General features: G+C 39.9%; 1 protein-coding gene across 1 annotated transcript; it reads left to right on the top strand.

The window, feature by feature from the left end:
- Positions 1–138,518: 138,518 nt before the first annotated feature.
- TRPC6 (transient receptor potential cation channel subfamily C member 6) lies at positions 138,519–252,238 on the top strand. The gene is made up of 12 exons (XM_052812918.1): positions 138,519–139,079; positions 209,139–209,913; positions 217,823–218,008; positions 220,120–220,284; positions 225,450–225,663; positions 227,486–227,713; positions 230,996–231,260; positions 234,148–234,343; positions 235,975–236,178; positions 245,606–245,689; positions 247,576–247,651; positions 249,142–252,238. Exons 1-12 carry the CDS (start codon positions 138,937–138,939, stop codon positions 249,291–249,293), a joined length of 2,688 nt encoding a protein of 895 aa, XP_052668878.1. The 5' UTR covers positions 138,519–138,936; the 3' UTR covers positions 249,294–252,238.
- The last annotated feature ends 36,120 nt before the right edge of the window (positions 252,239–288,358 follow it).

Below are 288,358 nucleotides of genomic sequence, written 5' to 3'. Positions count from 1 at the left end.
CCTGCAGCCCGTGGGGAAGACCCTGGTGAGGCAGGCTGTCCCCCTGCAGCCCAGGGAGGTCCACAGTGGAGCAGATCTCCACCTGCAGCCCGGGGAGGACCCCACGCCGGAGCAGGTGGGTTCCCGAAGGAGGCTGTGACCCCGTGGGAAGCCCGCGCTGGAGCAGGCTCCTGGCAGGACCTGCGGATCTGTGGAGAGACGAGCCCACGGAGCAGGTTTTCTGGCAGGACTTGTGACCCTGTGGGGGACCCACGCTGGAGCAGTCTGTGCCTGAAGGACTGCACGCCGTGGAAGGGACCCATGCTGGAGCAGTTCGTGAAGAACTGCAGCCCGTGGGAAGGACCCATGTTGGAGAAGTTCGTGGAGGACTGTCTCCCGTGGGTGGGACCCCACGCTGGAGCAGGGGAAGAGTGTGAGGAGTCCTGGCCCTGAGGAGGAAGGAGCGGCAGAGACAACGTGTGATGAACTGACCCCAACCCCCATTCCCCATCCCCCTGTGCTGCTGGAGGGGAGGAGGTAGAGAAAATCGGGAGTAAAGTAAAGCCCGGGCAGAAGGGAGGGGTGGGGGGAAGGTGTTTTAAGACTTAGTTTTTATTTGTCATTATCCTACTCTGATTTTGATTGGCAATAACTTTAATTTCCCCGAGTCGAGTCTGTTTTGCCCGTGATGGTAATTGGTGAGTGATCTCCCTGTCCTTATCTCAACCCACCAGCCTTTTGTCATATTTTTCTCCCCACCTGTCCAGCTGAAGAGGGGAGTGATGGAGCAGTTTTGGTGGGCACCTGGTGTCCAGCCAGGGTCAATTGACCACAAACACCTTTTACTTAGAGGATTTAAAAAAAAAATTCAGGCGTGACCTATTGTACAAATCACTGCTTTGGCATGCTGTATATCAAACAAGCACTGTAATTCCCAGTGACATACAGATACCATCGAGGTGAAATAAAGCATTCTGCTCAGTACCCTGATCCTGATTTCATAATTCAAGGCAGGCAGCACCTGATCTGCACCTGGCAGCTTACCAGGGCATTTCACAACAGCTCAGCTCTGGCAATGGGCATTAGCAAATAGTACGGTGTTACAAATGTGTTCAGAAAGGACCTGTCCTATGAGAGAGAGCGCCTCCTGAGTTGCCTTTACACTCACTGCATTAGAAACACTGGTGTGTGTAAACCCATCTGCAATGACATAGCCTCTATGTACAAAAAATAACATTTAGTTTGGTGGAAATACTGAGCTGGTGCAGGGAAATTCTGGTGCTTAACGGTCTAGGAGGTGCTGGAAGTACAAAAGCTGGCCCTGCGATTACCGAGTACTCCATGGGCTAAGTAGAAGCTCTCAGCCCTGTGATGGGATAAGTCTCTGGCACATAAGGCACAAAATACTGGGGTTTTCAGTAGCTGGGCACAATACCCTCCCTTGCTGGATATTGAGGTTAGTGCTTAAATTAATCTAAAAATAACAGTTACATTTTTAATGACAGCAAACAGATGGGAGCTTGCCTTATTGATAGGCCTGGCAGGAAAAAAGTATCAAAATTGCCATGTGAAGGAAAATGTAGACTCACAGGTCTTCAACCAAAATGTTCAGACATTCCATTTTTTTGGACAAAAAGTCAGGTTTATTTTGGGGGAAACATCTTCCTCCTGTGCTCCTCACATGTGATTGAGCAGATGAGCGTCACAGGAGCCTGCAGAACCCCGCAAGTCTGCTACTGTGCCACCCTGTGTCTCTGTGCTGCCTTGGTGGGCTTAGGTGCAGTTTTGTAAAGTTCCCTGTTTCTTAACTTCAGGAGTCTGTTCGCTACTATTGTAAAATTATAGTCTCTTTTATCTCGTTCATTTCAATAAAGGGAGGTACAAGACTGGGCAGAGGCGTACCAGTGCTGCAGCTCAGACAGACACCCAGGGGAGCCTGAGGTTACAGGAGCGAGAAGTAGCAGTCTGGATGTCTTGAGTTTATGGAAGTATAAGTGATATGTTGCATAATAATTAATATGAGTGCATCAGCTGTGTCATCTGGGTCTCAGCTGGATAAAGATCCAAGTAGGTAGTGGACCAAGTAAGAATACTATGAATTTCCTTTTACTAGCAGAGGTGTTTGGTTTAAGGAAAAACCACCGAGCCGTTTGGCTTTGCTCGTGTGAAAGTGTCTAACTGCATGTGAACAATGGCCGTCAGTCGCTGCCCTGTACACGGGGACAGGCGGGAGAAAGTAAATAGGCATTTACGTCTGTATCCCAGCCCAAGCTCCAGGAGGATGTGCGTGGGTACAGAGTGAGGCCATGCTGTGCGGCAACCTGGGGGTTGCTGAGCCCTGACCAGCTGCTGCGAAACTGCCGTGGGTCTGGGGGCAGCTTTGCTGTCAGGTCTGGCTTTGTGGAAGGAGTTTCCTCCACGGGGCACAGACCATCCCAGCTGAGAAGTTCCACATGGCCTGTCCAGACCCAGACAGTGACGATGGGCATATTGGGGTAGGCTGTGCTTAATCCACCTCCAAACACAGGAGATGCTTGAACCCTTTTATTTATAAGCTTTTTAGTTTGGAACTCTTATTTTAAAAATCAGTGGGGATTTAATTATCTGCACATCTGTATCATTTTGTCATCTTCTCAAGAGATTTCTTTTCCTTTGGAGGGTTCTCTCACTCTCACATCCACGCAAGACTTAGTGAGGTGCTGCCCCTGCACCACGTGCCAAGCTGCCCCTACAGACCATCAAGGTCCCCTCTGTAGGGCAGACAAGCTGCAGTTTTGGGGGACTTTAAAGTGAAGGAGAGTCCATAAGCCAACTGAAGGGAGTAAAAATCAGTAACCTAATCCCATTCCCCTATTTAATACAATCTGACTGGCTTCAAATGAAACATGACTATGGTCAGAACATTTAGGGAGAATTTTATAAGTGTTTGTAAGAACTAGAGAGAAGTCTGCTTTCAGTTAGCCCACTGGACTACGCTGGCTAAGTTCAGGATGTAAAAGCAGTCTGTTCTTAACCATAATAGGATTTAAAAATGCTGTTGAAAACACAAAGCTGAGAGGAACCAGAGAAATACTAGTTGAATTTACGTTTTATCTATGTAAATCCCCAGTAAGTCCATTTTTTCTCAGTGCTAGGTAATTTTTTAACGAGAGGTTTTCTCAGAAGTGTTCCCAGTTGGCCTGTCTTAACTCCTCTTAGTGTCTTTCTCATTCCTCTGTGATTATGGAGAGGATTTATGGCTGTTTTGTGCTGGCGTGAGGAGGGGGATTCCATCAGTTTGTATTCCCATGCGATAGTTAATCTGATGTCAAAGAAAGAGGCAGCGCAATGAGGCAACCAGGTTTTATAAAACCGCCTCTGTTGAATTGTTTCTCAGCAGTGTCTGTCCCCGACACACACTTGGAGTGGGACGTGTGGCGGAGGCTCTGCAAAGGGGCATCCGTCTCTGACCTCAGAAGTGATTGTCCTCTGCTGTGGTGGGCTGAGTAACACCTGCAGCGTGGTCAGGCCCAGCAATAAATAATCATTCATGGGCAAAGTTTTAAGATATCAGTCTGGGGGAGGTGGGGAAGAACAGTCTTAGAGTACAGACTGATAGGGTATTAAGACCTAAATTAAGTTACATTTTTTAAGAGAATAAAAGAAATGGCTTCAGGCTCAGGACTTGTTTTCCATACCACTAACAAAACTGGATGTGAATATGAAATGCATTGGAAGTGACAGATAAATAAATAGTAAAAAAAAGCTAGTTCAAAAAACTTTGTCTTATATTTATTTTGCTGTAACTGCAGGTGGAAATTTGGTCATGTTGCCTCAGTTTAGTGTCTGTGACAAATGTGATTTAGCCATATAAAATAGTCAAAGCCTGCAGCCAGCTGCCCTGGGAATGTAAGTCCTTGTTTTACACATATAAAAACTCCTTGGAGAGATCTATAAATATCACTTTTTTATGTTATTGTCTTGAGACAAAATATCTACACATTTAGATTTTAATCTCCTGCTTGGCGTTAATTTCTTTGGTTGAGCTAAGCTTTTCTCTTTGTCTTTAGCGTGGCAAAAAAACAGGGGGTGTAAATTTGTGGTGTGACAGTTGAGTCTTTTTGCTGTATTGCAGCTACAGCCCAATCTCCTAAAATAAAATGGAAACCTCAGTGAAATTAAGAGATTAAGCACAGCCAGTAAAGCAGAGCCAGCCTTCTGGTGTCCTCTGGGCTCTCACAGGTGAGATGGGTACCTAGGGAAATGCTCATTCCTTGCACTGGGTACATCTGTATTGGGAATTTAAGGACTCCTGGACTTGTGCACCCTGGTTTTGCCTATCCGAGCCCTGGGAATGGATCTTCCCTCTGCATAGCCGGGGCCCCACTGGGGCCAGAGGCTGGGAGTGCCTGCACCCTCCAGGGGCTCCTTGCTTCTCCTACAGCTCGGGCACCCCTACCCCAACTAGCTGCAGGTTGAGTTAATTATATATTTACCAGAATCAGTGTCTGGCATTTTTCTGGAAGCTGAAGTCTCAGTTTAGGACCCAAGATTAGTCAATCAAGGCAAAAGATCTTTAGCTGAAATCTTTAATTAAATTTAGTATCAGACATATTGGTGCAAGGTGTTCCTTTGAGTTGCATTTATAGAGTGTACTTCAGCTTTGTTATAAAGTGAAATCTCTATTGAATTGAATTAACTGTGATTAAGCTCCTTCACAGAAGTAACTATACAATAATTTTAAACCTAAAAGGCAGTATGTTTGTGTTGACTTTGAAGAATGTACATGACAAGCTTTGATTTGGTGAGTTTGTGGGTAATTTTTAAAGTGTTACTTGGAGAAAGCCTTGGCTTAATTTATTTTCTGGGCTGTAATGAAAGACCATTTAAAAGGGTAGGAAAATTCCACACTTAATTCAGAGACAATCAATTATACTTTTATTGACTAGTTGATGCTGTTCATTGTAAAACCTCTGTCTTTTCCTACATCACTACTTACAGGGTTACTGAAGACAGTCATTCTATGTACGACTACACAAATAGATGTAGTTAATGTCATCGACAGCAGATATAGTCCAATTATTTGCAAGCTTGCTTTTTCAGATTACATCAGAAAAGGAAGTGCTCAAAATCTAGATTCAACTTTTTTAGAAGCCACCCACGAGCAAGGAAAGCTCACAAATATGCATCACAACCTTGAGCCAAATATGTACCATTCCCGATTAGAGTTATGGGAAAAAATTTTGTGGAATATGGACTCTTCCTGTAAGGCATTTTTCTAAGTCAAGGATATGAAGGAGGGATATATGAGTCTGCCTTAGGCAGAAGTGCCTGGTGGCTGGTGCCTGCCATGGTGCCTGGCAGAAGTTAGGTATGTGAGTGCAGCATCCACAAAATAAAAACATCAACTAAAGAGGCATGTAAATTAGCTACCGTAGAAATGCCCCCAAACTGAGCAGGTGCCATGTGCCTGCCCAAACTAACTCGCAGGCCTCCTGGGGAAGCCACTCCTGAGCGGAACCTGGAGAATGGGGACATGCTTTCAGGATCGGGAGGAAAGCCAGGGGAAGGCCAGGTTTAAGCCATGCCCTCTTTCGCAGGGTTTCCTTGACTGGCTCCCTGCTGTCGCGTTGGAGGCGCTTTGCCATGCTGGGGCTTCGCGTAGGCAGGTACTCAGGGCTGTGGGATCTTAGAGGGGGACCTGACACTTGCAGACAAGTGCTGTGGCGCTCAGTGGTGCTGTGCCTAAGCCACATTGCATGGCGGACTCAGGCCTTGCTGGCTGGACTTGGTGCGGGACGGACCAGGTGAGGTTTTGTTGGGCAGCTGTAGGCTGGCACCAGGGCAGAGAGGGGAAGAGACCCATGGAGCAATTTGTTGGTGGGGTGGCGGAAGGAAAACACTGCTTGCTGCCCAAACCCCTGCTGCAGAGGTTTTTTTTTTTTCTCTTTAAATAACTTCAGAGCTGTATCTGGATTGCTTCAGGAATGCACCGGAGCACCCCGCAACAGCCGTGCTGGGGGCTGCGGCTGTGTGTGCAGCTTTGTTCAGTGCAATGGCGACGAACACATCTTCCTCTGCCATCCCAACCCTTCATCCATCATTGCACACTAGATTCAGGGGCTGGCTGGTCTGTCAGCTCGTGCTTTCTCTGCTCCTGCTGGGGTTTACCCACCACGAGTTACTGGTGGCAGTTCTGGGTCGGGACAGACTCTGAATGCACCGTCAACTTGTAGTAAACTGATGGCACAATATGCAACGGAGTGACTAATTTGGGGCATTTCTTTTCTCAAAGGCCAATGAATACTGTGCAAAACACACTTATGTCCACTATCTACAGTACACTGTGTGCTTCTGTCATGGTTTAAGATGTTCTGATATTGTTACTCCTTTGGTGGCAGAAAACTGTGAAATTGTGAAGCCAGTGTAGAGGAGATGCTGTTTCAGTCATGCTGATGTAACACTTCTAATAGTTTCCTCAAACTTGAACCCGAAGTTGTTTTCAGAAACTCCTATCAACTCTAACTAACTCTATTTTCTGATATTTGCTTTCCTGTGATTTAGAAGCAGAGAAGGAGGAATATGTTATACCCAAACAATTTCTGTATTTATGAGACAGATCTTCCACTGGTTTGTGTCTTTATCTCCTAGAAGTAGTAGATGAAGACATTTTGTCACCAGGTTTCTTTTGACCCGCCAAGTATTTGAGTTATCTGAGACTGTGTGTCAGAGTGACACTGTGGCAGACTCTCTCTTAGAGTACTTTCTTGAGTTTACATTTGCTGAGAGCAGAGATGCCATTTGACATGGCCTGCTATGGAATTGCAGCCAGCAAGTACACCTGCAGACATCGGTGACCTGTGTGTTAAAGAGGTAGGGCAAGAAAGGACAGTATATGTCCAGGAAATGCACTGGATATTGATCCACAGCCTATTGAAGTCTGCAGAAAAATAATCTATAAAAAATAAATTCCTTTCATGAAGCTATATTAATAGGCAGTTCTGCAAGGATTTTAGTTTAGGGAAAAGATTTGCATCTCAGAGAAGAAACAGAAATAGCTGATGTGATCTTAGACAACAGGAAAACCCCAAATCACAGCCTTTCCTGGAAACACATTGAAGGACAAGGGCATATTACCTACTTTGAGCCATGGGCTGGACCCCCTCCAGACAGATGTTGGCAAAGAATAAAGTGGAGTTTGTGCTTGTCCTTTCACTGGGCATGAAGAACATCTGTGAATCAACATTAATCACTGAGAAAGCTTTACAGAAATATGTACATTTGGGAATGATTCTCCAGTTATCATCTAGCAGATTTTACACCCACTTTTTAGCTAGTCTCTGTTTAAATGACATATTAGAGTCCTAGTTTTTATTTAGCATATTAAGCAGTAGCAAAGTGGATGCCTTATAAAATCTTATATTTTTGCTTCTGCCTGCATAAATTGGGTTCATAGTTTGATCATGAAAGAAAATCTAGTTCATTTGATGAGATATGTTTCCTTTAAAGCCATGCAGACTGGTATTTTGTTATTCTTGTTCTTCTGTATTAATCAGATCCCTTATAGAACTTGCTATTTTTTAGCCTGGGATTGACATCAGGCAAAAAAAATCTGTCATCGCATTCTGTCAGACAACGTGCTTGCCTTTTTTTTCAGTATTGGTACAACTTTTGCAGACCTTTAGTCCCCTCATATTTCAAGATATATTAAAATTTAATGCTAGTAAGTCATATTTCTCCTCATCAAAACTGTCTATGACATGTCCATGCAAATTAATAAATCCTGTTGATTTAAAATGCTTCTGCCTGATAAATGCTGTTTTACCTCTCCATTTAATAATGCTAGAACTTATTTTGCCATCCTCCTGTGATACACCTATTGGGTTTACCTGGAGCCAGCTGCATTTTCTCCCAGATGCTTATTTGTTTCTGCACTGGGAAATTGGAAGGACAGGACTTTCCATGTCCGCATGTATATGTATATGTATTTATTGTATACCATATGTGTACAATGTATGTATGTGTAATACCACTGTATGTATTCAGCAGATCCAGGAACAGGTTCTTGACAGCCCTGTGAGCCTGACAGTTCAACCAACTTTCAATCCACCTCACTGTTGTCCATTTATCTAGTGCATAATTCCTCAGCTTGTCTTGAAGGAGGCAGCGATGGGAAAGATTGTCCAAAGCCTTGCTGAAGTCGAGATAAACAAAATCCATGGCTCTTCGCTCATCCACTGAGCCAATCATATCCTTATAGAAGGCTACGAGCTTGCTCAAGCATGGTTTCCCCTTCATAAATCCACGCATTTTGGAAAGGTGCCCACTATTCCTGATTTCCCAGAAAGGGTGTGAGAGCTCCCCCCATTATCCTATCATCTCACCACTTCTGTATTTGTGTACATACACTTGAGGTGGGCCCCCTTCAGCCCTGTTTTGCCAATTATGAGGTCTCTCTTGTCCATGTCAACCTGCTCCCTTTGCTTGCCAAGCCAGGACACCATGTCCTTCCTCACTTGGTAGTGATTTGTCATCTCCCTTCCCTACTGCTCTTAGTTTAAAGCTGTGATCTCACAGGATACTCCTGAAGACTTGTAATTATGAACAAGTGAATGAAGAGCAATGCAGATCTCTCTGAAAATCCTCTGGGGAAAGAGAGAAAAAAAGAGAAAAGTTGTGCTTCCTGAATGGAAAAGTAGAGAGCCTTGAAGTGCACTGAAGCATGTAATCTTAGATTAAGAAATGGGGCTTTTTTGAAAGAAAGCTTTCAAAAAAGATTTTAACTAGGAGTAGAGTATGATTGACTGTAGTTCATAATAGTCAGGATTATTCTGGAAATAGGTCTGCTGTAAAAATATGTGATTATTCTTGTTGCTAGATAGGCAGACCTCAGCTGATCCATTTGGACCAGGTATATTTGTAAATTGTATAAGACTTTTTTGAAGAGGCTGATCTTTAGGAAATTTCAAGTTTCTTAGATATAAAGGAAACATCAAAAGTATTATGTAAGTTTTTGAAGGCATTTCTACAAAATATCCATCATTTGAGGTCTTTACAGCTGTGAGTATAATGAGTTGCTTATATTCTTGAGGTAGCAGGATGTTTCCTTGCTTCTGAATTTGCACACCTATGCAACAATTTTCTCCAGAAATACTGAAAGCATTTTAAGGTGTTTTCTTGGTAGCTGAACCTCTGTACATTGTTCTTAGAGAAATAAAAAAAAAATTCTCTTTTGCAGCTGGGGAAACATAAATAAGTAAATTCAGTAGAACTGGCCAGAAGTTTTCCTGACCAACAGTTTTCTATTGAAAAATGTCATTTTTAGAAGCTGTTGGAAGCTTGCTTGATATCTCGGCTTCTATTTATTTGCTACTTTTTCAGCTGGGTTCTTCAGTTGCTCTTCAGAAGCTCAGTGTGACCTGAGGTCTGGGACCGCACAGGAGATCTAAAAATCTCTTTGGCATGTGGAGCAGGAGCCACAGTTATTTGAGAGGTAGCAAAAGCACAGCAGTAGCGAGCAGGGCCTGCAGCACCTCTACTGCTCCAAGGAAATTAGCTGTACCCCAGGAGGAATTGTCTGAGAGCTGAGACTAAACAAAAGCCCTGCTCCCTGCATGTGGCCCCATTGCCCGTGCCAAGCCCCATCCCCATGTGTCCCTGTCCCCTGGCAGCTCTGGGGGCTCAGGGAGCCAGCACTCCTCCATGCCTTCCCAGCCCCTGCTGCAGAAATAGTTTTCCTCAACAGGATATTCTGAAATGCTGACTTTGCAGTTGTTTTCCAAATTAATTTGACCCCATGTCCCTCCCACCCCCAGTATTTCCTGTGGAAGAAGATTTGGGGAGGAGAGGCTGAATCGGGGCAGGATAAGATTTGCTAGAACTTGGCATGGATATATCTGGAGGGGGAAAAGGAAGGCAAAATGATAGCAATTTGTTGATCCAGACAGGGTCAGGGAACCCTGCTTTCTCACATGTCATATTTATCTTTGGCCAAGCATACTCCCTTAAAATGTTTGCATTAGCATGAAACTGTGTTCACTAGATACCTAGCATGTATCTGTCCCAGGAGGAGCCCTCTTCATCTCTCTGTCCCCTCGATGCTCTGCCAGATGTTGGAACCACCTGATGCACATCAGGAGAATCATGTCCTACTGGTAGCTAGGTCCGCTTCTTGCCTTTGGTATCTTTTCAAGTCTTTCTAGTTAATTTATGATCTCAGCCTGACGCCCAAAGCCAGTACCTGCTCAAAGGAGAGCACGGAAGAGGTGTCTGGAGAAACAAGTCACAGGAGAAATGTGTATGTTTATGTCAGTGAGGTAAGGCAGGCTTTTCTTTCCAAGATTATTGACCTGACCCCACTCTCAATACTCAGGTATTCTTCTGTAGCCTCTCAGAGTGACTAGCCCAGAAACTGGCTAATTCTGGATGATGTCCACTTTGGGATTAATGTCATGACAGAGAAGTCCCTGCCCTGAGCTGATGACCTTATTTGAACAGATAGAAGTCAGACCATCATAAGGGGCTTATCATGAACCTTGGAGTCCAAGTCATGAAGGCAAGACAGTGAATTTTTAAGGAACTAATATAGAGAAACAGAAAATTACCTAATGGAGAGGGGCTAGGAATCTGTTCCATGTGTTGGCAGAAAACAGGTACAAAGGATAGGAGAAGGTGCAGAGTTAGTCAAGGAGAGGACTGGGCAGAAGGTAGAGATGGAGAGAAGTTGAGGATGAGGCACAACTGGAGACTAGACTATGGGCAGCACCCTCCCTGAAGAATTAAGAAGGTGAGGTCAAGAAGTTTGAATCTGTGGCAAAAATGGATGCATGGAAAAAGGCAGGAATGTATTTTTTTGTAGCTGTGGTTAGATAGATGCAGGATGTTGTTTTGATTTTTAAACTGAAGTTTTCACAGAGCTACAGAAAAGAGAGAACCAAATTTTGTCTTTGTCAACAAAGCTTAGCTAGCAAGAACGCATTGCCATGAAGATGCTTAAGCAATACAGTAGTGTCAGTTATACACACGCTGAGTTAAATGATATCCTGTTATGCTTTTCTTATAGAAAAACAAGTCGCCATTTTGAAAATTATTGAGGCTGGGAAAATATTCCTCATGAGTTCTCATTTGACTTTGCACAAATGGGAGGGAGTTTCCTGCCACTGTTGTTTTCCCCGAGGGATTGTTCTGCCCTGTCCGCCAGATTTATGCCTGCTGTGAGTAAAAGCTTTTATATGTTCACTCATTTACTTGAACAAAACCTGTCATCAAATCCCAGAACTCCCCAGACAGTAGGATCATGTGAACAGAGGATCTTGCTAAAGACTTTCCAACTAACGCTGGTTTGTTGAAATGCCAGTGATAACTTGAAGATACTTCTACTTTATGTGAGTCATTCCTAACTCAAACAAGTAATGCAACATCAGTGGAAGGACTGTGCAACTTAAAAGCAGCAGGTCCTTGAAGCAAAGAAGTTAAAAAATGGAATCTAATTTTTATTGCATTTAAAAATTACTATGCAAATACATGTAATTCACCTTTGTTTTCAACAGTGCTTCAGTAAAAGATTATCTTAATACGGTATGTGTCATTAAACAGCAAAATTGTGAGGTTCATTTCCCACCATTTGACTATTAAAATGTTATAGGAAAAAAATAAAAGAAATGCTTTCAGAACTCCCCTGAAAAGCAGGGCTGATGGAAAAAACCAGAAATGCCACTGCATGTACAGAAGCTCCAGCAGAGGAAGCTTTTGATATACTAGTAGCAATGCTATAGGACAGGAAAAAGAGGAGGTAGTTTTTAATGCTAAAAGTCATTAATGCAAAGATTTTGTGAAGTGTTCCCATATATATGTATAGATAGATATGTGCCTGTGTGTGTATGTGTATATATAGGTACACACTTCTGTATATAGTTATGCATGACTGTGTATATTTATATATAAAAATATTTTTATTGAATGATCAAAGAGTGGGAAAGTTATAGAGCAAAGCACTTGAAAATACACATGTGCATGACTAAATGTTTCATGACATGATCATGTATTCTCTTTGCAGAGGTATACTGCCTCATTCAGTACACAAGATGGACTGACTGTGTTACACTGGCCAGTATTTTGTTTTATATTCATTGTTCAAGCTATGGCCTTGTCCTTTATTTACTACATGCTTCTCTGAAAATAAAACTAATCATTTCCTTGTGGTGTTTCCATGGCAATCATCATGGGGAATATAAGACTTTCTGACATACTAATTTAGTTTCACAAAAAATACTGTCAGGTGAAGGACTGTTTTCATCCCCATTGCACATCTTGGGAACTGAGGCACACGGAGATGTCTACTAAAGACTAAGCCTTTTCAAAATACTTTGTATCATATAACACAGATGAAAACACTCAGTGCTTCAGAAAAATAGACCCTGGGGCTGCTTGTCAGGTATCCAGAAAACAAGAAGCATGCAGTTTAGTTACACCTCATGAAAATCTTTTCTTAACTTAGCTATGCATAATCAAACTGGCATTCAGAGGCAGATTCAGGAATAAATCAGTCTTTCAGGACAATCATTGAGCTGATTTCTGAGACCAGCTTCGCTTTTCCTCAGTCAGCATCTGCAGTGCATGACACAAGCTCTTAGAAACAGGAGGGCTCTTACTGCACGTCCCTGGCCCAGCCTCGATGCCTTCTCCCTCCTGTGCATTTAGAGACGGAGTCCTCTCTCTAGAGTATATCTAGACCAGCCAGGAGGAAGGATTGTTGAACCTGGAGGTGGAAAGGGGGAAGACTTGACTATTTCTCTTTTTCCCATGTGAGACCAACTGGGAGTCACAGCTTGAAACCCTATCCCTGATTTGGGTGCTTTAATTGTCTTTTAAACTGTAGACAGCTCATACTTTGTTTTCTGAATGGCAGCTGCTTTTTACAGGATGAAACAAGTGATTGGAGAGCTCCAGAAAGTGGGCTGCACTCTCCAGCCTGAGAGGGGTCAAGCTTACGTTTTCCATAGGTGCACGATTAAGTTTGATGATGTACCCAAAGGCAACATTTCATATTTCATTAAAGCTTCTGTTTCAGCTTGAACTCAGTCACCCAAGAGATTGCTCCTGCTCTGAATATCTGCTGTGTATGGCAGTGATGATAACAATGATCGTGATTCTCCAGTTGAGGATGGTGTAGGTCTGTGTGCTTGGAAAAGTAGGTGATCAGTATTCCCATACACAAAATCCAGAAGTATGGTAAATCAGACAATAGAGACCAGACTAGACAAGTAGGTAGAGGTGAGTGGGGTGACACTCTGGAAGAAATAAACAAAGAAAAATGAGAAAGAATAGTAGAGATGATTGTAAATATCCCAAAGAATTTTATGACATCATTTATTTATTCATACTGGATCCTGCTTTGTTAAAGATAATATTTGCAACAAAAATGTTGGCTGGCGAGGGGATTTTTGTAGAAGATGAGAGGAACACAAAGTCCTCCAAGCCAAGTTTTGCAATAAGGCTATGGCAGCCATGCGGCTTCCAAGCAAATACCAGGAAGGAGTCATAAGATGAGCTGGGATGTGGTAGTCACAGAAGAAAGAAGCTTCATTTAAAATTTCACCAATATAAGATGTTCTTCATAAGGAGAGACAGTATCTTAGCAAACCAGACAGCCGTCTACAGAGACTTAGAGAAGGAATGCAGATGAGGGCTCTTTAACTTAATCTAAACATAAACAATTTATGTAAACTGCTTCAGCCTTATAATAACTGTGTAACACAGATGGACTGCAAATCCATGTGCATCCAGTCTAGGAATGATGCTGCTGACTGGTTGCTTTAATAATGTTCGGTAATGTTCAGTTCATTGTATCTGGAACCTGTAAAAGGATCCACCTGTGCAGGTCCTTAATCCTGCTCATAGCAGTAAATTGATGCAGGGATGCAATCGTTTGCCCCTTCTGCTCTCCATGCACATTCCGGCACTTTATCATCAAATCAACCCAAGTTACTGTAGTCACTAATAAGCATCCCTGAACATGGATGAGACCATCCAGGAACACTGTGGGATGCATCCAGAGACAGTGGCTGTCCAGGTTCTTATGGCTCCAAGTTACTTAGGGCCTCACATCATTACTGCCTACAACAGGAGCACAGATCTTTGTCAGATCCTTGATGATTAACTCTATGTGGACCTTGACATTCAAATAGTTTTGGGAACAAGTTGCTACATTGTTTGATTACTGTTCTGTTGCTGCAGAATGGGACAATGTAGATGATATTCAATGGGGACAGACAATATTTAGCTTTTGGTTGCATACTGTATGAGTGATTTCGCTCAGCCTGGTAACTTATTTAAAGGAAGAGCAGAGATAAACATACCTGTAAACTTGAATTTGGTGTTTGGTCAGCTGAATTGGCCCAACTGAAAATGAAATACCTATTCCTTGTGTAAGAATCTAAGCCAGTTCTTATAGGGACAGAGTACCAACTCTCCACTAAATACATCAGTAACACATTTAGACCAATAAGATGTTCAATGAGAGGGCTTTAAGTAGAATTTCCATTAAAATAAATGTGAGAGATCCAGCTTTTGCCCCGCCTAACATTGTACTGTGAACTAGGTGGAGTAAACATCTGAGGGTAGCCTATACTGGATAGATCTCCTACTGTAAAGGTTTGCTAATGTGCACCATGGAAATACACCGGGCTTGATTCTGAATTTTGTTGGTTTTACAGCAATTTAAGTTCATAGTCCTTAGTGTTGCTGCCACAGTCTTCCTATGGTATGAATAAGAAAGGAGAATTAATAATACTTAGGGGATCCTATCCTTTGCTTACTTATTCTTACTGTAAAAGGAGGTTAAAAAAGAGGTGGCTTTAAAACTTACAAAAATGGGGAGGAAAGAACAACTCTTGGTGTTCTTAGTGTTACTGGCTAAGCTGCCAAAAGTTTACAAAACATTTACTGGACCTCTGGAAATCGAAGGATTTGATTACTGGTAATGTCTTGAGAATTTTTTTGTGCTCTGATAAAATTTGATTTTCTCTCCAAAAAAATCCATTGTACTCACCCTACTGTTTACTTGCTTTTAACTTTTACAAGGTCACCTTCATCAGATTCATGTTCTAGATACTCCTCTTGAGTAATTCTAGTGATCTCAGACTTCTATAAATTTTACTTAACCAATCAATAAGATTGGATTAACCACTATCCTATTTCATCATAATTATGAAAAACTGCGCTTACAAATTTAGTCAATGCCTTAATGAGGCACCATTTCTTGCTAAGTAGTTCCTGAATATACCAAATTAGTACTACAGAGCATTATTCTTTGCTTTTACTTCCTGACAAGAGTAGCAATAGTGTAATTTCATGAAGACTGGTACCCAGTAAACTGGGTAATTTTTGCATAATAACACCTACTCTGATTTACAATGAATTACTTTATGATTTATACAAGTATCATGCTTTCTCTTATTTCCACCCAGAACAGTAGCACACAGAAGGCTGGAAGCAACACAAAAAATAGTGGTTCTTAACAGATGTCTTTCTTTGATTCCTCTTGAGTGAATGTTGGAGAGTAATTCAGTTTTTAAGAAAAAATTGCTCCAGAAGGACATCTTTAATTTATTTATATCCACATCTTGTTATTCTTTAAGACTATACCACTAGTGAGTTTAAACTGAGTAAACTCTTATGTAACATTGCTTTGACTCTTGAAGACAGAAATGTTTTCAATATGTATGTGCATATGTATGTGTGTGTATATATACGCAAACACACAGAGCTATACCGTACAGATAAATTGTAACAAGTAGATAGTAGTATTTCCATCACAAATAGAAAAATACTGATGTTATAACAAAAAACATATTAGCACTTGGTATCTAATATTTTTTAAATGCTACACTTTCTTTCTTGGGGAAGGGTGGGAGATTTTAATGCAGAAGAACAAAACAGTGAATCAAACTACTAAGCCAGTGTTAGTATTGGGAATACCATTTGTGTTTTATAGGTATTTATATGGCCCTCCTCGCTAGGGTAACATCTGAATGCCTTGCAGTTTTTAATATGTTCTTCCTTATCTGTAAAACAGAGGAATGCTGTTGTCTACAATTTTCCAACCGGGAAGTTGAATCACAAAAAAAAAGCAAACACAGGGATTTAGAAGGCTTAAATTTCTTTTAGATCTCTGATCTTAGTATCATCTGCTGGATGTCTGTGAAGGCCATCAAGCCAGCTAGAGCCAAACAGCTAGAAAATTAGTCATGGGGAATTGAAGCTGTTTGACTATGGCCTTACCTACCTTCTCAAAAGAAACTTTTGGTTAACAATAAGGACTCAGGAGCTTTGTTTTCCAGATTCACTGTCATGCCTTAATCACTGGATCATCAGACCTGATTTTACCCCAGAGAATGGGAGACTCACACAATTTCATTGAATCCAGGTTACTTATTCAGCTTACTTGCAGGTTTTGGTTTATACACTTAGATTTAAACAAAAAGGTCCTTCCATGAATGCTCGAACTGATGCAAAATTGTGCTTGAAGGCTGAGCTCCTGTGTGAGTCCTCAGATTTGTAAGAAGGACTGAGCCTGGAGCCATTCCCTCAACAGAGGGACATGGGAGTTATAGTAAGCTCTAAGAAGCCCTAATATATTCAAATAAGTTACAAAGAACTTATTCTTATAGAAATGAGAGTTTTAAGACAATTTATCTCCCTGGCTGCTTAAGCTTGCTATACATGTGAGATTCTTACTGCAGTTGAATTTGACTGAAGTTGACCAATGGGTTTAAAAATCTTCAGAGGACAGAGAGAGAAGAAAGGGGAAGAAGACTGGCAAAATGACAGAGGTCTAGACAGTTAAATATCATGCCCGCACAAAGAAGAGATGGGCACCAACACTGCAGAACAGGATGCGTTGTTTAGAAAAACTAACTACATACGAGTTAACAGTGTGACACCACTGTAAAATATCAAGCCTTACTATGACGTCTAATGTCTATGTCATTAGTAGGACTGTCGTCCATAAGACGCCACAGACTGTCATACATGTTGGTGCTGGCATGGCCTCTTGCCATCTGACACACTGTCACCATTTAACATGCTTTTGATAGAAGACAGAAAAAGAATCTCGTGCTCTGTGTAAAATAAAGAATGGAGAATGAGAGAATTGCATTGCTTGAAAAATATTTTCTACTGACTTGCCAAAAAAGTGCGTGCTGTAAAGACCAGTCAGGAGACCCACCCAGCCAGGGAAGGCTTTGGGCAGGGCACAAAGGCGGAGCAGTGGCAACGCCTGCCTGGGTGGACAACTCTAGGCAGAGGTGGAGAAAAGGGTGTAAAACAAAAGCCGAGTGAGCCACATAGTAATGACAGCACTTCTGAGGCCAAACAGCCAGACAGGAATTTTTCTCAAGAGGATCATATGTAAAACATGAAGGAAGGGAAAAGGCCCTGGAAGGGGACAGGGCAGGTGTAGGAGGATTGTGAGGAATTTTGCTATGTTTTTTACTACACACAGCACATTTTTCCTTTTTTCTTGTCACAATATCTCTCCCTTCTTGGCATGCTGATGTACCTTAACTGCAGCTGAACTTAGGGCAATCGTTTCATGCTTGACTAAAGGACTTACTTCCTATTCCCTTTTACTCTTGTAGGGGCAATGGTCCTCGTCAGGCAAACTGCAGCATTGTTGAACATGTGCCTGTCCCATTTTCCCATCACTCTTTGGCTCTACTGAAACTTTTGCCCGGTGTCCAATACCAGTGGGTGCACGGGGAGGATAGTATGGGTGGCCGGTTTGCCCGGCAACTGGTATTTTTACAAAAAAATCTCTACTGTTGTGATTTCATCATTTGAGCAGTGGAGAATCAGGCCAGAGATCACATTGCTGAATTCACTGCTGAGAAGACAGTCTTACAGCAGTTTCTCACTTTCCATGGGTGCTGGTGGCACCATGTCTCCATAGCACAGATCTAGTGATAGGAATGCAGTTGATCATTTCTGTGATTTTCTATTGTTGTCATAAACTTTCAGCATATGAAGTGACAGAAGCTGATCCTGATCTTACACTGGTGTCACATCATCAGTTTCAAAGAAGAGACATTGATGTAAGATTGGTGCAGTTGACTGGCAAGTCGGGATCCCTCTTTCCATTTGTTTGATAAAAATGTCAGATATGAGAACTCAATGCTATAGGTAGACACTAGTGCAGAAATGATTATTAATTTTATGCATAAAGGAAAGAAAGCTGTAAAAATGTAAATGATTTTTCAATTGGAATAAAAAAAACCAAAAGCAAACCTTGTTATGTACTACCCAGAGATCTTGAGCTCTAGTAGCTAACAGAGAGTAGATGAAGAAAACTGAGGTTAGGTTTTGACATATTAGAATAAGATTATGAAACTACACATTTTCCATCACAGTAAAAAAGGGATTTAGTTTCTTAACATGAGACCTGACTCACTTCATTTTGTATTGTTGGTAAATTGGAACATTTTTGCCCCAGTGATTCATATTGCATGAATAGATGGTCCTCATTAGATATGCTTCTTTTCTCATTAAAATAAAAACATAAGCTTGTATCACCCACCACAAGCTATTTAAAGAGTTTCTCAGTATTTAAGGTCACTGGATTTCAAACAGGAAATGGAGGCATACTGTGGGAAAAATCTCTTGTGCAAATGTTTGAACAATACTGACGTAGCGTAAAAATCAACTGCATACAATTAGAAGTAAACTCTTAGTGTATGTGTACACCAATGATACAAATCTGGCATCTGTTAAGATAATAATATAATTGTTATTATGATTCTTATGTCTATTTGTTACCATAATTCTTCTCATTAATTAGACATTCCCTCAGTAAAGATCAAGTGGATGTACACAATCTCCTGCTATTATTTATTCACATTCTTCTTAAGATCACTGTGTAGAACAATATTCTGATGAACTCCTGAGTCACCCCAAGAGATGTCTAGCCCTGCTGCCGCATACCCTTCATTCCTTTGGCAAAACCCCTTGATTTGAAATGGCCGGGCCACTGTTCAGAGAGGAAGGAAAGATTTAAGGGGCCAGAGACAGACAGAACAAACAAGAGGAAGCTTGGCTCCCAGGTCTGGCGGATGGGGACTCTCCAGAGAGAGGAGGAATCCTGGTTTTCATCCTTTCTCTTACTGCTGACTCTCCAAAGAAAACATCTGGACAGATTGAGGAGAAGGGATGGCTCTTAGGGAGTTTTCATCCCAGTACGCTTCTGCATTTGGTCCCTACTCTGTGTTATTTTTCAGTCACCAGGATTTTTGCGTTGCTCTCAGTAGCAATGTGCCAGCTTGTTTCAGTGATGACTTCTCCAGATCTTCTCTGCAAACAGCTATCTCAACACAGCTAATGGGGCTGCAAGCTATGGCACTGGGGAAGGAAGAGGTTGGAGACAAACATCTTCAGATGAATCATGAACAGCAGACCCTCAGAACAAGTGATCTGAGCCCGACAGATTCAGTTCCTCATCGCTAGTCCTTGGGGATTTGGTGCAGAAAGGCTACTTTACCTGGGATGGAGCTGTTGCTGGGTTCCATCTCAAGCTCAGGAAGTTGCCCTTGCTAATGGGATTTCATATAAGTGCAGAGAGCCACTACACTGCCATCACAGCTTGTTAAGAGGTAAGGAGAAAGGCTTCAGCATCATCTTCAAGATCAAAGTTCAAGAACTTTATACACTCTGTTGGGATTAGTCAAAGGATACCAAGTCCCAGTAAGAAGTTGCTGATGGGGCTTATATTATGTTTTGTGGCCAGCGCTGGTCCTGAGCAGCCGTGAGAACAACAGGGGAAAACACTGCCCCAGAGGCTCTGGGCAACACCGCTCCAGCAGCTTTGGTGAAAGTGTACAGGGCTGAGAATGGAAAGCAGACTGTAGGGTTGCAGCAGAAGGCCCTCAGCAATACAGAAGGTTGAAGCACCTTAGGCAATGTGCAGCAATGGGAAATACATGGTATTTTGGTTTTGACTTTACTGTTTGGTTTCAACAGGACTTGATAGTTTGAGCATTGCCATACTCTGGGCATTGGTATTGTTTTAATTTTTACAAAATTATGTGAAAGCATAGACATTGTGTGAATAAGCATAGCCATTTGCTGGAATGATAGAATAGCTATATCAGTAAGGTAAAAGAATATAAGGTTGAAGAATAAAAATCTAGCCATAGGAATCTACCCATTAATTATTTAAAAGAAAGCAAACTGCTACCCCAAAGACTATTTACAATATTTTAAGATTTAAACAAGAGCACTTTGTAAATTGCTAAAATATTCTTGGCTTCATTCTTACAAATGAACAAATATAGTGACTGCTGAAATGGGATATTAGACTTCTTGTGGATGTGAAGAAAAAGGCTGGACTGATATTCTCCATCCCTCCTGCTGCAGCTGGATGGCTATGCAGTAATGACTACCAGATTCGTGGGAACTGGGAATGCACACCTAGGTCTATAATGCTAGAAAGTGAAAGATCTGTTTTCTTGTGCCTGCATCCAGACCCTTTACAATTAAGCACTCCATAGATAAAATGTTTAAATGGTCCAGGTAAAGAAGACTGAGCTCAGCATTCACATGCATAGTTGAATACCATAATCACTTGCTACAGAGGAATACAGGTGTCATGGCCAACTTCAGCAGAGAGGATGGAAAGTGTTCTCTCATAGCCTAACCTGTAGTATTTTGGTTTACATTATTACCTTATGCATGGCAGAATGATGACCTTATGCTCAGGGCTTTGAACTCAAATCTGGATGAATGCTCTTAGTGCCATAAAAGAGCGACACCACAACTGTCAAAAGTGTCTTATGTAAGGAGCAGCCTTAGCGGATCAAGTCATTCAGGGGTCTTACCTATTCATAGAGACCTATCTCAGGGCAGGTGAATTCTGCCTGTACGCATCTGCAGCTATACATGATGAGCTGCCCAGGCTAAGAGGTTCATGTTGGGACTGGCTACCAGGACTAGACTTGAAAAGTGAGGTGGTGTTCTTCACTGGCTCAAGATAAATACTAGCTCAGGTGTCTAGTTAAGATGTAGGAGTCAAACCCCCTGATATTTAAAGTTAGGTAAGACAAATTGCAGTAGTAATGTTGGACTTAAGTTCCTCAATTACTACATTAAATGGCCAAGCTATCTGTTGAATTAAGTCCTTGGAAGAGAAAGCTAGCCACACCCTGTGCTGATTTGCAGCATGGAAATTAATGAGTCTAGATTGGCTGGCATTTCTTTCTCCCTTTCCCTTCCCTTTCTCTCTTTCTGCCCTGTTTTTTATTTTTTCCCCAGCAAATAACTTTTACTGCCAGAGTTTATGCATGCCATCAGATACAGATACCACTGAGAAATATTCATGGATGTGGACTTGGCTGAACATCCTTTGTGCAACACTGTATTTTTCTTTTTACTGTACCGTACCTGTACCACACAGGTATGTACTTGCATGCACACAAACATGCACACATACTTCATCCCTTGATTAGCTGATTCTTATTAATGCTTTTCACTATATCTTCTATAAGACATTTTCCCAGAATACCTTTTTAGGACTGACTCTATATCTGGGACTGCCAAGCAGCTGGAACCCTGAAATAGCCATTTTATTGCTGATTACCTTGCTCCACTTTTCCAAATTATAAGTAGAGTTTAATTACACACATGTCCCCCAGGATCCTTCCTTGATGAGTATTCTAAAATCTATGCATTTACAAAACATTGACTGGGAAGAGAACACATCTTGTTAGGAAACATGTAAAGACTGGCAGTATTTTTCATTGTTAACCAAAAAGTATATTCTCAGCCTGAGGAAGAACACTGAAGATCTTAGAGAAAAGATCTGAGCTCACAGTTAGAAACAAAACATTTGAGAAATGTCTATGAAAGAGAAGTCTCCTCTAGGCCTCTGTCTTCTTTCTGTGATGCCTGTAATATTTTTCCCTTGGTAAGCAATACAAAATGTCGATGGAATTCCAAAGAATCCTATGGTTTCAATCCATCCAAATTATTTCCATTATATAATGAGCTGAAACCTACAACTTTGAGGCAGACAATTCCTACAACATGTGCATTGCAGAAAGAGAGGCACTAGAGTACATGGTCAAACATGACTCAGCCAAATGTTTGTTTGGTCATCAGGGATGGAAAACTGATACTGCTCTGCAGTTCAGGCTAAAACATTTATGACTAAGGAATTGCAACGAAATCCTTTCTTGACGGGAGGTGTAATGCGTAAAGATGAGCTCCCAGTCTTTAACACTCCTCCAAATAGGGAACTTGAAGAGTATAAGCTCTCAATAATGCTCAGCGTCTTTTCCTAAGAATATTAAGTATTTTAAAGACATCCCCTGTCATTCAGAGATACCTATTGAATTAGACAACTGACATGAAGTGTCTCAATATTTTTTCTGAGTAGATAATGGGGAAAGAAGAATGAGTGGATTGTGCTGCAGGAATAAGAGAGAAGCTTGTTGTTCCCAGATGATGGAAATGATGCAATTCCTTGAGATTTTTTGGGTTAAATAGTTGTCTTACCTTTGGCTTATACTTCTGAAGCATACCTCCATACAGAGTCTTGCCCTTGAATGCTGTAAAAATTGAGAGGAATCAGGACTTTCCCAGTTTCACTAGTACTATGCTTTAATCATACCACCTTTTCATACTTCAATTTTCCTAGCTATAACATTTTCCTAGAAGTCTGTGACACTTTATGTGTTAATCTGAATGTTTTGAGATCTTCAGCTGAGAAATATGTAGATTGTTGTTTTATTACTGTTATTAACTCATCTCAGTTGGAAATTACTTGCTCCATATTTTACAACTCTTTCAAAACACGCTACACTAAAAGCTGCCTTAGTATCCTGAGAATCAAATGGTGAACATAAAGCAGGAAAAAATGTAGAAGAAGAAAAGAAGAAATACACAGAAACATGTAATTTTATTTAGCCTCTGCTTTTCTGTACTCTTATATTTCATATCCAATATTTTGTTGTAAATAATTGGCAATGAAAATTAAGAAATTCATACACAGAAGTAATTTGTGTCTACCAAGTACTCAAAAAATATAAAACAAGAGCATGTGTACCTTAAAGAGCTTTTCCATTACAGGTACTCCATTTTGATGTGTCTCTGTCCATTGACACCATAGCCCTAGGAAGCTGGAGAGCACATACCTCTGATGTTTACTTGTTATTTGAAGAAGAGGCAGTGGTTGCTGAGAACTCGTCTGCACTTCAATTATTTGTCTCACTTGAATTATACAAGCAAATCTAAAGTACTAATCTTCCTGCACCTGGAAATAATAAACCTCTAAATAAAATCATTTTATATTGGAACACCAACACCTACAGGAAGAGAATACAGGGCTGTTGGGAGATGTTCATTCACCAAACATCTTCATGGGTTGACCGGCATGTCTGTCTTTCTGCTGAAGGTTACTGCCCCTACAGCTTTTCCTGAAGAGTTGTTCATCTCCAAGCCCTGCAGTCTGCTTCAAGAAAAACTCTTTTAAACAGTGTAACAAAGGATCTGTATTGTTCTGACCAAATAGACTGGGGAGCATCCACATGAACCACTTCTTTGAGGGAAGCTGTGGGGACAGTCATCTTCAGCAGGGAAGGGATGACAGGGACCTGGACACAACCAAGCCATCAGTGTCATGGCTGGAGCCGGAAAAGTGCTGCCCTCTTTATTCCACACCAGTATAAAAACTCTGGGACAATCAACCTCCATTCATCTGGATGGGATCTTTCTGATGGTGGATTCCTACGGGTGATTGAATCGCTTCTGTAATTGAAGGTGGATTGATACAGGGATAACTTGGAGAAACACTGCGAGCTGAGATTCAGTATTACTGAGTGCTAGCTCTGTTCTTAGCTGCTTCAGCCATCAGCCTGACTCTCGGAGGTCAGCATTACTGTGGCTGTGTGTCTCAATGCCCCAAAGGCTAAAAGCTTCCCTCCTAATATACGGTATTTTCATTTGTCTCCAACTCCATTTTTAGCACCAACAGAAGGTCAATCAACTGCTGCACGAACAAGAGTACTGGAGACTGGTGTGCAGCAAATCTGTAGCCTTGAATAGATTGGCAAAAAGCAAACATAATTATTATCAACTTTATTTAAAATAACAAGCCTGAAATAATGCCTTGGCTTTACCAGCTGGTGTTTTCTCTAAGCTAATTTAAAGTGCTAAACCTGTTGTCAGGCATTCATTCCAAAGCATTTTTAACTGCATTAATGGATACATGCACAAGCTTATTGGCTCGATATTTACTGTCAGTGCATCAAATGGGACTCGTAGGGGGTGTGCATGAAATCTCATTGCTGTTAATGATGGCTGTAATGCTATGTTGAGTTTTGGGGTCCCCAGCATGTAGTGATTGTCTAGCTGTAAGTGGTATCGTATGGGCTGTGCTTTAGTATTATTGCCAGTACTAGGTACATTAGCAAGTGTATTGTATCTCTTTTGTGTTCGCTCCTCTTTTCTCTGATACGGTACTGAGTACAGCCTCCGCTGACGCAAATTAAGTTAACTTTCATTAGTTTCAGTGGGAGCAGGTCCCTAATGACTGCATTTGTATGCGTATGCATCTAGCACATATTGCTAGGTTTGGCAGTGAGTAGGGGTGTCCAGTGGGCAGCTGGAAAACTTCAGCTTTGTGTGAGCACTGCTGACGCGAGGTCTTCACATCAGAGGCCAGGAGGAATTCCAGAGGTCTCATGGTCAGAGTTAAGCTGGTGACAGTATACAGGGCTATACTGCAACAAAGTGAGTCGGTGCTCTCTCTCTGTCCTCTCAAAGCAGAGGTGCATGATTGCACATCTGCTGACTGATGAGCATGTGTGAGACACAGCCCAAGTGGGCTGTAGCTCAGTAGAGGTCCACTTGCAGTCATTGCAGTCATGTTGAGCGTGAACCTTGTCAGGAGCTGAGCCAGCTCTGTGCCTCTTGGGCTCGGAATGGCTGGAATATATCTCCATCGGTGAGAGCAGTCAGAGCTTAGTTCAGGCTCACCCTGCTGCCAGCAGGATGGAAGAGCAGGGTGTGGAGACACCCAAGCTGGCTTAGGATGAGCTGATACGGATTGGGTGTAGTATAGCCACAGTCACTCAGTATTAGCCTAATATTGCAACTGAGAGCTAAACACGTATGCCAAGAGCCAGTACTAATAGTAAGTACTGCCTGAGCACAGCAAACCTATAGCTGGATCTTCACTGATCAGTCCTCCCGGCAGTGCTGTAGTAGTTCAAAGATATCTGCCACAGGCTCCTTTTGCAGGGCAAATAAACTTCTGTCCTTCTTCACCCTCTATGCTCTGACATTGTAGCTGGAGTATTCAGGTCTCTATGTTTCTGTTTAGAGAGGAGGCACTGTATAGCTTTTAAAAAAGATTTTTATTTTGAGGCTCCTGAGAAGCCAAAATTATCTGACATCTTGAATCGAGCACTTGCAAGTCTCAGTTGAGAGCCAGCAGCTGAAATATGCAGGAGGCTGAGGCCCGTGTCCTTTCTGGAAGTTAATTTAGTTCATTTAGTAGGAAAGCAAAAGCTGGCTTTTTCCAGCAGGCTGAGTCACTAGAGAAGGATTTCATTTCTAAATGGTAATAGCAAGTGATGGCTTTTACTGGTGAACACTGCTTGGAAACTGGCTTCCAAAGTAAAGGTAACACAGGAAAGAGAAAAAAGTAGGACACAGTCAGCAAATTGTTTCAAACACTCACTAGCTGCATGGTGATGTTGAACACTAAAAGCTTTTGATAACCACTGAGCTGAATTATTTTTGTTGATATCATGTTGCTTCTGCCAAATGGACTGTGCCTGGCCTATAAAGAGTAGAAACATGGTTCGCAGCATGTAAGGTTGAGCAATCACTGTGACTGGCTGGTGTGGCAGTCTAATAAAATACACTGGGTCATTTTGACTAGCACAAATCTATCTTAAGATCAGGCCAAAGGCAACTTGTTTTTTGTAAACTTCTGTGAGCTGATTGTTGTCAGACTTCTGATCACCGCATACAACTAATTTCATGCTGCTGGACTCTGTCTTTGAATTAGTAACATTATACTCAGCACCACATCTCTCTCCAGTGCAGAAGAGTGAGGCATCTTTGAGTGCATCTATGCTAGCATCTTAATTTAGGTTAGGAGTACACTTCAGAAGTGAATCCCAGTCTTAACGTACTTACTGTGTGTCAGTTCATACTGTGGTTTGGTCTCACAGCACACAGGGTCAGTTCTTTCTGGAGAAACTTAAACTGGGAGATATGGTCCAAGATCTCATCCAATGCACTCTGCCTGCTAAGGGGTGTTAAATTCCTAGGACCAGACTAACTCTAGTCTGAAGTTAAACCTCCCGGTGTGCATCTATTGTGCACATTGGGCCCTTGGTACCAGTCCACTTCCATTGCACTGCACTGCTTTTTAATGTAGGGCAAGTCTTAGGATAGGATCCAGTGCATGAAGCAACCCCAGTCCCCATGCCCACCAGGGAGAGGACTCACAGAAGAAGCAACAGGGAGGGCAGGAGTGAGCAGTCAGCTGTGCTCAGCCCAACAGTCTCCATCTGCCCGAGAACTGCAGGCCAAGACCTTTTCTGGAAATAAGTGCCCTCATCTTTTTCTTTCAAAATCCAGAAAAAGGGTCAGTCTTCATAAAAGAAAGAAAAACAACAGCTGGGTGATGGGCCTTTGCTGATGCCCTTTTTCTTCAGCAGCTAGAAGGTTAGAAAATATGCTTGTCTTTCAGATGGTTTTTAAGGTGGGAGTTGAAAGTTTTCCTTTTTGCATTTGAAAGCTAGATTTTTTGCATGTACTTTTGTATTAAAGCTCCATGGACACACCACTCATTTTCCTGTGTGCCTGCATTGCATATTTCTTTTGTCCCTGATGAATCATGCAGTAGAGATACCAGACAATATTAAACATTAAAATTGGTAATGCCACATGTTCAATTATTACACAAATTTATTCTATACTGTTACTACTAATTTATTACTTTAACATTACAACATCATTGCCTGAAAATGTACTTAGGGACACCTTCATTTTGGTAAAGGTCTAAAAATATAGTGTGAATAGCTGGGTGACTCACTAGATAGGAACATAGCTTTTGCTTCCCATGACCTGTCTCTATATTACATTGAACTTGGAGGGTGTTCCTCCAAATTTTCTAGTTATCTCTTGGAACTTCCATTATAGAAAGTGAAAATAATCCACCAGTTTGGGGCCAAGCCCAAAAATGTTGACAAAGTGTTCTGAAAATGGAAAAGCGTCATTTTTGGCCTTGCAGAATACAGCATTCCCAGAAGGGGATGCAGTTACATGCTGCTTCGTGCTCTGTTTCTGAGCGCTGGTTATTCTACAGTAACCCATTTACAGGGTTTTTTGAAATTACTTTTTGAAAGACTTGAATAAACAGGCTGTTTGCAGTTTCAGGGCAAGAAGAAACCACTTTGCAAGGTATAAAATCTTAAAACAATAACAGGCCTGTGTGCTATGACCTCCTCAGTATTTTTCTGGTCCAGTTTTCTTCTCAGACACAGAACTTGCACATCAGAGCATTAAAGACAATAGATTTACAACTATATTATATTTCTCTAGCTGGAAAGTGGGTAGAACATCTTTTTCTCCTCTTTTGGTCTGAAGAATAGCAAAAATCCCTCTCCAAATAGGTTTTATAACAAAACTCAAAAGACAGAACTGAATTTCTCATATCAGTTTAATCAGTAATTTCACTATATGGAAAAAAAAGTAGCAGTGGCATGACAACTGAATCCAATGCTTTTTATAGTTCATGTGCAGCAGCAGAACTGAAGTCTAAAACAAAAAATCTGGATTATTCCAATGTGATTTATACAAAGCTTAAAGAGACTTGTTTTAAGGATTTGGACCAACTTTGTTTTAAACCAGTTTCAAATCATTCACTACTGACCAGTCTAACACTGGAAAACCATTAAGTTAAGTTAGCTTGAACTTACGTTCAAATGTGAAACTTCAGTCAATGTAAAATAAAACAAGATGCTTGTTAATAAGAACCTTAGCAGACCAAAAAGGCTGAGTTTTTCACTACCCTTGTGTGGACTACAGCCAGCTGCTTTAATTTCAAATACCATAACATTGTTAAAGCAGCTTCAGATCAGTTAATGTGATTTAGAAAATGTTTGATAGAACCACTTTGATGTAACTTGTTACAACATGACTTGGAAGGAAGTCTGATTTTGACCTTGTTTGTAGCAGCGAATAAAATATTTCCCCAGAAATTGATGGTTACCTTTACAGAAATTTAAGTGAAAACAAACCAGCTCCATGAAGTGCACACTTTCAAATCATCTGTTACAAAAGGTAGCATGAAAAGAAAATCAAGGTCTTGCAGTTAATAGAGTAATTGTAGAAATGCAGCATGAATAATGTGAATCAGGTTACATATTAAGAATGGGGAGGAAATTATTTTCCTTCCTTGCAGCAAACTTTGAAAAAATTGAATCCTGTCTGAAACTATCCTTAAAATTCTCAATGTTTTCATGACTTAGATTTAAAAACATGGTCTGTTTTGGACAGTAGAAACTTTTGCTTTGAATTTAATACTTCTTCTAAAAACTTTAACTTTTTAAGCTTAGAATATACTAGATGTAATGGAAATGATTTGACTTAAAAATCAGAGTTCTTCATATAGAAAACAGGTCACTCTGACAATTATGAAATCATTAGCTGGCAGAAGGACAACATAATTTTATTTCCATCAGTTTTTTCATTAAATTCATGGCTAAAATGAAGAGGTATTTTTGGACAAAAAGCAGTCTTTGAAAATTTCCTAATCAATTGTTGTATATACATTCCACTTTTAGAATACCATTCATGTGATGAGTCAGTTTGAAGCACAAATCCAGTTCACATTCTATGTTTTTATTATGTTGATTTTACTCTTCTGAAGTATGAACTTTCATGATTTACATTATCTAAAGACTTGAATGACTGCTGTGAATTACCATATCAATGTCTTCTTCATGCAGAGGCAATGCTGTTGGGGGAGAAAAAGAATAACCAGTCAGAATTGTCTTGTCTTCTATTAAAGGAGACTAGGAGCAATGGGCAAGTCTGCAGCATGTGTTTTTTTAAAAGTCAGAATCAAGTGCTAACTTCTGATCTTTTGGGGTGGTTTTCCAGTCAATCTTTGCCTCTTTAGTTTAGTATGATTTGACCCACTTTGAGCCCTGTTGCCAGTTCTGAAGCCCCCAGTATAAAGCTGTGGAGCAATCACTCTATATAGCTGTTGAGTAAAACTTGTGCACTTGTATTAAAAACAGTTTGTGCACATGGAAACATTTAACTTTTCCTCAGGGAACAAAAAACCCATACAGAAGTCTTGTAGTTCCTAGAATCTATGTGATAGAAACCACAGTGCTCTTTTTGAACATATCTCTTAAAGGGAAATTTGTGAGAAGACTGTAGAGATTGAAGTCAACCGTATTGATATTGGCAGGTTATCTCCTGAGGGCCCTGTGGTCAACAGCAAAACTCTTGTGACTAGGATGTAGACCAGCCAAAATTAATACTATGCCCACATCTCTAAACAAAACATCCTTGGTCTTTGGGGGCAAGTGGCCTGCAACTTGAAATGTCTTCTTTGTATTAGTGTAAGAGCCATAAAAGCTTCTTATAAATGAGTATTTCCTCTGACCCATTTCTCTCTGACCCATTTTGTATGTCAGTTCTGGCTGAATCATCAGATCTTTCACCGCTCACAATCTGCAGCTAGATGTGAAGTTGAAGGCAGACATGGTGTTCCTACCACTCAATATGTGTTTATTTTCATCAAACGCAGGATTTTACTCTGTCAAGTCCCCTTTAAGTGGATGAGATTTCTTTTCCTCTGATTTCATTCCAGCTTCACTTAGGAAGAATAATAGTCTGTGGTATGATATAGTGGATTCTCATGTAACAGAAAATAACTGCTATTGCCTTTCCGTGAAAACATTGCTAGTTTGGGAAAAGGTCAGAGAAGGGCTTCTGTCCAATACAAGTCTTGTCTTTACAGAATGTAACAAGAGCTGGTGAAATATAAACCAGATATCTTTCTGGATACTCCTTAGTGTCACCTTTTTGGTTTTAATGATTTGTATGTGATTTGTTAAGTGATGGCTTCCCATTAAGCAATGTATTGTCTTGATTATCCATCTTAGATGCTCCATAAATAGCAAATAGAGAGAGACATAGTAACTCAAAAGGTATAATCTTGGCCTCCTGAATTTCCTAAGATTTTGGGGAGGTGTTTCAGTGTGACTGGATTTAGGCTTTGATATTTAGGCAGTGTTGACAGGCCTTACCACATGCCCTGCAATTAAATTCAGTTCTGTTGCTTAGTTTGTTACATCTTAGATGAAGAGCTACCTTTCATTTGATCACAGAATAACCATTTAATGTTTCCCACATAAAATAACTGGGATAAAAACAGGAGTGAAAAGACAAATGGAAAAACTAAATTTTGGGGAGAACTGGGCCACTGATCCTTGTAATGTTGATAGCTAGAGATTTCCTCTTTCAGAAATGTCTTAGTTCATTTTGTGAGCATTAAAAATTCATAAATTATTTGGAACACTGGCTGAATGTAGACACAAGGCAAACCAGAAACCTTTAGTAATCAGCTTTGTGATTTGCATAGTAGAGAGCTCAGATACTTGCCAAAGCCCTTGAGTTACGGAGCCGCTGGAGTCATTGAGAATAATCCATGTGTAGCGTGGTTGCATTGAATTTTCCCAGGTGGCTGTAGAAAAAAGGGAGTGGTAGCTTGGTAGTCACAGTCGCCTTACCTGTGACTCATGGGTTTTTTGACACACGTCACTGCGCATCACAGAGTAGCAATATCTGACTGCATGCATGCTCTTACCTCCTTGCAAATGTGAGCTAATGTGGAATAGCTACAATCTGCTTCATCAATATGTATTATCTTGTTTTCCCAAAACTGAGAATATAAACATGATTCATGACTGCAGCTCAGCTGATGAACAGCAGTTTATGAAACTGCGGAAAACTTTCCTGTGTCCCAGGCTTTAGATGGCAGGTAACTGGTGGTGAGAGTCCTTCGAGATGAGGTGTCTTACCGGTGCTCCCTGCTCTTCCATATTTGGAGTGAAAGGGTAGAAATCTGTGTACAGCCTGGCAGAGGGGATTTACTTTATTTCACTACTGACTTTTGTTGAATGTGCTAAAATGATATTTAGGTGGTTTTAGGTCAGAGTGCTCTGCTCCATGGCCTCTTAAGTGCATGGGTTAAAGGTACCTGTGGGAGGTGAAGAGACTGTAAAATGTGGAAGTATTCCTCTGGAGGAGACTCTGGGTTTGACACTAGACAAGTATCAGGCCTGTTTGGTACAGTTCTTCCAAATACAAATGTGGCCTTTGTTAAGAAAATGTTAAATTTTGGTTAACAGCTATTGTACATTTTATTTCCTGAAAATATGGAGCGCTGTTGATCTGGGCCATTTTTCAAGCTCCACGTAATGGTAAAAAAGTCAGGAGAACTTGTTGAACTTATACTGGCCTCCTTTGTGGAGAGCAGTTTGGAAGCAGTTTGTTGAAATGATTCAATTTCAGGATCATTAACCTTATACCACAGGCCACAAAAAACTTCAAGAGAATCTGACTAAGCCTGTAGATTTTAGAACACACTTTGATAGTGACCTTTTAAATCATTCTATGAACTGGAAATAGTAGTGTTTCACATAGAAAGGAAATGTACAGTACACTTGAACAAGAGGATCACGGTAGGTCGTGGAAACAAAGACCATATAACCCAAGGGAGCAATTCCACTCTGGCTCACAGTCTCTATTTGTAAATGCCATGTGGCCTGGATGTCAAAACACTTGGCATCTCTGCTTTAAATTATTTGTCATGATTGCTTTTAAAGTTCAGAGCACTTGTTCATGGCCTCTCTTGAAAACCCACAATAAATATTATCATTGCAGATGAACTTGATGGTCTTTGAAGTTGTTTTGATTCTAAAAATGGTAATAGATCCTATGTGCAATATTTCATTTTCCAAAATTAAGACTCTTGTACACTTATAGCATGAAAAATATGTACAACTCCTTTTTTTTTTCTGCTTGAGATTCATTACTCAAGAAGTACTGCGGTAGGCTGCACTCTGCTAGCACTTTGCATTCCAGTGTGATTTTGCACAGGGAATTTCATTCTGAATGGCAAACAAGATCACGAGCCTGATTCTGCATCATTAAACCCCCAAACCTTTACAGCTAGGCTTAGTAGAAGCAATATCAAAGCTAAACCCTTTGGTGGCAGGACCACTGATGCTCCACTGCACAGGGAAATCAGTAGAGACACGGTAGTAACCAGTTTCAGGAGGATGAAAGCTGGGAAACAAGTCTTACAATTTTTTTTCCTTCTTGAGTGAAAAGTAACCTCAAGAGTCATTGTAGAGTAAACTAGTTTGACAGCAGAAAGGATGACTGTGGGATGGGAACTGCTGGAAGGAAAATGCAGTTATCTTTTTGGCAAATAACAATGCATCTAACATGCAAAAGTGTTTTTTCCCTAAGACCAGCAGAAAGAAAGGTCTAAGTCTGGAAAGCAGAACAGTGGGAAGGGTGGTTAGAAAAGTCTCAGTTAAAAGAAGAAAGTTTGATCTACAGCCATTTTGTGACTTGTGATTACCAATATTTCCAGTCCCAAATATTGAACAATGATGAAACAGGACCTTACTCATGAGAATGGCTTTAAAGTTATGTTTTGTTCTGAATGTTCTCATTCATATGCTAAGTTTATGCTCATCAAGCTTAAATAAGAAACACCTTTATGGTGTCACAGGTTGGCAACACTACATTTTCTTGAGATAACCAAGTTGCGTTTTATCCTTAGTAGTTTTCTTTTACCCAATCTATTTTGCCATAAGGCAGCTTTGAATTTCAAATACTATCTGAGAAAAAAGTCTGGAGGTTGTGGTCTCATTTTTCTAAGTAGATGAAAGTGAAATATTGGTGCTATGACTGTCTAGATGCATTTTTTGCTTTTTGCTTGTTCTGAACTAACCTGCCAGGATTTCTTGTTTCTTCTTGTTCTTAATTTGTTTTGATTCTTAGAATTCTTTCCTTAGGTTTGTCCTTGTTTAGTTTTGCTTTTTATTACAATTTTGTTGGTTTCATTAAGAAAAATCATTCTATCATTCTCTCTTGCTTTTGAAGGTATTTCTGCTTTGTTTTTCATGAAAGTAACAGAGTGAAGCTGCGGTTTTGTGCCATTCCTTTGCTGGAAGCACTAGTCAATCTCAGTCTGACCTAACCCTCCTGTCACATGTGTTTAAATAGTAAAAAAAAGGCTAGGTTCAGTTTCTAAGGATTTCCACTAAAAAAAAAGTTAAAACAACTGCAGCTCATGCTCCATTCCAAATACTAAATTGCACCTTCCGGGTGCTTCAGAAAGGACAGCACTCACACACAGATAACGTTTGTAGAGGCCTTAAGGAAGATAAAGTCCCTCTCTATCTGAGGGAAGGAAAGTAGAGTTATAATATCATCTTGGAAAAACAGCTGATAGAGTTAAAAGTGGGAAGGACTGGCACGCTTGAAGAAATGGTGGTAACGGTCCTCAAATGAGTACTCCTCCAACTAAGATTTCCTGACATGGTTAAAGCCCTTCTTCCCTGTTTACGTTGCACTAGGTGCTCATTGCCTAGCTCCTAGTCAGCTCACTACCTCATTCAAAAAGCTACTGCTTGTTTTGCCTGCTATCCTGTTGCTGCTCCTTTTACTGCCTCTGAACACTGTTTCTGTTGCTGTTTCTTGTCACATTTTCTGTTGCTATTCCCATTTTGCTGAACACATCTCAGCACTGCAAGATTTCTTCTCCCTTGGGGGACAGCTACATCAGGTGTGGGTCACAGCACGGGTCTAAGCCTTAGCCCATAAGTCTTGACTTTAAAACCCCAAATCCAAGTTTGACTACAGGTTATTTTGAATGAGATTAATCTCAGATAGCTTCATCTGTCTCTTACAAAGGCACTTATGTCTGAGCTAATCTTGCTTGGCTCCCCCTATAGTTAAAAGAGAAAGTAACTACTTTTAGAGCATGATTTATCTCATCCTGATAGTGATGCTTAAAGTAGGTCAGGCAAATTTCAGCAAATGCATGTTCCATATGATGGGGTTCCCAAAGTGATTTTCTCAGATGTAGACATCTTTGTTGTGTATGTCTAAATTTAGATGAGAACTGAATCAGGAGGGTATTAGAGTGAAGCATCATATATGAATATCCTGTTCTTTTTCTAACAGCGGAAAATGACTTACGAACAGAATGAGGATCCTTGTCTAGATGGGCTTCTTGTTAGACTCAGTACAGCCATTCCCATGTTCTGGAGGAAACTCACCTTTTGTGCCTAAAATTACATTTATATTGTATATGCAGAAAAGTGGGCGCAGAGGTCTAAATTGAAAGACCAAAGGATAAGCTGTAATTTAAGCATACTGCTGGGGAGGAATAAGCATCACACAAGGCCTCTTCTTCATCCTTCCTGCTGACAGTGAAGAGTCTTTTTCTCTTCTGTTGTTTCTTATCTTGTTTAAACTTTCATTCTGCTGTGACAGCTGTGTCACTGCTTGGTGTTACTTCTTCACCTCCAGTATGGAGCAGGATGTCCAGTAGTCTCTTAAATAAAAACACAGATATATTAATCCCATCTTTAAAATGTAGGATTTTTTAACATAAATGACCCATAATGTATGTAAGGTACAAGAAAAGAAAAAAAGGAGAGAAAACTACAGAAATTAAGCAAATATTAGTCAAGCCATTTCCTCTTCTCTTAAAACCATGAAAATACCAACCAAACAACAATCAGGCCAAACAGACAGGTTGATGTCAGATGAATTTCATGAAAGGAATAAAATATGTAATGATCTTTGAATTTACTCAAATCACTTTAAAACTTCTTATGAAACTATGATGTTTTTTCTATTTTATTCAAATTTGATTCTATTTTAATCTCATTTAAAATTCAACAATTCAGAGAAATCAAACATATTTTGTCTGCCAGTGAATAGGGTGGAGATAACAAAGGCAGTGAGACAGCACTCATATGGAGATGAGTGCTAGAAAGCTAAGTAAAAGAAGTCCACTGAGAAAGGATTTGACACCATATGTAGTTTCTTTCTTACAAAGCAATAATATTGCAATGAAAAAGGCATGATTATAGCCTGAAAGTAGTTTTATCAGATACAGAGAATGGCTGATGTTGGAAGGCACCTCAGGGGATTGTCTAGTTCAACCACCCTGCACAGAGCAGGGTCAGCTAGAGAAGGTTGCTCAGGGTCATGTGCAGTTGGGTTTTGAGTATCTCCAGGAAGGGAGTCTTCAGAGACCCTCTGGGCAATCTTTTTCAGTATCTGACCACTCTCACAGTAAAAATTTTTTTTCTTACATTTAAATAGAATTTCCTGTATTTCAGTTTGTGCCCATTGCCTCTTGTCCTGGCACTGGGCACCGCTGGGAAGAGCCTGGCTCTTTCTTCTTTACTGCCACCATCAGGTATTTATATCCATTGCTAGGGTCCCGCTGAGCCTTTGCCTCTCCAGGCTGAACAGACGCAGCTCTCTCAGTCTCTCATTGTATGGCAGATGCTTCAAGCCCTTAATCATCTTCATAGCCCTTCACTACAGTCACTCCAGTATGTCCATGTCTTTCTCGTACTGGGGAGCCCAGCACTGGAGACAGTACTCCAGATGTGTCTCAGCAGTGCTGAGCAGAGAGGAAGGATCACCTCCGTTGACCTGCTGGCAATGCTCTGCCTGATGCAGCCCAGGAGGCCGGTGGTCTTCTTTGCTGCAAGGGCCCATTGCTGGCTCATGGTCAACTTGTCCTTCACCAGGACCTCCAGGGCCATCTCTGCAACAATGCTTCCTAGCCAGTTGGTCTCTGGTTGGCCAGAGCTGACTGGCCAACTCACCAGCTCCCATTGGGGAGTTTCCATTTCCCAACCCAATAAGCAGAGATGCTGCTGGCCGCTCCCTTGGTGCAGCTGGGGTTGAAGCTCATGAGACTGCAGGTCTCAGAAAGGATCCGCACACTCTCTCCCTCATCACCCTGATGCTGTGCAGGCTTCTGGGCTCCTCCCACTGCAAGGGTTTCCGGGTGGTCGCAGCCTCTCGCAGCCGACCTTTCCCGGCAGCAGCAGGCACCCTGGTGTTCCTCAAAGGGTTCCCAAGAGTCCCTTGACAGTCTCAGTAAAAGTTCCCAGAAGACATACAGGATCTCAAAGTGGATGGAGCCCAGAAATGCCTGCATGATCTGTGGTGCCTGCCAGCTGTGCTGTGGGGCTCTGTGGGACTGGAGGAAAGCAGCTGCTGTCATGCAAAGCTTTTTGAGAAAAAAAAAGAAAAATTACGAGCATCAAGGAAAACTAACCACAAACAGAGGAAGACAAATTATTCTTCTGCGGATAATAATACACACTTCTAAAAATACTTTGAAAGGTCTTATCAGTCCTTGAAATTTCTGAGAATGTTTGAGAATCTTGATATATGTGTGTATTATTGTATTAAAGACCTCTGAAAACTTTTCTCTTTGAAAAGCAAAGATCAGATTAAATCACACTATTGCAGGAACTGCCAATTCTCATAGGTGCTGTGAGTAGCTTCTTAATGGAGTATTGTGATAAAGCTGAAGTGCTTTGTTCTGCCTTTATCATGTTGACTTTTATAGTATGATTTATCATGGAAAGCTTTAGTGAGAAGAGCCTTTTTGATTTATTGAAATGAAAATCCAGATAATATCCAATATTTCTGAAGTGAACTTTTCTAGAAATTTCACCTCATGGGAGGTTTTGACATTTTATTTTAATTTCTGTCAAAAGGAAATGTTGAAGAACTAAATGGCCACACAGAACAGAAATTCCAGAATTTGGTCACCTGTGACATACTTTGAGCCTGTCCTATTCATTTCATGTCTCTTATCAAGTTAGGTTTTAGTAGTAAGATCGGTACTGGGCAAGTAGATTTCAGTCTGTGCTCTAATGACCTTCATGTGGGAACAAAAAGTCTGTTTGCAGAGTTGCTTGCATAGATCTTACATTTCTGCTTGCATCTTCCATGTTTGCTGTGTGAGCAGCACCACTATACAAAGGTCCAGATTCTCCCTGCGGTCTCTTATGAAGACTGAATTGCTTTAGGAAACAGGATGAGTTTTGTCATTGAGAAACTAATAGTTTAAATGCTTTTATGTCTAATAACTCAATGTTTTCTCCTTTCTGAAGAACAGTTAACTATAGTGAACTTATTTTCTGTTACTCTTGACCATGAAACAATCAAAAAACTGGAGCAAACAGAACTGTCTTCCAAAGACATGTGGCATTACATTCTGTGAATTGATGTTAGCTAGAGAATATGGACAGAACTGATTACTCAGGCAGAGGCTTAGTTTTGTAACTCCACTAATTGTTCTGTTTTGCAGAAAATAATTTCTGATCGGCTCTTGCAATAGCTATCTTCTTTAAAAGGTTCTTTCTTGGAAGTTATAACACTTTCATTTGAAGATGTTTTCCTATTTAAGGATCATAGGATTAAAAAAAACCCCAAACATACTATGAATAGTATTTACTCCTGCTTTAGTGTGACAGGCCCATGAAAGTAGAATTAGATGTGAGGAATATAATATTTAATTATGATCATATCAGCTTATAGCTGATTCCTGGATCTAAATCCTGAGGTGAAGAACTAAACAAATAAACACAAGAATTTCTCTGAAATTTCTTCATATTTTCCTAATTATTGCCTCTTAGAAATGTCACTGCAATAGGTAGGTTTGGATATGAAGGCTGTTTCCACCTCCATGGTTCTTCCTCTATTAAGCCTCCCATATGACTGCTTTCTAGTGCAGCCTTAAAATAAACAGCCACATCACTGAGAAGTTGTCATTTCAAATGCATCCTCCTACTCTGTATAAAAAATTGGGGTGAAGGTCTGTGGTATGAAGGAGCTAACTTTTAGTACTGAACAGATTCCTAATCCTTGGGAATTTTCTTTCTATGATTTCCCTAAAGAGGTTCTTTATGGGGGCTCAATGATCTTTTATCAAGCAAACATGATGGGAGCTCAGGGGCCAATAAAGACTCAACAGTCTTTATGGAGGTCTCTAGGAGAAAACAAGGGAGACTTTACATCTCAAAGTTGGGGTGCCTTCCTTTGTATGCCTATCTGGTGATGCCTCACTTTTTTGACAGTGCATGTAGGAAATCAGATCAATTTGCAATGTGGATGCCTGAATTAACTGCCTAGAGCTAGCTTTTACGTACTGGTGCCACAGCTTCCAAACAGTAACAGGGAAAAGGGCTGACACTTTGCTTTCCAATGCAGCAATCACTGGCCTTTATTCTCCTGTTAGCTGAAGGTTTCCTTTCCAATGTGTTAGGTTTTAAAACAATGTGATATCTCTGCAGCCTTTCAAATGGTCATATATCTGAGCCCCCCAGCTCTAGTGGAGGTCTGTGAGCTTTGTATGAGTTTTTGTATTACAAATGAGCATGAAGACAAGGCAAAGTGGCCAGTTAAGGTTTCCCATAGCATTACTGGGTCAGTGAAGGAGTGGTGCATAGCTGGCCTGGCTGCTGCTAACCTACCTCTCCTTCCAACCATCCAAATCTGAGGAGCAAATCAGCTGGCACACCTCCGAGTGAGGGTTACAGCACCTAAGGACAGGCTACATAGAGGCAGACTAATCTAGGCTGACCTCACAAGTACTTCACTTTGCTTGCAGAGGTTGAGTGATACTGAACTGCTGACTAAGATGTTATTTTTAATTGGGATGCCCAGATGAAAATAGTGGCAGAATTTAGGATTTAGCAATGTACCAGCATTTAAAATAATTCTTTGATTGTTATAACACACTTGCAATTTTAAAGTTTCTTTTATTATATTCTAATGTTTGTTTTAAAACTTTTGAATATTTTGCTGCCCTTGGTTTATTTAATATTCCTAGTGTTCTGCCTATTTTTAGGCAGTATACCAGAAAATAGTCTGTTAATTTCTCTATTGTCAGAACTATTATTTATGAGTTTTGATGGCTTTTTTTATGCCTTATCCCCCAAATCAAGAGTGGTTTGTTTAACTTTCTCACATTTCTTGATTATATTTTTGCCATAAGTATTGTCTGCTTTCATTTCTAAAAGTTTTTATAGAAGATCAATACTGTTATTATGCAAAATGAAACGAAAACAGTGTATTTTTGTTTATACAAAAAATACTTAAAGCAATAAAAAAATAAAGCATACTTGAGCCTTTCTCACCAAAATTCAAATACAGTATGATTTAACACTAATTTGAAGTGATTTATCCCATAGGATTATTCCCAGGATTAATAGTATTCCAGCATGTGCTGGAATCAGGTGCTTGATTCATCTTCTTAGCTGTATACTCAGTTATTTTCCAACTGAGATCATGAAATGTGATCCTACTCGGAATGAAAACAAATTCTGGGTTCCTCCTCCCAGTATGAGACCCTTTGTAACACAATTTTATTTGTATGTCATGACAGTGTGTTTCAGATACGTCTCTTTTCTGTGAATAACAACAACATTTTACAGGACATCTCCAAGAGACGACTACTGTGGGTCAAGGTCACTGGAATCATATGTCCCCAGAAGACATGTTTTGAGCATCTGTCACTGAGAGCCTCACAGATGTTAAGTTCATTATGCATTCCTCATTTTTTGGCACTATCATTTATTTCTCTGTAACCACTGGAAAAAAAAAAAATCCATTATCATTTCCAGCAGTAGTCAGAAAGTTAAACCAGACAGTTAATCACTGAAAAAGCCATCACCAGATCATCCTACAATTCAGTTCATGTCCAAAGAAGAATCATTACTCCATAGTTCCTCCCCACACCCTTCCTACTTTGTGGCTGACCCCTAAACTTTGCTCCTTGGGTCTCCCTTCTCCCCACCCCTGGTCTTGGTGGGTGCCTGAGGACTCCTGTTCTGGCTGCCCTCCCTGTCTCATAGATGCCCTGGTCCCCACCCAGGAGTATCACCTGCCTACATTTGTGAATGCAAACTGAAATCCTATTTTAATTCCCCTAGTTGGTAGGAGGGCTGGAACAAAAGCCTAAGGGGGTGAATTTGCACTGATCTTTGAAAAAAAAAGTTGAAATAAATGAGAATCTCACTGTATTTTAATAGAAGCTGAAAGCTAATGAGCTTATTTACCCTTTTACAAAATTGAATATTTGGAATAAACAAAATTTAGGAGTAAAAAGTTACTAATTTGGGAATTAAATTAATTTGTGAGAGTTAAAACCTCTCACAAATTTTAAAACATTTTATTCCCATTCAGAAGAAGATGCCAAAACCTCAGAATACCTCACAGGCATACTCGGGTGCTAAAAGACACTGAGCATCTTCTTTGCTGCTGCCAAACCCAGCAACTTCCACCACAAAGTATGACAGTGCAATGATCTTTAAGTGACTGTGTCTGGTAAACTGAGATCAAGAGTGACATCAGACATGAGGCAGCTGTACGATGGGTGATGCCTGATACTTTTTTCAAGTAATTTGATTCTTCCATTCAGAGCCAGATTTTCAAAAGAGTTCATAGCTCAGTAGCGCCATCTGCAGCTCCAAAAGCTAAGGCCAGGCTTGAAACACTACCTCTCTATGGACACTTTCTCCCAAAGTTGTGGAAAAATTCACTAGTACTGCACCCATGTGAATTGGTGAACACCACAATACTAACCTGGTGGAGAACTAGTTGGTATCTTAGCTTTCTCATTGCTAGCTTGGAAATATCTTATTCGGCACTGCCCTCAACCATGTATAGAAGACTTTAAATTTTGCATAATACAGTTCGGCTTCTGAAGAGGTTCTAGAAGTAGAAAAGCAATTATGCAACTCAAACCTGAAGTGCATTAACAGATTTATGTGGGGAAGTTTTCACAGTGCCTTTGCTCTGTGCCTATATTAAACCAAGGCTATTAATAGGGTGGAAATATTTTGGGTAAGTAAGTCCCATGAACTTTCACATCAAACTGAGACTGAAACTTTTAAAAGTAAATCTTGAAAAAGCTCTCGTGTACTTTTCTGTGACTTGTTTTGCTTACCTCTGTGCTTCTTGTTTACTAAACAAAACAAGAAAGGGAAGGTTCAAAATACAACTTGAGGAGCTGTTCTCATGGTGCTCCTGACCTACCCAGCAACCAGAGCCATCAGAAATTGCCAGAGTACTTAGCTTTGCTCTGCAGAAGAAAGGGCCAACCATGTTCCTGATTAGAACTGGTAACCAGAATAAATAATGCAACAAATACAGCTCTATTTTAGTTGGTAACCACTAACAAGACATTCTGAGAGATGTGTTGATTGTTTGAAAGCCAGTGAATACTCTAGTCAAAAGTAATGAGTATAACAGATATCCAGCTACAAATGTCTGAAATGTCAGGGGGTTGACTTATGCCAGTGATTCACTGTTTATGACTGCATGTATTACTGCAAGCATTCAGCACTCAAACCGAATAGGCACATTATGGTAAAATTGTGAGAAGTATCTCCTGTGAAATACTGAAGTTTTAAATATGAAATTTGCTTTCACAGCATGCTGACTCATCATTTTTTCGTTTTAGCTATTATTATTACATTGTTCTGCAGGTAATAAGGTATATGTCATATGTGTAAATACAGTGCTAACCGTTTATTCAGCCGTGTTCATCCATGACAAATTCTTCAACTCAGCAGCTCAGCCAATACATTAATGTGGGACTACAGTTTGCTGGGATTTGGTTCCCAGGTGTCAACCAGCAAGACACTAAATAGATTTCCCAGTATGGGTGAATTTTCTGAGATTAAAAACTGTGATCACTATGTCAACTAATAAGCAGAATTAAAGTAATGTTACTCAAAAGAAGTATGACTTTGCATATACTGAAGGTTCTCAAGCAGCTTTTTTAATCTGCAAACGTTTTTCTTCTTTGTTCCAACATATGATACCAAGTTATGCTTAAAACACTGCTTGTCCTGGTCACACACATACTTATTAACATATATGAACATGTGCACAATGTTTGTATAGAGGAACAGTTATATAGTGTTTCTTTCCATTGGTTTATTGCATGAGGAATCATTAGTGTTCTGTTTCAGACATTTCTAGCTGGATATTTCTTACAGTTATTAGCCTCTTCCACTGATATACTTGATTATGAATCAGAACTAAAATTAACAAATTACTCTACTAATTCAAGACATCAGTTTGTACCACTGTGAAGCATATGGTGATAAAAACATTCTCTGTTCCCTGGGGAGACTATGGGACTATCTTTATGGAAAGTCTTCTGTGCATCGTTATACTTACAAAGCAGCATCATTCACATTCCTAAATCTGTCCACTGATGTATCCTTCCTTCTCATCCACACATCCCCATTTTAAGTTTAGGTTCATGTATGAGTCCCATGTTGTCCATAGTTTCTGAGTTAATTTGTAATACTTTGTCTTGCATTTTATCCATTCACTTGAAGAAGCAGCTTGTATCATCCAAGAGCTTCTTCACACATCCCAGTCTCTTGTATTCCATCTTCTCTCCCTCATTCCCATCTTTACACCTATATGTAGTCTGTCCCAAAGACTATTAACACAGAAGAGACTATTAAACAGGAAAAGGATAGAACTGACACTGTCAGACTCAACAGAAGGACTGTTTAGAAATGTTTTAATTTTCTTACCATGATTTTGCTTCTTAATATTTTTTCTACCTTTCAGATTCTGTAGATTCGGCTTATAATTCCTTATGTTTGTTTTTTAATTCGAGAAGAAACTTGATAGAGCAATTTCTTTGGGTTACCTCAGAATTGCCTGCTTTTTTGTCTGTTTCCAGAATTTTCTATATTAATTTAGGCAGATTCTTGAACTTGGTAAAGATCAACACGCTGCTAGTGAGTGGCAGAGTTAAGGATTAAAGTTTCAGGTAAGTGATTCAAATCAAAGTCATGTTCTGTAATTCTGGTTTAAATTATTATGAGGAACTGACTGCTCAGTACAGGTAACAAGATAAAAAAATGGATGCTTTGTAAAAATGCAGCATTACAGGGAATTAAGGTATGTATGGTAAAACAGAATTATGAATTCTCAGGTAAACAGGAAAATAACACAAAGCCAAGAATGACCAAAAAACCAGAGCAGCACAGTAATTAGTTATGAATCATCTTGATTCAAAAGTCTTAACTTTCTTTCTGTTTTGGAGCATATTTCACAGCAGTGTATAATATGCCTTGAAGCATAATTGGCAGGAAACATAGTACAAGGTCATGTAATGCCTGTTTTCAAATATAGTATCCTAGAACCCTGCTCTCAGCTGTGCTATAAATACAATGTTAGCTGTCCCTCCAAGAGGTGATAAAACCTCACAAAAAAACCTGCCTCGGTTCTAGTACTGTGTGTAGCTTTGGCTGTTGGCACTCACCCTTGTGCCCACAGAGAATTCAGGTTACCAAATGCTTCCAAGAGAATGACCATGGGTCCGACTGGACAATTCATAAGCACTACTGAAATACACAGTTTTGTTTGCATCCATTAGCCTGGTTGAATTCCAGGTGTTTTTTTCAGGATGATATGAATGCTTGGCAATTGCATTTTGCTTTAGCTTGCCTATTAGTAAATAGGAAAAAGGAAATTAATATTGGTTTTGTTAATTAAACATGCTGTCCTTAGCTTAGTACCCAAATAGCAACCCAGCTACGTACAGCAACTCTCATACGTTACTAAGTTTCCTGAAATAAGGCTACGTGCTACATGAGTCTTGCCTCTGTGACAATTTCCCTGTTTGTTGATATTAAAATCTTCTTCCCAGGAACATAAGTATCATGCAGTTCAGAATGGCACGTACTAAGCACAAAGTCATACTGGTTTTGAAGGATCTTTAACACAGCAATGGTAGCCCAAAAAAGTAATATTTTCCTTTTTTTTCATATGTAATTACACTGCCATAAACACAGGAGAGGCATTTATTAAACAAGGCCATTACTACCCCAGTCCCAAATAAAATTCCATGCATTTTGAATTTCAGATGTAAAGCTTGATTACTGAAGACCCCATCTTGCCTGGAAATCAATGTAGTGATAACAACATAAGAGCCCATATCGATAAGGCATGTCTTAGGAGAAGTGTAGAGTGTTTGCATGCTGACAGGGTGTCTGACTGTCTCTTTGTTAAGATTTTTTTAAAAATCCTATCAAACACACATGTTTTGCCTGACAGTCCCTCTAACTATGTATATTACTACTTACAGCTTCCCTAGATTTAGAATACAAACTTGAGGACCCATTTTTGCCTTTATGGGTCTATATAATTCCTACAACAGTAGGATTCTGACTGATGGTTTGGAGCCACTGATGCATACTGCAGCACAAATAATAAATTGGTAATAAGGTGGTTCAGGATAGCGGACAATTTTTGGAGGTTGCTGACTCTATAAAGAGGAATCATTTCAATCACAAATACGAATAATGTAATGAGGACACTCTAGTCAAATGTCTACAGCCCAATGAAGTGTTTCATTTACAGCCAGGCTGGACAAAATATCCTGCAGTTAGAAGCAACCCCATATTGTTAGGGACATGAAAGCTCAAAATGCCAGACTTCTAATATTGGTTTGTTCATGTCTCTTGTTTAAAATTTAAAGAGACAAAATTAGAGCAGTTTTAGTATATCAGGAATGGGTTTCCCAGATGTCCAACCACACATCTCTGAAAAATCATTGCACGAGGCAATGGGTGAGATAAAACCAATTCTGTACTATTTGGTTCTACCAAGAGGTCCCAGATCACGGTGGCAGACACAACAACTCATTTTCCTCTGGTCAATGTATTCAAGACTATCTTACGCATTCCCCCACTGCCTGGGGAAGAAGAAACATTCTCATGATTACTCCGTCATCTTGTCCTCGTGTGCAAAACAAGTGCAATGGTCCAATACGGATAAATCATACTATATTTGTCCTCCAAACTATTTGCTGACACACACACTGTGCAAGGTCATTAACTTCTAGTGGGGCAGCAGGAAGCATATAACCTGGATCAAGTTGAAATATATTACATTTTCAAGGAATAGAAAGAAATATATGATGTTTCGATTCCTTGGGAAAAAAAAAAAGCTCACAAAGGAACAAAAACCTTTTGTCAATGCGGAGTCAGGTATCACTGTTTTGTCAGTCCTTCTAGTACATTTACTACTCCTATGTCATAGGCACATTCTTAGTACATAGGTCATGTGAACATGACTTACAAAGCTGTATTTTTAGCTTGAATGAATACATATTTTATGAGAGGAAGAGTTTCCTTCACAAAAAGAGCTTGCAAACGATGTGAGACTTAATTTTTTCCCACAGCCTCTTACACATATGTTGCAGACATCAAGAGTAACAAAAGCTTTTAATCTGGCTAGCTAGGACAGCTGCATGAGTTAAAACACAGCTCTAAGTTCATTGGTAGATGACTCTGCTGCCAGATGTTCAACTTGTTTGCCCTGATACTCACTGAGAACTGTGTAAATTAAAGAATAATCTGTGATTACATTATGCTCTCTACTCTATTGCAGTATAGATCGTAGCAATTCTCTCAAAAACCTGCCCAACAGTTGAGGAACTAATTACAGCTCAACATATGCTGCATTTGCTCTGTAAACCTTCTTTTCTCATGCAGAAAATGGTTTGGTTAAGGCTGGCTAAATGATATTTCTATTGCCTCACTGATTTCACATGAACCTTAGAACCAGCCTGAGGTTCCCCAGGTCACTGCTGTATGTGTATGAGCATTTTGACTCACAAATAAAGCAGAGTCAGGTCCACAATTATGAGAGTCCTTATATTAACTTCACGCAATGCAATACACTACTCTTTCTTCTCCCTCATCCCACAAAGGAAATATAAATCCCCCCAAACATGTCACAAAGGAAATATAAATTAGAATTTATTTCAATGCCACTTTCCAGTTTTTACTTTCCTGCTAGTTTGTTTGGTTGTTTGTTTTTTTTTCCCCTGAAGTTCATTAAGTCCTTCTCTCCAGAAGTGGGCAAAGGTTTTTAAGTGGGAGAAGAGGAATAAGGGTGTCTGGCCATGCTCCAGTTTTTTCCTAATGTGATCATGGTGCCCCGGGTTCCGATCAGTAAGTTTCCCATTATTTAATGTGAGAAATCCTGAAAATAAGCCAGTCTCCAAACAGGCTTTTAACAAAGCCTAAGACACTAAGCACATCTACATAGAAATGATAGGTTAGTCCTGACTTAACATGCTGGGCGGCAGTACCTTAATCACATTAAAGCACTTGCCAGTTGACCAAAGTCGAATCAGGGAAGTTGGACTATGATCCTTGCAGTGAATTTGCTGCTCGGATGTGAGATCTGGAGACATCCAAGGCAAAACTTCTTCCATTGCCTTTCAGCTCTAGCAGACTGCTGAGGGGACTGGGAGTGTCAGGGCATGTGTGTTAAGCTTCACTCACCTCTGCAAAGAGGGAAAAACTGCTCAAACTGCTGCTGAAAGTTCTGCTGAACAGCAACACCTTCTGGGTGAGCTGAAGGGGGAAAACTCCGAGTGCACTAACAGGCAAGAGGGAATTCAGCACGTCTGGGAGAAATACTAAGCTCTGGGATTGAGTGAGCTTCTGAGACAGCATATGCTTTGGTCTGCTGTGCCTCAAATTAGGATCAGGCACGTAGCTGGATGGCCCTGTATGTATGTTTACTGCACTCCACATCACCACTCTGAAAATCCTTTCATATTGTAAAGTTTTGCTGGTAGATAGAAGGGAATGAATGTGATGGCAGAGAGGGTAATCATAAGACTGATAGGGTGCATCAGGTCCAAAGTGCCAGACATCCATCTGCTACAGAGAAACATCCAACATTCGGAGACTTACTACTTACATCTTGCAAATATGAACTCAGACAAAGGCCAGAGGTTGTCTCCGGGAACAGAGCATTACTAGACAGAGAGGTCCCACACTTGTCTTATTTTTATTATAGTTACTGTTTGCAAAAAATGGATAAAACCCAAAGTTTCCATTCCTAAAAACTTGCAGCATCATTTCAGATGGGAAATGACAGTGAGAGAGAATCTGGTGAAGAATGGAAGATGAGGGGTTATGGCAGTAGGATTATGTCACAGTACAGCACATGCATTTTCAGGCAGTTTGGGGATTTTAAAAGATTTTTATTGCTTCTCAAATAGTGTCCAAGAATTAAAACTTACAGTGAAATAAGAAGAGTGAGGAAGAGTCAGTGGGAGAAGCAAGTTTCGTGTTGCATGGAGGGAAGGGGAGTTTTGGCAGGAGCAGAGAAACTGCATTGGTATTAGCACAACGTAGCAGGAGTTTGGTTTAATAAGAGGCTGGATTTGGAGAGAGGAAGAGTTACGGGAAATATTTAAGGCAAGGACAGCTCATTTAAACCAGAAACAGCTATTTACACAAAATGTTGTGGTAACAGCAGTCTAAACTTGAGACATGAGTCCAACGGGTTCTTGTGTGCGAAGAAGCTGACTGTAACTTACTGAAATGATTGCTTTAAACAAGGACTGAGTAGAGCTGACTACAGAGAACACCTTTAAAAAAGCAGACTGAATTAATCAGGATTATATTTTTTAGCAACCCTGGCTGTCAGGCCAGTCCTTTAGAGCCTATGTTGTTGATCAGACTCACACATAACAACAGGAGGATGTAAGATTTCAGTTACATATTCAGAACGAGCTGAATCTGCTGTCACAATAATCTCTTCACTCTGAATTGACACAGCAGGGTCTCACATTAGTGACCTCCACAGGTATGTCAGACTTTGTGCTGGAAGGATGAATCTAGGTTTTATGACTTAAATCTTGGAAAATACTGTTCACTCACTGAACATTGAACCTGTCATGTTACAAACCTGTTTCACTTAGCCTTTCTTCATGTCTCACAAATGACAGGGGGCTGAGAAGAGGATATAAACCCACATGTAATTCAGCACACAATGAAAAGTTACACTGGGGAAAGGGAATTCTCATATACAACAGTAACAAGAAAGAGGTAAAGGCCAAAACAAAATTTAATTGAAAAGTTAAATGTTTCAAAATAACCAGTGATCTTCTAGTGATGGAAATTACAAGGTCATCATGAGTCTCTGAAAAGAAGTTGCTCAGTCAGTTGGCAACCTCTGGTTTGCAACCCATCAAATTTGCATCCTCTGATCCTATTTCCCTCTCCTCTGATGGATAATTCTGGCAGTCAGTTCTTACAAACAGACACCTAATACTGCAAAAATTATAAGCAGCCCAGAGTGCAGTGAGTGCAAAGTTACATGGGCTAGGACCTGCCAACATTGCATTTGATTGCCCATATTTCATATAGTATTCAAATTGCCTAAATATAATGCAACATGAAACGGTAATGTTAAATAAATTCACAAGTGGTCAAAACAGTGAATATTTTGTATTATTTTTGGAGCAGAATCATATTTTTATGCCACAATACTAAGAACAAGTGAAAACAACTTGCAAACACTATTAATCCTGTAAATGCAGATCTACTTTTCTGTAATATCACATAATTTAAATTTTAAATTACTGTAAGGACTTTCTATAGACCAAATTACCTCTTCAGTGTTAAGTTTGTAAGGGTGAGCAATACCAGAGGTCCATTGACTGATTTAATTTCTTTACAAACAAGTTTGCAGGAGAAAAATGTTCAGATGCTACTTTACATTTTACTTTACATTTAAAGATACAGCTACTTTAATTTTGTCTCATATTCAAGTGGCTACAGCTTCCATTCTAAGTATAAAAGCCTTAGACTGAAAGACTTTTTATAAGAGTTCCAGTGAAGGAAGAGTATGACCTGAGTCTGGACATTTCACTCAAAGAAGACAAACTTTGCTCCCTGGTGTGCAAATAATACAATAGACAGCAGAGAAAATTGAATGGAGATTGGCATCTCTTAATGATTTTCCTTTAAAATCACTGGTCTTTACCTATTTCTTTCAATCAACACTGAGGCAAAGAGACTTTTTTGTCTTCCCTGGCAAAGTCTGTCTTTTTTGCTTTGCTGTTGCAGAGGGAGGTTATGCGTGGAGTCTTGACTCTTCTCTCTTTTTCAGATGGATTATTAAACTTTATGGGTACAAAATGGAAATCATTTTTATTTGGCTTTATCGTTTCCCTTTATATATTCTGTAGTGTGGGAGGAAAGAGCTAGAGAATATTTAGAGCTCTGGATTGTTGTTTTCTGGAAATGTTTGTTTCATCAGAAATATGTGAGTGCTTTTACTGTAAGTTACAGGTTCTTACCTTCCCAGACTGATTAGGGAAATAGTCTAAACCCTGGAGAACTTCCAGTTTCAGATATACTGTTTTCTCCATGAGTTATATTCTTCAGTGAGATTATCCTAGCTGGGAAGTCATATGAAGGAAATTATTATTTTATATTTATCCTGTTGCTTATAGTCTTTCCATCAAAATTTGCTGCTTTTCACTGTTGGAGACAAGATAATGTGTTTGCTGTCAACCTTTGGCCTGACCTTGCCAATCAGAAGTTTTGAACATGCAAAGCCACATAAATCCTGGTTTCTAGTCTTGACCTATACATTTTTAAATTATCAGTCTGGCCATCTGTCTTTGTTCTCTTCAAGTAGGTCATTAGCAGAGGCATGAAATTTTTCTCATGATGTTGTGGAGCTAGAGAGAATACACTTGCCCTCCCAATCTTGCTTCTTCTCAGCTCCATTTCTATGGAGCTGTGTGCCATGATGAAGCTGGTAGCTCTTTTATTACTGGAGGAGATGGCTTGATTCTTCCTCTAATGGATACATGGTTGAGCCGCTCAGTACAAGGACAGGTTCCATAGATTCTGGCTTCTTAATATATGGTATGTTGACCATAATTTCTGCGTATAGAAGACATCAGGCGTTAACATGTCAGCACTTTCAGTTTAACATTAAATGCAATCAGTCAGCCTAAACTAAGGTGAGACCAGTCTCCATAATGAATTTTACTTCACTGGTGGAGAGCAAATGAATCAACTCTTTCTTCTCTTTACTTCATCCTCTGTAGATGTTAATTTAAATTTTGTCAGTGGCAAATGTTCTCTTTTTAATACATTGACATAGTGTCCTCTTCTTTTTCTCCTTGCTTTAAGTCTGTAGATCTCCCAATTTCCTTTGCATTTGAGAAACTGTTAAGATATGGAGTAAATTGTTTCTTCCATTGAGGACCTAATTGGTTTTGCTGTAATAACCTTCTCTACTGACAGCAGTAGCCTCCTTAAAAAAGGATTAGGGGGAGGAAGGAAGAAATGTACAGTTAAAGGAGTTTGTTGGTTTGTTGCATGACAACATTGTTCCAGATCAACATTATGAGCAAAATCTTGAGAGCTGTATTCAAAAGTTGGTATTTTTTTAGAAGTACAAATATGGATGTGATTTTTCAGGAATTCAAGAAGCATATAGTTCATGTCACTAGTGACTATAATTGTCCAGCATTTTATAATGTAGTAATTGTAACTATTATAATCATCTTATATTTATACTTGTATATTTAAATATAATTATAACTACAAATCAGGCTAAAGGTCCATCAAAAGCTGAGGACTCCACACTCCAGCTAAAAGTCCTCATAAAACAATTGACTGTTATACAATTTGGTAAATAGTGGGAATCTCATTCTTCTTCCATCAGAAGTACTTTAGTCACAGCTGCAAATGCAACCCCTACAGTTAGTTTAGATAAGGGAAAATATCTATCAGGATTTAGCTTCTATTGGGATGCTAAATTGTATCTCAGAGAAATCGCAAGTCAATGAAATTTGGTAAATCTAACAGAATCTGATGAAAAGCACCTTGCCAAGCACATGGTGCATTGTCTTTATGTATTCTCTATTTGACTTAATCAGAATGGCTCATTCTTCTTTAACCAGTTCACTGGAGTCAATTGTCTCCTCCTGTCTTTCTCTATTAATTCTGTGGTTTTCAATCTGTTTTCATTTGTGGAACAATAAATATTTTCCAGAGGAGCTATGGACCCTAAATTAACAAATTCAGGCCATAATAGTATAGACTTATTTTCCTTAGGGTATAGTTGCACTGATATTTTATCCAATAGGAAAAATGTTAAAGAAAACCTACACCTCCCCCACAACAGCTTCTTGTTTCTATGCTGTACCACAGTTAATCACGTTCCTCAGCTTTGTTTACACAGCAGATTGTTGAGTCAAAAAAAAAAAAAAAATGACATGGTTAAAAAATAAACCTAGCAGAAGAAAAATGGTTTTGTTTCTTTGCTTATTATCTGTTCACTCTTTTTACCTCCTTGAATTTCACTTTGTTTCCAGGAATTACCCTCTTGGCAGTCTTCACACAACTTTCTAGAGATATGCCATAGATACCAAGACCTTTGTGATCATCTTGTGACCAAATTATCTCCCATGGTCTAACTTTGTACAACTCTAGCTTGGCTATCATATCAATATCAGCAAAACTGTACTAGCAAGGGTGAAGCCTGTATTAGTAAGACTGCAGCCAGCAGGTTCAGTGATCTTTCCCCTCTATTCTGCATCTGAGAGACACATCTGGAGTTCCGTGTCCAGTTCTGGGCTCCCCAGTACACAAAAGATATGGACATACAGTAGTGAGACTAACAGAGATAATCAAGATGGTCAGGCAGTTGGAGCGCAGATATGTGGGGAGAGGCTGAGACACCTGGGTTTGTTCAGCCTGGAGGAGGTAAAGACCTCATTAGTGTTTTCAACTGATTGGAGTATACAGAGAAGATGGAGCGTGACTTTTTGGAGGTGTATGGTGATAGAATAGAAGGCAATGGACACAAGTTGGAACATGGGAAATTCCAATTACATATTAGGATTTTTTTTACCATGAGGGTTCTCAAGTACTGCAACAGTGTCCCAGAGAGGTTGTGGGATGTCCATCCTTGGAGTTGTTCAAGATTAGCTGGACACAGCCTTGAGCAACCTGATCTGATTGGACCTGATTTGAGCAGGGATTTGTGCTAGATGAACTCTGGGGATCTAAGTTATTCTATGATTCTATTGAAAAACTATTAAAAAAATATTTCCCTAAATGAAAAGTCATCTTTGAAAACCAGTTTAAAGGGTAAGACTTGTTCCACCTAAATACAGCTTTCTAAACCTGAGAGGACTAGTCTAAGCCAGCTGCCTAGTCTCCTCCATAGTCCCTGATGATAAAAAAACCATTTCTGTGGGGTGATTAATCTTATCCTAACTTAGATGTCTAAAACATGTGAGATTAGATACCTTTTGGAAGTGCTTGTCTCTCGCCATTACAGTTGAAGAACCAACAAAGCTTGCTTAAGTTAAACTTCTTTTTTTAGGGCTCAGAAGGATCCCACTCAACGAGAGGGTATTAGGACTTTGCCAGATATGGAGAGCAGTTATTTATGGTTGGGTTTACAGATTTTGCAGAATACAGGAAATGTGTTTTCAATAACATGAGGCTTTTTATTTGCACTGCTATAGCTCTCCTGCTGCCCTAGATGTCATGTGTCTGATGATATTTGAGATGACATGAGGACTTACAGCCTCGTGGCCATAAGATGACACAGAAAGTTAAGGGATTTTCAGAAATTCTCTCAATATTACCTGGTATTTATGTAGCTTCAGTGGTTCAAATGATGTGAATCACAAGCTCCAAGTATTATCACCCATATTGCCTTATAACCTTCCCATAACATAGCATGTATCCACACAAAAATGAGAGATCGCACAACTTTTGAACACTAACATCAGAATAGACATTCCATAGAGCTACTCAGATGTCCTTTTTAATTATTATTACCTGTACTATAAAGCAATTGAGTCATATTTTTTGCTATTCTTGAAAACACGGGCTTGAAAGTAGAATGCTGAAGTGATTAGTATAATGGTTTGCAAAGTGAAGCCACCAAGCGTATTATAAAAAACAAGAAGGAAATGTCAAGACTATATGACTGAAATTTGGGGAAATACTCCATGTTACTTCTGCAGTGTGGGTCAGAGCCCTGACTTGCCAAAATAGGTGATTCAGGCACGTGTTATCCAAGTGAGCATTTGTAACTTAGAGGCACGAAAAAAGAAATTCCAGTTTATTGTGACTGCTGCTAATCATTTACCCAGTGAAAATACTAGTGTCCCAAAATAACTGATGTTAGCCAGCTGCTGTTTCTCAGCTAATTGCTGTGTTAATGTACAGGCGATCATGCAGCCAGTGATGGTGTAGAGCAGGAAAGGAGCGTAGAACTGCAAATCTTTCCAGCCAGCTCTTCTTACCAATCGCTAACATACTTGCCCTCACTGCCAGTGGTAGGCAGAGTCCATCTGCCTGTTACCTACTAAAAGATCATTTAAACATCTACAAACACTTTTTTTTAGTGTTTGTGCAGTCACTTGCCAATTTATGAAAGGCTGGATGAGCACCTGTGAAATGGGAAGTCAGGCCCCTCTGTTTACAGAACAAATGGTTCAGTGCAACAGCCCTTACTGGGCTCCCTTCTGCTGCCCTTCCGTCCGTGCTGTGACTGCCTGGGGTGTCAGCACCAGCATTTGTATGCCTGCTCTGTCAATCGGACCAGCAACAAATATGGTGGTTTTGGTTTTTTTTTTTCCCTAACACGTTTTTCAAGGTTTTCTTTAAAGCCTGTCGCAGGCACAGGGTGGGAATGAGCAGCCATGAGGAAGAGAGGGAGATGGGCTACCTTACACCATCATCTCTATCAAACGCATTGTAAGCTTAATCCACAGCCTAAGCGTGGACTGGATAGCTCTGGAAAGATTAATGTAGAAAACAGAGACAATGAAGTTACCTGAATTAAACTAGGACACACTTGTCTCACTATGCGGGTAGGTTGTTAACCTTAGGGGAGCAGTGGGTTTTGAAACACAAGGTTAGGAGAGCCAGGACACAGGTTTGGGACTTTACCAGTTTAATTGCTAATTGGATTAGAGTTTAAAGCCTTATCTGACTCAGGCATAAAGACCTGGTTTTTACAGTTCCTTATTCACCTTCCTCTGAAAAAATCACTTTCTTCCAGGCTACTCAGTTCTGTATCATGACTTTGCAGCCTAAAGAGGCAACATTAATAAACACAGGAGCATTTCAGAAAAGTTGGAACAAGAAACAGAAAGAAAAAAAAATGTCTAGTTCATAGAAACAGGACTGGTTTTGGTTCCATTCTTCCCATTTGGGAATGTGATTAAATGCAGAATTAATTTACAAATAAAAATACTGGGTTGGTAGATGTAGATATTTTTACTGCTACAAAGAGCAACCAGAATATAGAATTGTTCTTTTTATATATAATTTGTCAATTGGCTTCCCCTTGAAAGTGTGCAGAGGAATCTTGAGGCCTTTGACTTACTAATATCTAGTAGATAGAAAGAATCTATCCAGCCTCAGCAAATGGGCTTATTTAGTACTTAAGACACCAAGCTCAAAAAAAGCTTGCTTGTGTTGAGCATTTGCCTATTCAGCTTTTCAGACAGCTAAAAATGTTAAATTTGGTTTGACAGGTAAGAATCCACTGTAGATATATGTAAACTATATATACAGAGAGACACCAAGAAAATTATTTATAAAAAAATTAATTCTCACACAGAGGTATGAATTTTCTTACTGGGAAAGGGAAAAATGACATCTTATAGGTGCTGTCTTGTTAAAGCAACTGTGCAACATATACACTCAAAGTAGGAGATTTTTCTTCTTTTGGGGGACAGTTGGAAACAGGGGTGTTAAGGGACAGACCAAACAATTGATGAGTTGTCCAATTATTTGGGTCCTTTTGCATCTTTACAGATAACTAGTGTTCCTAGCATTTCCTATAAATGATTAGGATATTGTAATTTTAGGGAAGATGGAAGATCCATATTTAAATACTGGCTTTGCTGAGCCATCTCTGTGTGGTGCCACCTGTTTTTACTCTGCTATAGCTTTCATTACTCACTGGCTATTTTTCACTTAACGCATCTGCATAAGTTCCATTAACATTAATGAAAATTCCATGTTCATGTCAGATGGAGTCTAAATCTTGAAGATTGGAAATACTAGCTTTAATATTTCCTGCAAAGATGTCTGGGGAGAAGACAGGTTTAGTTCTAATAGCTACTTCTTCCTTCCCTGCTCATTATGTCCATGTATTTACCTCTTAATAGAAATTGTTGTTTTGAGAGCTGCTGTATCTTTACTCAGAGGAGAGTTGCATTACATTTAACCAGCAGTAGAATTTAGACAGATTCTAAAATATGAAAAAATATATAGGGTGCTTTGGGAACTCTTAGAAATATAATTTAGGTTAGAGAAACACAGAATAATTCTATAAGCGCATACAGACACAGATTTCTCAGAAGGAATTACAAGGCTTTGCCTATGTGGCATGCCAGGACAAGTCCAGGTCTTGTGATGCAACCGTGAGTCTCCTGGCATCTCATTTATTCATACCTGCAACTGTTCCTGACCTTATAGTCCTTTGGACACAGAAGATCACGGACTATTAAGGATCTGCATTGCATTTATTTATCATTTACCTATCTACTCTCATTTATTATCTTAGGTTTAACTATAAATGCAGGAAATAATTTAGTTTTAATCTACTGGAGAAAGTGTGTATTGACAAAATTTTTCACATCAACAGGTGGCAAAAATATTTTTTTACATTCACTCTGGATAGGAACCAGGCTGCCAAAATCCCACCTAATTTGAGACATAGACACCTAAATCAAAGCTGTCTGCATTTCTCCTAGACAGCAACCTAGACTGGCAGCTTTCAAATACTGCCTAGTCCTGTAGGCACTTACCTACTTAGCCTGGAAGTCCTCTGGGTATCTAGCTTTAGCTCTTCAAACATGCTCCAAAGTGCTTGCTCTAGGAGGATGAGCACATATCTCCAGGCTATATTTCCATCATAATCCAGGTTTAGGCAGACAGCCATCTGCAGTCTGTGTAACTTCTGGAAGAAGAGGTACTACGTGTGTTTTTGCAGTAAACATTAGTGGGTAAACCACTCACTAGCACCTTAAACTTTCCCCAGTCCACGGTTTCCACTCACTCTCCCACCTCTGAGAAAATGCTCTCACCACAGCACTGTGGGATGTTGGAGTGGGAATGCTTCCTACAGCTCCTCATGGAGCTGAGCCTGGGATCCAGGGACGTGAGTCACAGGGCCAGGGGAAGAACAGACACAGGGAGTCTGATTCTAACCTGGGTCTAGGCACTCCTGAGAGGCTAATACTGTTCAGTCTGGTCTTAGTTCCCAAAGGCATTTTTTTCTGTAATCCATAATTTCTTTCTCCCTTCAGTGTCAGATTTGAAGCAGGGTAGATGCTGCACTAGAATCTGCTGGTGAAAAACACCTGCATGCTCAGCCTTCCAGTCTGAAGGGTTTGAACAACAAAATCCAATTCTACTGAAATGCCACTTTAGGCATCTGAAATTCTTCATCAAGCTCAGGCTTAATTTTTAAACATGCTTGTGATTGTGACAGTTCTTTAAAGATGAACTGAAATTTTTTGTTCCCTGCTTTTATCAGCCAAGGTTTACCTTTAGTGTTGCCGTGATGCTTTTGCAATAGTTGAGATGCCACCACTGCATGAGCTGTAACAGGTCACAAATCTGTGTTATTCAGAGTGTATATGTTCTATAGAGTGGTGTGCTTAAACACAGTTTCCTCTCATAGTTCATCTCCCCTTTTACTGTGTGATTAAGTTCTAACTTCTTCCAGTGCTGCAATTAATACTGTGAAAAAAATATTAGGATAGCATTTATAGAAACAAGACTAAAATAACCTCCACTGCAAGATTTGTTTTCTTTTGCTTATGTTTTCCCATTTTATCTTTTTTTCCCTTTCTTTTCTTTCCTGAACTGTAGAGATTTGCATTAGTTAGAAACCACTCTCCCTACATAACTCATAGCTCCTGATACTGCTTGTCTTTTGTAGCAAATTCTCTAGTATTTCCTCTGTTCTTCCACATTTTGTTAACCCTGCTTTCACTTCCACAAGAACAAAACCAAACAATCAAGCAAAAAGAAAAACAAAGAAAACCAAAACCAATTAACCAACCAAATCCACTGGCTGAGCAAAGCACAAGATAATTATGATCTCTTTTTTTTTGAAAAGGAGAAAATATATTTTTGAGTTATGTTGAAAAATCAAGAAAACCCAAAAGCATCAGAAGTAGCCAAAACCAGCACCCTTCTCTGAGAATATGGATCTGAAGGTTTGGAAATCTTTAGGCTAACAAGGATATAAAATTCAAGGCTCCCTTTTCCCTACTGAGTGCACTGGCCGCTAGGCTGTTTTAAGTGCTGTGAATACATTTTAAAAAGAAAGCAGCAATGACTGGATCTTGTGAGGGACCTAAACCAATTAGGGGTCCCAGAAGACCCTAGGTTTTGGCTAATGATTGTTATTAGGCAGGAGTTCAGCACCCAGAAACCTAGTTCAGTGTGCTGATGTGGAATGACAGTTTGGGATCCTTATAAGTTAAGCGAGGGGCACCCAGCAAACTTTGGTGCTTTCAGGATTAGTGAGGCACTAAGGAAAGGCAGTTCTGGCCTTTGGATCCAGAAGTTCAGTTAAAGAATTTCATCCAGAGTGCTACAGCCCTTTGGTCTCTGTTTCCCAATGCCTCCTTTTGGTTCTCCTGTACCTGAAACCACCTTAGACAGTACTCTGAAGAGAGGAATCCAAAGTACTTCAATCTATGACTATGCTCATGCTGAGTTATTAATACCTGCCCTCTGCTCACTCCACAGCCATGGCACATTAATCCTGACTTGGAAGACTTTCAGCTTTCTGTAAGCCTACTGCAAAGCAGTTTAAAGAAATGAGACCTGTTCAGAAGCTGTGATCTGATCCGTTTTGGGGAAGCCGTTCCAGCTAGCCACAGGGTAGCTATTATCTTCCACCATTTGAGCAAGAAGAAACAATTAAATTAAAAAAAAACACCACAAACCCCAACAACTGGTAATGCTGGGGAGGGAAATTAAGTAGCTGCAGCAGCAATTGAAAGACAAGCAGCTCAGCAAAGATTAAAAGAGAATTAAGCAGCAGGTCCTACCTGCTGCCCAATTTTACATCAAAGATTTGTGTAGTACTTGCTGCTGAGATTTGTGGGTTTGAAGGCTAAATTCTGGAAGAAAAATGCTTGTCAGGTTGACTGAAGGTATTATTTCACACCTCTGGAGTTAAAGACATGCCCAGCCCCAAACTCTGCAGCCACGAGCATCTGACAGCACTGAGGATGTTTCAGTGTGAACTGCAAGACTGGCACCTTTCTCTCCCTGAAATGAGCTGAAGATGTTGCCAGGGGCTGTCCCGTGCTACATCAGCTGGACACTAGAACAAAAAAGATAGATTAGCTTCTATACGGTTCACTGCAGACTGTTTCATCCTCTGTAATGTTTACAGATAAATAGGATTTACAAAGTGCCTCAGCTTTGGCCTATACTGAAATCTGATGAAGCTTTACCACTGGTATAAATGCAGTGCAAAATCAGGCTAATACCAGTTGTAAAACCTCCACAAACTTCAGTGGGAAAACATCTAGGCCAAATAAGGCTGTCACTGAAAAATGAGACCCTGTAGACATAACCCCCCCACACACAATGTAAATATAAATAATGTAAATATTTATATAAATGATACATTGTAAGCCTGAGGATGTATCTCAGGAGAAAAATCCAGCTCATAACCAGAGATGCAGCAGTATGTAACACAGAAGTTTCTTATAAATTTATCGAAATCTATTTGTTAAAATGAATTTTCTTTACAAATCTTTGACAAGGTAAACTCAGTGTTGCAGTTCGGAGTGTCTTACTTCTGAGCTATTGCTGCTGCTGTAAAATCCACATAGCTCTGTTAAACCCAGTTTTGACTTGGCCAGTCACAAGACGGGCATCCTCTTCTGGGCCCTGGGGCGGATCAGTATGGTGTTCCATTCGGATGCTCTTTTTCCTCCGTGTCAAATTTGTTATTTACAATTGCCTCGCTTTTTATTGCTTGATTTCTTAATCGCACTGACCTTCTGAAATTAATATGATTCTACGGCAACGGTCAGGAACTACGACTCTTCTTTTTGGGCTGCTACTCCTTTATCACCTTCGTTGCAAAGTGCTATGTTGCCTTCAATTATGTGATAGCCACTGGTCAGCCGTTGCCACTGGAGGCTAGCGAAACCGAACGAACCGTTAGGATTTGAACAGTATTTAAGCTAAGGGAGAGGCAGGCCAGGGGGCACCGGGGCAGCCCCCTGGGGACGGCGACGGGCCGCGGCTGGGCCGGGACTTGGGCCTGCCGGTCGGCGCCTGGGTCGGTGGAGCGGTGGGCAGCCCCGGGCAGGACTGCCTTGCGGCACGGCCGCCGCCCCAGGCGCGGGGGCCTGCCCGGGCCAGGGCCTGTCCTGGCCGCAGCCCCCCCAGGGCACTGGGCGCAGCCCCCCCAGGGCCCAGGGCCCAGGGCCGCCCCGGCTGTGCGGCTGGAGCTGGCCCTCCCGGGGGGAGGCGCGTGCTGAGCGCAGGCCTGGCACCAAACCTGGCGGGAACTGGGTTTTCTCAGATTTTTTCCTTTCTTTCCGCTCCACAGCCATTATTTTTCCTCTTATAAGCAAAAGAGGTTACTTGAAGATTTCCTAAGTCAGTGCACAGATTTCAAGTCTTTCAGCCTAAGTGTCTGATATTTCGTTTCAGAGATAATGGGAAATTTATATTCCTGAGATCAGATGATGTGAATCTGACCTTCATCTGCAAACAGAGTTTAGCCTGCGTCCTCATTTCTTTTTCATGTTTGTCCTTCTGTCGGCCACAATCGATAAACAAAGCCTCAGGCTAAAACAAACAAAGTTGTCAGCAACATAAAAGAGAAGATGACAAGAATATAGAAAAACACTTTTCTAATTTTTCTTTATGGATTCTTTTGTTTAATCTCATGTGGAATTAATTCTTTAAGTAAGTTTACTCAAGGTTATTGAAAATTGATTCCTAGTTATTTAAATTGCCTGTTATTAAGTTTTATTGGAACTAATAAACTAATTTCAATCCAGTACTTCCCCGTTGGAAGAAAAACTCAAAAATCTATTTTCACAAAATATTGGTGAATATTGCTTATTTTCTCCATTGGACTTATTTCAATTATTATTTCAGAATTTAGCTCAAAAGGTACCATAAGAGCCTTCTAACTTTTCTGTCCTGTTCTCAGTGAGAACTGGCTCCAAATGGATCCCCAAAGAAGTCTTGAATCTCTTGTTTAATAGCATGGAGTTGATGGCTCAGTAAAATCCAGGTATCTGTAAAATAATTACATTTCTATTCTGGACTAATGGATTTTTAAAAAGTGCACAAATATAACATCTCTCTCAAGCATGGGCTCAGTTAAAACCACTTAGTGATTTAACAACACATAAACCAAAAATGAAACAGTAATGGCTTATATAAGCTATCATTGCTTAGCTTGCCCCTAAACATTTGTGGAGTTGGCACTGCCAGTTTATAGACAAGTCTTTCCTAAATTTCAATAATTCCTGATCACCAAGTGAAACACGTCCATTTATAGTCACTGCCTGTCCTGAATGAGCAGTTGTCATTAAAAACCCTGGAAGGTATAAGCAAGAAAATAATGTGATCTCTCAAAAATTAATGAATTTGGATTCTGATAACTAATATTTGACTGTAAAATTGTTACATCAGGAGACTACAAAAATTTACCAACAACAAAACCTGAACCGTATATCAGTAGAGGTTCCCACTCCACATGATAGTAAGTAGCCCTTGAGGTCCATCGTCATTGCTTCTCAGGAAGCCCCAAGACTGAAATGTCTAGAAACCCAAGTACAATTCACTAGCTCCTCATAGTATGGCACAGTTTGCTGCCAGCAGAACTGGTTGAAAAATGAGGATTTTTCTACTCTTTTTAGAGAAAATATGGAAGAATTCAAGCAAATTGGGCTACGATTGTGGTCTGTTAACATTTAACATCACCAGCCATATAGGTAAACTTTAAGGTGTTGGCTGAGAGTGGCAGTATGACTTGAACACACCTTCCTGTCATCCTCTCTGCACTGACACTGCTCCTCTGCAGGCAGTGAGGGACCTATGCTACCCTCTTTGGGATGGGAGAAGGAACTGTTGGAAGGATATTTGTTTATTTGAAGGCTGAGGTTTAAACTTTCAAAGACTTGTGCTGTGGGGAGTGTAGAAAAATTTAATTAATGATGAATGGGGACAACTTTATGGTAGCAAGTAGAAAGCATATCTTGGGGAGTGTTTTTTTGGAGGAGGTAAGGAGGCAATAATTGACTGTGTTTTCAAATGCTGCCCAATGCATCTGCATTGGGGCATGTAGGGTCTATTTAAAGAACACAAAAAGCTTTATTCTGCTAAACCCCACTGAATGTCTTGAGCTGATTCAGTTTCTTCAGCAAGATGTGCAGCTCTCAGGGAAATCATGCACTGCTCAGATGCCAGAGTAGCACTGTCTCCCCTAAATCTTTTACTTGTGTTTTGTTTGGAAAACAAAGATAAAGAGAGTTTCAAATCCACTCTCTCTTGAACCCTCTAGGCACTGTCAGTGCCAGAACTGGAAGTGTCAAATGTGGCTCTTTCCATAGGCACTATCATGTATCTCAATGGCTTTCAGACATCTGGCTAAATAAAAAGATGAATCACTGTCATCCATTTAAAGGGTGGAGAACAAAGAGCATGTCAAGGATGGTGTGAGAACCTCTCTAGCAGTTACCTTTGAGCTGAAACTATCATAGGCTCTATAAAGAATTGCTTGCCTACAGGCAAGGTCACTCATATTAATTTTTATGAATTGCCACCAGTTCCTTGAATCTCATGAACTATGCAATCAAAGGCATGCAATCAGCTTCACTAAATCAGTGTTGCAACCTTTAATGATAATATCCACAGCTTTTATGGGATCAGCTCAGTTTTAATTAAAGATTATTGAAATTGATGCAGAGCAAACTGGAGAATGTGAATCACTAAGTAAGGTCTTTAAAGGACAAAGTGTTACAGGAAGACTAAAAGAGCCAATAGATCACCGGATCTGTATCTGCAGGAAAGATGGTTTATTATTCTTGGATTGCATCAGTGAGAATTCCATGGGCTCAGCCTCTCTAATTGGGAAGCTTCAGGTAACTGCTAAAACATTGTATTTTCTCTTCAGGTTATTTTGATCCTCTTTTCCTGTGTTTCCATCATTCTCTTTGTGATTGCTGCTTATGCAGACATGTCTGACCTAGCCTTAAATTTGCTAGATTAATCTCAGCATTGTGTAGTTCACTGTAGGCTGCAATGCCTAGCCAGATGTATTTGAGATGGCCTTCTACTTGACTGCCAGATACCATTCCTGAAGGACTCTGGGCTCTCACAGGTCCTGTGTAATACCAGTCTGCTCTGTAAGGCTGTCTCAGAAAATTGTGGTGTCTCAAACGGCACAGGTCTTGTGTTTAAGGTAACTGAGTTGAGCTCAGACTGTCAAGGTAGCCATTGTTGAGGAACAAACTAGAAACTCAACCTTTTCCCCGTCCATGGAAGCTCCTGTGCTCATATGGAGCTTTCAGTAAAATACTAAGGATGGGTGACATAGGTACTAGGAAGGAGCGCTAATTTATGGTTAGAATAGTGCTGTATCACCTGCCACAGCAGCAACTGTTGGGGGTCAAAACCCAGTCATTTAATGGTACCCAATTTTTTTTTGAGCTCAGTTGTCACATTCCTCACACCCAATAAAAGAGAAACTTCTGAATTACAATTTTAGCAAGCTAATAGATAAAGTAATACACTGGTTCCTGCAACACTTTGTCCTATCTCACAATTTATAGCTATAATACACAGTCAAGTTTGAACTTTTCTTTCTAAATTTCTTTTAAGACGTAGTACTCACCTAGAAATAAATTCTACGGTTTAGTTTAGGTCTGGAATTTTATGTTGGGTTTTTTTTTTTCCATTGTGAAAAATAATCTGTCAATCTCCACGTGATCTTCTACTCAATTTCAAAACATGAAGCTACCTCACAATCTCGTCATTTTTCCTAACAAGAATAAAGACATTTCTCATCAGTTGTCTTCACTGTTGGCGTAATTAAGGCCTACAGTTATTACGTTAGCCTACTTTGGTGTATGAAATAGTAATAGCTCCAAAAGCCTGTCTGCTCACTGGAAAGCGACTTTCTAAAAAAGCAGCTACAATTAAATTTTGTAAATTACCGAGGTCATTTAGCAACCACTAAAACAATTGGACAGTAAAAAATGTAGCATTTTTTCCATGGGAGATAATTGCTTTTTTCTCATGATTTTTATACTGTGCTATATTGAATCAACTTCCATGAGACAGAACACCATAATTTTATAAAACTTCCTGAGAAGAGTCCAAAACCCAAATCTTTACTTCATGTAGCCTTTCAGATGATTCCTACTGGTTTTTGAAGACGTCTGATAAAATTACATGTGAAAGATATGCAATACACATTTCAGGATCTCAAGGGCTTTACAAAAAATAGTATTTTGCAATTTTCCACATGAATTGTTTATATGAAAACCTCAACATAATTTCCTATTTATTTAGGAAGAACCTTGATAGCAAAGAAACGGATTTTGAGTGCTGGCACACTATAAAAAGGAGTCAGAAGTTTCATCTCTCATTTCCCAGCTTCCCCCTTCTCCTCTATTGCCTCTGCCATGTGCCATTTTGCACATATACTTGGTAACAACAGCAACATAAAGCTGTGTAAATTCTCACAGGGAAAGCTGGGAGCTGAGACGCTCAGCGACTTGCATCCTGAGCGTATCTAAAGAGGGTCACACAAGGACGTAAATGCAACCTCCTTGAGAATCTGACTGCCAAAATTCCTAACCTTCCATAAGCTTGTGAGGATATACTGAGCACCCTTGTAGTAGGAATGGCTCTTATTTTTTCAGGTTGAATTTTATTCGTACTGCTATCACAGTCTTACTGTTGCAGGACTATAAGCCCTTTTGCTTTACTAAAGCAGCATTGGAGAAAGCACTCCGATAACAAGCCTCCCACATAATTACTGCCAGGCACTTGGAAGTTGAAAGGGTGGATCGTGGATTCTTCCCTTCATTTAGAGATTAACTTAATCTACCTTAATATTTGTGAGCAGTTACTAATATTGGAGGGGTTTTAGTAAGGGACTTAAATGTGATTAATAGGTGATAAAGTTAGCTTTAAAATAAAAACTGAGCAATCAGATGTCAGCTATTGACTTCATTTGCTAGTTATGTAGTGATGCGGATGCTTTAAGTGACAGATAATTATTGTCTTGCTCTAGTAATTGCTCATCATCATATGACAGACATTTTCTGTATTTATACAAAGTTAGTGGTGGTTCTGTTGAGATATTTAGTTTCTTGCAAAGATACCAATAAAGCTAAGCCATATAACGTGACCTTTTGTTATTCGGCCCAGTATTATCTAGCTATATAAAGAAAAACAGGCTTCCTGCTGACTCTAGCCCTAAAAGGCTCTTAAGCACCAACTTCAGTGGAATTATTGCATGATGTTTTCCTCCTAGGAAATTCAGCAGGGATGAAAAATGAGTGACTGTTTGGAGTAATGCTTCTATTTACTTTTTAAGTAACTGCTGACATTACGGCTGAGAGCAAAGGTGGTCTAGAGATGAATGATCCAAAACCTAGATTTCTCCTCTGCCACAGACTTACCTTGAGTAAATCATTTTAGCTCACGGAGCAATTTGACAGCCTGCAGCTGCCAAAAGGGGCTGTCCTACTACTTTCCCCTCTCTTGGCCATGCTTCCCTTGCTTGGCACTGGCACTTGTCAGATCCTGTGATGAGCTGATTTAGCTCCTTAAACCGGCAGAAAATAATTAAGTTGTTTCTGCTGGGTTAGTTCTTTGCCTATTTAGTGAGCTGAATCGGTTCATCCAGATGGTGACCAGAGTGGTTTCAAGGGAGGGGCTGGGATGTGAAATCAGGAGAGCTGAACTGGAAAGGGAAGAGAAAGAAGGGGAAGGGGATGCAGGCTTTAGCTTCTGGTAATAGCTGTTAGATCTGCTAAACCCTCTTGTGAAACTTCAAACTCAGCACAGTGTCTCTGAGACCATTCCCTTTCCATAATGTGTGAAGAATAAGACTTCCATTCATCTTCTATTTTAATGGAGCTCCTATTTGCCTAGGAAGTTTAGGCACGAAGAAGGCAGTACACGCTATACAAGGCAAAACATGACTCTGCCTAATGCGGCTAAAATAGAAAAAAGTACAGAAAAGAAATTCTGAGGAAGAAATAATTTTCTTTTTTTTTTGCCTGGAATGAGGGCAAAGAATTTATTTCTGTCTGCCAAATTCTACTAAAAAGCATATCTTTACAGGAACATGAATGAAGGTAGAAAAACTTTAAGATGGCAGCTGAAATAGCTTAATATGCTTAAGTGCTAGGTAAGAAAATTCATGGAGGGAAGAGCGGGACAGTGGCTGTGAGGTGCTGGAGTCCTTTCTGCAGGAGCTGACATAGCTGAGAGCTGTTGACTCCTCCTATAATGAAAGTGAGACAGGAGCAGCCCTGAAGGTAGTGTGAACAAGAGACTTAAAGTTAGGGTGGCTTACAGAAAGCTACAGGGACAGCCTCAGAAGAAAAACCTGAGGCTGATGTTGAATTATTTTGTATACAGGACGAAAGCCAAGCTCTAGCAAGTGCGTATGTGAACAGACATAAGGCACATAAGCCTCAGGCATGTGTCTGTTCAGCTGGAGACAGAATTGGGACGGAGCATGTTTAGACTTCTTTTCTTTTCTCACCGGTATATTATCCTTGACTTTAAAATCTGTCTCCATCTTCAGCTAATGAACTAAACTGTATTTAATTGTGAAGTATTTCAAGGAGGAGATATAGAGTATTGCAAATTTTGTCCCTGTATTTTTTAATCCTGTGAATACAGTGGGCTTTCTAGTATTTGTAAGTATGAGTTGAATGAGGATTTTTAGGATCAGGTCTAATAGCTCTATAGTATCAATTCTGCTATATTAGCTTGTTGAAAACATTTGGGCTTTCCCCCATTTATTTTGTAAATTCATTATTTACATCTAAAGCAAGAGTAAGTATTATAGAATACAGAGGCCAGAGTGACTGTTTTGAAACTCCCCTGAGCTTACTGAAAGAAAATAGTCCTTTTTGTAGTCTGTAGCTCTCACTAAGATTGCGAATGTATTCTGCAAAATGTTCTGTGTGCAAATAGCACCTAAATCTCTTCTCAGCCAAAAACAGGTATGTAAGGCCATATTTTCAATCAAACATCTCATTTCTGTATACAGTTTGGCAAATCAAGAGAGTATGAGAAGAAGAAAAGAGAATATCCTAGACATCTGGAATTCAAATGGAAGGAATTTTTACCAAGTCACTTAACTGCCAAAGGCTTTTACCTGTAATGGGAAAGTGAGTTAGGTGTGACTGTTCACTCAACTCCTGCTCAGATTTTGGCTAACACACAGCGCATACTAAGGCCTGATGTATGGTGGGAGCAGTGCCATTAGGTCAAAGGAAGGACAACACGTAGGCAGGACATGATGGCCAGAAAGGGCTAAAGGTCTCTATCACCTGCAGCCTGCCGTCTCCTGCAAGACCAAACTTCCAAGCTGGAAGGCATAAATACATCAGCTTACCCCAAAAGTTTTTGAAGCAGATCCAACAGCAGCTGGACTACTGAGGCTTTTCACGCTTGCTGGTGTGATACAGGTGTTAAGGGAGAAGCTGCTGCCCGAGCATTCATATACCAGTCTGGGCGTCGGACACACGCCACCCAAGATTTTAACTGCTAGGACAGGAGTCCTTTTGCATCGGGTGGCTCCAGCACGCCGGTGGGTGCCCTTTTCGATTTGTCACACACACACACTCACCCTTGGGCACTGCTTCTTCCCTCAGGCTTGACCCTAGGTTCCCCAAAGCAGAATGTCTAATCAAGGCCTTTAAAATAAAAAGTGTGATTTATTCTATTTATGGTGCACAAATTTAGACAGCTCGAGCTGGGTGCCCCCAAAAAGGGACCCCAGACACTCCAGTCCCTGGGCAATTACACCCTTATGATCTAAGTTCCTGCCCTTCACACCATAATCTGGTCCAATAGTAATATTCGGGTCTGGGGTCTTCTTCTCTCTTATTGGGTCCTTTTTCTCATCTCTAGGCTAGTAAGAGAAAGTCTCTTTCCTGTTTTTTAGGCTAGTGGTTACTATGTCTTCTTCTCCTGGCTCAAACTGGCTCTGGGGCTTTCTGAATCTTCTTATTCCTCCAATCAGAGACTAGGTCAACATTAAGCAAAAGCATTAAGCAAGCTACGAGTTCTGCTTTATCATGAATGACTACTTTTAAGCAGGTAAACAAAGTCCTTAAAGCCCTCCAAAACATATTAACAGCCTCTATAATTTATATACATTCCTGTGCTGTCATAACCTCACAATCTTACCCCATTATTGCCATCTGCTGTTTATGTCTCCCTCGAGTGTGGTCCATGTGCTCATCTAGCTCCGCCTTGCCACCTTCCACAACCCAGGGGATGACTGCACTGTGACAGAGGACAAAGGATGAGCACTCTCACCGTCAGCCAGGTAACTTGCTCGTAGGTGCACAAATTACAAGTTATGAGTTGCAAGTTATGAATTAGAGAACTTGTGAGTTAGAAACGTCATGAATTAAGCAATGAATTAGTGAATTTACTTGTTAGGCTAGTCTGTACAAAGCGGATTGAGCCTCATTTGTCATGTTTGTTTGTTTGTTTTCTTTCCTAATAAGCTCATAAAATAAAGTTTAATTTACAGAGTACGTTGTCCTGTAAATTCGAGATTCAAACTGACTGTGACAGTTAGGCTCCAGGGGGGCTGTTTTCAAATACCACCACAAAAAGCTAATTTCATCACTTCTTGGAACTAGCGTTCAAAGTGCACTGCAGCAATGCTGCTTATCATTACTTCAGCCTGTGCTTTTTTCACAAATGATATTTGAAAATAATAATCAACTTACTTCTTGGGACCGTGGGCTTCATAAATGAAAAGATCTAGACCTTCTAATGTTTATTCATGCTTACAAAAAAAAAGAAGAGAGAATCACAGTTCAGTCAAATCTCTGACTGAATCGAGCATGGTGACTGGGGTGGTGGAACTTCCTAAGCAGCCACAGAGTTTTAGAGGTCTTCTGGACGTCTCTAAACCATTGGGGAATATTGGTGACATAGCTGCAAACATCTGGGTACTTGCTTGCTAAAACTTCTATGCATCTAAAAAATACAGCTGTCCTTTTGGCATGTCACTCCAGTGACTGTGATGTTTATTTTTTGGTGAAAGAGAGCGGATGACTTCTGAGTGGTACCTCCATTTAGAGAGGCTGTATCCAGTTCCTAACACTTGGCTGACGTATATAGCAATTTACACATAAATTGCAGTTATGTTAGTAGCTCTGCTAGCCAGCTGATCCTCAAGGTGTCAGGTTTTATGTAAAGTGTCTGAATTTTGTATGCGTGCATACTGTCTGTGATTCTCCAAAAGAGAAAACTAGGCAGAGAGATACAAGAAAGGAATTCTGTAGTCCATGCAGCCCTCAATGATGTTATCTCTTCAGGATTTGCACAAAAAGAGAATGCACCATTAGATTAGGATATAGAAAGAGACATGTTAAGAAGTTACGTTTTGGGGAGATGGAAACTGAGGGTTAAGCACTGCTCAACAACTTGATGTAGTAAATGCAGAACTCTCATCTTAGAGCATATTCTTTCTCCCTAACCATGTTTACAATCAGTTCTCAAATAAAGTTGTCCCTTTTCTGCTGCCTTTCACCTGTTTCCAATTTTGAGGAGTTGGTTGGCATTCCCAGTCCCTGGGACAAGAGGTTGAAGACTTCCCTAGCCCATTTGTGCACCTAACTGCACGCACAGCTGCAGAGGAGACTTCAGCGACTCAGGTGTGTGTCCTTAAAGGAGATTTTAACAGATGCTAATGGTGCTATGAAGAAGTTACTGCAATCTCAAGTAACGTGCAATTTCTTTTCTTCAGTAAAATGGCTAAGTTTAGCACCAAGCAAAAAGGAGTATTGAAAACGCTGCCATAATGGCAGTGAAATTTATTTCGCATTGACAGAAATATCCTAAACTATTGCTAGAAATGTTACTTGCTGATTAAACTTCAGTACCTCCAAGCAAACACTTGAAAACCTCAGCTTTTAATCAGCCAAAAGTAAATTATCATAAATAATAGTTAACAGTAAATAAACATAATGATAAAATGGATAATTTAAAACCATTTAGGCATGAAAGTAAATAAAGAAGCGGTTGTATCTTATAGGATTTGCTCTCAGATTTCAGAACATCTGGAATTGCTCTGTGCCTTCTCATATAATGTAAATTATATTTGTGGAGAAAGAGGAGGACAGACTATGACAGTCTCAGAAATGAGATTCCCAAGGTGGACTCAAGCTTTCTTCTGCTTCTCAGATAGCAGTAGGCATAGCATCGGTGCGAACAATTACAGCTAAAAATCTTAGTCCTTTGAAGTGACCACAAGCTGTTTTTGCAAATGCTATTTTGTTTACAATCTACTTGCATGGTCTGAGAGCAAACACATGAAGAATAATCTGTAAGTTTTCATCCCTGTGTAAATTGATCCAACCTTGGTGCAAGGCCCTTCTTAACTACAGTCTATACAATTGTTGTACCAAGTTGTATAGTTACTACACAACCACTGTAGAAAATGTTTCAAATGTAGAAAATGTATCAAAATCAATTTGATTAGGCACACTTATGCAAAAGTCATTACCAGGTAACTAACATAATCAACCAATTTTCAATTGATTACTTCCAAGAAAACCCTAAGACACTTTTGGTATTTTATTATTTTCTACTAATAGACTTCTATTTATTCATAAAATACACTTCAAAGTTTCGGAAATACCCAAATAAAAAAATAATGTTCTAAAAGTGTGGTCTGCATTTCTGTAATTATTAAGACAACTTGATTTTCATCGGCTGAAATCAGCACATAACATCATAGTTTTCTGAAATGCCATGATGGAGGTCAATAACCCAATGGATGTTCAATTTGCATAATGTGATTTTCCTTTGCTTTTCACCGAATCAACACAAAATTCAAACCTCGGGGTCCTGAACAGGGACTGAAAATCACTGAAAATTACCTTTTTACCTTATTTCTGTCTTGTGGCAGAGACACAGTGAAGTCTTGAATTCAGACAGGCTTAAGTAGCTGTCTAAATTATGATGGCTTATCTGTAGCTTCCGACAACCAGCAATGCCTAGACCAGGACTTGTGGCAGGGTCCCTGTAAATCAGCACAATAAATTGCAGGGAGAGAAGACGTGAGGAAAAGTTTCGCCTAGCTGAATCAGATAGAGTATATAAGAAAAAAATTACAAAATCAATATATATATTGCATATTTCTCTCTGCGGAAATAAATGAAAATGTAAGTCCTGTTAGAACATTGTTATATAGCACTGACCTTCATACTATCAGATTACCTAGGTTGTGTGTTTAAAATAGTTTGTTAGTTTGGTTTTTTGATCTCAAATATGCTTCCTTTTAGAAGTTTAACTTTGTTGTAAAAATACTTATTGCTGTTTTTCCAGAGTATTTTTTTTCCAGTAGGAGGTTGAGATTGGAGACAAACATTTTAATTGTCCCAGATTACTATTAAATGGGCATGCAGCGTGTGTTCCAAATAACCTCTTTCCCCCCATGCTTGTTCCCCCCAGCCATGCTGGGAGCTGTCTAGCCCAGAGGACTTCCCCAGCGGGCAGTTTAGCTTGCCCTGCTGTTGTAGGGGTTCCCAGATGGAGATCCCAAGCAGTGTCCACAAGATCTCCATGACTGGCTGGGGTAGAACAACATAAGGCCACCTCACCCCAGCTTCTCCCCTCTCCCTACTCCTGGAAAGGGAAATGTCCAATTAAAACCAACTTTGGGGGTTCTGTCTCTCATCTTGCATTACAGTGGTTTCCCAAACCCAAGCTTTGTGGCAGGTGATCCAAGAAAGGCTTGAGAGCACTTGCACTCACATCTCTGTACTCCCATGAACTCTCTGCGGCTTAATAGATATGGGTATGAAGGTGGTGCCCAACCCTCTGGAGTACTGGGCTACTCACCGTGCATCCCACAAAGCACTAGATTCCTGCAGGAGGCCAATACAACCAATCTAAGTGGCTTTTGGAGGGCAGACGCACTTTTGCCTAGGAAATAATTCATAAGGGAGATTGAAGTCCGAGAGCACGGAACACTCTTAAGAGCTGTTATCCTAGAGACAACAGCTTTGATCCTTGCAGCGTTTTTGATGATGCTTCCATAAAATTCTCTAGCAGTTTCCCAGAGCAGATTGGGGATATTTCAGACAATTCTGCAAATACTTGGTGGAGGCATTGAGTCTTCTGAAAAACTGGGTACAATATCAATCTAGGAGGTAGTAGGAAAGAAAGTCACTATATAATTGTGTGGTGAACAGAACTTTAATTTCCATTTTACTCTGTTGGCTAAGAGAGTACCTGAATCCCTCAGCACTTGCTCAGCTAAGCCTGGCACTGCAGAGCAGCTAGGGATTGGCCTCAAGAGAATCCACATTAAGTACCTGTTTAAGTGGATTAAGACAGAAGCTGTATTCTATGAGAGTAAAACACAGTAACATCCTGGTTACACATATCGGCCAAGCTACTCTTTAATATATTAGCTGTTAATCTTTTGCTTCTGGTGACTTTTCTCTGTGCCAGCTGCTGCAATTCAAAACATAATTCCTAGTGAAGTGGTGCAAAAAAATTAGAGAATGCCCAGGTGCAAGCTGTTCAGGGCTGGGAGGCTGATTTCCAAGCCAATTTCAGACCAGATGATGCTTGTAGACAAGTCTGAAGCAAGAGTGAAATGGAGTAACCAAAGGAGGAGGTAAACCACACCAATAGAAGCTGAATGCAGCCAATATTATAGGACATCAGTAAGCTATATGAGATGGATGATAAAATTTATCCATCTTTTTTACTGTGTGCCTAGCAACAGTGATGGCTGAGAAATTACAATGTTGAATCCAGGATCAGAATTTTTTCTGATCTTTGGAAACCAAAAACATATGCTGCAAGAAGTAATTGGGTGAGAATTAATCATCCACCACTGCAGTAAGTAGGAAAAATTCAGCTCCTACTTGACATCTCTGCATATGAAATGGGCTATAATTGCAGTGACTAATATTTCTAGCACTGTTGTGCTGGATCCATGCTTTTTGAAGAGGTACTTGAAGGACTCCTAGTGTTAACAACTAAACCTCATTTTGGACAATATACATGTACCCATGCTGAATGTTGGTATGAAGGGGGGTCTTAATATTCCTAAAGCCTTACTTATGCCCCTAATTTGTTTCCTAGAATATTTCTTGAGATGGTTTGGAATAAAATTATAGGAAAAATTGGTCATTATACAGTAATACTTTTAATGAAAAATCACTTCTGACTGAACAAGCAGGTATGTTTGAAGTTAGAGAGTTTCCAGGGAGGACTGTTCAGGCCTACTTGAAGAATAAGTCTGAAGACGAATGTGTTTAATCATGAAAGCCACGGTTCATTATACCGTGTACAACCTGTCTGCCAGCACCTGACTGGAAGCAAAATGGGACAGGTTTAGATTGAAAGGGGTCACTGCTAACATGCTGATTTGTTCCTCCCAGCAAAAGGGAAAAAAGAAAATTAAACTAACATTTTGATACTAAATGAGCTGGTTTTCCTCACCTACAAGTCCTAAAAAATCGGCTTAACAAATATTTTTATTAAAGGGAAAAAGAGAAGGCTGAAGAGGTGGACAAATAAAGTGACCCTGATCTTGTAGCATAACTTGTGCTGCTGGTTGTTGCTGGTGTCACCCCCCGCTCCACACTGCCTCTTCTTCCTTGCTCTTGTAATCACCATCATTCATCACAGCTGTGCTGCTAACAGGCCTGCTCCTTAGCACCACTACCAAAACACAGCTCTCCACTGCAAGAATTTCAAATTCCTTCTTCCATTTCTCTTCTGCAAGGCCTGTTTGCTTTGCCCTGCAGTGACTGTGGCTGACGCTGTTGTCTGGTGTCATTGCCCTAATGCAATGCCCAGCAAGGGAGCGTTACACTGAGCTTGTACAGTGCTGTAACTTGGGTTGCTCTGCAGTCCAGCTGGGTTGCCTTTGTAACAAGCTCAGCATGTGCAAAATTCATGGGTTTTATGCCTGTCCATCAATGTCTTTCATTTCTCTTCCTTTTGATCCACCAGATAAATAGCAACAGAGTTCACCTCTTCCTGAGGGCTCCTCTGCCATCTGGGTTCATCGGTGGGGAGGCAGATGTGGGGTCTTGCCATTGCTTTAGGTCCCAGCCATCAGGCTTCTGTATATACAGGTCCTAGGGGAACTGGATTGATGGACTTCCTGGCCTGCTGCAATTTCCTTCTCTCATAAATCTTCCCCCCTATAACTAGGCAGATGATAATCGGGTCCACCAACAATCCCAAACAAGTGTCAACCAACAGATGCCTGGACTGAAAAACCAGATGTAACTATACAGACCTTCCTGTAACTGGCAAAAGGAGAAGAGCAAAGGCTTTCATTAAAGATGTGCTTCCTTTTCCTTGGAAGTGTTCACCTGTTGGTTTGAGTATTTTAGAAAGTCTTAAGATAGCCATATTGGCCTAGATCTTTATCAGTCACAGGGGTAGAGCAGAGGATGTTTACAGACCAAGAGAAAGCACCCAGGATATAACAGAAAAAGTCAGCAAAAAAGGAGCATTTGATGCTTAGAGATTTTATTTTATACTAAGTTTCTAAGACTGTCAGTCATTTTTGTAAATCAGTAGCAAACTATTTCATGTTTGTCTATGAATTATGAGTACATTAAAGGAGACAGCCTCTTACACAGTAAGCATGCATGCTCCATCTATCTGTAACCTCCAGGAAAATGAGTCCCTTGTGACTGTTTATGAATACCTCCAAGGGACATGCTGCAAGGTGAGAGAAAGGTGAACAGATATATAAAACCAGATAAGAATAAGCTGGCAACAACTAAATTTTGGCTAAAAATCCAAAGACTTCCTAAACTTGACCACCGGAGTAGCTCTGGAGCAGTGAGGAGAGGAATAAAAAATGAACATACTTCTAGGTGAAATTCAATAATAAATTTATAATGGCCATTATATGACATGGTGCATTCAGTGGCCTAAGTGTAATGATTAAGGAGGTCATCTTCAAGCCTACTTCAAATGTTTTGAATTAAAGGTATTCTCTGAAAATTGTTTATTGAACAACTCGGTAGTATGCCATACATAATTCTCATTGATGGTGAGGAATATGTAATTTGTGTAGCATCTGCATCCAGTTATTTATACAGCAGTTGATTAAAAAAATATTTTAAAGGAAATATGCTGTTCCAAATAAGCCATAAATATTTCAGGTTTTGCAAAGATAGAATACCTTTTTTGCTTCCTAGGTTGTTTTGAGGGGAAAAAAGAAAGAAGGGGAAGAAACATTCATTATATCAGCCCTTGTCCTTGCATCATTAGAAATGTTACTACTGGATATTACTGAGACTGGAGCAAGGAATTGCACATGCATATGCTCTAAAGTCGTCAGCTATACACATGTACATGGAAAAGTTGGGAAGTGGGCTTGCATACGTGTATGTTTAGGAATATATATAGTGTTCAGCTCAGAGCAGAAAGGCGTGCTTTAAACTCTGCTGTTGAGGACTCAAATCAAACTTGAACCCTGAATAGGACTGTAGTTGATTTTTTTCCAACATTGAACTAAATTGTTCCTTGAATCGTCCATAAGGTGTGTGCAATAGGTGCAAAGCAGTGTTTCCTGCAGATGTCTGAAGCTCTAAGATGCTACTTTGACGTAGGAAGCAGAGAGTAATTTTTCCTAAGAACTGATGTCTGAAAAGCCCCAGAGAAGGACCAGAGGCCTTTTAATCTTTCAAATAAGACACCAACCCTAAGGAAGCTGTTAGCATGTCATTTATCTCAGCTGGAAACAGAGTCCATGTCTGGACAAGTAAACCTGAATTCCTGCAGTAACAATGACAGTGAAAAAAAGCTGTTGGGCCAAGGGTTGGATAATGTGTGTTTATCATGGCCTCATTTCTTGCTAAAAAACTATTAGAAAACACCAGCTGCACAACTTGCTGTGAATATCAAGTTAATTGGGAAAGCTGCTGCTTCTATGCAGTTTGCCCCCAAAAGCAAACAGGAAATGCATAAACTGTTAGAAACTAATGGGAATCATCTTATGGGATGATAAGTGCTGCACTTTCTGAAGCTCAGAACTGAATGATGCAGATACCTTGGATGTATCTGGAGGCCTGGACAGCCATCATCCTTCCAAGAGATGCCAGTGGCAGAAGAGCCAGTGATAGTTTTGCCATCATGTTTTCAACAGAAGGTTTTTATAAATTGTTTTTTGTGATTTTTTTTTTTCCAAATTCTGACTGTGTAAGTGATACCAAAATATTTAGATGCATGTATTGTTTTAATAGCACTAGAGTGTCCTCATTGCTATGCTGGCTGCCGAAATGTTTATGCTATGACTAATGGATGGTGATTTATGCCATATTGGGAAGACGGTTGGACTGCTTCATACAGGCACTATGGCTGATACTTTGTACACTAGTAAAACTGTTAATACTAAGCAAACTGCTAATTTAAGACGACTCTCATGACAGTCAAAACCCAGACAAACAGACAACAGTCAAAAACAAGACAGATCATGTTAGGGCATAAAGTTTGCTCACAAAAAAAGAAAACAGGGGGAGCTATAATCAAAGTAAATGAAATACTAATTCTTAATTTCAGTCAAAGAAAAAGATGATAATATTTCTGTAAGTGTTTGTCTTTTTATTTTGCTCCTGGTATAACTTGTTATAGTGGGGCTAACTGAACCAAAAAAAGTTGAGTAAGCTGAACTAAGAGACCATGGTTTGAAGTAAGGAGGTGCTTAACTACTGTTCCGTAAAGCATTATTGATTCAGTGAAGTGTTAGGTGGACTCAACACACATGTCCATCTAGACCGGTGGATACCGTCAGGGCCTAGACCATCTTCACAACACTCAGTTTTTAAAACTGCTTACTGATTTTTCTGGTTCATTTTGGATTAAACTCTACAAAAATGTCAAATGTTCTGTAAATAACAGAGGAAGAAGGAAAGGAACTGATACTGCTGCTGCTGAATTGCTTCATTAACACCAGTATAGTTATCTTAGATCTGCATCACCTGCCACAGACTGAGTAAAATATCCAAAGGAGTTTAAAATGTGATTTTTAATTTCTGTCACTATATTGTATAATAAATATGAGAAACATATTTTAGTGAGACTTCATTGTGGATTGTCTTGTGGCAAATTATTGCCTCCTGTACTCACTGCACAAACTGGCAACATGATGCCTCAACATAGAGAAGCTTTTTGCAAATAGATGGCTGTTTGGGGACCAGGGCTTGCATATTAAATGGGGGATGCAAAGGAATGACACTTTGTCTACCACATCCTTGTCAGAGGATCAAAATTAGTAGTTTGATGTGCAGTCATGGGAGAGTGGTAAGTGCCTTTGCAGAGGCTAATCAGAACACCGTTGTTAAATGGTTAGGTAGTTTAACTCTGCTATTAACTGAGACATACTCACTGGTAGGTGAAGTTCAACTCTTAAAACTGTACCAGCTCTAAAGAAATGTAAACAGGATGATACCTGTGCTTTATTTCACAGGGTGTGTAAACCTGCCACAGTAAAGCTTTTAAGCAGTTCTGTCTGTACTTTGTGGAATCAACAGCCTGGAAATTTTTTGCAACATAATACCTTGAGATATGTTCACGATAAATTATTTTAGATGGAAATGAGTCATGCTCCTGCAGTGAAGTGCCTTTCTAACATTGCTCAATGAGAAATAACAGGGAGTCAGTTTTATGGTGATGGAAACACCACCCTGAAAGAAAGACTTGTGAGGGTAAAAGCTCTGCTAGCTTTGATATTCATGAAATGTGGAGAAGATTTACTTACACATCACTCTGAATCTGCAACCACTGGGTTGCAGCATGAAAGCAAGAAGTCTGAGGGTAGCTACGTTTCTGGTGGTAGATTTTTAACAATTATTTTTAACAGCTCTTGGTCATCAGGACAGTGTTGTGGTTAAATCATTAGGTTTGTTTTGGGTGCCAACAGGAGAGGCAGATGTGCAGACTCACACTAGGAAATAGAATTAACCCTTCAGAGTCATTAGCATTTGCCAAGAAAATTAAGACACCTCCAGCCCTCCCTTCAGACTGAAGCTGATGAGGTATGGAGAGGGCTCTGATGCTGTAGGTAGGACCGACAACATGAAGTAGAAGAAAAATGACCCGAGGTAAAAAAGAGCTCAGAGCCAGCATGTATTTGCCGTGCATAGCTCCAGAACTCATTTAGCATTTTTTGGGTAGGGAGGTGAGATTGGAAAGGAGAGAAAGTAATATCAGCAATGGATTATATTATTTGGCTGGGCTTTGCAAATGGCAGCAGTGTGCACAGCATGGACTGGGGGATTGAACCAGTGCCCTTAATTCAAAAGAATTAGACCTAGAGGCAAAAGGTTATGCTGCAGCAAAAGACAAACTAGCAGCCTAAAAGCACACACAACATTTGTGAACTTTGAGTTGGATAAAGAAAGGTGAACAGGCAAAAGTTGTGCCAGAAACAATGATATTAGCACTACAAAGCACTACACTAAAAGCTGGGCTGTGTAGCATTGATCTTACAATAGAGGATGTGATTATACAGGTAAATACCAGCTGGGAAAGAATCCGTTCTGTGACAAAGCTGGGAAAAAAGGAAGGTTAGATAAAGGTGAAGCTCTTAGTTTCATCTAAAGTGTAGCCACTGGCAGGGCATTAAAGTGACTGAGGAAGATACTGAGGACAGACCAGTAGACAGGACAAAAACCTGTGCAGACTAAAGCTGGAAAGCTCAGGAACCCAAGGTAAAATCTCTAGGAATGCTACATTGCCTTAGAGCAATACAAGTCATTGAGGATGGGATTCAGGCTGCAATTAAAATACCTCAGTTAAGAAGTCTGGAAATGTTTGATTATCCAGAAGTTTTCTGAGCTCCTATTAGAGTCAACAGAGATTTGGAGTTTAAGTTGGTTACTCATATATAAGCATCTAGCCCTCTCCAGTGAGACATGGATTACTTACAGGTCATGTTTCATAGCTGCAAACCCCATGTGAATGCCTCCAGTACCCAAAGGAGATACACAATGGGCAAGATATGTTTGCCTAATCATGAATGTTTAATGCCGTTGTAGGTGCAATGGCTTATTTTGCTGAGCCTCCAGTGGCTGTACTAGCAAGGTATGGATTTCTAGTGGGTTCTGCATCAATTTGCCGGTCCTTTGTGGAGGTTTTTTGATATCGCTAGAGCACCTCAGATGGCACTAGGTACCCACGGCTAGGAAAATGAATTCTGCCTCTAGCATCTGGTCACGGTATTGTAGAAAGACCTTTGGACAAAATGTGGGTTCTGATTTCCCTCAGAGAAAAAATTCAGGCACTTAGCACAACATGATAAAATATCTTATCTCTGTATGTCAGCCAATACTGGTATTCTGTTTAAAAGTTACAGGACAGAGACTTTTAATATTTTTCTCTAACATCTTAAAAAGAATATGTAAATGTCATGTGCAGATTGTAAAAACTCTGGGAGGAAAGTCTGTGTTTTAGTCTCACCTCAGATAACTGTGTTAAAGAAGTGGTCAAGTGTCTTTAATATCTCAGGAGTTGGATGGCTGGAGCAAAACAGGCTGGGGAGAAAACTTGTAGCAACACCCTAACCCTGAAAATAAATTAAAAGAAATAATCTATATTACTATTCACCCTTTCTGGTGTAGTCTTACCAGAAAACACGCCAGCTGGACAGAGCCTTGTCTGTAAAGGAACATGCTAGGCATGTCACTCATCTCTCCATCTCACGTTGTCTCTGCGTTTCTCTTTACCTTAATCCCTGAATACGCACGTGGTGTCTGCTGGAGGGAGGCAGGAGTCAGTACAGAGGAGGAAAGCAGTGCCTGCAAAAGTGTCCCCAGCGTGGGGTTTGCCCCGGCTGCCCCTGAGCCCCTTCTGGCAGCCAGCACAGCATATACGTTGGGTGGCACGGAACGAATGACTCTGTCCCTCGCCTACATCATGGCTCTGTCCTCCTCAGCAAAGGGAATGGGCTGACACCGCTGCGCAGCATACAAAATCCTGTTAACACCAACTGGAGGATTTCTTCTGCATCGTGAATGTGCTCTTGCTGGAGTCACAGTAGTACCTTAAATGCTACTCTCCTGATGAATGCAGTTTCGTCAGGATGATTAAGTAATGAGGCAAGCCAAGGTTAACATATTAAAAAAAATAATTTCATGTGTGGCAAAAGCAATTTGCATTGCTTATGTAGCATACCTGTAGTTTATTTCAATGAAAAATCCAGATGTTATAAATTATCAGCTTAGAGAATTTTACACAGTGAAGGAATGACATTCATTCTTAATTAAACTAAATCCTTTTAATAAAAAGCTGATATTGGCTTGTCAGACTACAGATACAACTTTAATTTATAAACTACTAGCCATTCTGTTTTAATGTAGCAACTATGAAACTATATCGATAAAAGTACTAGAAAAGAGGCAGTCTGTGAAAAAAAACCCAACCAAACCCAAATAAAAAGTCTTGATCCAGAAAAAATGCTTGAACACAGACATACACCTCACTGATGCAGGTGACTATGCAGGAAGCAAGGCACTGGGAATAGAGATGTAACAAGATAATATTGAGTTTAATTCCACAGTATAAAATATTATAAATATTTCCAGTCCCGGAAGCTTCAGTTTCAGCTGAGCTACCTGGGCCTCTTCGCATTCTTGCCTGGGTTGGTTTAAAAAAGATTCTTTTCATCTCAAAGTCAGGTCCCAGTGATGCGAGTCCACAACTGAGCAAATCATCTGTGTTTTCATTCCCTGAGATGAAGGTTACCCAGACTTTTGTGTTACAAGAACTGTACTCATGGACAAATTTAATTCAAGTGGCTTAATGAAGGGATAATGACTTTTAGAGGGTTTTTTTTTATGTTTTCTGCTCTGTAAGACAACTGCAGTTCAGATCTAAAATGTTTATTTTTTTCTGTTCTTAATATGCCAGTCAGACCTTTGCCAATAGGAACTTGCATAGTGAGCGAGCCCAGCTGTACATTTGGCCTTTTTAGTCCATTATTGTATTTTGAATTACTTGGACCATAGGGTGACATTTTTACCTTCTATCTATTTCCTACTAATTTTCTGGGGGTTTTTAAGGTGCCGCTTGCCATCTGTCTAATATGAGTAATAGCTAGTGTGCTCTGGCAGTGACACCGGAGCCTACCTTTCCATTTAACTTCCGCAGAGGAGAGCAAAATGGATGCAGACAATTTTAAATGCTACTACAGCTTTTTCATTTCTCTTCTGACATAGGCTCACCATGATTCATGAGAATAACCTTATTTTCTTGGTCTGGCGATTCTAAGGTTTATTTTATTTGCTAGTAGAACTAGTCTGCCTGTGTTTTCACTCTGGTTAGTCTTGTCTCAAGAATGCTGTGGCCTTCTGCTATGACAGTAGTAAGTTCTTCTAGCATTATGCAAGGGGTCAATTAACACGTGAATAATTGTCTGCTGTGCAATTATTCCATTTAGTTCACTGGTGTCTATGATAATTGATTATAAGACAAGGAGTACATGGCACACCTAGTCTCTTCTTGGGCCCTATACTGAGATAAATTTTTATTTTGTGTAGGTAGTAGTGAAGGGTCCTGGGTGAATTTCAGTCTGGTACCAAAATTCTGCGTGCTTCAATGACGGTTAGAATACTCATTTTCTTCTGAATTTCTTTATTTACCTATCATTGTGCTACCAAGTTATTTTCATATCCACTTTCAGAAAGGAAGAGTTCATATTCCCAGTAAAAGGTATGGTAAACAGAAACCTAGAGAGATTAAAATTTGCTGGTGTTGATATAAGGAAATGCTACCATAAACAGAAACGAAAATGAGGTCTCCCATGTCTCTACTTGATACCACAAGCATGACTTTTTCCATCTTGTTCTCATGGTGCAGTAAATCAGAGAAAAACAGTCATTCAAAAGCAATTCCTGTTTAAAATTGAGGTCAGAATTTTAAAACAGTTGACATTATTCCCTTAAATGATTTTGTATTTCTCCTGATTTAAGTCCACATTTACCTTCTTTGTCCAAAGAGGTTTTAGAAGGATCTTATAGCCCTGTTTGCTCTTTTTGCAGCTGTAAGAGGATGAGCAGTAATTCTCCTATTGTGAGATCTGTATATTGCCCTCTGGTACTTCAGCGTACTTACTTATGCTTATTTATTATAAGCTTCACTATTGCTATTCTTTCCATTAAAGCACTTTTTCTATACCATGACACGTTTTTTTGCACTTACTGGGGCAGCACATGAATCTGTCATGTCACTTCACTCACTCTGAGTCTCTTCAGAGAAACTCAGGGGATTTTCAATGCTTTTCTCTTCAGACAGCTGAAACGAACAGCTCTTAGCTAATTCCAGTAATTCAGTCTGTAAACTAGTCTTAGGTACAATTTGCTATAGATAATGGTCATAGGGCTAAGAGAATCCTTGCTCATGAGATGGCAGGGCTCATAGAAAGGGCTTTAATCTAGGTTCGAAGGGGGTAAGGGATAAAACTAGGTGCACCAGAGATGAGCCTGGGAGCAGCATGTCGATGTTAGGGGTAGATTCGATGACCCAGCTCAAATGCATCTACGCCAACGCACGCAGCATGGGCAATAAACAGGAGGAGCTGGAAGCCATTGTGCAGCAGGATAGATATGACTTAGTCGCCATCACGGAAACATGGTGGGACGACTCCCATGACTGGAGTGCTGCAATGGATGGCTACAAGCTCTTCAGAAGGGACAGGCAAGGTAGAAGAGGTGGTGGGGTGGCTCTCTATGTCAGGGAATGTTTTGACTGTTCAGAGCTACACGATTCTGATGACAAGGTGGAGTGCTTATGGGTGAGGATGAGAGGGAAAGCCAATAAGACAGATATTGTGCTGGGAGTCTGTTATAGACCGCCTGACCAGGTTGAAGAGACGGATGAATCATTCTACAAGCGGCTGGCAGTAGTCTCAGAATCGTGTGCCCTTGTCCTTGTGGGGGACTTTAACTTTCCAGACATCTGCTGGAAATACAACACAGCAGTGAGTAAACAATCTAGGAGGTTCCTGGAGTGTGTGGAAGATAACTTCTTGACACAGCTGGTGGGTGAGCCAACCAGGGGAGGAGCCTTGCTAGACCTGTTGTTTACGAACAGGGAAGGATTGGTGGGAGGTGTGATGGTCGGAGGCCGTCTTGGGCTTAGTGACCATGAAATGGTAGAATTTTCAATTCTTGGTGAGGCAAAGAAGGTGGTCAGCAAAACCACCACTATGGACTTCCGGAGGGCAAACTTTGGCCTCTTTGAGGCACTGGTTGAGAGAGTCCCTTGGGAGACGGTCCTGAAGGGCAAAGGGGTCCAGGAGGGATGGACATTCTTTAAGAAGGAGATCTTAATGGCTCAGGACCAGGCTATTCCCATGTGCCGCAAGTCAAACCACCGAGGAAAACGACCGGCCTGGCTGAATGGGGAGCTTTTGCTAGGACTTAGGAAAAAAAGGAGAGTTTATCATCTCTGGAGGAAAGGGCGGGCAACTTGGGAGGAGTACAGGGATCTTGTTAGATCATACAGAGAGAAAATTAGAAAGGCGAAAGCTCAGCTAGAACTAAATCTGGCCACTAGTGTAAGGGACAACAAAAAATGTTTTTACAAATATGTTAACAGTAAAAAGAACAAGGAGAATATCTATCCTTTAATGGATACAGAAGGGAACGTAGCAACCAGTGATGAGGAAAAGGCCGAGGTACTTAATGCCTTCTTTGCCTCAGTCTTTAATAGTGAGTCCAGTCATCCTCAGGGTACTCCACCCCATGAGCTGGAAGGTAAGGATGAAGAGCAGAACATACCCCCCTTAATCCAGGAGGAATTAGTTAGGGACCTGCTGTGCCATCTGGACACTCACAAATCTATGGGACCTGATGGGATCCATCCAAGAGTACTGAGGGAACTGGCTGAGGTCCTTGCCAAGCCACTCGCTATCATCTATCAGTGTTCCTGGTCAACAGGGGAGGTCCCAGAGGACTGGAGGCTTGCCAATGTGACTCCCATTTATAAGAAGGGTCAGAGGGAGGATGCGGGGAACTACAGGCCTGTCAGCCTGACCTCGGTACCGGGGAAGATTATGGAACGGTTTGTCTTGAGAGCACTCACACAGCAGCTCCAGGATAAGAGGGGGATCAGGCCCAGTCAGCATGGGTTTATGAAAGGCAGGTCCTGCTTGACCAACCTGATCTCCTTCTATGACCGGGTGACCCGCCTAGTGGATGAGGGAAAGGCTGTCGATGTTATTTTCCTAGACTTCAGCAAGGCCTTTGATACTGTCTCTCATGGCATACTCCTGGAGAAGCTGGTGTCTTGTGGCCTGGATAAGTGCACTATTCACTGGGTGAAAAACTGGCTGGATGGCCGAGCCCAGAGGGTGGTGGTGAATGGGGTGAAATCCAGTTGGCGGCGGGTCACAAGTGGTGTTCCCCAGGGCTCGGTGTTGGGCCCTGTTCTGTTTAATATCTTTATTGATGATTTGGATGAGGGGATTGAGTGCACCCTCAGCAAGTTTGCAGACGACACCAAGTTGGGAGGCAGGGTCGATCTGCTTGAGGGTAGGGAGGCTCTACAAAGAGATCTGGACAGGCTGGATCGATGGGCTGAGGCCAATTGTATGAAGTTCAACAAAGCCAAGTGCCGGGTCCTGCACTTGGGTCACGGCAACCCCATGCAGCGCTACAGGCTTGGGGAAGAGTGGCTGGAAAGCTGCCTGGCAGAGAAAGACCTGGGTGTGCTGGTTGACAGCTGGCTGAATATGAGCCAGCAGTGTGCCCAGGTGGCCAAGAAGGCCAATCGCATCCTGGCCTGTATCAGGAACAGTGTGGCCAGCAGGAACAGGGAGGTGGTTGTTCCCCTGTACTCGGCACTGGTGAGGCCGCACCTCGAGTGCTGTGTTCAGTTTTGGGCCCCTCACTACAGGAAAGACATTGAGCTGCTTGAGCGTGTCCAGAGAAGGGCAACCAAGTTGGTGAGGGGCCTGGAGCACAAGTCTTATGAGGAGCAGCTGAGGGATCTGGGGTTGTTCAGTCTAGAAAAGAGGAGGCTGAGGGGAGACCTTATCGCTCTCTACAACTACCTGAAAGGGGGTTGTAGTGAGGAGGGTGTTGGTCTCTTCTGTCAGGTGGCTGGAGATAGGACAAGAGGAAATGGCCTCAAGTTGAGGCAAGGGAGATTTAGGTTAGATATTAGGAAAAATTTTTTACTGAGAGCGTTGTCAAACATTGGAATGGGCTGCCCAGGGAAGCGGTTGAGTCACCATCCCTGGAGGTATTCAAAAAGCGAGTGGATAGGGTACTCCAGGGCATGGTTTAGGGGGCATGGTTAATGGTTGGACTTGATGATCTTGAAGGTCTTTTCCAACCGAAATGATTCTATGATTCTATGATTCTATGGATTTGTCAGTTTTAGTGAACTTAGGCAGATATGCAATATGGTTATCAAAATATGTACTTTACAAACCTAGAAAGAGCTCTCATAAACTGGAAGGTTTATTATGATAGAGCACCAACCCTCAATATCATCACATACTTATTTACACTAGCAAGTATGTTAAGAGACAGATTTCTGCAGGTCTTAATGCTCATCTGATTTTAAATAGTTTTAAATAGTTGTTCAAAAATTTATAACATAATGCATTTCATGGCAGTGTACAGAGACCGCAGGCATTTGGCAGCACCTCCTACCTCAAAATTGTGGCAGAGTAGTTCTAAGAAAAAGTATTGTAGTCAAGGATTTTTAGCCATGCCTCTACTCTGGCTCTTGCTACACCAAAGAAACTTAAGTATCTTTTTTTGTCCCTTTGAAAGAGCATAGATGATTTACCTGGAATATGAGAGGTCTATTCATAAGGACCAAAGCTGTTAACAAAGGAAAAAAAAACCAACCTGTTGTAAAATCTCTGTGTTACATCATATGTCAGTGTTATCTGCTAGCTGGAGATATGATGCACCATAGATTAAAATTCTGAAGAGGTCTCAAACTGGTTATTTAGTTCTGAGAATAAATGACTGCCAAGAATTTCCACACTCTCTTTTCTAGTAGACATAGGGTATGTGTATCCCATTCTGGTATATGTTATTTAATCTCATCTTTGAAGTTAGACTTCGGTTCAGCTTCACACTGGTATCATCAGCAGGATTTACATTTCAACTTGAGTAGACTTCTATTTATCTCCTCAAGTGAGGAATGGCTAGGACAATAAAAAAGCTGTGGCCCTCTCATAACACTGCCCAGGCTGGTGTATGCATGAGACCATGTTATGCATCTACACATTTTTCCTGATGGCTATTGTCTTGTTTCACTACTCAGAACATCTTAGAAAAACAATTGAAAGAAATGTAACAAGATTGTCTTGCCTGGTCCCCTGCTCCATACCAGAATCACTTATTCCGTCCAAATTTCCCAGGCAGTGTTGAAAGCCTCATTATTAGCAAGGTTTTCCTAGTATCTAACACGAACCTTTCCAGCTTGTCTAACGGGAAGCTTTCAAGTCTGTTGCTACTGGAATCATTGGGCATGGACATGAAAAGCAATTTTTTACTTCCATTTTCATAAACCATTTATCATTTTCTTCTCTGAACTATCCCTAATATTCAGTGGTTTTCCTTAAAGTGCAGTTTCCAAAATGGGGCACAGTTGTTGGAGCAAAGGCTTTACCAGCAGGGTGCAGAGAGTAAGGACTGCTTCATGTGTCTTGCAGGGCATGTTCTAATACATACACTCTTTTAAACATTAAGATGTTCCTAATTGCTTTTCAGTTTGTGATCTCCCATGACTTCTTGAGTTTCTAACAGAATATTTCTAATGAATTGTTTCCCTAGGCATTTGTAAAATTCAATATCCTTAAATAAATACCTTGTACATATCCCTGTTGAATTTTGTCCTTGTTTTCCAGAGCCCTCCACAGTAGCTCATTTTGTATTGCAATTCTGTCACCCAGGGCAGTATTTTTTTCTCAGCCTCTTGTTATCTGCAAATTTAATAGCATGTGCTTTCTATTCAGTAACCCAGGTGATAAAGAGGTTATTGAATAGTACTGGATCCAGGACATATCCCTACTGAATAGTACATCCTTCCATTTTGATAACCAACAACAGATAACTACTGTCTGAATGAAGTTTTCTAACTAATGTTATGTCCAGCCCATGGCAGTGTTATGTTTTAGAAAACAGAAGCCTAATCCTTGTTTTGCTTATGAAATTATATACGATATTTGACAAGCACGTCAAGGGTTTGTGTCAAAGCAATTGCTTCTGCCTGTTATGCAGTCATGGGAAAAGCCATGCTGGTTTCAGAGTATTTGTTCATAACAAGTTTATGTTTGGATGACTTCAGTTAAGTGCTTATTTAATTATTTTTAGCAGAATTTTTATGATAAACTAAGTGGATTAGTTTATAAACCCTTAACTCTTCCTTTTTAAGGACAGGCATTGTGTTTGCCCTCTTTCTCTACCCTCCACAACTTTGCAAACAGAGCAGCCACTTCTCTAAGGCAGCTTTAGCCAGTTCTAAGTATCCTAGGCTGACATTTATCAAGAATGCTCCTTCTCTACTCCATTCAGTCTAAGCTGTAGTTATAGGCTGCAAAATGATTGTGTGAAAACATTGCTTGCATTTTATCACAACCTGCCTGTATATAGTTTTTGTCAGGACACAGAGCAACTACAGCTATAATCATGACTGGTGGTGTAGAAAAAAATGGGTTCTGCATTCACATAGTTACTTTTTTGCCATGTGCCATGGGTTGAAACCTGCACTAGGAAGTACATAGGATCTAACATTTCCTTCCCTAGTCCCCTCCTCTTAAAAAAAAAAAAAAAAAAGAAGGCAAAGAAAACCAGGAGCATGTTACATTTTGCACTGCAAAGACAATATTGCTTTTCAAGTGCCAGCTGGATTCTCTTCTGCATTGGGAAGTCTTTAATTGAATTGCCTGAAACACCCTAATGTAACTGAATTCCTTATTGAGATTGTAAGAAGGTAATTAGAAAGTAGTTTGATTTTATTTATTTAATTTCCTACATTCGCTATTCCCTGTTCTAATAACATTATGTCCAATTAAAAAGGAATTACTTCTAGACTTCCTCAGACAAATAACTGCACAAGGGAGCCATTTTCATGCTTGGGGAAACCCTTTCTTGTCCCCATTTCCTATCAGAGTATAGTGGAGTGTTGGGGTTTTTTTGGTTGGGGTTTTGTCATAAAGATAAGTCAGCGAGTAACATCAGCTGGTGGAAGTAGATGTGGGAGTCATCAAAGGGGTCTTTGAACATTTAGAGGGTTTTCTGCAGTAATAGTGACTTTCCTTTCCCCCTTGGCATCTCTGTCTTCAGCCCCCCCTTCTGTTTACCTTCTTGGTGTAAGCATCCTTCCACAGCCATCCAGGCTTTCTTTTCGTATAGTCTCCAGCACAGTAAGCTTTCGTTCTGGTTGCTTTGAGGCATGACCACCAAAACAAGATCATTAATAATAAGTGAAAAACTATGGCAGTTCAAACTGAATCAAAGCCAAGAGCTGGGCTATAAAGATCTGTGAACTTCATGGAAAGAATGGTAGTGCTTTTTCTCTCACCAGCTTGTGTCTCTCCTCTTCTGGAAGTCATTCTGCTAAAACACTACAAGTTTATGGTGGCTCTGTAAAATTTGTGGTGACCAGATTTCATTGTTTATTTGGGGCATTAGGTTCATATTGCAAACAATACTTTTACAGACTTTTTTCTTGTTTTCCATATTTTCCGTTTTCAACATTCTCACAATTATGAAGTGATCCTTAGGGTGAGGAATATTTTCTCCAGAAAGAACAGGAGTCTGGAGGGAGCTCATGAACTCATATGCAGATTTGGGCTAGCTCTGGCAAAAGTGAGGCAAAAACTGGAGAGGAATTGCTTATACATTGGAACAAGGAGTGGCATTTTCACAGGCCAGCTGCAGTCAGTTGACCTTCAGCAGAATGATACTCTACTGGGTTTGAAAAACAGAAGGAAGTACAGCAGCTGCTCCAAAGCAGACGTTCAAATATATGAAACAATATGTTCACCGAATATGGCATTGTCTGTCTTTTCCTTCCACATCACTGGCCTTATGTATAGCAAACATGAGATTCTTTGGCAATGAAAAATATTTCTGACCTTAGGAGCTGTGTCATCAAAGGCCTAGAATAGCCAATATAGTCTGCCCTTCCTCTAGAAGACACCTAAATAAGGCTGACTTGGAATGCCAAACATCAGCATATATCTAAGTAAGTGAAAAGCTGGCTGTCCTGTGAATGTTCTTTTTTTATCTCCTTCCAAGAAATTATATTAGAAACATAACTTTATAAATTCACTGAGTTTCATATTTTCAACATGAGAAGACTTGACAAAAGGAAAGACAGATATCCTGATGAAAGCAGTCTTCATTTGGATGTGCAAATAAACAGCCTATGTTTGTGGTGGTTGAGTATGAGCATGTATGGTGGACATTACTGGCATTTGGCAAGTTAAGTCTTGGCAAAGCGTAGGAGGTTAGTATTCTCTTTCCCATGCTCTTGCAAAAGTCTGGCTGAAGCTTTCAGTGTAGCTGTAACCAGCTCATGAAGCACAATATAAACTATATTTCAGTTCATCTTGGCATATCTCCATTTATTAAAAGAAACATCAAAGCAACATTCATGAGCTTTAAATGCTTTCACTTGCTAATGGGATGGAGAGTGCCCCTGAGAAGATGCAGTTTCATTTAAGTACAGCCAAAAATACTTTGACAAGACACATTAAACATTGTTTCTTTTCTTTTAGAAGAAAGTTTTACTTTGAGGAAAGTAAAACTTCTTGTTGCATGGTAATAAAATGAACTGCTTGAAAAGTTGGGGGCCTAAAGAAACAGTTTCACTACTTCTTCTGGAAGACCAAGTTGAAGACACTTGTTCTTCTGTTGGACTCCATTCTCTTTTCATTATTATAGTCAATGAAACTAAACAGATACAAATTCCAGGGTGCATTTCAGTTGCCTAAACATCTGTGACAAGTGCAATATGAGATGATGTCTTATTTAGCTTCCCATTGCCATTCATAGGTCAGGCATGGCCTATTATCAAAAATGTCATCCTCATGAAGATGTCTTTGATATGTCAGTGCATTGCAAATGACTGCTTGAGTTTAGGCAACTGAACTGAGCCCACAATGAGTCAGTTATCAGTACTTCTGTTTCTCTACAGGAAACACTTTGACTGCTATAGCCTAGAATTGTATTTCATCTGTCATGGTCATAAAGACTGGTGACTCACCTTCACGCCAAAGTTTGATTTAGACAATTAGATCTCTTTATTACTTGTCAAATTCCATCCGAGTTCCGCTGCTGCAGGAAAAATCACATTTATTAATCCTTCTGTTCATGATTTGGATGTTATAGAGCAACATTTCATTCCATTCCTAATACCCTCATCTTCAAAGGATCTGGTTTTCCTATATCTGATATGCCAGGCCTTTTTCCCATTAACAATGTCATCTAACTTCCTCATCAGGAAATTTCAAGGGGACAATTTTTAAGCCAAGGTGAAAATATTAAAAATTATTCTGAAGGCCATTCCTAAGGTGACTTAATCAGTAACAATCCAATTGCTGTCTCTCAGTCTTTTATCTCTTCTTTAGTTCTTACAGCAAACCTTATTTTTTCCAACTTAAATATTTTTTTTCCCCATTTATACTCTATCAAATACTTATCTGAAGCTCTGGATAAATCAAAACTGCAATGCTTCTTTTGTCTAGAAAATAATTTATCTAAACAAGAAGTGTCAGATTAGTCTGGTTGTGTACTTTAGTAATACTATGTAGTGTATTATGGCATGTTCTAAATTTTTCCATTCAATAGCATAGTCTTTCTTAACAAATCTTTCCCTGCCCTCCCCACAAGTATTTGCACATAACTGTGTTACAGTAATAGGTCTATGATTTCAACATATGTCCTTCTTGCCCAGATAGCTTGATTAATTTGGGCACAAACTTCCTGATGGTTATGACATCACAGAGCTACTTTACCTCCGTAGCAGGCTTACATCTCCTGTTACGGGTTGGTCACCTAGCTCTTGAAATCATTTCTTCAGCCAGCTGAAGAGCCAAGGACTGTGTGTACTTTGCTCATGTCTAAATGAACAATATGAGTGCTCATGCCTTCCTGTTGGCTCACTAACCAGTCAAAATACGTGTTTGCAGGTCAGCTGACCAAGCAATTATTTTTAATCAAATTTTTGAAGACGAACTATAGAGCTCTGTCTTAGGACACTAGCTGACTTCAGTGAATATGTGTTAACGTATTTTCGTAAATTATCATCAGTAAGCAAAGTATATCTGCTATTTCTAGCTAATAAAGTCAAAGTATATCTGCCCTCATTCTCAGTCTAAGAGAACCTGTGCTGCAGTCTTTCCATCAAAGAAGTCATGTAACCTCACATGCTTAGTTAAAAATAACATTTGGTTTCACAGTATTTGGGTGCTTCAGGTGGAGGGATGAGCTGACAAACTAATTTTGGATTGAAGTTAATAGAAAATATGCTGTCAGTTGTAAAATACAGAATATGAAAAATCAGTGGTGCATAAGCAAATGTGGTCCTGAAATTATGATGATTTTTTCATATGGCTAAACTCTAAGATAACAGTTATTGTTAAAAGCAAAAAGACATCTTTCAAAAATTTAAATTTGTGTCCAGACGATGGAAAAATCTGGCTAAATACAAAAGTACAATGAATCAAACAAAGAGCCTTTGGAACAACGTAGGAGAGATGAAAAGACTACGTCTCTCAATCTCACATCAATAGATGAGCAGTGTGTCAAAAAAGTGCTCAAAGAAGATAAAGCTGAAAGAGGAAAAAAATGTTTTTCTTAGCATTCGTATTCCTGGCCAAGGAGCTCAAAAAGGTTGCCTTTCTCTGCAGGCAGTGTGTCAGACGATCTGTTTCATATCAAGGTATTGGCTGATCTTACGGAGAAAGTAGACAAAATGAGCAGTAACTAATCACCAGTGCTAGATGTTACACGTCCAAGAGATCTAGAGGAATGCTAAGATGAAATACGTAAATTATATAACTTTGGTTTTCAGCTGTTAGCTTAAACCAATTTTGATATCATATGTCTAGAAAGTGGCTGACAATCCACCACATTTTAAGACTTCAGGGGTCACCCAGGCACCTATCAGATAAAGAATAGAATTAGTGGCCATGGATAAATGGAGTAACCTGTGAAACAGGAACAGATTTTGTAAGGAGATGTACAGCCTCATTTTTCTGTTGGACTCCTTTGGAGAAGTCAGCATGTATGTGGACAAGGGAGATTTATTTGATGTGGTCTATTCCAAGAGATAATCAATAGTAATCCTCACCAGAGGTTCTTCAAGATGTCAGTTCTCTGTAGGAAGGAAAAAGACGTGAGACATCGTTCACATAGCATATGATGGTTTAAAAAGTTAAAAGCCAGAGAAAAATTGACTCAACCAAGTTTTCAGAGAGTACTGGGCCCTGCAGCTATCAACTAAATGACGTGGAGAAGAGGGTGTAAAGTGAACAAGTTTGTTGGTGATACTCTTTAAAGCAGAGAAAGAAAAGTAAGGGCCAACTATGAAATAAGTGGAATGGGTGACTAGGAGATACTGTGGCAGATGAAATTCAGTGCAGACAAAGGCAAAGCAATAAACTTAGAGAGAAATTGTCTTAACTTCACACATAGTGTCAGATGCCAAGCTAAATCTTGCCACTCAGGACTGACACTTTAGCTTTAAAGTATGTACTCCCATGAAAACATAATTTCAAAGCTCAACAATCGTCCAAAAAGAAAATACGATATTAGGAGTTATTAAAAGTAGAATAAAAATTTTATGCCATTGCTTAATGATATGATATACTTACAACCCAAGAACTGTTTGAGTCTTGGTCCTTTCCATTTCAGGAAGTACATAGCAGAAAGGAACTGAAAAGGTGAAAAGGGTCTAGAGACAGGAATGAATGTACAAGGAATGATTATACAGACTAAGGTTTTGAGCTTGGAAATAGAGACTACAGAAGAAATACAAACTCATGAGTGGAGCAGAGAAGATATAGGCAATGACTGATCAATAACTCTTCTAATACAAGAACTAGAGGGCACCAAGTGAAACTATTAGGAAGCAAGTTCTAAACAAATGAACCAAAGTAGTTCTTCATCCAGTGTAGAGCTAAGCTTTGGCACAGGTTGCCCTGTAATATTGTGCATGATAACATTTTATATTAGATTTTAAAGTGACTCACAAAAATATGGATAAGAATCCAATTGGGACTACTAAATACATTATTTCCTGCTTAAATAGAACATATCAGAAAGTTCCTGATAGTTCATTATCAACAACATTTAATTCCACAACAAGCTTGTTTTATTCTTATTCTCTTTCCTTGTGTTCCACTACTGACAACTATTGGAGACCAAATAGTGGGCCAAAGGAAATCAGAGTCTCACTGGCTATATATCTCCATTTATGTTGTCATGTATTCATGACATTTTTCTGAACAATTTTGTTTAATGGAGTTCTACAGCTTGATTTTAAGTTTCCTATGTGGTGGGTTGACCCTGGCTGGATGCCAGGTGCTCACCAAAGCTGCTCTATCACTCCCCCTCCTCAGCTGGACAGGGGAGGGAAAATACAACAAAAGGCTTGTGGGTCGGGATAAGAACAGGGAGAGATCATTCATCAATTACCATCATGGGCAAAACAGACTTGACTTGGGGAAATTATTTTAATTTATTACCAATCAGATCAGAGCAGGATAATAAGAAATAAAACCAAATCTTAAAACACCTTCCGCCCACCCATCCCTTCTTCCTGGGCACAACTTCACTCCCAATTTTCTCTACCTCCTCCCCCCAGCAGTGCAGGGGGATGGGGAGTGGGGGTTGGGGTCAGTTCATTACATGTTGTCTCTGCCGCTCCTTCTTCCTCACACTCTTCCACTGCTCCAGCATGGGGTCCCTCCCACGGGAGACAGTCCTCCACAAACTGCTCCAGCGTGGGTCCCCCACGGGGTCACAAGTCCTGCCAGAAAACCTGCTCCAGCGTGGGCTCCTCTCTTCACGGGGCCACAGGTCCTGCCAGGAGCCTGCTCCAGCGCGGGCTTCCCACAGGGTCACAGCCTCCTTCGGGCACCCACCTGCTCCAGCGTGGGGTCCTCCCCAGGCTGCAGGTGGAGATCTGCTCCACCGTGGACCTCCCTGGGCTGCAGGGGGACAGCCTGCCTCACTGTGGTCTTCCCCACGGGCTGCAGGGGAATCTCTGCTCCGGCGCCTGGAGCATCTCCTCCCCTCCTTCTGCGCTGACCTGGGGGTCTGCAGGGCTGTTGCTCTCACATGTTCTCACTCCTCTCTCCAGCTGCAGTAGCACAGTTTTCTTTTTCCCCTTCTTAAATATGTTATCCCAGAGATGCTACCACTGTCACTGATGGGCTCGGCCTTGGCCAGCATCAGGTCTGACTTGGAGCTGGCTGGCATTGGCTCTGTTGGACATGGGGAAGCTTCTAGCAGCTTCTCACAGGAGCCCCCCTGTACCCCCCCCCACTACCAAAACCTTGCCATGTAAACCCAATACATCCCAAAATGAAATTTCTTTTGGCATTTATTATTCTTTCTGCTTAGATTTGTCTTCTTTTTATCCAGGACAGTTCACGATGTTTTTACCTATCTTGGTTTTCTTTTGCTCTTTGTGGGTTTTGTTTCCAACTAAATAAACATGCTACTTAGGCTATTTTAACAGCTTGCTTGCTTTGATTACATGCTGTTCCACACAACATCCTTGTCTCTAAAATGGAGACACATTGATTTGACAGGTGGACCATTTGGTGGATAAGGAATTGACAGGATAGTTGCACTCAAAGAGTTGAGGTTAATGGCTGAATGTCCAAGTGGAGACCAGTGATGAGTGATGTCCTTCAGGAGTCTGCATTGGGACCACTATTATTTAACATCTTTGTCAGGGACATGGACGGTGGGATTGAGTACACCCTCAGCACATTTGCAGATGACACCAAGATGAGTGATGTGGTTGATAGTCTAGAGGGAAGGGATGCCATCCAGTGGGACCTTGACAGTGTTGAGAGGTGCGTCCATGCAAACATCATGAAGTATAATAAGGCCAAGTGCGAGGTCCTGCACATGGGTCGGGGCAATCCCAAACACAGATACAGGCTGGGCAGTGAGTGGATTGAGAGCAGCCCTGAGGAGAAGGACTTGGGGGTGTTGGTGGATGAAAAACTGAATATGACCCAGTAATGTGCTCTCACAGCCTGGAATCATAGAATCATAGAATCATAGAATCATTTAGGTTGGAAGAGACCTTCAAGATCATCGAGTCCAACCATCATCCATGCCCACTAAACCATGTTTTGGAGTACCTTGTCTACGCGCTTTTTTAATACCTCCAGGGATGGTGACTCAACCACTTCCCTGGGCAGCCTGTTCCAATGTCTGACAACCCTCTCAGTAAAGAAATTTTTCCTAATGTCTAACCTAAATCTCCCTTGCTGCAACTTGAAGCCATTTCCTCTCGTCCTATCAGGGAAAGGCAGTTTCATCCTGGGCTGCATCAAAAGAAGCGTGACCAGCAGGTCGAGGGAGGTGATTCTGCCCCTCTACTCCACTCTCATGAGACCCCACCTGGAGTACTGCATCCAGCTGTGGGGCCCCCAGCATAAGAAGGACATGGACCTGTTGGAGCGAGTCCAGAGGAGGGCCACGAAGACGATCAGAGGGCTGGAGCACCTCTCCTATGAAGACAGGCTGAGAGAGTTGGGGTTGTTCAGCCTGGAGAAGAGAAGGCTCTGGGGAGACCTTATAGTAGCCTTCCAGTACCTAAAGGGGGCCTGCAGGAAAGATGAGGAGGGACTCTTTATCAGGGAGTGTAGTGATAGGACAAAGGGTAACGGTTTTAAACTGGAAAAGGGTAGATTTCGATTAGAAATTAGGAAGAAATTGCTTTGAGCAACCTGGTCCAGTGGAAGGTGTCCCTGCCCATGGCAGGGTGTTGGAACTAGATGATTTTTAAGGTTCCTTCCAACCCAAACCATTCTATGATTCTATGATTCTATTATCTTTTTACCGATTCTATTGACTAGAAAGAACTACCTCAATGTTTCTAACCCTAATCACTTATTGATAGTCATGTCTCATCAGTAGTCCAGGAACTGCTGTTCTTACATGAAAGCAATGGCTGAAAATTAAATTCTATTTTCTTCCTTACATGTCTGTCTAACTTTACAACTGCAGATTTTTTTTTTTTTCTGCAGTCCTTCTTCTATAAACTGTGATCTTTTTACAGGCAGTTGATGCTTTTTCATCCTATGTATTATAGTTTGTCAATACTTTTCTTGAACAGTCACTTCTAAACAATCCAAAACATTCTTTTATAAATCTTAATAAAAATTCTGTTCATGAATGTAACTGAAATCTCTCTATAAAAAAATTAATCCACTTTCCGCATTACTACCTAAATGAACTATTTTAAGCAGCAACAACTCTTGAGGCCTTTTGAAAAAATGTGTATTAAAATAAACAAGAAAACACAGTTCCTGACTGAAAGACTTTAGATAATAAATTATAATTATATTCTCAATTTGCAAAACAACTGACCTCCCATGATGAGATGGCTTCTTCTATGCATTTACACTAATGAACAGCTAACTTGCTTTCATATTCAGAGCTATGTTTTCTGAATCAAGTACTCTGCACTAGTGGTGAAGTGCTTATGATCAAATCAGTCCATGAACTGGGAGAACTGCATAAGTACACCCACCTGAGGTGCAAGAACATCTATGACAGGCCATCAGTCTGAACTGTGACATGAAGTGTTTCAGTCTTCAGTTTCATTATTATTTTAGTACTATGAATCAGAACTATCTTCAGCAATATCCAGGGGTGGCAAGTCTGCAGTTTCTTTTGGCAAAATGTTCCACTACTGAGACATCTTATCAGTAACCATTTCCAAACACATTAAGGACAAGAAGGTGATCAGGAGTAGTCAGCATGGATTTATAAAGGGGAAATCATGACTGTTCAACCTGATAGCCTTCTATGATGAGATGACTGGCTTGGTTATATGAGGAGAATGGACTCTCAGCATGTTTGCAGATGATACAAAACTGGAAGGAGTGATTGATAATCCAGATGAGTGTGCTGCCATTCAGAGGGTCCTCAACAGGCTGGAGAAATGGGCCAACAGGAATCTCATGAAGTTTAACAAAGGGATATGCCAAGTCCTGCCCCTGGGGAGGAATAACTACAGGCACCAGGACAGGCTTGAGACAACCGGCTGTCAAGCAACTTTGGAGGAGAGGACCTGTAGGTCTTGGTCAACACCAAGTTGACTATGAATCAGCAATGTGCCCTTGAGGCAAAGAAAGAAGGCCACCAGCCTCCTGGGCTGCAGCAGGCAGAGCATTGCCAGCAGGTCAATGGAGGTGATTCCCCCTCTGCTCAGCACTGGTGAGACACATCAGGAGTGCCGGGTCCAGTGCTGGGCTCCCCAGTACAAGAGAGATGTGGACATACTGGAGCGAGTCCAGAGACAACATATGAGGAGAGCCTGAGAGAGCTGGGACTGTTTAGCCTGGAGAAGAGAAGGCTCAGGGGGCTTGTATCAGTGTGCCTAAATATCTGATGGGGGATAGTAAAGAAGGCAGAGCCAGACCCTTCTCAGTGGTGTCCAGTGGGAGGACAAGAGGTAATGGGCACAAACTGTTGTACAAGAAATTCCATTTAAACAGAAAAAAAATTTTTATGGTTGGGGTGGTGAAACAGTGAAACAGGTTACCCAGAGAGGCTGTGGAGTTTCCACCCTTCAAGATATTAAAAGTTCAACTGGACATGGCCCCAGGGCAGCCTGCTGTAGCTGACCCTTCTCTGAGCAGGAGGTTGGATGACACTATCTCCAGAGGTGTCTTCCCACCTCAGCCAGTCTGTGATTGTGTGGTTCTGTAGTTTTTCCAGACCAAGAGAGAGCAATGAAAAACAGTGCAATATACTGGATGTTTTAATGCATAAGGTAATGAAAATAGTCTATATGTTATATCCTCAGGCAAAAGAAGAAAACAGGACTTTATTTTCTTCACGTGATAAATGCATGGACTTCTATATTTTAATGTGTTTGTGTTTCTTATTTACCCAAATGTTTACCATCTGTTTTTCAATCCCTTGTTGTCAACTTGTATTGTTATAGATGGAATTAGTTGAATGTCTAGTTTAGATACCAGAGCATTAACTCTGAGAACAGTCTTCTTATTTAATCTTTCAGAAGCTTTTGTTACTGAAACATGCGAAGAAGTGTAATTATGGATGTAGAAGGAAAGAATATTTTCTCAGTGATCTGGACCTAATTACTGGAGTCAGAAATGTTCCCTTTTAGGTTACTGAAATTGTTTGTATTAAAATCTTTTCTGGTTCCCAGTTTAGCAAGACCATACTTGTTCCAAGATAACCATTTCCATAAGCTGAAATATTTTTTCTGTATAATTTTAATAATTTACACACTTAAAAAGTAATGCATGATTTTAAAATAAGGAAAGAAGAAATATTAAGAAATGTAACTAAAAGTTCTCATATTTCTAGTATATTTCCATGGATGTCATCTGAGCCTATGTCCTTTGAAGAGGACACCAATATACACCTGAATCTTTACCAGCACTGCCTTTTCTTTTTCCTTCTCTTGCAATTTTTGTGATGGAGCTGATTACTGTAACATCCCATAAGAAGTTTAATGACTGAGCTTCCTATACAACTGGTACAACTTCTAGGCTATGTCAGGTCAATCTTCCTAAAGTAAATTAATAAGAAATCTCCAAAGAAAAGAACTTGTAGAGAAGGCCAAAGCAAAGAAGTGGTCAGTGGCCGTATCCAATAAATAGAACCAAGAAACATATTTGCTCAAAATATGCAATTCAGATCCAAAGATGATGCATAAAGCATATGTGAAAGTTAAGAATGTGTTTCATTTATGCAGGCTCAAGGTCTGAGACTAAAATCTCTGGGAAAGATGTCTCTCAGGTTATCCAGCCCTGTTAATACTCCAATAAGAGAATTATTTGATCTGATAACATTTTAAAAAGTTTAGATGAGATCTAACATTTAAAAGATATAGAAAGTGGCAGCCTCTCTTGTAATTAGTTTGTAGCCCAAAAGAACAGTTTATAACCTGAAAGATTATAGTAATGCCCACTTTCAAGTACTGTAAATTGATGCATAACTCAAACATAAAAGCACTATGATGAAAACAATTGAGGTTGCTAAGAGACAAAAATACCATGAAAAGTAAGTCACTACTTTCATCATCTGTTTATTCAAGCAATAGTCATATGTGTTCTTGTATCACTATCTCATATATGCGTACCAAACTCTGAGATTATACCCTGAGAACTTACAATTCAAGCACATATATTCATAATAATAATGTTCTTTCACATAAGCATTTCACAGCTTGAAAAAAGGCTAACGTTTCAATCATAGGAATTCATGTTCTCCATAGAGCTCCAGTATATCTCCAATTATGCATTGAAATTCCTGACACTTTAACTCCCCTGAAAAAAGTTAAGAGGTCTCTGTGCCTTCTGCCTGAGGAGTAATTATCAGTTATACAATACTATTTTTTCCCAAACAGGGAAAATTTTGCTTTCGGTCTGTAATACTGCTATGACATAGAACCTTATTTAGAAAGCTGTAATTGAAACTAGGACTAGTGAAAAACAGTTGGTGAATAAGAAAAATCAAATATAAGTTATTGGTTAACATGCATAAATAAAAAATTTTAAACATCTAAAAGAAGAAAACTGCCACAGTATTCTCTGCTTATTTAACTTTAATCTGAATTCTTAGGTACTAAGCATTGACACAGAAAACCTCTGCTGCAGTAACTTTAGGCATAGGCCAGTTCAGATGCTTCTAAATCAAATGAGTTGCAACTGATCATGCCATGGTGCTCTTCTACAGCCCCTAATCATTATGGTTTCTGAGCATCTCACAGTGTTTAATGCTCTTACTTTCACAATGGTGTTCTCCTTCATGAGATGGGAAAATAGTAGGACTTTTAATTTTTTCTGGTGCTGGTGCAATCAAACGTTCAGGTGCTTCACTGTTGTAGTGAGATCCCCCATACCTGCCTATATGCTTAATGTCCCCATAAAGTGCTTGTGAAGGAAAAGCGGTGCCCAAAACAGAGTGCCCAAAGATGAGAGCAGCTAAAACAGCGCACTGACTGAGAAGCCGCCTAAGGTCAGCCTGTGGGGAAACACTGAAAATAAGATACGTACTAAATGTCATTTCTGCCCAGGTCTTAGATGGAAGTGCTCCAGCCACACTGCCCAAGTCACAGAAGGCAAAGACAGGGAGTGGGAGAATGAAGAACTGCCCACTGTACGAGAAGACCAGGTTTGAGACCATCTAAGGAACCTGAAGGTGCACAAGTCCATGGGACCTGATGAGATGTATCTGCGAGTCCCGAGGGAACTGGCAGATGAAGTGGCTAAGCCACTATCCATCATATCTGAGAAGCTGTGACAGTCCAGGGAAGTTCCCACTGACTGGAAAAGGAGGAACATAACTCCCATTTTTAAAAAAGGGAAAAAAGGAAGAGCCAGGGAACTACATGCTAGTCAGTCTCACCTCTGTGCCCAGCAAGATCATGGAGTGGATCCTCCTGGAAACTATACTAGGGCACATGGAAAATAAGGAGGTGATTGGTGACAGCCAACACGGCTTCACTAAGGGCAAATAGTGCCTGACAAATTCGATGGCCTTCTATGATGGGGTTACAGCATTGGTGACTAAGGGAAGAGCAACGGATGTCATCTACCTGGACTTGTGCAAAGCATTTGACACTGTCCTGCACAACATCCTTGTCTCTAAATTGGAGAGACATGGATTTAACGGATGGACCACTTGGTGGATAGGGAGTTGGCTGGACGGTCGCACTCAAAGTGTTGCAGTCAACGGCTCGATGTCCAAGTGGAGAGCAGTGATCAGTGGCATTCCTCAGGGGTTGGTACTGGGACTGGCACTGTTTAACATCTTTGTTGGCAACATGGACAGTGGGATTGAGTGCACCCTCAGCAAGTTTGCTGATGACACCAAGCTGTGTGGTGCTGCCGACACACTGGAGGGAAGGGATGCCATCCAGAGGGACCTTGACAGAGTTGAGAGGTGGGTCCATGCGAGCCTCATGAAATTCAACAAGGCCAAGTGCAAGGTCCTGCACATGGGTCAGGGCAATCTCAAGCACAAATACAGGCTGGGAGATGAGTGGATTGAGGGCAGCCTTGAGGAGAAGGACTTGAAAATGTTGGTTGATGAGAAGTTCAGCATGACCTGGCAATCTGTGCTTGCAGCCCGGAAAGCCAACTGTATCCTGGGCTGCACCAAATGAAGCGTGGCCAGCAGGTCGAGGGAGGTGATTCTGCCCCTCTACTCTGCTCTCGTGAGACCCCACGTGGAGTACTGTGTTCAGCTCTGGGGCCCCCAACATAAGAAGGACATGGACCTGTTGGAGTGAGTCCAGAGGAGGGCCACGAAGATGATCAGAGGGCTGGAGCACCTCTCCTATGAGGACAGGCTGAAAGAGTTGGGGTTGTTCAGCCTGGAGAAGGGAAGGCTCCAGGGAGACCTTATAGCAGCCTTCCAGTACCTAAAGGGGGCCTACAAAAAAACTTGGAGAGGGACTTTTTACAAGGGCATGTAGTCACAGGGCAAGGGGTAATGGCTTGAAACTGAAAGAGGGTAGATGTGGATTAGATATAAGGAAGAAATTCTTTACAATAAGGGTGGTGAGGCACTGGAAGAGGTTGCCCAGAGAGGCTGTGGATGCCCCATCCCTGGAAGTGTTCAAGTCCAGGCTGGATGGGGCTTTGAGCAACCTGGTCCAGTGGAAGGTGTCCCTGCCCATGGCAGGGGGGTTGGAACTAGATGATCTTTAAGGTCCCTTCCAACCCAAACCATTCTATGATTCTATGATTCTGTGCCTCATGCAAGGTGGTAGATGAGTGCTTCTGTCCACATGAGACTCATCTCTGAATCCTTCAGCAGGAATAGCACCTCTTCTTTCTTTCTAAAGCAGAAGCAGGAACAGTTACTTCTTTTAAAACTGAGTCTTCGGTATTATGCTGCTGTTCTTGTGCAATATCTTGGCACTTGCTCAGTATGTGGCATCCTCACATTTAATTCCCTCTTGTACCCAAGTGAATTCAAGCTTCTTTTGACCGTAGAAACATCCTAGCTTTAAGTTATTCTTGGGTTATGACGTTCTCCACCTCTCCCAAGTTTTGTGCTTGCTGAGCAGCAACAATTCCCAATTGGAGATGGAGTAAGATTCAGTTTCTGCCCCGCCCAGTGGGGTGCAAGGAGTGGAGCTGCAACGACTTCCTTGCTCTGTTCCTACAAAATCAAATGGTAGAAAGAACAGGCTTTATAATTCTATAAACTGTAATTCACCTACACAATTTCCTGGCTTTGATTTATTGCTAATTACAGTCCTCCACAAACACAATTATAGGTCATTATATTTTACCAAGGCAGCAGAATTTTCCATGAGCGATAGGTATATGCAACTGATGGCTGCGGCTCTGAGCACCTTTGTGTGGTGTGGCTCTGATCACAATGTTGCATACAGCCTGACATTATCAAGTGCAGAAAAATTGGATATACCGGGGCTAGGAGATAATTTTAGACCTTGACTTGGATGCCTGTGTTGGGACCCCAGAGCCCCTTTGTAGTAAGGGTAGCCTTTAGAGCGTAACTGAGAGCAGCCGCTTTGGGACCCTCCCTCACTCCCCCGCTCCACACAGCACACACGCTCCCACCTTAGGCACAGAGTTAAATGCCTCAAGTAAGGAGGGTTAATGTTGCCATTTTCATTAAGCTTAGTAGAAATGACAAAAAGGCCAAATTATCATGTGCTGATGCCCTAGCAACCTTTTGATGTAGTGCCCTTGCTGTAACAGCAGAGAATTTCGTCCCCTAAGATTACTCCTGCTGTTTGCCAAGAGAAAGGTTAGGAACAGATGAGAACAAATATCCTGAGATAACAAAATCTTTAGGATTTTGCATTGGGTAAGTCCTCAAATAGTGAAAAGCTACATGGAAGGCCTGAAGCTAAATGTTTCAAATCTCCATTTTGCTGGTGGAAATTAACCCCTTCATGAAATGAGTAACCCAGGATCCATACTATCTCCTCAATGTGTGTGTCTCAGCTGCAGGATTCGGCACTCAAGCAGCAGCTTAGCTGCTTTTTAAGACACAATACATGTTTATGAAATGGCGGGTAGCTGATGATGCCATTTATAGTCCCAGGGCTGCTGGTCTCAGTATCTAAAGCCGTAGTGTTTCAACTACCATCACTTGTAATGGCTGTAGACTTTTTAATTCTGCAGTTAATTGTTAATACAATGATGCAAAAATGCATAGCTCTTTACTGAGGCTTTAGAGTGGCTTTTTTGAAACTTTGTGTATAGCAGGGGAACTAATGCTAAATGGTTTAGTGGGATAGTGGAAGCTGCGTGTCCATCCTGGCAGGGTACACTAGCTCATGAGAAGCTCAGTGACTCCCTTTGGGACCAGAACTAGTTCAAGTTAGCTCAGCTGAACAAAAGGTAATTTTGCTATTGAAAGTCCAAATGGGATCTGGGATCCTCATTCACACCTGTCTCCTAAAAAATCTTACCCTCATGGGATACTTATGCGATGCAGTTTCTGTTAGGGGTGCCATAAAAGAATGTTTTATTATCAAGATTTCTGGTTGTTCTCATAGCAACTTTTTGAAATAGAGGTGTGGAAATGCAAAGGTTTGTTCAGAACATTTTATCTGAACACTTCAGTTTATAGCAGCAATTTTAGTAATTATTCTTGTTCTGAGGATACTAAGCCTACAGCAAATATGCAACCAGCATAGAAGCATGCATAGGTAAGGAATCAAACGTCACACTGCCCATCTGTTGTTGAAATGGGTAAAAACTACGTAATATTTGTCCTGGCACAATTAAAATAACATCAAATTAATGGGTGCACAAGGAGGAAGGAGTAGCATTGCAATATAGTCACAGTTACTTTGGAAAAACATCTGCATGCCTTGCAGAGTTACATCTGGCTTTGCAATGTTACACTTAGTGCTTCCAATGTCTCGTAAGTATCTAGCTCCTAGATGATACATATTTCTAGATTTATATGATGTATATATAACAGAATATATTTCAAAAAAACAGTATTATTTGTATGATTTAATGCTAAAAGAACTAACTAGAACTGATGATATCTTAGCTAACATAAGTATGAGAAAATCTGCATTATCCCTTCTCTGACAGCATTAAGAACCATGTTATACATATGACCTTACAGCCAAGAACTCAGACTTTATTTGGGGTATCACCAAAAAGCAGAAATATCAGTAACTTCTTGGAGATGTCTGAAATATATTTTGGCCTTTCTCTAATTTAAGGACATGTTGGGATGTTCCAAAATCAAGAAAAATGTAAGATCAAAAAAAAAAAAAATTCAAAAATTTTTCTACTGTGGGGTTTTTTTATTATTATTTTTTAATCAAGGTGAGAGAAAATACACAAAATAAAGCAGATAAAACCATTGTTGACCTGATCTAGTGAGTAGAAGAGTGAACTCTGACCTTCAGAGATTCATTCCAACCAACATTTCTATGAGTAAATTAAAACATATTTAACCAACCTAATTTGCACTTACATCCCATTAAAGGAAGAATGCTTGCATAAATGTTGAGCAAGCCTGGGATTTCATTGTCCTGGATTCAACTTTGTGCTCTGTTACAGACTTCCTATGAGAAGCTTTCTGGGATTTTGGAAAGCCCTTTAGTTTGTTTCAGTGTGTATCTCTACAGACATGTAAAAGCGCAACTACTAGATGTGATCCTTCCTTAGTCCAGAAGCCTGCAACAGCATCGCCCCTGTACTAAACCCAAGATAAAGTGGAATTATACCCCATGACCATAACACTCTTGGAATAGCATGAAGGAAGCATATCAGCATGGATTTTAGTTGAACATATACTAGCTGGTCTTCACATTTCTTACAGTAGGATTTAGTGGATTTACGAACCTCATCCTTCTATAGTTGGTGACGAAAAAATAGGCTTTTTCTTAGCAAGCAGCCCCCGACTGCTGGTATACTAGGTATTTGAATAGCTGGAATAGCTGCTTTCATGGAGATTAAAGGTAGGTAATATGAAAAAAAAAATGTTATCAGGGATGGATACTCTTCTGCAGTATGTGCTTTCATTATTCTTGACTTTTTTTTTTTTTTTAATCAATAGATTTTCATTCAAATGGGATTGCCCCTATTTGTTTAACACATATTTGGGATACTGCAGACTAATGCTAGGTTAAAAGAACCACACTCTGACATACAAAATGCAGGTGGGATCTGCATAAAACTTTTGAATATTTTACTATAGAGTCATGTAGATACAAAATTGGTGTGTTGTGGATCGTGGATTGACAAAACAGAAGCTCTGAAATGCCTGCAAAAGTGAGTTCTGCAAAAGAGATCCCTATTTGTGGATTGCCACAGCAACACATACCAGCTTGTAGCAATCAACACTGAAGTGTCTCTGGTCATACTCAGGAAATCTCAGCTTTGATAAACACATTCAGGTTTTCAAGGTAATTCTCTTGTAAAACAGAAGAGGAAGGGAAAAAAATAACTGTGGCCCATAATAATTTACACACGCTAAGGATATTTAAATTAGAAATTGCTTTTAATCTCACAAAGTACTCCTGAGATACAGTGTCTAGAAATTTAAGTCAGAAAAGGTTGAGCAATGGAAACAATGGCATATAACTGTTTTACAACAGATTGTCAAGAATGTGATCAATTCTTCATAACTTCGAATCTTTAGATTGAGATTAAATGTATTTGACGATATGCTTAATTTAAGTATGAACTGCTAAAGTGGGTGCAAGAATTATTGAGTGAAATAGTGTGTCATAAGTTACCTAGAAGATCAAATTAAGTTTCCATGATATGTGGCTTTAAAACCTATGAAATGGCACAACTGACTACTAATAAGAAAAAAGTGATTGAAAATCATTGGAGTGTGTGAAACGTGAGCAGCTCTAGGAGTTAATTTTAATATTTTCAGTAGAAAATAAGGTCTTGGAAGGTTATGTTACTGACATGCAGATCTTTGTAGGCAATTTTTGCAAACATACAAAAATGTGATGTATCACGTTACAGCTCAATTCCTACTTGCTTAAATGAGTGTCTTAATTTCTGATCTGTAATACAGAGAAGTTTTTCCATTCTTATAGAAAACAAAACTTGCCATTTCTGATTTTAGGCAGATTAAATATGTTAAGAAGAGGAATTAAGATTAAAAAAAAAGTTTAAAACTATAACCCTGATTGATTGAAAAATACTGTTTCAAATCTATTGAGTGACTTTGAAAGATTTGGCAGTGTAACAATATTTTTTGTTTGTTCTCTGTGTTGCAATAGGGTTAGTAATGATCAGTATCATGGGACAGATGTATTATCTGTACATATAACACTTACTGCCTTGATGTGGTTCAGGACTTCACCATTCATTCCAATAATGTTAAACAGCAACATTTAGTCAGTACAGTCAATATTGAAGAAAAATATTTTTTACGACCCATTATTGGGTCACCCACATATTGACTATGAAACGCTTTTAAGCAAATAGGCCTGCCACACTCAGGACTGTATTAGTTGTTGTTTGTATGTTCTGAGACTAACGCAGAGGACAATTTATAGAAAGTAGCATTGACTTTTCTTTTAAGAATCTTCGTAATGATTCTAAGTTTTCTTGCCAGGAATATGCTTTTCATGGTAATTTTCCTCACTACTAAATGTTAATAACACACAAAGAAAACATCCATCTGCTTATCTATCTAGATTGATCGATTGATCTACTTTATTTCCAGAACACTTAAAAATGACAGAAACACATAAATTACCTTAAAATAATTGTATACACCATAAGAGTAGTTAATTGTGTGGCTAATCTGCATTTGCAACTGTGGTGATTTTTCAAGTGACTCCACGAACACTCCAGGCTGAGTCACTCCAGTGCTATAATTGCACATGAATCAAGGCACAGAATTTCTAAGAAAGTGCACACACACAGAGATATTGTAAAATGGGAAACGTGTTCCCTGGCACAGAGCAGAGCCAGAGAATGGCCTCCATGAAGGTGAGCACCACTGTTGGAAGGGAATGGAGATGGGGACTGAGACAAGTGTGTGGCTTTATCCTTCCGCAAAAATGTATAAAGCTTTTTAAGAATAAGAGGGAAGTTAAAGAAGGTAGATACTTTGTTCAAGTGTACCTTAAGAATTAATTAGATCATGATCTCTTTGTTAAAATGTACAGGCCAGTGCCTTGCAGTGAACTGGTGCACCCTCAATGCCATGAGCCAGTCCTGCAGATTGTTATTAAACATCGTGTGCACAGAGGGGTCACTGGGCTGAGCCTGGGGCTGACTTGAAAACATGAATATTGTGGGGCCACATATATCAAGAACTTCTTATAGTTGGTTTTAACTCTGTAACAGAATGGAATTAATATCTCTTTTTTTCTACTTTTTAATGAAAAAATCCAAGGAAAGCCTAACATAGCTAAAAATCTTTAGTATTTTTTTGCAGTACCGGAGAATTAGGATCTGGTGGATGATTTAGACTAGTGGTTTGGACCTAGATTTTGTTTCTATAGTGAATAAAAATTGGATTATTTACTCTTATAAAGATGTTACATCAGTGTGTCTTGCTGTTCTTTCTCACTTCCCTTTTTTCTCTCACTTCCGTTCTCTTATTTTGACCAAAATTTTCATCCAAGATGTAATAAACCTTTTCTGAACAGAAAACTATATGTTTCAGGGAAATATTTTGGTTTCATTAAAGAACAAGTTTTCTTCAGATCTAGTGGATGTTGCAACAATATGTTCTCCCCAGATCTTCTGGCAAAAAAAGAATAATCTAGTTTTAGACAAATACAGCAGAAGAATTCATCTCTTTCTGCTCTTGACCCACCCATTGATGGTTTTCTTCAGGGTACTCCACTTCTGCTTCTGTTAATGTCACTGATTGCACTGGGAATTGTTAAACAAATAATTTTGCTTTGTTGAGGCAATGCTGAAATGTTTTTATTTTATTTTTTAAATCAGTACAAAATATATGTTTTAGGAGCTCTTCACCACATCAAGAAGTAACATTTTGCCATTGTCAGGCTAAAGTTTTCAGTGCTGTCCAGTTTTTCATGGTGGAAAATTAGCAATTAATAGTATGACCACTTCTTTAAGATCACATTACCCCATATGTGTTTATAATAATGATACATATAATTTGGGAATTATGTATTTGTAAATTATGGTATTAATCATAGTTCATACAAGTTCTGTTCGGAAGAATGGCTGAGTATATCTGGTAGTTTCTTTTTGAATTGATTCATTTTGAGGCTTTGAGTATCTTTTGTTTCTTAGAAGATGCACTTAGGAATATTATCCTGATAAAAACAGATGTTCTTTTTCATTTTAACAGTGTTAAACCCCTTGAGTGTCGGAACTGCTCTTTTAGGCGTTTGGCTGACAGCAGAATCATCACTTATGGTGGTTAATTCTTTCTCTTTTAAAAGATACCAAGTAGATGAAAATTGCTATTTTTCTGAAGGCTTTAAGAACTAGTCTTTTACTGACAAGGATAAACATTACATAGTAAAACCAAAAATATTATCTTATCTTTCAGGACCCCTTAAATACTGGCTTAAACTGGATGTGCAGAGTAATTATTTGGCACATGTTTCATTCACTTTTTAGACTGACTAGAAAAATCACAGTGAAGATGATATCTTGCTAGAATATACTTTCTATTAAACACCAGTATTTTGACATACCCATTTCTGACAATGGATTTCTTTGGAATCAGAATTTTTAAACTGAAATAATAGCATAAAAGCTTGTAGAACAAGTGTAAGTATGGAAAATCAGAGCTGTGTGATCATTTGATATTTCAGATTTTCAGTAAAATTAAAAACAAAGTGTATTTGATTCATTCAATACAAATTGCCTCGCTTAAATTAAAAAAAAAAAAAAAAAAAAGAAGCCACCAAAAAGGGATATGTTCCTGTTTGGCCCAGCTGCTCATAATAATAAGTCAGAAAGTTAAAAATGTAGGATCAATTTTAACTCATTTACCAAGGTATTCTTAAAAGTATCTTCCTTCTCCTATGAAAGTGGTCAAAGAGTCAAAGTTATTATGAGACTTACATTTCTGTGCTTTTTGTCGACATTATTCCACTGTCTGAGAACAGTTAAGCATTCACTGGAGCACTTAACTAGGCACTGGGATCCAAGTATCTCACTTCTGCAAGGTCTGAACTACCGGGATAAAGTATCATTCGCCTTTTATTCCCCCTGAGCATTTTCTAAAAAAATCTCAACCGTTCCAGCAGAGAAATTGAAATTAATACCCAACTGGCTGATGATGAGATGTACATAAATGATAGAAAATGTGAACTTTCTTAAATATAGAAGAGGAATTGAACCTAGGTCTCCCATATTCTGAATGTGTGCTACAACCTTTATTTGTAGGATAATAAAAGGACAGCATTACACAGAGGTGAGTCTGACACCTTAATTTAGGTGCCAACATGTGATTTAGGTGTCTAGGTTCATATCAATGGGATGTGTAGGCAACAGGGAGCCAATGGAGCCTGGAGAGTAATTAATTTGTCTTTACAGAGGAATTCAGTGCTGCATCCTTCATATTAGTAGGAGACTGGGCGGATATAACACAGGTCCAACAGGAGAGCTGTATCCTTCTGGAGTGACAGTTGGAGGCCATGAATGACATAATGAACTATTTCAAATGGCCCTAGAGAGTGCTGAGTGAGCAACTTCGAGAAAGATCTCAGAGCTCTCCAGGTCTCTCATGAGCACGATGACCATATTGCTACTGATTGCAATGGGAGCAATCCCAAGATACATAGCTCAAAAGTAGACACTTACATATACACATCTAATTTTAGATGGTTTAAATTAGGACTAGATCCCACTATCTTTGAGCAGGAGCTCTGTGAATTTGGAGACTAATTTTGTATGAGAATCAAAACTATATGAGGGATTAGACACAAATTTATATTAATAATAGAAACTGCAATTTGATGAACAGTAAATTTAGCTACAACATTTTGTCAGGCTTGTGAAAAGTGAACGAAAGCCTGAAAATAAACTGTTATAACATGCAACAATTAAAAAGTTATTAGGAGGTGCTTTAGAAGGAGTGAGTATTATCTAATTTGAGTAATTTTTAATCTGAAAGATGAAGTCAATAGCACTTCAATAAAATTTGGAGATGATGCTAAGCCACAAAGTGTTGCTAACACTAGTTAGGACAGGAAACCAAATAAAGAGGAGGCACTTCAGAAAGGAAGGTAGCAGAATATCAGGAAGCACGCCAAAGACACTGGACTACAGCAGTAAGTGAAAGCCATGTCTCCTGGATCTGGGACGTGAACGTTAAGAATTAGTGATGGGCGCATTCTGCCTTGCAGGAACTGAGTGAACCAAGGAAGTGCTCTGTCTTCTGAAATGTCACTTGTGCTCCACACTAAGAACTGAATATTTTAGGGAAAATACAGGGGTTTGTTTTCATTCTAAGACTTATGAACAAGTTCTAAAAAGTAGGATCATAACTGGTCTTTTACTCAGCTTGACACTTAGGGAAAGGTCTTCCCTGTTCTGCTAATTTCTGAGGTAGATGGTGTTTTACCTCTATTGCATATGACAAGATGCAAGATTCAGTTCATTCAGCCAACAGAAATCTATATATGGGTTAGTTTTCTGCCAGGCTGCTGGGTTGAATCAGCTCACAGAGGGATCTGCGCAAGTTGCCAGAGCCAGCAATAGGCAAGTAGAAGGTCAAGGGGATGCAGGAGTGTGGAGCTGAGATGAGGGACGGAAACTCTTCTGCTTGGAGGCAGTGAGTAGTTTGGTTAGCTCATCCCCTTTCATGAAGCAGTATCTAGAGTTAGGTGACACAGATGTTTCATGCCCAGAACTGGATTTATAACTTTGGTTGTCTGCATCTGAACAAGAAAGTTCAGACATGTGGCAAAACTGCTGTAAATGATCAGCAGTGTCTAGTTACCTGACAGATGCTGTAAAGCAGACTTCCTGGCTCAGCTCTGAAGGGCAGAAATGACAATCATTTTAGCTTGATTTTGCTAAAAATCAGGAAAGCATTAATTATTACATTTTGAATAGTCATGTATAAGGGTGTACTATCACTTTTCAGGTACACCCTAATGATCAAATGAGATTTCACAGAACTTTTTAAGAAATCATTTTTGTGCAGAGAAGGTCATAAAGGGTTGTTCAACTGAGAGTAGTGGAATAAAGTTATGCATGTATGCTCATGAGCCTTTCTTCACACCTGAGGATGAACACTGAACTTCAGGGCAGGCACAGATTTGTAATAGCTGCTCAGCTTCACTAAGCTATAATATTTTTAAACCTTCATTAGGCATTTGCTGATTTATGTAGTGTTGATGAGTTTTGGTAAGGTTGTCTTGGAAATGTGCTCAGCAGAAATCCAAAGAAATTAATCGCAAAAGTGGCTGGTAATGACGCGTGACGCAGATATGAAATGAGATAGCCTTGGGGTCCCCCATCCAGGTGCATTTACATAAAACAGAGCAAAGGTAGGAATCGCCTTGTCTTGCTGGCCCTGCAACAAGCTCTGGGATGTGGGGATGGGACTTGTCCTGTCCCTTGGTTCAGGTCAAAGTCTCCACAAACGTAAAAAGCCCGGCACAGTGGAGATGGGGCAAGTGGTGCACGGTGAGGGAACTGTAGGCAGGCAGGGCAGGAGAACAGCTAATGCTTTTAAAGAGTTTTTATTGCCGACTAGTAGAGTTTCAAAGTATGCTTTGGTATTGGGGGCTGTGTGGTTGTACAGGGCTGGCTTTTCCCCAGGGAAGTTAATCTCCACTTTTTAGATGTCATTGCAGACTTGAGCACTTTCATGTCAATTTGCCTTTTTTTAAAGGCAAACTCTGCTCCTGCGAATGGAGAACAAAATCATAATTGTACTGTGATGTACCTGATAAAGTCCCACTGGATAAATATTGTCCTGTTTCAGGCCTGAAGAAATTCCTTTCTTTGTGCAACTATTTCTTTAGCTCTGCCAAAACGTTTCAGTGAAATATTTCTCTGTCAGAACTGCCAGAGGCATGAGGTGGGCACTCTCAGCCCTCTCAGCTCGGCTCAGCCTGGCCTCCCTGGGTGGGGTAGGATGTGGCACATTGTCTGTGGAACAGGATGACTTCTTTGCATAAATTGAACAGGAATCAGGCATTCTCAGAAGAATGAAACATTTTGGGCTATCTATCTGAAATGAAGTGTTCTGGAGTTTTAAAAAAGTGCTAAAATATTCCTATTTCATACCAACTTCGTTTCAGCTGTTGTTTCCCCCCCTTCCCCCCCCCCCCCTTTGTTTGGGCACTGAACTAAAGAGGCATTATTCATACAGCTGTACATTTTAAATAAGTCACTTGTATATTTTACAGTGCACATACCATCACTGAGGATAAAGACTTTTGTCTCGAATCCTTCCTAAAACATTATATCATATTGTGTTTATAAAATCCAAGCCAAGGAAAATAGTCCAGAATTTGAGTATTATGATATTTCCAGGATAGATGACTAGTAGTATCTCTGGGTTTGCAGGTGGAACGCCTGAAATCCCTAGAGATTACAAGACTCACTCTGGGCCACACAAATAGCCCAAATGGGATTCTGCATCATTTTTCTGGCTTTTGGCATAACATGCAGTCATCTGTGGTTCCTTCTCTGTAGGAAGCGTAATTACAGAAGTTTATGAAGATAAAACTTCGAGTGCACTTAATTAAACTTTTTTTTTTTTTTTCCTGAGGTATGGGTCTGGGAAATCAACCTAAATAAGCAGCAAATAGCAACTGATTTACACTGAGTTTTTACTAATGCCCTCCTTATTTTTTATATTATAAATTTTCTTTATTTTATCTTGCTCTGCAACTTCATGATTTGGATAGGAGTACATGCATAGTTAATTTGGCTCATAAAATGCACAAAGCAACAGCCTTTCATCTTACTCTGTGAAAAGATTGTTTATTGTCTGGTTTTCAAGCAAACAGAGGCTGGTGACGCATAGAAGCAGCCTCATACATTTCTTTATTCTTGTTAGTTTTACCTTTCACTGTAGTATTTTCATGATCAACAACTTGATTTATATCTCTCAGTTTCTATTCTTTTCCTCTACAGGCAAACACATTGTTTAAAGGCTCTGTTCTTTTTATGTGTATTATGGCCCGCACATTTCTATCCGTGGGATGTATTTTAAATTGTCAGGTGAAAAAGTGCTTCATGAAGCACTAGAAAAACAAATTCAAACATAATGAAGCTCCTGTCAGCTTGTGAAACATCTCATTTTGGGAATGTTTGTATAGAAAGGAAATATTGTGCTTGAGTTTTCCAAAATACCACATGATTAACTGAAATGTAAGTGTAGCCTGCTACTCTTTCAAGGCACCACTACAACCAGAAGGAGGAAAGATATGTCTGCCAGAGACATTCCTGATTAATCACGGGTAAATCACAGCACTTTGTTCTTTCTCCATTCTTGGTTAGAGACTGTTGATAATCTGGACCTCATAAATACTTGACATGCTTAGAAATATTTCCTTGTAATCCTTTCTTAAAAGTGGATATAGGATAAAGCTCACATGGAGGCAGATGTTTTTTCACATTAATTTTTCATGTAATGATGATATTTTCTAAAAAAAATCAAAGCTTTTTCAAGTTTTATTCTTCTTTTCATAGGAATATCTGCAATGTTGTAAAATCTGCTGAAAATTATTCTAAGGCACTGAATGCTTCATCAAGTTGGGAAAATGAGCAAAGATAAAGAATAGTTAGTTAAATCAGACTTTTGTAAAATATTATCATCAGAAAGCTGAATTGTTGCATAAAATCAATGGAAACAAATGTGTTCTTATCACTCAGTGCTTGAGTTGCTGCTGTTGCCTTGGTGCATCATCAACAAGTCTGTATGCTAAAAAAACGGGGCTGAGCTGCTGCATCAGCCAAGTAAGGGAATTCTCTGTTCCTGCTGCTGTAGAGACCACGTTCAGCTGGGACCAGTGCAGGCCTTTCTGCCAGAGACCAGGGGGAGGTGATAAGGAAGCATTAAGGTGTATCCCATTAGAGGACACATAAGTCTGTCTGGAAGTGGGATTCCCCTTTTAAGAAGTAGTTTTACACTGTATAGTGGATATCCAGCCAGGGAAAAATTGCTATTATCTCTCTTGGGTTGGGATTCACTTCATTCAGCCTCAGCTATCTGGTCTGTGCAAGTTGCCTAGTGTCAGCAACAGAATCAATATACAACAGGAAAGGAGCTATGAAAAAGCAATGGAAACAGAGCAATCTTAATCCTTGTGTGCCTGACTGCAGCTCTTAGGCTACCCAAAGGAGAAAGCAGAAATACTGTAACGAAATTTTAAGATTTACTATTTAAAGGTTCTTTCTTAGTAAAATGATCTTTTAAAGTTCCTTTAATAAAATATAAAAAAATGTGCAGTGTCCTATTAAGCACTGAGGAATTGGTAGTGTTTAGCTAAGTCTATGCATGTCCATGGGCTTGTGTGCACAGACACTCATATAAACACATGGACAAAGCTCAGAGGTTCCTCCTCAGCCTTTTCACACTCAGAACTGTGAAATCTCTGAAATGAGTATCTTGTGCTTGAAGACCTGTTTTCAGTGCTGCTAAGTGTACTGGGCACCTAGTGCACTGCCTTCAAATTGTCTTCCACGTGACAGAAAAAGAACATTGCTGTTCTGCACAGGAGAACTTTCTCAATACACTGGTTGCTTAAAAAGAGGCAGTGTGCTAGACGTGCTTAAGAGGTGCCAATGTGTCTCCTTTGAATAGGAAAGGAGAGTCTTTCTGAAGAAAACAATCTCATTTAATGAGCAAAAGCATTACTGACTTGAAGAACTGTAATGAGATCAGACCTCCGCTCTCGAGTTTGAAATTATTTTTAAAGACACTTACTGCCATTTTGAAAGACTACAATGAAAGTGGTTTGGCTGTAGCTTTTATTGAACAAGCCATTACATTAAAAATTTGGACAGATGTTTACTTTATATCTGAGTTCTGCACATTACTTTCTGCAAAGTGCTCATAGATCTGTTCTGGCAGAGACTCCAGCATCCTTCAGAAAAAAGCAGGATGGGGGAGCAGGATGTGTGCAGATCTCGCAGTATTACTTTCTATACCTCAGTAATATGGGACATTTACAACCTGCTGCTTTCTAGGCTTATTGACTAAAAGTTACTTGTCACCAATGTTTGCTTTTCTTTCAGTAGGTCAGCACAGTGCTTCTTGATGAAATGCACCAATTCTTTGTTCCTATTACGACTTTGCTGTTCTGGTCTATGTATTATTAATCTTCATATGTCTTGGTATTATTTAATCTTAGTACTTGTCTTCATGGGTTTCAGGTCCTGCTCATATATACTTACACCTTTAGACTACATAGATAAGATAGGTTGACATTTTGATTGATTGCTATATTTCAGTTACTTTTTTCTTATCTTTTGTCTTCAGGAATCAGTTGGTTTTCTCTGTAGCAGTGTGAGATTCTGATAATGTGATGGTGTGTGGTGGGCTCACCCTGGCCAGCAGCTAAGCCCCACTCAGCCGCTTGCTCACTCCCCACCCCTAACTGGACAGGGGAGAGAATAGGAAGAGCAAAAGCAAGAAAACTCATGGGTTAAGATAGTAAGTTTAATAAGTGACAGAAAGAGGAAAATGTCAAACAAACAGGCAAAACCCAAGTGATGCAAAAGCAGACACTCACCACCTCCCACTAGCAGACCGATGCCCAGTCTGCAAGCAATGGCTACCTCCCACAAAGCCCCCTTCCCTCAGGGTTTATTGCTGAGCACGTTATGTAGCATGGAATATCCCTTTGGTCAGTTGGGGTCAGCCGTCCTGGCTGTGTCCCCTCCCAGCTTCTTGCCTACCCCCAGCCCAGTCGCTGCTGGGGCAGAGTGGGAAAAAGAGAAAGTCTTGACGCTGTGCGAGTGCAGCTCAGCAATAGCCAAAACACTGCTGTGTTACCAACACTTTTTATCACGAATCCAAAACACAGCACCATTTGGGCTGCTATGAAGAAAATTAACTCCATCACAGCCAGACCCAGTACACAGTGTTACTATTATCTAATTATGGTCTGAATTTTTGAAACAAAATAACTGGAACATACATTGTGATGTGTTTAACCCTCCCATATGACTGCAACAAAAAAGAAGTACCTTCACCTTTACACCTCCAAATAAAAACAATTTTGTATACAAAACATTGAAATTAACTGATGGTTTATTCTTCTTTCAGCAGCTACACATTAGATGTTAATTTATTTATTTTAAAGATGGATTCTGTGAATCAGAATTCTTTAGCTGATCTGAAAATCAAGTCCACGTTGAAATTGCCTACTATCCTGCTTGGGGTGGACTGAGGAGAAATTTAGATACCTAGATTTGAGATTGGAATCATTATTCAAGTCAACCTCTGTACAGCCATCTGAAACAGGACAGCCATAAAGTTTAGTGACATATGTGATCTGAATGGCAAATCTCCTAGGCGTGCTCAGCAGCTCCCAGAAGAGGTAGACCTCTAAAGTCTATTGCCATTTAGAGACTGACCCAGGACTTTTAAAACCATCTCAGCCCCCTCAAAGCCCCATCCAGTGGTGCTGACTGCTTCTTATTGTGCTGCACTTGAGCATAATTTGGCTTCAGAAAAGCCAGCCGTATCCTGGGCTGCATCAAAAGAAGCGTGACCAGCAGGTCGAGGGAGGTGATTCTGCCCCTCTACTCTGCTCTCGTGAGACCCCACCTGGAGTACTGTGTTCAGCTCTGGGCCCCCAACATAAGAAGGACATGGACCTGTTGGAGCGAGTCCAGAGGAGGGCCATGAAGATGGTCAGAGGGCTGGAGCACCTCTCCTGTGAAGACAGGCTGAGAGAGTTGGGGTTGTTCAGCCTGGAGAAGAGAAGGCTCCAGGGAGACCTTATAGCAGCCTTCCATTACCTAAAGGGGGCCTACAATAAAGCTGGAGAGGGACTTTTTACAAGGTCATGTAGTGACAGGACAAGGGGTAATGGCTTTAAACTGAAAGAGGGTAGGTTTAGACTAGATATTAGTAGTAAACTGTTTATTGTGAGGGTGGTGAGGCACTGGAACAGGTTGCCAGAGAAGTTGTGGATGCCCCATCCCTGGAAGTGTTCAAGTCCAGGCTGGATGGGGCTTTGAGCAACCTGGTCTACTTGAAGATGTCCCTGCCCATGGCAGGGAGGTTGGACTAGATGACCTTTAAAGGTCCCTTCCAACCCAAACCATTCTATGATTCTATGATTTTTGCTAATATATTAGACTCAGATGGGGTGGACAGTTGGTGACAGCAACACTTCAAAATCACAAAGATAAATCTGAAAGAGTCTATATGCAACAACTTTAGATTCTTACAATCTCAGACAGCCCAGCTGGAAAATTTAGCTTTTCTCTAAATCAGATGCCTGGTTTGTGGAAATCACACATACAGCATCAGATAAGCAGTGTTTCTGTTTTTCAAAAGCTTGCTACTGAATACACTGATGCCTATTGGCAAGAAAAATTCGAAAGAGTAATGGTCTAAATCTCATGCTTTTCTGCTATTTATTCCTAGGTGGAAGCCTGAAAGAGAAACAAATGAAACATATAGTTCTGTTTAGATGAATTCCCTAAGGGTTTTCCCTGCACCTCTGGAGTCTGTGATGATGCTGTTGAATCCCACCAGGACCCACATGCACAGGGACCAAGCGTCTCTTTATTAGCCCCTCATCCAACCTGTTGGCAGTTTGAATGCCAGAGTTTTCCTGGAAAACTTTCAGAGGAACCAGAAAAACAGATTCACAAAGAAGTAGCTCAACTCTTCTGTTTTTTTTCTGTGATTCTGGTAGGGAAGGAGGAATGATGCAGGCTCTCCGCGGATTAATGACTTCAAAACACTGAGAGCCCTGGATTTGTGGTGGATTTGGATGTCTCCAAAGGTCTGTAGAAAGGTCAAAATGAAGCAAAGAGCAAAATGTTGGCTTGTTCCCCCTTGTCTTTGCTTTGGACCATATTCACATAGCGGATGCCTGCTGCACAATCATCTGGACATGGAATAAAGCAGAATATGATCCTCAGAATCTGATTCAATGCTTCACTATTTCAGTTGGATTAATTCTGAGGCCTTCACTTCAGTAGACCAAATATGGCTGTAATATGGTTGGAGTCTCATTCCCCAAAGCTAAATTGTGCTGTTCCTCAACACCAAGAAGATGAAGAGATGCTGATAAATTTATTGGTAATTGAGTTAATTTTGAATGGCTTTGGCCTGATTATTTTGTTTTGTTTTAAGAACATTTTTTTTTTGTCAGAAAACAGATAGAATTCAGTTGCTAACCAGAGTAGGTCTCCTGAATTTAACTGTGATAATTTTAAGCAACTAGTTTTATCCAGATATTGTAAAGCATTGATTGCTTGTCTAAAGAAGGATTTAAATACATGCATATGGACTACACTGCATTGCACTAGCAAAAGTGCTTGTGTGCAACAGCTTCCTTGGCTCCACAGCCTAAATGGCTGTGAAACGGCAATTCAATCTTTTTTTTCAGTGTATTTGTTTAATTATTATTAAGTTATTAAAATATTATATTTTTGCTATATAGATGACTACATTTTTTGCAGATTCCTTGACTCTCAGATTTAGGGAAAATAGGCTGAAAATTGACTGAAATGTGTTGCTTATTATTTTAATTAGCATAATGATAAATGTGGTAGCAAGTGCCTGTATCTATCTGCTGTTTGCAAACTTTCTATGGGCATTTATCACTACACTGGTAAAGGAAGCACCTCTCAAATCAGTTTCAACCTTCCACTGTGGAAACTTCAGAGGAAGTAGGGAGGTGGATTCACACAAAAAATAGATCAGAAATAATATAGGCTCTTAGGGAAACTCCAGCTAGCATCAACAAAGACTGAAAGGTGTAAAAGCCATTGATTGTACTGCCAAAGGGTTGCTAAATCGGTGTGAAGCATAAACTAGCTAAAGAAATGAAATCCAGACCTGCATAGAATTTTCTTAGAAAGCTTGTCATTTCCATCAAGGTCACGCAAACTGTTACTCTTGCAGGTTTACAAGCAGTTATCTTGTCAGAGTCCAATTAAAAGTGTATTTTTATTCCATACCTAGTTAGCCTTACTCTCATTTGTCCCCCCCAACTGTGTTTTAGCTATGCAAATGAAGGATGTAAATGACGTTTGCAGCCCCTTTCAAAGAGTTTTACATTGCTGAAGTGGTGGGAAGGGCTCTTTGTAGGAGAATCAGGCCTGGCATGTCTGTTAATATTTTGTTATGAATTTATCATGAAGGAGATTATCACTGGGACAAGTTTCAGGAAACCCAGCAGGAATATGCTTACATACAATTGGGGACTGCTGCCTTTGAGAGGCTTTTCAGGCAAAGACTCTTACCTTACAGGAAAGATTTTAATACTGCATGGACAATAGTGGTAAATCATGAAATGGAAGGAACAGGGAAAGAGTATTCATATTAGAAATAGAGAAAATGTATTTGGGTGAGTTGCAAAGACAACTAGGAGTCTTGATGCAGACAGTGCTGTTCATCATTCTGCTCCTCATTTGCTATTGAAATATAGCAAGTCAAAATTCTTCTGTCTTCCTTTATCCATAATTCATTCCTGTCTCTCAAAGTTGCTTCAAAGATTCATTAATTAATTGGTGTTCATGTAGTAATTAAAGTCCTTAGCTGAAGTAATTTGTAAGTGCTGTCATGAAAGAAAAAATACACATTGGACCCTGTAGAACCTGAGGGGGAAAGTTCAGCAACAGTGCATTTTATCAGGTATCGAAACAAGGAGTGTAGGACTGTGGGCCATTTTATTATTTGGATTGTGTGAGAATGGGACTGTAAAGTACAAAACCACAGATATAAAGTCAAGCAAGTAATTTTATGTGATGAAAGTTAAACATAATAACACAATAGACTTGAAAATTTTTTATACAAGACATCTCTGAAATGCTAATTCCCCCAAATTAATTTTTTAACACAGATGGTTGAATTATTCAGGTTTAACAATATAAAGCTATGCACAACAAAACTTGTTGTGTGTTACACAGGAGTACTAAATCCTCTGGGACAAGCCCTGAGATCTTTGCTCAGCCTTCACTCAGCCCAAAATCTCACAGGAGACTTTTAGTGGAAACTTTGTTGAGTGAGGGCCAGACTGGAGCACTCTGTGAGGATTTAGCAGTAGCTGAAGAAGGTGTAGATGAAAATCAATATCTTTTGTTTAGGGTTTGATGATTAAGAGAGGAGAAACAAAGTTCTTAAAACTTCTCAGATCCAAGGATTTCACAGGGAAATTAATGTTTGGCCAGGCTGTTCTTCTAATACCTTAATGGTAATTAGGAATTAGGGGTTTAACATGACAGCTTTAATGTGTATATGTAAATTGTGATGCAGTGTCATGAAACACTGGAACAGACTCATAAAACATTGAGGAAGGAGTGCATAATAATAATAACTGCTTAATACTGTGTTTCAATATCTTCAGAAACAGATTGTATAATGATGACTTACTGCTAATGGATGATTAATCAGGAACTTAGATTGCCTTATTTAAATACCATATATCATGAACTCACTTATTTAGGACTGTTGAATGGGTTCACTCTCTACTGTATACCAGAAGTGACATCTAATAACCTAGTAAAAACCAGTCAATATGCTTAGGAAATGGTATGGTGCTATGAAATACCACCAACATTTCTAGGCTTTTGTCACAGCCTCAGAACTGCCAATGGTTTCTGCCTAAATGATACAATGAAATACCTAGCAGTATTATAATTTATTAAGAGTTCTTATTCAGATAAACTTTGTTACCTCCTTTCTTTCCTTGAATAAGATGAAAAAAACCAGTTAGTTCTTTTTCAGCATTTGTTTTTTGCATGCCTGAGTGTTATCTGTGTCATACAGAAGGAGAATTTAAGGCGTGGAGAAACAAAGCAATTTAACATCACACAGCAGTTAACGGCAGAATTAGGAACAGTTCCCAAGTCAGGTGCCAATAGATCCCAAGCCAGTGTTCAACCCAGTAGATTGTGTTTCCTCTGTCACTGAATTCCTTTTGTGAAATCCAAATAAATGGCTTGAGAGGGACTGAAGATGAGAACGGGAATCCTTTCCATAACTCTCCTGAATGAAGGCTTTGTAATCCCTCTGTTGCTATGGCAGTAAATGAGGTCCTGTGCATCCCATGAAAAAGAAGGATAAATATGGTAGTCAGAGATCCCTTTGTACTGAGGCAATTACAGTACTTGCAGCTGAATCTTAATGTTGTAGACATGACCTTTTTCTCTTTTGATTCAACCTGTCACTAGCCTTGTCACGACTTGTCATTCCCCAGATGAGTGCATTATTTAGAGTCACAAGGCAGGAAGGTGTTGGTGTTCAGATGAATCATATGAAAACCAACTCTACCATCAAAATAGCTTGGAGAGCTGCTATATGCCTGTTCAACTCACCCCTTTGCTTCAGGAAGAACTGCTACAAGAGATCTTCCAGGTGGAAGTTTCAATTCCAAATGTGAAATGTAGAATATTTCACTTCAGGTAAAATTTTCAAAAGCATCTAAGGTGCAGTTTCAGAAGCCAAGCAGCAAGGCAAATGAGCCTATGACTGTACCTTTATTGGTACCTGAACTAATTTAAAGCTAATGCCTGTAGTCCTTTACTATTCTGTCATCAAATAGATGGCTGATCTGTACATGTTCCTTAGGAGATCAGGGTGCCTTCATGCATTGGTCTATGCACAGAAATTGATCCTACCTTCAGTTTGACTTGGGCTCAAAAATATATACATAATTTTTGAAATTGTGTCTTGAATGTCTAAGTCAGTCAGTTCACCACTTCTGACAATCTCTCCAAGATCTATTTATGCAGGAGGGAGACAAGACACAAAAGAGAATTCCTGATGTGTCATCCAAATCCCACGAGTACCGTATTGATTTTTCTCACAAGGGGCAATTGTTTCAGCAAAGCAACACATTACATCTAAAACTGAAATAAGAAATATATGTAAGGAGCAGCAGGAGAAGAGGAAAGGAACTGTGACTGTAGTGGCAGTAGGATCAAATTTAAAATACAGAGAAAACAAATCTGGGAAATGTGACTTCATGAAGCACCTTGCTAAAGTGTACTGCAGCTGAGTTATGGGATTATAGCATCTCAGCTAGGTTTAACCAAGCTAACATAGATACCGATGACAAGACAAGATCATGAGTTTCATCACAGATAGCATCAAAATACCAAGGGACACCAGCTTACTTTCACAGCCTAGTCCAAAGCCTGCGCTCTTACCTGGGCACTCAGTCCCCTTCATGTTTCCCCCATCACAGAGTAGATGGCTGTGAAAATACTTTTGTAGATACAGATGACAAGATGCTCTCATCTTTTGGTTCTCTTTGCTCTCCAGCTTGCAAGCTCCTTGTCTTCTATAACCCAAATGAATATCAATACAAACAGATATTGTCATATATAATAGCTGTAATCTGGCTGGGTGACAAAATAATAATAATTTCCTTCATATTGGGAAATGACAAAGAAAAAGATCAACAGGTAAGTAAGTTCTGCTAATGTGCAAGAATGAAATCAGTTGGAACAAACAGAACTGTAGCATTTAACATGCTACACAAGCATCAGTGATGATATATTGTTTAACAAAAACGGTAATTCTTCTCCATCTTTTTCATACAAACTCTACTTCCTGTTGCACCTGCCTCTTGGTGTTATAATTTTGGCATCTGGAGTTTAAATAGCTAAATTTGATTCATGTTTTTTTAAATATTTATAGTCCTTTTTGCTGCTATAATGCGGGCATGTTATGATTATGATTCAGCATTATCAAAATCCATTACATCAATTTGTAGAATTTGTATAGCTTGCAAATTCCAGTTTGATTTTATGAGCCAGTGCTCTTATCTTTTTCCATATTAAAGATGGATAGGAAGAAGTTTTCCTGCCTTCTGAGGATTTTCAAGTTTTCCAACATTTTCTTGTTTGCTTCAGGATGAAATTTTTGAAATATTTCAATGAAAAAAAGTAAATTAAAACAGTTTTACATCTCCTGATCGACAATTATATTCAAACCCCTTGTTTAGAACAGGGACTTGTGTTTGTTTGACATACTTTTCCTATTTTTTTCCTTTTTGCCTCCTTTCATTTTGAACAAATTCTACTTTCCAATAAAAAAAAGGTAATTTAGTTTCAATGGGTAAACCTCTCTGTTTTTCACCAAAAAATTCCCCGCCAGTTGCACAACCAATTTCTAATATTGTCTTTTGCGGTCTTGTCTTTGAAGATAGCAAGGAAATGGTCTAGGGTGTGATAGGCATGGGTGGGGTAGTGAGCAACCAGTTCAAACCTACTGCAAATTGAACAGTGCTATCCGGAAATACAATATATTTCTAAATGAAGATCAAGAATGTTGATAGGTACTTAAGGAACAAGACCGTGTGCTGAATCACCTAGTGAGGATTTTGATCAACTGATGAGCCTGATCACTTAAAATCTGTGAAAAAATCTCAGCTGGCTTTTTGTGCTATGAAATACGTTTTGCAAGACAGTACTGGTTGCTGGTTGCAAGACAAATAAGACAGCAAACACTCAGACTACATACATTTGGAGAAAAAAACCCCAAGTATAGGGAAGAGGTCTGGACATCCAACCAGATGCCAAAGAATGATATAAATTGTTTAAATGGTTTTCACCGAGTCTTATGGTATTCAAAAGAATCAATAGCTGTGTTAGAAGTCTCTGATGTGAAGAGATTTAGCTAGTACCTGTCCCTAGGGATACCTTTAAGCTACTACAAAGCCATCAGGTACCTGTCCTTGCCACTGGAGCCCAGAGCAGATGGGCTGTGAGCAGGGACTCCGGACACAGAAATGTCCCAGAAACACAAAGAAGGTATGTCAGCTTGAAATGCAAGTTTAGCACTTATTGTGAGTGTTGAGGCAAAAGGTCGGGACTAAAGCTGTCGCACCTGTCCTATTAGGGTTTTTCAGGTAACTGTTACAAGACAGCAAGCAAGTAAAAGTGGGTTCACAAGGCAATCATAACTATAGGAATGTATCCCATAGTTGTAACAGCTCTGTTCATTCCTTGGCTTGGGATGAACTTGCCTCAGACTTTTGATCCGCTTTCTGCTTATGGCTTCTATGGGCCGTATCCATTTTCTAGAAGAGGTGAATTTTGCTCTCAGTTACTCAAGAGAAGACAAGGCACCGGGGGAGCCTGTGCAGCCTTGCAGCTGTGGCATGAGAGCATTGGTGACACCAGTCAGTGTTAAACACAGAGGCTGCTGCCCCCTCAGTTCCCCTAGAAAGTAGTTCTGGACTACATTATTACAGTTCTGTTTTAATCAGGATGGAAGTCAAAAGCGTAGGAAAAAATATTTACTAGTATTGCTTAGAGCAGAATTTGGAACATATGAATTGTGGACCACCCAGTTGTCAGAGACATAAGGCATCCCAAACACAATATTACATTGTATATTGTTCTTATATATCCCATTTGCATCCTATGCAGTGTGGCAATATCTCTGTGTTTGGAAATTTATACTTTCCTCTGTCCTTGAGCAGCCACTACCTTTTCTCAACAGGATGGCATTGTATGTTGCTTAACGTACAATTTTAAACATAACTGTATAATGGTATTTACTACTGATAAACTGCATAGATTTTCTAAAGCTGTTATGACTGATTGTCGAAGACCAAGTTTAAGACTTCTCAGTTCCACAACTGGAGATGCATCCCTTCTGATTTAAATCCCAAAACCTGTCAAAAGAGCATCTCAGCTCTTCTCAGTTGCAAGATATGCTTTGAAGAAGTATTCTCACTTTGAACACAGCACTTCATAACTGAGTGGAATTTAGTGCTAATTTTAACCTATGTGAAAAAAAGAGCTTCTTCTGGAGTACTGTTGAAAGGGATAGAAAGGCCCTTTCTTTGCTGCATTAGTGGGTAGGAATGGAGGACACATGCATAGGGAACTTCCCAGAACTGTTGTCTCCAAAATAGAGGTCTACTGCTTTTATTTTCCTTCTAACTGGAACCAATTCCTGCTCTGCTTGAGGTCAAAATTAATTCTAACATTAAAACCCCCAAATTATTTTTAACATTAATCCCAAGAGGAATATGAAGGGCATTCTTATTTTCAAGTCTGTCCTTGCAACCCAGAGGAGCAGAAGCTCTTTTCAGTGACAACCCTCATGCAAGTAACATGATCCCAAGAGATGGTAAGTGAAGAAGATGAGCAGATTCTTTAAGACTCAAGTTTCTAAATAGCAATTTTCAATATGCAACACTTAACTCAGAGACAAATAACAGCAGTCTCGTGGTTCAAAAAGCAGTTCCATGGGAGCTTTATCCCAGAAGTTATTAAATAAATCAGTTAAGCCACAACAATTTATTGTTTCCAGTGAAAACAAACTTCTGAAGCAAGCAAACTGCTGCCTGAAAAATCCTCTCTAGAATGCTGTTGTGGTCTTGGCAACCTTAGCACTTCTTAGAAAACTCAGTGTTTCAGAAAAAAAATGGAAGGGGACAGAACCTGAGGATTCTTTTTTGCAGACATTTCCTATTTCCAGCCTTATAGCTCATATGTTCCTTTCCAATGGAACAACATAGACTCTCAGAAAAGTATCATAGCTGAAATGACTTCTAAACATTTATCCACTGTATGTACCTTAGCACAGAAAATGGATACAATCCATTAATAAATATGGGATTTGGAGAGCAATTCCAAAGACCTTCGGTCCTGCAAAGATCATGTATTTATCTCTAAGTATGTACATAGTGCCACCACAGTGAACAAGGTTGCCTACACAGACCTAAAAAACCCTGCAGGATTTCAGGTATTACTAGGTGTAAAAGGTCATGATATAGCAACCCATTAGGTCCTCTGGAATTTGTTGGCTGGATTTATGACTGATGATTCTAAAAGCATCCATCAAACATTCATGATATTACAGAATATAATATTGCAAGCACAAATAAATTCATACAGTGACAATTTTCAAAGTAATTTTCAACAATTCCCAGTAAGCAAGGCCAAAACAATAAAATGGAATTCCACTGGGCTGGCTCGTAGTTGTGGGAGGGTTTTTGATATTATTATGAACTATTAATAACACAAAGATACTGTTCTAGCTCACCCAGACAGCTGAGATTTGCTTAAAGCTTTTGTCCCAATCCTGCTAATACTCGGGATAAACTCTTGGTTTTGTTGTAGTCTGTTGATGGCATGATTTCCATGGATTCCAGCAGGATCAAAATTTCATATCAATAGTTAGTTTTCTGGTAGAAGGGGGTGACACCATTAATTTGTTTCTTTATCAGTAATTCAAATAGTTCAAACTGTCACTATCTGAAAAGATAAAAACTTTCCAGTGCTTAATTGATGGGGAAAAAAATCAAGTTTATTTGGCCTCTTGAAGTATTTCACTTGGAGAGCATTTAAAGTACTTCATTTTGATTTCAAATTTTCAAATGTAATTACTAAAAGTGAAATAAAAAACACACACAAAAAAATAATCAAAGGGATACATTTTGAAGTGATCAAGAATGGCTGTTTTTCAGTTGGGGATTTAATTGCTTTCCAAGACAAAGAAAACCTGTGAAGCAATGACTAAACATTTTGGAGACACTGGATCTGCTGAACACTGACAGAGAAGAGTTTTGTGTGAAAAGTTTCATCAGCTTTAGTCAGGATAGAATTAACATGCAGGTTAGCTTGTGTATCTTGGATAAGATTCAGTATTTATGTATTTTTTAATTCTTCAATATCCTTTCTTTCTGACTTTTTCTTAGAATTGTTTGCTAGGGACACAAACTGCTTTGACAGAATAAATGTATCCCTTTTTGTATGAGTTTATTGTTGTTATTAATTGATTTTCTGAAGTAAAACTAAGGGTGTTGCCTACTTGACACAAAATGGATAGTTTCATGGGTGTTATTTTTTTCAGTTAAGTGTTTGGTTTGTCCTTGTTATACATTTTTTTGTCAGCTAAGAGACCTACCAAAATGATCCTGTGGAGAACAGCAGAATATTCTGTTAGTCATATTTTCAAAGACACCATTAGAGTTAAAAATACAGTGTTCATCTGTTTAAATCAATGAGCAGGATTTTTCTAATCCAAAAGAGGAGATTAATCCATGGTGTAGTTTGGAGGACCCAGAGAGGGTAAAAAATGTATCATAAGACTGTGGCTTCATATAGATGGCATGGAACTTAACAGAGTCTGTGCAGGACAGTTACAGAGTTTTTATTGCAAATGTACTCCTGTTGGATCTCAGTAAAATCTGATTCAGTAAAAAACCATCTCAGAATCATGATGAACTGTGCAAAACAAACTGTTCCACATAACTGATATGTGTATAGCTGTGTGCAGTCGATCACTGCTGTAGTTTGCATACATTTAATGTATTTTTTTCAGTCTGTTTTCTTAAGCATTGAGGAACCAGCAGACTGGCGAGAAGCTGAGAACTGTGAAGGCTGGGACAAGATGTTTTGCAACTACAACTTGTCTTGCAACTTCAGCTTGGTGAAGAAAACACAGAGACCTGCTGACTAAACAATCAAAAATCTCTTAAACTTTACCTGGAAATACTGAGTGAATAACTTTAGCTTGTCTCTCAGTAGGCCTGGTTTATTCAAAATTTTTTTTTTAACCTTTTTTTTTTTCCCAGAGAAATTTTCTCCGGGAGAATTTCTTCAATGTATTGAACATCAGTACCCTTTTAAACATTGATCATGTCCATAAGACTTAACTTTCAATCCAGTCTTGCTTTTTACATACATATTTATCCATTCCTCATTAATCCTACTTGTCAGGAATGAACTGAATACCCCAGATTCCTTTTGTGGTGTTTGTGCATATCGATACTTTGCAGAATCTCATTACATGTGGTACATCTGGTCTCAGGGGATAAAAGAAGATCCCCACATATTTATTGAAAAGGAAATGAGCATAACAATTCAGTGCATTCATTTTCACATTTTATTTCTTTGCTAGCATTATTTACAAATACACCAACCATACAGACATTTTGCAAAGCCTGGGCAAAAAGTATCCAACCAGATTTTAATATTGCCTTTTTACTAATTATTGCTACCAAATGTAAGAGATCAGTATTTTGGAAAGATTTCTTACTGCATATCAGTTGTCATAAGAAAATGGTAAAAAAAACCCTCTAAAGATGTAGGTTTTCTTCAATTCTTAATGAATATTTTTAATCAGAAAGGGAAAATAGTATTCCTTAGAGCTGCTGTGTCTGTCCTTCTGCCCTAACCTCATCCCACTCCTTTAGTGGCCTAATTTTACATTAAAATGAGTCTCTACTAAATCCTAGAATTGTTTGGGTTTTTTGTTTTGTTTTGTTTTTTTCTTTTGAGGGTTAAGTGACCATGGCATGAAATACAGCTAATACCTCATCATTGCCATTTGCAAAAGGGGAGTCTGGAAACATATGTTCCTGTTTAACACATTTCCCAGTTTTGTATATCATTATTTCATGAGACGTGCATGCATCTATTACTACAACATGGTCTAAGTTTTGTGTGATGACTATTGTGTGGGGGCCTAAAACGTAATAGGTGAATGCTGAACTGTGGAGCAGAATTTATTTTGCTTAATTTTTACACATTTGCAGTGTAAAACATCTGCTTCTGGGGTAATTATCTAGGCTTCCCTGGAGATCAAGGGGGGAAAATTTCTGCCTGCAGCGTGCAATTAGTCTTAACCTAAACGGATAGACAATTACCTATAGAGGAAGGCTAAATGGCTATATGTCTATTTTGTGAACATCTAAAGGTTAAGTGAAAATTACTTCCCAACCATGTGCTATTCTTAAAAGCCCAAGAATGATGTATCTCTGCCTCCAAACATACCTTCCCTCTTCTACACCCAGCCAGTATTACTTCACTGATACTGCAGATAGTTTGTTAAAGGATTAGGCAGATGAACACTGCGATGCATTTTGTAAAGTCCATCAGAAGGAAAATTTTCTTTAGAGAAACTGCAGATGTGCCATGACCTGTTTCATATTTTAAGTTTTCTAGATTGAAATTGATTTTACTTACATGATGCTGTGTTTAATGAATATATTTCTTGTAGCTTTCCATGGACTGCAATAATTTTGTATATGCTTTAAATTTCTCAGTTCTATGTTATGGTGTTATCTAAATCATTCCATACAGTCAGAATTTTCCCAGAACAAATAATAGCAAATTTCTCGAAGCAAACATCCTCTCTACAAAAGAGTAGTGATCCAGTTGAAAAGACGTGTCTTGTCTCCTGAAGTGGAAATGAAAAGTCTATGTTAAAGCACAGTCTGTTTTATGGGCTCTGCCCTTCTTGGAAATATTATGGAAGAAAATCCTCAAACCATTAGACTTTACCATTGCTTATAACATCATAGATATATCAAAACTGGAAGTAGCAAGCTTAAATCTATCCATCAGTTAAGCTAATAATATCAGTGTAGAATATATAACACACTTCAGCAGTGGAAGTAGCTTCATTGTATCTAACAAAGGAGTATGAGTCATTGTAATTTTTTTTAAGTGGTTTGGCCTGGATCAAAGAAATTTCACAAGCTGTATAAGTAGTGACCATCATTCTTGAAGTGCCATGTCGTAAAAGTAGTAGCCAAGTGTTATGTATCATGGTGTAGTCAAACCAGAGGCCTGTGACACCTGTGAATTACTAAAATAGCGTAAACAGCAACAGTGTATTTTGTGACACTGTAGTGGCATAGCCAGACACAACGAATAAGCATCTTGTGTATGTCAGTGATATAACCTCTGAAGGGGGTAATAATTTAGCATTTCAAGAATAATCATGTTTGACAAGACCAAGTAATCTGCCAAACCTAGTGTTCTGCATCTGACAGTAATAGATGCCTGAAGACAGTGCAAACATAAAACAAACATAAGGCAAACATAAAATTATATCTCCCCCCCCCTTTTTTTTCTCCCCTAAAGGTCCAGTGAGTTGTGTCTCAGAAGCATTTCTGGAGTCAGACTTAATATCCTTTTGCTTAGTGAAAATTGGTATTAATGCATTTAACTAAAAACTCAGCTGTCAGGATAGCAATGTTCTCTGATTATAAAGACTGAGCTTTCACCATCTGGCAGCCCTGCAGTGCCCATTCACTAGTACTTATGCTGTCTCAGGAATGCCCAAAACAGTGAGGCTGGCACTCATGGAATAAGGCATATGAGTTTCCCTCCCAGAGGTGCACTGATTGCTAGATTTGTCATCGCAGGAACAGAGAAATATTGCAAACAGCTGTGATGACTCCAAGCAAACAAAATCTACAGAAACGCTGCATGTTTTCTATCCTGGAGTCATGCCACTTTTCCCCCAAACCAATATTGTAACAGTCCAACACTTGTGTAGAGACCAGTAGCATCTAATTTTGTATTTAGCATCTAAGTTTGTATTTATCTGGGTTTTAGAAAGCAAGCCTAGCACTTTAAGAATAAATGAGGTGAACAAGACCCTTCTTTCTTTGGCTAATTACTACAGCAACCAACCAATTTCCCAAAAGAGATCATGAACAGAAATGTTATGATATAAAACTGAAGGGAAGGAATGACATGAAAATCTCCTGTGCTCCATATCACAGTTGCTAGTTCACACGCTGATGCCACATGCAATTTAAGTTTCATAAACTACAGGTAAAATGTAATTAAACACCTGACTGTCCTGTCTGGTGGCAGGACACAGAGTGACAGCTCATTGAGGTCCGAAATAACGATGGGTAGAACTGATTGTCAAAGCATGTCCTGGCAGATGCCACCACAACTCAAACTGTCGGATGGAGGATGTACATAAACAGAATATATTTATACAAGACTTGATCTTATCCAGAATGTTGGGTAGAGCTTGTCAAATTGTTTGTGACAAACCCACTATGTAGCAGACAGTCTTACATTTTCTGTATCATATCTATATCATATCTATGATTTCTTCCTCAAGATATATATATGGCTAGATTATATATACTCTATGTTATATTTTATAATTTATTTAATAGAATTCAGCAATTAATGTATGTGAACAAACTTCATCCCAGAAGTCTGGTTTTGTGGGTTTTTTCTAAAGTTACAGTGAGCAAATAATTATCCAAGTTTTATGATATTATTTCTTCTTTATGAATGCATGGTGGAACTTCAAAAAAAAAAGGAAAATAATAACAGCAAGTAAAGTAACTGTCTTTTCTTGAACAATCTCGGCCACATGTGTGACCACATCTCGGCTGATGTGTGATTACAGACATGAATTTTCTCTCAAATCAGTTATTCAAACAAACCCTTACTAATCTAGAAATATGTGAATGCCAAATAATGGAAGCCATGAATGTAGAGGAACCAGAAATTCACTCAGATGGAAAGGCTGGTGGTGCACCACATAACAGAGGAAAGCTCATGGTCCTCAGGTGGAGCTGGTTTAGGTGGCACATCCCTTCATGCAACAAAACATTCTTTCCCTAACTCCCTTTTCCCTGATTTCCAGACAAAACAGATCAGGCCAATCATCCATAGGAAGAACACATAGAAGATAGGGTGACAGAACTACACTGCAAATACACAAAATAGAGGCCTGCCTGCAGGAACCAGCAGGAAAAGTCCCTCTGATAGTTGGCAGATGTATAGCATCAACAAACAAATAAAAGGACATGTCTGAGTTCAAAGAAATTCTCAGCTTGATGGCAGTTGATACTGCATTATGTTTTCTCAGTAACACTGATGCTTTCTAGACCTTAGAATTACAAGAAAAAAACCCCAGCATCTTATGTTTTAGAAGGTGGAATCGCCTCAAAAAATTAATGCCAAGAAGCATTAAAGCCCTCTACTACTGAAGTCACTGAATAAGATGGTGCAACATCTACTTGTAGCAAAAGAAACAGAAATGCAAAATGGAATATAATTCCACACTAGATTATTTTATTTCTTAGAGCATTGCTAACAAGAAACTTAGGGTAGAAACGATTTACTATAAAGGAACATGATGCACATATGTAATTCGGAGAAAACATAAATAAGAGATCATTTGTGGACAACTTACTTAGAAAAGATATCTTTGACAGATAAAGTGTTCTGAGTCAGGATTTTTAATACAGCAGGGTGAAATCAGTGAGATATCAATGATTATAAATTCCATCCTGAAGGCAGCATTGCAACACTAATATCCATCATGTCAGAATTCCTAAATGATAAAGTTGACATAGTAGTGAGACATGTTCAGGAGGTACTCACTACAGTTAGTCTGCTTTTAGATATAACAGATCTCTTCTATTGGTCTCCTGTCAACACATTTTTCACAATTTGTGTTTTTGTTTCTCAAAGGAGGCAGAAAATTGCTAGTGTTACGCTGTGCAGATAACTGATAACTGTTATACAAGTATCATCAATAAGAATGGGGACCCCCCCTCTCAAAAATCATAAAATAATATCCCTATGCATGATATTTGGTTTGAGAACTAGAGTAACTACTGGTGTCATCTCTTAATATGACGTAGAGACAAACCTGAATGTTAAAATGGCAGGGCTAACTCAAGATTGCTAGTACTCCCCAGAAAAAGATGACCATACTTTTCTCATTATTAGAAGCTTCACACCTTCAGCTTATAAAGATCACTTAATTTAAAATGAAAAGGAAACGGAAAATGTTTCAACTGTTATGAACCACATCACTTTAATGGCAGTATGTGATCATGCCGAGCTAAACAACTCATTTGTGCAAACACACTTCTTTGCCAGTAAAGGTTAAATATCAGCAATAGTTATTTGAATTTTTAAGAACCACCTTTTGCTAAAGCTCCAAATGATTTGTCACTATTTATGATACTTGTTTACCCTTTATACATTGGTAGGTCTAAATATCAGATCTCCAAGATGAGTACCACATATTGATTTTGTTAAGTATTTACGTGAAAGGCTTCAATGTATCACTTCCTTTACTTCTTTGATAAAATTAGGCAACAAGAGGAGATGCTTTGAACCACTTGGGCAAGACACAGAAGTTAATACATTATCTTGAGTGAACATGGAACCCACATAGAAAAGGTCTTATGTTAGTCATTAAAAGGACATAGGGTTATTGAAAATATTTTATTTCTTTATGTAATGACAGAAGGTAGACAAAGGAAAAAATCTAATTTTGATCTCACTTATACTGATTTAGTAATGCTGTAATTCTATTGATTTCTGCCAGATTACTCCTGCTTTTCACAACATACACGACCTCTGGTCCAACATACCTTTACATATACACTCTTTTTGGAAAGTCAATACTTTTCCACTTCCTTGGAAACAAGCAAGATATTTTCCACTTAATTCTATCTAGTTTTGATTTCAAATATCCTCCTACTCACTTATAATACAGAAGGAGTATCTTATTATCTGTAATGGGAATAGGGGCTTGATGACTAGTGGTGTTCTTTATCTTTGAGCAGCATGCCTCAGACTACTGTGTTGGAACCACAGTATTTATCCAAAACCCACAAAATTACGTATAATGAAACTGCAATGGATTTAATGACAATATTTCAGTTGCACTGACTTTCACAGTGTAGATACAGTACAGGTGGGTGTTAGTGCGTTTCAGATTTTTAAAACTAATTGACAATAATTAATTATACCATGTAAACCAGGGCAAATGTAGCATGACAGACCTTGTGTGAAAGTGTGTAGAGAAGAATTTTATGTTTCTGACAGCAAAAAATAGGATAATGGCTGAGTGGGATCCTGTAAGTCGTGTGTGTGTGCACATATGTAAGTGATGGTGGTAAGAGCATCCCTGGCAGTCCAGCAATAATGATGCTCCTAGAAATCTCTGTCTCCCCCCAAACTAGAGTCCTGAGTATAAATGTCCAGGTAGGAACACATCCTTAAATTCATTCCTTCTCACTGCAGACCCTACTTCTCTCCCCTCCCTCTTACGGTGCAAAAGTCCTTCAGTATTTCCTTCCCCTGAAGCCCCAGAGCCTTCTTAGCCAGGACATTTTGGACAGCTTTTGAAAACATTTCTACTGTTTCTGTGATCCAGTCCTAGTGCTCTCCTCTGGGTGCCAATATCCACTAGCCATCTAAGCCCACCTCCTCATCGAGCTCTCCTTTGCAGAAAAAAGGCCCAGCTGTAATTTCTGACAGTGATTAAAATTCACACTTGCAGCATTCTGTGGGAAGAAAAGGAGTACAGGTATGAGCGCCAAATATGAAGCATAGCCAGAAGGCACTGTACTAGGAAAGACTTTTAGACACAGGGAAGATTTCCTGGTGGCACAACGTGATTCTGTCCTCATTCAGATTTACGCAAAGGCAGAGACTAGTTGTGATTAGAAATAGTAGTTGACAATGCTTATTTCATTTTTTTATGGAGAGAACTAGCAAAACTACCAAGTAGCAATAGTTTGCTTTGCTGGCTTTATAAAAAGGAAGTCTTGAGTCCTGTACTATGCAGTAGGAAGGAATTCCAGCAGGCAGGTTACACATCTTTCACACCTCCAAGAAACCAGCATTCCTTCGGTGTATAGCACACTTTACTTTCCAAGTGATGCTCACACCCACAGCAGTGACAGTGCTCAGCCATGGCTCAGTTACACTGACTTGCCCCTTTCCTGGTTTATACAAGTGTATCTTTGACAGTATTCCCAGTGCAGAACAGAGCGCCAGGAAACCATGACTGTGGCGTGTGCTGGAGTACCTTTGTCAGTGCAATCTAACCAGCTCACACAACAAGACTTTGGTTAAACATGAACAACTAAATATCATTCCATGAATCCTTGAAAGTTTCCAGACTAGTACAGGTTGATGTTGCCCCTTCCTTTTGTTCCTAAACAGGTTTAGATTAGTCTGCAAGTAAGCAATAGAATTGCACCTATATTTTGCTGTATAGAGATAACCTTTACATAAGTTATTCAGTGAGGCTGAATCATGGTGCCGTGCTATTCTGCATGGCTTCTTTTGCAGCTTTCATTGCCATGGTACCCAAGTGACTTCTAGTAGTGCATTAAGCAATGTGCCTGTCACTCGTCAGGCGAGTTCGCACCATCTCTCATCCTTTCCCCTGTATAGGGAATAGGAGCTTTCAGTTCTGTTTTTCATCTTTCTGAGTGAAATATCTCAGTCACTATACTTGACTGAGTGAATGATGATGGAATAGTTTGTAACTTGCTGTCTGTAATAAAACCAATTAAGCCAGCTCTAAACTAACACTTCCATTTCACACTAAATACATCAGTTCTTTTTATCTGAGAAGACAGATGTATTTTCAGATTATGTAATAAAAAAGGTGCACATAAGGGAAATATTAAGCGGGGAAATATTGCAATTTTTGTATCATCAGACAGGGTTATAGATTTTTTATTTCAAAGAATGAAAGGTTAATATGTGTACAAGTCAGATAAAGACTCAGAAAAAATAGCTCTTTTTTCTAGTCCTGTATTCACTCTGATTTAAAATGTATATCTGGATGGGAAAGACTGCAGTGAAGATCTGATAACTTTTTCTAGAACATGTTAAGCAATTTCATTGTAATTCGATTTGCAATTTAAATGTCTAATGAAACACTGCATAAATACCAATAATGGGTAATTCATTAAAAAATAGCATATGTTGTTTATCTTTGCAACAGAAACACCAAGTCATTCGCAAAGCCAGAATAATATATAAATTTCATTTTGATGTTGGAAAGACATGAAAGAAACATGATGAATTGTTAAAGTCATACTCTCTGATAGGAATTTCTTTTCTTGTCTGTCACAGAAGGAAAGGACCACTCCCTGCTTCTTCATCCCAGCATTTTGCCATCCAAAGTAATTCTGTGTAACCTCACTAGCTTTCAGATAGTTACGAATGGATCATCATCCCATGACTATTACTCAAAGAAGGAAATAGATGCAAGTTCGCTCCTATATCCTGAACTGTTCAGACACAAATACGTCCAAAGGACCGTAAGTGCAACAAGACACACCACCTTTAGCCACGGTTTCTATCATCTTGTGACTCTTGGAACATCCACTGACTTCAGAAGACGTGTGCTTACCTAACAGCCAGTAGAAGTATGGTCCACTCCTGTAGCACTGCATGTTTTCACTCTGTAACCAGTCAATGGAGACCAGTCAGTTGCTATAGTACATTGAAAGAGACTCTTTTTTTTTTTTTTTTTTTTATAAATCAGGTTGTAAAGATTCAGAATTTCAGCTCAGCATCTTTTTCTCTTTCAAGGGTGATGAACATTTTTTGTTCCTATGACTTGATCTGCCCAATGTTTCTAAAAAAATCGCACAGCTGTTTAACTTATCAAGTCCTACCAGTCCTTGATGAAGTGAAACAAAACTGCACCATACTGAGGTGGTTTCCTAGAGGTAATTCATACTTGACAAGCATGTAGGGATGGAAAAGCATAGATATTTTGTTTATCACTGGACTGAATACAAAAAGACAATATAAGTACAGGTGGGTTTTTTTTCACTGTTCCCAATATAATAGGTACTTTCTCTGTTACGGAGAAAATGTATTGCCCAGGGTTGTGTCTCTGTAAAGATTCCTTTTTATAGTTCATTTTGATAGCAGTGCTATGAAACACGAAGGACCAAAACAACCAACCTGTATCACAGAAGTAATGACCATGACCATCACATGCTGTTAATCTGAAATAATAAAAACAGCTTGTACTGAGACGACCAAGAACTGGAAGAGTTCACAATGCTACCATGTTTCTCAGCTATCAAATACTCAGAAGCAGCTGTTTGTGGTTAACTTTCAGTAAGCAGTGACTAAAAATACTGATGTAGGCTTCCCTGTCAAAGTTGGTTGATATTCTCATGGTGTATCAGTTCTACAGCATGCAGAAATAAGAACACCATATTGTTTTCTTTCACTTTTCACTAGTGCCACTGTTGCAATATGATCTGAAACAAACTATGAGAGTCATCACTGCTACTTATGAGTGTGGTTTCAGAATTTATGGAAGATTTGCGATAGGTGAGAAAGTAAGAGTGCCTGGGGTGATACCAGAGCTTACGAGGCTGAAATAAGAATGAAGACCGAGGAAGGCTTGGGATCTAGGAAGGGAAGCACCTGAGAAAATGAGAAATGTCACCTGGAAGCTGAGAGAGATGCACAAGTTTCATGGGCAAGATGGGAAATAATCCTGGGGGCATTCAAACAGTAAGCAGAAGACTGAAGGAAGCAGCAGAAGAAAGCAAAGTGGCCGAGCAGGCTCTGAAATCAAAGGATCTGATAGCCCATCAGCAAAGTAGGATGGTATTAGTTTTAAAAAAGAAGTAAATATACCAGAGGGTGAGCAAGGAAGAACAGAGGGGGAAAAAAAGGGACCTAGAAGAGAGGGTTTGAGACATCAGTCTAGTATCAAATAGAGCACTTGAAATAAAATGGAGAAATAAAAAAATAGCTGCAAATATTTTGGGAATATACAAAAAAGACTAAGTGAAGAAGCACTATATCTTCATAACCTACTCATAAAAGAGTAGGACAAGTGAAATGAAATGGCTATGCACAACAGCAGTGGAACACATTAAAATCCTTCCCATCACAAAGTACTCTGTTACTGGCAAACAATTTTCTTACAATAAAAATATGAGGTATTATCAACACCATATTTCTCACATGCAAAGCCTGCACATAGCTTTATAATTTCTGTTTTTATAGTAATATGAAATAAGAATTAGCATGAGAACTATGAAATACACATGGTAACGTTGCTACTAAACCTATTTAAAATAAAATATTCTTTAACAGGAAAAAATGTTTTGCAAAGAAAGGAAGATTTCTAAAACCCATTGGAGTCTAATTTTAAAAGCCATAACTATGAGGACAAAAGAAATTTCAGCAACTTTGAGCACCTGTGGAATTACCTTTGACTGTAGGTATTTCTGAACCTCACGTAAAGACCATGTAAATACTTTTATAACTTCAGAGAGCTGTGAATCTCTTTATATACCTCCTCCTCTTGTAGTTCAGTAGGTGAAACAAGTCTCAGTGGCTCAGTCAGTCATTAAAACCATGGTCTGGCAAAGGCTGGTGGAGAGCACGAGCAACGTCAGCCTGCCTGCATGCTTTGCAAATGATCGTGCTGGGGTTTGCCCAGTTAAGTTTCTCAGCATGTCACCAGATTAGGGGAAGGTGTGCATGCCTGAAGAGCAAAGGGCTGTGCGCTATTCAAATACAAACACTGGCAATAGTTTCAATGTGTGAATATGGCCGGGGATGAGGGATAGATTTTAGCTGGATGCACTCATTTTTAACTGTACATTTACAACACTTAGTTATAAATATTTCCTTATGAAATAGCAAGTCTATTAAGTTTAATGCAAAAGACGCCTATAGGTCATATGTTCTTTCTTCAGGGCCTTACATTTTTTCCTATAAAAGTTTGTAATTATTTTAGTATACTTAAGCTATTTCAATCTACGTAAGTAAAATAAGAATATCACCAAACAAGGTGCTGCCAGTGAAGCGGAACTGAGAAATGCAAGCGGACTGAGTTTTGCTGAAGCGTTATTGCTGCAAAACTATTTTTTGCTAAGAAAGGTGATATTTTGCCCTTCTCTTATCTGAAATTATTAGAGGTGATAAACACAAGCCCTGCTGTGGAACCGATGGACATCGTTTGTGAAAGGACACGAGCGCAGCACAGGCTGTATTTCCAAGCCAAAAACCAAAGCAGGAAGACCTGCTCCTGCTTCCGAACAGCGGGAGCTCACCGCCAGCTGCACGCTTGCGGTCCTGCCAGATCCCTCGGGGAAGAGTCGCGCGGCATTTTTTTCAGACCGCCGCGGGCCATCTTTTACACAAAGAGGTTGAAGGTGAGCGCCGTCCCCGCCGAGGCTGTCTTTAGAGCATCACCCCTCTTTCTGGGGGGTGTTCTGGGGCACGGGTACGTGCCCCTCTCCTCAGAAGGCGGCACCGTGCAAGCGCAGGTGACACGGTGTCGCGGCGGCGGGCGAGTCACCGGGGCGGCCGCTGACCGCCAGCCCCGCGGTGGCGGGGCGCTGCGCGGCCGGCGGCGGGAGCCGGGGCGGGGCAGGAGCGGCTCGGAGCCGGCCGGACCGGGCGGCGGCCGGAGGGGGCGGCGGGACGGCGGGGGCGGCGCGGAGGGGGCACCGCAGCCCCGCAGGGGAGGCGAGCGGAGCCCGCCGCCCTCCCACCTCCCGCCTCCTTCCCGCCGGCCGGGGACGGCCGCGCCAGCTGACGCGCCGCAAACTTTACTGCCCCCGTTCCGAGCTGCGCCTCGCCTCCGGCGCGGCGGGCGGCGGCGGCGGCACCGGCCGACACAGGGGCCCCTCGCCGGGCTCGGCGGGTCGGGCGCGGAGGGAGCCGAGCCGAGCCGAGCCGAGCCGAGCCGAGCCGGGCCGCCGCGCTGCCCTCCCTCCCTCCGCCGGGGGACGCGGCGCTGTGAGGAGAGCGATCCGCAGGGCCGCGCCCCGGCCGGTTCCGCGCTGCTTCCGCGGCGCCCTGAGGCAGCCGCTGCGCGCCCGGGCGCCTCAGCCGCGGGACAACATGAGCCAGGCGCAGCCCTACGCCCCGCGGAAGGGCAGCTCCCCGGCGGCCGGCGCCCGGCGGAACGACAGCCAGGACTACCTGCTGCTCGACGCGGAGCCGTGCGAGGAGGGCGCCCTGCCGCCCTACGCCTTCTACCCCGTGTGAGTCCCGCCGCCCGGGCCCGGGGGTCCCTCCCTGCCTGCGCGGGCGCGGAGCGGGCCGGGCGCCGGGCGCCGCGCTAACGCCCGCCGGAGGGGGAGAGGCGGCGGCGGCGGGACAGGTGCTGGCGGGCAGCGGGGGGGGGGGGGGGGGGGGGGTGGCCGGCGGTGCGGTGCGGTGCGGTGCGGTGCGGGGCTGGGCTGGGCTGGGCTGGGCTGGGCGGGCTGCCGAGGCCGGCGGGAGGTGCCGCTGCCCCCGTGGCGGGACCCGCTCGTGGGCAGCCGCGGTGCGGACTCGGTCGTCTTTCCTCGTCTTCCCCGGTGGAGGAGCGGGGTGACGGTGTCGGGGAAAGACGGAGGAGCAGCAGCAGCACCCCGGTGCCCAGCTGGCTGAGGTCTCTTTCCTCGGCGCAGACCGTGGTACCTGCCCCGCCGTAAGGCAGGCGAAGGACAGCTTCAGCTCGCTGCCGAGAGAGGTGCGAGAGGCGTCGGTTGTACTTAAAACTAACGGTGTCTAATGGGTTTAATACAGTTACAGAAATTTTAACTCCTACGATCCGTTGCTCCCACAGAGAGAGTGCCCATTACCGGCGCGTTCGTAAAACCATAATCCCTTCATTGCTGCATTTTGTCAAAATCAGCCAGCCTCGGGTAATTTCATTCTCGAAGTTTTGCCAGATAGTTACCATTTAAAGTAGGGTGTAAGACATATGCAATAAAAACTAAATGAAACCTAAATTATAAAGGTTCCAGGAACCGCAATTTTTAACATCCAGGTCAATTGACATTCAGTGTTGACAGTGTCCCTCTGGTTATGTGTTGTCAGCATGACTTCTGTAATTACCACTTGTTAATGCTTCTGAGGAGAAGCTATCCCACAGAGGGGGAAAATGGGTATTAAGCAATGCGAGATGAGTCCTAAAATCTCAGGTGATTACCAGAAGATGTGTATTTTCTTTTGTACAAATTGTGTTTTATTGCTTAACTGGTAAATTCCAGTTATCAACCTCTCCTAATTTTTGCTGTGTTATCTGTGAGAAACTTAGCAGCCACTTGCCAACTGCCTGCATATAGAAAAGGAATAACAGCAACAAAACTGGCAACACTCACAGTGTTTGATTATTTATAAACTCAGCTAAGAACAACCAGAGTTTTCAGAATTCACTGCTGTATTGCTATTCCTAAGTGTCTTTTTAGAGTGGTAATTCAGTATGCTCATGTATCTGTAAGAATATACATTATTGCACATTGGACTTAAACCCCACCTCAAAATAGATGAATGCATTTGTCTAATGAATGCTTTCTGAAGAAAAAACCTCATGATGGTTAGTTCAGAGATTGGTTCTGACTAGTGGACTTCAGCTTTGAACTAGTACCGTGGTTCTGAAGTTCCTTTGCCATGTACTTATTCAGAATGGTCGTGCAGCTATGAGAGCATATATCTTGCATAAGTGATTCCAAGCATCTCTTAAAACAAAAACTGCAAGGTCTGTGGGGTGCTGATATTTTCACTTCAGCAGTATAAGCCTGTGCTAGTGGCTCTTGGTCCAGCACACGAGTGTGGAGATTGCTTCTCATCATCTCACAGTGGCTATAAGGAAAGCCTACATCCTAATCAATTTGCTTTGTAGAACCAGGGTAGGTAGGACTAAATGCAGGAATTTATCTCCAATTATGCCATGTCAAGGCCTTAGATGACTGATTCTATGGTACAGGTAGGTCCAGAACCCTGGAGTCCTTCCCTGATAGAAAGTGTTTCCATCAGTCTTTGAGAGAATAGACAGAAACTACCCCATACATGTGGTGGGTATAAATTTGAGGAAAGTGCCCCTTCTCAAATTTATATAATTGCTACTACAAAGGGTGCTTTAGTGGGCAGTGCTTGTTTCTTACATGCACGTTAGGCATGGGGAAGCTGTCCTTTGGGACCTCTCTGTATGTGGAAAGGAGCGGCTTCACAGGCGCCTGTAGACAATGCCTACACGCAACCACTGTTTTGAATGTTGCTGCCTAAATTCCACCTACATCATGTTTTAGGTACGTTTTGCAGATCTGTCTTTTCAGACAGAAATCATTAATTTTACTAGTGGCATTCATATGGCCAAGAACATAATCAGATGGCCCATGTTTAGGATATACTGTTTATAATCTTTGTCATCTACATGCAGTAAGAATACTTTTCTCTACTGTATTTGAAAATCCTCACATGACCAGTATTTCCTGATGTTATTATGGTAGAGAGTATGTATGAATCTTACCTTGTATCTGTAGAGTCATAAGATCTCTGGAGATTCTGAGGATACTGCTGATGAAGGGCATGTATTACCCTGACAGATAAATTATGTAAAATCAGTATTTCATGTGCTGTGAATCTACTTGGACTCAGTGTGCATGCCTTATCAAGTCTGTCCATACATGGTTTGCCAGTGTTTATTCTTTAGCTACTTCTCCAAAAATGTGGAGCTGGTCATGCTGTCAGATGCTGTATTTTTTTCTTGAAGTCCTTGTATGAATCTTTGGTGCTCATTGGATTACGAGTCTAAACCATGGGGTCTGTGGGTCTGTCCACTGAGATAGAGCTACGTGTCCTTTGAGATCGTGTGGTACGTCTGTGCTTAAATGCAAACACAAGAAAATAACCCTCCAGATTACATTGCTTGATGTATTAAAATGTTTCAACTAAAGCTACTTACATTTCACTTAGAGTATTTCTTGGTATATCCAATTGCTAAGGGTATTTTTTTCAAACTAAGTGGAAAACGATAGGCTTCATTTGCATGTGCAAAAATGCCCCAAGGACATCTCATGTGATGGTGATTAATGCAAAACAGTAAGGCAGAGTACAGCTGATGTCCAAAAAAAGCTGAAGTGTACCTCCTTTTAAACATTACTGAGAGGGTAACACGCTTACTGGTGTAATACGGCATGTGACTGTTGCTTGAAAAGTAGTCTGATACCAAGGAATAGTTTTCCTCAAGTGGTGATTTAGTGCTTATGCTGATGTTATTGCATGTGTTGTTTGTAGAACATGTTTTTCATGTGTTGCTTTGTGACTGCCTTTAAGTGGTTTAGTGGCTGGCTAATAAAAAAAACCAAAACATTTTAAGAGAACTATTTCTTGTATTTGTAAATAAAGCCCTAATCCATCAAACTACTACTTTAGTTCAGTGGTGTTACTCCTCACCCTTGATATCCAGTCCCTTTATAACAGCAAATAATTGTCTGTTTAATAAAAGACATTGAATTTGCCTTTTTACTTTTTTTTTTTACCCCAGGTGATTTTTCAGATGATTCATTAATTGCAGAATAGCATGGTCACATTAAAAATCAGAATAATTGTCAGTGATCAGCCCAGCTGGCTTGATGTTGTGTCAATGAGTTCAGCAGCACTGATTGGGTTATTCTGTTATATTTAGGCTGAGACAGTATAGTATGCTTAAATATTAAATTACCTGTACATTGGAAAAACATTTGAAATACTAACCTGTCAATGTTAACTGACTCTGTGAGTAGCAAGAAACCTGACAGACTTACTCATATATTCGAGGCTCTGAGTTTTAGTACTCGTGCTTAACAACGTGCATCGTACGAAATGAGTGTGAATTCAGTACCACTCTTTCTGAAGAACAGCTTTATTGTGTCCGAGGTAGCTGCTACCTTTGGTGCAAACAAGACTTCAGCAAGGTACCTTGGGCTCATCATCCGTGCCAAGTAGGGTCACACAGTCTTTTGGCAGTAAGTGGATAGAAGACTCTTACCTTTATTTGCAGTATGGTGCAAAATGAAATTCTAATGGGATTTTGTGCTGAAAAATCTTGCTTTTCTTTTGAATTCAGAACCTTTGGGAGGAAAAACGTACTTCAGGCTATCTGCAGAATTTGTAATTCAATGGTTTCCAAAAGTTAAGGCTACTTTTTAAGAATGAAATAATTGTATATTAGAAATGATATGCAAGTAAACACTTTCTTTCTAGTAGTCGCCTTCCATCTAGTCATCAAGTTTCACCCCTAATGTATCAAAAAAGACATTGTGACATACATGACAGAAGATTGCCTCCAGAAGTACAAAAATGTGGATACATTTTTTTTTTCCTCTTGTACAAGTGTTTCATTGGCAAAGAGCCCGGTTTTGTAGTTTAAAACAAGATGGAAAGTGCATTTTAAGGTCTAAGCCCAAATCTGAGTGCTGATGTGCAGTGGGATTTGAACGTGATAGTACTTGTATGTAAACTTCCCTGTTATTGAAGAACAGATTGTCAGCTTACTGAACTAGTGAGAATACACTAATTCAGTCAGACATCTGGTTATATTGCTTATTTATACTTTCAAATATTTTGCATGCTGAAAAATAAATATGTTTTCTTAGACACGTGAGGAAGGATAATTATGCATTAAAATGTCAGTTGTAAAGTAAATGAGGCACACAAATTATCAGATGAAAACAGGGGAAAAAAGGGTTCTGATGTGCATAACTGCCTTGAGGCGTAGATTATTCCTCAGCTTTTGTGGTTTTCAGATCAAGTGTTTCTCAGCACTATCAAACCCAATACGTACTTTAAAACCCTTTCTTTGTTAAATAAAATGTTTAATAATTTCTTTCCTCCCTGCAATACAGCAGTTTCTGCTGTTGGTGTAACATCATTTTTATCTCCAGCCTCAACTATCTTGCTTGAAATGACCTGTAAAATTATCTTCCAGACTCTTCATTAGACATAATCTCTTCAGGGAGTACTGTGCAGTGTGGCAGCTGTGTTTCAGATAGCTAGTCTCTTTGCTGAGATGCTATGTCCTCTGAAAATATGTTGCAATAGTTTTGTTGATAGCAAAAACGTACAAGAGTTAGTATGGGGGGGGGGTCATTTCCTTTTATAGCCTAGTGGATGGAATACTTTCCTATGAATTAGGACTAATGGACCTACTTCCTACGGGACACAGGAAAACCATGTCTGGGTCTCTCATATTCTGGGTGACTGAATTTAATCCCCAAAATCTTGGGTAAAAGAACATCACCATTATTACCAAGCCCCTGAAAATCCAGCGTGTAGTTCCTTCTGCATTTCCTACAAGTATCTAGAACAGAATGCTTCACTTCGAACCGAAGATATGCTTAATGTTGAGTTCTGCTTTTTTTTCCCCTAAATACATTTTTTTAATCTGAATGAAGAATAACAAATACTTTGTTTTAAATCAAAAAGAAATATATTTATTTTGATATTTCAGCCTGACAGGCTAATTAGTAAAAAAAAAATTGATCACATGGTCTGATGTTTCCTGCCTCATCAGAAGTGAGGAAAAAGAAACCATAACCGTGTTTTTTGGGGGTAAGACATTCAATAAAGGTTTCTTTTAAAAGACCGGCAAAACAGACTGGCAATATTTATTTCACCTTGGTAAGCTGAGGTCTGTTGCTAGTGAGTACTGTTCTAGCTTACCCATGCAGCTCAGTCCGTAAAGTGCATGATAGTGGCCAGGGATAGGTGCTGGTTTGGTGGTCTTCAACATGCTCTGTTCCGGCACATCCCTGAGGCAGACTTAGTATTCTGTAGATGGAGTTTTCTACCAGATCATTTTATACTTTGAAGCTGTTTGAAAAAACAGTGAGTTTATGCAGAAACTGGTACACAGCCTAAAAATTAGCTCTCAAAGGTGAATTGAACCACATATGTTCAGTTTTGGTGAAGACTTGCAGGATTTGTTGTTAAGCACTTTTGTATTCACTGCATATGCTCACTAATTTGAAAGTGAACTTCTTTTGGTCAGCTATATTACCTGAATGGTTTCCTATGCTAATACTTCATAATCAACTTTGCTTGACCCATTGCAGTATTTCTGTAGGTTTATTTGTACCCATTCTTAAGAAAAGGGTATATTTGTGGATCACTCTTATGTAGTTACTGAACAAATGAAAGTCACCTCCCTGTGGGACCTAATTTTATAAAACTGGAAGCTTTCCATGTGAATATAAGTAAATTGTTAAATTTGCATGAGGAAGGTGAGTAGTGATTAAGAAATGTGTGGGATGTATATGGCATACTTTTCACTGTAAATGTTAATAACAAGTGTGTTCTTTGTCAAACACCCTCCCAGCAGCACTTGCCACCGCAGAAGCTGAAGGTTATAATAACTGGCTACTTGAAGAATTCCTGCCAGCTATCAGTATCCCCAAATAAAGGTGACTTGGCATGGTGGGTCTACCTCATCATGCTGTGTTTAGACTTTCCAGCTCTGCAAACATGAGCAAAAGAAAATTTTGGCAGTTAAACTACATTCATCAAATTCTTTATAACTTGGTTTCATACCTCAAACTGTGATGCAGTGCAAGACAATGACTTAGCAAAGGGCTTCAATCTTAAAGTGCATAAAGTGAGTCTTACATACATGTCTGCGCACATACTTGTGAGTGTAGACACTTGCTCAGAGCCTACTCAACAGGAGGCTTAAAGGATTTGAGTTAATAAGCAGTATTTAAATGTAAGTTTTGAAAATTAAATGTGGACAAAAAGCTTAGTGATAATTAAATTACATGCAGTTTTCTCTGGAATGGATTAACATTTTTATCTTGCAGTAGAACGGCTATTATTTGTTTAGCAATGACAACTTACATAATCAAGTATAATATTTTTAGCAAAATAGAAGTTATTGAATATAATGTGAAGATGACTAATTAAAGTCTGGGTTTATTTTCTATAACATTTCTATATAACTACACTTTTTCATACTGTTAGTACAATTGACAGCACAGCTTTATCGTCCTGCCCAACATAACATATCTAAATAAACATTTGTCAATATTAAAAAAAAATAAAAAAAGTAAGCTTTGGCATTAGGAATGAAATGTGAGATTGGGTACAAGAACCCCAAGTAAGTGGAGTAGAAGAGGAACTGCATATTAAGAATTGTCATTTTAGGTGGGTTCTCAAAGCTATGTGGGGCATGTGGATAGCTTCTTTTCTGCAAGAGTTCAATGTAATTTCATTTTGTTTAAAAAAAGTTACTAATTTTGACAAAATGGCAGTGTTGTGGATGTGGATTTGCTGGCTTTGTTGTGGATGGGCCACTTTTTTTAACGTGGAATAGTAGTGATGAAATAAAAACGACAAATAGTAATAATGATAATAATCGTGAATCACCAAGAAGTAGATGTGATGCCCGCCTCTTTGCTCAAACATTCCTTCAGTAGTGCCCTCAGTCATACCGCTGTTAATGTTCTCCCTTATACATCATTAATTAAAAACAAAACCAACCTTGCCCACTGCCAGCTCAGAAGAACGTGACTGGAGTTCTTTTTTGCCCTTAGAAATTGCTTAAATACTGGGTTTGCTGTCAGTATTTATCTTAGCGAGGAGATTAAAGAACTGAGGGGTTTTTAAAATTATTTAGTGTCTGTGAGGCCTTCCCATGCTGTTAGAAAGAAGGATCATGAACCTAAAGATCATGGTTGATGCAAATTGGATTTAAAAATACCCCCAAAAACAGAGTACAGATCACAAGGTCTGTATGATGCAGCGCTAGCAATTTTACAGAACATTCAGACTGGAGAACTTCCATGAAACTTTGCTGCTTTGTTACCAAATCTTGAATGAAACAGTGCATCTCTTACAAATGGCACCTCATATTCTTTTGAGTTAAGTCCTGGTCTATTGAAGGTAGTGGAGTTTTGCTGGATAGCCCAGGTGTTTAGCAGGTTCATATTACAAATTGACTCAGTTGTAAATGACCAGCAGCAGCAGGCCCTCCTGACCACGTGCACAAATAGCTGTTCCAACAGGCTTACGCTTGGCTCAGTTGTGGTACGTCAGCAGTTGTGCACATGGAAGGTTTTAATCCCTGAGCTGCACAGGAGACCTCATATATTTCTAATGAGATGCTGGTTAATTGCTGCTAATAAGGGCAAACTACTATGGAGCCAGTTGACTTGTTACTTTGAAAAGAGAGGACCTTGATTTCACCATGACGTGTAGGGACCCACCACGTGCAAGCAGGCAGTGTCTAACTCGGAGCTAGACAGTAACTAGCTGGAGACTGAGGAGGTTTTGAAAAGACTTGGCAGCCACAGCCATCCTGGTTACTCCTGAAACATTATTTTTATGCATCCTGATCAGCTCGACTAGCAGATAGGTACGTGCCCAGGAGATTGACAAGCTGGACTACAGGGCTGGTCTGTTGCCTCCCATCTTCTTCTGTCAGCACTTACGTTAGTTCAAATGGACGCTTAGTTGTGTGGATTTTCCTCCTGGCCTGGTCTGGGTTTCTCCTGTCGTGCACATTGACTGAATTTAGGAGTGATGACTGATTGCTTAGAAGCCTTTCAAAAGGGAGGATTCCCTCATCTTTGAGGAGTGATTTATATTTGCTTTCTCTTCTGTAAGATTTTTGCCTGCGGTGTACATGTTTCAGCTGTTCTAGACATGATTTTTCTCCCCTTTTTAGAACAGGTAGCCAGGTCAGACTGCTAAACTTTGTTAGTCCTACTCTGTGTACACATCTTAGGCCTGCCAAGTGGTAATAATCCAATACTTGGTGCTTATTTTAAGGCTCTTGAAGTACATTGCAAACAGACGCATTGCACATAGTCCAGCTCTCAGCCTTCCAGCCACTGGGTGCTTGGCAACAGAGAGCACGGTTCTTACAACAGCAGTGTTTTAAATCGTGGATTGTGTCAACTCAACACCTCTACAGCACCTGGCACATTGCAGGAGAATGTAACAGTGGTACCACCACACCAGCATGAATCCAGGAAATACTTTTAACTGAGGTAGAGTTTGTGGGAGGATGCTTTGGGAACTGGCATCACGAAGCTCGGAAGGTCTGTGCCATTGAGACTCATGCCATGAACGTCACGATTACCATTTCTCTGCTAATCATGGTGTGGGAAAGTGCCTTCCCTTCCCCGCGTGCCCACACACATGCCGAGTAACACGTAGCAGATGCACACTTATGAGTGGGGGCTTGTGATGGGGACAGTGTCTGACACATCTGATCACTTAGTGGGCTCCTGCGTCCATCCCACACAAAACAGCTGAGCTCAAGAGAGATGTGTGTCCCACCACACAGGGAACTTAACGCCATGAAAAATCCAGATATTAGTTAAAATAGTGGGTTGTAGGTTTTTTTCTAACCATTTGCAGTATGTGCCAATGTTTACGGTCACATTCTGTGAATTTCTAACCATGTTTAGTGATTTATGTGGGATCAGAACCATTATATTGATTTTTTTTTTTTTGTAATCCTTTCAGCAAACACAGTGACCTTCTTTGAGAATTGTTCCTAACCAACTGTTTTTCATGACTGAACACTATAAACCAATTTTCCCTTCTGTTCTGCAATGCAATAATTTATTTTCTATATTAGTTTAGTTCCACTCTGCTAATCTTTGTTTTTATGCATTATTTCCTTAAGCTAATTCAAAATTACTTTCAATTTTCAAGTGTTTTTTAAAAATTATTAATGATATATCACATGTACTAGAAATTTCTAGTTTATTACCTGCAGTTGCTAAGTTTGTTGGATTATACATGAGTTGAAGATATATTTCTTTTTTTTTTTCTTGCTGGATTTATTAATTTATAGTTAATTCCAGTAAACCTTCTATGATGCAAATATATTAAGTATAGAAAGATTTTGAAATGGTAATTTAAAGGTTATAGAGCTTTATTTTGGGCACATGTGGGAGAGGAGTCTTTTTAGAAGTGAATATAAATGTATATAATACTAGTGGCACTTATTTAAAGGGAAATCCCATGCTGTGAGAACTTTCAAGCTTCTCTTAGCTCAGAAGTGAAGGATGAATCTGTATGCTCATGGATCTACCTGCATGTCATGGTTTAACCCCAGGCTGGCAAACAAGCACCACGCAGCTGCTCACTTACCTCCCTCACAGTGGGATGGGGGAGAGAATCGGAAGGGTAAAAGTGAGAAAACTCGTGGGCTGAGATAAAGACAGTTTAATAGGTAAAGCAAAAGCCACACACACAAGCAAAGCAAAACACGGAATTCATTTACTGCTTCCCATCAGCAGGCAGGTGTTCAGCCATCTCCAGGAAAGCAGGGCTCCGTCATGTGTAACTGTTACTTGGGAAGACAAACGCCATCACTCTGAATGCCTCCCCCTTCCTTCTTCCCCCAGCTTTTATTGCTGAACATGACGTCCTATGGTCTGGAATATCCCTTGGGTCAGTTGGGGTCAGCTGTCCCAGCTGTGTCCCCTCCCAACTCCTTGTGCCCCCCCAGCCTCCTCGCTGGTGGGGTGGGGTGAGGAGCAGAAAAGCCTTGGCTTTGTGTAAGCACTGCTCAGCAGTAACGAAAACATCCCTGTGTCATCGACACTGTTTTCAGCACAAATCCAAAACGTAGCCCCATACTAGCTACTATGAAGAAAATTAACTCTATCCCAGCAAAACCAGCACGCTATACCACATCAGCTGCCTGGCTTTTGCTTTCCTCTGTCCTGTAGGAGCACATGGACTAGGATGGTTGCTCGGAAGGTTCAGGCACTGTATAAGATCAACATGCTCTACTGTACCAGGGAGGTGAAATAAAATTAACTCTGGTGCAGTGGGATGCTTGAAGACATTTGCAGTAGAACTTCTAAAATTTCCATGAGATGTACAAGTCCTGCTCTCACTAAATTATCTGACAAATTAGATGCAAAGAGCAGGCTGCTGGATGGTAGCAATGACTCTTCCCCTCTGTAGCCCTTATTTTCCTCTCCCTTTAAGAACAAGTTTCCCATTCATTTCTCAAGACAGTTTTTGAAGACTGCTGCCTTCATAGCTTTCTCAAGTGAGTCTTAGAATCATACTTCTCCCCTTACAATGTACTATTTTATTTTAATCTCTTTCTGTAAGTGTAGAAATCTGAACTGAAAAATGCAATGAACATTAGGAAAAATGGGATCGAAGTGTGGTAGTGCTAACAAAAGCTAGTTAATACAACTTCATTTTCTGGTAGTGGGGATGGAATTTTCCAAAGATACTAGATATTTTGTGTGGCCTCACATTGGCATTCTCACTTCAGGGTCTTAAAAACTAAAAGCACACAACATCAACATCACTGGAAAGTTTGGGCTGCAGTCTGTCTTACTGTTCTGAGTCCCATAGAGGTTGGTGAGGGTGAAAGTCTGTGCTAGCCTCTTGCTGGCCAGGAAAGGCTAAGGAGTTACAGCAACATGGCACTACTGTGAAGGAAGAATAGCTGTATCTTGAACTGACATCTAAGCAACAAATAAACCAAGCAAAAATTAGAGTGGGAGAGGAACGAACGTATGTTTCTGAAGATACAGTCTATTCTATTTAGAACATTTTGTAGAGCACTGCTAACAAAAAAGTCAGCAATAGCAGTATCTCTAGAAGGTCTGCAGAATGAACCACTGCCTACGGTACAAAGCGGTAGAAGTTAATGTTCTCCACTTCAGAAAAGAATTTTAGAGGATTAAGTCAGAAAGCTATTTAATCATTTAGCAACATCTGATGTGAGCACATTGGTAGGTAAACAGCAACTGATGTGATAGTGAAATTTCAGCACTGCTTTGTATGATAAAATAATAATGATCTTACCTAACAAGCTGATATATAAAATATACTCTGGGATTTCTTACCCCAAAGCCACTTCCAGCCTAAAATCCGCAACTGTGTTTAATACATAACAGGAAGGGAAACTTAAAAAAGGATCTAGGCAGGGATTTACAGAGACAGCGAGGCTAATGCCTCTTAGTCTTACAAAGCTGTCTGAGGATCTTTAATGACCTGAGGTTTCTAAGTTATTGATTTTTACATCAAATCTGAAAAAACAGCAGAAATTTCCCTAGTTATCAGTGAAAGCATTGATAACACCTTAAAGGGAAAGAATATTCTTTGTGGATTAACCAGCTTCAGTTCGTGCAGGATTTGTGACATGTCTCCATGAATCAGTGAGGAAGGTGGTGGTACAGGAGTAGCAGCCCTGCTGGGTATCTGTGTGCTTTTTCTGACCTCTGGCTGTGACAAGACTGAATGACTCCCAGCATGCAGGTCTTGATACCTCCAGAAGGCCGGAAAAGGCATGAAGGTACCTAGCGAGGAGGAGGGGAAATACGGGGGCCCACTGTGGGTGGATATGGTGCAGTTCCTATCTGGTTTTCCTTTTCATTGAAACTCGAGTGTGGGGTGGGTGGGCTGGTGCATGTCCAGGTATCACCTCAAAGACAGCATGCATGGATGCATACAGGAAGGTGCAGGAACTTGAGAAGTCTCCTAGTGTTGGTAAAATATGAACAACTTCTGATTGCTTCATATTCTTGAGTTCATGAGTTCCTGATTTCATGAGTCTTGAACTTCTAGATCAGGTCCTAGATATTGCATATTGTGGATCAAGCATAGTAGGATTGACAGAAACTCCACATCCATCCATGGTTTGTTTTCAAATCCTATAACGTTTAGCAAAAATGTCAGGAACTTTACCATCTTCTTTTGCTTTTGGTTTAGACACGGGATTTGAGGTTGGAAGGTGGAAATCCTGCTGATACCTGCTTTTATCTCGGCGGTGGTCTTCAGGCTTTTCCCTTAGTTGAAGACTGCTGCTGGGGTGGCAGGAATGGTAACAAATGTAGGAGAGGCCGAGGGATTTGTCTGAAATGAAGCATCCAGACTGACCTCGTGGTCTGGTCTCCTTCTGTAGTGAGTGAAAGAGACAGGCCCCCTCAGGGGCTAGTTCATTAGATCTGTTTCAGAACTGGGTGAATCATGCTGGTGACTAAAATATTGTGGAAGGATTGTTGATGAATAGCAGATCTATAGTCCACAACACACAGATGCACTGCTGCTAACTTCAGTGGGATTTGTGTTCATATGCCTGTGGAGAACATTATCCTCAGTCTTTAATATCCCTGAATATATATTTTGTTCTGAGTTTCACTGTTTGTGTTGTAGTGTCTATCAATAATCGATAGTTTAAATAAGGAAGAAAAGATGATGGATTTCAGGAACAGACTATAGAAATGAGAAATATGTGATATACAGTGAAAACCAGCATGTAATTCTTTGACCAAGGCTAAATTCTGATATGTATATATATATGGATGGATTTTCTGACATTTGCCTACTGAACTACACAAAACTTGGATCGACTTAATTTTTTTGAGAGAAAATTTTGAGAGAATTAGGAGGGATATTTTGCATGTTAATCATCTGCACTGCATTAGTGAACAGAAGCAGGAAGAAGGACATGATATATAGACCTAACAGCTTTATGTTTTAACAAAAGGAATTTTGTTTCAGATCTTAAATTAAAATTTGAGCTAAGCAATTAGAGTGTAATCCTTCATTTTCATTAAAAACTTCACTTACAATTTGCAAAAGTATTAAATCTGATTATTTTAAAAATAAATTGTAATGATAGAGTCCATAAGCATCACAAAAGATTTTGCGGAATTTCAGTTCCTGTTTCCTGATTTTTCAGTTGGTCGGCATAGATAAAGTAGTATTGTTAGTGGTGATGTAACTTTGTCTCAAAATAGAATTTCTTACAATGAAGGCTGTTTACTTACATTCTGTAATGTCAGATCGTGTTCTGTCCTCTTGAGTTACACGCATGGCTCACCGACATAACCTTTAATTAATTTAATGCTTCTGCAGTCTGCATGCAGGCTAGTACAGGCTGAACTTGAGAATGTACCTAAGTTGTAAATAAGATTTTGCTCTGCAATTATTTAAAATTGTAAAACATTAATTGCATAAAATTTGCATAAATTTTACATAGAAAACAGGATCATTTTCTGTTCAGGAATGAATGGAAGTCTGCATTTTCAATATCTTATGACCTGAATGTTCACCCAAAATTATTTTCCTCCATTCACAAATTATTTACATGTATATAGGTTTTTGTTTCAAGTGGCTAGCAACTGTCCCTGGGGTTTAAGGAAGGATCCTGCCCACTACTAATCATAGGGTAGCATGCCGTTTTCTCCTCAAGGCTGAAAGACGCCAACAATACAAGTCTCATTTAGAGACATGAGGACAGTTTTGGAGAATCAGAATTGCATGAGAGATGGAGCAGCAAAATGTCTTTTCTGAGTGAGAGGTAATTTCTGAGTATTTATTACTTTATCTGGAATAGTTTTTAAAAATATCCCAATATTATATTGGGAGAGGAGTAAATACATCAACATTATGTTGGGAGAGGAGGAATGTTGTCCCAAATATGAATTACCAGCCAGACAGCCCCTGGACAGTGGCACAGTATGGCTGGCTGCTTTTTATTTTAAGAAATACGGAACAAGAGTTGGAGTGCTGAATGCCGCCTGAAAATTCAATTGTCTCCTTCTTTGCAAGCTCACAGCTGGACTTGGCAGCAGGCAGCTGCTGCTCTTTGGCTTGTAAGGGGCCTGGGGATGGCTGAGTTTGGATCCTGCCTCTGTACCTGCTGGGGTTGTACTGCCCTACTATGTAATGGTAGCAGTCAAGATTGTTGCAACTTTATTGGCATAATACCCACCTGTTTGTACTTAGGTAAGCCTATTTTTCTGTGATGCTCCTTGGGCATGTTCACACTTTGCTATACTTATAGTGTTTGTCCTGAACGTAGGCAACGGGTCATTAGTAGAATGTGATACCCACTGCAGTATTTGCAATAATGGGGTGATACATTTCAGCACTAGACTGAATCACCTGACAATCTACCAGACTTCGCCCTTAAGAACGATTTGAGACCTTCAGTTGTGAGGTGTGGGGTTTTAAACTTCTGAACTGTTAGCATCAGTGTAGCAAGCTGTTATTTCATCACTTACTATCCTATGGGAAACTGAAAACTAGAGATCCCATTGAAGTTCTGAATAAGTTAGCGTAATCCCATTTGACACAACCTGGGAAACTCTTAATAGTTTTGGCTGAAGAGTAGGGTCACCTTACTTCTTGCTCTGCTTAGTAACCCCTGAGCTCAAGACTAAGACACAAGGTGGAAGACAACAAGAAAGCATCTATTGCTGCTATGTATACCTGAAAGCGTCAGTTCTGAGAACATGAGAGGCAGTAAATACCTTACAAAAAAAAGGCAAGGTGCTAAAAATGATGTAACTGGAAGGAATGTTTCGAAGGAATGCAGAAAGTTAGGGATGTACAAAGTAAGAATGTTTTTTTGCCACCTGTCTCCAATCATCAATCAACATCTTCCTAAAAATTCAAGGTCAATTCCAGAAAACAGCAAATCCATCTGAAGCTGCTGTATGTTCTCATGCCCTGGAACTGCTCATTGCAGACTGGGGGAGAGGGACCGCGAAACTATTTTCGTGACACTTTTCATATGCAGCATCCAGAGAAACGATATGTTGACTAGACTAGCTTTATATCCCAGAGGTTGTTTCTGTTCCTCACTCTTCTAGGCTTACTGCTGCTCCAGATACTATGTAGTATAACACTTACAATAGGATCATGGGGTAAAAAAACTTCTAAATGAACAAAAATTGCAAGTAATACTCTGCAAGTGTGTGGGTTTTTTCTTCCCCGCCCCTGCCTTGTTCTGAGATGTCACCTCATAGACTTGGCAAAACAGAACAATTTCATTTTTCCAATAGAGAATATATATGAACACTGTGTTCCCAATTTCCCAAGTCCTATGTAAAAGTGAAAGCTAAGTAAGTTTGGAATTTTTGTTCACATGGAACGTTACTGGTTAAAAAAGTTACAACTTAAATTTTTTTTGCCAAATAAATCTTGACAACACTTTTTTCAGAAATATTCACCATTTACTTTGTGATCCAAAGTGTTCCAATGTCTGTAATAAGACTGTTTAACAACTCTGACGTGTTGGAGACACCCTAAATCATATGTGAATCAGTTCAATATTAACTGCTTTTGTTTCCCCGCCGCCTGGCTGACCGTATAGAGGACAGTTTCAGGTCTCTGCTGAACTCTCTTTCCTGTAATGCATACATGACGTTACTCCCTTGGCAGGCAGCAGCATTCAGAGTGTATCTGCGTGTTTGTGTTTGGCCAATGGCGTTCTCTCAGGAGACCAGCCCAGGCAAGGCAAGTGTGACCAAAACTACAATTCTGTCTCCCTTCATTAGGAAAACATAGTTAATTGTTCTGTGGAGCTGATGCAAAGTGGTACATTTCAGATGTGTTACAAAGTAACCATATGAATGCTTTCTTCTCCTCCACAATATTAAGTTTTGGATCCAAGTAACACAAGCTCCCCTTCTCCCCTTCATTTTAATATATTTGGTTAAAATCTGGTAAGTGAAGTTAGACAGTTAGACAAGCAAGGAAAATTCCTGTTGAAAGTTTTTGCTTTTCAAAACCTGTATTCACCACTGGATAAATGAAAAGGCCACTTTGATTCTCATTTCTCCTGGTTTAGCTTATTTCTCCAGCAGAAGAGTTTCCTTTCATCCCAAAGAACTGACGTCGTATGGGTCTTAATTCTGCTAGTGTACACGCGATTTCACACTAAAAAATGCCTTACATTGTTATTCTGCTTTGATTCACTAAATTTTGTGCATGTTAGTGTTAAGTGATAAAGGATGATGTTTCTATGTAATTAAAAGTTTTAATTAAATGATAATTCTTCTCTAGGGTATGTTGCAAAACCAGTATAATTTGATAATAAGTAGAACTAAGTAAGAACTGGTTTTGGTTGGTATTTACCGTTGCACCACAATGTCAGTGCTCCAACATCTGCTTTTATGTGTCAGTTTGAATAAATACCCCTTAGGAAGATTTCTCATTTCTTTATTGTACCGTAGTGAATTATTTAGCAGTAAGGTACATTTCTGGGGTGTCAAAGACCAAGTTGCAAGACCTGTTTCAACTCGGGCAGAACAGAAATCTCAATCCACATTTGCTACCTCCTAGAAAAATGTCAGCAAGTCGGAACCATTCTTCTGTCTGTTCCTTGGGTTTCTTCTTGAAGATAATGGTCTCTAGGTTTTTTCAGTGCATTTTGAAACTTTGTTTTTCCACTGTGAAAGTGAACCTCTTGATTTCCATTTAGATATAATAACAGTCTTTGTCAAGTGGTTGTAAAAGCCTCCCTATGTTATTCTATTATTACTACCTAACTGGACAGCTACAACGACTAATGATATTGTCAAATATACTAGCTCAGGGATTTCTTCTATTCTGTGGGATCAAAGGCAGCACAGTGTTCAGTGGATGCCAGGGCTTTTTACTCACTTTTGAGTAGTGGTGGGGGGCAGAAGGTTCTTTACATTTTACAAATGTCACAGGAAAATATTCTGCAATTAGGAAGTAACAGTAACTGTTAAGGGTCTCATTTTATGTCTTTGATCTATCAAACCAGGTCTCTCTCTTACATTGTGCTGTGTATTGGAATCATTATTACATCTCAGGTCTGAGAAAGGCAAATGATCTTTTCCTGCTGGAATTGCGTTTGTGACTTGCCACCAATTCTGTTTTCACTAAAAGTGTTCCTGAGATTGGGATACCAAGTACTTTATTTGTGCATAGCAGGGAACAATAAACACCATCATCAAGAATAATGAAATTACTTTTTAATAACAGTAATTACAGTTATTAGAAGTAAACCAAAGTAATTACTTTTTTAACATTGTTTTCCCTTTTATGTAAGCACACATTGAAATGCTAAGCACTTTTGCAGTGACTCTTGTTTATCCTAAAGCTATATTGCGCTGATTTTTAGTGGATTTTTTTTTTTTTTTCAGAATGCATATTTCTGCAACCTACTGTGCAGCAGATAATGGGTAACATCTACAGAAATAACTCTGCTCCCTCCTTGTTTTCATGGAGTTCAGTTTCATGCTTCTTAACTGTTTTTAGTTTTCTTTTGGGTAACACCACTCAGCTGTTCTTTTTGTTCAATACCACTTTGTTTTTTAAGCACTTTTAAGGTAAATTTTATCATATTGCCTTGCTTCTTCCATTTAATTAGCAATACATCACGTTTACATAATGAAAATGACTCCTTCCTAACATAGATGCAGGAAGAGTATAGATACGCGCATTTTCTTATTTTCCCACAAGCAGAGGAGGAAAAAGAAAAATGTCTCCTGTACTGGAACTGGAATTATTGTGGAAATCTTTATTTTATCCAAGAAGGAGAACTTGGTTTAGATTTATTGTTTTCTCTGACCTTATTAAAAAATAGAGTTGCTAGTTAGCATCAGCATTTCATCATTGGTTGAGTTACAAATGAAGCTTTTCTGGGAAATTTTCGTTTTGTAGAAATACTTGGTTCAGCCAACATTCATATTAGCTGATGGACACATTTCACTGTGTTACAGAGTATAATGAATGAACAAATGGATAAACCTGTTAAGGTCCCTAATCAGTCAAATGCGACTGCTAGAATAATCATCCCCATTACCTTTTTGGAATTGTATTTGATATATTATTGCATATCTGTTTTATAGGAAACACAATTATCTCTAGGTTAATTGTTGTCTTTAGTATAGTTATATCCTCTTCTGCTTTTTTTGCAAAGCACAGACAACTTATTTTCTGTTCTTCTTCAGGTGCTGAGCAGAACGTGTCCATGCTGCTTCTGCAGAAGGGAGTTCTGTGTCACCACACCCTAGTCACTCATCTAATTCCAACAGGTTCTCCTATTGCTATTTCCTTTTCAGACATTTAAAAGACCTTTAGTGCTTTTTCCTGTACTCTGAGTAGTCCTGAGGTTGTCGGTTGTCATTTTCCTAATCAGTTGTTTACATGGCTTTCATTTCGTATCACTCATAACTTACCATATTAGTCTAAGTTCTCCTTCAATCACGTAAGACTTTTGTATTCAGCATGGAGGATCCATAATGTTAAAGTCAATATTTTTCTCCCATCCTTATTTTATTGGCAATTTTCTTCAGTTCAGAGCCCTCACCCATGAGAGGTCAAGATCAGTGAGAGATATACAAGGGAGGATATCTGGAAGGATATATTTAAAAAGAATAGGATCTCAATAATATTTCAGCATGAAGAACTCTGAATTTAGGGACTATACTTAGAAATTGATGCTATTTGATGACAGCTTAGGATTGTTATATTTCATAGCTGCAGTTCTCTGAAAACATCAGACACAATTATCATCAATGGGTGATGAGTGGGCTAGACTGATTTCAGCTACATTTGATGTTAATAGTCAGATTTTCAAGAAATAAATAGAGACTGAATAGATCTCCTGGGGGTAAAAGAATTACTCAGTTTTTGGTTACAGTCCAGAAGCTGACAAGTATGATTAAAGCACAGTTTATTCCTATGTTAGAGTGTTAGTTCAGTGCTGACTGGAGGGCATGCTGATCTGCCATATCCCTGTTATGGGCTCGCTGGTTTGTGTTGTACACTATAGGTTTTACGGATAAACCATGCAGGTGTATTTTCCCTAATTCAAGTAACTATTTTTAATTTTCTTCCACTCTCTTCTATCTTCACTTGCATTGCATGTGGATATATTGGGGTGATTTTAGTTGCCACATTGTTTTCTGCCTAGAATTCATACTTTGCAACTTGATGGGTTTTTATTGTCAACTCTGTGCTATAGAGGATAAGAATTATTCTACTGAGGATCTTAATTTTTCTGCATGTTTTTCTTGAAAGATGCCCAGTAGTTTCAGTTTAGGACAAGCAATAAAGAATGTGAATAGGAAAAATTAATAAAGGTTTACAAAAATAAAGTGAAAGTATTGTATTTAGACTTCTTACCTTTGGCACCATTTCTCTGACCAAGTAGCAGAGGAAGCAGCTAGCTGAAATGTTGTCTTGTTAGGGCATTTTACATTACTTTTATCATCCTTTTTCTAATAGTCTCCAGCTCTTCTGTTGGAGATTATTTTTGTGTTTCTCTGACCTTTTTGCTGATACCGTACGCTATTGCCTGGAACTCTGTATAACAAATTGTACTAAAGGTAATGGTGAAAATTGTGTCCGACTCATGCCAGAAATAATTCATACCACTAGGAGAACAGGGAAAAGGAAGAAAAGGTGACCTTGTGAGTTTGGTCTGAATTTTGTGCCAGTGTTTCACCCTGTGCTTGAATCTCCCCATGCGGTCCCTGGATTGCTGTATTACAATTGAATTTGGATACATTCAATGGCTGGGATGAGCTCATTAAACTGTACTGTGTGATACGTGTTTGTTTTCCCTCCTTTTATAAATATGTATATAATATATGCATACAGTCATATACGTTCCCTTTTTTTCCCCTTTTTGAAAATAGGTGGCGTTAAATGGAATTAAAGGAAATTACCCCTTGTCATTAAATGATCAAGGCAGCGAGAGCTCAGCACAGCTCTTGGCAACACCACCACGGGCTTGTGTTATCCTGTCAACATAGTGTCAGGTTCCTCCGCATCTGCTGAAGAGTTCCATGATTAGATAGATGGTGGCTGGACCTTACATGGCTATGAATTGTGTGAAGGCAGTCAGGAGTTTCTTCTCTCTCCCCTTCCCATGGCACTCCTGAGGGGCATTGTAGCTTCTGAGCTAAGGAAATGTATGGCACTGCTGCCAGAATGCCCTGTGGCAGGCTTACTGAAAGATGCTGAGAGGGTCAGGGAGAAGATAGGATCATGTCTCTGTCTCACAGGTACATAAAAGGGGTGGCCAAGGTAGCCAGCCTTGTGGGATGCAGAGCAAGGGTTATTTTGCACCTTGTACGTACAGAACTGTTTTGTCTGGGTTAGTTTTTGAAATGTGATGTTAGCCACCGCATGCCAATTCCTATCTTTTAATTGCCAGTTGACATCATTTAAAGGCTTGGACAGCCTGAGCATGAGTTTAGGGGGAATCGGTGTGTCCTAGCATCACAGCTTTTAAATACAAGCTTACAGAAGGTCTGAAGCAGAAAGTCTTCTCGGTGCCCAAGCACTTGTTGTTGCAGTAATATGGCTAAGTGCTGTGCTCTAGCATTTGGTAAGTGATTGCAAACATAGGCAGAGAAGTTCAGTCAGAGTATGGCATTTTCAAACAAGAGCTAAAGATACAAATATTTACTGCTTGATATTAATCTGTTGTCTGGAAGGAAAAAAGAGACTTGGGTTTTTATGTTGACCAGGCATAAAGTTGGGAAGGGAAAAGCTAGAGTCCTAGGAAGTGTTGTCACAGATGCATCTTGTTTGCAAGCCTGAAATCAGTTTTATTTCCTCTGTTTCAGTGTATACTGGCTAATATTTTCACACTTTGTTGCAGTTGCCAAACACAAGTTGTTATCTGTACAACTCCCCAGGTTATTATGTCTAGGAAAAGACGGTGCTCTGCAGAGCTCACCGACTGCTGGTGGGTCATGATGTTAATAGGGAGAGCAGTTAAATACTGTTTATATATTGGAAAAGAAACGTACGTTGAAGAAGTTGGCAACTGAAGCATGAGAGATGCGGTTTGTGAACTTTTAAAGGGAAACGTACTAAACGTGGGACTGCAGTACTGAAGATGCAATCCAGCAGAATGCCATAAAATCCATTTTGACAAAAGCAACAGTAGCTTTATAATGCAAATGTTAAAATGGAGGGTGCCACAGTTGTCCATTTGGTTTGCTCCTGTTTCTGCATTCTGCTTAATCACAGATGCCAGCCAGAGATATTTTTTTGTCTGGGGAGGAAAAACCCCAGGCCTGGGAAAGGGGCAGGCAGTGTTACAGAAGCTGCTGCCTCTTCTGAGGCTGTCTCTGAGTGGGGGGGCTCCCTTCAAGCAGAACAGTGATTAATTTCTGACCAGGAAAGCATGAAAGGATTGTTGTTAGTAGTTTAAAAACTGAGATGACTACAAGGCACTTAACAACTATTAGTTTATTTTGACAAATGTGATTTTATGTGCTTGAATCACAGCTCTGTGGAACCTTCTTTTGCTTTTGAATTCATCTGTACACAAAAGGTGGGGAGCAGTGGAACTAATATGAAAATCTAAATTATCTAAGCCTGCCCATAAGGTTGAACACATATTTAAGACTCCTCCAATTCAGAAAGCACTTGAGCTTGTGGTTAAGTCTTAATGGTTTTAATGGAACTAAAGTGTGTTCTTAAGTGAAAAACACAGAGCTTCTTTTATGAACTTAGACTTTAGCTACAGAAGAGGAAATGGAAAGAACCCATTCTGATATCTTACTACTCTTATGCTCCTACAAAAATATTTTTTTCTGGTTTCACATATGTGGTATTTTCGTTGTACAGAGCTTAGAGAAAAAGACAGTGTTAAATATATTAAAATAACTGTTTTAATTTTCCTAGTGTGTATTTTACATCACATTCATGAACATGATTCTGACATTCTGTGCTTTTAAATCATTTAAATTATGCTAATATTAATTTTTCTTCTATGGTTTATTACATTGGGAAGCAATAAATTAAATTTTCTGTAGTATTTATTTGAATATGAATGAGTCTTTTAATCAAGTTGATGATAATATGAGTTAGAAATTTTGCAAGACATGAAATTTTAAGTTCCGGTATTTAACATTAGTAAACAGTATTCATGTGATATGTTAGAAGGATGGGTCGGCAAAGAGGTATTATACATATATTGAACTAATCTGTTCCTGTATGTGGATTTTATAAAGCATGTTATAAGGCTTTTAAGCTCTTGTCAGTTTTGCAAATTTAAAAGGGGATTAAAAACATGAGTTAATTTGCATAAATAGAGATTGAAAGATGATTTGGCATAGATGAGTGGTAGGACTTTATCTGCTAAGAGGTTCTATCAACTGTAAGGTATTAGAATGAGAATTAATTTAACACTGATGCTTTCTTTTTGCTACCTGAGACAATTTAAACATGTCAGCACTGAGTAGTGGTGTTAACTGACCGTAGAGTCAGTGGAGAGAATCGCAATATTTCATGCCTAGTTGAAGAACAAGAATTTGAAAATGAGGACTGCTGACTACAGGAAAAAAATCAGCCACTCATTTAATTTAGAAGAGCAAATGAGAGTGCTTAAGTGCTAAAAACCAAACCTAAATATATCTGAGGAAGTGTTTAAAAACAGAGTGTATCTTGGCTGTAGTCAAGTTGTTGAAGTATTTACTGCTACAACTTCAGCTATTCATACAGACAACAGACAGTGAAGATGGGAACACCGGTGCTGTAGTCCTTATAGCTCTCCTGAAGTCACCCTGAAATTTGTGCTTTAGGTTCTAGAGAAGTAAGTTTCAGCTTAATTTAGCCATCTAGCACCTCTTCAGTTTATTTATTGCAGATCAAGTATTGCTGTACTTGGGCAAGACTTCCTTTTCTAGTTATAAAACATGTGATTTGTTTTCTGCACTTCTCGAGATATTTACTAGTTGTCATCTTGTTGTGTAGGCTGAAAGTCTGCATGAATTGCCGATTACCGGGATAACTTGCATTCTTCCTGATTAAACTGCTTTTTGTGTGTGTGTATTGTGAGGGGTGGTGTTGTAATTTGCAAAACTACAAAAAAATAACTTTACTGTGATCCACTTTCTTTAATGACAATTCAGGCATCTTTATGGTTATCTTTAGAGTTCCTGTCAATTTACAAAAACAATTCCTCAGGACAGTGGTTCAGGCAATGTCCTAAATGCAATTAAGTGAGACACAGATAAATATTATGGTGATAATGGGGCATTTATGCATGTCAACATAACTGGGAAAAGATCAGTGGTTTTGCAACAGCTTACACCATCCAGAGATCACCCTTATTTATGGCATTGATTTGGCGAAGGGAGCAGTGTTTGAACAAATTTTATATGGATGGACAACATTGAGAAACATTTTATTTGAAAACCAAATTATTATGAACTTTAAAAAGCCATTTTTTTCATACATGAAAAGCCCTCCAAATAGTAAATTTCTTTTATAATCATGAAGATTAGTCTTTCTGATTATGGATGGGTTTTTTGGTAACATCAATTTTAGAATGAGGAACTTATTGTATAGGCAATTATAACTACTGTGAAAATAAATGCCTTTCATTTTTTGTATCTGACACTGGATTTATGAGATTTCTAATTTTGAGACTTAAAAATGAATTTGCTAATGTGAGCTTCAAAGTTTGATACAGTTGCCTGTGTATGATCGTGGCAGTATTTTTTTATGTGCATTTTGTCAAAATTTATTCTGAATCTGAAAACCGTAAGTACTAGTCTGTCAGCAATTCAGTACTCTCTTAGCTATATTTTTTCAGTTAAAAGTGTAATAATTTCACGGAAAGTTAATGGTGACCTTCAAGTGTGAACAACACTGAAACATTCTCTATTTTGAAGTTACTTCTCAAGATATGTAGTACACTTACAAGCTGTGAGCTTTCATTAAGGATTTCTATACTGTGAGTTGATCTAGTTTTGATTTTGGGGGTTTCTGAACCAGACAGAGATCATTATTTGTTTTTCTGCAACAGGTGAAGTTTTTCAACTCGGGGCAAATGGATACTCTTGACATGCTTAACCTAGCATGAGTTTAGTGAGGCAGGTACTATCTATGCTTTCTTTATTCTAAAATGTACATTTCAGTATGACCAAAACTCTTGTTTAGGGCCTATCGTCATCATCATCCTAAGGCATCATCTCACTCGACACAATAATTAGAAATGGAATAATTAATTATATGCTGTGTGAAGTATCTTCCCACATTTGGCATTTGTTTAAAGTTTACAATATTTACCACACATTGCAAGAAACTGGGGCAACTTTCAATTAAAATAGGTCCTACTTCTCATTCACAAGGCTGATTCTGATCCTTTTACTTATGTTGGGAAGACCCAGACCCAACATATGCCCAGTGTAATACTTGGGCAAAAGGTTTGTTTGTTCACCAGTTAAGATGTCAGGTACAGTATTTTTAAATGCGCTTCTTGGAAAGCATCACAAATACAACTGGCATTTCAGGGACTTCAGGTTTGGAAGAGGCAGAGACCCCACAGACTTCTGAGGTCAGTGGCCTCATCAGCCAGTGCCTGGGAGAAGCCTGAGAGTGGAGGCAAGGTGTGAATGTCATGCTCAGTGCATGAAACTTGACAGATCTGCAACAGTTATCAAATAACTTGACTATGAACAAAGGTGAAAGACAGTGAAGTGTATCTGGCAATGTTAATTATATCATTTGGTGAACTACTCAGAGATGCTGAAGTGCTACATTGAGGAGTCCCCAAAAAATTCTTAGAAAAAATATCAGAGAGTTATAGTTGTTTAAATGGTAATACAGTAATAAATAGCAGAGCTAAATTGTTACAAAACCAATCATGGGTGTCTTCAAAGAGCAGTTCTCTGACTTGAACTTTCATCATTACTGGACATCACTTTTGTCATCACTTTCCTTAAAAAAACAGCTTGCAGTGTGTTGTACATAATATGCTTGATCATTGATATAATTAATTAGACCACTGGAGTTACCCTAAGGTCCCTTCATAATCAATAGAGAGAAATAGTAATTTTTAGTGCACAGTTTACATCAACCTGAATATAAAACTCTAAGATGTCTAAAATAGTGCAAAATAGGTGAGCTGTACCCCAGGGGTTTCTGGTTCTATCAGTTACCGTGTGAGCATGTGGTCTAGCTCATGTGCCCCTTTCCAGGTTGTACTTGCTATGTATATGTTATTTAGGTAGCTGTATAGAAATGCAGAGCACAGCATATCTCAGTGGTGGGATAACACTCAAATGTATACATTAGTTGTGTTTAAATTAATCTTTCAGGCAAATTAAATGGAGTATCTGAACTTCCGTGAATTTATTCCCACTTCACAATAGAAAGGCTCTGTAATGTGTTTTCATATGGGTATTGAAATGTCAAAGGGACATGTAGAACACCCAGGTAGGGAGCCCATTAAAATTAGAAGCTCTTTCATCTTGAAACAAGCTTGAATGTCTTAAAGTATGTTCAACAAGCAGAACAAGACCTATGAGAGGCTCAGCTCTGCTGTTTTTTACTCCATTGTGTCAGTTAAAATGAGACATATTGAGCAATGTCAGTTCCAAAATTAACCCTTCATAGCCTTTTTTTGGTCTATAACTTTGCATTTTGATTGTGAATCTTTGCTGACTAATTTAGTCTTTTCTCTTTTTCAATACTATTAATTGTGATAGGATCCCTTTATTCCTTTATCATCATCTTTAAATTAATGGTCAGTGAAGACTGATGCCAGCAGTACATGCTTAGGGATTCTTAGATTCATCCACTGTAGCTCTCCTTTGTGGTGGAGTAGTGGACCAAGACTTGTCTTGGTTCCTTGCTTCCTGTTAATGTGTTTTTGGAATAATCTCTGACTGCTCTTCAGGCACCTTCAAGCTGTTTGAATTTCATTTTTTTTCCCATGCCTTCTGCTTCTGTATTCTCTTTCTGTGTTTGTATTCTTTCTTAGCAAGCTGTCACTTCTGTTTCCAGTATTTTCCCCTCATGTATCCAGAAAGGCCCATGGTTTGGTCAACATCATCTATTAACCTTTTTATCTTTCATGATAGTAAAACTTATATTTGTCTCCATAATTTTGGCTTTATTTTTAATCATCTGCTAATTCTTGTGAACTCCTTTTCCTTTTAGAGACTTTTCCAAGATCTTATTTACTGTTTCTTGAAATATATCCTGCTGTAATCCACTATTTTTGTTTTGCAATTATACTTACTTCTTGTATTATAACCATTTCTGTCCTGGTTTCAGCTGGGATAGAGTTAATTGTCTTCCTAGTAGCTGGTGCAGTGCTATGTTTTTGAGTTAGGTATGAGAAGAATGTTGATAACACTGATGTTTTCAGTTGTTGCTAAGTAATGTTTAGTCTAAAGTCAAGGATTTTTCATCTTCTCATGCCCAGCCAGCGAGAAAGCTGGAGGGACACAAGAAGCTGGCACAGGACACAGCCAGGGCACCTGACCCAAACTGGCCAACAGGGTATTCCATACCGTGTGACGTCACATCTAGTATATAAACTGGGGGGAGTGGGGGCGGGGGGATCGCCGCTTGGGGACTAACTGGGTGTCGATCGGCGGGGTGGTGAGCAATTGCATTGTGCATCATTTGTATATTCCAATCCTTTTGTCAATACTGTTGTCATTTTATTAGTGTTATCATTATCATTGTTAGTTTCTTCTTTTCTGTTCTATTAAACCGTTCTTATTTCAACCCACGAGTTTTACTTCTTTTCCCGATTTTCTCCCCCATCCCACTGGTTGGTGGGGGGAGTGAGTGAGCAGCTGCGTGGTGCTTAGTTGCTGGCTGGGGTTAAACCACGACAATTTCCTTTTCCATTTATCGACAAGGTTCTCATTTTCCTGACTCAGGCAATTTGATCTGGAATACATAAAATTAATTTTCTGTTGCTCTTCAACTGTTTTGTAAGCAAAAAACTGGATAGATGATTGAAATGAATTTATGAAATATGATCAATAAAAAATAAGCTACATTTCAGTAAGATAGAAGCTCAGAAGAAGAACTATAAGACTGTCTCTTAAAATGAAAATTCACGTTGGTAAAGTTGATTCAAAACATGTTATAAAAGGAATAGGGAAAATATTACAATCATTTTTTCCAAGGCTAACAGAAGCTTTCAGTTTCTAAAGGCAGTCTTTCCTTTGCCATTTCAGTTTTTAATAGATCTATCAAATAGGGGTGATATTTCATGACTGGTGAATGATAGGTGTACTAACCCCGTTTTAAGAACAGTACACAAAGTTTTAGAAAAAAATTTGAAGGAAAGGATAATTAGACAAAATGAAATAAAATGCATTGCAGGCTAGTACAAGACTGTATATGAATAGGAAGGACAATAGAGTTAATTTACCAGAACTCAATAAAGCATTTGATATAATGTCATATATGAAATTACTTGTTAAGTTGGAAAAAAATTGTAATTGAAGAAATTGGTTTAGTGGAAGGCAGTAGTGTTGAGTTCTGGTTTCCAAATGTTTAACTTTTACTTTTTTCCTTGATGTAACTCCTTGCCTAGTCCAAAGGAATAGTTATTCCTTTCCTCTTTGAAGCATTATGTATCTGAAAACTTTTTTTGTATAGTGAAAGTCTTCCCAGATTGAGAACAAACAATGCGGTTCCTTCAGTCTTTTCTCAAGAGCTGTTTTCTTGACTTCTAGTAATTCATTACCACACATTTGCCAGTGATGATTGGGTCCCTATTCAATCATTTGCAAAAGGAGTTGCCTCTCATAAACAGTTCCTGTTTCTTATATTTCTGTGCTTCCAAAATACACTTATTTATTAATTTTCGAGGTGGAAAGGGAGGCTACCTTTATAATGGTAAATGAAACAGCTTCTGGAAACATTCCTGGGTACTGGAGTGCAGTCGTCTATACTATTAAATTGTTCATAGAGTCACCAAATCATAGAACTGTGTGGGCTGAAAGGGACCTGTGTAGGTCATTTAGACAAAACCCCTGCTCAGAGAAGGTCCAACTAGATCATGTTGCTCATGGCATTGTTCAGCTGCATTTGAACAGTTTCAGTTGCCAGCAGTGGAGATTCCATGAGTTCCCTGGCCAGTCTGTGCCACAGGGAAGAATTCTTTCTTTATACCAAATCTGAATTTCCTGTGTTGCAACTTCTGCCTATTGCATCTTGTCCTTTCACTGTGCACTTCTGAGATGAGTCCCACTGTGGAATTGTGTTGAATGCCTTGCTAAAATCAAGGTAAGTGGCAGCCATTGCTCTACCTCAGTGCAGTGAGCCCATCATCTTGTCACAGAAGGCAATGAAATTGGTTGGGTATGATTTGCCCTTTAGTAAATCGATGCTGGCTATTCCCAGTCACCTTGTTATCCTTCATGCACTGGAAATGTCTTCTGGGAGAATTTGCTGCATAGCCTTCCTGAGGAACTGAGATTGGGTTGATTTGCCTACAGCTCCGCATATCCTACCTCTGGGGAAGCCCTGCTTTGAAAATGGGTGTGACATTTGCCTTTTTCTAGTCATCAAGAATCAGGAACCTTTCCTGATTACCAAAACCTTTCAAAGATAGTAGAGGGCAACCTTGCGATGGTATTGGCGAGCTCCCCCAACAACTTTGGATGTGTCTGATGTGATCCATTGGAGTTAAGTATATCCAACTGGCTCAACTTAATCTTCTTGTAATGTAGATAATGCTTCACTCCGCCAGACTCTGATAGTTGGCTCAGGGATCTGAGGGGCTTGATGACAAACATTACTGGTAAAGACCAAGGCAAAGAAAACACCAAGTACTTCAGATTTATTCATGCCACTAGGTTCACTGTCCTGTTGAGTAACGGACCCACGTTCTCTTTAGCCTTCCTTTTTCACCACTGTATCTGTAAAAGCCTTTCTAGTTGCTCTTCACATCCTTTGCTACTTTTGACTTTACCTTAATTTTAGTTTACCTAACTCCATCTTAAATAGCTTGCTCCTTCTTCCACTATCTCTATGCTTCCTTTTTGCACCTGTGGTCAGTCAGGACTTTGTTGTTCATCCATGCTGGCCTTCTACCATGCTTATTTGACTTTTGGTACATCACAAAGGACTGTTTTCATGCTTTTGAGGATGGTGTCCTGAAGATCAACAAGTGCTTGACTTGTTTGCCCTCCTACAGGATGCTGCTGTCAAGCAGATCTCTGAACAAGCTCATATTTGTTCTCCTGAAGTCCAGCGCTCTAATTCTGCTGTTTGTCTTGCTGCCTTCTTTAAGGGTTTGGAACTGCACAACGTCACATTCCCTGCAGAAAAGGTTGACTTCAACCAATTCTTTGTTTGTGAGTAACAAGTTGGAAAGTTCTCTGGCATGCTTTTTGCCTAAGCCATCTACAGTCTCCTGAACAATTCTCTTCACAGTTTGGGAATTAAGAGTGTTGCTGGAACTGTTCCCAGTTGATGGTTTTCATGCAGCCACTCTGTTTTCAACGGTGAGAGTTTATTGGAGCTGAGCACAGTGGTCATAGTTGTGGGCTGCTAGATGCCAACTGGCATTAGTGGCCTGAAACATTCATTTTTACTAGTGTAGACATAGCTGAGGATTAGTCTCACAGGCCTGCCATGCAAGCAGTTGACTAAAATTGTGAAATACGCTGTACCAGCTAGAGCCAATGAAAAGAACACATTTCTTTGTTCTGCAAAAGCAGACTTTCTTTAGCTCTAAAAAGGGGAAAGATACAGAAAAAAATGATAGAGAAATATAAACATGTGTGTGTGTGTGTCCCCAAGCACTCACCCAGTCCTGACCTGGGAATGTTGCAAATAGAGAGTTTGCTGCTGGTAAGGGATGAGTGGTCTGTCTGATCCCCCCATACCTCTGTTGCTATACTGGTTTTCCTTGCTCCAAAAGTTTTCCATTGGACTTAAGTTTGCTCCATGCTGATTCTAGAAGGAAAGCCTGAAGGAGTAGCTGATACTCTTTTACTCTGTCTAAACTGATCTGTGCACACTTCCAAAGCCCTGCATTTAAAACATGCCCTGGGAGTTTCCAGGATCACAGTGTCCTTTCCCTACCTCCATCTTCCCCACACACCTCCTGTCTCCATTTGGTTTTATAGGAAAGAAACTCCCATATGCAGGTTGGGAGGAAGTCATAACTCTCTGAAGTTCACTCAATGCTGAGTTTTGACTTAGTCTCAATTAATAAATCTCCTATGACAGTTTAATTTAGCTGCATATTAGAGCCACAATGTAACCATTGAAAAAAATAATCTCTGACAAAACACTGAAAGGGAATGTATTTATAGTTGTACAATAGAAGCGTAAATGCGTTCTTGAATCCTTCTAATAAAATCAAAATATGTCATTGTAACAAAAAAGAGAAATTGGCATGAGGAACACGTATTTATTGTATGATAGTATTTCATTGAAAAGTTATTCACAGTGTTCTAGGTAGAAGTTCTGATTTTTTTTTTTTTTTACTTTTTTTTTTTTGTTTGCAGTATTTCCAGTGGATGTTTTACTTTCATGAACTCCTCTGTGTGGTACTTCTTAAACAGTACCCCTCTGCATGGTATCTTCTCTGTAGGTTTATTGAAACTACTTACTTACAAAGTTTTTGCATTTGTAGTGCTGAAGTTTAAATCTGTGTATTGATGTAGTTGTGCAGTGATGGGCACCCAATTCTGGATGGAGGTATCCTACCCTGCCGTGGCTTGTGCTGAACTGGAGCTCATGAATCAGGACAGCTCAAAGCTGGCTTCTGCAGAATGACCATCTCGGCACCAGTCGGCATTGCCAGAGGGACATAGTAGCTGGATACTGTGTGATGTGTATGTACTGGCCCATGTTTGCTCCAGTGCTGGAGTCAGTCATTTCTTATGTGACCCAGAGAGCTGGAACATTGCAGGACTCCTATGGACTCAATAACTTCAGTTTCTTGCCAGCGTGGTAGCTCTAGGCTGGCTTTGTGCAGTGCAAGCTGTATGTCTCTGCAGCACACTGCCACTGTGCGTATTTTCACAGCTTTTTCATTATTTTTGTAATCCCAGGTGCCGATATGCTGCTAATGGGAGGTTGGCTGTATTAACTCTGTAGAAATACTGGTTTGCAGAAAATGAAAATTGCTTCTGTGCAAAGCATCATGGAATGAGATTTCCTGAAGATTTAAGTAGCAGCCAGATCATGACTGAAGGAAGTATCATCCACAGCTCAAGATGCATGTGAGGTTCATAAATGTTTCTTTGTGCTGTGCAAAAGTTTCTTATTGGAATTTTTGCCTTTTAAACACAGATGATCTTCTTACTCTTATGTGGTATGGACACTCCCCTTGTTAAAAACAGGTAAACCAGAAAATATTCTGAAAGGGGATGTCAAGACAGGTCGTAGCTAAAGTCTGCAAATAGTAACAGAAACAAGGCTTGGCAGTCTAAAGTTTAATTGATCCTGGAGGATAGAAAAACTTGCTAGATGAATAATGGTGAGTCTTGAAAAGCCCCTCACTTTCTATCACTACTGTATTACCTTCAACATGAGAAGCTACCTAATACCCTCTTTCAAACCCTATAGAAGTGATTTTCAAATACTTTATGAAATACTTTGATACCATGTTAAAGATCTTCTTTAATTTCAAACCAGATTTCAAAAGTAGTTTTTTTAGTTTACAATTTTTGTAGGCATTTGTGGTTGACTATCTTAGGACTCTGGTTTCAGCAGGTAAGTATAAAGAACTTAAATTGTAAAGTTGTTCAAGATTCATCTTTTCATATAAATAACTTCTATTACATGAGGCTGGATTTGAATATGTCCAAAGTTTCATGGTAACCTAAGAACAAGCAGCACTGCAATAAAGTGTGAGAATGAGGCAATGAGAAAGTTAAGAATTTTTTCCTCCTCCAGTAAATTCACACCTGAAAAGTGAAGGCAGGTTTCTTGAACCTTCCCCAAAACCATTTCCTGAGGATTACATAGCACCACTGAGATTCTGTGGTGACAGGATACGAGGATTTATACTTCTGTATAACCAATTCAAATCCACTCTATGCTATCACAAATGGAAAGATCCTTGCCTAGCTAAAAATGTCATACTTCATGGAACTTCAAGAATGTAACTTCAAAATTATTAGTAGCCTCTTCCTCTGTATTCATAAGAAATTAGTTGGCATTCTCATTTTAATTCCACAGGTACTGTCAGCATATATGCACTTAATGTTTTTGGCTGTCTACAGAATTAGGTATTTCATATGCATGCTATAGATGGCTTACTGTTCCCACAGAGAACCTCTCCATGGTTATGTATACACACAGTCCTCCACACGTGGATGACAGCTTGAACTTGCCCTTAGCCTGAACTTGCTCTTAGCTCATAAATGCCATTGGTATGGTGCAGCCTTTGGGTTGCGAGCTCAGCTGCAAGGCAGATGGCTCAGACTGAACTTTTGGGTTAGCTGTGGTTACTCAGCTTTGCAATTGGTGGAGGTTCACATCAGGCCAGCTTAGAAAGTCGGCGGAATGAACGCTCGCCTGCAGGCAAAGATTATACAGATGCCGGAGTGTCATTTTTGATGCCCCTTAATGTATCTGCCCAGGAACTTCAATGTGGCTGTTTCTACTACATGAGGAGAAAGGAGAATCTGCAGTGATTACAGGTGTACGATCTATTCTTCTTCTACCATTACCTTAACTGTAATTAAGGCATTGAACTGTCACTTATCAATAATGTATTGATTGCAGTCTTTTGCCCCCACCAAAACATTCCTTTCCTTGCAGTTTTGTTTTGATTTCATGTTTAAGAACATTTTCAAAGCCTTTGTTTCTTCTTACTGCTCTATTTTTCCACTCAGCTCAGTGCTTACCTTCATGAACAGGTGAAAGATTGCAAATTACCTACATAGGAGGATTCAAAAGACCCAAAGTATCATGACATGGCCATTAGTTAGGATGAAATTGCTGTGCTGTCCTTTTTGGGTGACTTTTCCTCACTTTGTTTCATTTTCTAGAAAATATCGTAACATGTTATTTAACAATTGTAGCCTTAGAGATATTATTGTTGCTTGAGGTTTCAGTTTCTTTCAGTTGTTTTGATTTTCCATTCTTCAAACTCCTTCCTGTTTACAGAATCTACAAGTTTCATGTATGTATTAGTGCAGATCCCTCCTTTCTTTTATTAGGTTACAACCATCTTTTAATTGTAAAACAATATTTACATTTTATTTGTAAAATAATATTTACATTTTTACGTTGCAAACAGCATGTCCAGAAAAAAACAGACAGCTAAATTTTTTCTAATAGGTGTAAATCTGAATTGATTATAAAGGAATTAAGGAAGACTGGGAAAAAAGCTGCTTCATCTTGTAGAAAGGACTTTTTTGGTTTTGGGAATATTATACATTTGTAATGGCTGAGAGACCTCAGGCTTTTGTGTGTCCCTCTCCTCTCAAATCCATCAATAACTGCACAGCATTCTTTCCTCCTCTTTGTTTTGTTTCATCGCTTGTCCTTGGAAATATTGGGGGGGGGGGAAATCTTGTCATTCAGCTAGCCATGTTTCCTGGGATATGCAAGGTTTATTATTTGTTTTGGAAACACAGGAGCTTTATTAGGGTTATTCTTGGGCATCTGCTCTCTCCACATTTTTCTTTCAGGACCCAGTGTGCCTTTTTCAATTTTTTTGTGAGTACCCAGGAGTTTCACAAAACACCTGCAAATTGAATCAGTAGGTACTACGAATTGAAATGAAATTTATATTTTTGTCTCCCTCATAAACCTGTTTATCACAAAGGTCCTGTGTTTTCTCATGTGTCTGGACAGCATCTCATACAAAGGGTTTCTTCAATGGCCAGAGTCCTTAGGCTGTGTCTGTACTAACAGATGAGTAAGTGCCAGGGAATGTTCCTGGGCAGCAGAACTCTGTCCTCTGTACGGCTAAATTGTTAGCATGGTCCCTGGTATCTTTTTGGGCTAAGACAGCTAGCACTCCCAAACATTCCCACGCACCGCTCAGGAGTTAACCCAGGCCATAGAAAATTTCCATTAGATAGTCTGAATGCTGCCATCCTGTTTTGGTAACTAACAGAGTTTAATAAAGGGTCATGGGCTGTTCAGTGCCAGCTCATTTCAGTGGTGCCAGCACACTTCACTTTTTAGCGCAGATACAGTCTTAGAGCTTTTCCCAGTTCCCAGATGTGTGTCCCACTGATACTCTAACTCCATGTCAGAACAAGACCCAAGAACTCATTATTTTCTTCAGATTTCCCTCCCATGTCTTGAGGCTTCCAAAGAAAAAAAATTAGTCTGCTGGCTGGAAGGCAACCATAGCATGCTCCAGACAGGTTCTCAGTCTGGACAGGGACAGGACCAGGACAGCACGCAGGAGAAAACACCTGCCATTCTGTTTCTCTATAGCCTTACATAATGTGTCCCATTCTGAGCATAAAACAATTATTTCAGCTCGTTTCCTACAGTAAAAAGGAGGAGTCTATATCTTCTTGGGAAATTACTTGTACTGCAGGCACTTGAAGCCTATCATTCTCTTCAGGACCCAGTGGGCCACAGGCAGCTCATCAGCATTCCCTGTGATCCAACAACTCACTGCACCTGGCATATGAGATCACGATGTGTGAATGAACAGAACAGTATGGCAAGATGAAAGCAAGAGAAATAGAATCATAGAATCATTGAGGTTGGAAAAAACCTTTAAGATCGTCGAGTCCAATCATTAACCTAACGCTGCCAAGTCCATCACTAAACCGTGTCCCTAAGCGCCATATCTACACATCTTTTAAATACCTCCCAGGGATGGTGACTCAACCGCTTCCATGGGCAGCCTGTTCCAATGCTTGACAGCCCTCTCAGTAAAAAAATTTTTCCTAATATCCAATCGAAACCTCCCCTGGAAACTTAAGGCCATTTCCTCTCGTCCCATCTCCAGCCACCTGACAGAAGAGACCGACCCCCACCTCGCTACAACCCCCTTTCAGGTAGTTGTAGAGAGCGATAAGGTCTCCCCTCAGCCTCCTCTTCTCCAGGCTAAACAACCCCAGTTCCCTCAGCCGCTCCTCATAAGACTTGTGGTCTAGACCCTTCACCACCTTCGTTGCCCTTCTCTGGACACGCTCCAGCACCTCCATGTCTTTCTTGTAGCGAGGGGCCCAAAACTGAACACAGTACTCGAGGTGCCGAGCAGAGGGGGACAATCACTGCCCTAGTCCTGCTGGCCACACTATTTCTGATACAAGCCAGGATGCTGTTGGCCGCCTTGGCCACCTGGGCACACTGCTGGCTCATATTCAGCTGGCTGTCGACCAAATGAAGGAGCTTCATCTTCTCTATCTGGGATCCCATCTGTGAACATTTATATCTTAATTATAGGTTTAAAGTCAAGTGTGCACCTCTACCAAAAATGTGATATGCAAAATTTTTTCTAAATTTACATAAATTAACTTATGTTTTAAATAGTGCAGCAAAGCAGAATACATTTGCCTTTTGAGTTGTAATTTCGATCATTGCCAAGTCATACAGTGAAATCCCAGCCTCATTAAAGTGAGCAGCAAAACTTCTATTGTCTTTGATGTAGTAAGAGTTTTATCCCTGTTGGGTTTTCACTTTTGTTTTTTTGTTGTTGTTGTTTGTTGGGGTTTTTTTAACACTGATGTTCCAATATAGTGTGGTAATTAAAGTAAGATGGCTGCTTATTTTAGTAGTGATTCATCTCTTCCAAGTAGATAGTATTACTTCATCTCATCTCAGGACTTTTCAGACCCTTTTTGACCATTAAAGGTCCAGACCAGTTCCCACACAAGTCAGTAACACTTGGATCAGATCCAAAGAGATGTTTGGCTTTATCTAGCTTATGCTGACATGGTACAACTGCAACTGCCTGGGGAATTTTCACAGCATTATTTGACCTTTTGCAAGAGCTTAGAGTGAATATCAGAAAACCATGTTTTTAAGAGGGCATTGGTTCTTATATAAACCTCTGGGATCCATGCTTTAAATTTAATTTCTGGTACGACTTCAGGCATAATTCTCTGTGTTCTGCTTTATAGATAAAGGGGCACAGTTTGAAAAACTAGTATGCTTCAGGTTCCAGAGGCAATGTTGTTATAGTCAGAATGATTTAAGGTTGTTGGCAAGATAAGGTTTGTGGATAGAGGTGATACCTTTCTTGGACTAATTAGTGTAGACCCAAGTCAGAACATGAAAAAGTGTTAATCTTCTCAGATAACTTTAGTGAAGTATATGTAGGTATCTACATCTCAACTAGGCATGCTTAGCTCATTTTATAATCAGTGTAGATAAGTAGGCAGTTCTAATGTGCAATTCAATTTAGACGTTTACTTGGGGTGATGAATCATGCTGTGGAAGGGCTTATTTCTGTCCATCAACAGTGTTGGAGGTTTGAGGTGCCTAGCTCAGTTGCAGATGTCTGCATTGTGTACATCTATATTTAGTCAAATCAATCCTGTCTGATTGTGTCACACATAATGGATATGATTAGACATTATCTCATTTTCCAAGTCAGTTCTGGTGTCAACATGAGTATACCCCATTAAAAGCTGTCAGATTATTTTCTACTGTGCTGAATGACTAATGTTTAAATTTTGTGAAGAAAACTACACCATACTGACATACAGTATGTTTCTTAGTCGTGGATTTCTTGTGCAGCTTAAGTCAGAAAGACCTAGTGTAGTAATGTAGACTATGCACAACAGGAGAGGGCATGCTTGACAAAAGAACTCCCTCCAGATTTCATTAGTAGTAGAAAGGTGAATGAGTCATAGTCTTGAGTCCTTTCAGGGGGTATTTGGAAATGCCTGGGGCATTCTGCTGAGGTGTGTTGAAATCTTCTGTGTAACGTGTGAGGAACAAAGGTTAATTTGGTCCTTCTGGGCAGAGTTGCTGGCATTCAAACAGGCCTTCAAAAATTCTGCAACCATTCAAAGAAAAGTGATTAAAGATTCTATTAAGAACATTTAACAATTAAAATCAAAAAAAGAGGTGATAAGGAACTTGTTGTTGAGTTGTAATTAAAAGATAAAGCATTAACTTAGAAATAAAAGTTATAGACTTAATCATAGCAAGCTCTGCTAAATCTGTGCCTTGAATTTGGTGACATATTTAGGTATTTCTCCCAAGTTATTGCCCAGTATCTAGATGTCAGCATTGGGAACAATTACAGTACTTGTTCTTTAGACACCAGTTTTCACATCCTGATTCCTGCACACCCTGTTAACACACAACTGCATACACCTCCCTTCCTTGCTCATTTCCCCTATCTAAAAGTTGAAAAGGTTCAAATACAGGTGTTAAAGGAATGAAATGGAATCCATTGGTGAACAGAAGTTTCCTATGGCTTGAAATGTTTGTACATGGTAGTTTTAGCGAGGAGCCTATAATGCCCTCTGATGAACAGCTTGACAAGATATTTAGAGAAGTTTAAGCAGAGAGATACTGGTGGGGTTGCCCCATGCTGTGTTGGCAGATGCTCACACATGAATGCACCCACACAACCAGTTTTTACTCTCTGAAGTTAGACAATACTAAGGACACCTGCAAGATAATAAAAGTAGAAGTATGTAATTAAAGGAGATTTCAGGTCTGTAAAGAGGATTAAGTCTCCCCTGCTCTGACTCGCCCTGGGGCATCTCGGGGCCCAGGTTAGTGACCGCTGCAGGAGGGCTCGGTCAGGCAGGTCATCCCAGCGGGAGTAGGGCAGGCGGTTTGAATTCTGTCCCTTTATGACCTGAGCCACAAATTGAGCTGCTTACTTATTGAGATGATAAAACATTATCATGAGAGAATGTTCTGTGAAACATGTGAAAACGAAGCCTACAGAGAGGCAAGGTAGTTAACAATCAGAGGAGGCCTGTATTTTCGTATACGCTTGCTTGTAGCCTTGCCGTAAAATGGATCAAGGTTATGGGGCATATATAGAGAATCCAGTGACAGCTGTGACACTTGGTGGCTGCTTTTGATTGCCAGTTTGTCATCTTTGAAAAAATGTTAACATGACAGATGGTGTTCATAAAGGTATAGCTCAAGATTCCTCTGAGTTCTGAGGCTTCCTGGGTGTCTGTGGAGCAGCCAGCAAAATAAGAATTAGGAGGCTTTAGATGCTACATCAGTAAATGATCATAAGGGCAAAACATTTCCATAAAATGATTGAAATTTATTTAGTTATGTGTAGTATTTCAGATAACTTCTGTCACATCACTGAATTCAGTGCACGTGAAATGGACGTGAGTTTTTGTTCTGGCGTAGTGTCAAAAGCAGTTTCAGTGTACACAGTCATAACCAGATATGGGTACCTCATGCAAAGAGCTGTGGCTGCCCATCACAAAAGCAAATTTCAGAAATAGAAATCTCAGGAAATAGAACATGAAAAGTGATGTTTCACAAAACAAAGGACGTTTATTAGTTCTTTACCAAGGACAGCATTAGGATATACTTTAATCCTAGCAAAACAGGTGATTTGGGAACATCATTTAGCTTCTGACAGCGTTCAACATAAAAACACCCTAGACATAGCAATGCCTACTGCCACATAGAAGTAAGAGGTTGCATTTTACTCTAAATTTATTTTATGATATTTATTATTCAGTGTCTAATGGTTTTGCTTTTGCAAAACCTGAAGAAAAGCATACTGTTGGTCTGGGTTCTGGTGACACAATTTTATTGTTTCCAGAAGCGAAAGCAGGCAGAAATTGATTGTTACATATCAGGGCCGCTAACACCAAGTATGAGAAGCTAACACAAGACTTATTTTTCCTTTTAAGGCACAAAAATGGCAATTTGGCAACTAGCTCGTGACCTTGAAGATCAGGATTAAAATGTGTCCTTTTGATGCTGAACAAAGCACTTAAGACTTTTTTAAACTTTGCACTGATGGGCCTGCAGAGAATCCCAAGTTAATATTCAGGTTTTGCTCCATGCCTGCAGTCACTGAAACCTTTCATTTCCTCACTAATGAACTTCAGGACAAAAAAAGACCTCCTAGAAAATAAGCTGCTTCATCCATTAAGTTCCTTTGGTCCTATCCCAAATGTGTTAACTTCAACGGGAATTTTTTCTTTTGTGGTCTGTGGGTTTTGGATTTGAGTTGCTGCTGTTTTGAGGGAAGCAGAATCAGCTTAAATTGTTACTTTTTTGAGAGAAACAGAATCAGCTAACAGATATAAAAGTCAAATAGATTATGGATGTCCAGGTCAGTTCCAAGTTCCAGGTAGTGACATCTGCAAGTTTCTTTCTTGCAATTTACTTACTTACTTTTTTTTTTTCTCCTGAAAGACTAACTCATCTTGGAGGTCAGTTTGCAGGTTTTCAGTGTTTCTGTGGAAGTGGTAATAGGTGTAAGAAGGCTTTCCTAGGCACAAGGTAACATGAATTTTGGCAATCTAAGAAAAGAACATGTTCAGACTGTTTCCTTATGTGTCATTCACGTTGCCCATGATTTCATGTGAAAATAATAACCAAAATGCTTCACCACCTGCTATTTCATTGATCTTTTTATGCTGCACACAGAGACCCTGAATGGTAGCAGTACAGCTGTGAGCTGTATATTCATTTCTTTTCTTGCAGTCCATTTATCCACAAGGATTCCTATACACAAGCTTGTGCAGCATGGCTGTTGGGGGGTGGCATTTCAAAGACATGTATCAGCAGATCCATAAATCTTTCACTGTTCTGCAGAAGCACATTTAGACCACCTCGCTAGTCTCTGTACTTCCAGGAATGGAGAATACAAAAGATGATTTTATTATTCTATGCATCTCTGGTGGTATAGCGTGAGGATTTTCTGCTCTCTGAATATGCAGATGTGGTGAGTTTGGACAGGGTACTTTCCCTGGCATTGAAATCCAATGAAATGTTTTGTAGGGCACAAGAATTCTTCAAGTAAAACAAGGAACATAGAGTTTGAACAGAGCAGACCTGCATGTTTTTATTTCTTTCTTTTTTTCTTTCTTTGTGGACAAATGTTGATTTAATGATGCAAAAGGAAAAGGGAGACATGCAGCCAGAAGGGGCCTGATAGTGCACTCTCCTGGAGTGTGTATGATCCAAATCCAGGCTGTCTCTGACACCCATGGATTTTAGTTTTGTAGAGAAACATCCAAGTTCATATAGTGCTTCAGGAAACTGAGTTTGTATTCTAGAGTAATTTCCTGACCTGAGGTCCTCATTGTTAACTTTTTCTTGAATTTTCTCATGCTCTCCCCTATTTAAAGAACATTTTTCCCCTTTGGATCAACTGACTGCCATCTTGACATTTTTTAAGTGCCTTAAATAATCTAGGTGCCAGCAGGAGAAGTATGTTTATGAGTGAAATTTCCTACATTATTTTCCTTCTTGTTAGCAGTGCTTCCTGATACAGCTGTGGAATGATAACACAACCCTTTTAGGTCATTCAACCAATTTTTTATGGGCCAGTCCAGCAAGTACTACTCAGAAGACTCTGTCAGACTTCATTCAGGTTTTTTTTCCTCTAAGAAAAAATCTCCAATGAAGGCTGGTATTGTTGATGTTGTTTCAATGATATTGTTTGCTATTTGATATTATTTATTTTGATTATTTATTTCTGATTTTAACTAATTTAAAAATATTTTTCCCTTCCCTGCCTTACTTTAATGATTGCTTCTCTTTTTTTGTTAATTGAAATGAGTCAAAAACTTGAAAAATTATTCCTTGGAGGCAGAAGAAGTGAAAGGAGATATGTGGTCTCTGTCTTCGGATTGTTTTTCTTCTCTAATCAATTTGCAGTAAGTTGCATCCTTTCAACAAGTTCATTGTTGCTATTGTAAAGCTGTCATGATTGCTCTAGCAATTACAGTAAGCAACAATTTCAACAGAGGTACAGTATACATGAAAAGTTATGCAAAGGAACACTGAAGAGTTAGACCATGATAAATAGACTATTATGGTTGATGACGCAGACAAAGGGAGTGTAGCGTATTAAATTTATTTTCTCCCTGCTATGGCAATGAAAACACATTGATTTTCTTGGAAAAGATGAGGCTGACACAGCATATAAGCATAATTTTGCTATTACTGGCCTGTCTATCGAATGGAATAAACTAAAAAGAAATACAACAAATTCAATTAAAATCTTTGGCCTGATTTTCAGAAGGTTTGTGAGATTCATGGTTAGAGACCAATGTAGAAACCGATGAATAGAGAACAGGAAGAAATAGTACAACTTGTATATGAAGACCTGAGAACAAGGTCCCTACGTTTTGTATTTGTGCGTAATTCTGGGGCACTGTGCTGTTCTCCATATAAAATACATTAATCAGGAGTAAGGTAAAATTGAATGAGTTTTTATAAGAAACATTGAATAGTCATCTCTCTGTGTCTATTGTTTCCACTGTTTCTACTTTATTTCATCTTTTCCTTTTATTCCGTCTTGAAGTTATTTTTAATTTTATTTCTTAATTCTTTAACTGTTTGTGTAAATTTTCTCATAATGGATAATAGAAGTCTATTCTCTTCTGCATGATTCTTCTCAGACTCTCTCATAATGCCTGTCCTTTTTCCCCAGTAGTCTTTTCCATTATTGTCTTATGTTTTGAGAAATAGAAAACACAATATCCAAAAGCACACAGACCTCAAAAAGAAAGAGCTGAGTTCATCCACCTTATTTTTAACTTACTTCTGTTAGTGCCAGGTATTGCACAGCTTTAAGGGGACACAAAAGGTGCTTCAGTAAGAAATTCATCCATTCTGAAACTAAAGGTAGCATTAAATGAATCTATTCACTTTTTTGGATAGCTGAACTAGTTTTTTGTACAGTAAACTTGGCCCAGATGCTTCATATCACTATTACTTATTTATAGGTAAAATGTAAAGTATTTTTAGAAAAAAGAAAAAGCTCATTCTTTGCTTACAAGAGTTCTTTATTTAGGTCACATAAGCAGAAGGAAGTGGGAAATTTTATATAATATACATGAAATTTGGATAAGGAAGTGTTGTTCTTGCTGTGTTTGCAAAGATACCACTCTATATTCAAGCTGCAATGAGATTTGTAGCAAGGTAAGCAGAGGGTAACAGTTACACCAAATGCTAGCTTCTTTCAGCTAAATTCAGCAAAGCTCTAGGTGATCTGAGTTACTTTTTCTGCTTCCACAAATGAGATCCTTTGATACTCTATTTCTCTTTAGTATTAAGTACTGGAATGCTTTCACTTTGGTTTTCTGAGTAGAGATAATTTTCTGTTGCTTGTCTTGTATGTGGAGATATCAGGTGTCTCTATATAAAGGTTTTCTTTGGGCAGTGTGCAGGTGGTATGTGAGGAGATTTTGATTTTTGGCATAATAAACTAAAGTTTAGGCTTTGGGACGGTTTGCTTTCTCTGCTTACTGCTAGAAAAAGCAATTCAGGGTGAACAGCTTGACTAACGTTGAATAAGCAGTTGAATACGTTGATTAGATACCTTCTAAAATTGTCCAATATGTTTACTTAATATTCTTTATCAGTGTGGAATTGAAGCATTGCACAAACCCCTAGAGTAAAATGGCAGGATTTTTTTTTCTCATTCTCTCTTAGTTGTATTCTGCTTTATTATTCACATATCAGACTATCTTGCATCCACTGATTTTTCTGCATACAGAAACCAATGTACCAATGTACCAATGAACCAATGAAAGTCAAAGCTCAGCACTCAGCAAGGAGGTGGAGTGGCCACTCCACTGGCTTCTGCTCCAGCAAAGTCTTCTAAGTGGAGTGGCCTAGACCTGTGGTGCTCTTCTTCTTAACAGAAGGTTTCTAAATATTTGAAACCCTGTTTGATGACAGCTTGTGTGGACATAATTACATTACTTCATCGCACTCTGTTACCTTTTTTTTTAAGTTGTGGATTTTTTTTTCACCAAAACTGGCCAAAGCATAAGTTCACTTTTTTTTTTTAATTCCTGGAAGATCAAGACTCACATGGATTTTAAGTAGACTTATTGTTTGTATTGTGAGACAGATTTTTAGTGTAATACAGAGAGAAATCTCCTACTAAGCAGAACAGAGCTGGAGATAGACAGCAATAGTTTAGTTGTTCTCAAATACAGTTTAAGCTTGCACAGCCTGAAGTACTTTAGAGTGCCTTTTACTTGCAGAGGTGATGTCGAACTGATTCTTTTCAGTCTCCATATATCTATTTCATCTCTATAACAATTACAGTTGCATGTTGATGAAGTATGTTCATGATGATAGTAAGTAAAATCAGGAATTTGCATCAGGAAGATCCAACTAGGGACCTGTCATGTTCTGATTCCTTTGCATCACCAGTAATCTGTGAAAGCTGTCAAAAAAAAAAAAAAAGAGCAGGAAAATAGAATACTTTAAAAGGAATAGGGAGTGGATGCATTTTTTTATAAGTTTAATTAAACAAACTTCAGAACTAATTGCTTGAGGTGGTTAGTAAATCTAATGAAGAATAATGATTGTAGTTCTTTTTTCCCCCTTTTTTACTCTGCAGAGAAAGCAGTGATTGTCTGGGCTCAATATAATACCCATGTTATTAAAAAATGGTCAGCAGCACTAGAAGATGACCTGCTCTTTGTACAGGTTTAGCACTGCTTGCTATAAAATGTGTGAATAGAAATTTGGCATTCTTGAAAATGGAAAATTAATCCAAGTTCTGTATGGCAAGTCCATCTAGATATACAGCTTGTGTTCCTCCTGTGTTATTTCCAGTTCTTGTACTTCAATGGCCATCTTTCATTCTGTTGCTGGGTTGTTCAAAGGGAAAGAATGGTTCGTGGCAAAGCAACTGTATACACTATATATAACTATAATATTTTAATTTGATAAATTGTTTGTTATGTGAACACTCTGAAGTTTCTATGGTTTGAGGGATCAGAGAATCCCTGAAAATAGATGGTTTATCTATCAATAGCCAGGAGAGTTTGAAAACAAGAGAGCATGCCATGTCAATTTTCTGAAGTCCTTTTTAAGTACCATAAAAATGTTGCATCAGATAAGTGATATTCCTTTGAGAGACCAAATTTATGTTTTCTAAAATCACTTGACAAGATTCCTTGCTGGAGATTATGAGCTGTGGTAAAAAGGTGTTGAGTGAAAGATGAAATAGGATATTGGCTAATTCCCAGGAACCAAGGAACAGCCATAGATGGATCTTTTCATAATGGAAAGGAGCTTAGAATGGCATAATCCAGCAGCCTATTCCTGTCAAAACGGGTATTTTATTATACTGCTGGGCTTCTTCCCTTCTCAGGTGAAAGACAGTTGAAGACTGATAATAGCACAGAGAGGAGAGATAAAGGCTGTCCTACATCCTGAAAAAAATTGTACCATGTGCTCTGGGAAAGTAAACATATCCTCTGTATTTCAAAAATCAGAAATGGAAATGGTAGATGGGCTTTTTTTGCTGAAAATATAATCTGGTTGGGGTTGTTGGATTTTAGGGGTAAAACTTCTACATTTATTTCTTACAACTACAACACCAGAGAATTTGAGCCCTGATTACCTGGGTAGATAGTTATCTGTCTGCCGGAATCTGGTGTATCTCCGTGCAAAGTTTGCACAACTTTTCCCCTCTGTGTATTCCCTGGGGAATTTTGAAGTAGGGTGCCTTTTCTGCATGTTCTGGTTTGGTTGATTGTTATTAACAGCTATCTTCTAGGCTCAAACCATGTGAAGTGCAGCCCATCGCTGCCCTAAATAGTGTTCATTGCATACATAAAAACAGATAACCCAAAGGATTGGGAAGCATGGTGCATTGTTTTCAATTTTTGTTCTAGTATTTTAATTTTATTGTATATTATTATTTCCAGGCAATTTATTAATATCTGCTGGCAGGTTTTGAATATGGATAAAGCAGGTGACAATATTGTCTTTAATGAGTGTTGGTTTAAAAAGAAATGAAGGAGTTAAGAAAGTGCTTGGAGAGAAGCATTTTACAAATTAGGTTAATTATCACATACGTCAATAAGCAGAGTTCAGTTTCTGAAAAAAAAAACTCCAGCAAAACGCACAAGGACTGTGGTAAAAGGCAGAAAGGTACAATTAAAATAAACTGAAGAGGAGCAATACCAGCAAGAGTGTGAAGTTTCTCTGCTTTTAAAATGTCTTCCCAAATGTGGCAGCTTTACAAGATGAAATGAAATTAATCTTTAAACATGCAACTCCACTGTTATCAGAAGGCTAATGCCTCAGGACCATAATAGGACATCTTTTCATATCTGAGGCATAACTTAAATATATCCTTCCCCAGCATTGCTCTAGTTTTCTTTCTCCTTTCGATTTTTTTTTGTCAACAATATTCAACCAGGTGTATTGGGTCTGGCTGAGATGGAGTTAATACTCCCCATAGCAGCCCTCATAGCACTGTGCTCTGCATCAGTAGCTAGAAAGGTGTTGATAACACACCAGTGTTTTGGCTACTGCTGAGCAGTGCTGGCACAGCATCAAGGCTGTCTCTCCAACATTTTTGCCCCCCCCTCAACGGCAGGCTGGGGCAGGGCGAGATCTCGGGAGGGGACATAACCAGGACAGCTGACCTAAACTAACCAAACAGATATTCCATACCATATGACGTCAGCTCAGATATAAAAGCTAAGTAAAGGGAGACGGAAGGGGGGCATTTTTTGTCTTCAGGAGCAACCACTACGCGTACTGAAGCCCTGCTTCCCAGGAAGTGGCTAGACATCGCCTGCTGATGGGAAGTAGAGAATAATGTCATTTGTTTTTCTTTGCTTTCGCGCGCGACCTTGGCTTTCAGTTTATTAAACTGTCCTTATCTTGACCCATGAGCCTTTTGTTATATTTTCTCCCCCCTGTCCACCTGAGGGAGTGATAGAGCGGCTTTGGTGGGCACCTGGCATCCAGCCAGGGTCAACCCACATTTTCTTGTCCCTCTGTGTAGTTTCCCACAGATCTGCCTATCCTAGCAACCAAACAGAATACTCCATGAGATGCTGTTACTAAAGGCTGCTAAGTTAGGGGTACCCATCATTTCACAGATTTAGGCAATCTTTTATACGCTGCACCTACCTACAGTGTTCACTTGTGGTCACTTGGAGTCATGGCCCCTGCGGTTTCACAGCTGGGATTTTGCTGGAGCTCATAAATGCAGAACTGTACTTGAGAGTCCTACCTTTTCAGCCCTTACTCTTTGCTTTGTGGATATGAGCTAGTGACTCCTGATGGTGTCACTTCCCTGACCCCAGACAGCCTGAAACTGTAGCTCCACGAAGTATGAACAGCCCAGTTATTCCAAATTAGGTATCTGAGGTTTCCTGCCTTTATTTCAAGGTCATGTGGTCCCAGCGGTGTTAAGCCTTACAAGTAGTAAAGTGCTATTAAATGGGATTAAAAGTACCTCACTGAAACCCCATGTAATTGCATCTTGTGGGTTTTTTTCCTCTAAAGGTCAAGGTATGCTATGCAAAGTACGTTTCATACATTATTGTGTGTTCAGAAGAGGGTAACTACTCTTAGAAAAAGGTTCTGAGCTGTGCTGTCAGATATTTTAAAGGACTTGAATTTCAAACTAGGGTTGGAGAACACAGGGGAAAATTTTTCTCAGCTGTGTTTTTTACAGTTAATTACTCTTGTAGGTAGAAGTTCATCATCAGAATCATGAGGCTTACATCAGTGTTCTTCTCTAGCTGTGAGCCATAGTTGTATAAGGTTTTGAAAGGCAAGAAGGGGTGGATGTAGAAGATGATAGATGATGATATAGTAAATCAGTCTTGCTGCAGAGTTTATTGGCTGTTGCTGCAGCATCAAGAGCTCATGCCATTCAGCTTTGACATTTCAGCTCTGGAATTTGCTGATGAAGAATGGACTGCTACAGAGCTAATCAATTAATGGTGGATCTCCCTGTCTTTCTGATACATTGAACTCAGATGTTAGTGTCTTTTAAAGCTGTTGTTTAATTTCAGACACTGATATTTAATACAAAGGAACCTAAATCAAGATCAGCTGTCTGAACACTTGAGTTCTTCAAATTCTAAAGAAACATTGTAACTCAGGCCAGTTTCTAATCCTTACACTTATTTGCACTAATCTCTTCAGTGTATTTTTCTCTTAGGCATGAAGTGATTTTATAAACATGAATCCATTAACTGTAAATTACCACTATAGTAAATCAGATTCCATGTCTCTGTGATAGATTGTGGCTTTACTCAGAGGAGCAATGCAAATGTAATTTTATCTCTAGTATATAGACGTACTTTCCTGTTGCCTAATCTAATAATCTGTATCCATACTCAAGTTTATGTAACAAAATGCTCATACAGAAATGAATTTTTATTAAGCTACATTGTTACGGCATGCACACATCTATGTGATACTTACAAGTATTAAAATTATTGGTGTAAATCCAAAGCTATTCTAAGTCCTAGTTAGAGAATGAGAAATGAAACAGTCCTTTGAAGAGGTTCTTGTGCTTTTCTTGTTTTTGAGACACCCAGAGGAAAGCTGTTCACCTCTCAGCGTAAGCTAAACAGCCTCAAAACCCTAGAGAACATGCCACTGCGATGTGCTTGTGGTGGGTTGACCCTGGCTAGATGCCAGGTGCCCAGCAAAACCGCTCTATCACTCCCCTCCTCAACTGGACAGGGGAGAGAAAATATAATGAAAGGCTTGTAGGTCGAGATAAGGACAGGGAGAGATCACTCAGCAATTACTGTCACGGGTAAACCAGACTTGACTCAGAGAAAATTAATTTAATTTATTATCAAGCAAATCAGAGTAGGATAATGAGAAATAAAACCAAACCTTAAAAACACCTTCCCCCCCACCCCTCCCTTCTGCCCAGCTCAATTCCACTCCCAATTTTCTCTACCTCCCCCCACTCCCAGCAGCGGAGGGGGACAGGGAATGGGGCTTGGGGACAGTTCATCACACATTGTCTCTGCTGCTCCTTCCTCCTCAGGGGCAGGACTCCTCACTCTTCCCCTGCTCCAGCGTGGGATCCCTCCCATGGGAGACAGTTCTCCACGAACTTCTCCAGCTTGGGTCCTTCCCACGGGCTGCAGTCCTTCACAAGCTGCTCCAGCGTGGGTCCCTTCCCCGGACCGCAGTCCTTCAGGCACAGACTGCTCCAGTGTGGGTCCCCCGCGGGGTCACAAGTCCTGCCAGCAAACCTGCTCCAGCGTGGGCTCCTCTCTCCATGGGGCCACAGGTCCTGCCAGGAGCCTGCGCCAGCGCGGGCTTCCCACGGGGTCACAGCCTCCTTCGGGCACCCACCTGCTCTGGCGTGGGGTCCTCCCTGGGCTGCAGGTGGAGATCTGCTCCACCATGGACCTCCCTGGGCTGCAGGGGGACAGCCTGCCTCACCATGGTCTTCCTCATGTGCTGCAGGGGAATCTCTGCTCCAGTGCCTGGAGCACCTCCTCCCCCTCCTTCTGCACTGACCTGGGGGTCTGCAGGGATGTTTCTCTTACATATTCTCACTCCTCTTTCTGGCTGCAGTAGCGCAGTTTTCTTTTTCCCCTTCTTAAGTATGTTATCCCAGAGGTGCTACCATTGTCACTGATGGGCTCAGCCTTGGCCAGCGTTGGGTCCATCTTGGAGCTGGCTGGCATTGGCTGTATTGGACATGGGGGAAGCTTCTAGCAGCTTCTCACAGAAGCCACCCCTGTAGCCCCCCTGCTACCAAAACCTTGCATGCAAACCCAATATAGTGCTCTTTACTGGAATGGTGATCAGAACAGATTATAACAGCAGCTGTTGGAATCTGCTATGGGTTATGCAAACAGCTACACATCTGGGAGTACCTGTACTGAATCTTTCTACTCAGTGTAAAGGATTCAAAAGGCGAACTAGTACCTCTCCTCAGTTCTACCTGTGGTTCAAGAAAACCTTTTCAGTCAGGCATGTATATACAATTATATATATGATTAGGTATGTACATGATTTAAATATAAAAATATATATAAAAGGTGTAAATTACAGACCTCACAGTATCCTGTCTCCAACATGGGCCAAAAGCAATGTCTAAAAAACACTATGAGACTAGGGAAGACAAGAAGCCATACTTTCCTAGCTTTCTGCAGTTTACTGCAGACCTTGGAAACTTGGTATTTAGTACCAGCAGTGGATTTCTGTTTGCTGAATTTGGCTCATTGCCCCTTGAACCTATTGTTAACTTCCAGCACCCATAGCATTGTGTGGCAGGTTCCACATACTAACTGCACAGTATAAGGGAGCACCTCCTTTTGCTTGTTTTGGACCGGTTATCTGCTAATTTACTTACTGCTCTATTTTCTTCAACTTCCTTTGTAGGGAAGAGTTACAGGCTCTGCTTGTGCTTGTTCTTCGAAAAAAAAGGGAGAACAGGCAGTATAAGTCATCAGCTCTCCCTCCAAGTGCTATTTAAAAACATGCCTATGGGTGGTCAAAATAGCGAACATGACAGAAGGAAAATACGTGCTATAGAAATGCATTATTGTGTTGCCAGATAGTTTTAAATACGTTGTTCTGTCAGTTCATTGGCATATGCTTTCTAGAGGGAAGGTGTGCGTGTATGTATGTGTGTAAACAGGGCTTTGCTCTTTCTAGGGTCCCAACCATTCTTTTGGATTCTCAGTAGCAGAAGTTCAGTAGTTGCCGTATGATGACTCAGAGATTTGAGCAAGAGAGTCATGCATGAGCAGTCCTGGGGGCAGGGAATGAGATAAGGGGGCTGACTGCAAGCATCCCATTTCTGAACTGTAGACAGTGAATAGTAAAGCATTAAATACTGAGAAAATAACCTGGTCTTTCTGGACCCATAGGTTTCAACCTGTTTTCTGTTTAGTATTCATTAAAACTAGAGATGTAGTTGCTTTCAGGGTTTAATGCAGATCAGCTGAAGGACCACTATTACTTATTTAAATATGAATAATATGCCCAGGTTCTGTTTATGTGGTTGCGATGTGGGCAACCACAACACAGAGGTTGATAGAGAAAATCCACATGAAATTACATTGTCCTGCTTTTCACCTGTATTTTAGATTATCTGTCTATTCAATTCATCATCATCACAGGTAGATCATCTATCTATTCACTTGATGAGTGAATACAAAGTGTTGATTGAAAAAAATCCCTATTTTTTGCATCATAGCCTATTGTTCTGACTGATAGAGCTCACGATATAAATATAATATGAAGCAAAACAGGGTGGTGCAGTGGATGGAAGGAGAGCACAAGGAAACAACGAAGTTGTACTAAGCAATTTGGTAGACAGTAGTCTTTGTGGCACAGACTGGTGTTACTGTAGGTATTTGTTAAGGAGCATTAGTCTATAGATTTCCACACACATTAACATGTGACATTAAGGGTGACATTAACAACCACTGTCACCACAAGAATCAAGTCTCCCTCTCTCCTCACTCCCTGCCACTGATTCCTGTCTTCACGCTACCTCCTGCCATGGGCCAGCACAAGTGTTTGCATCTGTATGATAAACTGGGTTGGAGAGCTGGGCTTAGGGTAAGCATTTTTCTTTTTTTTCTCCTCAGAAACGTTAATTTTCATTTAGATAAGCTCCTTAATTGGGGTCAGCCTGGAGATGCCCCAGTACTTATATCAGAATAACAAATAGCATGGTGTGAGAAGAGCAATAAGCTGCCAAAACAGAGCAGAGGGTTGGGAGTGTTTCTGCAAGAATGCACATGAAACAACATCCTGACCTAATTTACTAAGCAGTTAGCAAAACTGCTGCACCGTATAAATTATGACAGTATACAAATTAACCTGTTTAGTTGAATAGAAACCAATTTTAATCCTTTTGAAAATAAAAAAGATTGTATTTGTCCCTCCATCTCTATGGGATCAAGATTTTGTGTCACCAGGTTTGATTTGGAGAGATGAAACACTGAACCTTGTCTGTAATTTATAGTTTGAAAGACAGTTTCTCTTTAAGAATCTTAGAGTTTCCAACAGGGAAGTACCAAGATCAAGTTGTTTGTATATAATAGAAGTTTACTTTGTTTGTATACAGTCTTAGCATTGGTACAAGTATCCACGCTCTATTTTAAGTGCTTTTATTTATAAGCAGTGGGACACAGCACTAAAGCACATACTACATGGTTGCATAACATTCCAGACATCTATATGAGAAGTGGGGTTTGCTTTTATTTGAACTTCTTGTCACTTTGTTCCTAAGGAACGCTGAGAAAATAACAAGGGCTATCTTGTTGACGTCTGCTACTTCATTACTAATGTAATAATGTTCTGTTTATAGAGGCATGTTTGACATAGCCAGCTGTGTTTGTGTTACAACCATTATATTGATTGTGATCGTTCTAACTGGACAATGTTTTAGCTTCATTTTAAAAAACATGACCTGTTAGCTTTAGTGATTTAGTCTACAATTCATCGAGAATAGTCTTATGATAGTAATAATGAGAGAATAGTAATAGAAAGAAGTGACATTAGGAGAGTTAGGGAAATTTCAGTGGTGGATGTAATATGAACTAGATAGACCTTTTCAGTGGGCTCATACCTAGGTAAACAAATGGATCCTAAATTGCCATCTCACATAATGTCAGACCTTGAATTTTTAGATTGCTAACTGCAGTAGCTTATTAACACAGAAACCCCATAATTAATGGAGAGGAGAAGCTTGGTTGAGGCAGCCAGTCACCTAGCAATTGTTATCTACAGTAGTCTTCGTGATAGCAACATCTACTGATAGTCGTCTCATAATGAGGTGAGTAATGAAAGCTGGTAACTCACTGGAGATTGTGAGCACAGCAGACTGCTTGCATAGCACATATACTGTACAGTATTAGTAGCTGTTTAAAAGATGTGGCTTGAACTGGACAGCAAGCACTTGACCAGAAGACTGAATTTTCAAAAAGGGAAATAGTTTCCGGCACTAACAGAAGGAACCTCAAAAAGAAACATCAACTGCAGTGACAAAGTTAGACACTGCCTGGTGACTGAGGAGTGAACAAGGTACAGGACATTCAATCTTGCAAAACATGAAAGCTCAGATAGACCTATACAAATTGTTTAAGCCCCAACTCCAAAGGCATATAGATACCTCTGGAATTGCAAAATTATTTACTTCATCTCAAAATGGCTATGCATAAGACTGTAGGAATAGGTACAGAATTTAACATATCCCTTGGAATACCCTGGAGGCGGGATGTCTCTATAAACACATGGGAGTGAAGGCTGTGATGTACTTTAGGTATTCCATATAAGAAACACCAATTAGCAAAGTAGCCAGATGTTAAATTTATGCTAAAGTCATATTTTTTATTTCATTTGCTTCTAACTTTTTTTTTTCCAGTCTTGTAGCTAAAATGCTAGCCTTAATTTGAATTATTAAGACTTTTTGATCTTTGTTTGACTGTTGCTGAAACTGACAAACTTTGGAAGATATGTTTCCAGAGGGGTAGAGGATGTAACAAAATTATGCAGTAGGCACCAAAAGGTACTTCCTGGAAAACATGTAAGGAACGTGGAGCTATAAATTTTTTATTGAGAAGTTGGCTGTAGAGGGGAATACTAGTGTTATCAAGTGCCAAACTTAGTGAGGAGTTCCCTCTGGCGGGCGCACACCGGTATTTGCCACCTTCTGCAAGAAAGTCTGGGAAAAAAACACTTCCTGGCTTTAAACAACCTCAGAGTAGCACATTGATCAAATAATCTGTGAAACTAGGCAATTACACTTAAGTTAAAGTGTGTTTTAAACGGTGAATGCATTCAGCATTTTTTTTATAGTTGAGGAAAAATGTTTGAGCAAGTGTGTATTAGATACAACGGAACTAGTTTTGCAGACATAGACAGACATCATTCTGAGAAAGATCAAGTACTGGAAAATAACAAATCAGGTTTTTAGTAATGACCCTAAAATTAGACATCAAAGCTTATATTTAAGGCTTATTGTCAAAAGTTTTCAGCAGCCAGCATGAAATTATGCATGTGCTCAGGATCTTAAGACCTACAAAACCCAGTTCCATAGTAGTCTTCTAAAGCTTAAAATTACACTAATCCTCAAAGAAAAGGATGATAAAAATAAAAAGCTATCTTTTGACACTCCATACTAAGCAGTCTCAGCCCGTTTCTTAGTGTCATCTGTCCTGCCTTACCATCCTATGCTGTTTAATCTGCTCTGTTTTCTTTGCCTTGCAAGTATGATATATAAAAGGTTCTGGGCTGGTAAAGCACTCTCTTCTCTCCTTTTTTATTCTTAGGAAAGAATTTAAATCCCATTCCCGTGTTTAAAAGCTTCAAGCAATCAGAATGCTCTAACCTTTTATTTGTTGTTTCTGATAAATCTCCTTTAAACAGACTCAGTTACAGTTTTCCAGGTTGTCTTTCCTCTTTGGGCCATTTTTCTCCAGACACTGTTTTCCTAATCATTTCCCTAAACTCTTATATTTACTTGTCATTCCTGTTTCAGTGGTGGGCAACTGCTTCATCAATAATGAGCCACTGGTTTCATTGCTGGAGTGAAAGAACAGGGTAGAAATTAGGGGGCATGACAGATGAAATGAGGAGCCTGGGAAATGGTTGGCTGCCCTATGTTGTGTGCTTTCTCTCCATCAACCATTTAATAGCCACTGAACTACTTTCCAGGGGAGAGAGAAGAATCTTTTGCTATTTCCTGAAGAAAATGTTTCTCAGACCATTACCCTTCCAGGTTCACATCAACAAATGTGAACTTTTCACCAAGCTGTGGACAAGGAAGTACTCTCTAAAATTAAATTGTTTTTAACTGCTTCTGTACAAAAGCATTTGCACAACATAATCTATCAGCTTGGAGAAAACACTTCTCAGCAGTATGTAAACAAAAAGCTGTGACAGTCCAGGTCTCAGAAGTGCCTCCAGGGCAGTCCCAGAAGACACATCAGTTTCAACCATAATTTCACATAACAGTCTTAAAGACGACATATTTCATACTTGGTGCTAGATGTGCATCTTCTGATAAAAAACCCCACACGAGTAGAAATACTCTTATCTGTACCTTTGAAGTGCTGCAAAATGAAATACTTAAGGGATGTTCATTATGGACTTTTCTCACTTCTAATGCAGTCATTGTCACTGATTATTTGGGAATTTTATTGTAAATGTCCACAACTGGTTTTGGCTTGTTATTTACAGACCACTTCAGCTCTAGCCTGCTTATGATTTAGCACTGGCTTCTAAGGGTTATGGGGGAGCTGTGGATCCTTATACCAAAGTGGGTGTTATTAAGAAGCCTTTCCCATTGATCATTCCTTGATCTATTTAATGATAAAAATCATTCCAGTTAGAAAAACACCAGAAAAAGAAGCCATCTTGCTACCTGTAAAAGATAAACCTCTCTCTGATGCTGTATGGGTGGTGGCCCCACAAGCTCCCCTGTCTGCACTGTGCTGAGCTCAGACCTGGAGACCGTAATAACCAGCGCCCTGACTCGGTGTCCAGGCCTGCAAAATGGGCCTTTATCAACACTCAACGCTTTGCATACCTTCAGTTTGTACAGGCTCTAACTTCGATGATCAGATTCAAGCCAGGGAGTTGTCATGGTCTGTAGTTTGTTACTAGTTTCCTGAGAGAGATGTATCTTGTGAGAGCTGCATGCCTGTGCTTTGTAGTAGTAAAGGATGTGGGACTGTTACTGGCTTTAGCGACTGACTGATAATGGAGAACTGCAGAAGAAGCATGAGTACTGAATAACAGGTTCTGAGGGGTTTGTCTTCTCTCATGAGACAGATATGTCCCTGTTAATAATTTTCAGCATCAAATTTTAGACAGTAGGGCTAGGACAGACATGGACATCTTAGCCAAATCCTCTCCACCAAGCAAAGTCAGCTGTCCCCTAGCCATTCCTACCACTTGTTTATCATCTCAACTGTTCTTCCAGATCTCTGGTAATGGACAACCCAAGTTTTACTCAGATATTTGTTTCCAGATGTTCACTGTCTTTACCTTTAGAATTTTAATCTAATCTTCATTTCTACAGCCTATCACTTTCTGTCCTGTAGCATGGCATCGCATAGAGGTTCAGACCATGTGTCTGTCTAAGCTCACATCCTATCTCTGATTGGACTAAATATATATTATTTAATTTTATACATGTTACTATATATTTTATATATATCAATATGTAATTTTATAAAATACATGGCTTGCAAATTACATATATTATTATGTTATATACTACATATATTGCTATATTTTTTATATAGGTATATGATGAAGAAGAATAGAACATCCAAATAATTCTCTTTCCCCTGAAATATTTTCTCACCATCAGGTTTTAGGAACTTCGGAGCTACAGGTTGCCTACCAATCCCAGACCTGAACAGAGATAAATTATTCCCTTCTTTTTACACCATTGCTTTGAACACTATCTTCTTTCAGTCTTGTCTAGATTAAACAAAACCTACTTGTACTTCATTTCATGTCTTCCAGACCTTTGATCAACTCTATAGTCAATCTCTAAGACTAATTGCAGCTGGTCCGTATTGTTCTCGAAGTGCAGGGCCTGTGACCACAAGTTACCCCTTCCAAACTAACCTAGGCCATTCCCATCTTTTAATGGGTGCTTGCTTTTTCTTACTTAGGTGCAAAATCTTTTACTTCTTGTTTTCAAATCGCATAGCATTTATTTCAGATCAGTTCTTGTCAGGCCCAATCAAAATGCTAGCCTTGCTTTCATCCTGTTTTCAATTCCTCTCAGACTAAGTTCCTATGCAAATGTAAACCATGAAGTTTCTATTCCATCATCCATCATATTTAATGAATATATTAAATAATACCAGATCTAAGTCAGATTTTCTGAGCAAATTGTCTTTATAACCTTGGATTGATAACTACAGTTTTCCAACCAACTGTGGTCCCTCTTCATAATTTCATTCAGCCTCTTTCTCTAGTTTGCTTGTTAGAATATCATGTGTGACAGCATAAAAAGCCTTACTAAATACCTGTAACATATATTTGGGTCCCTCCTGGTTCACATGGCTTCTTATTCTCTCACAGAAAGGAATTAGATTGTTTCAAGAAAATTTATTCTTGGGTGTTTGGTGTTGATGGTCTTCTTTGGTATTACTTCTTATCTGATCTTGTAGTTAATTACTAATTATTGACAGTTTACCAACAGCATATGAGAATTTGAAAATGATTGATTTAGTTTACGTTGGCTTTTTTCCTTTTTTTTTTTTTTTTAAAAAAGATTCGTGGCCTTTCGAGTTTTCCAGAAGCTCACCCACAGAGGTGATTCAGAGGTGATTACTAATGGTTTCAACATTGTTTCAACTAGGTACTTGGGTTTCAACAAGCAGTGGATACTATTGTCATCCTTAGTAATTGGCCAATTTTCAAAATTCTTTAACTTCAGGAAATATCCTGAAGGAGCTTGTGATTAAGGCAGTGTGGCAACCTAACTCTACGTTCTCCCTTTACTTTGCTCTGAGACTATTTATCTTTATGACTTTAACATTTTTCTTTAGGATGCTGCCAGCAGTCTCAGCCCCCTTTTTTCCTTGCCATGCTTCCAGCCTGTAGATTTGCATTGCTGGCAGTATACATGAGTACACATTTATTTTCTTTTCATGAGAACTACATTATGTCTGATTTTGCAATTAATATACGCAAGTAAGGGACTTCAGTGTGGTGTCTCTTGCTAAAGCATGGTCATGAAGACAGAAGCATAATTGGATTTTGTGAGTTTATATGTCCTCATTTCCTAAGAAGTTGTATAGTCTTCTTCCAGAGGTAACAAATTCTTGAAGGTAAGCCAAACCTCAAGTTTAAATGAGATAACAGAGTACTTTTACACAGTAAGTTTAGAGTATAATAAACCCTTTTGCCTGAGTAAAGGAAAAAAGAGGAGGAGGCTATCCTGTCACTATGCAAGGTCATTCGGCCTCTAGCAGCTATTGCAAACTCTCCTAAAAAGCTTTTTACTTTGGGTTATAATGCTGTGGATGCTCACAATTGTTTCCCATGCCCAAACTTTCCCAGCTCCACAACTCTGCATAATGAAAGTCTGTGTCCTCAAAGGGAGTTGAGGGCTGAAGTCAGATCTTTCAGCACAGTTCTTTCAGTTCACAAATCAGAGACTCACTGTCTGACACCTGATTAAGGAAAGTCAGCGAAGGCAGAAGACTTAGCTCTGGCTGACAGAGGAATATGTAATGCCTAAACAATTTATTGGATGTAAATGCACCAGAGAGATAGCCAAAGATGTACATTTCAACACAAAATAGTTGCTAATCATTCTACTGCAAACACTGACACATGGGATTACTGTATAGTTTAGGAAGGTGCACTTGAGCAGGTTTTTGTTCTGTGGCAGATTTAACTTCATGGACATAGCAGGAAATGAGATGAGCTTGATTTAGCTCAGCAAAATGAAGGTTAAGAGGGGATATGATTGCTATGTGTTTGTGTGTGCAGGTAACCATTGTCAGAGGAAAGTGCTACTTAATTTGAAATACAATTCTGGTTCCTGAACAACAACAAAAAATAGATATAATTTGGCCATTATTAAATTTAGGCTGAAAATTAGATGAATGTTTCTAACTGCTAGAACAATCAAATTCTGGTTTAGTCTTTCAGTGGAATTAGTGAGAGAAAATAAAATTCCAGCAAGACAGCAATTTCCTTTAAGGCAGAGTCTGAGATTTTAATGGGAATTGTTTGAGACGGTATCTGTACTTGTAAGGGACTTGACTCCGTCATCCCTCGGTGGTCTATGTTCCTACTAAATTATACACGTTTAAGGAGGCCTTAATCTCACTTTATCAGCTAGGATTCTTTTTTAAACAATGGAAAAATGCAGGTGCTCCACATGAAAATTTATGCTATCCTAAAATAAATATTAAATGTAGATAAGAGAATTGTCTCTCCTGTATCTACAGAGTAGGTGAAGATGACTATTTTATACTAGAATCCTACTGTTCCTATGGTAGAAGTGGGATGAGTGGAATACCACCCTATATAATTCACAAAGTCAACCTTATTAAGCTTAAAGTGGACAATATGGTAGAGACTGTGACCCCTGCTGCTCTCTTGCGTTTAATTTCTTATTTTGTAGAACTCTTTCCTGTAACTTGGTGTCCAAAATGATGATGGTATTCCAGGCTTGGCCATGCTGGCGGCTCTTAAGTAATAAGTAGTAATAAGTATGGTCATTTAGATTGCATTTCCCACAAGGTGCATTAATAATCTGTTGCAACGAACAGTTATTCAGTAGTCTGGGAAGGCTGAGGTTTCAAATGGCTTTAAAACTTATGTGGCCAGAATCTGTGACAATAGTTGCTAAGATGGGCTTCTTTTTGATAAAAAAGGGACTGAAAAGACCATAGTAATGGTGAAATAAATGTAAGAACATCAGAACATTGCAGGACTGAACATACTCTTCTGGATCATCAGATTCCTTTCCCCGTTCTTGGAGGCAATCAAGTATCTTACACTCTTCTTAACAAACTCCTGAATTATATTTACTGTGTGTATCTAATTAAGCAGAAATAATAAAGTAGAACAATTTGCATTCTCTGTTACTATTAAACATACTTAGATTCCTGTGCTGCAAGAACCAGTTTTAATTACAGACCCTTAACTTTAATTAACTGTAACTGCAAATGGGCAAAACAGGAAATTTATTTCATATGTATAAAGTATGTTGATGCAGGGAAAATTGATTACACTGAGATTCTAGAGTTCTGCATCAGACATGCTACAGTCCATCAAACAGTGCGAAAATCTTCTATTTCATTCTGTAATAAGTTCTACTCCAGAATATGAGCTGTCTAGGGAACATATGTACTTGATCTCCCATTTAAGTAATTATTTTCTTCTAAATACAGGCAAGGAAAGAGGAAACTGTACAAACAAGCTAATTCTAAGTATTCTTCGCTAGCAATGATTACTCTTTGTTTTGATAAATCATACCGAATGTATTTCTGGAATAGAAATATAATCAGTTTCTGTTATTTGAAAAATGAAGGAGAAAGTATTTAATGAACTGCAGTTTTTGGCTGGTCAACTGAAGTTGTTAACATCTCAGGAAAACATAATGACTGTGATCCTGCTGAAGGGTTTGTTTCCTTGTATAAGGATCAAATGGTAGCAAAATAATTTTATACTGGATCAGTTTTGCAGGGTGCATAAAGATATGTATTCTAAATCAATGATATTGTTACTGTCAGTTTAAATAAGATCTGAAGCTACACTGAATGCATTTTTATTTTTTTGAAGGTGTTTTAAAAATTATTATTTTATTTTTTATGGGCTGAATTTATTGTCTGTTCAGATAACTTCAGTATAAGTTATTTAAATGATTTTTAGCAGTAAATGATTGCTGCACAGATCATGAAGAAGGAAGCAGTTCAAGATAGATATGGAATTTGCCAGCATGCTGCTCAGTAGGACAGTTTCTGCATTTCAGATTATTGTGCTACTGCAATTCAATGATTAGTTTATTCAAAACTGAGAAGCCAATGGGTAGCTAAGAAAGCTGGAAAACCTGTTTCCTATGAGTAAAAATTCCCCCAGTCACTCTGCACTTGCAAAGGTGATAGAGAGCAGCCTTATAATGACATCCACCAGCTCCCTCTGTACCCTTGGATGCAAGGTTTCAGGATTGTGTGTCCAGTTGCCTTAATTGTAGCCCAGGTCAGTCTTCCTTCAATGTAGGTAATGCTTCACTCTGCTGGGGACCTTTGAGGTCTGGGGACAGACCTTACTGGTGAAAACTGAGGCAAAGAAAGCATTGAGTACCTCAGGCTGACCTGTGTCCTTCATCACTGGGTCCACCAGTCTGTTGGCAGCATCCAGCAACACGGCTTTTTGGATAGTAGATATTAGCAGGAGGAGCTTTCATGTACACAGTCACTACACGTATGGAAGGAATAGGAGAGAAACTAATGGAGTAAGGATTGAGGGAGATAGACCCATGATAGCAGTTGGAGCAAAACAACGAATGTTTCTTAAAACATAGCGGTTTGGGTCTTTAGAATGAATTGTGGTGAAATAAGGTAGAGGCAGCACGGGTGATCTGGGGATTTCTAAGGTGAGAGATTCTGCAGTGACTTTTGTTGGAAGATGGTCAGCACATCTTAAAGTCGGAAGAGACTCTGGAGGGGGAAATTGCAGTAGCCATGATGAGAGTTAGTAGGAGTACAGATAAGGACACTTGTAGCAGCTGATATGCTGACATATGCTTGTGTTAATTCAAATCTTTCAAAGCCTTTCCTTTGCTAAATGTAAGAAGTAGATTAAAGATCAGTACATGATCAGCGGCGAGCCCAGCAGAGCCGACGGTAAGCGGGCGGCTAAGCGCTAGACGGAGGCGGACCGGGAGGTCCCCGAGGCCCGGGAGCGCCGGGGAAGGGCGGAGGGACCCGGCCGGAGCGGGCGGCTCTGGCGGGGGAGGCGGACGCGGCGCGGGCGTTGCCGGGGCAACCGCGGGAGGTTGGAACGGCCCCGAGGGGCGCCGGCCACCAGCGGCGCGGCGGGCAGGGCCTGGCGCGGCAGTTGGCGCGGCCCCCCCTGTTCCCAGCTGGAGCAGGCTGCTCAAGCGGTGGGTGTCGGCCCGGAGGGAGACCCAGGTATGGTCGCCACTCGGGGGAAAGGCATCGTTAGGAAAAATAGGGCAACGCAGACAGAGGTCCCACGTAAACATGCAGCTGTCCAGGTCTCTGGCTGCGGGGAGTGCCTGAGTCTGTCAGAAATGACGGAGGTCAGCGGGGACACCTCTTGTGTGAGGGGTGACCAGGTGGGTGATCTGCTCCGCCTGGTGGTAGAGCCGAAGGAGGCAGTGGAAAGGTTGAGGAGTATCAGGGAGTGGGAGAGGGAGGTAGATTGGTGGGCCCGCACCCTACACACCACACCCCCCCACACACCCTGCCATCCCTGAGGCAGGGGCAGCAGATGGAGGCTCCGCAAGAAGCGGAGGTTCCCCTGCCCTCCTGCCACCAGGCAGGAGGGGACCTGAGAGATGGAGGGGAATGGATACAGGTCCCTGCTCGGGGAGGCAGGAGAATCTGCTCCCGGTCTCCCTCACCTTCCCAGTTGCTCCTACTCAACAGGTACGGGGCTCTGGAACTTGAGGACCAGGCTAGTGAAGATCAGGGTGTAGATGAAGCCCTATCTAGGGAGGTGCCTAGGCCCAGTCGGGCAGCCCCATGCATTCTCACATCCTCTGAAAAAAGAAAAAGGAGGTAATTGTCGTAGGCGACTCCCTCTTAAGGGGGACAGAGGGCCCGATATGCAGACCTGACCCATCCCACCGGGAAGTCTGCTGCCTCCCTGGGGCCCGGGTAAAAGACATTACCAGGAAACTCCCTGGTCTGGTTCGGACCTCTGATTATTACCCATTGCTGGTTGTGCAGGTTGGCAGTGATGAGATTGCAGAGAGGAATCCAAAGGCAATCAAAAGGGATTTCAGGGCACTGGGACGATTAGTAGAAAGATCGGGAGCACAGGTAGTGTTTTCCTCAATCCCTTCAGTGGCAGGGAAATACACTGAAAGGAACAGGAAAACACACCTGGTTAATAAGTGGCTCAGAGGCTGGTGCCATAGGTGGAATTTTGGGTTTTTTGATCTTGGGGAGGCTTACACAGCACCAGGCTTGCTAGCGACAGATGGTGTCCAGCTATCTCAAAGGGGTAAGAGAATCCTTGCTCATGAGATGGCAGGGCTCATAGAAAGGGCTTTAATCTAGGTTCGAAGGGGGTAAGGGATAAAACTAGGTGCACCAGAGATGAGCCTGGGGGCAGCGTGCCAATGCTAGGGGTGGATTCGATGACCCAGCTCAAATGCATCTGTGCCAACACACGCAGCATGGGCAATAAACAGGAGGAGCTGGAAGCCATTGTGCAGCAGGATAGATATGACTTAGTCGCCATCACGGAAACATGGTGGGATGACTCCTATGACTGGAGTGCTGCGATGGATGGCTACAAGCTCTTCAGAAGGGACAGGCAAGGTAGAAGAGGTGGTGGGGTGGCTCTTTATGTTAGGGAATGTTTTGACTGTTCAGAGCTACACGATTCTGATGACAAGGTGGAGTGCTTATGGGTGAGGATGAGAGGGAAAGCCAATAAGACAGATATTGTGCTGGGAGTCTGTTATAGACTGCCTGACCAGGTTGAAGAGACGGATGAATCATTCTACAAGCAGCTGGCAGTAGTCTCAGAATCGTGTGCCCTTGTCCTTGTGGGGGACTTTAACTTTCCAGACATCTGCTGGAAATACAACACAGCAGTGAGTAAACAATCTAGGAGGTCCTGGAGTGTGTGGAAGATAACTTCTTGACACAGCTGGTGGGTGAGCCAACCAGGGGAGGAGCCTTGCTAGACCTGTTGTTTACGAACAGGGAAGGATTGGTGGGAGGTGTGATGGTCGGAGGCCGTCTTGGGCTTAGCGACCATGAAATGATAGAATTTTCAATTCTTGGTGAGGCAAAGAAGGTGGTCAGCAAAACCACCACTATGGACTTCCGGAGGGCTAACTTTGGCCTCTTCAAGGCACTGGTTGAGAGAGTCCCTTGGGAGGCGGTCCTGAAGGGCAAAGGGGTCCAGGAGGGATGGACATTCTTTAAGAAGGAAATCTTAATGGCTCAGGACCAGGCTATTCCTATGTGCCACAAGTCGAACCGCCGAGGAAAACGACCGGCCTGGCTGAATGGGGAGCTTTTGCTAGGACTTAGGAAAAAAAGGAGAGTTTATCATCTCTGGAGGAAAGGGCAGGCAACTTGGGAGGAGTACAGGGATCTTGTTAGATCATACAGAGAGAAAATTAGAAAGGCGAAAGCTCAGCTAGAACTAAATCTGACCACTATCGTAAGGGACAACAAAAAATGTTTTTACAAATATGTTAACAGTAAAAAGAATCCCAAGGAGAATATCTTTCCTTTAATGGATACAGAAGGGAATGTAGCAACCAGTGATGAGGAAAAGGCCGAGGTACTTAATGCCTTCTTTGCCTCAGTCTTTAATAGTGAGTCCAGTCATCCTCAGGGTACTGCACCCCATGAGCTGGAAAGTAAGGATGAAGAGCAGAACATACCCCCCTTAATCCAGGAGGAATTAGTTAGGGACCTGCTACGCCATCTGGACACTCACAAATCTATGGGACCTGATGGGATCCATCCAAGAGTACTGAGGGAACTGGCTGAGGTCCTTGCCAAGCCACTCTCTATCATCTATCAGTGTTCCTGGTCAACAGGGGAGGTCCCAGAGGACTGGAGGCTTGCCAATGTGACTCCCATTTATAAGAAGGGTCGGAGGGAGGATCCGGGGAACTACAGGCCTGTCAGCCTGACCTCGGTACCGGGGAAGATTATGGAACGGTTTGTCTTGAGAGCACTCACATGGCAACTCCAGGAAAAGAGGGGGATCAGGCCCAGTCAGCATGGGTTTATGAAAGGCAGGTCCTGCTTGACCAACCTGATCTCCTTCTATGACCAGGTGACCCGCCTAGTGGATGAGGGAAAGGCTGTCGATGTTATTTTCCTAGACTTCAGCAAGGCCTTTGACACTGTCTCTCATGGCATACTCCTTGAGAAGCTGGCATCTCGTGGCCTGGACAAGTGCACTATTCACTGGGTGAAAAACTGGCTGGATGGCCGAGCCCAGAGGGTCGTGGTGAATGGGGTGAAATCCAGTTGGCGGCGGGTCACGAGTGGTGTTCCCCAGGGCTCGGTGTTGGGCCCTGCTCTGTTTAACATCTTTATTGATGATTTGGATGAGGGGATTGAGTGCATCCTCAGCAAGTTTGCGGACGACACCAAGCTGGGAGGCAGGGTCGATCTGCTTGAGGGTAGGGAGGCTCTACAGAGGGATCTGGACAGGCTGGATCGATGGGCTGAGGCCAATTGTATGAGGTTCAACAAAGCCAAGTGCCGGGTCCTGCACTTGGGTCACGGCAACCCCATGCAGCGCTACAGGCTTGGGGAAGAGTGGCTGGAAAGCTGCCCGGCAGAGAAAGACCTGGGGGTGCTGGTTGGCAGCCGGCTGAATATGAGCCAGCAGTGTGCCCAGGTGGCCAAGAAGGCCAACGGCATCCTGGCCTGTATCAGAAATAGTGTGGCCAGCAGGAGCAGGGAGGTGGTTGTTCCCCTGTACTCGGCACTGGTGAGGCCACACCTCGAGTGCTGTGTTCAGTTTTGGGCCCCTCACTACAGGAAAGACATGGAGGTGCTGGAGCGTGTCCAGAGAAGGGCAACGAAGCTGGTGAGGGGCCTGGAGCACAAGTCTTATGAGGAGCGGCTGAGGGATCTGGGGCTGTTTAGTCTGGAGAAGAGGAGGCTGAGGGGAGACCTTATCGCTCTCTACAACTACCTGAAAGGGGGTTGTAGTGAGGTGGGTGTTGGTCTCTTCTGTCAGGTGGCTGGAGATAGGACAAGAGGAAATGGCCTCAAGTTGAGGCAAGGGAGATTTAGGTTAGATATTAGGAAAAATTTTTTTACTGAGAGGGTTGTCAAACATTGGAATGGGCTGCCCAGGGAAGTGGTTGATTCACCATCCCTGGAGGTATTCAAAAAGCGAGTGGACAGGGTACTCCAGGGCATGGTTTAGGGGGCATGGTTAATGGTTGGACTTGATGATCTTGAAGGTCTTTTCCAACCGAAATGATTCTATGATTCTATGATTCTATGGTAGACACTGGTTCCTTTACTCGTTGCCTGCTTCTGCTGCCAGTTGAGTCAGCTGCAAAACTCACATTGAGAAAATATTAGCGCCTGTGATGGCTTTTATTGAACAGAGCAAAGAACTATGGATGGGGCTTAATACTGCATAGCTTCAGAACTGATCAGGACATAATAGAATTTTTTAGTTTAATTTCATTAATTGGACTGGGAACTTGAACTTACGTAACGTGATTAACCTGCTGTAGAACATGTCCTGCTATTGCATTTCAGCTGGAGTTGTCTGACTCCATAGCAAACACTGAAAAGAAGTACCATTCATTTGAACAATGAAACTTGCATTTTATTATTGTGATAGTGGTTACATTTGAGATGAAAAAATTTAAAGAGAAACTGAGCAACTCCAAAAAAACCTGATTGTAACAGTTTATTCAAGTCAAGAGCTAAATTGCACAGTGGCTTCTCAGATAGAGGTGGATGTTTTCCCCTTTTGCTACGCAAACTTGCTTAGCCCTGTGGAATCCAAACAGCATTATTGCTCCTACTGTGAAAGAAGTAGGAAAATGAAACGCAAGTCAAATATAAGTGAAATAAGAGGTTGACTATATAATATCAAAGCAATCTAAATGATGCAAGCATAATTATATCTACATATAACTATTACATATAATAATTCATTTAATTATTTGGTATTTTGTAATAAATAGTTTTTCCAAATTGTTAGTAGAGAAACATGTCTTCTTTCAAACAACAATATTGAAATGCCAGCAAGGCAATCTTTAGTTTTATGTGTAAATTAATTTTGAAAAGAAACTTTTTTATTAGTAATAAATAGAAATCCTATGAACTGTGGAAGTGTAGCTCAGAAAAAAAGCTATATGCTTTTTATTTTATATATATCCTAGTTTTCCTGTATATATGTATTGAATCATGTAAGCTTGCTATATTTTTCTAAACTGAAAAACCACCTCAAAAGTATTCCTTTTTAAAGTAATAATTTTAAATGTCACCTTTCTTATCTATATATCATCTGCAAATGCTCTTTTTGACCAAATCATGCTTTATTCTTCCTACTTGTTTAGGGCTGCCTCCTATGATGATTTTACTAGCTTCTTGCATTTATACACTCAACTACAGAATAGAAAAAGTGCAAAGCAGTATGCCTCAAAGAAACAATATGATCGTTCATTAAAAGTTCAGGAGAAGAAAAGAATCATTAAAACAACTTTTCTATATCTTACTGACAACTGTCCAACACAGATATACTTGTTTTTTAAATATCTACTAAGAAAGAGTAGCAATTCACAATTCACTGAACTCCCATGATGTCACATTTGTAGAAAGTCTTAAAAGCAGTACAGTCAAAGTTTTCGTATCCATTTTTTATACATTTATTCTTTTACATTAGAGAAACTTTAATTTTTATCAGTTAAGCTCTAAAAGCAAACCATTTTTAATTAAATTTGGTAGAAGCATACATATACAAGACAGATAACTATACTATGTATTGTTTGTTTTTACCTTAGCTCTAGTTCATCTCACTATAAAAATGTATTTTTTTCCAAGCATTGCACGATTTGGATATACAAAGGCAATGGTGAATGAAAACCAGTTCTGATCAGTTGATCAGAATCAACTAAACATTTTTTCTCAAAATTTTATGATTATTACACTGAGCCTTTTTTTTTCCAGGAAGCTATAAGACTCAAGAAACATGTAGCCTGATTAAAACCCTCGACTGTAGGATTAACTTAATTGGGGTATTTAAGTCCTTTATTTTTTGAGAACTACCTCTGTTGTGGAAATTAGGGAACTTGTCTCCCTATGGTCTTGCTATGGTCATCTCTTAAGAGTTTTTCAGTGCATCAATCTTAAAACTCAGCAGGTTTTAAAATTTCCCTTACATTCTTTTCTTTCTCATTTTTCCCCCTCATGTTAATTTCCTTCTCTTTCCTGTCTCCCAGTTGATTTTCACCTTACCAATACAATCTCATATTCCATCTTTGAAGAAGCTTTTCAGAACCACATTACAGTCCTTTAAGGTATAACTTTCAAAACTGGAGAGTCTGGCATTTGCTTTCTCTGCTGTGATATCCCCTTTCTATCATTTCACCCCTGTTCCAATTTAGCACATGCATTTACGGTAAAACACTTGTAGATACATCAAAAGACTGTCTTCTGTTTAGTGAAATTCAGGTTTTGGCACCAATATTGTCACCAATGCCGGTAACATTTTCATTCTTTCAGTTTTTGTGGTTTTTTTGAAACCTCTCCAAAGGCTGTTTTTTCAACAAATGTAATTTTTTTTTATTTTAAAATATCTGGAAATATGCATAGAAAAATTTCAACCAGCCATATAGCATATTCACCTATAAGACATTAGCATATATCCACAGTCTTTCATATGGTTTGAACCCACAGTAACTGAGACAGCCTTTGTAGAGATCTTGAGGAGGAGAAGAGGATGGAATCTAACTGTATTCCATATCATGAAATGTTAGACATAGTCCAAACTAAGGCTGTAAACTTTCCATTGTAGCATGGTATTAGTACTGTCTGCATAGTGAACGATGTTACAGTTGTCAATTTTTATATATTCCACATTACATACCTGTGATTATCTTGCAAAAAAATTGTCCTTATGGATTTAAGACTTTGGCAATTTGAAGCATTTCCAACGCCAAAGAGGACTGTATCTCTGGAACTGAGAAGGCAAAAGGCAAAAAGGAAATTTAAACTAAAGTTAAATATAAACAATCTAGAAGAATTAATATCTTGTAATGTTACTTTTTGTGAAGACATTTTGAGTCACAAAGGACTGATTTTTTTTACTGTCATTTAAATACTTAAATTCATATTCATTAGTATTTAATGAATAAAATATTGCTCATCATTATTATTTTGTGGGAAATACTGAAAATAGTGAAGTGTATTTGAGGATATGTGTGTAAAGAATCATTAAGCTACCATTCAAAAAGAAAAAAATATGAAGTTGTAGTGAATATTATGTAGTTTAGCAGAGTAATTCTGACGTGCGGAAAACAGACTCCACAATCAGTGAGATTGTAAAGCAGGTATGTTCATTCAGCGCTGGGCAGCACGGGGAGTAGTCCCACCAAAGTCGTGCACGCCGCACTCGGCAGTTTGTCTCAAGTTTATACAGTCAAGTGTTACATATTGACAATACGCCTATACATATGCATGACCTATCCCTGCTTCATATTAAAATTAGCTCCAAGAGGTCATTTCCATAGTCTCCTCTCAACTGCGCTTGCGCAGTGCCTCTTTATGGTGGTCGTCTGGTGGTCGCAGAGATGAAGATAGATGACTCTGTCACCGCTAGTAACCTTTTTTCTTGCGCAGGCTCAGTGGTTTCTTGGTATTCACCCAAGCCGCAAGACCAGTCTTAGCTGGCTCTTGGGGCCTGCTCCTGCTTCTTATCGGGAGCTGTCTCTACCTCATTGGCTGGTCCTTGGGACCAGCTCTTCTTATCAAAGACTGTCTCTGCCTCAGCTAATTTCAACAATGTAAGCGCTAAACATCATCCTTCATCCCCCCTTATTATGTCTACTAAGATTCTTTTGACTCCCCTTGTCTCAATTCTAGGAGATAAAATTATTTGCAATTGAATTTCTATTGAGGATTGGAATCTTAGTTGACTGAAATAATAGAGTAATGAATTAGATTTTCTTCTTGTTAAAGAGCATGGAGCATATTTTGTAACATCCCTCAGCTAACTTAGCTTTGATATGGTTCAGTTTATATTTTAATAATTAATAATTATCAATGAAGTAATTCATTAATATGAGAGGTGAGGAATGGCTAAGGGTTTCAGTAGTAGAAGTAGAAGAATGGACATTTCAGCGCTATCATGAAGCAAGAATCAGCAGGTTTTGTTGGCAAGCCACTGAGTGGAGGAATAAATAGGATATCAAGGTTATGAACTGTAGTAATGAAAAGGATGGTGGAGATGGGGAGTAATGGATGTTGTACGGTGTAGTCGATACGCTTTTATCTTGTTCAGATTCACTTTATGACTGAGCATTCAATTATAGATGTCAGAAAAACATCATCAGGGTGAAGAGGAGAAAAACAGATCCAGAATATGTTAGATAATTGCTGAGGTAGTGATGGGGCTAAGAATGATAAGAGCAAGTGAAGTCAGCCTGCCTGCTTTCCTGAGGCAGAAGGGAATTTAGAATGTTCCCATGTCTGTATGCCCTGCTGTCCTGTGCAATCCCTTGTCCCTCATCCCGTGACTGCTGACTCTGTTCACGCCATGACTTGTCTTCACTCTGAGCTGTGACTTAGCACCAACATAGACCAAGTAAAGAGCTTTGGATGAATGGCATTCTGAGGGGATGGTGGCTTTCAGAAGGGCCACCTGAGGGCACCTAGGCTCATGTGGTGTCACTGGGACTCCTCCTACCAGCTGAGCGGATGTGGGCTATTCTCACTCCCTTGTGCTGTTGATACCAGCTGTCTCTGGACTGAGGCAGTCATTGCATGTCATCACTATTCTCCAGGTCATCTTTGTATTTAAAATATATATTTAAACAATGAACTGGAGATCTGATGTTCTTTTTTTTTGATACCCAGCTGTTCCAGTGAAGGCCTTCAAAATATCTGCTAGATCTAGCAAAGATGTCAGGAGTACATTCATCCAGAGGAAATGTAGTTTCACTCTTGAAGTAGTTTTCAAACTTAGCTGAATGTTGGACATGTTCTTGTAAGCAGAAAGTGAAATCTTAGCATGTAAAAATGTTATAATGCTTTCTTCTTTTCTAGATTAAAATAAGAAGCACTTTTTTCATGAAGTGATCATACATATCAGAGGGGTGTGTGGGATACCAAATGATGATGAGAAATTTGGATAGAAGAGTGCTGGAAAAGCAGAGAGGGGGTGTCTGTGTAAAGCTGAGAAAGAACCTTACCTTTAAAACTGTTATGCTACCAATGTAACATGAATTACAATCCAACTTCACTGAAAATTATGCAAAAGCAGTGGAAGACAAAATAGGGAAAAAAGTGTAGTCTTAAATGATGATTGACTAGGGCTTTTTCTTCATGTTGAAATAAAGTGTAGCTGGCTACTGATTCCAGGGCTGTGAAGCGACAGTGATTACAAAATGCATCAAAGTCAGGGTTTCGGGTCTCCCTGCTGCGTTAAAAATACACAGCAGAAAAATGATTAAAATATTTTTATTAATTTTTATGTAAAATGGATATGCCCTTGCATAAAACAGAACTAATAATTTCTCTATTTCCACACAGCCGAGGCAACGAGAATAGACTAGCGCTACGACGACAGACCATTCTCCGGGAGAAGGGGAGGAGGCAGGCCAGTCGAGGGCCAGCATATATGTTTAATGACCACTCAACAAGTCTTTCTCTTGAGGAGGAGCGCTTTTTGGATGCAGCAGAATATGGAAATATTCCAGTGATTCGCAAAATGCTGGAAGAATGTCCCTCACTCAATGTGAACTGTGTGGACTATATGGGGCAGAATGCCTTGCAGCTGGCAGTTGCCAATGAGCACCTGGAGATCACAGAACTTCTGCTGAAGAGGGAGAACCTGTCTCGAGTTGGGGATGCCTTGCTTTTGGCTATTAGCAAAGGTTACGTTCGGATAGTGGAAGCCATCTTAAACCATCCCGCATTTGCTGAAGGCAAGAGGCTTGCATTGAGTCCTAGCCAGTCAGAGCTCCAGCACGATGACTTCTATGCATACGATGAAGATGGCACACGGTTTTCCCATGATGTTACACCGATCATTCTGGCCGCTCACTGCCATGAGTATGAGATTGTCCACACTCTGCTGAGAAAAGGAGCTCGGATTGATAGGCCACATGACTATTTCTGCAAGTGCAGTGAATGCAATCAGAAACAAAAGCATGACTCTTTCAGCCATTCTAGATCCAGAATCAATGCCTACAAAGGTCTGGCCAGCCCTGCTTATCTGTCTTTGTCCAGTGAGGACCCTGTAATGACTGCCTTAGAGCTCAGCAATGAGCTGGCTGTGCTTGCCAACATTGAAAAAGAGTTTAAGGTGAGTAGAGGGATACTGATTCTGACAGACACAGAATTGCAAAGTTCAATCAAAGGTCTTTCTCCCATTCCTTGAGCAGTAAGAGATCAGCATCATCTTCATAAATCAGCAGGATAACATGGGAAAATATGTAATTGTTTAATGAATGGAAACTTTAAATCTTTGGGAATGTCTTATTGCTGTGTGCTGATTGTAATTCACGCTGCTTATGTAGAATGTGCCAGTGAACTCATTTTCCACTTTCTATCAGGCAGGATAGTAAAGAAGGCCCTTCAAACCCACGGGTGAAGCTGGCTTAGGACAGGGGAAAGAGGAGACTAAAGTGATACAGTTTGATCACTTACGCAAGACAAACTGCAGGATTCTATTAAACCCTCATGCATTCTCATTATTTTCTTGTTGTTGGACTGAAAGCTTTCTCACTCCTTGTAAAGTTTTGCATTTATTCACAAAGAGGACTCTAAATAATGTCCTTCTTTTTCTTTTTTTAATGTACTGCTTTTCTCTGGTATTTCTACTCACCTGTTCCTCTTTTTTACTTATTTGTACTTAGTTATATGTGAACTCTGTGAAGTTAAACAATTTTTCAGTGTTATATAGAATTTTTAATGTTTCACAAATGCATGATTTTGAAAAAAAAATTAATAGTTGAGACCCCGAGATTCAAGGCCCCTTAGATCCTTGAAGCATGAGTGTTCTTTGGGTTTGGGGTTTTTTTTTGTTATGTAGATACAATGGTGCACAACCTACAAAAACATTTACCACGGTTTATTTGTCTTAAGACAGTAAGAATGTAAGCTTTCTGCTCTGAGTAAATGCAAAGACAGGCCTTGTGCAAACATTGGCAGTATTAATTATGACTTAGATTAGCTAAAATCCCTTGGACTGGGTTTACTTTATGGGACCCTGTTGAAAGCAGATGCTACTATATGATAACTACTGTGACAGAGCAAGATACGTAGAGTTCACTAGCAGGAGATCAAACCCCTTCCAAAGCAGTAATAGAATAATTTCCAACATTGTGTTAGGAAGAGTTTGAAGTTGCCATGATCAATATTTAATGTTAATCTTCTTAGCAGTGACACAGTTCGCAAGGCCGTGAACCTGTTTCTGCTCAGCCAACCTGAGCTGACATGCTGCAATTCTGAATGAATTACTCCTGACTAGTGCTTATAGGTGTATCTTTGTGGCACCAGTCTGTTGAAAGAAGCTGAAATATTTCTTGGAGAGGGAAAAGAAGGAGGAGGAATGTGTAAGGGGATCTTAAAAACAGCAGCTAAACAGCTGGAGTAGGAGCAGAGGAGAATTTTTATTTTGTATCAATAAGACAAAATGTTGGGAAGAGCATTTCAGCTTAATGCAGAGGATGGATGTCTGCCCCATGAAGTCCCTAGCAGAAATCTGATATTTCATCCACTGCTTTCATGTACAGTTCAGAGAAGAGTATTTTAACCACATACTCTTGTTTCTTTCTCTTTAGCAGCTGCTGAAGATGTGAACAAAAGCACTTGATTAACTTAAAGGGGAGTAAATTTAGAACAGAACAGAAAAACATTTTTCATACACCATAAATGCAGCCTGTTAAGTTCACAGCTATGTTGAGATAAATAGCATGTCTCATTTGTAGGGACTGTATAGCTCCGTTTACCGCAGTTGGAGCGACACAAGCTAAGATTATTATAAAGATAAATAAAATCATCATCTGGAACAGTCAGCAAGAAGTGTCCTTCAAATGTATGCTGCAGTACACAACCGGTGAGATGAACTGGGAGTGCAGTATTTGCCCCTGCTGCCACCAGGGCAGGGAATGGAACACACAGGTGAGGAAAGGTGGGCTGGTTCAGAGAGCAAGCTTCTGCAGCTTCCCCTGAAGTGCTGTGTGAAGATCCTTCCTCGGCGTGACCTGGCTCATCTCTGAGTGACTTCTGTTTTTTTAGTTTCTCTTTTGTCTCTGTGCCTTCTCTAAAATTAGAGCTCCACTTCTAGTGTAGTGTTGTATAAAGAATTGCAACAGAGATTTTGAGATACTGTCCCACAGCAGAAACAGGAGGCTAGACAAGAGACAGAGCAGCTCCATGTTGCTGGGTGTTAATCAGCCAAGGTCTGCTGGGGACATACATACTCTTTAGAGTAGAGTGAAGGTGAATAGGAGCAATGAGGATCAGGAGCACAAGGCAACACAGAAATTTAACTCTCCCTTAATTTAAGGTTACACCAGGAGCAGGCAGTTGGCAACATAAGGTCTTTGGGGAATGTTTTTGTAGGTACTAAAATCATGTGGTCATTTTGGATAAATATTAAAGACCACAGAGTACATTTATACGTGCATTGACAAGAGTTAACATTTACACTATTGATAAATGATAACATTTACCATATCTAGACCAGCTGGGGGCTTGACTGAGAAGTACCAGGCTTAGGTTCAGTGCATGCAGTACAAAGGTTGTGTGTACAAGTTGCAGGAAATGGACGCTGTCATCTTTACTGAGTCTGGGCTTCTTTGTGCTCCTGCAAGCTCATATCCCTACTTGCAGCAATTTATCTAAAAATTGTTACCCTCGCTTTATTTCAGGAATTTGCTACAATTATCCGGATGGTATAGTCCCTGCATAAAAATGTGGTTTTCATAAAAATGTGTTACACATGTTAGTGTAATCAAAAAAAGTATATTTTTAGCACAGAGATTAGCTGGACATGGCAAAGCTTTAGCTCCACCTAGGGTTTGCCTGAGCTGTTTAAAGTATTTCAAACCTTACCTAAATGAAAATTGAACTTTCTGGTAATACACTATTTTAAGTCACCTGTTTTATAGTGCTGATGGGGTATTGTTGCAGGGGAGCTCCCTAGTGGGTGCCTACAGCACCACAGGTAATTCCCAGGTCTTCCTCAGAGGCAATGGAAGGGGTTAATCCTCAACTGTGATGCTAGTTGTTTCATGACTATCTTATAAATTACTTCTCTCTCCCGTCTTACACCATCAGTTAACGTTAGAGATAACACTGACCATGGAACTGTGATTCACACAAAATAGGAAATGCCATAATCAGCAGAAACCACTATCCTCTGGAGTAAACTCCTTTCTTTGCTTCAAACCTCTGTAGTGGTATCATCTAGCATTACACGCCTGTTGCATTTGGTTGCAGGTATTGTTTTTACAAGTGTTTTGGAGGATCATTCTTTATTGGGAGTAAAACCAGAAAAAGGTAGATGACTTCTGAAGGAAGACTAACTGGACAGATGTGTCAAGCACAGTGTAGCAATATTTCTGTACCAAGCAAACAGCTAATTCAGACTTCCTGAGTAATTCTGAGATCTTCAGGATTTTCTGAATGCCATTTAATTTAGCTTTTTATGACATGGCTAAGTGTGCAGCTTTACAAGGTTTGATATTATATATAATATTTTTATTTTGGGGGATTGTGCTCATATTTTCTGTCACCTAAATTGTTTGCCAACCTTAGAGCTAATATCTCTACTATGTCCCTAAGGATGTAGATGATATCTGACAAATGTTGTCCTGCAGAGATGTGGCCTGGAGTTTTGAGAGGGACAGCTGTGGCCCAGTGCTGTTCAAAATGGATACGATTTGCATTTAGTACAAAGTCCATTGCAGCTATAATGGTAACAGACTGTTTTATTGTTTAATGGGATGGAGTGGAAAATGTATTTTTAAATTAAACATAGGTATGTTACTGTTTGCTGTAAATTAATACCCCTAATAAGGTCATCTGAGTTTGCTTTTCTGATGAGAAGCAAAATTCAATTTATCACCTCAAAGTCTGATTTTCTGTTTGTTTTCATTTACACAATCCCCATTACAGAAACCAAATCCCAGTCTTCATTACGGCTATTGTCAGCTCTCTTAAAGAAAAGGTAACACCACCTTTTAGAGAAGAAGAACTGAGGCACTGAAGGAGTAAGAGCCACCTTTGTAAGGGGAATTATGTGTTTACCTACCTACTAAGATGCCTAAATCGAACATTTAGGTCCCACTTATATTCGCAAGGCACTTTGAAATCCGGAATCCTCGTGTAGCAGTACCTGTGTTTCTGGTCTTGGCCTCTACAGTTCCCTAAGCAGGGCCAGGATGTGGTCTGGAGCACTGCTCCATCTCATCTGTGGGGTTCAGCGTCAGCCTCCGTCCTGAGAGCATTTTCATCCCGGGCACACTCTGGGGGACAGCAGGAGCCTGTGCTGGTCCCAGGAGCCTGCCTGGAGAAGGCCCCTTTCTTCTGGGAGAAATGGCTGTGGTGATGCTGTCCTCTCCTGGCCATGCTCTCCTGCTTACACGGTCAGAGGTAAGGCAAATCATAGTCAGCTGAGGTTTTCAGAATGACTGTGGCCTGCTTGCTCCCTTACCTGGGACACCAAGACAGTCTATGGCTGCTCCTACCAGAAAGGGCAGGTGACCCCTCTCAGCGGCAGCCACTGTCACCCCTACCCCTCCTGTCATTCCTCTGCCACCAGCATCTTGTTCCCCTGCTTCCTCATCCCCCCCAGCGCTCACCCCAAATCATCACCCTCCGTTCTCAGGGTGGGAGCAGCCAGTGCTGCCCCATCATCCTTGGTGTGGCAAATTTTAGCAAAATTGTTTTTTTCCTAAACTGCTGAGGAGCCCTGAACCAATGTCACATGTGTAAAATAAAGCACACGCATGCTTTATTTCAGAATTAAGGGCTGATTCTTTTTAGAGCCTCCAACTGTAATTTAATTGCTAACTACCTTCCCAAGTCTCCCAGGACTGCTTTTTTAATTCATTAAGTTTACAATTTGCAGTAAAGGAGAACTCATGGAGTTATCCGTGTGCCTTTGGCCATTTTCAAAAATAAGTCAAACAAATTACCATGTTCCCTTGGCTCACATTAATGACAAGAGACTTGTGAGACTCTGGGGGAGGGGAAACTTTCTGTGCATGTGTGACAGAGAGACACTGAGACATGAGAAGAGTGTATTAATCATTTTTGCTGTCACTACACATTTAAATGGACCAAGGAGACAAGGGACAAAAGGCAGCCTGTGCAGTAGTCTCTGCAAGTTAACACACCTGATTTCTCAGAAACAAAGTTGTGTGACTAGAGCTACCTGCCCTGTGTTCAGACCCTGACAAATCTTCACGTAGCGGTTTAAGACATTATCATCCCATCTGTCCTCCATAACCTTCCCTGAAAGGATAAATTCTTCATAAGGGAATACATCTCAAGACAGCAAACTGAACTGGAGCAGGGATGTGCATTGCCTTCAGCTCACTCTGCTGTGTTACTACCATCTTGTGCTGCAGCTGGGGTGGAGGTGGTGATGCTGGGCACCGCTCAATTCCCCAAAGCTCGTTTGCTGTAACCTGACTGCTGAGGACATTCCAGTTTAGGAACCACCACTGATTACAGCTGTGGCAGTATTTCACAGGAGGGGAAGCTGGTTTATTGCATTTGCAAATGAGAAAATAAACTGATGGAGTTTATGGATTAATTTACTGGGTGCTAATATATACTGTGATACCATGTATAAACCTATATTCAGAAGGGATAATTCTGCAAAGCATGAATGAGGGTACCTGGCTATTTTAAAAAGTGCTCGTTCAGTATTCGTTTTGGTAAATAGGACTACACTCAGAAAAAAATCATATTCTTCATTAGAATAAATTATCATGCATGATTTTTATTTTGAGACTACCCAAAGGCATTGGACTCCACCATGGAGTAATGGTCTCCTCACATACTGTTTTGAAAACCCATGTCATGTCTCAGTCACCAGAGCTGGAAAATACTGATGAAGAGTGTGTGTGAGTATGCATGTATATATGTATCTGCTAACAGAAAATATGCACATACCAATATATTACAAATATATAACAATATTTTGTAATAGTTATTTTTGAAGGCCAAAATATTTTGTTCCTAAATTTGTTGAAAATTACTCCTTTTTTCATTTGATGTTCAAGGGTCAGATATCAGTTCAGAACAGCTCGTGGTACCTAATTGTACAAGGGTGCATAGGGTGACTATGATTTTCCTTTGTCTGTGAAACTCAGATGTCTACTTTTCATTTTGAAGAGGACATTTATGTGTTAAAATGATTGAATACTGAATCTTGTCTTAGCTGCTGCTACAAAAATGAAAGCTAAACAGAAGGTGATGTATTACTCTCAAAAACTGTCTTTCTGTAGTACCAAGAAGTCAGGATTTTGGTTAATCTCTCTTGTTATTCTTCTGAAGAGAGGGAAAATAAATAATACAATAATAAATTATACAGCATGTCCTGAAATGGTTAGTTTTGGTATTTAGCTTCTGTTGTCTTTGTAGAGAAATGACACTAAAGTTCCTTTCTCTTTTATAACAGATCTGAGCTATCTTGCTTATGTTACATTATTAAAAAAATAAATCACTAGCAGTTTTATGTAGACATACAATAGTGTCTATAACTATTTGTCTATGAATGTTTGCATCCATCTAAGTAAAGTGAAATGTAAAATTTGGATGCAATCCCTTAATATATCCAAGTAATCAACTGGTATTGTGGTATTGTGGGTAATAAAGCACAAACATGGATGAAGTACACCCTTGGCAAATAAATTAGGGTATTCTGTATAATCAAAATAACAGTTTCTCTTCCAGGGTGTACATTAGATGGCAGTTAGTATGAAGAAAGTAATTAAAAAGAAGGGACTAAACAGAGACTAAGAGTGGGAGAAGGAGGAATGCTATGAAGAACAGACCAGAAGAGGGGGAAATGTGTCACTGTAATAAAAGCATTCATAGATGGTTACTTTGAACATGAAATAGAGACTTCTTGAGCAGTCCTGTATGGTGTGGGGTCGTTGAAGTTTTTTTCATTCTTTTGTTTGGGGAAAATTCTACAGTAATTTCATCTTTTTAAGACATTAAAGTTAGCAGAGATCACAAAAATACCAGAATTTTATGACACACATATGAGTAAATCTCTTGTAAGATCTAGGCCAGGGGCAATATATCTGTACATATATTTTAGCTTTAGGTATACATCTATATCTATATCCATCTAACTCCCTATCGGTGTAGCTATATTCATCTTTTATGACCCAAACACAGCTGCAAGTAAGGAGTGCTTAACTAACTGTGAATTGCAATGATCAAAATATCTTTTTCTGTTTTGACTTACACCTTTTGGAAAACAGTGACTGAGAAGAATATTTGGTAGTTAAAGCAATAAGCAACTGAACCTGCAGTTGTAGATCAACATTTTGGCTCACATGGTGAAGTCTGTCCTGAGATATTTGAGCTAGAGAGCATTGAGTTTAAGTTAGAGGTGTGGTATCACCATGCTATCTGTAGCACTGCTGATGCTGTTGCTGGATAACAGCAATCAAATCTTGTGTTTTCAAGCTAAAAGAGATGTTCGAAAATGAGAAAGATAAGATTTACAAGAGTAATTCAATATATTTATGTAATTCTCAAGAAGGTTGGGAACTTGTTTAGATGTGTTCTCTGTAGGATACTCGTCTAATTGAGATCTCTACAGTGTGACTTTCTACATCTGAGCTAGTTATCTAGACTTCTGTGACAGTCAGTGAATAGAAAAATTTTCTCTGTGCTATTCATCTCAACTTGAAATAGTCATTAAAATATGTCATACAATATTTCTGAAAGTGGTTTTTTACTTTCAATTGGCTCTAAAGCAAGTCTAGAGAAGTTACTCAGGTGTAAAAATTGATAATGTAGATGTCCAAGGTAACCAAGGTGAGATGAATCCTACTGTTTGAACATTCAGGGGAAGTAGATGCCTGATAACAAAGTGCTGTTAATCTACCAGAAAAAAACATAACAAGATGCAAACAAACTGTTGATGCCTACAGATGTGTAGCTGGGATGTAGAACTATTTCTCCTGTGTTAAGTCTAAACAGCAAGTTGTGTACTTTCTTCTTTTCTTTTCTAGAATGATTACAAGAAATTGTCTATGCAATGCAAGGATTTTGTAGTTGGACTCCTTGATTTGTGCAGAAATACAGAAGAAGTGGAAGCTATTTTGAATGGTGATGTAGAGATGAGCCATAACAATGGAGAACATGGTCGCCCCAGCCTTAGCCGCTTAAAACTCGCCATTAAGTATGAAGTTAAAAAAGTAAGCAATTATGTTGATCAGACATGTCATGATAGTGGTATTAAATTGTGCTATTATTAAATGTTTATGTTTTGGTAGCCTATGACACTTAAATGAACATTTGGACCCTTCTGCACAGTGTATTTTACAAACAAAAGAATCCTTCCCCAGATAGCTTGCGATATAAACAAGAAGCAGATATTCAGGGTGGATACTGGTCACAGTGAGTATGAGAGTAAATGGCTCTAAAAAAAAGTGTAGCTATATGCAAAATTTGTAGATATTTACTTGGTTTTAGTTTTAATCTATTTTTAAAAAAAGATGGAAGAAATTTGCACTACTTCTGCAGCCTGGAGAAGTGTAAGATTTAATAAAAACCAGAGCATTGCACAGCAGTCCTGTGCACTGCATGATAACAAATATTGATACACATTTTTGTCAAGCTGTTGTGTCTTACTCGGGAAGTTGAGAAACTCAGTGAAACTGCATGCCTCTCAGAAAACATGTATTTGTCTGTCTAGAGGATCGGAGACACAATCTAGGAGTAATAGTACTGTGGTTCTCATTTCTGAAGAACAGCAGGCTCCAGCCAGTGTCGAATACAGGAGTTACCACCCCTTCTTTGGCTTACTTTCATTTCTACTGTCAGTTTAATACTCTGGTCTGCATCTGAAAAGAGCTCATTGAAACCAGCTGAGTTAGTAGCTGCACCAAGACCTTTGAATCACCCAGAAAACTTCTCCCGGATAATATAGGTTTTAAAGTTCTAGGTGACATGTGCGTGAACCAGGGAGAAATTATTTGTGTGATGAAGTTTGTACAACCGAAGATCAAGAAGACAGCTCAGGAATATACTTCAAAGGCAGGTTAGCCTAAAGTAGAGCTATCTCCTGACAGAGCAGCAAGACCTTTGATAAAACTTTTCCTACATAATGAAATGGATCAGATCAACACTGTGAAAATAAAAAATATCTTATTTTAACCAAAAAACCCAAAAGATAGGGAATCAGGACTCTTAAAAATCCAGTATGGACTGAATATACATACCTAATTTATCAGGGAAGATTTGCGGATTTTTTAAAAAAATTGCGTTCACATCTCTGGGGGACACCTAAAACATTTATATGTGAGGAGTATTTATGTGTTCATGAAGGGAAGAGAAGAAAACCGTTTTGACTGAAGAGCACCTTCCAGCATACAAACAAAAACATGCAAAACACTTGGCAAGCTACAGTCACTAAAGAGAGCTGAATCAACTTTTGAAGAGAAGATATCACATTGACCTTGTCCTTTATAGTATTTGAGTCTTAATCCTTCCTTCGATGTGAACTTCCTTCAACACTTTCTCTTGCCTGAATAAAGACATTTCTTGCACCTTCAGCCAGTCATGCTTTAAATATAGAGAACTATTCTAGAAAAAAAATACTAGATTCAGTTAAATTTTTAATTGTATTTCCAGGACTAGACTTAAAAATTGACAGTGCACAAGACTCCACTGTTAATTATTATCTACCTTTGTAAGATGCTTCTTATACTCTCCAGAGGTTTTGACGGAAAAGAGGGTTACGGGCTAAACTTCTTGGTTTCGCAGAGTTTGTCCAAGAGATTCCAGAACCTAGTTATAAATAGTCCTTAGCTGATTTTCTGCAAAAGTGACAGCTGTTTTCTTATGCCAGCTGAAAAAAATGGCATTTTCCATGTTAGCATGTGAAAATATGGCATATTCTTTCTTTCATAACTAAAGACTATCATCCTTTGCAGAACAGAAAGTTTTGGAATTTCTGAAGTAGTAACTTGAAAATTATAAATGTCAGAAACTAGTAGAGTTTGCCCAGATAAAGTTTATGTTTAACTACCCTTAGGTGGAAATTAATTGTTTGTGATGGAACACAGTGTCAATAAAATGATAGTTTTTTAAACTAAAGGATTTATTGTTGCTGATAGCAGCATGCCTGTATGCTCAGAGACTTTGCTCATCAAAAACCTTTTTCTTATACCCTTGTTAATGCTCCTTTGAATATAAGCTGAGTTGTTGCTATTCCAACATTCTTAATGCGCTTCATATAGCTGTTATTTTAATAAAAGATATTCTGATAGCAATATTATTTTTGTGCTGCTTCTTTTTGTTACAGTTTGTAGCACACCCAAACTGCCAGCAACAACTTCTCTCAATATGGTATGAGAATTTGTCAGGTTTACGGCAGCAGACCATGGCAGTGAAGTTTCTGGTTGTTCTTGCTGTTGCGGTAGGACTGCCGTTCCTTTCAATGGCTTACTGGATTGCTCCTTGCAGTAAGGTCAGTCTGTGAAATCTTGTAATGGCATTTTATTAACTCGCGTATCATCTGTATGTAGATTCCTGTCTGGCAAAGGTGAAGCATGAGTATAAATTACTGACATGCTTAAATAATACATCCATGATTTTAGCAGGTCGAATCCTGTGCACATACAATGATTCCTGGGGAAGAGGAAGGTTGAAAGAGAGGACTGAGGTCTTTGTGGGTTTTATTTATTGTTCTCTGAGAGGAGAAAGGTGGGCCTTTTTTGTTTTGCCATATTTTTCATTTCTTTCAGTCTGGACAATAAAAATCAGTTATATAATTTTCACTTTTCTGTATAGTGACTAGGATTTTTATGAATACTTTTGTCTTAAAACACGCCTTGAGATTCAATATACTTCAGTAATTGGTTTTCAGCTATAGCAGTGATTTATCTATTTGTCGTTTTCTTTTTTCAATGATTTATTGGATCTTAAAGTAATTTTGAACCATTGTACATTCTAAAAAAGCTATTTCAGAGTAGATATTATAGTCAAGGTTCAAGGGAAAACATCCTTTAAGGTTTCACTTCCTCTGTCGCTATTTAATCGTCTCATCATGTGATTTATATGTTGGATACTTTTTATTTCATTATATTCTGCAAATGTAAAATCTAATCCACCATTTTGACCAGTTGCCATTTCTTACCTTGTGCTTCACTCATACTTCAAAATTTGGTTGTTCTGTTTTTTGGAGACAAAAATGTTCACTGTTTAATTTCAGGATAGGATGGCTTCAATATAGAATGTGATTGTATCAACAGAGTCCATTCTATGTATAAATTGATGGAATTTTATAAATCTCTTCTCCTCCTACCAAGACAAAGTACCCATTCTTTTTCCAGGTTTGGCCCTATAGGGTACAGTGACAGAAGAGAGAGAAAATACTCATGGTATTTGTGGTGAAAATAACAGCTTGCAGTGGAGTTATTCTGACACATTCTTTATATTCTCATGCCATGGCTCTGTGGTGGGTTGACCCTGGCTAGACGCCAGGTGCCCACCAAAGCTGCTCTATCATTCCCCTCCTCAGCTGGACAGGGGAGAGAAAATACAATGAAAGGCTTGTGGGTCGAGTTAAGGACAGGGAGACATCGCTCACCAATTACCATCATGGGCAAAACAGACTCGACTTGGGGAAATTAGTTTAATTTATTACCAATCAAATCAGAGTAGGATAATTAGAAATAAACCCAAATCTTTAAACACTTCCCCCCCTTCCCCCTGCCCCCCCCCCCTTCTGCCCGGGCTTTACTTTACTCCTGATTTTCTCTACCTCCTCCCCCCGAGCGGTGCAGGGGGACAGGGAATGGGGTTGGGGTCAGTTCATCACACGTTTTCTCTGCCATTCCTTCCTCCTCAGGGCCAGGACTCCTCACTCTTCTCCTGCTCCAGCGTGGGGTCCCTCCCATGGGAGACGGTTCTCCATGAACTTCTCCAATGTGAGTCCTTCCCACGGGCTGCAGTTCTTCATGAACTGCTCCAGCAATAGGTCCCTTCCCCGGGCTGCAGTCCTTCAGGCACAGACTGCTCCAGCGTGGGTCCCCCGCGGGGTCACAAGCCCTGCCAGCAAACCTGCTCCAGCGTGGGTTCCTCTCTCCATGGGTTCACCAGTCCTGCCAGGAGCCTGCTCCAGCGCGGGCTTCCCATGGGTCACAGCCTTCTTTGGGCATCTACCTGCTCCGGCGTGGGGTCCTCCCCAGGCTGCAGGTGGAGATCTGCTCCACCATGGACCTCCCTGGGCTGCAGGGGGACAGCCTGCCTCACCATGGTCTTCCCCACGGGCTGCAGGGGAATCTCTGCTCCGGCACCTGGAGCACCTCCTCCCCCTCCTTCTGCACTGACCTGGGGGTCTGCAGGGCTGTTTCTCTTACATGTTCTCACTCCTCTCGCCGGCTGAAGTTGCCCAATTTTGCAGCAACTTTTTCCCCTTCTCAGATCTGTTATCCCAGAGGTGCTACCACTGTTGCTGATTGGCTCAGCCTTGGCCAGCATCAGGTCCGACTTGGAGCTGGCTGGCATTGGCTGTATTGGACATAGGGGAAGCTTCTAGCAGCTTCTCACAGAAGCCCTCCCTGTAGCCCCCCTGCTACCAAAACTTTGCCATGCAAACCCAACGCAGGCTCTGAGAAAGGCAAAAATGTCTTTATGACATTTGCAACATCTCAGTCAGTTACCCATATAGCTGACCAATTTCCTCTTTAGGAAAAAGTTAATTTGAGCTTAGATCACAGATACTGAATTGAGAGTTTCAGATCTGGAAGAAATTTCACAGAAATACATGGACAAAGTTGTTGATTTGGCAGGAATTCACTAGCGTCAGATGCCAAAAGGAATTAAGATTGCCTCTTATTTGAGTTTCAGCCAGCAATCCACATGGATAGACTTTAAAGTTTTGTGAACTGTTTGCTCTGCATTTCTGATTGGTAATTCAATGTAACTACTGACATAATTAACCCAAAACTTCTAGAATACTATTTTATTACATGACATTTTGAAAGAGTAAAAACTTTTTTCAGTTATCTCCAGGAATCTCTAATGTGTGTGCTGTTCAGCTCTAATTAATAATAGAATTTAGATTTTTAGCTTTATGAATTCATAAGCAATTCAGTCAGCCCCTGGCCAAGATGAGGGCATCTGAATTTGAAATTGAGTCTTCGTTTGCTGTTCCCAGCCACCTGAGGTTGGCATTTCTAAAGAAGTAACTTGATAAGTCCCTACATGCTTTCTAGAAACATATTCTGAGGGTTACACACATTCCTCTTTCACACTGTGGTAGAGGAAAAGAAATTGAACATTATGTCCAGTATATGAGGAGCTAGGAATTGTTCTTCCTAAAAATGTATATGCATTATCTCTTCTTTGTTATCAGGCCTTTTCTCCTTTGTGATAGATATGATACCCGGAGTCCTATTTTATCATTTCTTTACCAATGCCATTCTCCATAATGTTACTATACTGATTGTTTCTGGAGATTCACAAGGGAGGAATAATGTGAATCACTGACTCCAGTCCCCAGCCATTTCAGATGACCCTATATAACGGACAAATACATGTCAAATATCCACAGCGTAACTATTGTATATCTTGTCCTAACCCAAACCAACCTACAAAACACTCTCCAAAACTCTAGCAAACGAAAGACCATAGCACAGAGGATCAGAAACCAGAAGAAAACCCCAAACAAAAAGCAAAACCACATAAATCACGAAAGAGATTCAGAGCATTTAGAAGATCATGCCCTTGGTCTCTGCAATGGGAGGGAATTTATTATGTCAAAATGCACAGTGAAAGTGTATTAAGGAGGGACTGTAGCTTATAGAAAAGTCCAAATTTGCAAGATTATGGCCTTGTCTTTACATGTCATTCTTTCCTTCCCTGATTTGTATTTTCTGACCTATATCTTCTCCATAAAGAGATTCGGAATTTTAAAATTCTCATTTCAAGATTTTATTACATCACTGTTATATGGCAATGCAATAATAACTTCCAGCATTTGTGTAATCAGTTCAACCGTAGTCAGTCCTGCTTCCAGGGAGATTTTACTATATATATATATGTAAAAAATACTTTTCTGTCTCTTTTGAAAGACTGTGTGTGGGGGGGTGGGGTGCTAGGAGTTCAGTCTTTTAAATTTTATATTTTTTGATCAAGGGATATATTAACATTACCTCCTTCAGTATTTTTTCTTCTTTTCTGGCTATGTCACTTTCTGGCATCTGTCTCCTAACCTATCTTCGTTTGTGAACACAAGAATAATGCATTTAAAAGGACACTGTCAAGGTACTTTATAATTTTCCAGCTCTGCTTTATTGTGTGTTGTTTATGACTGTTCCTTCCTAGCTTGAAATAAAATCTTTCCCTATGGTGATTACCTGTTCTCTTTGTAGTTCACGCAAAAAAATTGGTTGTTGAAGTTCATCTCAAGAGGCTGATGGAATATTTTATTTAATAAAAGATAAATTAATTTTATTGAGTGAGAAACATAGTGAATGCCATGGGTTTGCAAAATAATATAAGGGAGAAAGAAGATCAAATTTCATGCCTGCTAACCTTGACAGTGTTCCTTTAACAGTATCTTCTTTTTACATTTGTCTAGTTTTCTTAATGTTATCTGTATTTGAGACCTTACCATCACATCCTCAGCTGCATCCTCTTATTCTATGTTTCTGTAAAAGCTGACTGTAAGGACAGCAAAATTCTGACTGATATCGAAACGAGTGTAGCAAAAATACGAATACCAGTAACTTATCTGTTTTCCCCTCCCTTTTCCAGACCACAGATAGTTATATGTTTCAGCTGAGCTCTGTGACACTTGCTTCAATTCTTTCCAATGAATTTTTGTCAGATACAGATACTGTCTTCATCTAAAATAAAAAAAAGTATTTTTCTGCAGCTGCCAACTAAGTGAACAAGCTTTTTACTATTAATACAGGCACTCTAAAAAAGAAAGTAAATAATTGCTAAAAGTTCAGCCTTCTGTGAGTTTGTATGGAACTTCTAGGTTTTTTAAGTGTTGCACTAAACCATTTTAAAGTTGTTCTTAGTCATGACAAAGTTGAGGACATTTCTATTAAAGGAGTCAGGAATGAAACTAAGACACTACAGAACTATAAACATAACCTTTTGAGGCCTCATCACTTTTTTAAAAAAAGAAAATAAGTTGGGAAAACTGCACAATAACTGTGCTAAACTGAGTATCATGTCAGCCAGGAAACAGAATTCTTTAGTCATAATTCACTTCTGGTGATAATTTAATGCTTTTAGTAAGTGTCAAAATCTCATTTTCTTTGTTGCCTCATAAAGATGACTATCATGTAAGAAATTCAACAACTATAATAAATTTTTCTCTTGATTACCTATAATAGACATAGATGCCCCCAAATAATTACAGAATCATTTCAAAACACTGAGTTAAAAATACGTATATGGTGAAACTGATAGATTATCCCTCTGAAAATAGCAAATAAGTAGAAACTTTTAAAGGTGACTGTCAGCATGGCGTGATAGTATACAACTTTTTCCAAATATTTGTTCCTCTGTGTTACTGAAATATATCTTTCTCTGTGTTACTGTTCTTTTTATACATTTTTGTTTTGGAAGAAGGCAATGCAATATCCTTGTGTTTCATAACCTCTGTTGCAGCTGGGGAGGATAATGCGTGGACCATTTATGAAGTTTGTAGCCCATGCAGCCTCTTTCACCATTTTTCTTGGTCTGCTTGTCATGAATGCAGCTGACAGATTTGATGGCACCAAACTCCGACCTAATGAAACAACAGGCAATGTAAAACAGCTATTTAGGATGAAAACATCCTGTTTCTCATGGATGGAGATGCTCATTATTTCTTGGGTAATAGGTAAAGATTAATTTTCGCTTAACTTTGCCTTGCTATGAATTCAGTGAAGCTGGACCCAATTTAATCCTTTGCTCTTAATGTTATGTGTAAAAATTGCAACAAAGGGAGTTTATTCAACTGGCTGCATTCCCACATTGGCCTCATGTTTCTTACTGGATGTCAGCAGGATTCACATGTGCCTAGTTAATCACAAACATTCAGGTTAAGGACTTAGGTGAAATCTACATCATCTGAATATCAGTTGATTCAGTTTTATGAATATCTAAGGAAAGTGTGTGCCAGTTTTCTGGGGTTTTTTTGAGTCAGGCTCTGTCAGCTCCCAAGGGGAAAGATTTCCACATCATGGGCCAAGGTTTTTTTCTGTTCAATTGTTTCTTTCTGCTAAGATTCTCTTATTTTGCAAGTATGCCTGCAGAATTAATAGTGTATAGCTGAATGTATTATTGACAAAATAGAAGAATAATATAGACCCCTGAACATTCAGTGGTAGATTTTTCCATCCCAACATAGGGATGAAATGAATACTATGAATAGTACTCTGAGCTGACCTGTTCAATTTGGTGATGCAATACTATTCAGCATCAGAACTTGAGCTCAGACCCTCAAAAATATTTTAGCTGTCTGATTCTTATTTACAAATCTAATATTTATTCCAATGGGGGTTAGATGCCCAAATATTTTTAAGATTCAGGTTCTGGTTGTTAGTTAAGGGAGTAGTATGGGAGAGTTAAATTCAAGCGAAGTACAATCTGTTTCCATTCAAAAGCTTATGCATTTAAAATATTTTGCTCTTTGTGATTGAAATTGGAGCCATTTGTACATCAGCTGATTCTTATAGCTTTAAAAGACATTGGCAATCTTTATTTATTTCATCTTAAAGCTGTTTATAAATTAATATAATTGTGCATTACAGGAATAATATGGCACTTAGATTTTCAAATACTCTATAAATATCAATGTTTTCATCTGATAACAAAGGAGTAAATAGTAATTTCCCAATTTGAAGTTCTAGTTTGCTAATTTAATCTATTTTTATTTATTTTAGTGTCATGCATAAGACGGTTTATGAAAAATTGATTCAGTAGCATTGAGTTTAATTACTGTAGTTAACATTATAGCTGTCCTTATCTGAAAATGATGAAAGTTCCTTCAGACAATGTGATAAGTGCAAAAAATAGTGACGTTATTCCAATACAGTTTTTTGTTAACTCTCTTTAGAATCCTAGAAATGTAGTTCATGATTAAATAAATTTTATCTTGAAAAGGAGAAGGATTTGCTCAATAAAAAGCATGCCATAACTAATACTGTACTCCTAAATTTTATTATTAAGGGAGAATAATTAGGAATCAAACAGATACCTTTTCCCTATTGAAGAAGCATTAGGTCTGATTCTTACTTTCATGCTCATTTGCAATTTCAGTAACAGAGACTGTACCCAGTGTACTCTGCAAATAAGAAAATGTGAGTTCTGCTATTAGTTCTACCACTGCTATATGATCATGCCAGAGCATTTCTGCTCGTTCCGTTTCTTCCTGTGTCTGTAATAGATGGTAATACTCACATCACATTTTTTTCTTTGAAAGCTGTTGTAGTTGCACAGGAAAAAGCACTATGAAAGATTATTATTACTAGTCTCATGAGAAAGAAGTACTGGAATGTATATGAATTGGCAGGTTCAAGGATTTTAGTTTGTGTTCAAACTTCCACTGACCAAAATTGTTTCTCTGCAACCAAGAGCATATCCTATACATAATAAAATATCAAATAAAACAAACATGAAGGTAAAAGAACACACTGTTTTCTCTGTTCTGTCTTATACAGGCATGATATGGTCTGAATGTAAAGAAATTTGGTCTCAAGGTCCAAAGGAATACCTTTTTGAGTTATGGAATATGCTTGATTTTGGTATGTTAGCAATTTTTGCAGCTTCATTCATAGCAAGGTTTATGGCATTTTGGCATGCGTCCAGAGCCCAGAACTTCGTTGATGCAAATATGAAAGATCTGACAAGTCCAACATTGGAGCCCAACATAAAATACTACACCTTGGGTGAGTTCATTGAACATAATTAAGATTTACCTCTTGGGCCAAGATGAATTGGTTTTCTGTTAGTAAGTCTCCAATACTTTAGTTCCTCAATGCACTGCTTAAGAAATTCCCACCCCTTCTTCTCTTTCTCATGCCCACTATTAGATCACAGTTCCCTTGGCTATGCTCATGCATCTTTTGGGGGACTGTTCCAGTCCCTAGTTCTAGGCACTGAAATGATTGAAGATCAAAATAACCCCACTGTCAGCCCACCCTTTTTGAAGATTATTTTAATCCAGGTCATTTCATCTGTTCGGTTAAACAATGCTATCATGCAGACACTTGTGTTGACGCAACTGTGAACATGATGTACGTGATGCAGGGGCAGAACTAAGCAATGACGTGCAGGAACTTCTTAAACCTGCTTTGCCAACATAACCAATATATCTTTTATATATTCTTTGCTCAGAGACTCTGTTATATTATTTTAATATTTCTCAATCCACTCTCTTTACCAGTGAGAGAGAAAAATGTTAATAAACTTGCTTGGCATATATGAGAAGTGAGTAGAAGTTATTTTGCCCAAATGAGAAAAAATTAAACTCTGTTTACTTGTGTTCACTCTCAACAGCACCACATCTCTTTTCCCTTTATTAGATATTTTTCTCTAGATACTGAATTACATCAGTTTCTATCTCTATTCCATGCCTCAAATACTATTTCTGATAAGGTTGCATTTCTTCATTACCCAGGCTGTAGAAAAAGCAGAGCTATTAATATATATATTCTGAAACCCATTAAATTGTACTCCTATAAATTTTATTGGAAACTTACAAATTTCACATAAGTTATAAAAGCAGCTAGTTAAATATTAATTCAGTTTTCAGTTAACATCCACTTGAAGAATTTGCAAACAGGGACTGTTGTTTATGTTCACAGCTTCTGGATATGACAAGCACAAGTCTTATAACTTATTTATGCTATATAATACTGTATCATCTAGCAAGGCAGTTTCCATTGACATCAGTCATGAGTTGTGACTTTGTTATGCACTTAAGCAAAGTTTAGCCATTTTTTAGTGTATGCATGCACACAGAAGTCTGCTTGGAGAACATCTATGTATGGTAGTGCTAACATGGATAATATTAATAGTGAATATGTAATGCCACAGGTTTTATCATAGGCTAGCAAACATAACTTGGTGCACACCAGGTTGAACATGAGCCAGCAATGGGCCCTTGCTGCAAAGGCGGCCAATGGTGTCCTGGGCTGCATTAGGCAAAGCGTTGCCAGCAGGTGGAGGGAGGTGATCCTTCCCCTCTGCTCAGCCCTGGCGAGGCCACAGCTGGAGTGCTGTGACCAGTTCTGGGCTCCTCAGTACCACGGAGACATGGATCTACTGGAGAGAAGGGCCTGTGAAGGGCCACAAAGACGATGAAGGGACTCAAGCATCTCTTCTATAAGGAAAGGCTGAAAGAGCTGTGACTGTTCAGCCTGGGGAAGAGAAGGCTCAGGGAAGATCTTATCAATGTCTCTAAATACCTGGAGGGAGGGTGCAAAGAGGACAGAGCCAGGCTCTTTTCAGTGGTGCCCAGTGACAGGACCAGAGGCAATGGACACAAACTGAAACACAGGAGGTTCCCTCTGAGCATCAGGAAACACTTTTTTACTGTGACGATGACCGAGCCCTGGCACAGGTTGCCCAGGGAGGTGGTGGAATCTCCATCCTTGAAGATATTCACATGCCATCTGGACATGATCCTGGGCAACTAGCTCTATGTAGCTCTGCTTGAGTAGGGGTGTTGGACTAGATAACCTCGAGAGGTCCCTTCCCACCTCAAACTTTCTGTGACAATACGGCTTGTCTGGAAACCTAAAAGACATCTGGCTACTAGCCCATACTGAAACATCTGCCATCTTTGATTTTAGTTATCCATGAAATCTGAGGTAGAGCTAACATAGGTATGTCTGCTTTTGTGAAAATGTGCAGTCTTTTGCCATGCATTTTCTCATTTGAATATAGTGTGTAGTAGGCTTTACAGTGAAGAGCTCTATAAACAAAAGAATATGCACATACCTGCGAGAAACACACAGCAGCTAACAAGGCAATGAATATGTGCTATCTGAGCCTTGTTATGCCTAAAACCAGAGTCATTCATTACTTTGTCATGGTACATGTATACTAGCATCACAGTAAGTTCCTTGAAGAATATAATTTTCTGATGTATATAAGGACGTTTTGAATAATGCTCAGCGTCACTGGGTATGGATGTATTATAAAGGTGTACAAACAACTGACTTTTTATTAAATCGTTATGTGTTAGTTAACAGCTCAAATTAGTATTTTTCCAAATGCCAGCGATTGCCTTCATTGCAGTATGAATTATTTGTTTCATTTTCTGGCTTTACAGTAGTGTAAATACAGATAACAATGCTCTCCTGGGATGTAGGTAACCCATCCCAGGTTAAGCTCTTCTCTTTGCCTGAAGCACAATAGTGAATTGAATTTAAGCCCCCCACGTCACCAGAGAATGCCTTAATCTCCATCAGGGAAGTATTCTGAAGGGTATTGATTTGGTTTTCTTATTCTGACACTTTTCTGTAAATATTTCTTTAAGGACAGGTTTGAACCTGAATGTTCTCCTCTGCAGTTGAATGTGTTCCCTGTCAAACAGCAGTGTCACATTTACTCGTTGATCAAAAGGACGTTCAAGTAATTCACACAAGTGGATTAGCTTCAACAGAAGAGATTGATAGAAATGATGATAGAAAAGGTGATGGAAATGGGTGTTCGGTGTATGCCAGGAAAGGGCCATTACCATTCCACTATTAGGAAAAAGATGGAGTAAATAGAAAAAGTAGAGAAACATTATTGGTCCCACAGTTTTGGAGTTGTAGATGGCATTTAATGATTCCAGATCCCCACATCAAAACAGTTCATTTTGGGTAGCTCAAACAAATCACATTTTTGATTTAATTTATTCAGTTTTCATCACCTGACACTGTAAGATGAATTTTATTTAAATTCTCTAATAGGCTGGGATTCAACTCCCAAAAAGTTACCTCAGTGATCTTACAGCTCACCTTTGTAATCAATGGGGATCTAATCAATACAGTTAGTGGAGCTGTGAAATGGTTTTAGGCTACCTGGCTCAATTCAATTGGCTAAACAGAAGTGACTAGTGCTGTTTGAGTTGCCCGGGGTTTCTTCCCTCACCTCCAGCTGCTGTTCCAAAAAGACCTCCCATAGATCTGTACAGATATCTTGAAATACTGACAGAAATTCTCATCTTTTGTTTCTAGCCAGAATAAACTGGGATCCATCCGACCCACAGATCATATCTGAAGGCCTGTATGCAATTGCGGTAGTATTAAGTTTCTCCAGAATAGCCTACATCTTACCAGCTAATGAAAGCTTTGGACCACTGCAGATATCACTTGGCAGAACTGTGAAAGACATCTTCAAGTTCATGGTGATATTTATCATGGTGTTTGTGGCTTTCATGATAGGCATGTTTAATCTCTATTCCTACTATCTGGGGGCAAAACAAAATGAAGCATTCACAACGTAAGTACAACTGATTAAACTGTAATGATTGTGGGCTGTTTTTATGGAAAGTTGGTTGCTTGCATTATATGTATTAAGTTTACTAGTTTTTTTAATAAGGTTTGCATCTCTTAAATTCCTTCGTCTTAGATTAAGTAGTAATTTTCTCTCTTGTTCTGGTGCTTAAAGGATATATTTTAAATCAGAGGATGAGCTCTTGATCCTAACAATACTATGATAAATCAGGAAAGACAGGCTGGGAAGGTGAGATATAGTTGTCCTTTATGCGACAGAGCAGCCAGAATGCCTGTACCTCTACCTAGGGATAGATGATGAGCCAGTGGGAGCTTATAGGTCAGGATTAGAGGGCAGACCAACATGAGTGATATTGTAGTGGATGTCTGCTCTGGAATGCCTGATCAGGAAGATGAAGTAGATGAGGCCTTCTTCAGACAACTGGAAGAAGCCTCACATTTGCAGGCCCTGGTCCTCATGGGGATTTTTAAACACTCTGATATCTGCTGGAGGGACAATACAGCAGGGCACAAGCAATCCAGGAGGTGTCCAGAGGGCACTGACAGTAACTTCCTGACACAGGTGATCGAGGAGATGATGCAGAGAGAAGCTTTGTGACACCTGACTTTTACAAAGAAGGAAGAACTGGCTGGGTATGTGAAGGTTGGGAGCAGCCTTGGCTGACCATGAGACGGTGGAGTTCAGGTTCCTGAAAAGAGAGAACAAGGCAAATAGCAAGACCACAACCCCGGACTTCAGGAGACCAGAATTCAGTCTAGGGAGGGAAGAATCTCATGGGATAAGGCCCTGAAGAGAAGGGCAGTCCAGGGAAGCTGATGGATTTTCAGAATTGCCTTTTCATCCCCCAAGATTGGTCCAACTGAATGGGCAGGATATCAAGCAAAGGTGTCAGGAGGCCTATATGGATGAACAAGAGTGACTGATAGGCCAGCTGGCTGTGATGCCACTCAGAAGGACCTTGACAGGCTGGAGAAATGGGCTGACAGGAACCTCGTGAAGTTCGACACAGGGAAATGTCACGTCCTGCCCCTGAGGAGGAGGACCCTCAGGCACCAGGACAGACTGGGGCTGACCAGCTGGAAAGCAGCTTGGCAGAAAAGGACCTGGGGGCCCTGACGGGCACCAAGTTGACCATGAGCCAACAACGTGCCTTTGTGGCAAAGCAGACCAACAGCCTCCTGGGCTGCATTAGGCTGGGGAGGCTTATAAAAAAACAGAAGTACCTCAGACCCCTTACACAGCCCTGTACATGTGTCAGATGACGTGGCAGTGCAATCTGTAATAGCACTCCATGCACAGGGCTTGTTCCCAGGGTTGTTTGGGGATTTTGGGACATAGGCTGGGTCAGACCCTCAGCCTGCAGGACAGCATCCTGCCTGCGAGGGCAGTCACCACGCAGCGTAGCAGCACGTGGGAGCAAGGCCGGTTCCTCCATCAAGTGCCACTGTCATCTGCAATTGAAGCGGGCTAATCGCTACAGTGTAATACACATTACAAAATACTTGTAATTTAATTCAGACAACTGTATATTCTTAATAGTGAAAAAAAAAAAAATCTAATCCCTCTTTTAAGCTCTGGCTCACCATAGTTTCCAATGGCAATAACCTATTCCATCTTGAGAGGAGAAAATATATTCCCCCCCTCCCTTTTTTTTTTACTCTTTATTTCCTTGGCTGTTCTTTTTTTCTTCTCCTGCCATAAGAATAGAAATTCTGAATTTACTCTGTCTGTCAGGAGTTATTTGGTATACATTTGTCTTGCCTCCCACTTCTAGCTGTGATTTTAAGATAAATCACTTGAGTAGAAAGTCATTCTTTTCCATGCTCTGCAGCCCTTGCCCACTTAATTTCTCGCTGTCATGATATTCAAGCTATATCTGTTACGAAGTATACTCAGCCAGGAAGCAAACTTGGCCAAGAGGGAAAAATTTGTTACTACTTTTTTAGTATTATTAGTTCACACAATTGGTAAAGTACCTAAAACTACAACTCACAGATGGAATACTGATAAAATATTATAAGCAGAGAAGTAAATTCACAATTAAAAATTGCAAGTTTCTTTTAACTTTTTTTTCGTAACAATAATTCAATAAAATCCAAAATGTGCTTTGCAATGCTACTGCATTTTTGGACATGGGGTACTGAGATCTCTTCATCAAAGTAAGAGAAAATTTTTTGCAGGTGGAAATAGATAGGAAAAGATACCTCAGAGGTTTGGAATTATGTTTATGTATATATATATATATAAACTGATTAAGAGGAAATACATGTATTTTAATCAACTGACCTAAAAAAAAAAAAAAATCAGTATACCCACACCATGGCTTATTAAGTTTACTCTGAATTTGTGGAATAGTGAAAACTCAGCTGGAGGATTATGGTGTGTGAGAGTCATTTTCTGAAAAATGCTGATTTGCAGTCAGACATCCTGTCTTCTTCACAGTTTCAGAATGTTAGTCATATTAATGGTGAAATAATTCATACTAAATGAACTAATGGTGCAATTAAAATAAAGTATTTACAGGTTAATTTTTTTTGTTATTTACATTCACATTAGCGGCAAGCATGTAGCATGTAGATTAAAGTAGTTAACAAGTGAATCATTGTAATATTCTTTTGAGGATGTATATATAATTCCTAAACTGAATCAGATGAATCAGTCCTAAATATTAGGAATCTCATAATATGAAACAGCCTGTACCTATGAAATTAGATAGTCTACTTGTTCTGCATAATATCACTATGGTAGAGTTCTACATTATGATAATGGAAAAATTTGTACACTGTATAAAAATGGTAACTGGCAATTTATACAATATGATTATAAAGCTTTTCTTCAGTAACATATGCGTGTGTTCATTTTCTCCTTTTAGTGTTGAAGAAAGTTTCAAGACACTGTTCTGGGCTATATTTGGACTTTCAGAAGTTAAATCAGTTGTCATCAACTATAAACACAAATTTATTGAAAATATTGGTTATGTCCTTTATGGAGTCTATAATGTTACCATGGTCATTGTCCTACTGAACATGCTTATCGCAATGATCAACAGTTCATTCCAGGAAATTGAGGTAAAAATTCCATTTATGGTGAAATATCACATTTACTGTTATAGCTAATTGTCTAAATCTCCTGGAAAATTTCCTTGGTAACCTCTTATTTAAGAAAAATAACACATAGGCTTTTGGAATATATTAGGAGAAAATACTAATTTCACTGTACATTTTTATTATAAAATACCTGGAAATTACCCAGCTGCATGTGCTTGCAATAGTAAGAACTAGACTGGACTAAGAAACTGGTGTTGAACTGTGTTGTGTTCCTGAAGAGGATGGGCTACATTGTGTGACTTTGTGAATCTTTCATTTGCCTCTTTTGTAGTTATTATTTGAGTAGTGTCCCTCTTGCTGCAAGGATGTTCTCGTTCCTATACCTTGACCTTGCAAACAAGTCTATAGCATGCTGTTTTCTTCTTTTATTTAAACAACTGTTGCTCTAGTCCTCTGCAGCGAACAAAACTTTACTTGACAAAGTATTCAGCAGGGCTACTGAAAATCAGCATGAACTTTTGCATGCCAAGGAAAACAAAGGGTTAAATCATTATCATTGTTTAGGAAAAAAAGGAAGCAGATGTCCAGGAGCTAGGCCATCTCAGCCTTTCCCAGGTGATGCCCTTGCCACAGAGCAGCAGACTCAGGTTTGACACTGCTCTGGTTCCAGGTTCTGGTTTGGGGCTTTAGCGTTGTCCAGTGTGAGCAAGAGTAACACACATTCTTTAGGGAGGTTCAGATTCTTCTGACTCAGGAGGCCACAGAACAAACTATCAGGTTTAGAGCAATAAAGACCAGGCTATTATCCAAAAATATGGTGACTGGATACAAACAGCTTCTAAAAACAGCTACAGCAATATTCAGTCCTCTCTGCAGAAAACCCTCTTGAACTTTACAGGGAGGAATAAAGTGAGTGTTTTGGCTAGTGTAAATGCTAAACATAAACCATGGTGATGACAGCATACCTGATTTAATCATATATTCCAGTGAGTGGAAGCAATTAGGCAAGAATCACCTCATCTTTTTTAACTTCATGTTTAAAGTAATAATTTTAATTTAAAATTCTGATACTATGTCTTCTTCACAAAAAAGATAATAGACTAATTGCTACAGAAGAGACCAATAAGATAAGAAATCAAAGCTGTCAGTCTCATTGAGAGATTTACTTTTTTTTTATGTTAACGTAGGATTTTCCCATTTTATTTACTGAGCATGACAGTGTTCCAAGCAAGCAGCTACTCAGTCAAGCCCTAGCAGATGAATTTGAGTGTTGCCATGAAGCTTTAACTTGGGCATTGTATTGTGTGCTTTTAAGTCAGAGCTTTTGTTCTTATCAGTGTGTTTACAAAGAGCACCAAACAGAGGACTGTCTTTGTGATCCAGTATTGGAGACTATTAGCACTCAGTTTGGAGTAACCAATGTTTAAATCAAATCCACTTTGTTCTTCTGTAATTGCATTATTTTAAATGGATTAATAAGAACAGTTCCATTCATTGAAATTTGGTTTTCACAGATTATGAACAAGTTCTTGATGTGTTTGAAATTAACTTCCACCAATTACATTCAAAACAGACATAAAGTTTAGCTAGAGCATCTTTAATAGTCAAGGTGGTATTAACAGTGTATTAACAGATGTGTTTCTGTTTTACAGGATGATGCTGATGTAGAATGGAAATTTGCAAGGGCTAAACTTTGGTTTTCATACTTTGAAGAAGGGAGAACTCTTCCAGTACCCTTCAACTTAGTGCCAAGCCCAAAATCTTTGCTGTATCTCCTACTCAGAATCAAAAAATGTATTTCTAAACCATTTCTGTGCCAAAAGAAAAGCTTTCAGGAAGATGCAGAGATGAACAAGGTAATTTTATAATGTGTATACTGACTGCTAATTTTAAAAGATAAAACCAATTTTAACTTAATTTTTGTTGTTGGCCTGTTTTTCTCTGGAATTTCCCAACATACTTAGTCCATACTGAAGTCAGTCACTATGTACACGCTGAAATTCTTACTTATTTTTTGAATATAAATATTGGTCTACATCTGTAATCAGTTAAGTCCAAAAATACCATTGTAAATTTACAGTTCTTCCTGCTTCTTGTCACAGAATCAGAGAATAATTCAGGCCGGGAGGGACTTCAGGAGGTCTCTGGTCCAACCTCCTGCTCACAGCAGGGTCAACTCTGAGGTCAGGCCAGGTTGCTCAGGGCTTCATCCGGTCAGGTCTTGAAAACCTCCAAGCATGAAGGCTGCACAACCTCTCTGGGCAGCATATGCCACCGCTTGCCTGTCCCTCATGGGGAAAAAGTTGCTTCCTCCTGCCTCTCATTTGAATTTGTCCATTGTCTCATCCTCCTGTCCTGCAGCACTGTGAAGAGCCCAGCTCCATCTCCTCAATGACCTCCCCGTATGCACTGGGGGCTGCTGTTAGGTATGCCTGAAGCCACCTCTGCTTCAGGCTGAACAAGCCCAAATTCCCTGTGTCTCTTCACAGGGCAAGTGCTCCAGCCCCAAACATCTTGGTGATCCTCTGCTGAACTTGCTGCAGATTTTTAACATCTTTTTCACTGTCTGCCAAGTCCTTTTCTGCAGAGCTGCTCCCCAGGTAGCCAGTCCCCAGCCTGTGTTGTCGAAAGAGTTATTCCTTCCCATTTGTCCATATTGAAATTCACAGGGTTCCTGTCAGCCCTATCCTCCTGGATGGCATCCCTGCCCTCAAGTGTATCAGCTGCCCTCACCAGATTTGGCTTTGTCTGACAGGATTGTGCCTCAACACCTCCTCTGACACCTGGTCTTTATCAAAGATGTTTAAAAGGGCAAGTCCCAGGACAAGACCCCTATACTACCTTCTAAGCACAACCATCCAGCCAGGATTTTGCCAATCTAGTTGTCCACCCATCCAGACAGTAACATCCTAATGTGGATACAAGAATATTCTAGGATACAGTGTTAAAACCCTTGCTAAAGTCAAGGTAGAGGACATCTCCAGTTCTCCCCTCATCTGCAAATCCAGTCATTTTATCTCAGAAAACCATCCTGATGGTCAGACAGGTTTTACTTTTCATAAATCCACACTTACTTTTCCCAGTCACAGTCTTCTCTTCCATGTGCCCACAAATGTGCTCCAAGAGGACTCAATCCATTATTTTGCCAGTTACTGAAGGGAAGCTGAGTGGCCTGTGGTTGCCCAGATCATCATTTTGACCTTTTTTGAAGATGGGTTTGACATTTGTCTTTCTCCAGCCTTTGGGGACCTCTCCCAATCTCCATGATCTTTCAAAGATGATAGCATATTTGCAAGGACTTCATCTGCTCTCTCAGCGCCCATGGATGCATCCCATTGGCTCCAATGGACTTGCCTGGGTCAAATTCTTTCAAGTAACCCCTGACTTGATCCTCCACAGCCGGTCATTCTCCTTCTCCTCAAATCCCTTCACTAAGCACAAAGGCCTGAGAGACTGTTGGCGAAGCCTGAGACAAAGAAGGCATCAAGTCCCTCAGCATTACCTGAGTCTGGTGTCATTAAATCCCCTGCCCCACTGAGCAACAGGCCCGCATTTTCTTTGTTCAGCCTTATACTGCTATTGTAGCAGGAGTAGCTCTTCTTCCTGCCCTTGCAAATGTCAACTTAAGGTGAGCTTTGGCTTTTCTAACATCACCCTCACTTGCCTGGGCAGATTCTCCCTTTGTAACCTGTTGTCGTGGTTTAACCCCAGCCAGCAACTACATCATGCAGCTGCTTGCTCACTTCCCCCTCACCCAGTGGGGTGGGGAGAGAATCAGAAAAAAAAAGTAAAACTTGTGGGTTGAGATAAGAACAGTTTAATAAAGCAGAAGGGGAGAAACTAATAATGATAATAATGACAACAATAGTAATAAAAGAATTGGAATATACAAGTGATGCACAGTGCAATTGTTAACCACTCGCCAACTGATGCCCAGTTATTTCCAGAGCAGCACTCTGGAAAAAATAACTCCCCCGGCCCACTCCCCCCAGTTTATATACTAGACATGATGTCACATGGTATGGAATACCCCTTTGGCCAGTTTGGGTCAGCTGCCCTGGCTGTGTCCCCTCCCAACTTCTTGTGCCCCTCCAGCCTTCTTGCTGGCTGGGCATTAGAAGCTGAAAAATCCTTGACTTAAGTCTAAACACTACTTAGCAACAACTGAAAACATCCGTGTGTTATCAACATTCTTCTCATACTGAACCCAAAACATAACACTATATCTACCAGCTACCAGGAAGACAATTAACTCTATCCCAGATGAAACCAGGCCACCTGTCTCTGCTTCCACTAAGAATGCAGCCTGCTTTTATTGTAAAGTATTCTGTTATCTGTTTTATTTACACAAGTGCAATGAAAAGCACTTGAGTTGATTCATTCCTGTATCTCATGGGCTTATTTAAGGAGTTTGTAGTCAGTCTGTTTTTCCTGCAGTGTCTTGGTATAAATCAAATGAATTGCTTTAGCAGAACATGGAGCATAGCATATAGTGTTAGGTGGTATTTGAAGTGTAAAGACTAGCAGTATTGTAACACATTAGGGAAGAAGAGCTTTGCAAGACAACTGGTCAGACATAGTGAATAGAAAGGTGAGCGTATGGTAACATTCACACAAAAGAAGAAATTACAGGTTTGTCATGGTGGCAGAAACAAATGTGTCAGCATCTTTGTTAAAACAGGCAGTAGTCCGAGCAGAGGCCTGCTCAAGGTTAGGAGTTTTTGAGTCTGTAGTCAAGAGTCATTAGTCTGGATGCCAGCAAAGTATTTACATGCATCTGTCAGCTCTCTGTCACCAATGTGAGAAGCGCTTTTTCCATCACAGTTATCAGTTGAAGAGTAAAAGAGAAAAGAAACTGGTTACAATCCTAGAAGGAAAAAATGGAGCTATAGGGAAAGATACTGTGCCTCTGACAAGCCTCTGCCTCTGGTTAAGTTCATAGTAGTCTATCTAAACAAACACAGATGTTACAAACACTGTCACCAAAGTCAACATTGTTATCAATTTTAGATGTCTCGTGTGTGCTACCGGTAATTTTTCTAACATTTCACAGATCTCACTTCATTTTATTTGGGAAATCTAATCCTAATGTATTTAAGACCCAACAGAGGTGATACTGCATTTGCTCAAGTTTTTAATGACTCTGGCATTTGCAAAACTTTTCATCAAGCTGCTTGATGCAAATCGATTTCACAACTTCCATGAGTGATAAAGTCATCACTGAAAAAACATGACTTTAAGGAGATGCATATAAACTTCAAATTGAGTGATGGTGAGAAACAACAAATCAAAGGATATTTTTTTCTAATTCACTTAATTTGTGACTTTGAAAAGCACGTAAGTTAGAAGCTTATTTTTAATGACTTTTTAAAGTGAAATTTATGTTCCCATAAAACAGGTACTCTTAAAAATCCCATTCTTACACCCTAAGGAAAGAAGCTGGATTTTTATCATTCCTTTGCAAAATTATATTCAAATCTAGCAATTCAGATGGCTAGAAAGGTGCAAAGTGTAATAATTACCAATTCTAGATAAAGCAGTGACAGTTGTGTCTGCTTTTACAGCAGTCCCACTGAAAGAGAGCTGTAAAGATGCAACCATCGTTCATCAGATTTTTTCCTAACCCTGAATTAATTTTTAGTCTTGAAATATTAATGCTTTCCACTCACTGCAGATTGTAGTATAACTAATGCTCAATGAAATGTGCTTACTCCCAGCCAAAGCAGCTATAAAACTGCAAATCAAATTTGAAAACAAAGCCTTTACATTGAAAAACATAAAGCAGCTGAGTCACATTTATTCATTCCTCAGCTTTTCCAGCAGGGTGACTGATACTGCCAAATGATTACATTTTTACTTAACTTTTGGACCGCCACATACTGTGGAGCTGACTTCATCTGAATCTGTCAGATCCTTCGCACTTCTAAAACGTAACTAAAATGTTTTGTGTCACATTTCGACCCATTGTTGATGACTCGCTCTTGTTGAGGCTGTTTTATGGCATCTTCTCAACGGCATTCTCAGGCTTTTTGGGTTTTGACTTTGGACTCATCCTGTGCTGCACAGGTTGGTGCTGCTGTGACAGCTGAGTAAGGAGCTACTTGTGCAAGGAGCTACTATAAAGGCAATGAGCTGTGCAAAGATAAGATTTGGCAAGACCAGACCAAGACTCAGTGGCTGTGGCTGTGCTAGTAAATTAAATGTGACAGGGAGCTTATCTGGGCACTGAGGCCAATTCAGGAATGGCTTGCCCCTATTCAAGTAGTTTTCCTCCCAAAGTAGGGTTGCTGCAAGCTATTGTCCCCAGACCATTCCAGTTGCCAAACTGTGCCTAGGGAGAGAGACAGTTGCTCTGGTGCAAGTCCTACTTGGGAGGACACTAAAAGTTTACTGATGGAAGACACTGCATTGCAGTACCCAGAAACGTTGACACACGCTTGAGTTTACTGATTCAGAGCCAGCCTGGGGGTCTTTCCTCCTGCAAAGCCTGCATCCTCTCAGTGCGAAAGTGGCAGCAGCACCAGGGTGAGTGTAAAGACAAGAATTAGGATGGGAAGGGGGAAATTCTGCCCCTAGAGACAGCTCTGCCCTGATTACGGTTGGCAGAAAACAAAGCCAGATGCCATGAGTGCTAAACGGTGAGTGATTTACAAAGCTGTGTTCAAAGTGTAGCACACCAGAAACTGATTTCTTGAGACATATCTACATATAACAATAAAGGCTGTGAAGATGTTTTCTTTCAGGCTGTTAATTAAAACTTTCAGATTTCTTCTGTTTCAGGCTAGAATTGTTGTTTTAAACATCAAGTGAACAAGAAACTCAAACCAAAAAAGGGGAGAAATAAATGAAGAAAAAGGATAGTTTTAAAGAAACCTACTTTGAGTTTTATTCTAAATTGAAAAATTGCCTTGTAAATGAGAAAGTTTATGGTTTAAGAGTCACAGAACTTGTTCATCTTCCTGAGCTAAAAACCAATAGTGGCAGATGATGTATTTAAGCCTTTTTCTTAAAACATGGCCCTTCAGAATAGAAATAAGGAACAACTAGTTATTGAAATAGTTCTAAACCCTCACTCAAACAATAAAAAATATGTTAACTTTTACTATAAACAGTGTTTCTGAAATTTTCACAAATGACCTCTGGTTATAGGAGCGCAAACTGAGTCATTTTCTGGGAACCTCTTTTCTGGTCCAAGCACGTACAATTTACTGGTGCTCCAAGTTGTCAGCTGCTTCTGAAAACTGGGATTTAAGATATTAACAGTGCTACACAAAACAACTACAGTAGTTACATTACTATTCTGATTGCATTGAATTTTAAGTAATACTAGAGAACGATGAAATGAGAAGCAAGTTTAAAGAAGGTTTTTTCTAAGAGCAATGATCCATGTATGCTGCATCTTTTCTTTCACACAACACTCCTGGAGGAGAGTTATTTTTGATAGGGTTTTTATCATTGTTTTATTTAAATTACATTTTTTTTCCTCTTCACTTACTCATATGTGGATGTTCAATAGATATTAACTTAAAAATATGAATTCTAGTTCAGTCATTAATGTGACAGGCTGACTTTACTCTAGTAGTAATTTTGGGGAGAGGAAAAACCTGTAGGTGTGGAGCTTAAAGAGGGTTTAAAAATTTTGTGTAAAAATGAAGTTATAATGAAATCTTGGCAATCTCTGCCACCAAGTGGTCATTCAGCAACGTACAGTGGATGTTCTGCCCTGTTACTGTTATACCTTGTCCTGGTTTCAGCTGGGATAGAGTTAATTGTCTTGCTAGTAGCTGGTACAGAGCTATGTTTTTGAGTTAGGTATGCGAAGATTGTTGATAACACTGATGTTTTCGGTTGTTGCTAAGTAGTGTTTAGTCCAAAGTCAAGGATTTTTCAGCTTCTCATGCCCAGCCAGCAAGAAAGCTGGAGGGGCACAAGCAGCTGGAAGGGGACACAGCCAGGATAGCTGACCCAAACTGGCCAAAGGGGTATTCCATACCATGTGATGTCATGCCCAGTATATAAACTGGGGGGAGTGGGGGCGGGGGGATCGCCTCTGGGGGACTAACGGGGCGTCGATCGGCAGGTGGTGAGCAATTGCACTGCGCATCATTTTTATATTCCAATACTTTTATCAATACTGCTGTCACTTTATTAGTATTATCACTATCATTATTAGTTTCTTCTTTTTATATTCTATTAAACCGTTTTACCTCAACCCATGAGTTTTACTTCTTTCCCGATTTTCTCCCCGACCCTTTCTGGGTGGGGGGGAGTGAGTGAGCGGCTGTGTGGTGCTTAGTTGCTGCCTGGCGTTAAACCATGACACATAAGCAGATTGAATGAAGTTACACACTTCTGATTTACCTGCCAACTTTCAAGGTGTAGTTGGTAACTAATTAAAAGTACATTGTAGTGTTCAAAAAATGCAGAGTGCTGAAGGGTCACAATTAAGATAAAGATGTTACAGTGTGTCTGGTTTTACAAGTTTGCAGCATCTCACTTATTTCACCATGTATTACCGATTTTGCTATTTCAAGTGAAAATCAAATTTTAGTTAAGCGTTGGATTAACTTTTGAAGTGAACCAATGTAACATAAATTTGAAACTGCTAATTGGCATGACAGATTACATTTAAAATACATAATAAAATACATAATAAATATGAAAAAATACATAATAAAATTAAATGCATTTGTAGATTATATGTAAACTGGTAAGTAACAGGATCATGAATGGTATCAGCTGCAGAAGAAGTCAGAGATCCAGAAGGGCTGGGACACCAACCACACAGCTGGAGCTCAAGCTCACCACTAGAGCAGCTTTGGCCAGGGCGACTTTCCTCTGCCACTGCAGAGGAAGTATACTCTTCCTCTTATTCTACTACATTATTTCCAAAAATTGTAAATTAGGAAACCAGGAGCTGAAAAAGCAGGAAGATTGTTTTTCTCTTTTAATCTAGCAATAAAGGTAAGGCCCAAGAGAGTATTATTAGTTCTAAAATCCCGAAAGACATAGTGATTACACATTCGTGTAAACTCACTAGGCACTATTTTTTATTATAAATCAGGTACATAGTTTAAGTTAAAATGTTTAGATAAACTTATGTTTTCTAATATATATTCAAAACATTTAAGGTAGCTTTATTCAAGCAAGAAAAAGCAACAATAATTTGCCCTTTTTATACATCTTTAATTCAATTTCCATCCAAATTAAGGTTAATATGTTAGAGATAAATGTTAATTATTTATATATATATTTATATATTACTTTGTATCTTCTATCATTATTTTTGCTTGGTTAAATAAACATATTGTCAATAAATATATAATGTTTTTAAAAGTATGTGTATATAGATATTGTGAATCTTTCTAAAGAACAAAAAGAAATTCCAAATTAAGTGTAAACTTTATACTAATTGCAAATTAATATTTTTTACCAGTAAGTGTAATCTTTTCTTCAGGAAAAAATATCAAATTACAAACCTGATCTAGTGAAAGATGTCCCTGCCTGTGGTAGGGGGGGGTTGGACTACATGATCTTTAAAGGTCCCTTCCAACACAAACCATTCTATGATTCTATGAAATGCTAAACAAAATCTAAAAATATTGAAATTATTCCCTGTTTGCAGATTCATGAAGACTTATTTGCTTTACTGTTAAAGTGAATATAAAGTTATATGGAAAGCTAGAAAACTAGAAGACTTTTAAGGAACAAGCTCTGCAGCAGCTGGGAGAATTGAGAATTTTAATTGATGACCTCATTGCTGGTTAAACAACTGAATCTGATGCCTCATTTAGCCTTTTTATACCTATACAATTCCCAAGTTTTTTATTTTAGCCTTTGTGTTAGTACATGTATGTTAGAACGAAGCCCCAATAAAGCTCTCTGCTGAGATGTTTTTATCATTTTCTAATTGACATCTGGTGAATATTTGTCACATATTCCATATTCCTACTTCCATTTATTATCAAAGTTCAACCATGGGAATTTCCCATTATACCTCAAGAGGTTATAGTGATTTCAGTTGCAGGAGAAATGGCTATACGAAGGCTTTGGCCTTCATTAACGTCAGGCATTGTGTTGCGGGCTCCCTTGATGTGTGACATGCCTGTACAGCTGCATAAGCATCTAACCCTCCCCTGCCTTCCTCCCCATCACACTATGTCCCAGCGTATCCGACATATTACTTACCAGTCCTCAGAGTGTCCCAGTTTGCTTATCTGTAGGTACTTGATGCATTAAGACACAGAGACAGCCAACATGGAGAACCTCCACTGGAAGTACAGTGTGATCCCACAGGATCTGAGACACTGCAATGATAGCCCTGTGCTTTAAAACAGTAAAAATTGTATTGCACCATTTATAATTAGAGAACTGACTTTTTAGTGACAGTCGCACTTATGCCTCATCCAGATCAATCATGATTTATATATCACTTTTTTTTTTTTTATTTCTTGCACTACTACTCATTGAACTGGCCCCATTATCAATCTAAAGTAATATCATTCATTTCATTTTGACAGTTGCTATTCATTCTTACTGCAGCCTAGTCATGCAGCTTTAGTCTCAGTTCACCATTTTGTGATGCTTTAGTCCTTCTCAAAGATGTAAATCGGTAACGAAGCCTGCAAATTGCATCCTCCGTGTTTCATCAGGGAGTGATGCCCTTTCCTTTCAGCACATGTAGTAAAGAAGATGCTACTCAGAAATGTTAGCTGATAATTTTGTGGTCCGTGGCATAAACTGCCTAACAGATTACATTCAGCCATTAGTGCAAGTGAGGGGAGAAGCAAACTGCACATTAGTTACGGGCAAGCGCTATGAACAGAAGGAAAGGGGTAATGCTGCCACCTCTCCTTCTTCCTTGGCTTCTCCCACACCCTGCCCTGACTTTCGCTCATCCCTTGCCTACAAAGCTGTGCCGCACCAGTGCTGCCTTCCTCCTGACGCAGATCCCTCTCCTGTGTACCTGAGGAGGAAGGGAAAGCCTGCGGGGAGGTGGCTGCTCAGCTCTGGTCCCTTGGGCATGTTAGGAGCAGGTGAGAGGCAGAGTAAAGGGAGAAAACCTCCCAGTTCTCACCTTCCAACGTCACAGTCTGGAAAGGTTTGTTTCAACTCTTGTGATGAAATTCTGCACATAAAGAGGACTTTACGACAGTAATTTAATTTACCACAAAGCAAATTGAGCTTAACAGTTAATGTTCTGTCATACGATATATGCATGAGGTAATTTAACCATATTGTTCTTCTATTTATTTTGTACTATAAATAATGTTTCCATTTCAGCTTGGTCAAAGAAAGCAATCAAGTATAAGAAGCTCAGATGAAATCCACTTAAACAGTTTAAACAATCCTCCAAGGCAATACCAGGTAAAAACCAGTTTATTTTTAAACAAACTCAAGAAGTAGTAGAACAGGCAGACTGACAACATGAGGACAGTTTTGAATTTATGTTAAACAGCATGAATCAAGAATAAATCCACAGACTTTGTATATATCAGACATAAATGCAATGATTTAGGTATTTGCAGTACAATCTGAGGGTGTTTTTCTCTCATGCTACCCTTATAGTACAATATTTTAAAGCGCTTGAAAAATGCTTTTAGTTTTAGACAGGTTGAGTCCTCAACTGCACAGTGTGAATTAAGAAAACCAAAAAGAAACCCAAAATCTTCCTGTTCCATCTGCTGAAGCAGCTCAGCTTATTGTGCCACACCTCCATATACTAATACCTTAAGCTCTGCAAGTATCTTTCAGCCTTTATGCTATCAATACAGTCTGTTTATTCTTTGCCTCCTAAACAACTGCAATGAGCCTTTGTGCAGTTAAGTATAAAAAGACCCAGCACAGTCCATATAAAGCTCAGCTATTCTGGTCCAGAGGCTGCTCCTTTTCTTCCTGCAAGACTACAAAGCAGGTGGAAAGGAAGAAGCAAGAGCTGCCTGGGCAATGGAACAAGATTATCTGAATGCAAAATGGTAGAGAAAACAAGTATACCTTTTTTAACCATAAACCAAAAAAAAGTTTTCCCCTTGGGCAGGCTAGCTCTGCTCCATTCTTGCATTATACAGTATCTGCACAAGTCTTTTCCAAAATCTCCCTTTTTCACAGCCAATTTCATTATGATGCAGTGATAGATATTAGGATTACAAATTCATCCCATAAACATGAGGATGTGTGGCTTTGTATTTGAAACATTCTCAGATTATTAGAATAAACAGTACAGCTGCTGACCTTGCAAGCATGACTGTAGTGATGGTCTGGAACCACTAATCTGGGACAATTCACCTCACAACCACCTCTGGTCAGGTCCATTACTGTGGAGATAAAAGCAAGACACATAAACCTATGTATATTTTATATCTCGTAGTGAAAAAACAAAAAGTATTGTGTTGTCATGGGTTACACCATATGAAAATATTAAACCCAGAGATAGAAAGATAGATCATCAAAGGTAATTAGATACGTTGTTCTTATTCAAGTAATTTAAACTAATGGGAGAATCAGGGGCGGAATTCATTTTTCCTGGAAAGGTAAAATTGACATCTAAATTTCCTGGCCTAGGTTCCCCTTATTATTAGCAGAGAGGGTAGTCATTCTAATGGTGTGATTTATTTGATCAGTTTTGGTTGTCTGAGATGAACTGTGCTCTCAGGTTTGCTTTTTCTATCCATAGAGGGAATTAAAGGTGACTGCCACAGGTATGTATATTTACGTTAGAAAATACCTGTATTTGGTTAGATAAGTCCCAGCTGAGATGCTTAAATGACTCTTAGAATTGTGGGTCCCATCTTCTCTAAGCCTCTCCTTGGGAAAAGATAACTTATCAAAAGTAATATAAAAATAGATTAAAATAAACTGATGGCAAAAGGGTTTAGCAATTAGTACTGCTAATCAGGGTCATTATCATCTTCTGGTGGCAATAAAGGCTACATGGTTTCACCTACGTGGAGATCAAAGCTGCAACTGTATTAGTCACATAGACTCCAGTAGTAGGTTAAGCTTCGTGAATGATAACATTTGTAAGATGTGTTTAGTTTTCTAACTTTCATGTACATATATGTGCAGAATCATAAAGTTTAAATATCTACTGTAGATGAAAGCAGAGATTTTTACATTATATTCCTTTAACCTAGCAAGTCCTACACTGAAATGTCTGAATGCAACAGAAGGTAACAGAACTCATATTTTGAAATGTCATAGCAATACTAGAAAATCCAACTAAGAAAACTCCTTCTTTTCTTTCTTCTCTGCAGAAAATAATGAAGCGTCTCATTAAAAGATACGTACTGAAAGCTCAAATAGATAAGGAAAGTGATGAAGTCAATGAAGGTGAGTATGTTGATGAATTGTATGTTTATCTCTAATCAGAGAATCAAAACAAACTAATTAAACTGGTTACATATGCCACTTGAAAAAAATGTTTCCAAAACACTTGACATGTTTACAAGTGCAAGATGTAAAATTACCATGAAATTGAAGTTAAGGAAGAGATGTGGCTTTCTGTCTCTGCTCTCCCATCAGAAACTATCACTGATCTGATGACTTCTTGTGAAAAGTGTTGCTACTTCTAGTAATGCCCATGCATTTCCCATGGTGAGACTGCATTTAGTGCAGCAGCTGGTTTGGAGCACTCCTCTATGAATACTTCCTTGTGTGGATATGTGTTCTTACTGGGGATTCATATATGGGGACACTAGTGAATGCACTTCACAGTAATGTTCTTGTCTGTTTGCGTCCCTCTGGTGCTGGAAAGACACTTAGTGTAGTAGGAAAAGCAGAGGACCGCTCTCTTTTGGACAGTGAGAGGCCTTGTTGCTGGCCAGGACTCAGGCACCCCCAATCTGCATGATCTACAGAAAAGGACCTGGGGGTGTTGGTCGACAGCCGGCTGAATATGAGCCAGCAGTGTGCCCAGGTGGCCAAGAAGGCCAACGGCATCCTGGCTTGTATCAGAAATAGTGTGGCCAGCAGGAGCAGGGCAGTGATCGTCCCCCTGTGCTCGGCACTGGTGAGGCCGCACCTCAAATACTGTGTTTGGGTTTGGGCCCCTCACTACAAGAAAGACATTGAGATGCTGGATTGCGTCCAGAGAAGAGCAATGAAGCTGGTGAGGGGCCTGGAGCACAAGTCTTATGAGGAGCAGCTGAGGGAACTGGGGTTGTTTAGCCTGGAGAAAAGGAGGCTGAGGGGAGACCTTATCGCTCTCTACAACCACCTGAAGGGGGGTTGTAGCGAGGTGGGGGTCGGTCTTTCCTCCCAAGTAACAAGCGATAGGACAAGAGGAAATGGCCTGAAATTGCACCAGGGGAGGTTTAGGTTGGATATTAGAAAAAAATTCTTCACCAAAAGGGTTATGAAGCATTGGAACAGGCTGCCCAGGGAAGTGGTTGAGTCACCATCCCTGGAAGGATTTAAAAGACGTGTAGATGTGGCACTTAGGGACATGGTTTAGTGGTGGAGTTGGCAGTGTTAGGTTAATGGTTGGGCTCAATGATCTTAAAGGTCTTTTCCAACCTAAATGATTCTATGATTCTATGATCTCTCTTACAGCAGAACAGCAGCTTCCATCTAATGGATCATTTGAGTTTTGTGAACTGATGTGATCTCTCACATTTTTGTCTTCAGATATGTTTGATTCCTGAACTGCATCTTCATATTCCTGTCCCTAAGCCACCATTCACCAATGGGCAGCAGAGCATCCACTTTTTCTGTTTCAACAAAGAAATCCGGAGAAAACCCATAATAACTGTGAGATATTTGGATATGCTGGGTTTTTTCCTTTGTTTCTTAATAGTGTCATCTTCTAATGTCTGTTACAGGTGAACTGAAGGAAATTAAACAGGACATCTCAAGTCTCCGGTATGAACTCCTTGAGGAAAAATCTCAAAATTCTGAAGATCTGGCAGAACTTATAAGGAAACTTGGGGAAAAACTGTCAATTGACTCTAAGGAAGAAGAAAGCAAGAGATAACCTAAATGTTTAAGAAATGCAACAGAACATTAACAATTCACTTAAAGCCATATTTCTGTTTTTCTCAAGTCTAGCTCACATTTCTACAAGATATTCAGAAATTAAATCATTCCAATTCTTTATTAAAAAACCACAGTGGCAAATCCTCTGGGTCTACGGTAGGGAGGAGATACCACTTGAGTAAAGATACTTATTTTTTCTTTACCTGCTGAAGAAGAGTTAATTTGAGATCATTTTAATATTCAATTTGTGTCTTTCAGAATTCCAGTGGAATCTTGATAAGCCCAGTCATAAAAGATTAAAAGCATAAATCTAAACTTTTCCTACATAAAGTGGTTATTTTTGCAAATTTCCTTTTGTAGACATTCTTACATATATTTTAGTGAAGCAAAAGAGGAAAATTCCAGGCTTTTACATATTTATATCAAAAGATATTTAATTTTTCAAGCATTCCCAACTAGCAAAAAAAAAAGCTAACTGCCTTTCTTAAAAATGTGCAGGATATTAAATTTATTTGAACGTTTCCTTGAAGAGGTAGATGTCAGAATACTCAGTGCACTGTGTTATACTTTTCCCTACTTATCCCTGTCACCACTGGACTATCCTGAAAGATGCCTAGTTTCCAATGGGAGTTAATGCATTAAGAAAGAAATATTTTTCACCAAGTTTATTGAAAAGCTATTACTGAGGCCTGAAGAAAACTTCTTTAACCCAAAATAATTAATCCTTGAAGTTCTAATCTGTTCCAGAATTACCAAGTTCTCCAGCTTTTATATCTTGAACTAAAACTTGCAAACTGCAGGGTAGGGGTTTGAATGTAAAGCTGGTAACGTTTATTTAAGGTGGAAGATACTAAAATGTTGGGTGCAAACCCTCTCTCTGAATTCTGGGAACATCATGCGTTGGAGACCGTGTTTCCCCACAGCTAAACTTGTTTAAATCATTGAATTTTGTTCAGATCTATCCTTAGCAAACAAAACCATGTTGTTCCAAAAATTCGTGAAGTCTCATTTTCTGTGGATTTACATCCCTTGTCCTTTTTTCCACTGGAGAAAGCTCAGCTCTTGTGCTGTATTCCCTAGGACTCCTTTAATGAAGAATCTTCCCTCCATGTCATCAGCACAAGCCTCCAACACTTCCTCCCTGCCCACTGCAATAATTCTTCTATGTCTCCTTCTGTTAAACTGGAGAAGAGGTAGCCTGTGCTATGTCTGGCTGATAGTTGTGTGACTGGCTAGCTAATATGTCTCTGCAGGACAGTCTGCTGGTTTGTCTCTCCAGATAGATACAGGCTAAATTCCATCTAATTTTTCCTTCAGTTAATACAGTAATTTGGATTTCACTCTTCTGACAATCACCAATTCTGGGACTGTTAGAAGCATATATTACATTGGGGATCCCTGCTCCTCTTTAAGGTTGGTTGAAATTAGTGAAAGGGCTGTGAAAAATTGTAACAGGAACATCAAGATGTATAACACACCTATAGAAGCCTTGTCTGTTTAGGAAACAAGGCTGAAAATGGCTTGTCAGTAATTGCTTTTAAATTAGCTTTGTGAAACTTATTGTGGAATGTATCAGAATGTTTCCACCTCTCCCTTTTAGGCTGGAAGTTATTTTTTAATGGGTTTAGATTAGTTTCTAGCTGAATTTACTGATAGTCCTTTTTTAAAAAACTATTGGTGAAATCACTGTGTATTTTCAGGGAAAAAAAGAGTGTATTAGAATGTGTTTTGAAATCATGTGGAGACAGGTGAAGGCAAGGGCCTGTGTCCTGCCCGGAGAGCAATGGAAGCTGGTGTGGAGGTTGGCCTGTCCCAAGGGTGTTTGTCAGGGTTTGGGGGAACTGCTCAGCCTTCTGCTTGGCCCATTAGTTTAGCCACAAATGGAGCTTGTGGGACAATCCATGTCCTGTGGGCCTCAGGCGTAATGAACTCGGGGTTTAGAAACTTTTAAGGCTTCTTCCCTTGAGGGAGGAGAAGGAAAGTGAGATTGTCAGAGATAGTAGAGCAGTTTGTATTCAAAACCACAGTGTGCTGGCCTGAAAAACTGTGAGCTACAGAATAGCCAATTTCCTAACTTGCCTTTGATCACAAAAAAGCATTACCTCATAACCTGCAGTATTTCCTGCGGTAATCAACAGGGCGTACTGCAGACTCTGAGATGACCCGACTGGCTGGTCTTTGCCAGAAACACTCCGGTTTCTGTGTCAGCCGTTGTGTGGAAAATGAAGGCAGTTGGGGTGATCTTGGGCTGGAAGGCAGCGTGACGCTAACTTCACTGCCTTTCGGCTCCTGGATGGTTCCTGCCCATCTCCCTTGGCCAGGACTGGCCACTGATTTTGAGTTCCCGCTTGAGTATTTTTGGGCCTGGTTTCCTGAAGCAGTGAGCACTTACTACAGCTCCAATGACCGCATTAGAGGCCATACTGCTCAAAGCACATCTTCCACCTTTGGCAAGCTCTTCACAAAATCTGTTGGTCAGAACTTGAGGTAACAAGGACAGTCAAAGTTCACTTTCAGTAATCAAAAGTCTTTATTTTAGGTCACTGTAATGTGCAATATGCATCTGCGGTCTAGTGCTAGATGGTGGTAAAACCTTCGATCTCTATAAACCCAAGTAAGGAACTACATAAACACTGTTCAAGATCCAGGCACTTTTAAAGTGAAGATTTTTATTACAGAGGTAAAATGGACACTGTGAATTTGTTTAAGCCCAAATTTTGACTTACCTTAAAACTATAAGATCATAATGTATATATTGTATTTCATGAAGAAAATACATATGGATTTTTTTAATTCAATGAAGATATTTTATATGTAGTTATTACTTATGGAACAATTTGTTAAATATATTTGAAGAGGTCTATTGCCAAATGTGTGTGACAAGCAATGTTGTATTTAAAATGAGCACAATACCAAATATATTATTCTGATAGAAAAATTAAATGTACCAGACTCAAAATGCCTTTGTGATGCATTGTATGAATACATTGGTCCTTCATTGGGAACCTTTGGCTGCTCTTGCTTAGAAGATAACACCAAGACAAATATAGTAAAATACTTTTATTTACTAGCAACCCTAGTACAAACAAAATTTTGCAGAAGGAACAAAGGTCTTTTCATACTTGATTAGACTCAAGGTCAAGTGTTTTGTCAGCTGTGACTAACTGTGACTGATGCTAGATGTTTCAGAACATCTATAGTAGGTAACAGATAATTTGCATCCTACATAGTTCTACTGATTTCTAATAAGACAAGATTGACATAGCTTTGATGAGGAAGAGTTTCCAGATCTTTTTTGTGAATTATTAGGGTTACAAGATAGTCTTGCTACCTACTTAATTGTTTCTTTAAATCTTGTTAATTTTTTGAGCTCAGCAATTCAGTTTCTGTAGCAGCAGCTTCCACATCTAAACCAGACCTACTGTGAAGAAGTATTGTCTTTAGAATTTTTTTTCCCTGAATATTTCTTAATTAGACATTCTCCTTTCTGTTCATGCAAACATATTTCACTAAAAAATATAGGAAGGCTTAAGAAATTCTGAGCAGAAGAAAACGCAGTAAGAAAATCACCAAATCAACAAAGCTTTACCCAAGGGTTTCTCCCACTATTCTGGATGAAACCGAATCATGCCTAACTATTGGGAAGAAGCCTTATACATCATGGAGGACTGCAGATATTAGAGAGTAATACTGCGATGCAAGCTTAAGGTACTCAGGATTTACAGTAACAGGTCCTGAGTAAGAGCTACAGGGTTTCACGTGTAGATTCAGATATTCCAGGTTAAAATCTGCTGTATTTCACCCTATTTTAGAGCAGTGCCAGGCCAAGCCAATGAATCCTACTGGTTTTAGAAGTGGGATCTACAGGTGCATTTGATTTTAGATGCCAGCCATAAAGACTTCTGCATCTGAGCTCATCTAGACTTTCTTTATATTCAGTGGATAGAAATGGTCAAAGGCATGATTTTGTTTCATCTTAAGGTAGACAAGTATCTCAGGTGAGTCATATAGTAGAAGCAACCATTTCTCTCCAGTTCCTCTAAAGAAGCCACTGTAGCTGTTAGCAATGATGTTTATAATGAAGTGTGAGAAGTCCCAGCGTGGCAGAAATGAGCACTGCAGTACACTGCAGAGCCGTGAAGCATCACAAATGCTCATCTGCTTGGACGTGCTTGAACTGATGAGGCCAGTCATTGAGAGGGGCAGCATCTAACCTACCTCCAGAAGAATCCAGCTTGTTCCCCAGGGATGATGAATATGGTTCTTCTTTACTCTGCAGCAATATTACATTTTTTTCCTTCTTCATTAGTGTAACTGTGGGTAGGCATAAATGAAAATACCCATTAAGTGCATCTACCCCAGACATGAGAAAAACTGTATCTTATGGTGCACATGGCAATTAAATTCTTGTTTATAAACCAGGAGCTTTATGATAAAGAGAAGTTCATATCCCATGTTTTAGTACATTGTGGTGAGCATATATTTTCAGCATTACATCTTCAAAGTTTACAATATACAAATACAAGTATCAAGATCTTGGCAGTACTTCAGCTATAGCAGCTGTATCATGTAATTTACTAAGAACATGTTCTCATGACTGCAGTGTCCCAAAATGCAGTTTAGGCCAATGAAATCTTGCATTTGCCTCTTAGGGATTTCCCTCAAGCTTGAAATCTGTAGCTGAACATTATAATTAATACATTATAGACCACATAATGTGCAACTGTAGTCATTTACAGAACAGTAGAAATCGTCCCTATGTTGAAAATTGCTCATTTTTCATGTAAATATTTAACACTTTTTTAAATTCGTTAGAAAATGCCTGGTGTGAATAATATTTCTAAGCGCTTATGTTCCTGCTTAAATTTTAATTTGGCCTGTGCAAAATAGAACTCATAAATTAAAAATTTTGTGTTTGGAAAAATACTTGTACTTTAGGAGCTCATATCAAAAAAGAAGTTAGGTGAAGCTGTGGAGTGTACCTTAAACTCCATGCACTGAGAAGGCCAGGGAATCCCATATGATACACTGCTCTTCCCTGGTGTATATGACCTTGAGTAGCTCAAAATAGTTAATAATTGCACTATTCACTGGGTGAAAAACTGGCTGGATGGCCGAGCCCAGAGGGTGGTGGTGAATGGGGTGAAATCCAGTTGGCGGCGGGTCACGAGTGGTGTTCCCCAGGGCTTGGTATTGGGCCCCATTCTGTTTAATATCTTTATTGATGATTTGGATGAGGGGATTGAGTGCACCCTCAGCAAGTTTGCAGACGACACCAAGTTGGGAGGCAGGGTTGATCTGCTTGAGGGTAGGGAGGCTCTACAGAGGGATCTGGACAGGCTGGATCGATGGGCTGAGGCCAATCGTATGAAGGTCAACAAGGCCAAGTGCCGGGTCCTGCACTTCGGTCATGGCAACCCCGTACAGTGCTACAGGCTTGGGGAAGAGTGGCTGGAAAGCTGCCCTGCAGAGAAAGACCTGGGTGTGCTGGTTGGCAGCCGGCTGAATGTGAGCCAGCAGTGTGCCCAGGTGGCCAAGAAGGCCAACGGCATCCTGGCCTGTATCAGGAACAGTGTGGCCAGCAGGAGCAGGGAGGTGGTTGTTCCCCTGTACTCGGCACTGGTGAGGCCGCACCTCGAGTCCTGTGTTCAGTTTTGGGCCCCTCACTGCAGGAAAGACATTGAGGTGCTGGAATGTGTCCAGAGAAGGGCAACGAAGCTGGTGAGGGGCCTGGAGCACAAGTCTTATGAGGAGCGGCTGAGGGATCTGGGGCTGTTTAGTCTGGAGAAGAGGAGGCTGAGGGGAGACCTTATCGCTCTCTACAGCTACCTGAAAGGGGGTTGTAGTGAGGTGGGTGTTGGTCTCTTCTGTCAGGTGGCTGGAGATAGGACAAGAGGAAATGGCCTCAAGTTGAGGCAAGGGAGATTTAGGTTAGATATTAGGAAAAATTTTTTCACTGAGAGGGTTGTCAAACATTGGAATGGGCTGCCCAGGGAAGTGGTTGAGTCACCATCCCTGGAGATATTCACAAAGCAAGTGGACAGGGTACTTCAGAACATGGTTTAGGGGGCATGGTTAATGGTTGGACTCAATGATCTTGAAGGTCTTTTCCAACCGAAATGATTCTATGATTCTAATTTGTTCTCTTGTTTCCATTGTTGCAAAACCCAAGTCTCCTGTTCCTCTTTCTGTTCTTGTCACCATCCTTAATGTGACAGTGTGGTAGGGATCACAAGGTACAATCTTTCAGTGCTTTCTTTCTATGTCCAAGCAACTATATTTTGGTAGCATCTAATTTTGTTCTAATCTTTTCAATATTCTGTGATTCAGCTCTTGATGTTTACTCTTTGCTCCTTTATTCGATGGACCTCCAATCAAAGTAATTGAAAAAGATCAGATCATATAGTATGCAAAGTACAGTTCAGCAGATAAATCATTATCAATATTAATAGCAATATTTTTATGCACTTTTATGTATGAACACTTTTATATCACTTTGATATTTCATTGTGCTTTATAAACAACAGGGAGGTTGGTTTGCATGGTGTGTCAAAAAGGGCATAAATAATATGACAACCATTCCAAAAACCCTTTTGATTGTAGGCAAAACCTACTCACTCACAGCTAGTGAATGGAATTCTACAAATAAATTTATTTTCCCACGACCTTTGTCAAGCCAGTTCAACACTCTGTTCCTCAACTTCTTCATTTATGCCAGGGGTGGATGATACTAACTGATGTAAACATGCTCGAATAAGTAGTTTGAGGAATTTATAAAAGAGAAAAGCTCAATTCTTTCTCAAAGAGAGTTATTTCCTTGCTTCCAGAAAAGATTTTGATTAACTATACCAGAACTCCAATGGTGTAATCCACTTCAATAGAGAAAAAACACAGGACTTCGTGAGTTTAATGTCTTCACAGAAAAAGGCATTGCTATTGGATTGTTCTTGGGACCTGTAGTTCTAAAAATTCTAGTTATGACACTCACTAAGCCTGTTCTGTCTGTAGCCCAATTACTCAGTCCTCATCTCATCATGGTAAACTGAGGCTCTGCAGCTGGCTCATAACATAATCACTTTTGAATGGAGAAAAAATCACTGACAGAGTAAATTGTTTAAAAAAAACCATACATCATGAGTAAGTCTTTCTGGCAAACACAAAAGAAGGTGCAGTATCAGGTTGCTATCAAATCATGTTGGTAGTAAAGGATTCAAGACTACTTTGGGTGGCTGTGCTAGAGCACGTATGATCTCTCCTGAGATGGCAGTTCTGTTTTTCAAAAGAAAATGTTTCTCCTAGAAATGACCTTGTGCTCGCATTTGTCAGCATCATTTAAGAATGCTGTGAGTTTCTTCCCGCTGAAGCAGACCTTACACTTTGCTTTGCACTTTATTTGAGAAAACTAATCTGCCTGATAGACCCACATCCCTTCAGCAGAGTCTTCTCTCTGACCCTACAGGAGGCCATTGACTGTAGTGCTATCAAAACTGTTAAAGCCAAGCCCCGGCTGGACAAAGAAAGATTTCTTAGTATCAGAGTGGGAGGAAATAAAGGGAAAATCACTCCCAAAGAGCCTACAGTTCTTTTACTCTCTGAAGTTTGCCTGTAACCACCCGTGAATATTCCACGTCTGGTGATTTTGTCTCTTCTGGTTTAGATACCCACGATACAGATAACTCAGCAAGGCATCTAGGCTCCTCTTGTAGTTTCTGAAAACACACAGAAAATTCTAGGGCACAATTTTAGATGTCTAAAATATGCCAGCAAAACATGCTTTCAAAATACCTCTTTTTCTCCACTGCTTAGGTAAGTCCCATCCACTGTTGCAAAACTCTAGTTGTGAATGTCTGTGTGAAAACAAGTGCCTGTCACCAGCACCTTCTGCTTCAGGACCTTCACTCAACACAGACTTTTATTGCCTGAATGATGCTTCAGAGGTAAATCTTGGATTATAGTACCCCACCCCCACAGCCTTGGCTCAATCCATTTGCAGTTCAAGATCTTAAGAACATGGGAATCCCTTACTGGGTCACCAATGAGGTCTGCATGGAAGTAGTAAGCTAACTGGTAGTTGCACATAAAAATATGCTGCATGCTCTTTTGTGCAGATGGTTTCACAGCTTCAGACAATGTACTTTAGTAAGACTCAGATTTTAGGTAATTTATTTATGTCTGTTACAAATTAATCCCCATTACACTTGGCTTTATGCCATAATATCCAGCAGTTCCAATTGATCTAGTAGCTGATCACTCAACCTCAAATTATTCAATTGTTGCATTAAGCAAGCACCAAGGTCCTTTTATTTCATGCAGCTAAATTTTCTAGTCACCAGCCAAAACTTAGTATGAAGGAGATTGTGTTGGGAATAGGATGTGTGTTGATCCTGGTGAGGTATCCCCACCTCCCTGCCCCAAGAGTATCTCATAGGACGATGGCATGTCATAGTCCTCATGAGTTTCCTCAGGAGCTTGATAGGAGAGAATACAGTTACACATAAAAGAATAAGAACTGTTTTCAACAGATGCTCCTGTTATCAGGCTTGCTTGAAATTACTTCAAATACATGTATTTCTTTTCGTTTTTTTTATACAGAGAACAGTACGGAAGCCACGGGACTGCAGTCAGTGTACTTCAGTAGCTCTGGAACAAATAATTCCAGCTCTTCCCTTACTTTATCAAACAAAAGACTTAAAAAATTTGGAAGCAGTCTTGGTCACTGCAAAGTTGACATATACATGCCTCTCCAGTAAACTGTTTCTGTTAAACTTACCCCTTCAGTTATTCTAACACTTCTTTTGAAAAGTAGATTATTAAGGTTACCCAATTATTTTTAGGTTTATTGGTTTACATACTTCCTTTAGGCAGGAATTCAACTGTGATTGAAATAAATGTATTTCAAGTCATCATTTTCAATGTCTATAAATTTTACAGTGTTGTTGTAGCATAGTGAGCAGCTGCTAGCCAACAGCTAGCTTCTTGCATGCACAATAAATACCATCAGTTCATGCAATGGTAGGTAAAGCCCTCTGTGTACCCGCAGACCACAGGATGCGTACCAGAAGACAGATGGTGGTAGATATCCATCTTATTTAACAGGCTATAGCAAAGACAGCCTGGACTTTGTGGCAAGTAAATTATGTTTGGATTCACAGGGCACATCACTGTAGCAGAACTGCTACTCTGGACTTTGCAGGCCCTAAGTCAAATTAATCCATCCCAGTGACTTCAATGGCATTATGCAAAGAGTGAATTTGCCTTCCTGTGTACCCAGACAATTTAAATTAACTTTATAATGGGACTGAAAATTATCTATATGCATGCTGTTCTGTGCGATTCAAACCTGTGGTTGGTCGTCCAAAGTAAATTCAGTCTAATAGCAAAGGTGAAAACAACCTGGAGAAACTAGTCTTCAAATGCAGTCATCTCAGGTGTTTCTCAGTTCAGGTGACTTGATGGGTTGAGTTCCAATGAAGTCCCTGCAGGGCTGTGGGTAGGCTCCCAGGGCCCAGCAAGAACCATTCTGGAATCTCTAATGACAAAGTTCAGTAACAATTGTAAATTTCTGGTCCCAAAAATTGCAAAGCAAAAACTAAGGATAGTTGCAGTGTAACTGAAGTAGTAGTGAGTGTCTGAAAGACAGCTTCTAACACCTCCTGACATCTAACAACACCAGACATCTCGGGAGAGTTAGACATGTAATTCCTTCTCTGCCAAAAACCATAGGGTTAATGGGTGTCCACATGTGGACAACAGGCAAAGAACCATCGACAACTAATCATCAACTTAGCTGAGTCGCAACAACACTTTTTTCGTAGTGCTATCCAAAATAACTATAATTACTGTCTGCGTCAAAGAGAGGATTTGACATAGCCTAGAAGCATATCACATTTTCTCCAGTTTACAAGAATTACATTCCCTCTTGTTGCACTAACACCGTCTACATGAGTTCCACTAAACCCTATCTTCTGCTAAGTCCATCCCTGTAAATGTCTTAACTGGGTATGTAAATACATGAAGTATCATTCTCTTTCCAATAAAGCAAATATTTTAACAATTTTATTTCCTAACTGTATTTCCATGTTGCTTCATCTACTCTTTTCCTAAGTAACAATGAGCTTGAAAACAATAATTTCCCACAGCCATGCCTTGGCCCTGCCAACATAATTATACCATGGCCAGAGGTTTGAATTAACAAGTACAGTTAGGAAATAGATGTATTGACTCAGTAACGATTATAATATAACCTACTTATCTTTGTGCAGTACATTTATCAAGGTCATGGCTAATTGCATTAAGTACATCAGCTTTCCAGAAATCTTGCTATAAAAAAGGGGAAAAAAAACCAAAAAAAATGACTTGTCTGAGCAAACTCAATTCTGGAAATCAGAACCACTGTCCTCATTATTATTTCTTCTTGTTTACAGTGTAATAGGATTTGAGTATTACAAACAGGCCCTTAAAAGCCCAGTTTCTGCTGGGAGAAGTTACTGTTAGCACTACAAGTGGCTGTAAACAACTGTAATATAGATAATCCCCTTCAGCAGGTTGCACCCCTATAAAATCCAAACCTTATAGCCTGGTTCCTATTTTACCAGCACCCTCAGGCTGTAGCAGCAGTGACTGCAATGGATGTCCTGGCTGGGCATCAGTGTAAATAAAACTCATCCGCCCCTGATGGTCTGGTGGCTCTCCCTCTATTCCTACAACCGTGAGCTCTATTTTCCTGGGAGTGCGCATGTAACCTGCCTGCCAAGCATGAACACAAGTCTTAATGCAAGCTAAAACCTGTCTTGCATTTAGATTATTTGGATGAAGGTGTTAAGAAAAAGCCAGGCATGGAGACTCAACCCACATGTACCTTCAAAGTAAGTTCAAGAGTATGCCTAGCTAAAGAGTGTATGGACGTGACATAGGAATATGATGTTCGCCCGGCCTGAGGTCACTGTTGTAATGCCCACAATGCCGTCATTTGACTCCACATGGCTCACTCAGGACAGATAAATTGGCCTAAAATCCTATAAATCAGGTACAGTAAGGCCTTACCAGCTATGCAAGTGCAAGAATTACAGCCATCTAAGGGCAGGAATGATGCACAGAGTATATCAGTGCATGTGCTTTGGGTGATATGGGCCTATGGCAGCACTTTTCTACCCAGCAATTAAAAAAAAAAAAAAGGGAAAATGCAGCATGACTAGAGCTAGTGCCTCCATCAGGTCTCTCTGGCACAAGGTGACTGGCTGACCAAACCACAGGAACTCACAAGCACAGACATCACTTCCAACAAATGTTCTAAACAATCTGTGTTGAACTGTTTATATTCATTTGCCGTATATTAGTTTGTATATGATTCCTTAAACAAAAAGCAAAGTATGGCATTGTTGGAGCTGCCTAATTAAAAAGCAAACCTATTACTTGAGATTCAGGCAAACTGAAGTACAAAGTAAACCAAAATTCTGTGTGAATCTGTATCAATGTGGCAAAGCTCCAAGGACGAAAGTGAGAAAAAGTTCCGTGAATCCAAGACCTGAAATTTTAAAGGCACATGCAAGAGCACAATCCACCACGCTGGGGCAGTAATTCCCTGGGTTTGCTTAAAAAGCAGGTGATGCACTGACTGTGCACAGTCCTTCCAAACCCTGTCACCTCATCTCACTGAGCAGTGCTGGGAAAACACGCTCACACTGACACAAACACACTGACTTTGTTTTATACATATACGTGTATGTACATACACATTTACACACGTTACATACATACTCATATATACGTATGTATATACTATATATATGTATATATTATACATACACACACCAGACTTTCTTATTCGATTTTTACGGTGCCTTGGGCATTTCCATACAACGTTTCCTATAAAGCAGACTGTCAGGTGAAACTACGCCTGCAGTGAAACCACTCAAAGGCCACAGCAAATGCTGTGGAAAATATTTCAGACTTGTGATTATGCATCTCAATCACAAGAGGAGAATAAGGGGCAATGGACACAAGCTGCAAGAGGGAAATCCGGGTTAGATATTAGGAAACATATTTCCCACCAGACATGCTCAAACACTGGCACAGGCTGCTCACAGAGTTTGTGTAGTCTTAATCTTTGGAGGTTTTAAAAAATAGACTGGACAAAGCCTTGAGCCACCTTAACAGGGTTTGGATCTACTTTGACCAGGAAGCGGCTGGTCCAGATGATCTATTGAGCTTCCTTCAAAACTAAATTATTATATAATTCTATAACTCTCTGATTATATTATGGATACCTTTATATGCATTTACAAGCCTCAGTGATTGAAAGTGTTATCTGTATTTATCCAAAGCAACTATTTGGGATCCTGGACCAGCCACGTTTGTAAAGCCTCTGGTTTGTGTTCCAATAATTGATGGGATGCAAGAAATCTTCTGAGATTTCAACATTTCATTTTTCCCTTGGTGAGTTTGGGAAATTTATTCATTTATATGCATGGCTTCTAGATCTATGATTAATCACTTCCCTTTCATCTAAACACAGCCGTTTTCCAGTATTTGTTTATTTTATTTTTCCAGCCAAAGAAAATAAGCAAGGAACAAGCAGCCAAGCAAAAGCCCCAGGCAGACAAACCAATACAGGCAAATACACAAGGGCCCATCCTGACTTGGGAAGGCTGGAGACTGCAGAATGTAACATTTTTATGTAGCAGAAAAAATTATTATTCTAATCTGATGCAGCAGAGTTAAAAAGTTGCCTAGAAAATTGTCTTAAAAGTTCTTTAGAAAGATATTATACCAATTCTTTATAGCATCACCAAAATGAAGCTCTATAAAAGAAGTCACACCTCAGATAAAACTCAATATAAATGTTTTAAATCCCTGAACATGGAAACTTTTAAGTCTTAAAATACATCTGCTGTCACTCCTAAGGCTAACACTCCAAGCATGAAATGGGTTGTGCTCAATCTACTTCACCTATTTTCGTATTATCCTGTTTCTAGAAACATGATTCCAAATTCTTTTTCTCTTGTTTCCTATCTTGCACCAATTTTTTTCCAATAAACCTTTGGTCATCAATGTTTGATGTCGATTTTGGAATAGCTGGGTGGAGGTGGGAGTCTGACAGACCTTGTTCAGGGTGGGAAAAGCCAAGAGAGAGAGAAGTGGAAAACCTGCTCTGGATTTATAGAAGGTGGTCAAATGAGCTGGATTTTTTTGTATTTTAATTGCCATGGATCAACTTTAATAGGTTATAGGTAAGTATGAGATATGTTTTGATTCCTTCTTTCCTTTGTTCCTGGAGTTGTACTAGATTTATTCAGATTTTGTAAAAAGATGATTTACTATGATCTCTATTTTCATTCATTATTTCTTCATTAATGCAAATATGTCCCAATTCTAACAGCCAGCCAGTATTGTAGCTTTGCACAGGGCCTGTGCTGTATTTTCCTCACTCAAAAAGGATGGAGCCAGAGGTTTCTGATAGATGCCCCTGCATAAATGGCCTCTTTGCTCAGGTATAAGCTTTGGAAATAGAGCAGGGAGTTTGACCCAGCAGCCCAGGGAGAAAGCACGAGCCCAGGGCCGGCGCTCCTTCCAGCTCTGCACATACATGGCAGCTGGTGCTCCTCACCCCTTCTCAGCTGCTCTGGCGTTACAGTGGTTGAGCCTGCAGAGACGTGTGAGAATATAACTCTCAGCTCCATTTTTTTGGCTCTCCCATGTTAGACCTGTTCACTGGCTCTCATTTCAGAACGGTCTAAAGGCTGTCTTGTTTTTACCCATAAAAAATAAAACATTCCAGCCACCGGTCCCACCATCTTGAAGCATCACAGAAAGCCACAGCGGTGGCACACCTCGAACAGGCTGCATGATTTTGGGCTGGATGTATTTCCTTGGGTCATGCTGCAATAGTGGACCCTGAAAACTGCAGCGCTGTCAGGCTGTATTTTTATGTTTCTCATCCCTGCATTTCAAATCTGCTAATTGACTGCCTGTTGCCTCATTTATAAATACAAAATCTTGTTTTAATGTTCACTGTGCTTGTGACTTACATTTATTGGTCTGATGTCTAGTTTCTCCTTTTGGGGCTGGCATGACTCCAGTCCTGGCGGGGTCATGAGGGTTGAATTACCTCAGTTGCTGGGGTTTATTTTGCAGAAAAGTGATTAGGGGACATGGCCTTGTGCCTATTTGCTTCCTTCCCTTGCTCTTGTGCCTTGACAGGCTGAGGAGTAATGTGGGTAAATTGTCCACAAGTTTTCTATGCCTGCTACAAGCTAAGCTGAAACTGCTAGTTACCTGGAAAAATGACAGCTATTTATTGCTGTATTACGTTATAACACTTTTTTTTTTCATAAGTAATTTTCACTAAAGCCAGTGCTGCAATTTGCACACTGTGGCTCCGAAAGGAACAGGGACTTTTCAGAGTTTTAGTGATAATTCTTCAACCAAGCAGGTGGCCTTTTGGCAAACTTTGTGAGTTGTCATTCCTCAGAAGTTTTGTATCTAGCTGCAGACAAGAAGGTTTGTGAAACTATATGGGATCTAAGGAGGACTCGGAAGAACAGAGTAAATACATTTCCCTATTTATGGTTGGGAAATGTTGTTTTTACTGGGGTTTTGTGGAGAACAGGTAGGCAATAATGTTGTCTGAAACGTCTGCACAGCTGCTTTCCAAGTCCTAAGGGAAAGGGGTTGTGTGGAACAAATATGTGATAAAGGACATGTCCTCCCACTGAAAAAATGACCAAACCAGTTTGCATGATTGAGTTTTGGCAAAAAAGCCTTCTTTAATCTACATCAGGTAGATCACAGCATGAATGTCTCATCACTGTATGTTCTGCACAACACCCATGCTCAGTAAGAAAACACTAAATCCCCCCCGCCTCGCTCCCCGCAGCTATAAACAGCAAGGCTGTAACCTCTCTTAACCCAGAGATAGAACTGACTTGTGTGTATTTGGTGCTAGTGCTTTGTGATGAGCAAAATAAGGGGCGTTAGAAGACTTTCATTGCTGGGGCAGAAAAGATATCCTACTTTTAAAGGAAACAGTAAACTCTACTTACTTGGAATTTAGCCCTGGGTATGGTGCTGCCACCAGCTTCTACTGTTATTAGTGCTTATATGGCTGCCTGATTTCTAGCATCAAAGAGAGCACCTTTTGGATTAGGAATGCATTGGGAAGAGGTCTGTGTGTCCTTACCTCCAAACAGGATCCCCAGCAGAGAAGTCTGTGCCTGTGGGAATCCACCCAGCACTGTCTGCCCCCTCCCGAGCTCCAGCTGCCCCTCCATGGGCTGCTCCCAAGCAGTCTAGAGGTCCACACCCAACTTCCTCGCTCTGGACCTATTTATTGGATAGGAGGGCAAAAAGATAGTCTATTATCATGAAAAAAAGTATTACTTTCATTCACATTATTACTCACTGCACTTTTGCATAAAGTTCCTGGAGTTTGACCTCAGAAACTATCAAAATGACAAGCAAGGGACTGGCGTGACAACCTGCCAGTGCTCTAGAAGCACCCAGTGTGTTTTTTCCTGAAAATGGATAAAGTAGGCTGAAATGGGAGAGTGAAGGTTTCTTATCTCTCTTTTTCATCAGAAGAAAACTTTTTTTTTCTCCTCTTGACTAGCACCATTTCCTATTGCTTCTGTATAGGAAAGGTCAGAAACTTTACTTTCTTATAAATAAATTTATAACTACGCTAGATCAAATTCCTTATTGGGAAAAATCCACTTTTTTCCAAACCTCCTTCTTAACTTTCTCATATTCTTACATTGTTTGTATATTTAGAAACTTGCATATGCAAAAAATGTACAATATATTGTGAATATGCAACATATCCTATATATAGTCTCTGTACATATGTATCTATACAATGTAATTTATGTATATGTGCATCTGTATGTATAAAGACAATTTATGATATACATACAATTCTATATAAATATACATAGTTGCACAAATGCACATACAAACACACACTTTGAATTTAATCAAATGTCCACAACACTTAAAATATTAGGGCATAATACTCTGATTAAAACCCACTGGACCTGCCTCAATGGTTGTTGATGCCAAACTAGCAGAATTTTCACTTCATGGTTAATCCAGACCCAGGAAAAGAAGGCATTTTCCATTTATACTATGAACTAAATGAACTATAAATTCAGTCTTCTGTGAGTAAAGGGTTTGGCAAAAGATATGTCTTCTAGAGCTAAAATGTCACCAAGACATTTGGCTCACAGGATTCTGGCACTCCTAAACCTGGGCTGTCATTGCTGTACAGACTTCATCCACAGTCATGTGCTATTAATATAGGTTAAATAGGTTAAAAAACAGAACTCTAAGTCGCCCCCCCCCCCCCCCAATCCATCACTATAAATCACAAATGAAGGGCCAAATTCCAAGAGCAAAATAAATCTCCAGTCTTTTTTTCCTGGTTGGAGATGTTATTAAAACTGACTGAGACCCACAGGATATGAAGTGGTTGAAGCTGTCAGAAAAATTGTCATTAACTTTTCAAAACCAGCCACAGCTTCTGTATTTTGGTTACTAAATAGGTTACGCTTTGAGCTTACTCTAAAAGAACTGCTAGACATATTGCAACTGAAAAATCACGTGGGAGCAGGTTTCTTCTGGTCTGAAGCTCAAATCCTGTAATTTCTGAAAATGTCTTTAAAAGTTTTCCCCAGTCAGCTCCCAGTGACACCCATAGCATCACTTTGCCATGCCCAAAGAAATTCTGTAAGTGACCCTCAAAGTTATCAGTGTTTAGGGGAAAAACCATGCAGGGAGTTAACCCTTCCCAGCACAGGGTAAAAAATGTATTTATGGATTAAACTACCTGTGGTGTTTTTTATGGAAACGGTTTCAAAACTTCATTTTCAAAACAGAAGAAATCAGAGATGGCTGATCTACTAATACTTGCTATGAAAATAGATCGAGCAGGAAAGATATTTCAGTTCTTAAGCTGTTTGAGGGTGTTTCAGATTGCCTGGCAAACATATATGGTATTCAGTATGCCTTTCAAGTACACAGAAATTAATAGGACAGCAAAGGCAAAAATAAAAAAGGCAGAGATGCTCTTGTGATTACACAGCAAGACGGAGAGGAAAGCAAGCTGGGTTTGATTCCAGCTCTGGCACAGACCTCCCACCTCACATTAGACTGTGTCTACATTGCAGACTGTTGTTGGTGCAGCTCAGGTTTAAGGTTTTGTGCTAATCCAGCTAAAATAAGCATACATTTCAAGGCAGACGGGTTGCCGCAGACACCAGCATGGACTAGTGCCCTGAGCATGTCTGTGAGTGAGCGTTACAGGCCATGCCGGCTACTGAAGCTGTGTTAATCATAGTCTCCAAACTAGAGAGGGTAAAACTAAACCTAGTGCCTCTGCATGTGTAGGTACTGATGTATTTCACACCAGCTGCAAACACCTTGATGCCACCATCAGCTCCACCTGAAGTTGCCACGGTGGACTCGCCGTGTGCTGCAGGAGTTTGCCTACTCGCTGGAAAGCACTAGCAGGGTTTCACATGGAAAATTGCAGAGACTTCATGTTTTTGTGCCTGTTTCTTGTCACTATGAGAGAAACAATAGCTTCTTTTTCACTCCCATCTTGTCTTTTATAAATTCTCCAGTAACGGTTTTGTTTTGTGCTTTCTTATGTCTCACAAATGGAAGTCCATAGGGCTGGAAAAACACAAGCAACAACCACAAAAATAGGAATAAATAATAAAGTGCAACACTGTTACAAGTCAACCATCTGGCCAAAAAGGCTTCTTCAATGTTTCTTCCGTTCTTGTCATTTTGATGCTTCAAGTTATTTGCTGGGGCTAGGATGAGGGAATCGCTGGCAGCTGCACCAGCAATCTCTGTCAAGACCTGGTCAAAGAAGTCATAAGCCAGGAAGAGGGAGGTTTGTTTTCTCTGTCTATAATTTGTTTTCTGTTCATGTATTTCCTTTCGGCTTTGCAGGAGGAGATGTGAATGTGAGTGTTTAAAGTGAAATATTGTTTTCCAGTGTTCCAGACCTCCTCTAGGATCTTTACCAGTTCAGATTAATAACATTACCTTTTTTGTGAAATCTGTAAGGACACACACAAGTTGCTGCAGAGTTCAGTGGGAACATGACTGGTAAAAAACTTTGAAATCTACTAAAAAACCTGGTTCCACGGGGTCAGGCTCCCACCCATTTATTATGTACTGTGTTGCCGATCAGCTTTGCCCTAAAATAGTGCATTCTGGCAGAAAAAGACTTGCAAGTATTTTAAAATATTATCTGTGTTGATGGGTCAACAAAAGCAGCCAGGAGTCAGCCTCATCTTTTAAAAACCCATAGACTCAGAAATCCACCCCTCATCCTGAGATGGGATCAGCTTTATAGAGATCTTGTCTCAGTCTGCTTTTAAAGCCTCAGATGCTGGTGACTCCACGGCAACCATAACCCATACACATGCTTTACTGTCCCTAAAGGTTTTTCTTTCTTTTTTTGTGATCTGAATTTTTCTTGCTATATTTTCAGGCCACACTGTCCCAGCACAGAGAATTAGAACAGATTATTCTCTTCCTCTTTGCCACAGCCTCCTATGCATTTCAGGACTGTTGCCATTTCAGTCATTTCTTTCAGACTAAACACCAATTCTTTCAATTCTTTTCCTCAAAAATCATGGGGTTTAGACTCTTCTCATTTAAGATTTTTTTCTTCTGAAATTTTTTATGTCCCATACTAAATGTAGCTGTCCAGCTGAGGCCCTGGCAACACAAAACAACTGTAGTATGACTTTCTCTTACAAGCTCACCTTCAGCTTATGCTGTTTTTTTCTTGAGAGCGTGTCACAGGTGACTTTCATTTCATTCCTGGTCTACTATACCCCCTGGATCCCTTTTTTTGGCAGCATTTCTACCCAGTCTGTTGCTTCCCAGAATGAATCTGCAGATAAATGTAGATTTCTGCTCACGTTTTAATTGAATTATATTCTATCATCTGGGCTTTTCCCCAGATCATTTCTCTAATTTGTCCCCATGATTTTGAATTTAGCCTGCCTTCCAGTGGCTCTGCAGTCCCTGCCAACTCTGGGAAAGGACTGTCTTGAATTGTATGTTCTGCTTTTTTGCAGAGTTGATGCCTGAGGACCTTCCTGAGTCTGGGCAAAGCTATTCCTTGATATAACACCATGGACTTCAGCTGAGGTCTGCTGTTCCTCATGTTGTCAGGCTCAGAGCTTGCTGCATATAAATCAGGTTTTGTGAGAGGTCTTATGATGCTGCCGTCCAGCTTACCCAAGGAACTCCTCGCTTCTCTTACAAGGCTGGAGCGAGCCGTCGCTGCTCTGGCCGCCTGAAGGAGGATCTGCTGCTGGCCCTGCTCCTGTTCCGCAGCTGAGGTGGGCAAGCTATTTGGTGCAAAGTTAAAGGGTCAGCAGCAGTTTGCACACATTTATATAGTGATTTTGCATGGTGGTGTATGCTGGTATTTGCTGCTTGAGGTTTTCATGACTTCTACCTGGCTTTAAAGAGGTTTCCCTGCCCTTTTTGCTGTGTTGGGAATGCACACCAGTTCCTGGGGAGACCAACTGAAAGAAGTCCCAGGCTGGATTGTGAACCCCTTATCTCATTGACATGTAGTTATGCACACACGGAGCAGCTCCACTAAAATTAAAGGAATTTTTTTTTGTGACTAGTTCCACCTTGATTGGAGCAGGGTCTGACTCCTGCCAAATATATAAACAAACAAAAATGAAAGACGTTTCTCCTTCATTCTCCCCATATGTTTCAATTCTAGTTTTTTTAGGGATCACTTGTAAAAGCAACATCTGAAAAAACCAAATAGGTCAGATTTTATTTTCTGCAGGTTCTTTATAGCAGCCATCCCTTCCCACACTGCCTGGTTTCAAGGCACCGTTAATAACTGCATTGTTAATTGGCAGTGTTTCACATGAGAAGCCTCCTGGTAGCTGAATTGTTGCGGGAACACATCACAAATTTTGAATTCTTTCAAGGCTGCTCTTTTCAAAGCAGCTTGAATTCACATTTCCATCAGCACAGTAGAAATGGTGGGGCAAACTTATAACATTTATCATCACCCTCCAAGTGACCCTTTCTCATTTGTCAAACTGATCTAGCTCCATCCGCTTTCCTGAAAGTATTTGCTCATCTACAGGTCTCTTTCTTAGCCCATCAGAAAAAGTCCTAAAAGGCTTAAATACTAAAGCAGGATTAAGATGAAGTATTGATTCCTAAATCCCAAACTGTTATCATAAATCCTTGCTTAGCTACTGCCTGAGCTCACCAGGTGCCGAAAGTCACCAGATCAGCCCTTTGCTTCTCTTTCCGCTGCTGAGCTCATTTGTGAAATTCATACATGATAGTAGCAGCAATGCAGCATTTCATGCAGTTTCTAATGCAGCCCCATGCTTGGACTGAAGTATTTGCTGGCTAGGCAAAGAGGGGAAAGGCTGTCTCCACTTCACGACTTTAGTGGTGGAGTGCACACAACCTTCTGTGTTTGCCTTCTCCTTTGGGTGATGAAGAACATGGTGATGCAGAAACAGTGTGGGAGCCACAACCAGCAGCCACTGAGCCTTCTTCCAGGCAGTACTGGTGACCACTAGAAGGACTGATGGAGATTTCCCTAGTACTGCTGTGGCCAATTAATTTCATACATGGTCTTTCTCAATTTTCCTGCAGTTTCTTGTACAGCAAGCAGATAAAAAAATGCAATACCCTCTCTCTTTCACTGTCGGGGGAACATGGAATACAAGATAGTTTGCTGATGAAGTAATGGTGAAAAGGAGACAGTGGTATCAATGTCAGTATAACATTTTCCTCACTAGAAGTTGTTTGAGCTGTGCGCATATTTGTCTTGTGTGTAGTATCCTCCCATCTCATCTTCTGTGATTCTTGCTTTTCTGCAGGGTAAAAGCTATATTTTTCAGGATGGTCACCACTGACTGGCCCCATCCTAGCATGACTAACTCTGCACTGGGCTGCAAAGCCTGTTGTGTGCATTGCTCCATCTCTGTGGAGTTCTCTCTGAGCTGCTTTCTTCCTTGGAATACATTTTGTAATCTTCTGCAGTATAGCCTAGCCACTCCTTGAAGCCATATTTAGAGCCATTATTCCATCATGTTCTACACTATTTCTCTGTGCCCTCCGTTCAACTTGGCTTGAAGGGAACTAGCACAAGGTACTTGTCTCTACCAATACTTTTCAATCACTTTGCCCTTCTGTGCACCCTGAATTGAGGCCAGAAGCCCTATTACGTTGTTACAGCTCTAACCTGGCTAGCTTTTTACAAATCCACATCATATACTGGCAGAATGGACTACACAAATACTGCTACAGAAAATAAAAAGGTAATTTAAGGCATGAGATCACTTAAGAAGAGCTAAATATAGCACACTGATCTATTTGTTGAGGAAAAATCTTTGCAGCAAATCTAGTGTTTGTTCCCCTACAACCCATCTTGAGGATTCCCGATTTTGGCAGCCGATCATGATCTATGTGGGAATTGTGGTTTTGTCTTTCTCTGAGCATCATGCACTGATTTCTTGATGAAATGTTTATAATCATTCTGAGGACGTGAGGAAGTGTTTTCCTTACATTCCCTCACATTTTGGGTGGGGAAAAAAAAACCCCAAATAGTTTTCATAGTTCAGTGTTTCTGTTACCTGGTTGCACAGATGTTCTGTAACAGATTTGTGCTGCTTTAACATTTACCTTTTTCCAGCTGTAACATAGAGCAGTGCCTCAGGAGTTTTTTAGGACTTTCATCCTTTATTGTAATGGGAACTGGCTCTATTATCAGTGTGGAAGCCTGACCCTGGCCTCTGCGGCCCTCTGCTTTAGTTGGTTGGCTTGGCAGCATCCCTCACAAGATTTGTATGTCATTTTGGGTGTGGGTTTTGTGTGGTGGTGTCCGCTAGCTAGGTGTTAGCTCTACACATTGTACATTTTTTCTCCACTTATTTTTATGAATTACAAGCAATTCAACATGGACTGACTCACTGTCTGCAAAGGACAAACCCTTTGGTAAATGTTCAGTTTGTAAGCTTATGTCTAAGTTTTCCATAACTATTACCAGTAATAAGTTCTGTCTATAACATGTCCTAACTATTAATAAATTACTTGTTTAAGGGACTTGATTAGCGATTCCTCCAGTGAATCATGATATTGATCTTTGAGTTCAAGGGTTAATTTAATTTTCTTATAAACAAACCAGCCCACTAAAATATTTGTGGCTGATGCCAGGTGAAGCTATAGGGGAGGAGATGAATACTGGAGTTGTCTGGGAAATGAGAGGGGTCGTCCTGTCATGCTTTACTGCTCAGGAACATACCTGAGAACTATCAGGGAGTGAAATGTCATGAATACAGATGTAAATGTCTATTCTCATGTAAAAGCTGTATAATTTACAGAAAAGGAAAGCTGATGCAACTGTCTGTCTGTGTTTCTACACTCATTCATACCCTGCCTGACTTCAAAGAAACTACAAAAAACTGTTGGACACATGCAGCCAAAGAAAGCATAATTCTGCAAGGAATGGATATGGTATTTTGCTGACAGGGCTATAACCAGGAGATGATTAGGTTTTACTATGCTTGATCTTTAATACTAGTGAATCCAAATGCACTGAGACTCTAGGATCAATGCTTATTTAGTAGCTTCCTTGACACTGCCTGGATTCCTCCGTGTTTCTGGAATTGTTGCTAGCATGTCATGTCTGTGCCAGAGTACCTTGAGAGACCGGTGGAGGTGTTGCTTGGGTTCTGGCCAAATGCCCTGAGGACAACAGGATGCCCCACTCTAACTGTCCTGTTTAGTCACTAAACTTGCTGTTAAAGGAATATTAAAGCTCTAGGATCAAAAATACTCAAAAGGTGATTGACAAACCTGAAGTTTCTTGTACAACTTTGCATGCACATTTTAAGTTAGTCTTGAGTAAAAAAATAAAACAAATTCCAGGTTATATATAGTCTTCTAGTTGGTGTCACATCAAGTTTTAACACTGCTATGACAGTATGCACATGTGCACATGGAAACTCATTAAGTCATGGACAGAGAATAACAAGCTACCTGAGCCAGATAAAAAAGGGATCTAGCCAGGGATTTTTGCCAGGATATCTCACAGTTACTACTGACAAAGGTAAGACTTTTCTTGAAGCTTGAAGCTTCTGGTTTTAAGTATATATTCTAAATGCTGTGTCCTTTAATAATGGTCATTCTTAATTTTTTTGCCTCATCCCCTCTTAATTTTCAACACCTTTGGCAAAGTCAGAAGGAATTAAAGGTAAGCACGTAGAGGATCTGGCAATTTAGGTAGCATAACTTGTGCCAGCTGTTACGTATAGTTTTGCAGATGCTCTGCTCCTTGGACCCCTTTTGCACCAGCTGCATTACTTTTAGGAAATACTTCCTCCTCACACATGCCCCCACCACGTGATGGCTCATCTCAGAAAACTTCTCTTGAGAACTCTTAGGATACAACTTCCCTGTGACATGGAGTGAAAACATTTTATTCCTGTGGCGTTGGAAATGTGTATATAGATGGATATGCTGAACTGAAAAGAAAATGGCTCTTTGTAGCTACATTATCTTGAGCATGTGACATGGCAAAGATGGTATGTTCAGAAGTGTTTGCTGAGGCAAAGATAGCTTTGGAAGTCATCCTTTCATAGAGCAGATGATACAAAATAATTCAACTTGGACAGCACGGTATGACTACTGAAAACCAGCAAATATGACACCAAAAGCAGTGTGAATAACTTGCAAATAATTGATGGTATCAAAGGTATTGGTGAAAATGAATGGTTATTTAAACAAAAATCTCTAAAATCATCTTCTTTCATGATTAAGGGAAAATATTTTTGGCTGAAGGCTATGGAGCACATAGAAGCAGGTGGCTTATACAGAGGTACCAGTATTAACTTATTCTCAGCTTTCTGTCTTAGATTTTAATGAAGAAACACCCAACTGGCGATCACGGCTTTACCAGTTCACGCCAATTAATACTGAGAAAGACAATCACAGGTTCAAGGAAAACTGTATTCTCCTTTTCGTGATCTCTACTGGCACAGATAATTAGGTAAATGTGCTCAAGGGTAAGGCAGGTCACATTAAGAAGACTCGGTTCAGTACCTGTAGACAAGAGGCATCTGATATCTCTTTTTATGCAACAAAGGCCACAGTCCAGGTTGGAGCCACAGATGATCTGAGGAAGCACTGGTTAGTCCCCAAACACCTGAGGTCTCTGAGCATTCCATATATCTAAGATTGTAGAAAGCTACTGTGCTACAAGCACTGATAAGATCCTACAGCCAATGAGCTACTATGGACTTCAGAAATGCTTAACCAAAAATCCTATAAAGAACAACTAGGCAAGCACTGTGGAAGAGCAAGGGTCTTCTTGTAGCTAGGGTAGATCTGTGTGTGGTATGTAGGAAACCTGGTTTAGATCCCTGTTCCGTCTAATTGGGTGCTTTCTACCCAGGTTTCCCCCTCCTATACCTTAGGTATAGTCTAACTTTCCAGGTATTTGCAATAAATGCCTTCCAAACATTTCTATTGTTTTTGTTGCACCAAGTGTAGATACTTACCAGAGCAGGAACACACAGGGGCATTTAAGTTCCACCTCTTCCTTCTGAAATTAAACCTTCAATAGCTTCAGAGGTTTCTCAGGATCAGTTCCACGAGCGCCTAATTCTCCCCAGGGCTGACTGACCTGGAGACAAGAATACCCTGGGTTCAGTGCCCCTAGATGTTCATCTCAGTGTCGCTAGCCTTAAGTACCTTTAGGGTTTAGCCCTTAATCTGTCTTGTCCATTCATTCCCCACAGACATAATGAAGTTCCTACTTCAAAGCCACAGGGTGTTCTGAGGAACAATGCGTTCTTCAGTGCTCGTGAAGAACTCAGGTACTGTAATAATGGAGAAAAAAGCGGATAGATGGGCAGGTATTGTATAGTCATCTACCCCAATAGCACAGGGCACTGCGTACATGTTAAAAAGCACTTTAATTTATTTGAGGGCAAAAGAGGTTGAAACCATACCTATTGAAAGTTCTAGCGCACTTTACTAACAGAGAGAGCTATTGCAAATAATCCGGTTTCATATTTGATTAGGTTAGCTTGACATAGTTTCTGGAAATCAGAGAAAAATATATACAGAGCAGCTACAATAAAAGATACTTAGGAAGCTCTTAGAAGAAAGTTAGACTGACAAAACCAGCAGCAGGATACTTGAAATCTCAAAAGTGGACTGTGAGGCATTACATTTGTCATGACTGCAAACTTCAGTTAGGAATTTGAAAAGCTTAAAATAATGCTAAGAAAAGAATTCTTGGGTTTTGCTGATTTTAATGAATGAAAAAGTGTCAACAGTGGGGTTTTTGCATGGATTAGGCTCAGTAACAATATAATTCCTTCTGAGTCAATCCCTTTTCCTTTGAACAGTGATATAGGATTCAAAAATTTAAGTTGCAGACTAAGAATATCTTTAGATAAAGGTAAACGTGACGTAACTTGTGCCTCACAGAGCTGAATCTACAAAATGAAGATCCAACATTTCTTGACATTGGAGCAACAGGCAGCCAAGCAAGAATAATTAACCAGGTATTATTTGTTATGATATCAGTGGTTGAGCCTGAAAAAATTCTAAAAAAATCTCTGGAAGTTGGTATGGCTCTGGTTTTGTTCTTCACCTCTTGTGGGGCACTTTACAGGGCCTTGATGAAATATAGAGCAGCAATCTGCCCCACAGACTGACTGATGTGGGCCCAGGTGTGACACTTTAATCCCCCCCAACTATAAATATTTCCTCAAAGACAGGTGTGATCAGGAGACTTGCCTACTGGAAAAGGTGCCTTCTGTTTGCATATCTCCATGCCAGTGGGTGGAGAACTGAGGGGCCAAATTGTAAGTCTTAAATCTACAGTGGGAGTAAGATTCCAACAAGTTAACTCAGCACTTCTTCCACCTGATACTTTCTGAGTTACTTCAGGCTATCAAGGAAGACTGCACAAAGTAGCAATTGGGTCTCAGGGGTCTCACCTGGTGTCTTGATCACTGACAAGGCAAAGAATAAGACACATCATTATTCACCTAGACAGAAATACATCTTAACCTGAAGTTAAATTGTTAAAGTACTTAAACGTTCTAAAGCCTTATGAAACAATCAGATTTAGGGATGTAAAAAAGCATAAGTAGTTTTGTAATTTCCATGCAGAAAACAATCAGGAAAAGGCAAAAAAAGAGCAGAACTAAGTACCTCATGTACCTCACTGTGATAAACTGTGATAAACCATGTCTTGTTGGCTTTTATTGAACAATGCTCATCTCCATCACACTACTGCAGAAGGATAGGGTGAGTGTAAATAAGGACAATTTAGGTACCTCACAGCTTCATTGCAGCATTTTTAGGAGTCCATAAACCTTATCATTCTGTCCTGCTGTGGGTGGAGGAGACATTTTTTAAGGGTAAATGTTTGCTTGCCAAATGCATAACAGGCCACAGAAATACAAAGTGACAGTGAAAAACTATCTTGTAAAAATATCATTCATTGCTCCTTAGCTTATTTGACTACTGTAAATTGTTGCTGAGCAATAACCTCTGAAATTATTGCCTAGTGAACAAAGTGGGTGACCTATGGATACTTCAGAAAGCTCATCCTCTGGCTGACAGTGATACACAGAGGCACAGTCAAGCAGCAAAACCGGAATGGGAGGAGCACGTGCATTTTAAGGTCAGTGGCACTTAATGAGCCACAAATCTAGTCTGATTTCCACATTCTCCTTCTTACGTCTTATGTGATATAACGTGATGATTTCAAGCATTTTTCTTTGCCTTTGAATAATACTTCCCCTGGAAGGAAAAAAGAGGAACATCTCTGACAATCTGAAATTCACTGGAAATTTTGTTATCAGAGCACCCCGGCTTCGTCACCATGTGCAGCTGGCCATTTCCTTACCTGCTGAAATTGCAAGAGCTGCCCTTGTGTACACAGCTGAGAGTGTGCACAGGCCAGTATTGGTTTGAGCAATACTTGATGAAGTATGGTCTGCTGCCCTCCAGGAACTGCTGGAATTGCTTTGATTAATATCTGTTTCACACAAGATATCTTCTGGGCATGCTGCCTCAGTGGCATAATCCCTTCCCTACAGCAAGTTACCTGAATGTACAGCTTAACACTTCAAACAGATCATTGACTGTAAGTTATAGCTATGGCATATGCCAGGGATATAGATGAACAAATGGAAAGTTTCACAGATTATTCAGTTGAAGGGGTTACATTTTTGCAGGGTCCCTCACATTTGGCTCACCATATTGATGTCACACAGCTCACTAGGCAGAGACAATAATATGGTCTTGCTGGCAAATCAGTCACATAAGCAACACCAAATTACTTGTTTCACTGAGGGCAAGTCGCTTTACAGCACCTGGACAAAGCAGACTGTTACATTTGATTCCTTGAAAAGAAATTCTTAAGGGTTCTTCTATTTCATGTTCAGCATTTCAAGTTTTCTGGGTTTTGGAGGATAATTTTGTAGGATGACTCTAAACTAGTTGATGGTGTCAGCCTGAATGACTTGAGTATTTTTAAAGAGAAAACCTCCAGAAGATGTTGAAACTGGCAGTGCAGATAAGCACTTTATGTGGGACACTGAGCAAATTTGTTTTGCAGACTCCTACTGGCATGAAACATGGCACAGGTGAGTAAGAAAGAGGCACAGGTGAATCCAGCACTAGGGACAACTTGCATTAAATATGTGCAAGTGGTGCTATCCTTCTAGTCCTTCATCACAGGCATTTTTCAGAACCCAGTGTGAGGCCATGGAGTCTCAGCCCATGCACCATGCATAGGGTCAAAATTGTCTTTGTAGCTTGGGTTGTTCTCATTCGAAGGGAGGAAGGGGGACACATCACTACAAATGGCAATCTATATCAGCAGGGACCTAGAAAATACCGTTAGAGCATTGCCAGCTGCAAGCTAGGGAATCAGGGCAGGTGGGATAACCAGCAAATTATTTTAGCCAGTGCTGATTTGTTTAAGTGCTGATTTATTTAAATGCTGATTCTTGTCTGGATTTTTGCATAGCCACACATAAGTACATTTCCGCTCCCTTTGGCTGCCTTCTCATTCTTAAGGCTCCCAGAGACAGTTTTAAGAAAGACATGGCTTATAGAGGGAGGTAATACTTATACTTAAACAATTATTACAGTCAGTAAATACAGACAAGCATCCACTCAAGGACTCCGTCAGGCCTGAAACAGAAGCAGTGACTTTCACCCCAAGCACAGTTTGGAAACAGTTATTCTGACTTGACATGAATTATGTTAATTTTCTGAGTGCTTGGGCAGGCATTATGATTGGCTGTGAAGTGGCAAGCGAAGGTGAGACAGTTTGTTGCCTTTATTCATCTCCTTGGCACAGAAGCAGAGAAAACTCATGGTAAAAGCAACCGATAACCACAAATAGTTTTACAACATGCCACCTGCAGAGTGATGTTAGCAAAAGAAGCTCCAGTCTCTGGCTGCTTGTTCCTCCTTCTGCCCCACTCAGCTTGCCCCAGTTTTACAGTTTTGCTGGTCTATTTTATTAGGAAGTAAAGTGGATCACCAAAACAGAGGTTTGGGGATTCTTTTTTCAGCCAAGTGCAAAGTAAAAGGAGAATCCAGTCCATAAAATATGACACAATAAATGTCATGATTGTTCTAAACTAGAAATTATGAAGGGGAACAAGACATCAGGTAGAAAAATGTGCCGGCAGGGCTGAGTACAACCTAGGTCCATTTTTTAAATGTGCAAGGGATAGAAGAAATCCTAATGCTAACGTTTGTCAGAAAAAGCCAGTAACGAATAATGCCAAAAAAAAAAAGAGGAAACACTCAGTAATTAATCTTGCTCTGGTCCTGGAAAGAAGCAGTTGTATACCATTCTAGATGATAAGATAGTTTCACTTACTGAGGGTGATAGCAGACAATACCTATTAAAATAGCATTAAAATGGTTAGGTGTGTATATTCTTTTGTTTCCACTATTCCAAACGGCAGGTTATTCCAGATCCTCACTGGTCTTGTGATCAGAAACATTCTTTTAATTTGAAGACTATAGTTCTTTTTGGTGAATTTATGCTTATGCGTTCTTGTCCTAATATTGCCATTTAGCTTGTTTTTTCCCCAGTGTATTTGTAAAATTATAATGTGTTCCCTCAGCCCTTGTTTAACTGTGTTAAAAAAATGAATCCCTTCTAGTTTCTGATCTATGAAAAGCTCTCCATTCTCTAGATCAGCTTCGTAATCCTTTCCAGTCATGATGAAAATTCAGTTTTCATCCCAGATAACAGCAGTGCCTTGTACACTGGCACACACATTTCAACTGATACTGAAATTTTCTACTTTTCATATGCTCTAGAATACCCTTCGCTTTCTATGCCATCAAAACATATTAATGAATTAATAAAATGTGACTGTGTAATATTCTGAAGTCCCTCCTCTTCCAATCAATGTACTTCTAGTTTCCAGCAAATTTTTGTGTGCTTCACCTTTTCATGCCCAACTCTGTATTTTTCTGCTAGTAAATTTTCTTCCTGTCCTCAAGGTACTACTTCACATATTTATCCTCCTGTATTGTATACATTGTGTACATACATTTTATATATGACAAATCATTCAGGACATTGATAAAAAAACCCTAAAATAGCTCCTTCAAGAATTTCACCTTTAGTCCTCCTTAATCTTGCATTTCTGTTTGATGCCCAGTCCATAAAGTCTCCACTTCAGTTAGTTCTTGATCATTTTCTAATCTATGATCTGATCTCCATCTTTTCATCTTGACTTTGGATAACACTACCAGGCTAGCAGATTTTGATGCAGAGGAGATTACAACAGCCTTCTCCCTTCCAATATTTCCTTTGAACTGTTGACTGAAATAAAAGTGAGATCTAGCTGAAATTTTCCTATTTCAACATATTTTATTTAAGTTACTGTGAAGCTGTAACTTGTGATCTTTTAGCCCATGAGGGTAAATCAGTCAGGATTCCTCCAGAAAAGCATTGGATCAGGAAATTTTTGAGAAATACAAACTAACAAAGTGTGATTTGATAAGAAATGTATTTTTTATGTATGATTGCGGGCATAAATCTACCCCCTCCCCAAAGTACCTATGTCCATATTTGTTTAATTAAACACAAGAAGGCACAGTGTGATACTAGGAAAAAAAATTATTATAGACCAAACCATTTTCTGAAAAGGAAACAACACTAACTCTCCTCCTTACAGTATTCACAGGCATGTGTAGTACACTTTAATTTACAAAATTAGATATTCAGTGACAGAAGATTACTTGAGGAATACTTTATCAATCAACTACTCTTTGTAGTCAACCAGCCTCAACTGGGTTGCACAACTTTTAAAACATCTATCTGAAAGACTGTAAATGAAGAGAACCAGTACGGGCTGGCTTTGATGCCTTTTTTAAAATAATATATCACATGAACTCTGCGGTTCACACACTTCCAGACCATGATTAAATATATCCTTTTTTTAAGCATTTGCCTTGGGCAGGCCAAGGCCAGAATAAAGCCCCTGCCCAGCAGCGGGAGGTGTGGAGAACCCACCGCCCTCCGCAGGAACCTTCAGGCTTCATGGGACGCAGCGAGGGAGCATCGCTCCTTTTAGTTATAAGAACATAGTGCAGAGCATCGTCGTCACTCGGCCAGGCACCTCACACCTCCGAAACAGTCTCATGTCAAGCCCTGCACCTGAAATCGGCCTGCCTGTAGCAGGGCATCGCTTTCAAGCCAGAGGTTTCCCACAGATCCCCCTTCTCTCTCTGCTGGAGCCAGAGGGTGAAGGTGCACACCTGGGGGGGGACACGGCAAAGCTTTAAGCTGTTGCTCAGCTCAGTTTGCCAAAGCTGAGGCTGAGAGGAGCCGTCTGGGGCTGGTGTTGGTGAGGGAGCTGCCTGGGCTGCCCCAACACAGCTGCTGGGAGCCGGGCGCGGAGCTCATGCTGCCGGAGAGGGGCCGGTGAGTCAGGGCGACCCTGGCGGGCAGGGGGCTGGAGGGACGCTGGCCTCGCACAGAGCAACACTCGGGACAGGCTCCTTCTACTCGGTTTTGTTCCCGTTCCTTCAGCACCGATCCAGGGCTAGCTGGGGTCTGCCTCCAAGCAGCTCTCTGCATCGCTTTGTTCCACATCTGCTGCGCAGAAATTATGATGTGGGTAGGCTCTACTCTCACAACAAATACCATGTCCCTTGTGCTTCTACGAAATTGTTCTCTCTTTAAGCCTAGAATCTTCAATTACAGATCGGCATGGTCTTTAAAGTCCCTTTTATTAGGCAATAAAATAAAAAATTTATTAGGAAACTGCATACACAGATCTGTTCAAGTGACCGAAGCACACAGTACATTTCACAAGGAAAACACAGAACACAGTGACCTGAAAAGCTTTGTGTTAGTAGCCAGCAGATCCTCATGGCAAAACATCAGACAGAGTGGGTGTTGTTTCTTTCCTCCATATTGTTAATAGTTTATTACCTATTGCAGTTCTTCTCCAAAGCAATATTGGAAAGACAAAATGATGAGTCTCAGCAATTTTAAAGTGGCATCCAAATGCTATTTTTGTTAGAATGGTTTCTATTATCCTCTTCTGTCATTTTTTTCTTATTTCAAGTTGTATTCAAGTCATGCTCATGCGAACAGTGTTTGTTCTGAGGTTAGGGAAAGTGCTGAGCAATAACCTGTGCATAACTGCACAATCCTTCAAAGGCACTGCCCTCCCTTGCCACCCTCTCCCCACCCCAAAGTAAGCCATGGGGAGGAAAGCAGCAATGTGCTGCCAAATGTACCCACTTGTTAAGCCATGATACTTCAGGGACAGAACTGAAATCAGCTGTCACCCCTTTTCCTATCCGATCAAGGCTGGCAGGAAAAAGGTTTGCTGGGTCTCGTCGCTAATTTTTTGGTGGATGGTAGAGCATGTGATAAGAGGGTTTCTTGTCCTCTTCGTCTCTTGTACAGCTGTGTTGTCTACATCACATTTTAACCCTGAAGAATTAATCTGCTGCTTTGCAGAGGATGTTCAGGAAGTTGGCAAAGAGTAAATGTCAAATGAATTCATCCTACCTACTTACTGAAGCAAGGTCAGAGAAGGATGAGAAAGTGATTAATTTATATGGTCTCAGAAAACTGAGCTGCCACTATAATTCATCGTTTTAATGTGTTATTTTTAATTATACGACTATAAGCACCTATACTATGAAAGTAAAGCTGGTTGAAAATGCAAAGTCAAGGCACCCAAGGAGTCAAGTACCTTGATCTATTACAAGCAGAGTGCAATGCCTGCATTTTGACAGAAGCCCATCTGTTTGCACAGGGAGACAAGACCCATTCCTGGTCTCTTTTCCCACTGCCTTTCCAACCACATGATCTATGAAAAGCACATCATTTTGAAAACTATCTTTTCATTTGAGCCCTGCTATCCTTTAAATGTACATTACTTACATACTGCTATTACATTTTACTTATGTCTGGGTAAATCCATAACTATAATGCATTGTAAATTAGTTCACCAGGGCTGACTGACTGATTCCCAGGGGGAATTTGTGTTTCGCTCCATACACAAGACATGGCACTGCCACACAGGCCTTTTGCAACATCTTTCAAGCCTTCCTCCTGTGCCTGACTGACTTACTTACCAATTTGTGAGCCCATCACACTCCTTTTGGTGTCATGCCGTAATGAGCCGGCGGGGCTCAGGAAGGCCCTGCCTTTCGAGATGACACAACTCAGGCTGCGTCCAGAGCGGTCTTGCTCTGTGAGACATTGCACACAACCTCCATCCTCACGTTTCCCCTTCTGGCAAAACAGTTTCCAGAGATGTATGCAGCACCCTCATCTCTTACAAAGTAAGACTGGAGAATTCACTGTATATCTGGTTTTAACCTCAAAAGTGGATGAACAGACAATGGCTGCCTTATTTTTGGAGCAAACAGCAGCTTTTTTTTTTTTTTTTTTTTTTCAGTAAAACCTTAATGTCAGTCTTGACTCATCAGCTCCTGGCTACTGACATGTACTTTTGCCTTTTCACTACATTTCCTGTAGCTAATCAGATTTGCCCACCTAATGACCTTTAGGGGATCTAAACCTAATTTCTAAGTGACTGCTCAGTAGATGCTACTGCACAGGTAGTTAACTGTATCTCTAACAGAGGATTCATGGGGAATTCAGTTCAGGAGGCATACCTAACCTCTGAATTTTATGTTTATATTTGAAAGTTTTTAAGTATTTTAAAACTTTAAAATAATTGAAAAAACCTTGTAAAGATTTGGAAGGAGAAACTTAGTTGTTTGCTTTGTTTGGTTTTTTTCATTTCTAGATCAGTTTCAGTTAGAATAGATAAGTAACACAATTTCATTTTCATTAAAGAAAAGAAAAACTCCAACAAAGGAGAAAATATTCGTTTGTCATTTACCTTGGTAATATTTTTCAGCATCTCTTGAAGATGCTTGAAAAATCTTTGAGATTACCCAACACTGAGTTTAAGCACAACCATCCTGTTTCTGTTCACTCTGCACAGCAAAGGTCTTTGAAATCACTCTGTCCTTAGTTGATGCATGCATTCATTTTGATGTCTCATAAATTAGAAAATCAATGAGTCACTTCTCCACAGATAAAGCTACTTCAGATACACAATTGCAATCTGAGATAACACAGGTCTATCATTTCTGATTGGGGAAATGGCAAAGTAAAGGATTGACATCATAGCTATACTAAATTTAAGATGTCTGTGCTTTAATGTAGTTTGGATATGTAGACTGCTGTACCTAAGAACTGAATAAGCTTTTTTGCTGACTTCTATTACTGTCAGTGTCCAGGCCTTTTTATTTCATAACAACTTGGAGCTATTCTCTTTCCTCATGTTCATGCCTCAGCACTTGCTGGCTTCTGAACTCAGCAGAATCCAGGAATTTGGGCACCTCCCAAGAGAGATTAGCGTTAGAGATTCAAGGAGGAGTCCTCTATATGAAAAAGGATAAGATTGACCCACCCCCCCAAAATTCACTGTACGTGAGTACCAAGTCATACACATAGGGAAACAACAGGAACACATATTGATACATTCAAATGTTGAAAGCAGAAACCACGCAGGAAATAGATAATCATGTTATTGTACTAGTTATCTGCTCAGCAGCTGTCAGAACCATGATAGACTGGGAGAGGTTAGCTGGAAATGACTAGACAACAGAGCAGATGATAGCAGCGTTATGCTACTGTCTAAACAGTGACCATGCAAAAAATGCATTTCAGTGTGAGAGGTCAGATAAAATGTCTGAAGACTAAGCACACAATTTATACCTTCAAGTTTTAGAAGACTTGGTTTTGAAAGGCAGAAATTTGGGAAAAGGCTGTATGTAGTGTTAGTGAAACTGTCACTAGATGAGATTGCAATCAGACCGAAAGGTCACACAGCCTGACTCATCTCAAAACAAACATTTGATAGCTGACACGAATAACATAAATGTATGTACTTTATTATTGTTGTAATTTTCTAAATTACTCAGGAGTCTGCAAGAGCCAAGGGGGGGGGAATCTTTTGTAAGTACACTTTTTATTTTTAAAACTTGTTAAACAAGCAAGAGAAATAAAATAAACCACCTTGTTCTAATGTCCCTAAGCAAAGCAATACATTCACATTGGAAAACAAACTGAAAACTACTTCCAACTAATCACTTAAGAAACTCAAAGAACAAATTGAGTTTAAACTGTAAAATTATTTTTCCAGTATTGCTTTAATTTGGAAGGCAAAAAATAAATAACACAAATGATAACAAGAGTATATGTTTGGAAATACCCCTTAAAATGTCAGACCAAACTGAGGACATGCAGAAACACCATGAACACCTCCATTCTTTTATTGTACAGATAAGCTGTACATCTCATCTATAATCCATGATTTGTTTTCAGTAAATTAGGTTTGAAAAAGTAAATTTGTCTTTTTTTCCTTTCCAACAGGTGTAGAAAAGCTACTCAAGCTGAAGAAGATCATATAGCCAATGTCCACATGCTTGAGTGAATTCAGAGGAGGGCCATGAAACCAATGCAAGGATTGAAGAATATGATATTTTTTGGCTTCTGGAAAAGAAGGTTGAGAAATGGTTTGGATCCTACTCTATAAGTATTTTCCCATGGATTGTGTAGGATTTTTCAACATAATTGAGGCATCACAAAATGCTGTTGGTAGATGTCAAAGACACAAGTTCAGCCTAGAAATACAGAATAAGACCAGGATGGTGAAATTACCACCACTTAACCTTTAAAATAAGGTCAGATTTTTCTAGAAGACTCTTATTCTGGAAGAAGTTCTTTGTCTAATGTGTATCCACACGTGTGTGTGCAGGCTACCTGAGGTTAAATACCGCTTGTTAAACTCTCTGTTAAAAACATGTTTCTAAGCTTTGGTCATCGATATAACAACTTATACCAGTTGTTAGGTTTGGGGGTTGGGAAAATTCTTTCCACAGATCTGAGATTTTGGGGTACTTTTTATTTTCCTCTGTGCTTCATCTGTGATGAGCAAGGCACGGTTTATCTGTTTAGATGCCCCAGATTAGTAGTACAGTACGCATTCATGTTGTCAGCCAGTAGCACACTGCTCTTTGTCCTAGCGACTGCAACTTTACTCTGTCTGAGTCTTTACAAAAGCATATTTGTACAAAACTTAATGGCTTACAATGATACAGGTCACACTAGAAGTTGCAGTAGTCCCTCATGAATGTAAACTGTGTGTAGTGAAATATTTCTATGTATTGTACTGAACAAGTATCAGGCAGATTTGAGTAAGAAGGTTAAGAAATGGCTTATGGTGTATTTTTAAGGGGCAGCATGACATTTATAGTCAATGGAAGCCAGAACAAATATTTTTAAATTCAATGTACATTAAGAGAAAATATAAAAATAAATGAGGGTGTACTGACCCCACCACATGTTGCTATTTCCATGGTATAAGCTACTTTGAAAAAGAATGGGAAGATTTACAAAACCAGCAATATTCATACACCAGAGGCATCTTAAAATAAGTAGGTATAGCAAATTAATAACCACTGCTCAGCCTGAAAGTACAGTATTTGTCATTGTGCCCTAGTTCCAGTAAACCACATTTAGGCATCAACTACTCCTAACACATTGTTACTCCCCCAAAACATGTTTGCTATCCTGTCTAATCATTAGCCAAGAGTCCTTGCTCTCCCATCAAATATTTTATAAAATATCATAGAATGAGCTAGAAATAATAGGGCAGCTGAGAAAGTTTTTAAACCTTTTATTACTCAGAGGGATGTGATTAATTTAAAGCATGTACTTTTAAACCAGGCAAAGCATTTGTGTATGGCCAAAAAAAGCATTGCACTTGTAAAGTTTTGTATTAACATATAGAAAAAAATCTTTGTCTAGAGTCATCTAAGCGTTGAATTGGCTGAGCCTATCTGGCAGGAATAGCACATCATGTAGCAAACACTGAAGATGTGAGAGGCAGCATAGCATTAGCATGAATGGGGGATGGTGCTGCAACTGAATCCACTGAAAGAACACCCTCAGGGTGAACCTGTACTTGACATAATTCCTATCGGAAAAAAAAGGTCCATAACAGGAAAGTTTATGCCTCTGTCATGATCCTATTCAGGCACAGCAAAACCTATGGACGGCACCTAGCTAATGGATTAACTCTCTGCTCATTCTTTCCTCTTCAGAGAACAGTTCATCTGACCAGCCCTAAGGTGTCTACTCTCAGAACACCCAATGGGCAAACTTTCTGGGTAAACTGCATTACCTCCAAGTTACACTGACTGTTTGACTCTATCATCTCCATCATCTAGTGGGGGAGCTTAGCCACCTCGTTTATCTGTAGCTACCTGCTTGCATACACCCACATCTTCGTATTCTGATAGCAAAATGAACCACACCCAAGGAGTGCAGTTAGAGAAGAACCGGTCTTATAACCTTGAAAGGCACCAAAAGAGGTTTGGATAAAACGGATGGTACAGAAGCTGTCTAGAGTTGTTATGTTTCTGAAGTGTAGAAGAGGATGCACAGGGTGTGGGTTAGGCAGGACACAGAAGAATTAACAAGCTGATGTATGTGTTAAACTGTCAGCATCCAAAAATTCAAAGAACAAAAAAAGCAGTTACCACTATCCAGAAGCTGTTTGCAATGGATTCAACCTGGGATAAGACTATTCATCAAGAGGAAGAGAAACTAAATTCTGCCTTAAATCAGCAGTTTGGGCCAGGATGTATGTAGAGCTGATAGTATCAGGCTGGTTTGTGAGCTGCTCAGCTCCTTTAATAACAGGACTGACAAATAAACCTCCTGCCTATTTTGATACTGTAGCAGTAATACTATGGGGACATTTGAATTAACAAACCACTTAGCTTTGTCTCAGCCTTTGATAATTCCATAATTTTTGTTTCCTTCTGCATGACTTTCACCACCTTGACTCCAGGGTGAGGATTACACCACCGTTTGGGTTATCCTCATTACAGTAATTTAGAAATCCTCTCAGTTGCACAGGGACAGCAGCTACTCCCTTCTGTTTTTCTCCCTCTGCTACGCTAGCCCAGATTATCCAGTACAGGGTCCAGTACAGCTTAACTGGACAACATAGCCCTGCATTTATAGGAATTTGCCTATTGACCGTTGGTTCCACCCTGTGTTTGATTCTTGATACAGGACGATAAATTATTGTTATGTAAAATTATATAAAACATAAAATATATGTTAGGTCACTTGCCAGTCTCCTCCTCTGCCGTTTAGCTCCCACACTGAGAAAAGCTGTTAGTGATAATTCACGGTATGTTTTCCTGGTAATTGTTCAGTATTAACTAGAAACACATGGCACTTTGCCCAGCATTTAAAATATTTTGCCGCTGAGCCATGGTCCTTCAAGGGATCTTTGCCCTGCTCTACAGACATATCAGATAGAAGGATGCATAACTAATGGCCCACACATGGGACTAGCAGGACGACCTCTTTGGCTTGTGAGTGGCAGAAAGGATGCCCTATACGCCAGGCAGGCATCTCACCGGCTGCGGTGGTGAACCTCACCGGGCAGAGGTTGCACGCGGTCCCGACAGCTGCTTGGCTGTCCACCAGCAACAGCAGTTTCCCACCCCTGGGGTGAGCTGGGCTGCCTACACCACTTCTTTCTATGCAACAGCTCTTAGTCCCTGAAGGTGGTTTACTGCCCTGCTTGTCTTGCATGAGAGGCACGGCTCTTGCAAGCTGCCCAACTGCAGAACACTCCAGTGCTTCCTGCGTTTCCCTTTCACCAGGTGCTCTCTGCAGGTTCAGATGTTCTCTGACTGAGCTTGAAGCAACACAGCTTTTTATAAGGTGTTTCACCCACTTTGAGCTGAACTATGAAAAAAGGTTTATAAATATAATAAATGATAATGTTATTATGATATGATATAATAATGCATTATTATTATATGATATCACAATATGATATTATTAATAATTTTAGTTTTACCAAGGCTGTAATCAAACAGCCATACAAACTTACATTTTTCTTAGTCAGATGAATGGGGTTTTTTGCAGAGCTGCAACGTGAGTGAATAGAGTGAGGTGACTTTAAGCTTTAATGTACCCATATTTATAACTCACTTATTTTCCCATGTTTGGAAACTTCTTAGATGATATACATATTTTTCTTATCTTTGTGTCTAAAATAGTGGGTAGGTTTTGAAACCACTTATACATCTTATTCTGGGCATCTATTACTATTGTCTACATGTTGTTCTTTTGGTAATACATATAAGTTCAGCCATCAGCACCAACCTTAGGTAAAGCTATGTGTTCAGGAGTTTCAGTGGCTCAAGTGCTAGCACTCTTTTGGATTACAATTTAGTGAGACTGCTAATAACTAGTATTTAACGAAAAGCCTTCAGACTAAACCAGGATAATGTAACACAAAGTATTTTTGTGATTTGAAAGAAAAAAAGGTAATAAAAGCTGCTGAAAATCTTCCAATTTTATGATTATGAAACAGGCTGCTGTAGAGAGATATTGGTTATGGTGGAGGTATG

The sequence above is a fragment of the Harpia harpyja genome, chromosome 17 (genome assembly GCF_026419915.1).
Source record: "Harpia harpyja isolate bHarHar1 chromosome 17, bHarHar1 primary haplotype, whole genome shotgun sequence".
Lineage (NCBI taxonomy): Eukaryota > Metazoa > Chordata > Aves > Accipitriformes > Accipitridae > Harpia > Harpia harpyja.
This window is presented reverse-complemented; position numbering and strand designations above follow the sequence as displayed.

Bases quoted from the DNA above. Each gene is read 5' to 3' on its own strand.
- TRPC6 (XM_052812918.1), top strand. From the start codon at position 138,937: ATGAGCCAGGCGCAGCCCTACGCCCCGCGGAAGGGCAGCTCCCCGGCG. The intron at 225,664-227,485 runs GTAAAGATTAAT...TGTCTTATACAG, and splicing joins CATTATTTCTTGGGTAATAG to GCATGATATGGTCTGAATGT. The intron at 236,179-245,605 runs GTAATTTTATAA...TTTCCATTTCAG, and splicing joins AAGATGCAGAGATGAACAAG to CTTGGTCAAAGAAAGCAATC.